The sequence below is a fragment of the Pyrgilauda ruficollis genome, unplaced genomic scaffold (assembly GCF_017590135.1).
Source record: "Pyrgilauda ruficollis isolate IOZ18807 unplaced genomic scaffold, ASM1759013v1 scaffold24, whole genome shotgun sequence".
Taxonomy (NCBI): domain Eukaryota; kingdom Metazoa; phylum Chordata; class Aves; order Passeriformes; family Passeridae; genus Pyrgilauda; species Pyrgilauda ruficollis.
In genome coordinates, this window is record NW_024523648.1 from 5213445 (window position 1) to 5501802 (window position 288358).

Genomic DNA, 288358 nt, shown 5'->3' on the forward strand with positions numbered 1-288358 from the left:
CTGTAAATTGAGAAACAAAAAAGAAAATAATAAAGCTAAGAAAAAGCACCTAGTAAGAAATTTTTCAGCCCAAAACTCATTTGACAAAGTAACTCTAAGAGCTGTTTAGAAGTGAAAAATGTTGGGATGTCTTCACTACAGATTGTGCTATCTGATTCAGTAATACTATATACAGTTGGAAGTACAGTGTATTAATTGTCTCCAGTGGAATAACTTCCAAGATTCCAAACCTCAAAGCAACTTCAAGATTATGTGCTTAAAAAGATGAATAATATTAAAACAAAAATGTATGCCTAAAAAGTGCCTTCCAATTACCTTTTTACCATCATCACAGAATTACTCAAGGCTAAGGCCAACCTTTCCAGCAGTTTGCAAAAAATACAGTGTTTATGCTATATAAGAAAACTGTTACATATTTTGATATATGTAATACTTATATGCATAATAATGATGAGGTCATACTCTCATCCATTTTAATTTAGATTACTCCTCGCTCACTTAGATCCAGGTTTCTTAATAGCTGTTCCAGACAGGTCAAAGTGGACTCTTTTTTTCATTCAGCTTCTATTCATAGGAATGAATGATTATCATATTGAAAAAGCAAAATGTTTTCTCACCTTGAAGATCAGAACTGCTGATTTTTAAGCTACTTGACAAGACTCAGTATGACTTTTATTTTTTACCTCAAGATATCTGAATGATATAATCTAAATTTTCAAAGAATCTAATCACTTGCCATCCAGTGGATGTCACCACAAAATGTCCTGTGTGACTCCTTTGATGTATTTTCTTACCGCAGCAGTGAAGAGCTCACTGTTCAGACTCTGCTGAGTCCAAGAACACCAATATTTCCTGCATTGGATCTGTGGGTATCAAGACTTTATTCTTTTTTTTTGTTTTTTTTTGCTTGTAAAAGACCAGGTGATTCATATCATATCCTCACACTCAAGGCAGCATGTGTTTGGACTGCCAGAGGGGCATGAGAGATGTTTGGTTTTGTCAGGAAGCAGCGATTCCCGCCAATGGGTTTATCAAAAACTACTTTTGTATTTGCTTGCTGGAAATAGTTACTAAGCAGATGAACTGCAGGCAAAGTCTGGGTTCAGGAGTCAAAAAAGTGAGGTCTTAGAACAAGCTACTTATTTACTCATGCCCAGTGAGCTATCCGGCCCACAGTGGCTTTTATACGTGGATGACACAGACATTTTAAATTTGCCATCTGAGTCTACAGGCTCTCTTCAGTTACGTGTGGTTGGAGTGACTGGGGTGGATGAGTGGGGATGAGAGCATTACTGGAGCTGGGGAAATCTCCCAGCTGTGCATTCCTGACCTGGGTAAAATTCAGCTGCTCTCTCACAAGCTCCACAGTTGTGCAAAGTCTCTGCAAGTTGCCTGGGCTGACATTATGCTGCATCACACTGGGTGAGCTTTGAGAGATGACCAACAAAGGAACATTTGAGCTGACATGATGCCCCAGAACATTTGGAAGTTGAGAACAGATATAGCCAAGGAAATTAAACTTTTGTTATGTGATCTGCAACTTAATACCCCTGCTGTTAAATGGCCATCCTTACATTTAAAAAACCCAAAAGCATGTGAACACCTATTGAGACTTTGATTCAATTGATTTCTTCCTTTCTGCAATTTGAAAACTATGTTTCAAACTAGATTTCCTATGTTTTCCAGTTGCCAGGTATGGGATTCACTGCAGGTAAATTTAAAATCAGTGCAGCAAATGGTATGCCCTGGTAAGGTAAATCTGTCAACAGGATTCTTACTTCACTTATAGGTCAGTTTTTGAAATGTTTCCTTTTAGGAAGTTGTTAGTTAAGGTTTCACAAAGCTATTGATAGGAAGTGTAATGGGAAAGACCTGTGTAAGATCAGATGAATCTCTATTGATCGCTGGGGTCTGTAGAGAGAGCTACACTCAACAGTTTTGTATAAACACTACAGTGACTTTGTTTAATTGTTTCAATTCACATAGCTCTGGTCTCAGAGATCAGTCTTTCCTGATGCCAAGTCTGTGTAAAACACAACGACTTTTATTTTTCTGAACATTCAATGTCAGAGATATTTCCTGGAGTTCCAGGAGGATCCACTAAGCACATGACATTTTGGCTCTAGAAAAAATCTATTGATTTTAGACTTGGGCAAAATTTTCAAAATTATATAAAGGTTTTTGAGCTCAGTTCACCTTGCAAATTACTGCCCTATTGATCTCTGTGGGCTTTTGACTGACCAGTCACTGAGTGGACTTAGAAGTGCATTTTATCTTCTGAATTTCATTTTAATTGAAAAAATATATATAAAACCCACACCATTGCAATCTCACACAGATACATAGAGAATAAGGCAGTCACATTGTTTGAGGGATCAGTGCCCTACTGACTGTAGTGTTGCACTTATTTTAAAACATCAGCATTGCTATCTAACCCACTAAGCCCCTGAAATATTGGTGTGATTTTCCAATCTATCTGATCTTACGTGCTTGCAGGACTAATCACCAGTTGTAATGCAGAACTGATCTGCTAAATATCTTACTGATCTTGAACTACTGCAAACTTCTGATGTAAAATTATTTTTTAATTCAGTCCACTTTGGAACAGAAGCAGGAAAAAAAATTGTTTGTATGGTGCCAGTGCAATATTACCTTGTGCTCTTGGTCAGTTTAAAGAGATCTGTGTTCTGCACCATGGAGAATTGTTGGGTTTGGCTCTTATTAACAGTCAGCTGAAATAAGTTTGAGTCAATGCATGCTGAAATGAAACTCTCTCAGCTAAGCTCAGGTAGCAACTGGAGCCTAAGTTTGCCTCAAGTGGCTACTTTTACATCTGTGTTAATGCAGAGAAGCTAAGCAGTGTAAAAAAACCCCAGTTTTTGCTCTTTCTATGCCCTACTTGACTGGTTAGATTTATGTGTTATTGGTTAAGCAACCAGGTCTAGGCTGCAGAAACATACACACACACCCTTCGTATTGTGAACTGTATATTTGATCTACAAGGAGGTAAATGCAACAAGGTTAGAAATGGTTTTCATTCTAATTCCCTATTTTCAGTGACTTTTTACTTAATGAAGAATTTTAGGCTGAAATTTTCCACACTTAGCTTCTACCAACATTTATTTTTCACCCATTAGAATATTAGGAAGCAGTTATGAAAGAATAGTGGAGAGAATTTCTCTGTTATGAAAGAATTCTTGAGACATTAATAAATACATAAATGTTATAGACAATAAAATTAAGAATTTAAAATAGAAATTGGCATAGAAATATTCGTTACCTTGGAATATATCATGCTCATACTGTGAAGAAAAATAATTCTGAGTTAACCAAGCATTAAGGATTCGTAAGTTGGCTTTGAGCACCAGTAATGCCAGCTATAGTTAAAGAAAGGTGTTCTTGTTGTACACAGTCTGTTGGTTTAGGAACAGATATTGCTTGATAAAACTAGTCTGTAAGAATTGTAAAGTATTAAATATTCACAATTACCATGTTATGCTTCCATCTTTTAGCTTTGAAGAGAACTACAACTTAAAATATTTGGAATATACCATGTCAGCTTGTGAATTTGCAAGCTGTGCAAGAGAGGGGTGGCAACAGCAGTTGTAAATACACATTGGTTTGAATTCCAGCCGAGCACCTACCTTGTCTGCCATGCACATATGCATGTGTCTGTTTCTATAAGCGTGTCTTGACATATTAGCTACTACAACAGGAGAAGCAGCATGTGCAGTAAGTTTATATAATGTTTCTTATCCTATTTAAATCTGCAGCTGCTGATTTCCTGATGTGTGCAGAACTGTGCTCAGTAGAGCCTTATTCTGGTGGGTTGTAGTAACCTAAACAAAACTGTAGAGAACTGTGGCCTATTCCAGAAGTAAAAAAAAAAAGAAAAAAAAAAAAAAAAAAAAAAAAAAAAAAAAAAATTAGTAATTTTAATTTTGCATAGTATGTGTTGCATGCAGCTTCTTCTTCTCAGGTGATGTGATCTTATACCAATCTTCTGATACTAATGCAAATCATGATACTCAGGCCTGAATACCCATCTTCACGACAGAGCAGAACTGCACCAAAAGAGAAACAGTTCATGTTTTGGCTCTTGTGAATATAAACCAGCATATAAGCCAAATATAACATGGCTTTCCTTATACAAGTCCATTTATATAGGTGATTTCTGCCTTCAGGAAATGATACAAGAAATAGCATTTTATTATAATATGATCCTGTTGTTATAGATGTGGGTCAGTCTATTTTTATGTGTGCTTATATAATGCAATTATTTGTCCCCAGCTGAAACTTGGCTTACATTCCATAGAGAAGAACAACCCTAGTAGTTACCAAAAGAGTAAGTTGTTTAATATAAATAAATAAATATATATATATACAGAGAGAGAGAGAGAGAGTATATGCTATTCTTGCTCATTAAGATATATTTAGGTGGTATCTCCTTTTCACTGGATTGATGCTTACAACTATCTCATCCAAAACAGACGTCAGAAATATTATGAATGGAAAGATATCATCATAATGTAGGAGACAGTTTTTGACCAATATTTCCGAACCGAGAATTGCAATTCAGATATTCACACAGGCTGTAATGTAAGGTGCATATCTGAATTCACTGTACATTTAATAAAAGCAATAAACTTTTCATGTACATGTTTGAGTCCCACTCTAAAGACCATTCTTGACTCCACTGGCTTTCTATAAAGCCTTAGCTCCAAACTCAGCACATAACAGAGGTGCCGTAAGTCAGCCACTGATAACAGCTCCAGGAAAGATGTATGCCTAGCAGTGCACTTACACAACACCATCACTGTAATTATTTCTATAAGGTGAAGAATATGCATGGTGCTTTCAGGATGATCAAATATATTTATGAAACTGCTACTTACATCCATGCATCCCTGGATGAGTGGTGAAAGGACAAGAGACTTTCTCTTTGGAGCTGGAAAGGTCCGTCATCCATTTTTAGCCAATGATCCTAAAGTCTTTGGTGTTTTCTTGGAACTTTTAAATGTTCCCTGAGAACTCATCAACATCCCCGAATGCAGCATTTGTGCACTGCAAATCTAAAAGTCCTTCAGTTTTAACTCCATTTTTCCAGTTTAAATATTTGGAGGTTATGCAAAGAAGGGCAGATGTGCTTCCCAGTACAGTACTATAATGATATTCATGATTATAAAGTTGATGTTCCCATGTTGCATCATTTTCTTTCTAAAATTTAAGGCACAGTGGATTTCGATTTGCAAGAATTCCCTGGGGGGTAAGAAGCTAGAAGGGTTTGATGTAAAGTGCCACGTGAAGCTTATCTTGGAACATGTGAAAATGAACTAGTTTCAGCAAAAGTATCTTTTCTGAAGTTCAGTTCCTCTTGAACGCTTAAGAGCATGCATCAGTTCTGTTATCAGTGGATATTGAAATCAAATCATGTTGTGGAAAACTGCAAATGTAAACCAACATGAGTTGGTTCTTCCACAAATAGGCATCAGCCTGCACAGACTACTAACGTATACAGCTCTGTGCTCAAAGCAAAAAGAATATCCTGCCTGCTTTGTTGTGGTAGCCAGGAGACCGAGTTCACCATTGAAACGTGTTTGTCAAACCTTGAATTCTACAGCAAACAGGTACTCCCACCTCCTACTATTGTCTGTAATTATTTTACTAAGAATATTAGTTCGCACATTCATTATTTTCTAGATAATAAATGAGATTTTGGCAGATTGATTTTCTAGCATGAGGAGTTAGCACATAGCTTTAAAGTCCAGAACAAAAACTCCCTTTTACTGACTGAAGCTACTATTTACATTTACATTTACATATTCACTTACATATATAGATCAATGAGAGCACAATGCCCACTATGCCAGCACAGGAAATGTATGAGTTGACTCCACAAAGCCTGATGACTCAGGATCATTGGCAATGGAATATAAATTTCTCAGAATCTGAATAGTCCATTAGTTGTCAGTTGCAGAAACAGGCTCCATTAATATTCTCTGTTGCTTGTCAAAGAGGGGAATGCTGCTGCTGTGTGTCCACATGACACAGCAGCACTGGAAAAATGTTATAAAGGACTCACTTCTTGTTGTTCTACGTGGGTTGTTGGACCTCACAGCAAACAGGAGATGCTTTGTCTGTTGCTTTAATTGCAGTCACATTTGGCAGGCCTAGTGGATACCTGTTCTGCTGCAATCCTAATTCTGAATTCTCAGGTAAGGAAAACTTCTTATCAACGTCCAAAAAAGCTTTGTTCAATGTTTGCTGCATTTCTGGTTTCCTTCTACTGCCTTTAACTATTGGCATCATGTTTTTGCATTAGCCTCTACAAGGAGAGGTCTGTTTGCTCAGAGAAAACCTCTCCATTATCCCACATATCAAGCATATATTGCTTGGTATATGTAATCTGACACCACCAATACTAAAACATACAGGAAAAAAAGGGTGTTATTTACTTGTTTGAGCACACTAATAGATAAGAACTTTTGAAAATAAAGAAAGAAGAGTCTGCATGCGTACTTTGAGTCATTTGCTCTTATGTGTAACACAAGCAATATTTGGGATTCTTTCCTCTTCATCTACTGCTGGACCAATTTATATTTTACTAGGAATGTCCACATGTGGCTGTGAGTCACTAAGTCTGACACATGTTGCTCTGAAAACTGTTCTATTGCTCTCCAGGGAGAGCAAGTTAGAGCAAGTTCTCACCCTGCCATTGTGTTTTAAGGACCTTGGATGGGACTTCCTCCTCTTTTCCCCATGCTGTCAGGCTTTGCCGTCCAAGCAGACCCACAGGATGAGCTATTTATTCACTTCCAGATATTTTTCAGCAGCAGTTATAGATCTAAAAATTCTACAAACAATTATTAAAATAACCCCTGCTTTTGTTGCCTATTCAACAGAATTGTTTTCCACCTAAGAAGTGAAGACTGCAACCCTTTCTCATTCAGCTTCTGTTCCCGAGAGTGATGTTTATTCTGTGCTGCCTCATCAACTTGCCTTCTTTGTGCATATTAAAAATACAGCCTTAGCTCTCAGAGTGACTACTAGCTTTTGGATGACAGGTCTGGAGTATCCAGCCTGAGCAGAGTGTCCAAAGTAATGCTCAGCTGCAAGGCTGTTGTAATCTTATGGGCAGTTGAGGTCAAAGCCTTCTACTGTGGGAAATGATAATGGCCCTCATATGCAGAGTGTGCCCACATACCTTAGGAAAGAGCATGCATGAATACAGTCCTGTGCCAAAAAAAGCCGTGTGGTGGTTACCCTCTTACCCACTCATAACCATGATATTGCTCATTATTATCCCTTAAAACTACATCTAGGAAACTCCATTTTTAAAGACTGCAAATCTCCTGTTATTTCCAATTTGCCTGGCACAGGCTCCCTCCCTTCTTCCCCCTTTCCCTTCTTGATCCACTTACACTCTGCCGCTTTCCACACTACTTCTCTGTGGTGTGTCTCTTTTCCTACTATCCCCTTCTTTCCTCTCCCTCGGGACCTTTATTCTTACCCATTTCTTTTGGCCTATCATCCATTCCAGACCACATAATCTCTGCTGTATCTTCATACCTCTTGTGTCTGGGGCCACCTCCTGCTTCCTTCAACTCTTATAAGATCTGTCAGTATTCCAAGCCCTCCCCTAGTGTCCAACTCACATGTCCAAGCTTCTAACTTCAGCCTTCTGGTTCAAGAGTCCTTATCAATATTCCTAATTGGCATTTGACTCACCCTTGCAAATTACTTTTTCTGCTTTTACAACTCATTATTCTGGTCCAATGCTCCCCAAACCCTTAGTATGCAACATAACTCTGGATTCCTTCCTGAACTGACAAACCCATAACTTCCCTATCTGTCTTTGAATTTCTTTAGGATGAAGACCAACTCTGGAAAGTTCTGTAGTCTTGCAACTTTATAAAAGCAGTAATTTTCAAAGGTTTCATCAATGTCTCCAGAAACAAGCTCTCCCAGGTTGTACCTACACCTACATCCAGGGCACTTTGGGCTGAAACCTCTCTAGAAAACACTGCAGTTTCTTTCAAGTACTCATGCTCAAGTTTTCTTCCCAGGAAAAAAGGACTGTTGCCCACCCATGTCTCACTCTGGTAGGGAGTTGGGATGCAGTCAGGCAGGCACACAGATCTGAAAGCTAGGAGGTATTACTGGCTCTCCAGTTTAGCACGACATTCGAATCAGCTTTGATAAATATTCTGGGATGAGTGGCAAAGCCAGTTGATTCTATTGATAATAAGTCAGTCATTATTTCTTAACATCAGTGTGGACATCAAGTTCTCTGGACAGGGAGACAGTACTGTTGAGAGGAATTGGAATCACCATGGACCACAGCATGCTTGCTTCAATTGGTAAATGGCCACATACACCTTCTCTCTTCATTCCCAACTTCTTAAAGCTTTCAGACTTCCATTTTCCTGGCTTAGAGCTTTACATAACATATACAATATTTTTTTTCCCAGTGATTGCCCTCAAACCCTTTTTCCTGCCCTCCAGGTTGGGGAAGAATCACATGACAGACTGATGACTGCCACTGGTGAGAAAGGTCACACAATGAGCTGCACAGGTTATTAGAAGTGTGATAAAAAATCCCATGCAGGCTATTTTTGATTAACAAGGCCATCTTTAAGGCATGTTAATCTGTATCATAGAAATCAAGTTCTTGGAAATGTCAAATTATTTGGTAAAATGTAAATACTGATTCTCTTTTTCTTGGTTTATGTAGATACATGCTGAGGAGCCACTAGATCACACAAACCCAATATGCAAACTGAATGGATAATGTACATTACTTTACTCTCACCCCCTTAAATGGTACTCAAGATTTGAATTTTGGAAGCCATGTATATGGATGTGCATGCACATGCTCCTAGAAAAATAATCAGTGTTTGGCTACAGCACAAACACCTATTCAACGAGTTACAAGAATACTCAGAGAGAGACCAAATTTAGCTACTCCAAAATCTGTCATTAAACATACTGCCAAAATCATATTAAATGCCATACTTACATATAGAAAACAAGTGTTTAAAATTCTCTGCCTTTGGAATACAGATGGAATTCTAGTATTAAATAAAATGGCAACAGAACTAATGTTTAAAGAGCATATGTGAATAATATTTAATCTATTTTTACTCAATAAATTTTTATTGACAAAATAATGGGTTTATTATACATCAGGAGCTGACACACTATGATTAGGGCAAGGATCGAAGAAGAGACAGAGAACAGAAGGTACCTTTATTAATTTCATATGTCCTTTTATTGTAATCAAAGAGTTATCTGTTTGATCCAATAAGGCAGCTACACGCTGTTTCAAATCCTTGGTTTCAGTTACTACTTCCAATATACATCCTTCAAGCAGCTTTTCCACCTGTGTCATCATTTTCTGTAAGGGGCTACATTCTTACATTCACACATATGACTATGTTTCCTTTTAAGATTTTCAGAGGAAAGGGACAAAGTCTTTCAAGCATAAATAAAATGATGGAAGATAACTAGTTCAGTTGTACTCTTAGAAATGTATTTTCTTAACAGGGTATGTTATACCATCCCCCAAAACATCAATATCATCTGGAGAATAATCAGTACAGGTCAAGCATCCTAAAGAGTTTGAAAGAACACCAAATTGCACCATTCTTTCACTATCTTCTGCAGAGCCCAGCTAATTTAATGCTACAATAGAATAATCTAGTTCTCTGGCAACTGTCTGACTTAAAACATTTCAACAACATTGAACATTGGGAACATTGGGAAATAATTTTCAAAAAAGTGCTGAATTACTTCAGTTACAGTTTATTCTTTGTTTCTAACACATAAATTTCCTCAAGTAAGAGTTCACTGGTGGAAAGTAGGAATTTTCTCACCCTTTACTATTTTTTTGCATCTGTGTTTTAGAAGAGTTAAAATGTATGTTATCACTAATTATTACAATTAGGTTAATACTGTTTTCTGTAATTAGTTTCTAATGAACATATGTTTATTGATGAAAACTGCAGCCTATATGATGCATTTGAGCTGAAGGGGTGTGAGAAGTCTCATCATTGCTCATAATAAAACAACTATAATGTATTTTGCTTAGGCACCAATTCTGCAAATACTTAACTATGAGCTCCTTTTTACTGTGTGAAAAAAAAATTCATTTAAATAGACAGAAACTGTCAAGATAGTATAGTAAAAGCCTGATTGTCTGAACTGTTTTAACATGGGCATAGTTTAAGGGAGCAGAGTTGTCAAGCTTGGTTCTTAAATATTCTAACACACATTCTGAAGTAAATACTCTACTGAACAGAAGCTGAAGCTAGGAAGTCTTGTCAGAGATGAAGCATCTCTATCTTGTGTCCAGCGCAATGCTGTCCCCATCATGGGGATCAGAGGGTAATACAGTATGCATCCATAATTCCTAAAAGGTTGCACTTAGTCTTGTCATTTGTATTTACTTCTATTGGTATTCAACTGATACTTATTACTGGCTGCCTATTAGTACATATCATCATTTCTGTTCTAGTAATTTGGGCCAAAGTTGGAAATGTAATTGTAGAAGGGAGTATATATAAAAGCAAGACAAAACTTGGTTGTTGATCATTACTGGGATTAACAAAAGATGTATTGAGATTTTAGAGTCATTTTAAGAGATATTTAATTATATGCCAAACAATCAAAAATTCAGAATATATTTTGTCAGTTTTTGCCTTTAGGACAGATTGACTTTAGGGAGATGCTGTGTGGTCTGAAAAAGAAATTAGGATTAGTATAATTAAGACTGTGTTCTGTGTTCTTTTATACTTTGCCTCAAACTGCATATATATATATGTATATACAGTTTTAAAAGTATCATATTTACATCTGATCACAATCCTCCATTCTCCCTGTTTCCCAGTACGCTTAGGCCTCATACAGGTCTATGTTGTGTAATGTTCTTCTGCTAACAGATCTCATTGCAGGTGAAGTCCATCCTGGGCATTCCCATGAAATAACAAGGGCCTTCAGTTTTCACTGTTTTCTGAATCAGAGACAGAAATAAGTGAAGATGGTATTTGTCTTTAGGAATACAGGGCACCGATGGAGAGTATTCAAGCAGGTGGCACATCTGAGACTAGTTTTATTTTGTGAGCTGGTTGGGTTGTAAACGAGACGAGGCCCATCACAAGGAACGCGTCCATACCGAATGCACCCCGTATTTCGGGAGTGCAGGAGGAGCCTGGCGCAGCGATGCCTGGCTTCTCACCATCTCCTCGGGGATCCCCTCGCCGGCCGCGGCGAAGGGCAGCCCCTCTCCCGCAGGACCCGCACTTTCCTTACTGGTGCCCAGCTGTTCTGCCTCTGCTCCAGGTCTGTTCTGCGCAGAGGATGGGGCCAAGAGCCACAGACAGGCTTTCCCGGGTTCCCCGGCGCCCACCACCCAACCTCGGCAGCACCTGGCGGGACCCTGGAGGACCGGACCTCCCCCTCCCCGAAAAGTGCAAGGCGTTATTTTTGAAAGCGCCCAAAATAGCGCGCGACTGCTGCACAAGTCTCCTTATTATTCCTCCAGCGTCGGCAGTAAATCAGGGGGAGGATGCACCTCCGCCGGAGCCCTTGTCGGCAGCCGCGTTTTCGGCGAGGGCGATGCCCGCCGCCGGTGCCGGCTGCCGGGTGCCGGCTGCGGGCGGCCGGGGCGCAGCGGCAGCGCAGGCGAGGGAGGAAGAGGAGCCGCGGCGGCGGCGGCGGCGGCAGTTTCCCCTTTCCCCAGCCCTGGCTCCGCGGGCGCATGCTCACTGTGCCCGCAGCCCTGGACCATATTTGTCAGGACTACTCGAGAGACGGAGAAAGAGAGAATTTGGGGGGGTAAGGAGCGGCGGGTTCCGATCTGATCCGCAAGCCGTTTAGGGAGCCGCGATGGCAAAGGCTGGTGACGGGTTTTAATTTTCCCCCTAGGTGAGGATGAAAGTTAGAGAGAGCGCGAGAGATAAAGGGAGAGACGCACCTCCTCTCCCTCCCTTACGAAACGTATCTGGGGAAGGGGAGGGGGGCTTCTCCCCGACCACCTCGAGCAGAAAGGATGGAAGTTAATGCCGGGTAAAGTGGGCAAGTGACTCGCAAGTGGCTGGGGAGCGGCCGGGGCACCGGGGATCTCACTAAATCATAAGTGTACGAGTGTGAAAGAGGAACAAAAGAAAGAGAGAGGTGCCTGGTATTTCTTTTTCTCTTCCCAAACACATGAAGGGAGTACATGTATATATATATGCGCTGTATATTTATATACATACACAGGCACGCACGCACGTATGTGTATGTACATATATATATACACGGGGGAGGGAGCTGTGGAAATGNNGGGGGGGGTAGTGGGTTCCGAAGGGAGGGGGAAGGGAAGGGGAGAGACATTTTGCAGACTTGCCCCACCAATGAGCTTGTCAGTTGGCTCCATTTAATGACACTTACGGGGCACCGCCGTGCTGTTGGGAACAATGTGATGCGGGTGCCGCGGCCGGGCGGCGGGGGGAGAAGGTGGGGGGGCACGGGTGTGCGTGTGAGCGCCGGGCGGGGAGGGAGCGGAGCGGAGGGAGGGGGCTCGCTGCCACCCGAGCCCCCCCTCTGCAGCCCCGGCTCTTTGTTCGCACAGGCTGAAGGACGGGGAGAAGTGCGGGCTGCGAGGGGGCAATGCGCAGCGGAGAGGGGTGCGAAAAAGGGTTTTTTGGTCGGAAGCGGCGAGAGGTGGCGGCTGCCGGGATATACCGGTTGAATGTGCCGTGGGTCCCCGTGTGCGAAGGCCTCTACCAGCGCGCAGCAGAGAGTTTGTATTTTCCGTCGCTCCTGCACTTTGTGTGATTGTGTGCGAGAGATATTTAAAATATAATCATCTCCCAATTTCCGCCATTTTGGGGAAAGTTTGCACACACATACACATACAAAAAAAAAAAAAAAAGCAAGCTTGTAGCAATTTTTTTTTTTTTTAAGAAACGAAAAAAAAAAAAAAAAAAGTCTTTTGCTCGAGTGCTCAGTTCCTGCCTCTGTGCGGTGCGTGCGCCGCGCTCGCTGCGGCAGACATGTGAGGCGGCGGGGGAACGGCCCCTGCCCGCTTCGGGCTGCGTGCGGCGGCGGGGGCCGGCGCCTGTCACCGCCGCCGGCTCCGCGGGCCGGCCTCGGGGGGCTGCCGGGGGCTGGCCCCGGGGTGCCGGCGGTGTGTGTGAGCGCACATACACGTGAGTGCGTATTTTGCCGACGACGGGGGCAGGGAGCGGGGGGGGCAGGCAGGGGCAGGGAATAGGACGCGGGTTTTCTGTTAAGTTGCGCGCTCTCGCCTGAAGTGCGGCCGGGGTGGGGGAGCGGCCCCCCGCGCACACGCCCGTCTCTCCCTCCCCGTCTCCGCAGCCGGTGCATATAACAACAGGATATAGGCACACTTGTTCTCGCCAGTTTCGGGGGGGGAGGGAGCGGCGGCCGACGGGAAGGCGCTCCCGCGGAGCGGCCGCCCGCCCCCGGCCGGGGCTTCGGAGAGGCTGCCGGGGCTACAGCGCCCGGGGCGGGGGGCGCCGCGTCGGGGCCGCAGCGGCGGCCGCTCCCCACCCCCATGGTTTTCCCCCCTCCCCGTCGGAGCGGGCGCACGCGAGAGCGTGAGAGAAAAAGTTGCAGCGCGGGGCCGGGCGCTGGCGGCTGCGGGGCCGGGCGGGGGCGAGCCCTCCGGGGAGGCGGCGTGTGCCGGCCCCTCCCGCGGGAAGGGGTGACTTCTCTGCCGAGGGATGCCCGGAGATCGGCTGCGAGCGGCCGAGGAGCGAGCCCCCGCAGCCCCCTAGAAAAAAAGAGAGCTCGCCCCCCTCCTCCTCCTCCTTCTCCTCCGCGCTGGGGGAGGGGAGGAGGGAGGAGAAGGTAACATTTTTTTAATTTTTTTTCCTTTCCACTCGGAGGCAACCTCCTTTTCCCGGATCCCGGTCCCACCCGGTAAACAAGCAGAGTCCCTCTCTCGTTGTGCAACTTCCTCAGGAACACTTAACACCCAGTTCCTCTCCCACCCCCGCCCGCACCGCGCTCGCCCCCACCGCCGCCCCCTCGCCGGGGCCGGGGGGCACTCTTCCCCCGCTCCGTTTAATTGCCCGGGGCGGGGGCGAAGGATAAAAAGGCAAATTCGGGAGGGAAACGGAGAGACTGGAGAACCGCTTTCCCCGAGCGCTCCTCCCGAGGAGCCGGGCGGGCGCTTTTGTCTCGGCGGTTCTGCCCGAGCCTGGGGAAGACGCGGACCTGAGCCCGGGTTTTCTCCAGAAAGTTTCAAGTGCAGCAAAAACACGCCGCAAAACTGGCCAAGGAGGGACCTCTGCTGGTAGCCCGCGGGCTGCCGGCGCGGGGGAGCGCCCTGCGGCCGTGCCGCTCGTCCCGCTCCAGAGCGCGGCTTGAGCCCCCGGGGTTTTTAGGCTTGAGGAGCGGTGCGCGCGTTAGGAGGCCCCTGGAGATGCGGCAGCCTCCCCCGGGACGTGAGGGTCACGGCCTCTTTCGTGTCTTTTAATTACCTGTGCTTTAGCAGCGCTGTCTAAAAGCTTTACAGCGAAAGGCGGCAGGAGTTACGCTTTTAGTTTTGTTGTATTGTCTTTATTTCTTCCGTATAGTTGAGTGGCACTGGACTGATCATTTTTTCTGTTTCTGCTCATGAATGGATGCTCGGTCGTGGGTGCTAAAAATCAGGTGGTGAGCATAAATAAAGCTCATGATATAAAAAGTTCAGCCGATGTCATTTTAGGAAATAGTCAGTGCTCAGGATTGTAACACAGTTTTCTTAGTTCAAATCTTACAACTGTTCAGGAGCCAATGGTTTTTACCAAGAAAGTTATCACATTCCCAGAAGTCTGTATGATGAACATCTGTAAGAGAGAAACTCCCTGAAAGTAGTGGCTGAAGGCAGCAGAGCTTTCCGCTTTTATCCGGGTGGTGCCGGGTAGGCGTTATTTCCCGGTGAGACTTCAGCAGCTTTGGCTGTGGTCCAGTTTGTCTCCTGAACTGGTTCTCTAGTGAAGGTGGCTGAAGCAATCATCTCGGATGGTGTCAGTTGGGTAGTGGTAATAAACTCCGGTTTAGTTTGTGGTGTGTGTTTTCCCTTCAGTTTACTGAGGGTTTTTTAGAATATTACTTTAAAAGTTTCAATAACTTGTGATAACTTCTTTTCCTCTAACTTGTTGAGTTTATGGCATCACCTGTTCTGTGAAGAGAGGTGGTTGAGTTTTTGTGGGCTGCTCAATTTAGTTTGTCTGTTTTTTGATACTGCTGGTAAGGAGGATGATGGATTGTGAGTGATGGGTGTGAGGAATCAGTGATGAGCTGGCATGACGCTTACTGAAGAAAGTGGTAGCATGTGTGTAGTCAAAACTTGTTAGTGCTCCAGTAGTAGGACGCTCATCACAATGGGAGATGCCAGCAGCTCTTTATGAATGGGGGAGAAAGGAAAGTCTATAAATGCTGTAATCTGCTGCATGTGTTTAGAAGCTAGAAAAGGTGAACTAATTGTTCAGCAGAACTAATATGAACAGCAGAGCTTATGGAAGCTGATAATAACTGGCAGATGAGGAAGAGGAGAGCATGAGTCAGACAAAAGGGATGCTCAGATGTATGTTGAATTAACTTTGGGTAGGAAATTTGAAACAGGTCAGGTGGTAGGAGGTGTGAAGATTTGGTGCAGGCAGTGTCTTCGTAGGGGAAGGAAGAAGGAACAAATAAACAGAGAAGTTTTTTGTAACTTTTTGTGCCTGGTTCAAGCACTTAAGAGAATTTAAGACATAGGATTTCAAAGTTTTTGTATACAACTCTTACTATCTGAGTAGGTTAAATCTCCACTCAGGCCTGCACAGACAATAGCAGAAATAAGGGAACCATGAAAGCTTTGCAGAGGAAATACTTCTCTAGTGTGAGGTACAGGCTGTTTATAAACAAGGAAAGGCTGTCAGTGGTAAGTTTCATTAGATGACAGAATAGCTTTGGTATTGGGTAACTATTGTTGTAGTGTCTTGTGGATATTTGAAAATGAGACAGTAGATGAAGGCTGTGTGTAATTGTTACCCAGTCTGCAGCAATGGGACAGCAATAACTGTGCTACCTTGCTGACAGAGACCAGACTCGGATGAGGACAGCATGAACCTCCTTTAAGCACTGGTGCAGACCCAGGCTTCACAGTATGTTTTAATGCTTTTGTGGCCAGATTCTTCCTGTAGGGAAAAAAGGTTTAAAGCCAAAATATTGGGAAGCAGGAGTGAACATACACAGTAGCCTTGGAACATCTAGTAGTCAGAAGAGTAGCAACAGATAAAATACGAGTAAATAATGCTAAGGGGACATCATCCATAGGAACTCTGGTCCTTTTCCTGTTACAGCCTTTGAGTGGCAAAAAAATTTAAGCTGTCTCTTTGTGAATTCATATAAAAGCTGTATCTCATCTTTAAAATACCTTGCTTGTAATAAACTTCATGAGCAACAGGCAAAATAGTGAAATTTACTCAAACAAGTTTTCAACACAGAGAACAGAAATATGGCAGAACTAGTAATTTCCAAACAATGAAAAGTAAGATTTTTGAGGAAAATGGGTATCTGAAAATACTACTCCTAATGAAATATTAAAATAATTAAACCTTTAAACAGTACAAGAAAAAACACATATTAAAATGTGGTGGGTAGCATCAAAGAATTTTACCATTTCCTGCACTGTTCCTGTTGTGGTTGTTTTCCTGTAAGTGAAGAGTCTGGTGCAAAAATAAGAAGGGTGAGAAAAAGGCAAGTGTGAGATGTGCCCAGCTCAAAGAGAGGACTGTGAAGAGAGAAGCAGGGCTCACCCCAGTGGGTTTACAGTCAGCTGGCTTTGCTTTTGCTGTCATGAAGCTTGAACTCACTACTGTGGTCAAATATAGGGAACTTACATTACAAGGAGTAATTCTAGCTTCTTGTGGCTTTGGGAGTGTAACAAGTCAGTGCTGGTAATATTCACATTCTTACATGTTAAATAAAACTAAGCTGAGTATCCACTTGCCCCTGGTGTCTAGAAGTTGGTGTATTTGCAGATCTAGTGCACGGAGTTGTTTCCTTCAGATCCACTTTGTTTCCTTATTTACTGGTTATGGGAAAATGTGTCCTTTTAGCTCATGAGTGCTACACCAGGCAGCCTTGGAGATGTCCACAGTAAATGTATACAATATTAGGACAAAAATGCTACTGTTGCCTTTGTTTCTGAACATCCATCAATGCTGGTGTCACCCAGTCCAGTGGGGAGAGGGACCATGACTTGCCTGCAGAAGGATATTGTCTCTCTTGGGGTCTCTTTTTCCATTAGAACTCACTCTTGGTGTCACTTGCTGTAATCTCCTCTGGCTCTGTGTTCCCAGTTTTGGGTCTCCTCATAGGAGCTATCAGCTGGGGAGAGGATCAGTATGGGGCAAATGTACTAGGCTGTCTTGTTATGGCAGCTACAGAAATCCTCAAAAGTACAAATAAAAATACACAGAGATGCATGAGAAGAAATGGCAAATTACTGCAGATGTGTTATACCAGTCCCACAATGATGACTGGTGGCTTTACTGCTGAACTCTTTCTGCTGCCCAGTGATCAGTATTGAGTTGACTCCACTGGTTAGAAATCATACAGGCATCTTACAGTTAGCATCTTAGATGTTAAGAATTCGGGTAGGGGTCAGGTAATTTTTTAAGGCACTGACTGGAAGGAAGACTCCTGTTACTACTTTCTGATGTATTCACTACATAACCCTATAATTACTTCAAAAACTACTTGTAAATCTAATTGGCATATTCTGTCCTGCTTCTTTGCTTTGTTTCTTTCAGTCTCTCACCAGATGAAACTATCTAATTTTTAGTGCTGTTATTCTGAGTAAGTATCTCCTCTGTGAGATACACATTTATCGTTGAACCTGTTGGTAAAAATGAAGGTTTTTCTAAAGGATGTGTCTTAATCTTATTAAATGTGCTTGTTTATTTTAGTGGCTTTATTACAAATGTCTGAAACAAAGTTAATGTTGAAATATTAATAAGCAGCACACTTCTCTTACGGCTGTGAGAGCTGAGATAGTTACATCCCTAAAGGCAGATTTTGGAGATGCTTTTGGAAGATGACTGCTCCAGGTACTTACTATTATGTCCTTTCCTTCGCATTTGATGGCATTCACTGACAGGCCCCTTATTTGTCTAGTATTTTTACCACTTTTCTGGCAGTGCAGCAGCAGCAATGGTACCAGATGAAATCATTATAGAAGGAGTTATACTAGTTCAAAGAACTATATCAGAGCTTTAAAACCAAAAAAATTAAAGGTGTAGATAAGACATTCTTTAGTTTTCTTTGTTCTGAGATTTAGATGTAGCTATTGCAATGAGTTCTTCATTTTTTAGTACCTCAGTGCTGTAACAATTTTACTAGTCTGTATCTTGTTTCTTGCTATCATTAGTAGAGAGATATAGGCCTATCTTTCATCTGTTCAAAGTCAGCAAAGCTGGAAACAGATACTTTGTTAAAAGTGATTCCTTTTTGTAAATTAATTTCTATCTGTGTTGCCCTGTGACCTTTTCATTCCCACCAAGAACACTTCTGAAGGCTGCAGAATGTGAAACATACACAGATTGTGCCTTTGACGTTGAGTTAATTTCAAAAGGAAAGCAATAATGAATGTCTTTAGACATCTCCAGAATGTATCATTATTGCTGTTTGTTACCTGAGGAAAGTTTCTTATGTGCAATTAAGTCAGAATTTGTGTTTTCTTGAGACAAGTATGCCCTGAACATTTCTGTTACCAAGTTTTCATTACCTTTCATGGTTTACTCCCGGCCTAAGTAGGCTAGACTCTTTCACTTTCCCAGCCCCCAAGTAATTTTCGTGTCAGTAATGGGAGTGGCACTGTGGGAGATGACAGCATCTGATGGAGCAGCTGTGCTGTCCGAGGCTCCTTGCTCTGTGGTACAGCAGCTGCTGAGAGGTAGCATTTCTCCACAGCCTTCCAAGTCTTTTCCCAACTTCTGTCATACCTTCTGCAGAAATCATTGGAGCATGTTTTCTGTAATAAATCACAGGAGGGTTGAGTGAAGTGTCCTCTAAATAGAATGATAATTTAAGATTACTTAGAGACTTCAGTTAATGCGGAACACAGCTTTGTGTTTGCTTAGCCAGGCTAATCCTGGGGAGCTTGTTCCACCAATGTGCTTGAACCAGCATGTTTTGTGTCCTTAAAACTTCACTGGTGCCTGGAGAGATCCCAGCTTTTTCAGCTACTCCTTAGCAGCTTGGGTCTTGTGTTCTTGGGGAAAGGCCTGTGCCTCTGTCACTGTGCTGCAGTCCAGTTTGCTCAAGCCTGCTTGAAGTGGTTTGCACTGGTACCTGGTACTCAGATCGAGCAGAGATCCCAAATTGTATTGCAGGAGCTTGCCCTGAGGTAGGGTGGTGGATTTTGCCTGGGCATGATTGTAAAAGATGAGATCTATGGCTTTGGGGAATTTCTCAGTTTGCACTGAATTTGTTTAGATTTATTGATGTTCTTAAAAATGAATTTTTGTACGTTTTTGTTACGGTTTTCAATACTTTCTTGCAGAGAATTACCTAAAGGTGGGAAAGACACATTCAATCATTTGGTTCTTCTTACTTCAAACTTGTCATGTGAAAAATGTGAAGTTTGCTCAAAAAACATTCTGTGAACCCTGCCTGCCATATGAAATAAAGGGGAATGCAAAGGCTTTTACTCTTAGCAGTGGATACTGACTGAGGTCCAGCTCCTCAGTTATCTTGTTGATAACTGTGTAGTTGCTGTAGTGTAATGAAAGAACTCATGGAGTAAGGTGTTGCTTAGGATTTTAAAGACTTCTGCTAGAAATTAAGAGGAAACCAGGGAGAAATGAAAGGGAGTTCAAATTGTGTACCCCAAACCAAACTAGTATGTGTCTGTAGTGGTGATGTTACAGTGACTGATACTATTTTTCTGATGAATAAAATGTACATTCAATTATTTTTCATGCAACTGTTTTTCTCCTCAACCTTTCAATAAAAACCTTCTAGATGACTAGAGTTTACTTCTGCTTGGTTTGCATCTTTCTCTGTTACCAGAGTGAACAAATAGGACCTTTTTGGTTGGTTCGTTGTTTGTTTGGGGTTTTTTTGTGAAAAGTCAGGATCTCCAGAGAGTATTTGCAGATTCAGAGTGGGACCAAAGTTAGAAATTAGCTTTTAGAAAACAAGGTTAAACTTTGAGGAAGTTCTCTATCTATTTGAATTTCATATACTGATACTTGCAGCAAAAGTTTGCAGTCTCCTGATGGGGTATGAGGCTTAGAAAGTGTTCGTTTAAAAGTTCAGAGAGTTTACACTCCAAAAAGTTCAGAAAGTGCAAATTTCAAAAGTGGTGAGGTTTTGCTAATAGTTCACAAACAATGACAGCTAATTTTGCCACAGATTATTTCAGCTGCTAGGCATAGTGCAGCCATTCTTCAGAAACAAAGTTAATAAGTCGGATTCCACATTGCACAAATAGTAAATTTAGGTGCCAGGCCACAGATTTAAAGATTGCTGGGTTTGTGAGAAGGGGAAAGGAAGAAGTTGGTGGCACTCACAACTGGCTGCTAAAAGAAGTGCTAAAAGAAGCACTTTTGATAGGGTGTTTGTGGCAGTGACGAGTGGTGAGCTGAAGCCAGGGGTCAGAGGTAAGTGCAGTGCGCTTCTGTTGCTTGTGCAAATTTTTTTATCACAGAAAGGGATGTCCAGATGCACTATTTCGATGGGGTGTTTGTGGCAGTGATGAGTGGTGAGCTGAAGCCAGGGGTCAGAGGCAAGTGCAGTGCACTTCTGTTGCTTGTGCAAATTTTTTATCATGGAAAGGGATGTCCAGATGCACTATTTATGAAGGTAAATATTATCTTCTCTCCATTCACTGTTCTGAAACACAGGGACCCAGTAAAGTCTTGCAAAGCGGTAGGTTTCTCTGGGGTATATATGTGCTTCTCTACATGGAAGTAAGTTTTAACAAATGCAGTTCAAAATTTATCTGTATGGAAACAGATAAAGAATATTCAAGTATCTTGAGTCAGATTAGGAAACTTACAGTTTCAAATTAATTTTGAAATTTCAATTTGAACTTGGATGGAGCATTCACATCAGCATGCTATCCAGTATTAAGGAAATCCAGTTCTGTTAATCAGTGCTTAGTGTATTTATTAGAGGCATGCAGTCATGTCTTGCCTTTCTTAGAACAGATGTTTTTAAGTGTACTTGACATGTTTTCCTCATGTCAATTTATTTGCAGTCTGAAATTTTTCTTTTCTCTCCAGTACAGCCCCATTGCCTCCTAGTGTGTGAAACAGGTATTATTCTTAGAGTTTCAGAAAGATTTGTCCTTACTTTTATTACATCATGTATGTTATCACCCTTGTCATCAGTTGTCCATGTTGCCAGTGTGCAGAGGGAAGCATTTGATACAAATCTGTGAAATGCATTAGAAGAAATATTTGGTGATATAAGCATTAAACCACTCACAGAATTTTCAGATAACTTTTTTTCTTTTTTTTCCAGTACATGCATCATGAATGAATCTGCATCTAGTGGAAATGGTCAGGAGTTTGATGTATTTAGTGCAATGGACTGGAAGGATGGCATAGGTACTTTGCCAGGAAGTGACCTAAAGGTAAGATATGTCATTTTTTTCAATAAAAATGTTAAATGACAAAAGGATGCATTTGAAAAGCTGGTGTGTAGGTATCTGCTTTTATGAATAAAACATGAATCTACAGTTCTGAGTTAAGAGACTGTAGCCTGTTAGGTTTTAGCTCTGGAGTTTCTTGATTCAGTTTGTGGTGCTGGCACAGACAGCCGTCATCCCCGTAGGAAGGCATAAATTAGCACTGCCTCACTATACAGACAGAATTAATCAAATGCACAAAATCTCAAAGAAATCTCAAAAGTGTGAAAATGCAGTCCACTTAGAGCATTATATTACTGTATCACTAAGAATTTTCATACTGTCATTGACTCTCACGGTCTTACATTCTTAGGTCTTTTTATTTCTAAAAATAGTTTATTTTTGCTATGCTTTTGTCATGTGGGTGCCTAGAAAGATGGATAAAGTGAGTGCTTCTGAGCTGGTTGCAGTTTAGAGATTTGAATCATATCAGAGCAGTAATTTTGCTTACATTTCTCACACTGGTTGAGTTTCCTGAAGTAAATCACAACTCTTTTGTTTTCAGTTTCTTTTTATTTATCTGTCGTCAGAAGGTATCCTTTGCTGTGCTTGCAATTTTGATGTTAGATACTGTCTTGTACCTATTTCCTCTCGATTAAAGTCAATATTTTTTGTACAATTCAAACTAATGTGTTTTGCTTGTAGTTTCTGTTTTGAAAGGAATCTCACAAGAAAATGTATGGCATTTAAAACAAATTTTTATCTTTTGGTGCCTGATAGGATTTCTATCGTTGAAGTAAAAATTTTTAAAAATGTTTGAAATTTGGGACATACATGTTGTGAATGTGTTTTTGTGTTGGTGTTTAGGTTGTTTGTTTGTTTTATGGGTTTGTTTGAATTTTTGCTTTTAGAACAGTAAAATAAATTTACAGAATAATTTTCTTTGCAGAGGACTTCAGGCCAGCACCCACACTGAGTATCCCAGACCTCAGGGCGGGTTACGTCGGGTTGCTCAGGATTTGGTTATCTGCAGGGCTGGAGATACCACAGTCTATCTGGGCAACTTGTTCCAGCATTTGTCTACACTCATAGTAATTTTTTTCCTTTTATGGATACTTTGTTGGAATTTCTCCTTCTGTAGCTTATGCCTGCTGCCTCTTGTCCTCCTGTGTACATGTGAGAAGAACCTGGCTCCATCCCCTCTGTATCCTCCCAGCAACTGCTGGAAGACAGCAACAAAGTCTCTCCTGTTCTTAAGACTGAGCAGACGGATTCACTCAGCTCCTTGCATGTCGTCTGCCACAGCCTTACCTGGTTTGGTGGCTGTGCTGCAGTGTGACAGTGCCTTTCTCCTAGCAGGCACAGTAGCTTGCATATGCTCTCATCAGTGTTCACTGGAGGAGAGTGATGTGTTCCCCTGTCCTGCTGGCTGCCCTTTGGCTCAGGCAGCCTTGGGTGCTCCTGGCCACCTTTGCTGCCAGGGCACATTGCTGACTCATGTTCAACACACAGGTTTTCTGCAAAGCTGCTCTCAGATTGTCAGCCCCTGGTCTGAGCTAGTGCACAGAGATGCTCTGTTCCAGGTGGAGGGCCTAGTGCCTGCTTTGGTGGACCTTCATGGCATCTTGTTAGCCCATCTTCTTCAGCTTGTTGAGGTCTAGATAGACCAGTAGCCCTGGCCTTCAGTTCATCCACCATTCCCTTTAATTTCATGGTTTGATTTTCCTGCCTGTACTCATAGATAAGCCTTTCTTTTTCCCTTTGCTAGTTTATTCTCTGGCTGAGTTTTGGATTTCCTAATTCCATGACTGTACACTACAGCAATATCACTGCATACCTTGTCTGTGAAGTTTCCTTTTCCATGTTCTGCTTGCCTCCTTTTCCTTTTTGAACTAAGTCGGGAGTCCCTGGTTCATTCATGTTGGCCTTCATCCACATTTAACTTGTTGCACGCTGACATGCCTCATTCTCCTGGTGTGAGGTCCTTGGGGAGAGATAGAGACAGATTTCCTGGGCCTATTTACCCTTTAAAACAGTCTTCTGTATGATCCTGCCAAGCAGATCTCTGAACAAGCCAACATATGCTTCTTCTGAAGTCCAGGGCTGCTGTTTCATTTTTTGTTTCTCTGGCTTCTTTCAGGATTTCAGACTTCATCATGTCATAGTGATGACGATAGCCAAGGCTATGATGAGCTTCCACATCCCTGAACAGTTCTGTATTTTTAAGTCCAGGCTTTCAAAATTTCTATTTTAATATGCATAACTGTGTGGAAGGGAACCATAGTATTGCAGTATTTGAGCAATACAAAAGGGAACAGTGCAAGACAATATAATAATCTCATATAAATCACTGGTTTGTGCTTTTTTCAGTTGTGGTTACCCTGTGTTGAACAAAACTGAAGCAAAGTTACAGTCACTAATGAGTAAAGGAATGGGAAAATTTCCATGTAAAGTAAGGGAAAGGAGCTGGGAGGTAGCTAAGGGTAACTTCAATAAATCTTGTAGAAGATTCTGAACTATGTCATTTTCAGAAAAGCATGAGCTTCCTTTTAAGGCTGCTCTTATGGGTTTTTAAAATTTATTTATTTTCATTTGGAAACAAACATATTTGATTTTTGGACAGAAATTCTGTTTTTGGTTCAAGCATTAGGGGAGGTGCATTCGGAGTTGCAATAGTAGCCAACCCAGAATGGTGAAATATACAGAGTTTTGGCCAGGAAGCTTCTTTTGAGTTATTATTTGGGGGCTTGTTTGCATTTTGTTAGCTACAAAAGCAAGGGGTTGAAGGGATGAAAGGGATGAAATTGAAATGGAGCCATTTTAAGACTGACTGAAGGAAGGATGTTTTCTAACAATGCAGAATTATTCCAAGAAGGTCACTGTACCAGGGAACATCAAGATTCAGTGAGAGACTAGGTGTTCACACAGGTGCCAAAAACAATTTGAGCTATTAAAATAGTAAGAACTTCTAAGCTTTTGTGATGATTGTAACCACTCATATTTCAGGACTGCTTCTAAATAGTGGTGGTTAAAATGGTGACTAATCACTTGAAATTGTAAATGTGATCATGGAAGATATATTATGTTCTTTGTGGAATTCTCAGAATGGGTTTAATGAGGATTATTTACCTGAACTCTCCTGGTCACAGAGTATTTTACTATTGTCTCCTGAACCTAAAGAAAATGACCTTACATTACTTATCGTAGGCTTGTGTAGCAGGTACTTATTGTGAGCTTGTGTGTGTCTTTCAAAAATTGTAGTAGACTTGTTCCACTAAAGGCATCAAACCATTGTTGTGTATTTACATTGAAATGCACTTGAAAAATCTGGTGAAAACACTGTAATGGCAAGATACTTAAACACAAATGTTCTATTTTTGCAGCCTGGTAATAGATTGAGTGTCTGAGACATTTTATAACAAATAATAAGCAATAGCTTAAATATCCATTGTAGACAATGTATTGCTTAATTTCTCACATTTAATCTTTTCTCTTTTTACAATGTTAGGGGAAATTGAACAGTCAGATATGGCAAACTGTATTGTATCAGGATATTAACATTCAGTTAAATGTATACCAAAATATTGAAATGCTGCTTTTTAATGTAGACATTTTAGGGAGTTACTTAATTGAAGTCCTTATTTTTAGTTGTATAAATAATATAGCATTTGCTTGTCTTTACTGCTTGCATGATGAAGTGTCATGCTTATTTTAACGTATGCATGTTTTAAGAAATCTCTTTTCTTGTGTGCTTTATTAAAATCCAGGCTAGGGTTATCAGGCAAGTATATATGAGCAACCATTCTTTTTAGAACCACTTAATTTTTGTGAATATGAGTTCCTGAATGGTGAAAAGTTGGTAAAACACTATTGTAAGTAGAGAAAATGTTTCTGAAACATTTAAAAATAACTTTTCTCAACATTTTCTTAAAATTTCTTACATCTAACTTTTCTTACAGTACAGAGGAACATCTAAATCAGGAGTAGATACTTGGATTATTTCTTTTTGTTATTTCCCAGTCTAATCAAAATGAGGGAGCCAAATCAGATACTAAGCTTCTGTTCTCTGCCATGCCACAGTCTCTTATTCCTGAATCTGTTTCTATACCAGTAAAATGCTGAAAATGTTCTTTTCCTATGACTTTGGGCACTGTTAATTCTTAGGGTTTTGTTACTTGTTGGAGAAAGCTGTGGAAATACATTCTTATGATTTTGTTAAAAAACCTTCAGCAAAAATAGTTAACACTCCTTGAACAGTGCTTTGAGGATGCTGTGTGACAGATAAGTAGTGAGTAGTTGTGGAAAATGCTAGAATTTCAAATTACACAGGGAATGGAGAGAATTAAAAATTGCACAGGATGATGCACTGAAGACTGTGAACAAAAATTTTAGCATTGTATATTAGTTCTTTCAATATGTTTAAATAAAACGGAAAACTTGAATTCCAGTAGAATTTAAAATAGTTTACAAATTACAGAATGCCTTCATGTGGCAGGCAAAGTAATGTATGCTCATCTGAAAAACATCAGTGCTTACCAGTTACTCTGCATGGTGTGAATGTATATGTGAAACACTCCTCTTTTTTCTCTCTTTTTTTTTTTTTTTTTTTTTTTTTAAATCTCTGTGCTGAGTGCACACAGTAACACTATAGCTTCAAGATTTAAATATACTCATTAAATTGGAAAAGCTGTAATAATTTGCAGTCACTTCCTACTGCAGTGACAGAAGTTTATGAAGTACTTCTTAATGCATTTTCTAGTGCTGTGTTTGGATAGTGAGCAGTTATAAACTGCGTGGACAGAATTTTGGTTATTTCCAGCTTGCAAATTGTGCTTGAACATAAAGGAAAAAAAAAATTAAAATTTAATGATGAAGAAATTAACTTGTAAATAAAGTTGGGCAGTAAAGATTGTAGGAAACCTGACACAGTAGTGAGTGTGAATGGTGGAATAATGACCTGTGGTGTTTGGTATTTCCAGCAGTGCTGTAAAGAAGGTAAGAGTGGTTTGAATTTCTGTGTTTCTGAATGAAGGGGTGCTGCAGCAACTCAAGGCAGTAAAGTACATCCTTCCACCTGCCTGGAGTTGCATTCCAGCTTGCCTGGGATAATTAATGATTCTAGAACAACTTGTTTTCTCACACTGTTATGGAAACGTCGGTAGCGTCTCGGGCAATAACTTCATACAGTGTTTTACAGTGCAGCGCTGCTCCTGTTCTCTCAGGGTGGCATGGGCTGCACTCTGAATCTGGAGAGGCAGGGAGGGTCCATGAGAGTGGTGTCCATAGGAAACATCTCTGGTAACTGCTTAAATCACTGCCAGCACTCGGAAGGTGCTACTCCAGAGAGAAGATGGATTCCCTTCAGGGAAGATGGTGAGGAATAGCATAGGGAGCAGAAAGCAAGGTAGATGGGGACTTTTTCTGACCATGTGTGAGCCCCAGCAGTTCTACCTTGTGGCCTGATCCTTTCTACATGAAATTAACTTTATTCTGTTGCAATGTAATGTAATTAATTAGCTCTTGCTCTGCTTCATTGCCACAGATTTCTAGTTAAAATTTTGCAATGTCATAAAATGAGTGAACCCTATATAAAGAAAAAAAACAACCAAAAAAGGAAATATCATTATTAAAATAGTTAAAACTGCAAAGGCAAGAAATGCTGGATTTAGGTTTGCCTTTGGATCTTTATTTGGGTTCCCCCATGTGTATTCATGGTAGTCTTCCCTTAAGTGATCACATGGTATTTTACCACAAAATCTCCTGTGCTGTTTGCTGTAGATGCTGTTAAATTTGCAAACAACTGGGCAGAGGGTTTCAGGAAGGAAAATGAATAGTTTTGTGGCTTTTGCAGGTAAATCTCATGCAGGAACACTTAGCACCGCACTTGTTTCTACTCAGCCTTTCTGCGCAATGCTGAACAACTCACTGGAACCAAATTTTTGGCAGGTAGCCATTTCTTATTTGCTTGCTAGCTTGGGCTTCCCGTGAGATATTAGTGTTTTGTATCTAGAAATACTCTGGCCAAAATAATTTGGAGCCAGGGTTGCCTTGTAGGTCAACTTCTGGATCAATAAGCGTCATCTTGGCAGGCCTTGACTTCTGGCTCTGTTGCTGATTTATGTGTCACCTTAAGAAAGTCTGTTTAGCTGCAATTTCCTACTCAAGTGGAGATAATAAGGCAGTCTGAGTTTGCAGTGTAGAGAAATCAGTGGGAAGCCCTCTGGTACTGAGATAATTCTTGAGCACTTGAAGTGGGATGGGAGGGGGTTTGGAAGAGCCTGAGGAGTGTCTAAGAATAAAGTAGATAAACATTGCTGCAGACAGGACTGAGGTATTGGTATATACTGGGAAAATATCAGTCTCTCTTACTAAAGAGATATGTTTTCTGATGGTACCTTAGTTTTGTGTTCAGCAGTGATGAGAAAATGCTCCTATTATTTTTATTTTTGGAAGGATATAATTTAATAGCAATTCCTTCCTGCCCAGATAGGAAAAAACCTTTCTTTTTGGATGCAAATTGTTCTCTTTTCTTTGTTACTTCAGGATTAGCCTATTGCAGTGTTACTGAAGCATCTTAAAATCAGTCCAAGATTGGTGGAAGTGCTTGCCTTTCTTGCTGACAACATCTTTCCAGTGAGAGTGGATCTGGCCTTGCCCCTTGGTTGTGGTGAGGAATTTAATTTCTGCTGACTGTGATTTAGGGAGCCCTAGATACCCTGTGATCTCGCTTAAGTTTGTCTTTTGCCATACTTTCAGAGTAGCAGTGTGCAGGCAGGATCCTTTCTCGTGACTGAAGAAGCAGAATTGGCAGGTGCAGGACCAGCACATTTCCCCAGTATTCTCTATCCCTAAAAGAGTCAAAATTTTGTGACAAGTGAAAGGGGTCACGTGCTTACTGAGTGCTTTAAAATAAGCTGGAGCAGAGTACTCAGAAGGATGAAGAGCTACCAAAGGGAGGTTTTTTTCTTTTGTAAATGGCTGAGAACAGATTTTGTTTCAGGAGTTACTTTACACTGTATTGTAACAGTAATTGCTCGAGTGCCTAAAGCTTTTTTAGATACGTGTTCTTTGTTGTACATAGGGTTTTTTTAAAAAAGAAAATAAACAGTCATTCTGCTTTCAAACCATGCAGAGTAAATAAGACTGGCTTTACTGCTTGAAAAAAAGAGTATAAAAATACCAACAGCTGCCTCATTTTTCTGAATGCTATTCAGCCCTTGCCTGGGGCAGGGGTTCTGTGGAAAAAGTAGTATGTGATTGTGCATGTAAAGAGTGTATCACACACAGGGAAGAGGGGTCTGGTTGAATGGACTAGCTCTGACATTTAATAACTTGTCCAACTTAAGTAATATGTTAAAAATAGTTCAGCTGAATGTTCAGGATGTTGTTGGACAATTCAATGGTGGCAGGCGATTCCTTCACTTTAAAAAGACTGTAAAATGCCAGGAAAGCTCTGATTTATTTGAGGAGTCCCACTGAAACCACTGTGACTAAATAGAGATTAACATCAAGAACGATGATAACTTTTTTCTAGCTTGAGATCAGTGTAGTTCTTGTATCACTGAAGTCCCAGGTGTCAGACTTCTTGGCAAACTGCTGTGGAATTCTGCTACTTTAAGCGTAGCTACTTCATAGGCATTAAGAGTATTGAACATTTACTCAATTTACTTGTGGTTTGGATATTAAAAACTGCAGATTTCTTCTGAGAGTGTCCACAATCACTGTTGTGGTGTCAAAATATGTTTTGTTGCTGAAGTTGCTGTCAGAATGCAGCAACAATTGTCTTTATTGCAATGAACTCTTTGTCCTTGTCTTGCCCAGTAGATGGTGGTGTTGGCTGATTTTTCTAATTTATTTTAAAGCTGTGCATTAACATATGTGGAGGTTTTGTTCTTTTTTTTTTCCTTTGCACTTCACTTGTTCTTCCTTCTTTTTTTGTCTGTCATTCCAAATAATAATTTTACCATATATAAAACAATAGCAACTTTTATTCTGATTTGATACCTGTGGGAACTGAAGAGATCTTTTACATTCTGGAGAGGGCACAAGTAACAGCAAACATAGATAGTTTGATCTGTGTTGCTCTGAACTGGACACATGTAACAATGGGGACTTAATTTGAAACTAGATTGTATGCATTTGTTCCCAACAGGTTTGAGTTTTTAAGAATTAATCTACAATATGATAGGCATTTTGCATTGTGTGTGATTTTTGTTCATCCCACAAAGAGACAAATGCTCAAGAGTACTTCTATGAAATGTGGGAAAGAGAACTGAAAGCCCTTTAAGTATTCAATTAGCCCTATATAAAACCACAGTGTCTTCCAGCCATCAGAATAAGGCAAAGAACGTCCATTGGAAATGGAAATTCTCTAAACCCACTGGAGTTATGCTTTGTCATGTTCCCTGGGATTTCCATGGTTCAGCAAAGCACATGGTGGGCAAAGAATGACAGGCTGAACAGGAAGATAGAGAATATTTTCGTAAGAGCAGAAGGACCATATGCTTAGCACGATAGAATTGAGTTTGAGGAGGTACATAATTCCTTGCTCTATCAGATACCAAGAGAGTAGGTGTTGGGGTACTACTGCTATGTAATCCATAGGGTAATATGCCTTAAGAAAAAAATAGGTACAAACTGACAATGAATACGTGGAAATTAAAATAGAAAAGGAAGTTTTTAAAGAAAGAAATTCAGGAATGGACTTTAAGTTCACTGGTAACAGAAAACATGTCTGCTTTTGAAACATTTATGAAACACTTTGTGTGATACTATTACTTGTAATAGACAAAGGCTTGGTATTAGTGGCTTATGGTACTTGCTTCAGTCCTGTGTAAATTTTCAAACAATTTTAAGTTTTTGGAAAATGTTTAATGAAAGTAATTTTGGTCCCAGTAGAAAAACTTAGCATGTGGATGGACAGAAATGGTTCAGAAATTATTGATTATGTTTGATTATTATTTGTTTATGCCTTGGATTCCCTCAATATGTTCATTATCTATTGAATGAATATTAAAACCTTCCTGGGGATAAAACTAACAGTCATAAAAGCTGAAGTTTTAGTATATCAAGGCATCATTTCCCAAAAATGTGAAAATGTATCTGAGCTCTGAGTGGAAGGCATCTCTAATAATGTTTAATTGGAAGCTACTGTTCTTGATCCTTGTGGAAACTGCAGACAAGGCAGCTGAGTAAGTTCTGTGTTGTATACTTACCTGTTAGCAGCTGGACTCTTCCTGCCAACTCAGTTACAATATGTTTGCATTAAAAGAATTGCAGTTACTTGAGCATGTGTATTTTTGCCCTCATTGCTGGCCTGTACATGAAAATTTGGAAGTTAAATTTCCTATCCAGATGCTATATTTGTTCCTGTTTATCTTCATGTGAATTTGTTCAGGAAAGGTGTTGAGGTTTCTTTCTCTTCTCTGTCGTTGTCTTAAAATGATCTTTTAAGACCATTGGCTTCATAGCATGGGACAGAGAATAACCTTTAGAGATTACTTAAAATTTGCCAACAGGCATTTGACAAAAGTCAAATGGATTGAAGTTATACACAATTAGCCTTATAATTTATTCTCTTTAAAACATTGAAGTGACAAAAATCAGTCTTTTTTGTGAGTTTATTTGTTAAGTGCTTGGTTATGCCCTTTGTTTCCATCAAGGGGAGTTTCACTGTTTGATGCAATGAAGGCAGATTGAAGGGAAATCCCTTTATCCAATGCAAAATTCTCTATTCACTTAAGGAGTTTTGTGACTTGAAAACAAATTTTTACTTCTCAGAAAGCTATGGATCCATCCTCAGAAGTTGGCTCAATGGCACTGTCACCTGCTGTGACATTTCAAACTGTCAAGACACCTAGGGGAGTGTCTGGGAGGACTGCCTTTACTGTATTTTGGCTTGGAGGAAATATTATGATGAAACCTTTACTTTTAGGTTTTCTGTTGCCTACGCTCTTAAGTAGAAGAGGCTTGCAAATGTGTTGAATTTTTTTCATGGTTCATAAACCACCATTAATCTAGATCCTTTTTTGTCATGCTTCCAGCAGTATACACTAGTTGGCATGTTGCTCTGGCAGCTCTTATCCTGTGATGACTTTGTGCAGCATGCTGCTTTGTACATCTCTTTATCCTCTTTTTAAGCAGTTAACCTTTGTCACAAGCTGTTCATGTCTTTTCCTCCCCAGCTAAAACCAGAGTGTTACTTCCCAGGTCTGAGGTATTGTTCTGGTTAGCCACAAAGAGCTTGGTGTATACATTCATGCTGGTGCTGTTGCTGGGAAATTTGGGAGTGAGAGCAGTCGTGAATTCAAGTTTGCCTCCAAACAGGAGCTGGAGGCCTCTGACTCCAGTAAAGGCAAGGCTGCAGGCGAAGCCAGAAGTTACAGTGATCAGTGAGGCAGTGCCCAGTTGGACTGTTGTGCCCTCCCACCTGCTAAGGCAGTGGCAAGTTGTCACTCCCCGTCACTGAGACCATCTTAGCGTGGTTGCCTGGCTTTGAGGAGCTCCTTGAGGAGCTTTTCTTTAATGGTTCAGCTCTTGCTGCTGTTAACAGCCTCCAGGGAAAGAGTGGCTGGGAGCTGCCTTCCCTGAAGTCATCTGTCTTCCATTGTTTGGTGCCTATCAGTCGGCAGTGAGCCCTCTGGAGCCAGAAGGGCTGGCGGGTCACTGCGCTACCTGGGGGGATGTCCTTGCATTCCGCAGTGGGCCCCAGCTAGAGGAAGAACATGTGTGTGGTGTCAGGGCTAGCCATTGATTGAACCGTGCAGAAACATCCCAGGTATTTAGGTGTCCCAGGACTGTTCAGAAATACCTTTGGTGCATGGATTTTCCAGCTGACACTGTATGAAGGTGTGAGAGGGTGTTTTGAAGAGCTGCTCAGTAACCTCCCTGTGCCCAGCCTGCTGGTAGGCTGCAGCAACCTGCAGGTGTCTTGGCTCATGTTCACAGCTTGCCTGCTGTGAGGCAGCTCTTGGAGAGTTGGAGCTCTTGAAAGTGAGGAAGGTTTTCCCTCTGACATCCACCTGTTGCAGAGGCAGCGCAGCAAAAATAGCAAAAATGAGCCTAACCAAAATAGGAACAAGACTGAGTGCGTAAGTCAGCTGTAAGACTCTTCTGAATAGTAACTCTGCTGCTTTTCTGTGGTTGGAACAGCATGAATGTCTCCACAAACTGAAGCATCAGCACGTGGTGTTTAGTGCATTTGGTTGCCTTTCAAAGTTGAACTCATGGTGTTTCAGTCCTGATGGATTTATCAGCAGTTTGTCCATGTTTTCATATCTGTTGTGAGCACAGCTGATCATAAGCAAAAATCTTAGCTCCAGGCCTCTTCTTCCTTTCCTCCCCCCAGCTTGTTTTTTAGCTGTTCCTTGGGGCTGGAAGGACTGTATTAGTATTAGACACTTTTTGTGTGTGTGAATACGGGGTTTGCTTGCAACCAGAATGGCTTATTTTCAGTACTGTACCATGGCAGCGTCCAAAGTGAGGGGGTGTGATGTGTTCAATAGCCAGGGACAAAACACTGCCTTGAGCTAAACCCATGTCACCAGCTGGGCCTGCAAACCATGTAGTGACTGGGAAGCAGAATTATTTTCATGTGGTAGTGTAATCACTACAGCATTGGGAAGAAACTTTTCTTCTGGCAGCAGGACGGCTATAACTCGCAGTGCTCCAGTGTAAGCACAGCATGTGGGGCATTGTTGAGCCTTGTGTCTGGCTGACAGTAATATCACATTCAGCGTGTAATTAAACACCTCATAAACTGCCTTGAGATGTTTGTTTATGTGTGCTTTTTAGTGGAGAAGTACTGTGTTTTCAGAGGATGCTGAAATTTCTGTATTCTGTGAAGCATTTGGTGTGTGATGTTCATTCAGCTCCCTTGTCCTCAGAAAGAATACTCGCTGTCTGGAGTGTGTTATTTTGCTGGCAGTGAAAAACATATGGTATGGGGATGTTCCCATGAATTTGTGTTACTGATTTGGTTTTTTTCTTTAATATTTGTGTGTAAGTTAGATATTGGAGACATCTGTATCAGTATCTATTGCAAATTAATATTTGCAGATATCAAAATGAATTCACATTTGGCTTGATCAAAACAAGAATGAGTTGTTTTGAATTCCATGGGGATAAGCAGAAACACATAGAAAATAGGCAATGTGATGAGGACACCATGTAAAAACTATATTGAATAGAAGATACTTCAAGAGACGTCCAGTAAATTTTTACTATGCTCTGTGCCATTTGTTTTGTCTTACAGTTTAGAGTCAATGAATTTGGGGCCCTGGAAGTAATTACAGATGAAACTGAGATGGAAAGTGTTAAAAAGGCAACTGCTACCACAACCTGGATGGTTCCAACTGCTCAAGAAGGTCAGTTAAGAAGCAGTAAACATTTCTGTAGTAGACTGTAGTTTCTGTAATGCATCAACTTTCCTTAAAGCTTACATCCAAAGTAAAAAAAAAAAAACCAAAACAATTTACTTGCTTTAATGGACAAAGTATCTCTGATGAAGTAACGTGTTTCTTGGGATGTAAATTACTGTGAAAATAAATTCATTTCAAGTTGAAAGGAAATAATTCCACTGTTAAACATCTGAAGTTTAATTACAGCCACACTTTTTTCCTTACAGTAATTTTCTCTAAATTTAGAATTGGCATTTTCCGTCTATTTAATTTGCAAAATATTGAATTTCTTTTAATTATTGAGAATTTAAAATTTTAAGTTATTGAATTTTTTGTTGAGCTGGTTCTCCCAGACTGCCCACAGACTTTGCTATCTTAGCCTAGAGTTGTTTTGTGCACTGCAAACTGCCTTGGTATGGTCAGCACAGCTGCCACCACCGATGTCAGTGTTAGATGTGCAGTGTGTACCCCCACAGATGCCTTGCTCCTGCCAACTGTGCTTTTTTGCAGCATTAAAATCATTCTGCAGTAATGGCTAATGTTTATCTTGAATGGTGAAATTCTTAGAGTTGTAGTGTCTATCTACCAGATAATGTGCTTCCTAGATTTAAAATTCTGAAGTAAGAAGCACCTGTTTTGTTCAAGGAAAGTTGCTTTACATGGTCATAAATTACTGCAATCTTTTTACACTGACTCCAGTAATGATGGAGTAGTGTGAAAGAGAATATCACAACTGGTGTTGTGATTATTTACGACTACCTAGTTTTTTCCCTTGTTGGTATTACATTTTATCAACTTTCTTTTAAAATGTGTACTCTGTAAGTCCTTTGAAAAGCAGACATCACAATTTTTGTTTCATAATCATCCCTATAAGCACGAGAAGTCAGTGAGAGCTTTCCTTTGCTGCTCCCTCACCATTAGTTCATAATTGTCATGTGGGACATTAACACTGTTAAGAAAGTGGTTTGGGCCCCCCTCGAGGTCGAAGCTGCAAACCACTGTTAATGTGTTCTCCAGCAAGGCTGTGATAGTTAATTCAGGTTTCAAATCTGTGATGAGAGTAGCATCCTTGTGACAGTGTAGTAACACAACAGGTTCTCTGCTCAGACTGAGAGATCAGTTACCGACAGCAACTGCATCCCCTCCAGTGTGACAAACCTAAACAAACACTTGTGTTTCTACTGAATTGAACTCTGTTTATGGACATATAGACGTATTGAGTAAGCATTCTGCTACTACCCTACACCATCCGTGATTAATGTAGTGCTCCCCAAAAGTAAAAATACTGCTAAAATTTTCTGTTGTGAGAATAAATAGTTGTTTTGAACCACTTATGATGTTGCTGTGTAAATATAACATACATTATGTATTCTTCTGGGGGAGATAGCCTGCATGCAAGAGTTCATTTGACTCTGCTTTCAAAGACGGTACAGTGCTTAAGCAACATAAATAGTCTGTGACTTGAAGTTTGCCTTTTGGGAGGTACAAAGACATCAGCCTGCTCTAGAGGCTGGAGTACTTGACAGTGCTTCATACTTCCTTGTGAGGGAAAGTAACTACACTCTCTCCTACATACAGCCTCTCCTAGGCTCTGTGTGGGGAAATTTCAGTTTAGGATCAGTTTAGTATTTGTTACAAATTGAGTGATGTTTCACTTCTGGTGGACCTCAGGCAGGTTGAGCAGTAGCTGCTGCTAGAGACTACAGACTGTAGTCAGCGATTTGCTTCCAGAAATAATTTCACCTAATGAAAACATACTCATCCCAACCTTTTCCTCCCAAATTTAGGTATAGGCATATCAGCAAGAGATGAGGTCCTGGATTCTGAGTGGTGATAACTCTGTGGGCAGTCAGTGCCTGTCACAAAATGCAGTCCTTCCACAAGTAGCCACATCAAGCTGTGACAGAACCATAGAATAGTGGGTCCCTCTCTCCTGTTGTAGTGTGAAAACCTGACTTGCTTGTCAGCAATCTCATACAAACACTAATTCCTACTTGTTCATTCTGACAAGAGTGGTGTGGCTGATGTTTTTCTGTTTGCTTGGCAAGGCCTGCTAAGGATATTTGGGAATGTATCACCTCTGCCTAAGTGAAGTTAACTTTTGTCATTGTGTAGCCTTTTCAGAAAAGACAGGGATCCCCACCAGGTTGAAGGAAACTGCAAAAGTGGATGGACTTGTTTTCTGTGAAAACTGTTACCGCTATGGTACCATAGAAGAATTTGTTCCTGAAGGGAAATTTTGCAGCCAGAAATGTGCCCAGCAAGTAAAAAACAAGTAGGTACTATAACAAAACACAGAAACAAAGAATTTGGCATAAATGCAGCACGAGAGTGAAGTGATGGGATAAAATGTTCATGGTGGGGCAGAGGGAGGTATTAAGCAGACAAGTTTCAGTGTCACCATTGGTTTATAATGTTCTTTCACTGTTTTTTGTGATGCCTTAACAACATTTGGTTTTGTCTAACACTGACGTTGAAGGCAGTCTTTTTTACTCAGTGTGCTCTGTTCTGCTGTCAGATGCAAGCAGTAAAACAGTCTATGGGATGCATGAATCAGTGTCAGACTCCCACCCTGTTTCAGTCATTGGAATTAAGATAATCAGTAATGAGATGGTTGGGGTGGTAAGTTAATTATAATTAAGTGCAAGAGCTGTTTTATTGTTGACAGTGAGTGAAAACATGAGCATACTGCAGTTTCTCAGCTCCTTTTTTTCCGTTAGTGCATTTCATTTCATCATAAAAGCATGTTTGTGTCAGTGTGTCCATTTTGTATTGCATATTGCTAGATTATGGCAGTTTTAATCATTTATGATTTTGTACATTTCCTTCATTTTAGCTAATTGCTTCAAAGTTTTCTGTTCTGATTTCTTGTTTAGCAATTGGTACAGTTGCATACCAGCTTTCTCCAACTGGATTTGTCAGACTTAACAATTACCTGTGCCTTCCTCTCTCTAAACTGCCCTGCAGTCCTAAACATTTCACAGTTTGCTTCTCTGGGAGACTTGATGGTACATGAAAAAAGACACACTGTTTAAAACATGTAAAACTTGTTCAGCATAAGCTGACAGCTTTCCTTTTACAGTTGCTATTGTGTGTCTCTCAGATTAATTCTTTTGACAGACTTAATTTTCTGTAGTATTTCGAAGAATATATTCAGTGTAATACTATGGGACCCACACACTTACTTGCTTTTTTACTCGTTTTATGAATACAAGAAGTGAAATAAGGTTGGCTTTGTGTCATTCTGTGACAGAGAACCAAAGGAGGAAAATCCCAGCATGGAATGCAATGGGGAAGATGATTCTAAAGGCATTCGGAAAAGAAAAGCAAAAGTACCTCTCAAAGAAGAGCCCCGGGATAACGGGGAGAAGAAGGAGAATCCAGATGAAATTGTTAGTATGCATCATAAACCCATTCCTGCAAGTATTTGGGTGGGAGTTTTGCCTTGTATTGCAATGTCAGTAGCTCCATCAGTCCACAAAGAAAAGAGGCTTCATCACTCTGTCAGAGCCACAATAAATAGCTGTTTCGTTTGCCAATTTAATTATGCCTCAGCAGTAAATTGTAATTATTGACAATGAATTGATAAAAGCTAGTTTTGGTCTCTTTTCCCTGCTTTTTAAAGAACAGAACAAAAAGAATTTAAAGGAAAAATGATGCTAACATTGACTTGCCATGTCTTCATGGAAAAACAGGAGTACATATTTCCCAACAACCCTGTTACTTTGTCATTCTTCACATGAATAAATAACTATAGACCAATAATTTATTTACAAAGAAAGCTATGCTACAGTTAAGAAGGGAATACTTTAGATTTTCTTAGTGCAATTTGCCTTTAAAAATCATAACCCAAAATTTGTTTTACTTTTGTGTTGCAGTATAATTTGCTTTGGGGCACCTTTTGGTTTTTTTTCCTTTTGTAGTTATTCTTCATTTTAGAAAAAGCTTACCCCACAGTACCTTCCCATAATGCTTGTTTTCTGTAGTATGTGTTTTCTTCCCAATAGCTGTCACACTACTGGGGGTAGCACAGTTTTCAGGGAGAAGGGGAGAGTTCTGCAGCTACAGAATTGTCAAAAGGATGAAGACACTAGAGTTGTCTGGAGGGAATTTGCTGGTCTCCCAGATGAGTACTTACTCTGCTCCTCTGCTCAGATGCTCACAAAACTGTTAATACAAAAACAGTGAAAAAAATTGAAAGGATCACAGTGCCATTTTGTATTTATTAAAGCAATTGTACATTTGAAAAAAAAAACAACAGAGTAAAACTGTGAGAGGTTTTCTTTTAAATTGTTTTGGAAGCACAAACATGCCAAACATACTGTTATTTATCACTGTCTCAGCGGGGTCTGCTGAGGGCTTCATGATCTGTCTCTGGGTCAGGCAAGGCTGGCTGGCTGAGTGCCAAGTGGTGAGAGTCCTTCTGCCTGACATTTTCACTGTGTTTGCTGTGATTTGTCACTGATGGCTCACTTTGCTTCTATTAGACATCTGCACGTTTGTTTGAGATAGGAGAGAGCTGGGTCAATAGCCATTTAAATGAAGTCACAGTTTAAACTTCAGTATCTCAACTTTTATCGTACTAGACTTCTAAGCTAATGAGGTTACTGTACTTTTTGTTGTTTTGGTTTTTTTTTCTAATTTAGGAGGACAAACCTGAAGGAAGGATCTTGAGAGTCTCGCAGAGAGCCAGGAGGAAAAGAAAAGGGGAGATAACAGTTTTGAAACAAAGTAAGTTATATTACGAAACAAAAATCTCAACCTTCAACTCTTTAGGTAATAGCCTTATCTTATTGTGAATCTTTGGCATTGTTTCACAAAATTTGTATTCCCTATTGAATTTTTTTCATTACTGTAAAAAGACAGTGACAGTGTTATTTACAGCAATTAAATTTTAAGACATCATAGAGGAGGATCTGGTGAGTGTAAATGCAACTAATGTGCATTTTAAGTTTTTTTCTTTTCATCCCTCTAAATAGTGCCAGTATTAAAGGGAATCAGCTGCATTGAGTTCCCAGATGCTGAAAGACATGTATCAAGCAGAAGTGAAAGTTTACTTTTGTTTCCTTGGGGATCAATTTTGCATCTTCATTATGTGCTGGAAATAGACACGTTTATGGAACTGTTTAGGAATAATTGCTATAATCAATCCAAAGGGACATATACTGCATCAAGCAACATAATAAAACATATTTTAAATGAGTGCTGTTCTTTCAAGCTATTTGTATGATAGATAGTTTTAGGAAGAATGGGAGAATCAGCTGCTATTATACCTCAGTGGTACACCAACCACAGACCTACATCTTGCCCTCCGGAGTGCTTCTTATGGTAGATGGGGAGACATTAACAGAGGTTGCCAGGCCACTAATCAACACAGAGCTCCAGTTAGCTCTGATGTACACCAGGCAGATGAACTACTGATTGAAGATGTAACAGTTAATGTTATGAAAGATCCCCCTCCCAAGACAGAATCACTCCTGAGTTGTTTCTACAGTTGCTTCTAAGGTTGAAGAGATAAGAAGCATGTGAGACACAAGCGCAAAGCTGATGCTTTGTGGAAATCACTGCTGCCCACTGACAGAATGATTTACAAATGTCTTCTGTTGGGTTTTTTAAAAAATTTTTATTGGGGAAAACCTCAGTATAAAAGTATAAACTGGTATCAAAGACCAATCTGTATTCAGAATCAAGCACAATTAATTTCTTTAATGGAATAGATAAAAACTGGGTAAATCCCAAATAAAATGAATGTGGTCTAATAGTGTTGAGCGATTACTATCACTTTGAAATTTATTATCTTTTGGTTACATTATTGTAAGCTTTCTTCAGGAGAGTTTGGCATTACAATTGTTATGGCTCATGTTTTAATCATAAAAATGCTAAGCCTGTTACTTAAAGGATTTATTTTTCCTGTGAGTAGCCCACAGTCTGGATCAAGCCAGAATCACGGTGTGGACTGCGATGAATCCTTCTGACAATGTGAGCTTATGGTCTGAAATGCTAAGCTGTGCAGAGGAGGCATTTTAGGTGGAGATCAGTAGAGCAGAGTAGAGGTGTATGAAAGTAGATACATACATGGCCATCTATTCTTGAAGTTGCTGGCTATTGCTATTGTGCAGGTAGTGCCTTATTTTCAAGGCCTGAAAACTGTGTGACTGTAGCCATTATTAAGATGGACTGTAAGCAATACTGCAATTACTGTGCAAGTGTTCATGCTGTGTGAACAAACCTGAAACTGGAGGTTTCTCTCATATGCTAATGACATCCTGAGGAAAAAAAGCGCTGGTGACAGTTCTGAAGACTTGCAGAAAATACTGTTAAATCACTGCCTTTCTACCCAAAACCATCAAACTACAAAGTGATGGAGTAGGTGAGAAACAGTCTGAATACTGTTAAAGAATAGGGTCTTTCAATCCTGATTTAAAAAACTTACTATGAGCAGTATCCACTTGAAAATCCTTTCCAGTTAAAGAAGGACGTGGGGGAAAAAGAAACCCCTTAAAATACTGAGCTATTTTGTGTTTTGAACTCATCTTTTTACACATTTGCAAATTTTATGTCTTAATGCTTCTTAGGAGCAATGAGGAAAAATGCATTGAAGCAAGACTTTGTAAGTTTTTCTTGTCACCTGAAGGAGCTTTTTCTTGTTACTCATCAAGGTTTGTACTGCTGGAAATGTTTCTGGACAAACCAGGAACCTTTGTGTTCCTGGTGTCTTTCAGGCTACAGAACTTCTTTTTCTGAAATAAGCTCTGAACAACACCATGAGTGCATTTCATAAAATGTAAATTCAAGATTATTGTGAACTTGCATTGTGGATATTTTTTTTCTTGAGATATTAACAGTTACAGAATTATTTCCCTGTTTTATGCTTCTTTATAGCTGTACCCTCTAAAGGAAGGCAAGCATGGTGTTGGGCATCCTATCTGGAGGAAGAAAAGGCCATTGCAGTGCCTACTAAGCTTTTTAAGGAGGTATGACCTTTGAAATTAAAGTCAGTCAACCACCTAAGGTCATGAAATTCCTAGGAAATCAATAAACAAAAATAATTTGAAGATGTTATTCTTTTCTCTGGAAAATGTGCATGATGAAAATAATGCTGTGTCCATCAGCAATTAGGAAAGCAATTATCTCTCTCTGTTTTTTTCAGAGAATTCTGTTGTAGATGAGTGCTGTCAGATCAGACTGCAGAAAGCAGATGCTCTCCCAAAATCTGCTGTTCTAGCCATTCCTTCTAGTCTCTGAAGCTAAAAAATGTGATACATACCCACACTTTTTCATGCCATGTAATTTTCTTTAAATATGTTTAGAAAGGTGGTACAAAGGTCATCTTTTGTCTTGTTGCTTTGATTATATTACCTGTCTTTTCTTCAGCTTCTGCTGACATTATATTTTGTTACTACATCAGATACTACTTTGTCCGGTTCTCCTTTTGTCATCTGTCATCTGATTGGATGTCACATCATCATGTCCTGCTTGTCCTTTGCCTGCTATGCTTTGTCATTTCAGTGCTTTCATTAGTGCCACCTCTCTTGCTTGGAAGAGAGCTCTGTATCCAAATCCAAAAGATTTCTGTGCTGTTATCTTTCCTTGCGAAACCTGGTGAAACATGTGAACATGTCTCAGCTGCTGTACTCCTGCTATATGTTCCTTTTTTTTGGAAATTCTCTTCTTACTTGTAGTCTGTTTAGTCTGTTTCTTGCATCCATTTCTTTCTGTATGCTTCATACTTCAGCTGTTAAATCTTCCCTGTGGGAATTAGCTTTCAGCTTACACATGCTGTGTGATGCTGGTCTTTAATTGGTAGTTTAGTTGCTATTGAGTTAGAAAAGTGAAGAAATAGGGTTTCATTTACAGAATCCATAGATTTGTAGGTGCAAGAACAGTCCCCTGACTATCTTCAGTTGTGAAAAAATTAGCAAGCAAACAATCTAGGATAAAGAGTGTCCTAGTGGGAAGGTAGATTTACAAAGCATTGCTCTGTCTGTCTGAAGGCCCATGAAATGCTATGGCAGTACAAAGGCTTTGCAGGGCACTGCACACAGTACTGACGTCTGGAGTTAAGCAATGTTTCCTCCACATTGTACCTTTCTTATTCAGTGCATCTTAATTTACTAGTTTCTTTCTAAACCTTTAGCCCCTGGGTAGTGCTTGATCTAGTGTGCAACATTTAAAGCCTGTAGCAGAAAGAGAATTTTTAATAACACTCAGAATTGGCCAGGTAATTTTTCTGCATTTTACAGATGAACGAGCAAGCCACATAAACAGATAGGGCAAAAAAAAGCTCATACCAAACATCACAACCAATCATGAATCCTTGATTTCTGTTTGGATTTTGAGAATTACTCCTTTTTTCTTTTTATTTTACCATTTCAGAAGCAGTACTTTTCACTGGGCTGTTTCTTACCCTTAGTTAGGAATAGTCAGGATGATGGAGGGTCCTTGCTATTTCCTTAGACCTTAGAGTGATTTCCAAGCTGTGTCTCACAAGGTTTCCCATCCTTCAAAGTAGGTGATACCTCTCTCAGTATCTCCTTTGGTACCCTTCTCTTCCCTTTGACTGCAGAGTACTACAGTTGACTCGGGAGCGTGTGTCACCTAGACAGCAACAGAAGGGAAAGGGAACATTTAAGATGTTTTTCCTGGGTTTTTTTTTCTGTAACATAAAACTGACTGTGAATTTTTTAACCTGTGAAAAACTGTCTTCAGTTTTGTTTACTTATTTTTCTGATCTTTCCTCCAATTTAACCTTAATATCTGCTACCTTTCTTCCTCTTTAACAGAGGGATGATGATGGTTGGTGATGATGCCTGCTGATTGAAAAGGTGGTTGAGCCATCCTGCTTAGCCTCGTTTTCACTTTCTGTTTTTTAAAAGATATTCTTCTGGGTTTATTGTAATGTGATATAAGGGTATCACATTACAATGTGATACCCTTATATCACATTACATTGAATGTAATGTTGAATGTAACATTGAATGTAACATTACATTATGTTCCTGTGATGTAGAAATTCTCCTGGAAGACTACATAGTCTGGACTCAGCAAATAAAGGACAACAAATAGGCCATCTCTGCATACAGAGTGTTTAATATTTCTGCCTTTCAGTTCATCTTTCATGGCCTGAGATGTGGAACCGAAAAGGCAAAACAGAGTCATTGTTGTGGTTATTATAGGAATTATGACCACCAGGAAAGTGTCACTGTACAGGCTGAAAATTAAATAATTAAATTGCTAAGAAATTTTACTGTCAATTAGTGAAAAAAGTTGAAGAAAATGGTGTCATCTTTCCCTTGACTCTTTTGCTAATTCTTCATAATTTTCTTATATACTCTCAGGTTTCAAGTCATTGTGTTTTTCAAACAATCATAAATTTCTCTTTTCCTCTCCACATTTTGAAAATGTGAAACTTAAAGTGATTTATTAGTTCCTTCAGAAACATGAATAATAAATAATGATTGTTCTATTCCTTATAAAGATGTTGTGTCTTTCTCTGGTGTACTCTCAGAAGTATTGAAACTGCTCTTTTCCATTGCAGTATCAGTCTTTCCCATACAACAAGAATGGATTCAAGGTAGGGATGAAACTGGAGGGTGTGGATCCTGAGCACCAGTCGATCTACTGTGTTCTCACAGTGGCTGAGGTGAGCAAGCAACCACAGTGCTGGGTTATAGCAGAGACTGAAATGAAACAGCAGCAGCTGAAAACCCTCACTCTTACCTAACAGGCAGACAGAAACTACATGTAGGAAGATGGTTTTTAAATTAATAATGCTGTATTATTTCTGCCTGATAGACATCTAAAGAATATATCCAGTGTCAATGCAGCAATACATGTATTTAACATATGCAGAAAACAGTACAGACTACAGAAAACAGTATTAGACTAGTTGGATGGTATGTGGTTTTATCTGTAATCCTGTCGTTTGTATTTAAAAGGAAAAATAAATAGAAGACAAACATGGCAACTGATATACAGCAGTTTTATAGAAGTTTGATAGTATTTGCAGTTGCTCCATTCGCTGATACAAATACCTAAAAGTTTCTCATGTTCTGTTGTGCTAAAAGTTTTTTACGCTGATGGCCAAAGAAACTGCCTGTATTAGCAACCTGTGGAAGTTAATGTAAAATATATACCCAGGTTTTTCTTTTTGCTGTGGTTCATGAAATAGTTTTCCTGATGAACAGCTTCTTAGCTTTCAATAGAAAGCCTGCTTCTCAGGCATATTTTGAATATCTTTTAAACATACCTTACTTTAATTTTTGCATAGTTTTAATAGGTTTTTGGATTTCATTTGTGAATTAAAATGGGGAAACTGGAAGTTATGTCAGAGTACAAATTAAATATAAAATAGGGTTGATGTTGAGATTTCCACTGATGCCTGCAGTAAATTTGTGGCATTTGGCACTCAGGGAGATGAGGAGAACTTCCCTACAGAGACAGTATTGTGTCCTGTTTTTCTCCTCTTCTCAGTGGTTGACTTATTACTTCATGGAATAATGAAGTTCTGGGGAATACCACTACTGACTTCTCATCTTTACTTAAACAGTTTTCAGTATCTCTCTGGAGAGCCTTTTGAACATCCTTATTGTTCGCTGCTCCCTTGCATACCAGTTAATCAGGATAGCTTGAGAACCTCATTATCTGCACTTTGTCCTTGGTTGTATCAGATGTATTCACGCTCTTCTGTAGGGCTTATGTTTTACTTTGATGGTGGGTTGAACCACTGTCAAGTTTTTGAGCACTACTGGCAATAGCCAGCTTTTAGTTAAATTCTTTTGACCAGAAGAGGAGGCACTGAGACTGAGAATAGCTTTGCCTTTTAATTCTCTCCCTGTTATCAAATGAATTTATTAATCCAGTGCTGGATTGGGCAGAAGTAAAAAGCTGACTGAAAACATACAGTTATTATACATAATATTGAATGGAAGTGGTTATGTGTAGGGCAAAGGTCTTAGTGTTGTATGTTGTCAATTCTTGCTTTTAGGTTTGTGGCTACAGAGTAAGACTACATTTTGATGGATACCCAGATTGTTATGATTTCTGGGTGAATGCTGATTCTTCAGACATTCATCCTGTTGGATGGTGTGAAAAAACAGGTCACAAGCTTCATCCACCTAAAGGTATTGCTTAGTTTAAATTTCTGTTTCTTACACAGTTCTGAGATTGAGACTACCTGTGTAATGCTGTAATATTTTTTTGTCAGAAATGTTTTAGTTTGTTTAGTCAAGAGTATTTGAAAATGGCAAATTAAATACATATCTTGCCTAAAATGTCAAGTTCGAAAGCTTGCCCCTTTTATTCAGCGGAAATTCAGAGAAACCAAGAAAACAAAATGGGCCATGAGAGTCATCCATAAGGCATTAGGAAAAAAAATACTGAGCAGAAAACCTGGACCCCAGCTTATTGCAAGGAAAATGGCAGCATACTGGTGACACACATGCTTAAACTGAGGTCTCACAGGCAGCTGGGGATCCTTTAGTGGAAAGTCTTAGGACATTTTTGCTACTGCATAGTGATCACTGTTATTGTACAAATGTTGGTACAGACTAATAAAGACTGTGCTATTTCCACAAAGACTAAGTCTGAAATAGAGACAAAAAGAGGAATGAGCAGATCAATAGGGAGAAAACAAGGTAAGATTGCAAGGCTGAAAGTATAATTTGTACATGGATTATGTAAATGGTATACAGGTATTGAAATGTGTGTGATTTACTTGCATAATTTACTTCCATTTCACATTGTGTAACTTCTTTTGGCAATTGGAGGGCATCTGCACTGAACTGTACTATGAAAAATAGGTAAATGTGGTCCTTTTGGAATATGGAGGGAGTATGTGGGGTGAAGGGAGCAAGTCCTGAAGTCTGAAAAGTGAGAAATAAATGAATGTCCCATTTTGGCAGACACAGTGACGGTAGTATAATGTGATTTAGAAGGGCTGGAAGTGCACAGATTCAAGAGGATGCAGAGAATTATAAAACTGTAGATGTAAGGGCTTGGCTGTGGAAAATGACAGTAAAGTCACTGGAAGTGTAGGGGCAGAGGGCCTGCCAGTGTGTGAGAGGATGGCATTTCTTTGTGTGAGCCTTGAGAGGCATGAGCTGCTCTTCTGAGTCCTCTGCAAGCTCCACTCTGGCTACAGGGTGCTACTTTCTTTGGGACACAGTTCTGTATAACTGGCTGTGTAGAAATAGCAATTCCTTGAACATAAATAAGAATTTCTTAGAAGGTTAGCTTCTACTGATGTAATAACTTGTGTGTAGCAAATGGGTAGCTCCCAGTTACAGCCTTCCTGATGTTATTACAGTGTGCTTGTAAGTTTTGTATCTGTGACAAGAATTTGTCACCTTTTACATCCTACATGCCTGGTTTAGAAAGCTCTTGTTAACCGAGAATGATTGCCCCTGGAAGAATTTGGTGGGGTTCTGCTTTTCCAAGGGGAAGGATAATATGCCATTTTTAGATTCTGTTTTAATTGGAATGGACAGATTGGTTGTATTTTGCTGTGTTATGACATTATAATAATGATTTCTGTAGTGCCCATTGCAAATTTTGCAGATGCTAAAGCAAATGAAAGTTATGACATAAGACACAGTATTTATATAAAATAGCACCCCAGAGAAGAACTCAAAGGTTTGTGTTAGTAGCCTTTAATTTTCCAGCTAAAATACAAATTTATGACCTTCATGGTGTAAACCCTAAGCAATTTGGAACCTGGTGGTCTGACTTGGGGGGGGCAGGGGGTGAGAAGTGAGGGACATGAGACAGGAAGAATATTATTGTAGATGTTTTCTGAAATGTATTTCTATCTGTGTTTATTAGAATGGAAAGGGTGGGTAACTCTTAGTGCTGCTGGGAAAGGACAGGTCTTGTGATGGGATGTCTCCCACCCCCACAGCAGCAGGGGCAACAGGCAGCTGCTGCTGGCCTTCCAGCAGGTGTAGGAGAGCTAAGAGCCAAATTGAACTAGATTTCACAGAAATTAAAAAAGGTGGTGGTCAGGACGCTATTCATTTTGTGTGGAAGAGGCCACTTTTTTATCTCACACAGGCAAAATGTGCAGTGAGAATGGTTGTACATGTATATATATGCATGCAAAAATTATATTGACTGATCTATATTTGCAGTGAATAAATCAAATTGATCTTTGGTCTTGTTACGAGAGATGAGTTAGGAGCTTAAGATCTCCCTTTCTCATTTGGTGGCAGGAAGACCCACACTGCCCAGAAACTGTTTCACAGTCTAATAAAACCAATTTTTTTTTCCATGGGCTTTGTCCTAGTCCCAGTAACTGATCCCTTCACTCATGGGAGTTTTTTATTGCCTGCTGTGAGCTTGGACTTAGGTTTGAATACTCTCTAGAATTACAAAGCGAAAATGAAAAGCCTAAATACTGTATTGCTTTAAAAATGGTTTCAAATGATCTACAGCTGTAGTGTATCAAGACAACAGACAACTGGAGGATAAGGAAAGTATTTTTGTTTGGACTTGTAGGTTAATTCATGTTGACTACAAATTAAAATGAAAAGTGAGAAAGCCCTACGCAGAACGTGAAGGGTTTGGAACTTGTGGTTCCTGGGATAATATGAGAAGGTTATAATATGAGAAGGTTAAACAAAGCAGTTGTCTCTGGCATATTTGAGTAATACTTCAAGTAGTTAAAAGGTGACACATTTCAGTAAAGGCGGACACTCACTGAAATTTGTTGTGGTTTTGGTCTTACTTTACTAAGTTGTAGCATATTGACTAAAAGAGATGTTTCTGCAACTGCTACATAATAGAAAAATGAAGGAGGAAATCTATTTGCTTCCAACTCCTACTGTTGTTTTTTAGATTAGAACTATAAATGGTATTTTGAAGATTATTTTATGCAGTTCAGTATATTAAGAATTATTTGTAACTTTTTTCCCCTAAGAAACAAAACATTAACAGAAATACAGATTTCTAGTGTTGCATACACTGAATAAAAAATGTACAATGTCCTTGCAGGGGACAGTTTATACTGTAAATTGAGAAGGGGTCCTGAGGCATTGGTAGTGTAAGCCACTGTTTTGATATAACCTAGGGGGGTTGTTTTAAAGGTAGTAGTGATGATGCTGTATTAGTGATAGCCTGATGATGTAATATGGTGAAGTCTGGAGGAGGAGGGTTTGTTTTTTTTTTCTTGGACTGACTGGCATAGTGGGAAGAACTTTGAGATCTGTAGGTCTTCTTCTGATTCCGAAGTAAAAGCAACAGACTGAAAAGCAGCTGGAGAGCCCTTTGTTGGTCTCACTGGCACACACACAGAGCCAACAAGTGCAGTTAGTGGTACCTGTGAGGCAGACAGGTGGTGGTAAGATGAGGCTTTCTTGGGGAGAGACAAAGAGGTGACTTTTAGCCTGTGCTTCTTGGACATATTCATTCAAAGGGAAGAAGATAAAAGTATAAAATTGGTCTCTCACTGATACGTGTGTCTCATGCCCATAATTTCTTGCCCTTCTTTTACAACCCCCATTTAGGATATAAGGAGGAAGAATTCAGCTGGCCCTCCTACTTAAAGGCATGTAAGGCTCAAGCTGCTCCTAAATCACTGTTTGAAAACCAGAATGCAGTAAGTACTCACTTGTTACTCATGGTGTAGTTGTGACCATGCTCGTGTGTGGTACAGACTCATAGCACATTTCAGTGATGGCAGACTTGAGTCTGAAATTTAAAACAAAAGTGTTTACAGCAAAATGAATAACATTCTAACATTCTCCACTGCACAGCTAACCTCTGCAGTTCCAGTTCATTACTCTTCTACTTATCTGTTTAAACTTCTGTTGCATTCTTAAATTAAAGATTTGTTATTTGTACTGTGTCTTGCACTGTAATCTTGTGGAACAAAAATGGTATTTCAGAGAGAGTATCTAAGACAGCTAAAACTAACACATTTCATTTTAGCAGCATGTATAGGACTTTTTTGCTTTCATAAACTGCAAGTCTCTGTGTTTGAGCATCTCTCATGTCAGCTAATTAGGCTGCTGCCACTCTGTTGGGACAGTTAATTGGGAAATTTGAAAATGGCATGAATATATTGATTGTGAACAATGGGGAGATTTCTGGATTTATAGTATTTATCTTCAGTTAAATGTCTTCCTCTATGTAGACAGTGATTCCATCGGGATTTCGAGTGGGGATGAAGCTGGAAGCTGTAGACAAGAAGAACCCGACTTTCATTTGTGTTGCCACGGTAACAGACATGGTGGACAATCGTTTTCTGGTTCATTTTGACAACTGGGATGAGAGTTATGACTACTGGTATGATGTTTTTGTTTTGTATCCTAGTGAGATGTATCAGAAATGTGTTCGCTTTAAGTGCTGTTTTCTGTGATACTTTCCAGACTGGTGATACAGTTACCATACCAACTTTTGCTGGATTTTTAAGTATGGACACCAAAGTAGGTCTCAGTGGCAGATTGGAGGAATTAATTTTCCCATGTCAAGTTGCACGTAAAAAATGCTGAGGTTGTGCTAAATGAGTGTTTGTGTGTGCTGCTGCATCTGGAGTTGTGGATTCATGTCAATTACGTATTCTCTCTGAGGCTGATCTCTTCAGTGGAGAATATACACCATGATAATGAGACTAAGTGTACTTGGAGTTAGTTTTACTTGTAACTGTAAATTGAATGAGCTGTAGTCATGTTCTATAAAGCATCAGGATAGTGGCAAAACCTGGTTTTAGTCCTCTGTGTTCTGTATTCCAGTAGAAACTGACATCCTCCTATCCTGACCTGTACTGGAGGTGACCTTTCTGCATGTTTTATGGCGGAGGGGCTGTGTGTATCTATAGGAAAGGCAGTGGATGGAGCAGGATGTACTAGGAGCATAAAGACAGTGAAGGAGATTTAGGCTGTTGCAGTGCAGGTTTGTATTTGCACTTGGATCTTCATTTGGTAGATCATTTGGAGCAATGTAGTTTACCTTACATTCTTTGGAGAGTAAGTTACTGCTGAGCAGGTAGAGAGCATTGTTATGGATCCCCTTTATGGCCAGGGTTTGGCAGTGGCAAATTAATTGTATAGCTGAGCCTACAAAGTAAATGAAGAAAAATTTCTTCATCTGTATTTGATGACTACTTTGCACTCCATCAATGAGAACGTCGCAAAACTATAAAAGTAACTTCAAAACTTTGTGAGTGCATCTCTTGAAATAATTTTGTAGCCAATGTGACAAATAAACTGAAGTAGAACTGAATTATTGAAGCAATAGTGAACAGTTAAGTCAAGAACTGAATATTAAGATAATAGGCCATATGAGTCAAAGACCAGAAAGATCAGCAATTATTTCCACAAAGAAGTAACGCTAACCATACATTTTCTCTACAAAGCATCAGGAAAGTGGGGACTGGGGAAACTTAGTCTGAATATCTTGGTATTTGACTGTTCACTAATAATAGCTATGACATTAATTAATAATTAAAACCGCAGTTAGGCAAAGCTTTTGGGGAAAACACAGTTTTCAACTGTGTTGAAACAATATAACCCATGGTTTGTTCAGAGGTAGCACAGTCATCTTTCTAAAATACTGTAGTCTATATAGCAGACATATACTGAATTTCCAACTAATATTCCAATGTCAACAAGAACCTTGTCCACCTGTCTTTTCAGAGGAGGGAGAAGCAGTTTTCAAGTGCATAACAAAGCTTTACATTTATAGTATTAGTCAGAGTTGTAATATCCTGAAGTGGTTTTTTTTAATTGTATGTGTAGAATACATGACATAAAACCCTCCTAAAGGATGAAGAAAATTTGAAGGAGAAAGTTTATAGGTTTCCCTGTAGGTTTTCAGAAATCATTGGAGCTGTGTTTACACTGAGGTCAAGCTTAAGTTTTGTTCTTTTGGTGAAATTGTGAAATACCTTTCTGGAAGCAGCAAGAAGATGCTCCTGGAAGTACTGTACATGGATACTAAATTATCAGTAATGTGATACCTCTCAGCATTGCATTGAGAATAGTGAAAAGAAAAGAAAGAAAATGAGAGAAAAGAGTGGCAAATGAAAATAGCAGTGGAGTGTCTGACCAAAAGAGAGCCTGAAAATGTAACCTGAATGCATCCCACTCACATTTTTAATTTTAGATATCAGGTTTGTAAGGGCCTTAAATATCTTAGGTGCATACATTTCATGTCTACCAACTGCTGTCTCTAACTAAAAACAAAAAGGTGTTTTGAGATTACTCAGAACTGAACCTCGGTTTCCTTGTGCCTGCATGTAAGTTTCAATCTCTGAATAATAATGAAGGTGAAATTACTTATTTTGTGTATGTTGGTTATTTTCAAACAAGTACCTCTTTTCTCTGTATACCTTTTGTGTTTTATTTGGAGTAGACTGAACTTTCTTGCTGAGGTTAAAAAAAACCTTTCCTATTTTTGTATATGTAAAAGAGAGTTGACTGATATTACTGACTTCAGGCAACAGAAACGCATTACGATTGCCTAAGGCTTTTTAGACTCTGGGCTTTCAGCCTGAAGATACTCTTCCTTACTTTCTTTCTGAGCATTAGAAAATACATTTTTGGTTGAAAGTAAGTACCCTGGTTAGAATTAGTCATTACAGCAGCTCTTTAATGCATGGTCATGCTACTTTCAGTGTATTATAAATCCTATTAAATTTTCCTTTGATAGTGGCTTTCAGATGGAACAAAAGTGAACAAAATTGTCAAATTCAAGATTTTATTTAATGAAGGGAAGTTTGACCTATACAACATAAGCCTCCAGGTCCTTTCCATCTGTTCCATCTCTTTTGATGAAACATAATACTGCTTTGAAAGCTGAAGGCATTCTCGTTCAGTGGAACCTCTCCATTTTCTTACCATTGTCTGAACCTGGAAATGGAATCGGGAATCTTTTGGTGTGTCAGAACTGTGAATTAACTACAGGTCCATCCTATATTCCTCCATTCCCTTACATCAGATTTGCTTACACACAGATTGATGTTGCCTCATCTTCCTAATTTTTTTGTGACCAAATGGAAACACAGCCGGAGCTCATGAATGAGGTGAAGCTGTGCCAGCTTGTTGCTGTTTGCCCACAGGAGAAGTGGTGCATTGGCTGTGCTGCACATACTGCATCCCAGACTTGCTGCATCAGGGGGCTCTGGGTGCCCTCACTCATCCTTGGTGTGGTCTGAACTTCCCCTGCAGAGAAGGTTGCGCAGGCAGATTTTGGGATCAGCTTAGCAGGAGTGTGTTGAAATACAATGGCCTGTGTGCCGCTCACTGCTCTGTTCCTGTCTGTCTTGCATAGGAAAATGATTTCTGAAGCCTGCTGTGAAAATAAAATAGCTTTTGATTTTTGGAACCATTTTTTGATCTGTATGACTTATGGAACAGACTGGACTTTGTAATGACTAAGAGGCCAGCCCTGTTGTCCATCAATATTTATTACTTTTCTAGCAGCCAAGTCCTTAAAAGTTGCACTCTGCTTGTTTCATCTTTGAGATAATTAACTTTTCTTCACTCTCTCTTTGAAAGGAACCGTGTTTTTGGAGGGGTAATATTACTTCAAAAAGAAGATAAAACAATCTTAAAAGACGCATGAGTCACAGTGCATGCGTTTAACTATTTAAATGGATAATGAACCGTTATCTGACCCTAAGTTTCCTGTGAATCACTGTGCAGCTTTCTTATCAGACTTTAAATAGAAAATATGATAATGTTTTATGGTAGTGCTATACCACCTCTCGATGCATGTCATAACTTCCTGGATTACATTTTCAGAAGCCCTGACCTAAAATTGTACCAGCGTTATACTCGTCAATGATGAAGTATTCTCAATTATGCACTAGATGGGGCTGCAGGATAGTTTGTATGTTTTTATTTCTTTTTTTTAATCTGTTGATGACTGATATGTCACAATCAAGAACTTGTATAAGTAGCATTCTTGAGAGCACATTGTTATTTATGGTTGTATAGGGCATATGTGTATAAGTGGTTTTTGATAGATAACATTTTCATTACAGACTGTATCTACACTTATTAAAGTGAATATCAGAATATTAAAAGGTTTGTTTCCCAAAAGGGAAAATCAGAAATAATTTCAAAATAGAAAATTATTATAACACATACACTTATTGTAAAGACAGTGCTGACCATTTAATTGAAAAGTCTGTCCAGAGCATGAGGTGGAGACCTATTTAAGAAAATATTTTGCTGAAATAATTGAGTATTAACTTTTTCAGCAGCAAGCATTATCATCCATATCTCTGGATCTAGTTGGGATGAGCTGTATATGTGAAACAGAGTTTTAGGAAAAATTAGCAGGACAGGAAAGTGATCAGTAGAAGAATATTAAGTCACCTTCCATGTGTGTCTCCCCCACTGGGATGTGCCCTCCTGCCGTGAGTTAAGGACTGCTGAACCTTACACGTGTTCTTTTCAGGCAAAGTGGTGCACACACTGGGGAATCACCTTGTCAGCTGCCCTCGGTTTTCCTTATTGCAGAACTATTTCCTGTCCATTTGCATCATGTAGCTCTTCCCTGCTTTGTTGTTTTTTTTTCTGTAGTTAAGATGTCCACAACTCAGCAAGCTGTCGCTTGTTCTGTCCCTCTGTGTGGCTCTCTTACAGATTCAGCTGATGCACTCTGCTGCTTTTGGCTCCACTTCAGCTTTCTGGATTAGCTTCAGTTTCCAGTATGGATATTAGATTTCTTTTTCTGTCTCCATATTCTCACACAACAGAAAGAATGGTTCGCAAATGACATGAATTGTGTGGACATTGTAATCTTGTTTTATTAGTCGAGTGTGCATTTGTCACATCTCTACCGCTCGGCACAAGGTGGTGTTGGTGCTCTGCTGTCGTCCAGGGATAGCTAGGTTCGGAGATGCAAAGTCCTTCAGCTCTTGCTAGTGTTGGTAACCTTTTCTGGCCTAGTAAGCATCCTCACAATTCATGGATCATCGTGTTTTGTGAAGCATGTGAGCTGGATGATCTGCCTTCTGTTTTGGAACAAAGGAAATGGAAAGCTGTGGGATGTGGGAAATTGATTGTGAAAGGTCAGCATAGCCTTTAACATTCCAGTTGACAGCTCTTGAGGCTTAGTCTATTGTTATTCTTCCAAACTAGATACATGTCCATTAAATAACACACATTAAAGCATAATAGTTTTACTTTAAATTGTGTGTGACTTTTACTGATCTCTACTTTCTATTGTTAAATTAACTGTTAGAAGCTAAAAAGGCTGTGTGAAACCAGTAGATGAAGATGGACTGTGTGATCTGATTTTGCTGGGATCTTTCTTTTTCCCCGAGTCCACTGCAGTTCCAGAAGCTGCTCATAGGCTTATCTGTAATGACTGGGTTTTTTCTTTTAAAGCAAATCAAAGTTTGTAGATGTTTCATAGTTCTATTTTGCAATGCTGTTGAATCACAGGTTGCTTTGTGCTCCATGCTCGCTGTAATGTCAGAGCATCTTCCCGGAATACGTCTTTCAATGCAACATTCCTTGGTCATTTGCTTCTTCTTGAATCTTCAAGGCAAGAAGTGTGTGCAGTGGCATTCACTTTTCAGAGTTTTATTAAAATGTATGTTCAGACTATGCTTGAGAAATCAAACCAAACCAAATGCATTTAGGAGGTTTGTCCTGCTAAGTGTTTTCACACATCTGCTTGATTATTTTAGGTATAATACTGATAACACCATAGTGATCCTGAGCATGGGACTTGTTCCCAAATTTAACTTGGGAGTTTTGAAAATCATTTGTGAACTTTACTTCATAAAATTTTAGGAAGTAAGAAGATATGTCTTTTCAATGCAGAAGTATACTTCATACATGTAAAACTCCCAGTATGAGAGGGATTGAAGAGAGGAGTGCTGCCCCACGTTCTTGTTAGCTTCTGTTCAGAGTTACTGTAAAGAGAAAGGAAGAGGCCAGAGGAAGCATGAAGGACTCACTGTTTTTTTTGTTATTTTTTGGAGGCAAAACATTTCTGTGAGTCAGGTACTGAGTTTTAACAGTGCTAAATTATCACAAAAGGTCTCTTGCTTCCTTTGCTTCCTTTTATTGATGGCAGCTTCAGCGATTTAGAGAGTACCTGGTGTGATACTATAAATATTAAACACATACAGTAGCTTTATATAGTGTAGAAGGACAAAAAGTTGGTATTCGTGAACTGAGTTAAAATCCTTGGCTATTGTTAGAGTCATTACAGAGTCTATCTAATGCAGCTTTTATCTGCTTGGAATATCCGATTGGCATCATTACAAAGAAATACTAGCAGAATTGTTTCATATGTATATCCCTAAGATAATGATGTTATGTTGGCCAGTATTTTTCATCATTAGTGCTTCTCTCTGTTTAGGTAGAAGGCTAGAGGAATGCTTGTGAGACCATGTTCTGGAGCACCCAGTCTGCAATGCTGTTGTTGAAGATTATCCATACCAAGTTTTAGAGTTTTAGACACCATGTAAAATACTTCTCAGATTTAAAACAAACAAACAAACAAAAAAAAAAAGTTACTCTGTGTATTTCAATTATGGTGTTCTCCTTAATTTTTCTTTAATGCAGTGAAGGTTGAAAACTACAATGTGGTATAGCCCAGGGTCTAGTCTACAATTTTTTCTGTGCTGTATTTCCTTTTACAATTCCGAAAGTATGTTTGTGTCCCACATCTGCAGACCTGGTGTTTTGAATCTTAAGACTATGGAGTGCCTGCATAATTTACCTTTAGTTTCTTCTCCTCTCATGCACAGTTCATTGCACCCTTTTAGGTATTGCACATTATCAGCATGTGATATTTTAGAAGTATATTAATTAAGGGAACCTAATTAATTTGAACTTCCAGCATGCTAATACTTTCTGGGTAGATAACTATTAGATAACAGATAGATATTAGATAACTAATAGATAACAGATCACTATTATTTTATAACGCTCAGAGAGAGCAGCCCACAGTGTTCGGTATTTTGCATTAGTAACTCGAGTTGAGATAAAAGTGGAAAAAATACCTGTTATTCTCCAGGCTAATGATGGAGACATTGACTTCAGAGAAGTATTAAACAGAAACTGGATCATGAGTGGTGTTTTGCTCAGTGATTATTATATGAAGTATGTGTCTTCATGCATGATTGCTCTCTGTTTGTCTTCTTTTCTTATTAAGTAGTTAAGAAGTGTTTGGAAAACACAGGAGGGAGACACGGGCTTTGAGTCTAGGCTATTGCTTGGCTGCTTAAGGTTGTTTTCTTATCTCTCACTGGGGAGCTGGGAATGAAGGCCTTAGCTACTTCAGCTTACTCGGACTTCACTTTTTTGGCCTCGCTGGGTCCTTGGAGTGAGTGGGACACTGAGCTCGTGGCCACTGGAGAGATGGAAATGCTGGTGGGGTTCTCCAGAAGAAAGAGGTGGGGCATAGCTGGAAATATTTAATGTCAGCTACTGAAATACCTTGGGGGATAGGAAATAGTGGAGAAGAGAGGTAGTGCACTGTGATACTGAATTTATTTAACTAAACAACTTAGGTGGGGTAGGCTCCTAAGAGCAGCGAGGTCCTTAAGGGCAGATCTACATGAGTATTACATGGTTATAACAGATGAATTTTCAGCTAAATAGAGGCAAACAGTGTGTTTGCACAGCACAGTGCAGTGCCATGCAGAGTGATGCTGGCCATTTGTGTCAGCAGCATGTTTCTTAGTCATCCTGGCTACATAAATACAAAAAAGCACTTTCACTCGTTCAGCTGACTAAAAAACCATCAGTAAGTATCAATGCACACGTAGGGATGGTACATGTTTCACAGTAGAGTCTGATAGCTTTTTACTTTTCCTGTAGATCAGTCTTACTACTTGCTTTTACTAATAATGCTGAGTACTAATATAATAGTTGCAGTATATACGGTATAGATTATATACACTGTGTTTTATTGTGCAAAATGTGCTATGTTATGAAATAATATCCTAATATATAATAAGGATATATAGTTCCATACATAATAATTGAATATTACAGAAGACTTAAACAGGTTTTCTCATCTGCTTTTAGATCAGTTTCTTTACAGTGTGTCTCTTTTGTTTGTTTTTGTAAGAGGTCTTGATAGCCAGCACTTCTGATTTCCTCTGTGCACAATGTAACTGACCCAGTGAGCACAGTGAGAGTGGTCTCTCACTGCTTGAGATGCATGCCAGCACATGTAGGTCACCCTGCCTCTGTTAGTCTTCTGTGGCTCTTTTGGCATGCCACAGGCAGCAGCAGTAGTGCAAATTAGGATGCACTTTACAGAAAATATGGGAAGTTGCTAACCCTTTGAATAATAAGAGAGTTTGAACTGTTTTCTAATAGCAGTTTGCAGTCTTGGATCACTAATTCTTTCATGTAGCTTGTTTGTAAAATGCTTGTAAAATGTTTTGTTGGTTTTTTGAGATTTTTTTTTGTTTTGGTTTGGGTTTTTGGTTTGGTTTTTTTTTCAGGGTTTTTCTCAGAGTTACTTTGCTTGTGTGCTGCTGTGTTACAGTAACATGTTTACAGCTCCATTTAAGCCACTCAGAATCCAGTTTTGAATTTTTGCTTGCTATTGGCAGTGTGTTGCAGTTATACATGATTTCTTCTCTGCCTCCAGGTGCAACCTGGACCATTAATCAAGATCTTTAAGTTTTTTGTTTCAAATTTTGGACTTGGCATTGCAAGATTCCATTCGTCTTCGATGGGATTATGGTGTTCTTGCAACTAGCCAACATGATTCTACCAAGAGTGTCTGCTTGTAAATTTTTCAGATCCAGCATCATAGCTTCTCAAAAGAGATCTACCACTAATTTAAAGGACTTGATTTTCTTGATGTTCCAGCAAAATTGTAAATAAAGCCTTATGCTTGCATAGGTGGTAACAAGTCTGTGTTAGATGTGTTGGTGTCTTCAGGTTATGTTTGCAGTTTAAGTTGAAGGTGTTGTGGGTTGTTTGGAATTTAAGTCTCTCTTGTAGGTCTTGGTTTGTAAGCATAATAGGATGTCTGAAGAGCTTCAATTTCAGGCCCTTTTTTTCTCCCCTTCCTCCAGGTGTGAGGCAGCTAGCCCACATATTCATCCTGTTGGATGGTGTAAAGAGCATAAAAGAACTCTCATCACCCCACCAGGTTCGTATATTGTTACATGTCTGAAAGATTTAAGGTTGTTATAGTCAGCTAGCATTGGCAAAATTTACAATGAGGACTTAGTATATTGAAAACAGAAGTGTAAATGTTTGGCATTAAGTATGCAAATATATACTGATTTAGTAAAGAGACATCTACTCAAAAGATATCCCTTGAAATCTGAACAAGTTTGTAATTTTGGCTGAATGGCTGACAAGTACTGTAAGTCTCACAGTCTGAAAATGCTCATAAAGCAAATTCCAGGTGCGTGAGATCATTGCATAAGAGAATCTTCATGTGAACTGTGTGCAAGGTAATGGATTGATGAGAAAATTGTATTAACGTGATCAAAGAATCAGACTTGTAAGGGGTCTTTGAGATGAAGGAAAGTGCTATGAGAGAGGTGATAAAGAAGGAAGGAAGTGTATTCGTTAGTGTGAAACTTGAGACTGTTTTTCAGGACTGTTGTGTATGGCTGGGTGACCTAAATGCCCTGTTGCAGAAACTGGCATCTGGGGTCTGAGAACATGAAAAGTTTTAATTGGTTAAAACCAACTTTGACAAAAATTCTAATAGCCAGCGCTCTTGAGAAGTCATAAGTAGTCTGTTTGCCAGGAGGTTAATTGCAGCCTATTATTCAGTGGATCCCTTGTAAAACAAATTAGAATTGGTTTTGTTCTCTTCTAGCTTATGAATATTAATATTTAAACTTCAAGTTAAACTTGTGGTGCAGAGTAAAGTGAAGGACAGGCACTGCCTTTTCTTTAACAGCCAAGCTGTCTTTGTGTTTCTTCCCTAGTGTTTACAAACATGACATTTTCTAGGAAAGGCAACATCTTCTTTGATGATGTCTATAGATTATTTATAAATGTCTAGGGTATTTTTTTTACAAACTTAGTAAAAAAATGCTCACTAAAAGACTAACAAATAGTTAGGTGTGCTCAACCGCGGTACAAAGCTATCATGATTAGATTGTTTACCAGTGAATGACTGTTCATTACTTGAATTAATTTCCTCAGTTAAGTGGACAGATTTTTCCATTCCACATTATTTATATTGTAAAGGGAATCACAGAATATTCTCATATCCAAAGCAATTGTGTACAATAGCTACTCAGTAGTGTGTATGAGAGGATTGTTGACTCTTTTAACCTGTATGGTGAATTTGTCAGAGACAATTTAGAAGAGCCTTTCTTGCAATGATTTTATAAGTCCAATATATAAATCAAAACAGTATTATAAAAGTGCTAGACACTCTGTAAATTAGACATTAACTTCATTTTTTTGCACTGCTGTTTTTAATCTGTGCCAGATTATCCACACGCTAAACATTTTTCTTGGGAGAAGTATTTGGAGGAAACCAGTTCACTACCTGCACCTGCAAGGGCTTTTAAAGTGGTGAGAAAATGCTTAAATTTCTTTCATGCTTTTAAGTTCATGTAATTAATTTGTTTAAGAAGGTAATACATATATGGTGTTCCTATGTTTCTAAATGTATCCAATTAATTAGTTGCATATAGGTGATTTATTTTTATGCAAGTTTGGAGTTCACTGTTAGAAATCAGATTATTATAAATAACTATTGATGTATTATTTTAATTATTATAAATGGGATTTAATGCTACAAATCTATTACTAATGAGTGTAATTTGCTATGGAAAATTACTGCCTACTTATTACAAATAATGAGATAGTTACTGAGTCATGATAACATATTTTGAAGATTTGTATTTCTCTTTATTTTATATGATGCAATAGATACAGTGTAAAAATGAATGTAAGAGGTTAGTTTGCTTGTCCATCTAGTCCATTGTCTTGGGCTTGTGTTCAGCGCCCTTTAGCAGACTTTTTCTTCTGCAAGCTTGCAGCTAGGGCATGTGGGCAGCATCCACAGGCAGCTCCCCAGCTTAGCTATGGTGTTTGTGGGCAACATCCTTTTCTTTTATCTTTGTACTTGCTAGTTTCTTTCAGTGATTCATCTTTTAGAGCTCTCAAGATTTCAGTGATGGTCAGTACTGCAGAAAGGAATCACACAATAGCTTGAGCTGGAAGGGACCTTATATATCATCTGGTTCCAATCCCCCTGCCATGGACAGGGGCACCTTCCACTAGATTAGGTTGCTCAGGGAGCTCCATCCAGCCTGGCCTGGAACACTTCAAGGGGTTGGACCTCCACATTTCTAGGCAACCTGTTCAAGTGCCCCATCATCCTCACAGTAAAGTATTATTTCCTAGTATCTAATCTAAACCTATGCTCTTTTAGTATGAAATCATTTCCCCTTGTCCTGTCACTACCTGCCCTTGTAAAAAGGCCCCTCTCCACCTCTCTTGTAGGCTCCCTTCAGGTACTGGAAGGCTACAATTAGATCACCCCTAAGCCATCTCTTTCCAAGCTGAACAAACCCAATTCTCTCAGGCTTTCCTCATAGGAGAGGTGCTCCACACCTCTCTTCATCTTGGATTGATGTTGGGAGCCAGCATTGGGTGGCCAGTAGCTCCCAGCCCTTGTCTCACAGCACACTGAAGCACGTTTGCCTCAGCTTTTCATATTAGGGACACTAATTCTCAACTTTGCTGAGAGCTGGATTAACAAAAGGCAAAGTGTGGTGTTTATAGCAGTTCCTGGGGTCAGTAGATTACCAGAGGTTATTCATGACCTGTGATTTATCACCCCAAGGTGTGTCTGTCTTGGTAATGTTTCTCAATCTTACATTCTCAGCCAAATACCCCAAGCAAGGATTAGGAAGTTATTTGTTTATATCTGAGACAGTGACAGTGTTTTGTGTTGTATTATGGGGGAAAATTGAGTTCTTAAGCTGCAGGTGAAGGAAAAATACCAATACTCTGCAAAGTCCTAGAGTGACAGATACATTATTTTCATAAAAAATAGAATAAACTTAACTTGTCTTGTGAATATGTTCCTTTAAAATGGAAATAATTTTGCTTTAGTTTTCGTAACTACAAATGACAAACACAAAATCTGATACTCCTACTAAAGACACTAATTTTATCAAAATAGTATTACAAACCCAGGCATTTGGTCCTGTTTATTACTGTTATGCTGTGAATTAGTTATGTTTTCAGTAGGAGACTTAAAAAGGGTTTGATTCATGAAGCAAAAATGCATATCAGAAAACACAAATATGTTTTCTGTAGACAATTTCATAGACATTTCAGGCAGCTGGTATGTAATGCCTTGTTAAATACTGTAATGAAACTGTTGGCCAAAACCTCTAGGAAATCTTTTCTAGAGAATTTAGGAAAAAAAAACTGATTCAAACCAAAGATATCTATTTGCATCCTTGGATGGCTTGAATCCAGTCCACTCCAGGAGAAACTGGAATCCCAAAGTAGTTACTTTGTTTCACTATATTGATAACACTAGTTTGAATTATGTTTTTATGCTTGAATTTCTAATAGAGGGAGGGCAGATTTGAAAAAATAAAGGCATAAAGTTTTTGATGGATTATATATATTTTATAGCTGCATCAAATTTTGAGGTTTTGTTGTTTCACATAGTATTGTTCTTCTTTTCTAGAAACCTTCTCATGGCTTTCAGAAAAATATGAAACTTGAAGTGGTTGATAAGAGAAATCCAGTATTTATCAGAGTAGCAACCATTGTAGATACAGATGACTACAGAATAAAAGTAAGTTTCTCTGTCTTATTGTACTATCCTGCTTAAGTAAATTATGAGGACTTTGTAAAACCAAAATCCTGTAGTTGTAAAATTAACCATGGAAAGAAATAAGTGGTATTGCTCTGTCCTGCTAAGCTTTTGCTCTTGCTTTTCATTGATTAATATATGTATAATTCCTTTGGAATGGGTTGTGTTACTGTCCTCTTAGATACTTGTGCTGAGGTGGGTGGTTAGAGAGCAGAGCTGAATACATTGGAAAATTGCTTTGGGAATAGTTTATAGAAGACAATTGTCTATTCTATTAAGAAATGTGATTATTTAATATCAAGTGTCACGGGCTGCTTTGATATTTGTATTAGGGACCATAAAATATTTGGTCAAGGTAATTTAATCTGTTTTTATAAGTTTCTAAGGGGAATAGAGATATATGTGAGATATTAAACAGCCCTGATCTTTAGTCCCTTGTCATTGATTTCTGCATTTTTGAAGTTTCTGTTAACTATGGGCTTTGGATTGGATTAAGCTAAGTTAAAGTATTTTAAATGTGTTTTGCAGAAGCTGTGTACTTGAATTAATTCTCTTTTGTTGTATGAAACCAGTTTCCATTCTGAAGGCCTTAAGTGTTAGAAGGGCTAACATGTACCAAATATCCCATTAGAAATGAAGGATGTGTATGTTTGCAGTTTGTAGTGATTTACTAGGCATACCTGTTATTTCAAGTAGGAGATGCAGCTGACATTTCATTTTGAATCATCTGAATTAACTGCTAGTAAGAAGTCATCAGAACTAGCATCTCCACACCTACACATTTTCCACTTCAAGTTGGACATGCAAAATAAAAAAAAAAATGGAACAAAAAAACCCCATCCCAAAATAAAGAAAAATCCCACTCCCCAGTCTGATGTATTAAATGACAGGATTTGTAACTTCTAGGGCAGTAATTTGACTCTGTTGAAAGAGCTCTGTTTGTGTGTGTCTGTGTGTACGTGCATCCACACCTGGGCGTGTGAGAGATCTGAGAAATTTACTGGTACAGCGGTCATGAAAGATTTGAAGATATTTAGCCTTCATGTGAAAAAATGTGCGCATAACCCATTCTGGTGCTGTCCTCTGAAGTCACATGCTTAATTTTCTCTTCAGTTTCAACTCTTTATCCTGTGTAGTCTGATTTTAGTAAAATTGTTGCTTGTATGATGGGGGGGATTGTTTATCTTTTATAGATAAATTCAATTTTTTTAGTCCTTAGCTTTACATCTCTGCTGTTCTTAAATCCAATTCAAACAGGAGATTAAAAACATTTGGATTTTTGTGTGTTTTTTGAGACATGAAGAAGGCAGAAATTCATGCTTTAATATAAGTATTAATGTGAGAACTAATGTGAGAACTGCATTGTTTCTGGGATTTGAGCCTGACAACACAGTAAACAACCATATGACATATGGTTTACTTCAGTGAGAGTATGCCTGAGTCCAGAAGGTAATGCACATGTATTTTCTGTGTAACTTAAATAGTTCTCTGAAAGTGACTTCTCTACTGGACATGTCATTTCTAGAGATTACTCAGGTAAACTGATTTTATGGAGAATTTTCCTAATCTAAAATGCACTATTCTCCTTTTTGTATTTTAGGTTCATTTTGATGGCTGGGATAGTATTTATGATTATTGGACTGATGTCGACAGCCCTGATATCCATCCTGCAGGCTGGTGTACGAAAACTGGACACCCTCTTCAGCCCCCACTTAGTAAGGGAAACCACACTGTAATGTAACGATGGTAAAAGGCATGTGTGCTGTGCTATCTTTTGTCCCTGCCAGTGCCATTCAAAGAAGAGAAGCCACTAGGATATGTAAAATAATTGCAAATGTGACATTTAGTGCAAAATCAACAGTCAGTAATTAATCATTTTTTAGTAGATGGTTTTATTGACCTCCTTACTGCAATGGAAATACAAGAACCATAGTCAAAACCAGAAGTGATGTAAAAGATTTGTTGTGTAAAATCCTGGCCCTCTCAAAGCCAGCACTGAAACTGCTGTGGCACTCAGTAGGGGTGTAGGGTATCACTCTTAAGATCCTTTGTTCACATCTCTCTTGATGGTTACTATGCTTTTTTGGCTCAAAGGAGTCCAGAGTTTACTGAGAAGGCACTGCTTTCAAATGCTGTGGCAAATCCTCAAAAACAACGAACTTCCTTTTCTTCTTCAGCTGAGCAGAGAGGGATTAATGGTGCCCACTTGGAAACTAAATCCAACAGAAGCATGGTACCAATAATAACACTGGATTTACCAGCTTGTCCTCTCTGGGGATTTTGTTTTACTTGTTGAAGAAGTGGGAGAGGTTGCAGGGAGAAGAGACTTTTTGGTAAATATATCCCTGCCTAGTCCACTGTGTTTCTAGGTAATGGCAGTGAAATCACTTTAGCCAAACTTTGAACAGATGAGTTTTTAAGTGAGCGCTCTTCTCTGAGATTGGTTTATGTAGTGACTCTGAGGTGTGGTTTGCACAAGTGCTGAGTATTCACAGCTGTTAGAAGGTCAGAAACAGCTGTGCTTGGAAAATAAAAAATGCTGAGCAATGCCAAGTACTCAGAGAAAAAATTAATGTAAAATAACTGAGATAAGTCACACACAGTGTGGATGTGTTACCTGAAAAGCACAATACCTCAATTCAATGTCTCTGAATGCCAAGAAGAAATGATTCCTATCCAGGGTGTGATCAGAGTATATTCATTAGTTTTCTGAGCACTCCAGCAGTACAGTGATGACTGCCTGTTAGGAAGTTAATCATTCTGCCTTCAGAATCTGAATAGGGTGCCGTAAGTGCCAAAGCACAAAGAGAATAATGAGGGGAAGACATAATGCTGCATATCTGCTTCTTGATCTGAGATGTGCTGTCCTGTGTGCTGAACGAGTAGCCCAGAGGGAAAAGTAGTCTGTGGCCACATATATAAAAATTGTATCACATGGCAGAAGAGCTGAATAAGGTTACAACATTTATATTATGTAAGATTGATATATAAATAAAATTCTTGTCTTAGGTGGGAGTATAAAATATGTAAATTCTTTTTTTTTGAGACATTAAAAGAAACGAGGTACAGATGCCCAGCGCTTTTAACATGTCATCTCCTCTAGGTGGTGGCTTAGGAGGCACTGCTCATCCCTTTTAGGATGTGACTGGTAGAAGTAAATTTCTGCTAAGCTACAAAAATTAAGATGGATGATATGACAGGAGAGGAAGTTGACCATCCATTAAATAGGAAAAAAGTAATAATCTACACAAATACTTATAAAATAGAATGATTACTGAATAAAATATTAATCCAACAATATGACTTTGTTTTATTACCATGTAGAATATTTTAAAAATGTTAATATTTCTTCCAGGTAAGTTAAAAGATATTTCCAGACTTCTTCAAGGGTTTCATGAGGAAGGAAGAAAATATTTTCCAAGACAGTTTCTGCCTCAGTCTGTATGATAGGACTTTCAATGATGAGGTCCAGATCCCTGCCTTTCACATTGCAAGCTTTGTGAATGCTGTGCAATGTTAGCAATATTAGTCTAGAGCACTTCCCAGTATTCATATTGTTTTCAGATGTAATGAAGTCATCATTAAGGATTGTGACTTTTCTGATAGCAGTTAGGGAATTAAGAGCCAAGTATTGGTGTTGATTTTAACATTGTTTCACAGCGATGTGAACAGCAGCTTCTCATGTAAACATGGACAACCAGTTGTAGCTCTTTTAAATTGCATTTTTAGAGTTCAAAATTTTTAAGTGAAGAGAGAATAGTTATAGGGAGTTAATTTTATCAAAGTCAGAACACCAGTGAAGGAAGACTTGTCTTTACAGAAACATCCCTATTCGGATAAATCCTCCTCTGAGTCCACTTGCTACATTATAAGCATGATTTCTGTATAAAGGTAGAGAAGGTAAAATTCCCTGTTCTCTCACTAATTACAGTCATTAAAGGCTATACAAGTCTTTGGACTTCAGTGTAGTGATAGTTTTGTAATTTTTGCATAGCTGGACCATTTGGTAAAAAAGGCTTTTTAGACTGCTCTAATTATACATAATAATTCTCTGTCTTTCATTATCCATCTGCGAGCAAGAATCTTTCATCTGGAAAAATATTTAAATAGACCTTTTCATGTCTGTATTGTTATCTGTAGGGGGAGATACAAGTTCATGTGCTGTTCAAGAAGAACTGGTACTAGAAGGGGCCAGTGCATTCCTGCAGAGGCTCTGCAGGTGTTCCCAGTGTCATGTACTGGAGCACGGCTGTCTCTCACTTGCTGTGAAACTGTGGGTTATGTATTGTGTTTGCTTGGGCCTCAGATCTCCTTTTGACATCCTTTAATGTCTCTGCAGGCATCATTGCACAGGTTGATGAAAATTAGGTAGACACAAATTCAGAGAAGTGAAAAAGGAAAAAAAATCTCCTGATGGCTTGTTCTTTTTAGTAGTATTTTCACCCTTCGTTTTCACATCTTTTTTACTGGAATAGTTCAGCTAAAAAATGTGTAAGGACAGTGCACACTACAAATACATCCCTGTCTTCAGGAACCGGGATAGGGTGCTTACTTTTTCTGTGCTCTTGCAAAACAACCAGTTTCCAACTAAATGTAGATAGTAGAAGAGAAATTTGATGTCATGCAGCTCCTCCAAGATTTGTGTTCTTTATATAGACGTAGTTCTGTTGTAGAGACTTACTTGCATGGAATAAAATTATTTCTCCAGTGGATTAGGTTGTTTAAATCTCCATCATGCTTTTACAGAATGTGTTATTAAAGTATTTCTGTTTACTTATTTCTTCATGTTTGCTACAATGCACTGGTATTTGTGAATATTTATATAGCTTTTAAATATTAGATAATTTTCTTAAATCTCATTTGTAATTCACCTGGCATGCAGGTCCCTTGGAACTAGTGGAAGCTTTAGAGCATGGAGGGTGTCCCACAGCAGGATGTAAGGGAGTTGGACACATTAAAAGAGCAAGACATATCGGCCATCATAGGTATGTTCTGTGAAACTGATTTTATTCTTTCAATTGAGGGATGTGTGCAGATGGTTCTTTTAAATTGTTGTTCGTAAGAAAACAGATCCAAGCTGGAAAAAAATAGGAAATCTTGTAAGCCTAAATATGCAGTTATTTCAGTTGCCATGGTGAGCATGCTGAAATAAACATTAGCAATCTGTAACTTCATTTCACCAGGGTGTGCTGAGATAAGATTTGCTGTACATTACTTTTTGTCACAATTGGTAGAGTCAGTTACTCTGTATTTTATTCATTTGAGGATTCCTCAGCTTGCTGTCCAGTTTGCAAAATATCACAGACAGATGTGTATAAAGCAATAACTTTTGTACCTTTTGAAATATGAGGTCACTGATTTTATTATGGCTTGGGTGTTCTTGTTCTGCTTGGTTGGTAAGGGTAGGGATTTGCTTGTTGGCTTGGAACAATGCTAGGAAGGAAATTCTGATTGACATATTCCCGAATGACAACTTGCTGCTTCTATTTGGTGTTTCTAAGGATGCTTTGTTGGGCACCTTCTAAAGTAAAATTCAGAAATATGGACACCCCATCCTAGAGAGTAGTTGACATTAGCACTGGAGAATGGAATGGAAGGGACAGACATAATGACCGAGTAAATAGAAAACATTTCCCAAGTTGAAATTTTAGTATTTTCAAAATATTTACAGTGTGGGGTGAATCCAGACTGTTTCAGTAAGGGATGTACAAGTAATATAGTGTGTTGAGTTGAGAATGAAGCACCATAAATACCATCCTGTTACCTTTTCAGAAATTAGAGCTTCCAAAAGCTGTAATTTTTCCATTACGCAGTCATATAATTCTCAAATGTCATATCCATTTGTTCTTCCTGCTCTCTGATATGGTTAGATGACTGCTCTTTGGTTATTTATCTATACATTTGTTAAAGTATCTTTTCAAACTGTCTTGATCCAAGAGTGAGCTCTGCAATCTTTTCATGTTTTTGATGAGATCATTATGTGCTGTTGACTCAAGTTATGCTACAAGGTTTTGCTAGTGTATCACCATGTGTTAAGGTCCTGACTAATCCCTATCTGATGTCTGGCTAGCAAAACTCACTGTATTACTACATTTTGATATGCAAACGGCATCTTCTGCTGCAAGTTCTTCCCTGTCTGCAGCAGAAGCGTTGTTTGTGCTGTTAGGAACAGAAGAGCTCCTGATGCTAGGACAGGCTTTATCCCCAGGGAAGGACGTAGCTATGATAGCTCCAGTGACAAAACTTGTTGCAGTGTGAACTGTGAAGGGGTTGCCATGACACAGTATGCCACACCACTGTCTTTCAGATTATTCTCACCCTATTCCGGTTGTCTTTTTCTGTCTGTGTTATTTTTCTTTTTTCTTTTTTTTTTTTCTTCCAGTTTTTCTGCCTTCCCTTTTCTACTTTCCCTTTATTTCACTCAACAAGTAGGGTAACTCTTTAAACAGTCAAGTCAGTCCTTAACAATATTGTAACTTTCTGCATTCATAGCATTAGTCCACTGCAAATGTGAACTAAACTAGATTTGCCTAAAAAGCTTCCTGACTGCTTATCTGAAACCCATTTAATTTCATATTCTAGTAGACTTGAGTATTGTATGATTTATTATTGCATCTAGTTTGGGAGGCAATAAATTCCAATTCCTTATCAAGTGCTATCTCAATTACTTAGAATCAGGTGGACATGCCATGGGTTTCAGCCCAAAGCTGAAACTTAAAATGAGAAAAAAAAAAGAAAGCAAATTTGTGTGAAAAGTTTTTCATTTATGATCTCTCTAAATAAATATTGGCAATAAAAGTTCTAATGTTTTATATGGAAAGGATGAGTAAGAGCTATATGTCTATTTACTTTGTATAGCCTTTGTTTTTATAACTACCTTTTCCATGCTATTTAAAGGTCATTATACTTACTCATCCTAAATATTAAGAAAAGAAATAAACTCATGGCATTTCATTGTGCTTCTTTTTTTACTGTAGTCTAAGATTTCCAATTATTTGCACATTAACTGATAGTTCTAGGGTATAAAAATATAACCAAGGAGATTTTGTTGAACATAAGACACATATTAGCTGTTTCATAGCAAACATATTTTACCAGTAAGTATCTTATTCAGTAGCTATTGATTTGCCCTTTGTGATGATATTCTAGTTTTGTTCTTGAGTATTTCTATGGAAAATAATGAGATTTGTTCTCTTCCGGAGCCTACATATTTGAGGGTCCAGCTTTCCACAAAAATTCTAACATTGTACCACCACTTTTTTCCTGAATTAACCAAGAGATTTTGAAATTTGTACAATTTTCCACATCAGGTAGCATTCCCGTGGCTCTTTTATCTTGGCAATCCTGAAATGTATTTAACCATGCTTATCTTGTTTTTTGTGATGAGGTGCAGCACACAAATGCCTGTGTGCAGAAAAGACGATAATTTAAAATGCTAAGTAGTTCTGAAATAATTTTGAGAGCTTGTTCCTTAGGAATCACATGAAAGCCTTGGTGATTAATTATATAGCAGTGCTAAAGCATTTACTTTTTGGAAAAGTTGATGTGACTAAGGACTTGGTATCTATCAACAGTTGATCTAGGGTTATGTGTGGTGCAGCTGAAACAGCCTGACATACAGATTGTTAGCATTATGCAGATCACCTGCATATTTATGCGTGTGAATTGTGTACCCTGATGTTTAATGCGTGCAGTAATTCTCAAGTTCAAGCAGGAGTGCGAAGAGGTCAGTTGTAGGTGTAGTTCATTAGATTTTTGAGTCAGTTCTTCATGAGTAAAGATTTTTGCCTGAAACTTCAAACTTCCCATGCGTTATGTGTAAGTTGAAGTGAACTGAAGTGCTGTGGTATGGGCTGTGTTGTAAGAGAGCACATGTTGTATAAACATGGAAACCTCAGGTCCGCAGGAGGTCACATCTTTTTGTTCAGTGGTTTTTGATGCCAGTCTCAAGGTCATTGGCACCTGCCAAATCTGTTCTAAAGCACTCTTGATTTCTTGATTCACCTTTAGCAGCTTTCTCCTGAAAAATGAATGCTTTGATGATAAACATGCACTGTAATTTGTGAAAGACAATAGTTGCCTTGATTGTTTTGAGACTAGTTAAAAATGTTTTCATAAAGTCTGAAGTAAAGAGATCACTTAACAAAATCCATCAGCAAAAAAAAAAAAAAACAAAAAAACCAAAAAAAAACAAAAAAAAAAACCACATCCCTCAGATGCTCAGACGCTGTCAGGATCTTTTCTCTGAAGGTTTCTTGCTAATCATATATTGCTACCAGCTGATGTGATCACCTGGACACAGGCTGATCTAGACAGTCTAATCCATCCATTAGTCCAGTCTGGAGCTCTCATACAACTCTCATACAGCTTCATCCCTTGGCAGTGCTCAGCAGTAGCTTGCACCTGAAAGGCACTGAGGAGCTGGTGTTGGTGACATTTCCAACCAGCTCAGCTGAACCAGGAGACCTGTCTGTGGCTTAATACAGGTTTGCAAAATATTCCAAGTGTTCAAAAGGACTAATAATCTAGATTTAATGGTACTTCATACGCAAGTTCTTAGACCTAAGAGAATGCTGCCTTACTCTTCTTTAGTTTAAGAGAGAATCCTGGCCTGTGTTCCCTTCTGATATTAGGTGTAGCTGAAAGTATTGCGTCTGGATTCTGTGCTTCAGAAAATTTGCATACTGCTACGAGATAGGAACATCTTCAAATGTCTGGAGAAGACTAAGGTCCATGCCTATCAGCAGCCCAGTTTTATCCTCCTACCCTTGAACTTTACAGAAAAGAGATAGGTATGTAACTGCACCTAGAGATAGATCTTGAGTGTGACAGAAGAGCAGTTGCAAATAAACACAGGTGGGGTATGCTACTCAACACTTCTGTTCCATCAGACAGTTCTGGAAAGGGCTAGTAGTGTAAAACCTCTATTGACTTGAAAATCCCATGCCTGTGATCAGAATGGTGCCTTTTTCTCTCTTCATCTTTCATGATTCAGAAACTTATTTTAATTCTCAGTTTTTACTCAGCATATGCAGGACTCTGGAAACAGTGGCTCCCTTTCCTCGGAAAACTGTGTCATGGACACACATATTGCCAGCCAGTCTGCTGCCATTTCAGCGGTGCCCTGCAGACAGCTAATTATTGTGCTGTGCTGATCCTTCAGCGTTTGGAGACGGCTGATTGCTCTCGTGTGTGGGGGTGTGTGTGTGTCAGGTGCTATTAATGTGAATGTTTGTTTACTGAGGCAGCTCCAATGATAATTGAGATCTTCATGTTGGACTCCGTCCAAAGCTCTGGGGCAGTGCTGGGGGCTCTACAGCCCTGTCAGAAGAATAGCAGAGGTTTTAACATTGAGTACCTACTGCTGCTTTTGCTTCCTGCCATTCTTCCTGAGCCTCTGGCAGACCTCAAGCCAAGCACATCTGATCATTTTGGAAACTTAACTTCTGAACCTGTGCTGTTTTCAAACTGGTGTGCTAAAGCACAATGTAAGCTGGAGCAGAAATCCAGGTTTAAGGTGACAGAAGAGTTAAAAATCCTTATTTAATATTAAATGACCTAAACACCAAGACTTCTGAGCCCTTGAGATGAGTTGTGTTAAAAACTTATAGTCCTATAGAAATTGAATACTTCTATTATGTAGGAATAACAAGATTAATTTTTTTCATTCTTTGTAGTAGACAAGTTAAACTGAACTGAAGGCGGAAGGCATTGAGGTTCAGGAGGATTTACTGATTGAACCAAAGCCATACACAGGTTCATTCATGCTGTGTTTCGTTGTAACCTAGCTAACAGTGGAAACCACATGGGTTCTTTTTGTTGCCTCAAGTAACAGTAACATCAAAGGACTATCAAGGAGTTTTTTAAAAATTGCTCAGCAACTTGAATGATTAATTACAGAGAAAAAGTCATCTGAATCTAGTGTTCCAAAGCATTGTTAATATTATAACTATTGTTGACTGAAACTGTCATTCAACTGCAGTTTTTCCAGAAAATACTAAAGGGAAAGGTGGTATATAAGCAGGCAAGTTATAATAAAGGACTGAATTTTTAGGCTTTTTCTTAGGGTATTTTGTTTGGTTTTTTTTTTAATTTAAAACTTAATAGTGGTGTTGGTAAACAGAAAACCTGCTGGAGTCTGACAATTATATTGTCAGATTTCATTGGGAGCGTAAAGCTTGCTTAATAAAACACAACAGAAGTTAAATACCACATTGGTAGTGTTCAGTGTTTCCTTGTGACAGCCCTTTAACTGCTCAGAAACATTGCTCAAAACACCTCTGTGAGCCTAGGAAGCTGAAAGAAAATTACATGCTTTGCCCTGTAGCAGTGGCAGAACTGAGATTAACCAATATATTCATGAATTTCTGAAAACTGTATTTCATCACAGTGGTATGTGTTTGTCACAGCAAGAACTTAAATCACACTAGCAGTGGTCCCTTAAAACCTTTTTCTGAGCAGAAGCCTGTATCTTTTATCTTGTATTTCTTTTGAAAGAGAAAAAAGACATCATTGTGATAGATGCAGCAGCATAAGTCATCTGGCAGAGGGTAGTCCTAAGACACACAAAACCAGTAGGTTGAGAATAAATGTAAACATATATAAATAGATTTTAAATAAAATACCCCATTCTGCTTAAGAGTAAGTAGAAATAAAAGGTGAATGTTCCAAGTTAATTTCTATTTGTATATTTTCTTCCATGTCTCTAACAAAAGCATACCATACTTGAAGTTTAGTGTTTCATAGCCAGTTGGACTCTATCTGATTTGGATGTGTAAACAAAAAGTTTAAGAAAGCAAAAAGATTACTCTTCTGTACTTCATTGCATCACCTGGGGATATAGCTGCATTTCCCTTTATAGCACTCTACAGGCTGTTACATCTGCTTGGAGTAGCCTTTAACAGGGATATCATCTTGATTTGAAAAACCAAAGCTATTCTATTTTTTTCTTTCATAATTCAAGTTCAGCATAGCCACTCAAGTATTTAATAATAATAATAATAATAATATAATATTAAAAAAACGAAGTTGATACTGTCTTATTTTCAAATGAGCCAACTGAAGAAATCAAACATATTGTTGATATCCTGTCGTGATAAACCCAGCAAGGGCTGACTGACTTGGCCTTAAGGAATTTTCTCCTTTTATGCAAGTGCTGATAAAAATGTAAATTTCCACCAACTTTTTGTTTATCTTGGTGATATCAAAATTAGATTACCAATATTGGTCCAACCCCATTATAGGAGTTGTTACATACTCATTCTGAACCCAGAGCTTTGTTGGTAAGGGAAGAGGAGAGTGTACAGCGTATTTTAAATTAAAAGGCCTTTTTCTTTTTAAATGCTGTGCTTTCTAGAAAGAAAACTGTAGTTGAAAGCTGTTGTTTTTCTATTAATTTTTGAAATTTGGAGGTGGCAAGGCATGTGGCTGTCAAGGTAGAGTTGTTTATATTAGACAGTTCTCTTTGGAAATCATGCAGGTAACTATCAGTGAAACAAATGAAACATTGCAGTGATTTATGGAAAGATGGGTAGCTACAGTCTTTCTTGAAAAGAAAATAAGCAAAATTGTAGAACATAGGGTTTTTACCTTTTAAAATTATGGAAGTCGTTGTAACAGTACAGGTGAGTAGAAAAGCGTAATTTCAAAATATAGTTAATGTCATAGCTCATGAACCACAAATGGAGGATCATATTTAGTAGAGTCTGTCCTGTATCTTATATAATTTTGAAAACTTGAATGTGATGCTATTCACTGTTGTAACATGTATATACTATTCAGAGTATAGGATATTTTAATTGATGTATTGAGTATGTGGTCTGGCTGACTAATCAGTTGAACACTGCAGAGCATTCTACTAAAGCAAGATCCTAGTTCAGCCCCCTGTGTTTTGGTTTGTGTTGCTGTTTTTCCCTTTCCTACTTCTTGTGCAAACGCAGGTTTTCTGACTTTGGTACAACTTCCGCATTTCTTAGAGCAGTATTTAAAAGTCATTGTGTCAATGTTCATTGTCAAATTATTTCCCTAGCAGGAGTGTGGGGAAATAGGGAGTATTGAATGTTAAGAAAGACTGTAAAAATATCAGTCTCTTAAAGGAGTATCACAAAATGGCATTTGCAAAGATAGGGCACTCACTGCAGTAAGGGGATGTGCTCCAGTCCTCATGCTTTGCCCTTGAAATGCAGCTTCTTTGTAGACATTACATAATAGAAATATCCTCCTTCGCATAAATAAATAATCATGGTAATATGACTTTCTTTGGAGAGACATGGGTATAGTCAAAGGCATCCTGTGTTGTATGTATAAATACCATTACAATTATGAGGGAGCAGGCTAAACATTTATCAAGCAATTTTCCACAATGAATGTTGTAATAGAAAATAATACAATTTGTGTTACGCAAGTTGCTGTCAAAAGGAAATGCGAAATTGAGGTTTTTATTCGATGGATTTATTAACATTTTAAGTAGTACTACTTACTGCATTTTTAAAAATCTTCTTTATTTTAAGTTATTGCATCTACTTCCAGGAAATTCCAATGTCATTTTGTTTGAAATCAGTAAAGTGTTTGAGAATAAGGAGTAATTGTTGTTCTTCAACTTCTAGTGCAGTCAGCTGTCCATATTCAGAGATGAACTTGAACAAAGAAAGCCTCTTACCTGACCGATTGAGTGGGGAGATGCCTGCAGCCAGTCCTATCCCCAGAAACAGAAAAGTGGAAACAAATGAAAGATCCACCTCTCCTGTAATCAAGTAATTATGATTGAAACTATGTCCGTGACTAACAGCAGTATTTTATTTCTGTGTTCTCCAGTGCAATTTATAACTGTGCAATGACTGAATGGTTTCAGAAAGGCCTGCCTATTTATCTACATTTTCACAGGGAAGAAAAATGTTTTTTTCAGTGCTTATCAAAAAGGTCATAGAGCTGTCAAAGACCGATACTGATTTTACTGCCTATGGTTTAACAAGAGTTTGGTTTCATCTTCAGTGTAACTATCTAGACTACTGAGTGGTTAATTGGAATTTAAAATTGAATGTTGACCGGTTGGTTTCCCTTTAGAAAATTATTCTTTGTGTTCCTTTTGTTTGCTGTAGTGGCATTATTGATGTGACTGTAAATTAATGTAGCTCTTTGAAGAACAGCCAGTATTATGTCTTTACAGTGGGAGTGGGGAATCAAATTACTGGGACCGAGTTTTGCAAGAATAGTGCTGAAGTCTGTAGCTGAAGCTTTTAAACAGGAGCACTGGGAAAAAACAAAGGAGCATGATACCAAGATGATTATTTTCAGATGATTATTTTATCTCAGAAATTGTGGATACTGATTCCTGTGCTTATTTTGGACTCTAGGGAAAAATAGAGAATTTAAGAAAAAAAGGAAAGGAAGAGAGGCTTCCCCTTCTTTTCATGGCTAACATTAATGTAAATGTGAAAGTGTGAATGATGTGAAATATGAAAATGTGAAAATTTCCAGTTCTCACTGTAATGACCACATATTTTCAATAGCTGGTATTTTAAATTGCCTTCTCAGAGACAGTTTCAGCTTCATGCTTCAAAACCCAAAATGTTCTGCTGTCTAAGAGTTCTGCCTGATTTGATTGCTATAAATGCAGGGTTTTAGAAATCTGAAGTGACTTAATTACTCCCTGGCAGGTAGCCTGCTTGCCATTACAGTGAATCCACTAGCAATTTGAGCAAAGTCCTCGGTGGCAGGGACTGTGTCAAGTGCTACTTTTTTCATTGTCCCAATTAAGAGGCTGCATAGAACACTGTGAAGGCTGCACAGTGATATGTTATGGGAGAGAAGGGATAGGAGAAAAATAATACCTCAAAGTGTTCTTGTGTAGCAAATATTTGAAGAGGATAGCTTATTATAAAAAGTAATATTAGACAAATTCTGTTCCTGTTGAATTGTCTAATCATTTTACCATTGACTTAATGGAGAAGAGAGTTCTTTATTTTGATTTCTGAAAATGGCAGGTATACAATTTTCTAGTGGCAAGTAAAAAAACTTCTCTATATTTCTTAACCAAAAAACCACCTTGGATGTTTTCAGTTTACTTTTTGTGCATAGAGAAAATAAATTAAACAACAGCTTTGCTGCTTCCACTTCTAAACATTTTGTTCATTTGTTTTAAACAGTGACAGAAAATGCCCCAGCCCTGGTCATGTAGGTATGAAATCTTCACCTCACAATCGACCATCAGGGAAAACTGTACCAGAAACAACCAAGCTGGAAGATGCAGAAAATAAATCTCCTTGCAAGAAGCCCCTGTTATGCAATGTGAAAGAAAAGAAGGCACCTGGGTAACTCTCAGTTCCTTTCAAAGTAATGAGTGTTTGGAGTCAGTTCAAAAAGCAACTTACCAGGCAAAGCAGTCCAGTGATTTGTCTGAGGAATTCTTAGAAGCTGTGGGAAAGGAGATGAATGCTCTTCAGCTCTTTTTATCTTAGAAATAGAGGGGAAGGGAGTATCACAAGGTATATAAGAAATACATGTCAAAGGAGAGGAAAAATAAAATACAGTTATTGGAAATTGAGATTCTTCTTCCTAGGTTTGTGTCCAAATTATTTTATATATACAAATATCTATAAATTAAAAGTAATTCTTTAACTTTCAGCATCTGCCATGCATTTTTGACAGAAAATGACACGAGAACTTTTTTATACCACAAATATTATTCCCCAGTGCAAGTTTGGAAAGTATCTTTGAAGCTAAAAGTACACAATTCAGTGTTTTCATGGGGATATGTGAGGCAATAGGATTCCCTAAATTTTTAATTAGTTACAATATCGCTACATTACATTATTGACTATTTTCAAACAGAAATAGATGACACCCTGGAAGATGAGTGTCATTTGTTATATATTTACATGAGCTACATTATTTTGTGTTCATAAGATATATGAACTGTGTTAGCAATAGTACTGTCTTGAGAGGCAGAGAGAGGAGAGTTGGTATTTTATGGTAAATCACCCACAGTAAAGCTGATGATTGAAATGGAACTGTTTTGTTAAGAGTTGGACTTTGATAATCTTTATTGGGTCTCTTCCAACTCAGGATAATAAACAGCATTCACTAGTCATACTTTAGTGAATTTAAACAGAAAAGAAAAGAAGATGGCTTCAAGTGTAATTTAGAAATAACCTGTGTTAAAAAATAGTTGTAATTCATCATTTTTGTCATACTTACAGTAAATTCAGATTTTTCTTTAGAAATATACTTTGGCTTTACAGACTACCTCTTAAGATTAATTGAAGAAAAAAAATTTTCATATTTTATTTTTTTGGAGGGTGTTACCTTTAGAAGACTTAAGATAAACAATACTTTTGCTATCTGTTCACTGTGTTGAGTCAGTTTTGTTAAGAGAATGAGTCTTGTGCCAGCTTTGAACTACCCAGAGACTTTGCAGCTTGTATTTCAACTGTTAGAAGACACTGATGACTGGCTGCATTTTATCATCTAGCTTTCCTCATTCATTATGTATCCAGCAAAGTCATGGAGGACTTTCAGTTGAATAATCTCCCTTTGAAAAAGGCATGAAAAATAATGTTCACAACATTAGGTATATATGAACTGCTGGGGTTATAAAATATTGAGCATCTGCTTATTGCAATACCCAGTGGATCTTTTTAGATGTGTATTCAAAGTACACATGCATAATTGAAGACATAGATACACACACTTGTGTGCTCTTTAGTTGCTGAGCTCATACTGTGGATTTAATTATGTTTGACTGCAGTTCAATTGTGTATACCTTTGTATTCAAAGGTAATCTTTTGTTTCATAGAAGTCTTTCATTGAGGAACCAACCACAAATGATCCCAAACATGATTTTTATTTTGTCATGTTAAATCTAAGTGGTACTCAGCTAATCTCTAGTTCCCCTTACTCCTTTTCCTTTCTCTCTCTCTCTCGTTTTTTTGTTTGTTTGTTTGTTTTTCTTTTGTTTGTTTTTTTTTGTTTGTTTGTTTGTTTGTTTGTTTTTGGGGTTTTTTTGTTTGTTTGTTTGTTTTTTTGGCTCTCTATGCATCAAACAACTATGCTAGAAAATTTTGGTTTGCAAGAATATAATTATGTACATAAATACTGCAGTGTGTCCCTCTGGAATGTTCCTGACACTAAAAGTCATGATAAAAATTACATACCTACAGCATATTGAATTTTAAAGTATCTTCAGAGTAGCAAAAGAATTTCACTGTAATAAAAATTCTCTTCTGGAAATCTTTACGTGAAGAAAGCTGAACACTCAGACTTGGGAATCAAATTATACTGGCTCTTAAAAAAAATTCTATTTGTCTTCCAGCCTCTTAACCAAAACCTTCAATTCATTATATAGTTCTGATACGGTCGTATTTAACTAACGAGGTCAAATTTCTGTATGTATTCTGCTATGGAAATTGCTCTCAAGAAAATAGGGAGTAATTGTTTTCTCACAGGATTTGTTGATCTCTCTTCCTTAGCTGAATTACAGCTGTCATTTCCTTAGCCTTTGGAATTAATTGCACTAGTTATTTTAGCATGTTACTTTAGAAAGTTTTCTGTGTTTGTGGAGTTTGGAAAATAAGTTTTAAGTGAATAAATCTTTCTGAGGAAGATACTGTGGAGAAGTCCGTTGTGGCAGAAGGAGTTCTGAGGAAGATACTGTGGAGAAGTCCATTGTGGCAGAAGGAGTTGTGCATGCTGTATGCATTCCACTGGTATTGGCTGTCATACTATTATTTGTGTCCTGTCATACTATAAAGGCTGGATTTCCTGATCTGCAGTGTTCATTTTGCACCATTACTAGTGTGATAATTATATTTCTGTTGAAGTCAGTGAACCTGAAGCTCCTACTTGATTTAGTCACAAATGTTTTCTTGTATATAATATATAAATGGTATTCAATGGTATAAATGTAAACAGTGGAATTAAATAGATCTGTTTCTTCTGTGGATTTGTGTTTTGAGGTTAGCTAATCTTGATGCCTAACAAAGTGTTAGGTGTGCATCTGCTTTTCATCTGTTGATGTTGACGTTCGTTAAGGTGTTCTTGTTGATTCCTTTTGTGGTAGATGGTAAAGCATCAGTTCATATGGTAGTGGGATTCTTGTAGCTTTGACTCCAAGAATCATTCTGGTGCCTATTTTTAGAAAATGCTCATTATGTACTTGGTATCTCCGAGTGCTCAGAGTATCTGTGGTGGTTCAGTAAGAATTGACCAAAGTGTTCTGAAATTCTTAAAAAGCAGAAGTAAGTAGACATGTAATGTCATCAAATTCATGTCACTTCACATTTGTAAGAAACCAGGAAGTACCAGGAAATACCTCTGGAAATACCTTCTGAAGGCACAGTTTGAAAAGGAACTTCCCAAGGGCTGATAGGAATTCACACACCCCACACATCCCCATCTTGAGAAATTCTCTTTATTTCCACATCTCTTGCCCAGTTTTTCTCAACAGGGGGAAGACATTCCCTCCCTGCAAATTTTTGGGCTGGCAAAGCTTAGGGAGCAGCTGGATAAGAAGTAATGCAAAAGCAGAAGCAAAAGAATATAGATATTTTTGGTGATATTTTCAGTGGGATCGTTAGCAGCTGCACAACAGGGTGTCAGTAACTGTACTGACAAGGAGTTGATGCCCTGTAGGGATGAACGTTGGGCAGAGGAAAAGGAGTAAGTGTTATTTCAGACAGCTCCTGAAAATGGCCTGCATAACCAGCCAGGCTTTGTAGGACATGCAGCTGTATATGTGGGTTTCACTCCTCCCACCTTATGATGTGGACACATCCACTGCCTCCATTTGTGTATTTTTCAGTTTCAGTTATCAAGTCAGGTGTATTGGTATGGTTTACATGATCTTGGTTTACACTGTTCTTGAGCCTTCTTTGCAAAATTCATGTCAGTCATGCCATTCTGTGTAAGTCAGAAATAAGATCCTCTCTTTCTTTATTTTATAATGATACAGCATCATTTGTGTGGGAATCCTGCTATGTCAGTAGTATTGCTAGCAAGAGATTTTATCATGCTTAGTGATTTTTATGATGTGTTAATAAAAATTGAACATCTTCTTTTCCTCAGTGGAGTACTACAAACAAAGGACGCCATAAAGCACAAAGAGTGTGAAGATGAGGAGACAGAAAATAAGCTGCTCATTTCAAATGAAATCAAAGGTAAATTGGCAGTTCTTAATTTGTTTCAAATTAAAATCTGCAGAAGTGAAGAAGTGTGATGTCCCTTGAAATTCTCATGAAACTGTATTGCAAATTCTTTTCCACATTCACTGTCTGCGTCCAAAAATTTCGTGACAGCAATACTTTCAGCACTATGTCCTGGTTTGGGGCAAATTTGGAAGGAACTTCCAAAGGGGTGTTCCTTAAAGGGAAAAATTCAGCGGCCCTTCCCCCTACCTGTTCAGGAGAGTATCTTGTAACCATCAAAGGCTGTTCCACGAACTTTATCACAGTTGTAAGGATGAGTGCACAATGAATAGCAATATAAAAAAATCTCATTTCAATGATGTTTATCCCCTGACTTTTCAAAATAGTTTATTAAACCAGTCTGAATCGTAAAGGTACAACATTCACTTACTGCCTTGAAAATGTATTGAAAGTTAAAGCACTTAACACATTACAGATATAAAGCAAAATTAAGATGATTTACTTAACCCAGCCTCAGTCTTGTTGAGGGTGATGGACAGATTGTGGGTCCTCCTTGGTGAGACAGTAAAGTTCTCATATGGTCTCTAAAGATTTTTTCCAATGTGGACTTTTGTTCTGTTCAGTGATTCTGAGTGGTTGTATGTACAGCTGTAGCAAAACTCTTGGCTGTTCACAGATCCACTTGGACAGATTGAAGCAGCTGTTCATTAATAATTTTTATCCTCGTTGTTTAGAAAGAATACAGCACAAATCCAGATTATCAGTCTTATATTTGCTAATTTTTTCACATGGGAATCCTAGTATCTGGCTTGTTATTAGACTGAATCTGTGCATTGTTTCGGTGCAGCCTTGCTGCAATAATTTTATTAACTGATACAAGATCAATGAAAGTTAAGTGTCTTAATTTCCTGATCTTAATTCCTTGTATTTTTAGATTATTTTCTTCAGAAATTTTTTGTACAACAACAGTTTGTAAGACTTCAATCAAAATTAAGTGATTGACTTGAGTAACTGTTTCTTTAAGAGCTACATGTCTTGCCTTTTAAGTGAGCTCATCTCTGTAAAATGCAGGGACTTCTTTGAGAGTGGTAGAGCTTTCATAAAGATAAAGTTAAGGTAGTGGTTTATTTTTAAATATTAACCTGATGCATTTTTTTTAATCTTAAGACGTTATTTATCTGCCAGTACTTTTCAGATAGATCTGAGGCACTCTGGTGAGTGTGTAAAATTTGAGAGATCCCATCTGTTGTGGGAGCTGTGAAAAAGCCATGTTAGTGTTTTGAAACATGTAGTTCAGAATTTTAGAGAAAATGAAGCATTAAAAGAAGCAAGTCTCTAAAGAAAATATAAGAGACTTTTTTGTAATTTTAGCTATTTTGTTTTAGCAGGAAGGAAATATGCAGCTTTGATGTTAACCTTTGCATGATTTGACACAAAAAATTTCAAGTAGTTGGGAGCATTTTAAATTGTCTGGTATTGTTCTTTTAAATCTAAGAAAACTGGCCTGATTTTGTGAAGCATTTTGAGTTTGACAAAATTGACTGGTTTTCACCAACAACCTCTGCTTGCTAGGTTCTTGAATAGTTAGATTTAGGAATATAGAACATTTTCTTACATTGTTGTCTGGAAAAGTTGTCCCTTTTAAACACATAATGTTATGTTATTATGTTTAAGTAGGATGGCACATTTAAGCTGTAAGATGAAAATCGATCATTAAGTTCTTGCTGTCATAGCCATGGAAATCTCAAGATAAAATAATTGTGAATTTATGAGCTGTCACTGTTGGTACCTGTGCTTGTTGCCCTGGTTTTTTGACATGTCACTTACCTTGTTATTCTTCAGCCTACTTTTGCCATACTCACTTGACCACTTCCCAACTGATAACTTTATAAAATGTGTACTGCTGTCTTTCCTTTGTTTGGAGAAATATTATTTGGAGCTAAAGAACTCCACTGAAATCACTGCCCCTTCATACTAACTTTTTTTTACGGGCGTAAATCTTGTGCTTAAAAACCTTATATATGCTACGAGCTAGACCCATGCAGGAGGCAATGAGCAGTGTTAAAAGTATCTGCCACTTACCTTCTTTGAAATATAAGTTTATATTTTGTTCTGTGGTAACTCACTAAGAAGATAGAGATGAACTATTAGAGGGAAGGATAACAAGGTGGCATAAAGTAAGAAGAACAATGTAAAGGCAGGTGGGCTGATGCTGAAGCAAAATGTCTCCAGAGAAGACATGGTTTAGGTTTAGAAGTGTGAACGTTGTGCATCTGGCTGCTATCTTGTGGAGCTGGCAAGCAGATTTTGTTTCTTCACTTGAGTGGTTGAAGAACCTGTTTGTGGCTCTGTGATGGCAAACCTGTGGTGCGCCTCAAGTTACTCTTCTCCTAAATGTCCCAGCTGAGACATAACTCGGAATGTATCTCATATTTTCTATGGCCCAGAAAGACAGATTGTCTCTCTATGGGAAGCAGGGCATGCAGAGTGAGAAATACTCCAGAGCATTCCCTACTCCAGAGGGTAGGGAAAAATTTTAACTGTCTGGCATTAGAGAGATAGATTGTAGCCAAAGTGGTGTGTTCTGGACTTCCTTTTACAAGGTTACCCACACTAAATCTAAATTTCCCTTTTTTTTGATGTTGTGGTTATATCTGCCACAGGGCTAGGGACTTTTATTTTTAATTTTTTCCATCTAGTTGAGTAAATTGGCACTTTGCATGGTCCATTTGTGCTCTTTGCCTTACCTGTGAGGCAGATACTACACAGACTGAGAATGCTGCTCACTATACCTGTACCTATGTGCTGTTGTGTGCATACATATATTTAAATGCATGAATACAGGGTGTGATTTGTATGGTATTTTCTTCACACGGCATTATAGTCTGCTATTTATGTGGCACCATCAATATATTGCATGTTTTGTGAATGAAAGGAAAAAATAGCTGAACACTTAACATTTCCAACTCTTAAGAGACCTTGTCTAGAAGGAAAAGATCAGAGGGAAAGGATGGGGAGGGGATTCGAGGAAACAATTAGAAAGATACTGTTCAGTCAAATATGCTTTACATTCAGCAGAGTTGCTACCTTTCACATTCCTTTCTCATTGAGATTTTTATTAGTATAGAGGCTCTAAGGAGCATTTGTAAAACAACAGTGAAGTGTGAAAAGACATTTAGGGAACTCTCTTTGAAGAATGAGAGTGCAATGGTAGTAAAGTATTAAGGAGTCTATTTTAAAAAAATGAATGAGTGGGTTGACAGTGCTGACTAAATGGCTTAAGAGTCCACTTCAGAATAATAGGCATTAATATGGAATGAGGACAGATCTTGAAAGCAACAAAAAATTAGGCTAGAGGAGCAGAACACCACAAGTAAATGTAATAACATTCTATGTTAGGTGTGTTATAGATCAGCCCCAATGTGCTGGCAAAAATCCATAATGGGAATTTGTGCCCTAGTTGTTGGGTGCAAATGTGTGAAAACTGGAACAGTAAGGATTGGGAGAACTTGTGGTTAATAGCAACTTCGCAAAAACGAAAGTAGAACGGAACTGCAACAGAAATGAGCAATCCAAACAAAAATAGCATAGGGATTTGTGAGTAACTGCATGAACCATGTCATTAAGGAATATTAGGCATTAAGGGAATAAGGAATAAGAGAATTAAGGAATAAGGAATATTAGGCATTGTTGACTGCTCCTTAAGAAGTGAATTTCAGAGATTTTCCACAATTAGAGTTGGCAATTGGGAAGCACTTGGGCCTGAGTTCAGAGAGCAGGCATGTTCCTTTTGCATTGCCAGTGGATCTAAATGAACAGGGATATCATATGCAGTTTGACATCATTCGAGGTATGACTCTTCACTCTTTCCTGCTGCACACATCTGCAGCTGCTGCTTTGCTCTAGACAACAGCAGCATTTGTCTGAAGGCAGCCTCCCACCAGTACATTACCTTTGGGGACAGTGGGATGGGAGATCATTCCTTCCTTATGGATGAGTGAGATAAAATGCAGCACGGAGGAGTTTAATGTTATTTTCCAAACAAAACATTCAATTAAAGTAAAAGCAGAGAATTTGCAGACATTTGCAATTTTTCCTCAGAAGAACTGAAAAACATTTTTGTTGTGGATGAGCCATAAATGTTGTGTGGGCTGGAACAGCATAACTGATTCACTTGGAATTTTGTAGCAGTGCAGTGCTGCTTTTGATTTTCTAACAGCTCAACCCGAAAATTAAGTTAATTCTTGTATTGCAATACTACTATTAAATGTGAGTGTGATTTATTGTACCAAAATATTTAAAATTGTTTGACCTGTGGTGTGTTATGCTAACAGCTCTGATGGCATGGAATTGTGCTGTGTTGAAAGAGACTTCTTCCATGTAGGAGTAGTTATATTTATAGAGAGCCAATATCATGATAGTCATACTAGTGGAAGAACAGTCATGGCACTTCCAATTCTGGTATGGCATTCATGGCATTTTACTATGCAAGCAAAACTGTACAGCTTGTGTAGGGAGGCCCATGAATAGAAATGAATGTGCTTTTACCGTGACTGATCTCATCATTGACTGAGGGATTTAATTCTTGCTTCTTGCTTCCTGTTGCTGAAGATGTTGAAGAACCCAACACACAGAGGCTTCTCTCTCAGCCAGTTATCGTGTCTTCTAAGCTGCAAATCCCTGGCCTGCCCTTGCGCTGGGAACAGCAGAGCAAACTCCTTCCAAGTGTAGCTGGGATCCCAGCCAGCAAAGTTTCTAAGTGGAGTACAGATGAGGTAGGTTCCCCCTTTGTCTTCTGTCTTATTACTACTGTCTTTGATTCAGAGTTTTAGATTATCCCCATAGATTAAGAATAATACATGAGTACTCAGAGGATTAGACTCAGCCAAACCTAATGTAACTGATCCCCCAAAATGCTCATCCTGCTGCTGCTGTTCCTGGTGCATAGTTTGGATGTGGCACACTGCTTTGGAGAGTGACAACACAGTGCAGAGAGGAACTGTATGGATATGGTCAGGCTATAACACCTGATGTAAAGATTAGAGCCTCTGTCCAGGTATGTAACAATGCTTGGACAGACAGAATCTTGTCATTGCTTTACTTTCACAAGTACCTGTGACTGTTCTCTGAGGCAGTTGGATCTCATTTAATCAGAGAACAAAAGAAGCATGACTCTATGCACTTACATAAGAAGGTAAAGCACCTAATATGAGACTGTAAAAACAATAGCTAAAAAACTTAATGATTGTCAGCCTTAAAGACTATTTTGAGAAAACATGAGTCTCACTAAATCTTTTGTTGTATGCTTTGGTGGCAGGTCTCTGAATTTATACGAAGTTTACCAGGATGTGAAGAACATGGCAAGGTGTTTAAAGATGAGGTGCGTGAATTTTATTTCAAAAAGACAGAGACAACAAAGCTAGAAAGTGGTAGAAATATATATAAATTGGTAGGATAAAGTGTATGGAATCATAGAATCATCAGGGTTAGAAGAGATCTTTAAAATATTAGGTCTAACCCTCCAACCTAGCACTATCCATATCCCTCTAGCCTCTAAACCTTACCAACCAGCACCAGATTCAGATGCCTCTTAAACTCTTCCAGGGATGGTGACTCCACCACCTCCCTGGGCAGTCCATTTCAATGCCACATTGTTTAAAGTCAGATGCAAATGTATGGAAGATTAGGTTGATTTTCAGGTCATGAAATGGGAAAAAAGTAAAGAGAAAACCAGCCACGTGTCAGCCAGATGTTTTTCCAACTTTGTTCCTGCCGATTGAAATTACTTACAAACTTTGTGATTTACTACTGTTCTCTCTTGGTCTGGTTGGACAAGATTTATAAGCAAGTATGTTATTTGAGTTCTCCAGGATGTTTATAAGTAAAACAAAGCAGGACAGTGGTTCGAGATAACCATCTATTAAAACTCTTTGCGTCTTGTCTCCTCACATTTAGCTGTTAATGCTCTTCCTCCTGATACAGCCAATTAATGAATGTGATTTAACTCAGCAGGAAGTGAGAAGATCTGAAGATTCTAATGAGGTTCAAAGGAGCATGTACTCACTCTGTGAGCATGCCAGGTGTGCATTTTGGTCATCTGAGAAGATTGTTTTTCCAAAGTTGTCACTAGGAATGAATAGGGCTTTTAGATATATTAGGCATTATAAGCTAGGTTGTCTTATTTTTTTTCTGCCCAGAGGTTTGTTATTCCTGTTAATGCTTAGCTTCAAGAAGGCAGTCTGATCACAGATGCCAGAGTGATCAGGTGCTTATCCCAGCCAGACGACCTAAATGGGCAGAGTCAGCCAGCCTTTCAAGTGAAGAATAATTTTTGGTGCTTAGACTTGGGAAGGCACCTCCTGAGGAAAATGCATACAGATGGCCTTGCTAATCTCCTGCAACAGAAGTTTTCAGGCTGTGCTGTAGACTGTAATGACTATTACAGCTGCTTATCAAAGGACTGAGAGGCTGCATTTCTGGGCATTTGGCACTAGCTCAGATGTTGAGCATTTTACTGTTCAAGCCTGGATCATCTCCTATGTCACTCAGGGTGAATGAATTTAGAAATAAAAGTTGGCATATTGCTAATCAAATCAGCAAACAGCAAATGCCACACATACGCTGAATCCTTACACTTTCATTCTCAGAGGTGTGAGAAAATATTTCCCTTCTCTAGGATTCAGCCTCTCAGGCCTTTTCTGTGACTAGTAAATTAAATGTTCCCCACTGAGGTCAATGAGGTCATTGATGCAGTCTGCCCAGAGGTTTGTTATTCCTGTTAATGCTTAGCTTCAAGAAGGCAGTCTGATCACAGATGCCAGAGTGATCAGGTGCTTATCCCAGCCAGACGACCTAAATGGGCAGAGTCAGCCAGCCTTTCAAGTGAAGAATAATTTTTGGTGCTTAGACTTGGGAAGGCACCTCCTGAGGAAAATGCATACAGATGGCCTTGCTAATCTCCTGCAACAGAAGTTTTCAGGCTGTGCTGTAGACTGTAATGACTATTACAGCTGCTTATCAAAGGACTGAGAGGCTGCATTTCTGGGCATTTGGCACTAGCTCAGATGTTGAGCATTTTACTGTTCAAGCCTGGATCGTCTCCTATGTCACTCAGGGTGTCTCATCAATGAATTTAGAAATAAAAGTTGGCATATTGCTAATCAAATCAGCAAACAGCAAATGCCACACATACGCTGAATCCTTACACTTTCATTCTCAGAGGTGTGAGAAAATATTTCCCTTCTCTAGGATTCAGCCTCTCAGGCCTTTTCTGTGACTAGTAAATTAAATGTTCCCCACTGAGGTCAATGAGGTCATTGATGCAGGGACTGGCTGACATCAGTAGGCAGAAGATGCTGGTTCAAACTTCTACTATGGAAGTGAGCCTTCAGCCTGCTTCTGTTAAGATGCTTCAGCTTTTTATTTGGGGGGCCCCAAGTTCACCCACTTCAAGTTCTGAGCCCACCAAGTCTGGCTTTGTGTACGAAACGAGTAGAAAGTAATTGTGGGTTACCACATGGTGCTGTTCTGACTGCAGTGTTCCTCAACTTAGAGTGCTGGGGTGTCCTTTGCAGCATGTCTGGTTCAGAAAACTTGTTTCCTAGCCCTAGAGGAATTTAGACTGTTTTTATCTCAGGTTAGTATCTTTAAGGCTAAGCAGTGCCTCTATTTAACCACAGTTGCATTTTATGTATAGCTATCCAGCTTACACTGGATATAGATACCGAAGTGATCCAAAGGTTACATAGGAAATGTTGGCCCCATTGAAGCCCCTGAAGTGAGGACCCTGGGGACTCTTCCTCTTGGGATTTGGCACTCCTGCTGAGAGAGTGATTTGCTTACAGGAGAATGTTCATTTGTAATGTTTAGTAGAACATCAACAATACAAAGAATAAATATTCCATGTTTTGAAATGTTCTGTTTGTGTCAAAAAAACTGTTTTATTAGCCTGGCCCCTATTTTCATCTGGGATCAAATTAATTTCAGTTTGCTATTTAGTGAGCAGAGAAGTGGTGGCCTGAAGGGGATTCCAGCTCTGTAGCTGGGAGTGAGATCCAGAAGCTTCTCCTGTGGATGCTTGCATAAAAAGAATAGCTAAGATTTTTAAAAGCATTGCTGTGCTTCAGTATAGTTAAATTACACTTAATTTACCCACTTTACTTTTCAATAGGTTTTATATTGTCAGTATGAAAATGAGAACTGTTTAGATAAAAATTAGCCAGACGGTTGTTTTCGAGCAGGAAGAAGATCATCCTGTTCTCTTAGACTAACTAATCTCTCTAAAGGTTGAAATCAAAGCTCTCCTGAAAGCAGTTTGAAGTGCTTGTATTCAGCCAGCCCTTAACTTTTTCTGAAGTTGCTGGGACTTTTCTTTTCATGTTTTCTGAAACTTTTATACTGCTGCACTGTCAGACCTATTAATAGCTTTGTGTGTTTTTCTTTTAAAGCAAATTGATGGAGAAGCATTCCTGCTAATGACCCAATCAGACATAGTCAAAATAATGAGCATTAAACTGGGACCAGCCCTAAAAATCTTTAATTCCATTCTGATGTTCAAAGCTGCAGAGAAAAACTCACACAATGAACTTTGAAGATAATGGAAAATGTGCACGAACCAGCTTTCTCCACTGGAGCTCATGTTTTATTCAAAGCACAAAGACTCACTAGAAGTGTTGAGTAATGACTCTCAGAAAGGAAGAAACTTAAGTTCAGCACTGGTGGACTATTTATATTCTCCTGGAGCTAGTACACATCTGAATCCTTCTGGGAAGTGTTCAAGCTTTTGAGAAGGTACTGTGTGACAACCGAGTCAGCTGGTCTTATTTACCAAACTAATGGCGCTACTTCTCCATGGATGGTTAGGATCCCTAACTCTCTCTGGACATCAAGAAAACCTTCATTAATTATTTATGCTGTATTATATAAGGGAACGTTAATATTTTCTAAGGATTCTTGAATTGTACTTCATTTACCCATTTTACTTTTCAGAAGCTTTTACTTCATTTTATCAAAATAAAAACTGATCAGCCAAAAATTAGGCTACAGGTAGCCAGATGAGACTGTTATGGCTAATGTGTATTTGTGCCATAGTCTGAAAATGAAACACTTAATGTTACATATGTGACACTTTATGCTACAGCATATTACTTTACAGATAATAAAACTGTCTGTTTGCTTGTAAAAAAAGAAACCTTGTTGGGGTTGAAATTATAATGCTTTTTTGATAACTGAATGTTTTTACTTTTGCACGATTACAAAAAATGTTACGTGAGTTTTGCCACCAGCATCTTTCATGTATTTTATCAAAAGACCAGTATAGAGAAGGCTGCGACTGAAAAATAAAATTTGACTTCATAGAAGATTTTTTTTTATGCTGCACAATAGAGTCCCAGCCATTTACATGGAGTCTGCTACAGTCCTTCAGAACATGGAAGAAAATAGGAGTATGTTGAGGCAAGGAAATCAGCAGAAAAGAAATTACATGCAATTGTGTCTGCACTTCCCAGTCTTCAGCATAGTTACCACAACAATGGAGAAAAACTGTGCTCAAGCTAGGACTGCTACCCTGGTTTCATATTCAACAGAGGTTTGTTTTCCCAGAGGTGGGAGAATTATTTTATTCACCACTTTCTAGCTGAAAACTCTGATTTGTAAATGAATAAGGCATATGGGGAAAGGCAAAGCACAGGGAAAAGGATACTTAAATGCTTGTGGTACACCGGCACGTGCTAGGTGTAAAAAACATGCAATTCACTAGGTCATTAGCAGGCTGCAGGTGTCACCAGCAGGTACTGAGGTGAGGCAACCTCCTTTCTTGGAGGATTATTATAGGGAAAGTCGAAAAGTCGTTGCACATGGTAGATATACACACAAGATGTAAACCAGATGCACTTTATATGGGAGAAAGCCTAGCTGCCTGTGTACTGAGGACTGCTACCAAATTACTTTGCAAGAAGAGAGAGAAGAGTTGGATCAGGTTTTTTGGCAGCCCTCTGTTTAGTGCTGCAGTGGGCAGTTGCTCAGCTGTAGAACTGAGAACAAACAGAACATTCCTATTGCACAGAACTGGGAGAATGTTACATCTTCCCACAGATTTTGCTAGGCTTTTCTTTGGCTGGAGTCCTTAAGTTTTCACTCTCTGTGTCCCTTCCAGATCGTGTAGGTGACTGGTACCTGCCATAATATGAGGTGAAACAGGGTCAGTATTAAGTTGCATTGCTCTGTTAATTTCCTCCCATAGCATTGCATAAATAATATTTTTACATTTTGTTCAGTATGTGTACGTTCAAATTGCACTCTTATTGTACTACAATACAAATAAAACCTGAACTGGAGTCTCTGTTACCTTTGTGTGTGCCCAGGACTCCCAGATGAACCCAGCTGCTGCCGATGGGTGTGGTGTGGAGCGATTTCTCACTGTAGCTCAGTGCAGCCAGTGGTTTTAAAAGAGCAACTTAGCTACTGCTGTGTGCCCTCTTCCTCAGCACTTACTCCCAAAGCTCACGTCCCCCTGGCCATTACAATCAGAATTCCATTTATATCCCTGGACTTTGTCACCAGCAGCAGCTGAAGTTGCACAGACAGATTAGTAAAAAGCCAAATTCTTCTGGTTTCTTTCATTCTCTCCTTCCATGTAATTTATTTTCCCCTACCCTCTATGTCTGTCCTGTGTGTCAGGTCCACAGCCTGCAGTGATAACCAACAAAGAGATTCGCAGCTCAACAGAGATTACTTGGGGATCTTAGCACCTCCCTGAATTTTTATATACAACTACTTACAAAGTACTGTGGTTTAAGAAATGGATTTAAATTAATACTGTTTACAAGATGTAGAATAAACCTCACTTGAGCCAAATTTTTTATTCATACAGCTATCACATACAATAATGAGGACATACATAATCCTTGCTTTTATGTTCCATATGATGAAGGAGCTTCCCATACATCATCATCATTCCCATACTACATCCTATATGATGTAGTACAAAATCTACAGTCAACAAATTTACTTGGAAACTAAAACCACTCATCAGACCTACTGGATCTCTGAAATGGCATTGTTTTTTGTTTTGTATCAGTGGTAGCCCAGCCCTCACACTGGTAAAGGTTCCCTGCATTCCATGGGAACCATGTGAAGCCTATAGCAGGAGAATTTGGCCATCAAATGCAGCCATCTCCTCTCATCCTGAAGGATCTCCCACTGTAATCACTGCCTTGGAGTCACCCCTGCACAGCCAAAATTTAACAAAGCTTCTATGACCTTCCAGGCTGTGTGTTTGAGTGTTTAAGGAATCATGGTGACCACAGGTGCTGCTTTGCCTAAGGTGGCATTTTTGGAACTGGTGGGAGATTGGTCTCTAATAGAAAGCAGTATTTTAAAAAAAGCTAGTTCTTAATTAATGCAATGGGTCCTGGCTGTTGTGTGTTCCTATCACCAGGCACTTGTCCAGAGCCATGCACTGCCAGACAGTATCCCCTGGGATTTTCAGACAGGAGTTAAGAATAGAGTGTTGGGAAAGAGAAAAGGCTGTGGAAGAAGAGAGGACAGGGCTTCTGCTCTGTGTGGGCAGACAGAGTCACCATGTGGAGAAAGCTGATTTGTTCCATGGAAAAGAAATGTTCCCTCTGCAGCACCAAAGCTGTGGTTACCAATGCACATGGCAGCATCCCAGATACGTCATTCTTGCTGCTTTGAGAGCTGGTCTTAGAATCCCTATTTAGTAAATTCAGGATTAATGTTAAAACAAAATGTTTCATGCAAGAAGAAAACAGTAAAAAGTCATCATCCTGTAAATTGAAAATCAGGCCACCATTTTAAACTACTAAAATCATTATATTAGGCTCTCAGCAATCATAGCATTAGGAAGTAATGGTAATAAGTAAATGTTTAATTTGTGCCATTTCGAAACATTAATTGTATTACCATCTGAAGCAGTGAAATGCTTATGTTGGCTCATTTTTTTTTTTAATACTTACAATCAAAATATCTGATTTTTTCAAATGCTCCTTATAGAAAAATAATACATAACACATGAAGTAATCTAGAAAATTTTATTTTCTCTCGACTGCTCTGAAATCTACATTTAAAATAATGAAATTGCTTGAGTTTTAATTTTTTGTTAGAAGTTGCCAGTACAATAAAAAAAGGAGGACATCACTAAACATAGCTTTTAAATATACATACACTTTCACTAGAAAGAATGGCACAAAGGGATTTATTTTAACAAAATATCAAATGCTCCTGAGAGGAGTGCTGGGTGCACCATCAGATACTGGATGCTTGGGTGTCTCCAGCCCTGTCTTTACTGGGGTGGGCAGGGATGCTGGGTTCCTCACCTCAAAGACCAGGGACTCCAGGAAGTTCAGCGTCCTGTGGATTCTCTTTGGGCATGGGATATCAAACACATGGAATGCAGCCACCAGCGCCGCCAGAGCCATGGTGCAGTCATCCAGCTGGGCTAGCTCTTCCCTTTCTATGTACAGGGCAAACTCGCATGAATTCATGTTAAAGGGATTTTTCACTTCCAGCACTGGCGTCACTGCCTTTACCTAAATTTAAAAAAGGGTATTTCAAATGATGCCACAACATTTCTATGATGAACAGATCAGAGAATGAAGTAAGGCTGATAACAGTGCTTTGAAGTTCTCTGACCATTTCTACTCAAAGGGCAGGCTAATGTCACCTCTCCCCAGAACTAAGCTGAGCCACCAAAAGGCCAGGTGATGTGCAGGTGATAAAAGGAAGAGAGACCAAGGCTTCTGGTGCTCTGTCTCCTACCTCCTCATTCACTGCAGCAAACAGACTGGAATCATCTCCAAAGACCTCTGGCAGGAGTAAACATGCAGCAGTCATTTTCATATCTGTCAAAGGCAAGGATTTCTACTAAATTACAAAAGAAAACTTTCTGGCACTGCAGTATCATCCTGGAAAAACAGATTGCAGCCTACATAATAGTTAACAGCTCAGTAGTGAAGCTGTTGTTCAGTCCACTTTGGAGAGTAGTTTGTACCACAGTCAATATTTAGGCAACTCAGCTGGTAATGAACATTAGTGTCAAATAATTCATGGGACTCTGCTACTCAATATTACAATTCAATTTTCTTCACAATAAGTAAGTTGGCCTTTAGGCTGCTTTTAGTTGAGTTTGTGAGCTGAGTAGTCTTCCTGCCCTCACTGCCCTTCCCCAAACTCCTCTCTCCTCAGTAAACTGGAAGTCCAGGGAGTCGTGTTTCCAGAACTCTGCTTTGAAGGCTGTGGTACCAGCTGGTGCTGCAGAACCTCCTGGTACCTGCCATTCCTCTGGCTCAGCTGATAATGACTATAACATCTTTTTTGCAGGTCAGGCTTCTGGTGTCATATGCTTCACTGAAATTATCTCACTATGCATTTATAATCTACATGCCAGGTCAAGCCATTTGTGAGAGAAAAGCAGAAAAGACGTGGGACTTTACTAAGGCATGAGTCAAAATCTCTGTGGACATGCTGTATAAGAAAAGGGGAAATTACTTACTATATCCATAGATTTCCTTGGCCAAAGCTATGAAAAGAAAGTCCATAAAGGCTTTCTAGATTAGACTATTCATTGAAGAATTTTAATCTATCATGCCTACTTTTGTTTTTAATCTTAGCAAAGGAAATCCCCAGAATTTTAACCTACACTTCCTGCTTCTTTCAAAGATGACCTGGCAATAAATGGAGTGAAAGTAGGACACACGTGTTCATATGGTGTGACCTTGGATTGACATCCTGGCATTATGCCTGTTTGACAGAAAGTGAGTCTAAGGAGGACTTCTCAGAGAGCTCAGCTTGGGCACAGGCAGCGGCAGCTGGGCAGGAATGGCAAATCTGAGTGACTGCTTGAAAAGTTTGTCCCTGCACGACCACATTCCCCAGACTTCTCAGACTGAAAGAAGCTGAGTGTCAGCAGGTGTTTGCTCCCCCACAGCCAGGGTACATGGACCTCACCAGAAGCACCAGTCTGTGCCCTTTCTCCTGCAGTGTGTCTCTGCAGAGATGAAATGGTGCCTGAAATGGTTAGTGGGAACTACTTCTTTAATTTTACTGGGGTGAAGATTATAACCATAGAAACTTGACTTGTAAAGGAAATTGTGTCTTTTTTATGGGGCTATTTCTAAAGCAGAAAATTAGTTTTCTGTGGGTATTTTTAGAAAATAATAAGCACTCATATCTAGAAATACATACTTCTGCTCATCTAGCAATACTTATTTTAAGGTAATTACTTACTTTATCAAACCTGCAGTCTTATTCAGTGAAAAAAAAAGTTTCAATACTTGACTGACTTAATTTTCCTACTAATTTAGTAGCTTTTATTCTCAATGCTTCACATTCATTCTATATTTTCAAAGAAACCATAACACTTTTGAAATGTGCTTGCAGTACAATTGAAACTAGTTTAGTTACATAAGTAAGAACAATTAGCTACAACAAAACTCTGATATTCAGAGCATAGGAGATTTGTACTGACATTTCAGAACGTCTTCCTCTGTGTGCTGCTTCAGATTTTCTTGCAGCATAATGTTAATTGGATTATTCCTCACCACATACAAGGATAAAATGTTTTCTGAATAAATCTCCAGAATCTCGACTGTTTTCTTATAAATATCCATGTGTGTGAGAAGCTGGAACTCCCTAAAAAGCTAAAAGAAAAACAAGTGTTTGGTACTGCAAACCTCAAAACCAAAACTGTAAACAGTGCATGCACTTTGAAGACAGGATAAAACTAGCTCAGTTAAATAAGATTATAAACTCAAGAGGCTGATGTAATTTTTTTTTCAAAGCAGGGAAGGAATACATCAAGTAACACCAAATAGTGACACTAGTGGTATGTGTGACACCTTTAACTCAGAATTGAACTGATGAACGTTTTAAAATGGGATTAGCTTCAATATGAGTTAGATTAAAGAGAATATTGCTGATGGATACTTCAGTGGAAACATCCTATGAAATACATGTCTACAGATGTATCATATCTATAACACAGGATTCAATGTCATTATTAAAAATAGTTGTTACCTGATAAGGGCATCTTAAGAAAGGAAATAGTCTAAGAACATCTTTTAAAGGTGCCTTATCACTGATCATCTTTCTCCGTATTTCCATTGTCACATTCATTCTGTTATCCACTTCTTCCCAGTTCCTCTGAGTTTTCATATATTCTCGATTAAGCCACTTAATATGTAAATCCATTGCACTGCCTTTAAGATGACCAGGTTCTTCCTATGAAGAAATCAAGGACAGAATTGTAAAAAAATCAGCCTTTTTATCTGATTATTTATCTTTTTTAGTTCGTGTCATTTGATGTGACCTCTGTCATTTGAGTGTAGTCAAGCTCAGCAGAGAGGGTAGTATGGTTTCAGTTCCAGCTCTCTGAACTCACCCTCATATTCTAAGTTAGACTAAGGTCTGTTTTCATATAAAACTATACCTGTCAGCCAAGTCCCCCAAGCCCAAATTGCATATTTAAGGCTATTAATGAAATTCCTGTTCCTGTGTCTGGTTTGTCTCATTGTGGTTTATTGGAAATGAGTAGTCAGCTCTAACGACAACTCAGTATTTAGCAATATTAACTCTGTATTACCAAGGGAATTTTTAGTATTTTCCTCTTACCCATACAGGTCCTAAAAGCAGGACAACTAACTTTCACATTTATGCAGCTGGAATTTTTACCCCCAAGGAGACCAGCTGAACTAAAAAACCTCTTATTGAAAACCATTATTTGAGCAGTTTGACTGTTAGTGTTTTCAAAAAGTATTTTTCGTATGTGAGGATAGTTAACAACCTTCCTCAAAATTATTGCTATTGTCCCTGATGTAATTCCAAAGCCAGTAATTACTAAGAGGGGTGGCTATCCAAAGCAGTACACCAGCTGGAGTAGCCTGAGTGTGTGTAGCTTACCCATCAGTGGGCACAGTGAATTTGCTCACTGAAACAAGCTGAGGGACATAGAGATGCACAGTTGGTACAGCTCCCATCCTCAGGCTGTGTTGCCTCTGGCTTTTCCTGTCTGTATTGTCACTGATGTAGCTGTGACTACACATATGGGCAGCCTGTGGGTCAATGCCAGAGGGAGTTGAGACACTTCATAATGTCTCCCAGAACATTTCCGACACAGAGCTGTGAAACACAAAACATCCCAAACCACTTTGCAGTGCTCTGTATATGCAATTAAACTTTCCATTTTAATTAATATCCTTCTTTAAGATCATGCATGTGATATTCCAAGAATAGCTGCACAAAGTACACAGTGACAAACCTGCCTCTCTCCTAGTATATATCCATAGATACCAATAGCCATTGGCATCACAGACGAAAATAAGATCTGCATGCAGGACAGATCCTAACATGACCCCTGCATGGCTCCCTGGCCCTTGCTAGGGTTCTGTACTAGCACAGTCTGCACTCTTTCTGATAGGGGATTTCAGTCTTCATTGTGCTACAATAGTGTTTGTTTGTGACCAGCTTGCATAGGCATTTCTAGCTTCTTCCTCAGAGCACAGGAGCAGAGGTGGGGAGATGAGTTAGTGCCATACCCTCCCCTACCTGCCTGGGAGAGGTGTTGGGAAAAAGTATAAATGATGAATACATGATGAGTTCGTCAAGACTTCACTACATTGGGGTTTGTGGCCTCCCAAAGTTTATATTTAATAGCCTCCAGTCTTTATAGTTATACAGCCTTCAGCAGACTTTTTTTTTATCCTTCAATTATTTCTCCCAGTCACTTTTCCATCTCTCATAAAATCATACCTTCCACAAAATCCTGCCTTAAATGTGGCAGTTTAACTATACACTGTCAGAGGAAATGCATTTATTTGTTTTTCTCCTGCTACTTCTGCTTCCTAATTATCATACTGGATTCAAAACCTATTCACCAACTCAATGCCACTATAGTTTTACAGATATGTCATATTCTGTCCTCAGCCATCTCTTTTCCAGCCGAGATCATCCTAAGCTATTTAATCATTCCACATATGAAAGCTTGTCCACACTTTCAATTAGCCTTATTACTGTCTTTGCAAATTTTCTAATTTCACTGTAGTTTTTATGAAATAGGGGCAGTATAACTTAAAGTACTTTTTGAGATGTACTGGGATACCACAGGGGCATACAGTGGAAGAATGCACTGCCTTTTGTTCCTTTCTTAAATAATTGTGTGTAATCAACTTTTTGGGGTTTTTTTTTTTTTTTGGTTTTTTTTTTTTTTTTGTTTTTTTTTTTTTTGACTGCTGCTTAGCATTGTGCCAGATATTCTTTGGCCTAGTATAAAAATAGCATTTGTGAATGGTACTAATGAGCTCAGAGCCCATCACTGTAAGTGTTAGGACTGGGTTTTCTCCTTGTGCCTTATTTTCCATCTATCAGAAGTGAATTTTATCTGCTGGGGTTTTTCCCCCTGGAATGGGGTCCTTCTGCAATTCTTCAATCTTTGTCTTTAGTATCCTTGGTAGCATCACAAAAGGTAATCTGCCAACTAGTCTACTTTTCTCATGTCATTCAGAAATATATTGAACTGCTTAAACTAAGCATTCATAATCTTTTCCACTGTAAACCCCAACCATTTCTGCATAGCCTTGTTTGTTCTATCTTTTAACTGTTTATCCATTCAAGGACCTTCCTGTTTATTCCCTCAGATTATATCCTCTAAGAGCCTTTGAAAGGCATGTGCTAAAATCTCTTCTGAATTTAAAGTAAACTATATCAGCTGGAATGCCTGTGTCGTCAGGGTTATTGAATACTTCAAAGAACTAATGAATTTGGGAAGAATTAGGTCTGTTTACCAAAACTTTGTTGATTCCTTCCTAATGTGTTAATCTCTTGGGTCTGCATTACAGTTCTTGCCAACTTGGCCAGCGAAGACAGAAGATTTCTTCGTCCATATGTTCTCTAGCTCTCTCCTAAAACTCTGGAAACTGGCATCAAATTAGTTGCCTCCAATTATCTAATATGAGAAAAATTGTACATCACAATTTAAAAATTACCTGTTTTATCCTTGGACACCACTAAAAATTTTGTGCAAGTACTTGATCCTGGAAATGTGTTACTGCTCATTTTAGTGAATTATTCTGTCCCCTTTACTGACATGCCAGTCATGAGAGAGATGCCCTGGAGAATGCCAATGAAGAATGGTCCCAGTAATGTGATCATTTGAACTCACCTACTGAGAATCCTTGCAAAATCTATCTCGTTTTTCTGGTATGGCTTTATATTCTGACAGCCATCCTGCACCTAGGGAATGCACCTTGAGCACTCCTGTCCCTTAGCAGCATCAGGCTTCCGGCATCTCACCCTGGTTGAGAAAGCCTTTATAACCAGTGCAGAAAAGGCAGAAAGCCACAAAAAAGAATTCTGTGTAAATGTCCATCAGATCACTCAGAGTCATCAGAGTTTTGCTTTGCTGCTGGTGTGTCATCTCTGCAAGCTTCCTGCATCAGCCTTTGATGGTTTCTGGTATGTAATTTAAATTGGTTACTACTATGAATACCATCCTAGTATTGACATATTCCCAACTGGGCCATTCAGCTATTCCTTAACCTGCTGGACAGGCTGTCCCTTGCTTCACTGTGACCAGTGCACAGAACCAAGGGATGACCCATTCTTGTCAGTCTCAAGATAGCCATGCTTTCTCACACACACAGACTTGGGCAGTTCTTAGGGCTTTAAATTACATTTATGTTTTTATGCTTTGCAAGAGCTAGCTGGAAGTCTCTGACTCCAAACAGTTCTTTCACTACTGGTTTCTTCTGTGGGTCTGCTTTCAGGCCTCCTGCCCATAAAACAGGAACTTCTTCAGCCAGCTGATGTGGAACATGGTGGCTTATTCCCCAAGGGCCTGTCACCTTCAGTGTCTTACTTGCAGAGACAAGAAAGCAAAACAACTCAACCCAGTGTGCAGCAACCACAGACTGACTGACTGGGTTGCTTAGAAACAAACACGAGAAGAAGCTGTGACCTTTACGCCAGCTTCTCTCCAGCCCCCTTGTCAAGGCAAACACTGCTTGATTTGATGGACTTTCCCTGTGGTCAGCTCTGTCTTTGAGAGCTAGTTTAGCTGATGGTATTATTAATTAGCTAAAGGAGAACATGTGACATTTTCATCTGTGGCAATGGCAAGCTACCAATAGAAATATGGCAGCAGTATAAGGAAGAATTGCTGTCATAGCTATTTATTAGGGGGCAGAAATAGCAATGGAAGGCCAAACTTTGTAGTGTAAATCATCTATTACCCGAGAGTAATACAAGCAGAAGTCAGTGTAAGAATTGGTTGCTTTGCAGTGTTCATCCTGCTTAAAGCAATCACTATCTGTAATCTTTCCAACTTCTTTGATTGTAAATAAGTTGGCTTTTTAGGTAAGTGGAGAGGTAGCTTTCTTTGGTGGAAATAAATTATCTCAGTGGGATGCCCGTTTGATTGCAGAATAATTCCAAGTGTCATTTAAAATATTTTATAGCTAACTAACATTGCAGGAGGAATCTGGGTTTTGGAAGCCGGTTACTGAACTGGCTTATCAGCCCACCAACTCCTTATTTAGGGAAGACTCTAGATCCTCTCCACTCCAACCATGACAGTGAGAAAGACAGTTACAGCACAGCAATATTCCCGTAAAATTTGACATAAGGTTAAAGCTCAGTTATTTTGATAATGTGCAAAACCAATCCTATCTAGACCAAAGCTGGGATTTCTTGTCTCAATGTCTGAAGAAGCCACAGCTAACAGTACAGCATGTATACCAGACAGAACTAAAAAAATAGCCTCATTGAATGAGGAATCTTTACTTCTTGAGGTCACCTGACCCCTCTGGCCTGATTTTCAGTTGTGTCACCAGTAACATCCATTTCAGCTGCATGCTTAGTTTATAATGTAAAGGTGTTTTTCACCTTTCTTTTTAAACAATAACATTTTGATTTAAAAAAATATATTTCTGGAACAAACAAGAATTTCAGTGTCTTTAAATAAGAAGCTGTCTTATCATCACAAGCTCATGAGAAGTGCAGCAGAACAAAGAAAAAGGCAAAAGGATGTGGAAAGTAAGTTAATGAGGTAAGCAGACTAAGCAGAGGTACTCATTCTGTTGTATTCACACTCAAAGGGTGACAGCAGTAGGGAGGCCATCCCTAGTGCCCATGCCCACAAACAATCTTGACTTCTTGGCATCTTAGGTATCTGTGACTGAAGACACCAAGTCTGGGAGGCACACAGGTTGTAAGGTTCTTTGCCTACACTCCAGAGGCCTTTTGACTGTGACTCCCCACCTGCTATTCGTGGTTCTACCTGGAACCATACACAAGCAGATTGTGTTAAGCTCACATTAAAGCAAGAAAACATACAAACAAAAAATTACTAGACTACAAATTCCTAAATCCTCCCATCTCCTGAAGCAAGAGGATAGTCATTTGATTGGAGGCAGATTTCTAAATAAAGGCCTGATTCCTAAATGTCCTTTTGATGGATCTTGATTCTTCCCAAGCTACAAGATTGTATTAGCACCTTCTTGTAAAAAAGCCCCAGCTAGCAGGGCACTTTTATGAAACTGTGTCACAGCCAAGGCAGTGAAACTGCTACATCAGTTTGTGAGGAGGGAGGGAGCAATTCTTATGCCTGATGTGATCTCCAAGGTCTAAGCTTTCAGATGCTGTTGAAAGCCAGCATCATAAATCGTAAAGGACATGAATGCTAACACCAAACATGACTGCCTAATCAAAGAGTGATGAAAGCGCCTCTGGTGTGGACAGCAGACAACTCTTTGCTCTTTACATGGGTTTAGACCAATTCCTGAATAGTAAATGTGGCCTCATTGTTGCCAAGGACAAAGACAGAGATGTCTTTTTTGATGAATGCCAACAGGACCTACTGGCTCCTCAGTCTGAGAGAGTGAATTCAAATAGGAGCAGGGGAGTTAAAGAGGTATATATGAGGACATTACTGCATGCTGTCCGTCTGCTCACTGCCAGCCCATGATCCAAGTTCCTCACCTGGGATGCTCTGGGAATATTTCTTTGAGAAATCTCCTTTGTATGGAGATTAATCTGCTTGCTGGAAAGCATTGTAAAAAACATGTGATGGCAATGAGAACCATCTCCTGGAAAAGCAGTGCTGTGCAGACAGGTTCAGTGGCATCAACACTGAATGGGAAGTCCTTTTACACCATACATTAGGACTGGGATGCTGATGGGTAGTAGTGTTGGTACAGCCTCTGTCTTTCATTATTATTGGTCTTGTCAGCTCCCAGAAGCTGCTAATAATATTTTCTTTGAAAAACACATTTTGAATTTTCCTTGCTAGATGCCAATGCATATTCCAAGTCCTGTTATTGCTAAGAGCACTGATGCTGCTAGCACTTCTTGATTGCTGGGTCTACCTGCATTAGTTAGCATCAACACTCAAGGTACTCACACAAGAAAGCCTGACGACAGCTAGGACCCTTGTTTGGAATAATCTTTTCCATTAATTGGCTTTTATAACTTCTTCAGGGTGAGAAGCAGCTTTCACAGTTACTTAAGTGAGCATAATCTCCGTGTCTTGATATTTGAATACTGAAAAGTGGGTCTTGCTATTTTGGAGCTCATACAGACACAAGGCATCGTAAAAGCACAGTGTATAGAACAGTTTTTGCTACCACTGTTGTAAGGGACAGCACTTTTTTTCAGTGGTAACAATCAGGGTCATTGGAATGACATTTGCTATGATGAACACTGGGCAGTTTTATATCAGGAGTGATCAAAACAGGCAATGAGAGACAGTGAAGGTCTGCTCAAAAAAAACCCCCCAAACACTGGAGACTGATCTGGAACAAGTATGAATCTAAAAAGGCAGGCTGTAAACTGGGCACTGCTCAAGCCCATCTTCTCATCCTGGATGGTGGAAGAAAATTGAGAAGACGTCAAAACCATGCCCTACCTCTTACATCCAAACACTGAACACAAAGACAGGTGAAACAGCATGGACAGGCTGCTTTCAAGCAAAATGAGTCTGTAACCATCAGCAGGATCCACACTGACTTGTACTCCAATTAGATGTTTAATTAAGGCAGGCTTTGCTTTAATTACACATAATTGCCCTTTTGAGCCAGGCAGGCAACTTCAGAACTAGATTTACTTGCCAGTGCTAACCAAAAACTTTCAAAGTCAAGTAAGCCAGCCTATTTCTGACCACAACAACTGTTTTATGATTTTGTAAGCTGCATAAGCAAAATGAGAGAAATCTGTTTTCCTCTACCAAGGGACAGCCTGTGCTTGACAATTTAACTCACAGATCAATGAAGATACTGGCTGATACAAATAAGAAGGTGAAGTGCAAGATGTACACCAGGGATTTGTGTTTAAAGCTTTTGCTTTGACTTAAAAACATTTTAAAATATTAACTAAGCAACACCACATGCTCAAAGTTTGATGTACGCACATCAAAGTTTTAGTGGCAAGATCACATTACAACAGTTCAGTACAGCCACCAAATGACCATTTATATATGCGTGCTCACATTCTGGTTGTGCAAACATTCAAATGCTTAATTTGGAGACCACTAGTCTTAGAGGGAAAGGTGCTATCACCCCTGTTTCATTTGTGTATGGCATTCTCAGTATAGATGGTACCTAATGCTGTACCTGCCAATAGTGCCATAAGATTGCGCCAAGAGAACTTCAGCATCTCGTACACAAGCTGTTCATCCTCTGAGAATCTTACAGACATTTAGCTCTCTTTTCCCCTTGCTGTTGCCTTATTTTTTTCATTTCTCCCTTTTTCTCCAGCCATCATTTTCCAAATCCTCTTCTTTCTAGAGCCCTTGAAATCTTGTTTCAAGTTTCTGACTCCTGCAGTGGCGTAAGATCATTAACAAACATGATGTTAGTTATCACCTCAAAGAAAGGCATATCCCTAGGAAATGTCTACCTTGTCTAATTTACCTAATCTGAGATAAAAGAGACTCCATCTCAGGGTAGACTTCAGTCAGTCCTGATTCCTCCTTTAATCAGAAAAGACAGTTTCCAGATAAAACCAACAGGGTAAATTTCACCATTCTTGTACTGCATGATACCACCAAAGCAAGCATAAATGGTGCTCCTCCTGGGTCAGGGGTCTTCTCTGCTTTTCATTTAGTCCTCTTGGCACAGAATTTGCACATTCACGAGTTTCAAAATGCCTGCTTATCTTCCCTGTACAGGAATATCAATAGATGTCCAACTTTCTAAGTTTCTGCAGAATCCTTCTGCTCCTCCCAGTCAAAGCTCTCCTCAAAGCATTTCTTGTCTCTATCCCACTGACACAGAAAGAAGATGGTGTGCTGGTGCCCCCTTTATAAATTGCTTTCATTTTGTTATTCTTGGCTCTGATGGGTGTGGCAAATACTCCTATTTATCTGCAAATATCTACTGCTATCATAGCTGACATCTTGTCAGAGCCTATTTTTTCTTTTCACACCTAACTCCAAATTTATTTGTATGACAGCTTCAGAGAAACCTTGATGACCTCACAAACAGGCTGTCATAAAATGTAAGACAGCAGAGGCTTTAGAAGAGGGACTGCACTCTCTCTCCATTTTTGTTTAATATCAAGAACTACGAGCAGTCTTCTAGCCTGTTATATTCCCTTACATTTCAGGAAGCTTAAGATACCCTTGGGTAGTTCCTTTGCTGAGATATTTTCTTATTTAATGTCTGGGATGGATTGAAGGAGCTTAATCCAGCTGCATAGATACAGCTATTTAGTGGCATTTGAGATATCATAAGGGTATCCCAGAAGCCTCTGGGAGTCACAGAATATGATACTGGACCTATGGGAAAAACACACCTTTCTGAATTGGTAGGTTAAACCATGCAGGATATCTGGGGGATTTTTCATTTCTGTATTCAGCTAACTGAGTTGATTGTGAAGTCACACATTTCATGAGCAGCACCACTTGAGACTGGCAAGATTTCCAAACTGAAAATTCTGAAAGGCAGAATTTGCTCTTTGGTCACTACCCCTGGGAAAATTAAAATAGTGTTTGAGCCATAAGCCCTCAAGGCATGCAAGCCAATCATCAGCTGTAACCCCATTTCCTTCTCCATCACCTTTTGCCTTCTGACAATCCTTTGGCCACGGACCAGGAAGGTCCTGTCTTTCTGTTTCTTCTGGCTCCCCCAAGTCCAGGGCCCTTCCTATTGCAACTGGCAAGAGGTGGTTTCCCTCATAGCCTGAAAGACCATAAATCAAACAAGTCCTTAGGGCAGAGGAAGGGGGCTTGATGATAAAAAAATAGTAAGGAGACCAGTCAGAACAAGCCACTGAATGGCTCGTTTAGGAGTAATCCCACCCTTGCTGCAGACGGGAGACTGGCTTGCTTTTCTTATGTATTTTAACAGTGTGATCACCCTTGTCATGGAAAGTACCTTCCATATGCAGCAGATGAAGGTCATTATCATTACAAAACACTCTCCCCTGGATTACTGCAGCTCCAAGATATTTGCCTGACTGTGGAAAATGACTTAGAAGGATTCTCACAACACAGCCATAAAATTTGTTGTTTATGGAGGCTTTCCTGATAAAACTCTGAATATCCCTCCCGACACAGAGGCTCAAATTAATGTCTGTCAGGCACAGTCCAAGCTTCTTTCCCTGGTAGTGCAACCTGATGGATATTTGTAGGGAGCATAATTTAAATAAAAATCTCCTTTAGTGACAGATACCTCTAGTTTATGTGCTTATGCTTTCTTACCATCATCCTACTGCCCTGCACTTGCTCAAGACCTTTCACATGATGCTAGTCACTAGAACAAAAAGTAGCTACTCTTCAATCTTGTTTGAATATAATGCTCTGTAACGAGGAACACATTAGCAGATGTTTTAAAGAAACTGGAGGAGAAAGACACTTACCATCATCCTACTGCCCTGCACTTGCTCAAGACCTTTCACATGATGCTAGTCACTAGAAAAAAAAGTAGCTTGTTTGAATATAATGCTCTGTACCGAGGAACACATTAGCAGATGTTTTAAAGAAACTGGAGGAGAAAGACAGATGCTGCACCTGGAAGCAATGCCCTGCATGGGAGTGCACCTTGCCGAGTATGCTCGAGCTGCTTTTGAAGGAAGAATGCCTGGTTGCAAGGTAAAGGGGCTTGGGCAGTCCAAGGGGCAGACATCATCTGGCTCAAAACATCACAGGAAGATTGTCCTGGGAAGCAGCTGGATTTTCACATGAAGTAGTAAAAGACTGGATAAGGGTTTTATTAGTAGTAATAACTTTATTACTCTTCTCATAGAAACACAAATGCCAGGTATAACAGTGAGACATTTCCTATCAGTATCTTTTCATGCCATTAACAATCCAAGACTATACTGACACAAAGCACACATGACAGGCTGACAGCTTATGACTGCTCAGAAACTAAAGCTGGATACAAAGTCAGCCGTGTGACTGGTAAGTAGGTCATCTGCTGGGAACAGATGTGCTCCCTCATCTGCACAGCCCTGCCAGTCGGCTTTGACCTGTAATGCCCTAAATGTCCTACTCTGCCTAGCTAAAGGAGAGTGTGGTGGCCCAAAGGGACTAAGAATCCTTCACTAACTATTCTCCAAAGGTCTCCTTGACCTCAAATTCATTTCCCCCCATTTTACCTCATTTAATTTTGATGTGTTGGCTTCTGGTTCACACAAGTCTGATTCATTCTTCCAGTCTTGGAAAAGGGATGAAGACAAGGGGATCTGGCTAACAACAATTTGAATATAATTTGGGTTTGCCTGTGGTATTGGCTTCTAGATAAAATATTTGTTTTTTTAGACTAAGACACTTTAACAGTTTATATTTTTCACAAAGGATTGGCAGGAAAGTGCCTTTACGTGTGTTCCTAAATGTACAGAATGAAAATCCCCACTGCTTTTGTTAAAAATAATATTAAACAGTTTGTTCCATTTTGCAGCTATGTAGTGACATAATTTAGGATCTCAGAATCATACATTGCTGCTTTCAATGTAGAAACACATTTAAAACTAACTTTTGATTCCCTCAAAATTATGGAATACATTCTTAATCCTTAATAGGGCCCATAAGTGTTGATTCTTGCATTTATATTTGTTTTTTATATATATATATATATATATATATATATATATATATATATGTTCAGGATACAGGGAAAATGAGAGAGAGAAAGAAAGGAAAGTTGTTTAGGGATATTCAACATCCTCTCACCACCTTTAAGTTTAACCCTTAATTTTCTTACAACATTCAGGCTAGCAAAAAAGGCCTAGGCCTTTAGATAAGATGCAATATTTGTCTTTAAATTCTAAAGCAAACAAGGGTGACCAGTGATGGCCTCGGGCAATGCAATTAATGAGAGTGGTGATTCCTGGTCTGCAGAAGCACAGCACAATGCACCCTCTCTACAGATAAAGGAAGTTTAGCATGCAGTCCCTACAGGTTCACTCCAAAGCCCTTCTCAATGAGCTCATAAGACAGAGAAGATCCACATGTGCCCTTTCCAAGCTTTAGCAGATAAAGGATGGTTAACTCTTAACATGCACACAAAACCAGGAGCTTGTAATTTCTCCTTTACTGGATGTGAGACTGTTTACTGTTTTGTACCAAAGTCACAGGTTTCTTAATTCACACACGCTGCAAACCTTTCAACTAAAGCAGGCAAGAAGGGGTGTGTTTATTCCTGAACATATTAATCCAAAGGGAATAAACAGGAATTACTGACATTCCTAAAAACCAATGCAAACATGTATTTGTATTTTGTATAGGAAACTAAAGCCATCTTCAATCACAAGGGCAATATATGCAGAAATGCATCCAATAAACCACTCTTGTTCCCTAAATACAGGGTCTGGTAAACAGCAGGATGAACATGGATAAACAAAAGATAAATATCTACTTACGTATCCTCTATCACATTTGTACAATTGTTTCAATTTTACCATGTTTTAATTGCAGCACAAAGAGGTGTGTGCAGTATTGGCAAACCTGGAACCTTAATGAATTTATGAAAGTGTATAAAATAGTTAGTATGCTTCAGACACTTACTGGATAGTGATAACTCTTTGAATTCTCCAACTAAAGAAATACACAGCAACTGCATGCATAGATTTGTAAACATGCCTATGTATATCACACATCTACACAAACAGATTTTATAGAACAAATGTGACAGTAGGATTTTTGCTACTAGCTCAAATAGCTCTTTGCATTCTTGCAAGGCATCCAGTATCAGGTTTAACTCTGTTGTTGATACCTAAAAAAGTCAAGGATCTAGCAATATGACAAGCTCTATACAAAATGAGTCTAAATGGGATGAGATCAGTTCTCCCCTTTACTGGCTGGTGGCCTTATTGTCAACAGAGGAGCTGAAAGACTGAACTCAGTCAAGCACCAAAAACCTTACCTCTACCTGCCCCTGGACATCATCAAGAGTATTTTCAGCAAAAGAAGATTTTCTGCTCTGTCCTCTCCTGTGGCCAAACTTGCATTTGTTCCTCAGGACTTGCTCATCATCTTCAATGGGTCTCCGCACATATTTGAAACGATCTTTAAGGGCCCGTTTCCACAGCAACTATATGGGGGGAAAAGCATAGTCATCACAAGTATCTGTCAAGAATTTGCCCCAGCCTAAAACAGGTCAGTTTTGTTTTTTTTAAACTAACCTTACAAAAAAGTGTTTGCCATTAAGCAGAAAAAGGCTCATAGGGCAGCCCCACCGTTGGCTTCAGGATGGAAGGAAACAGAAGCACCTGTGGTAAATGGCTCTACCAACAGCTGGGCTAATGCACTGCTGTGGCTTACTGAGGATAACAGTACTTGAATCTAAGGGTTACACCTACCCTAGGCTACCAGCGAAACTGCACTGCTGTCCCTTCCTCAGCTCTTACTTTATGCTCCATTCATGACACTGGCTTGTGAAACTACATAGTAAAGCAGAACAGCTCAGATACAACAGAAACTGCTGTGGGGTTTGAAGGGTGGAGTTTGGTGATTTGTTTTTGGGGTTTTTTTTAGCTTAGTGTATTATTTTTCCTTTGCCTCTGGCAGTATCTGATTGCATAGTTTTATGATTGTGTCTAACAGCAGGGAGTGGGAAAGACACAGTGTGGCACTACCTTTTGCTTGGAGCCTACAGTTATACTGGATCAAGTACATTTTTAAACTGAACTCAAAACTACTGAATTAAGAGAATCATTTAAGTAGCTCCTAGCATTTGTAAGACATCTCAAGGTATGTAAAGTGCAACTTAAAGGCATTTCTGCATTGCAAGCAGAAGCAGGTCCTGTTTAATGCAGCCATTCCTCATTCCTTGGCAGTCAAAGGCAGAGCTTAAGTGGCCCCAGCACTTCTGTCACCCTTGTGTATTTCTTTATTCACTTATTGAAAAGTCACTGCTGCAAGTTGTATGGACAGCAACTTCCTCGTGCATCCTTTAGGCCCAATGATCATTTGCCTGTGGCCCAAAGCTGGATGTCCCATGGCAGGAGCTAGCCATGCTGTGCCATTGACACCCTGGGAAGCAATTTCTAAGGAAAGTTCAACACATCTGCAGGCACAACCTGCAGTTATTTTGTCATTACTCAAAATCACTTGCATATTCCAGTTACTGGGGAGTATTCAAGAGTCAGAGGGAAAAAAATCAGTCGGAAAAGTGACTGCAAATGAAAGGATGTGGAGAGATTCAAATATCTGATACTTTATTTTCTAAAACTGACTCCAATATTACCCTCACTTAATACTATACTCAAGCCTGTACCCACTGACATGCTAAAACACTATATAAACAGAAGAATGATTACCCTAAATTTCTTACCAAAATGGTGTCATTTATTAGTCAAGGTCACATGATATGTAAGGTTAACTTGGTGTAAACCAGATTTCAGTAGAAGTAGACTAAGCAGTACAGTATCTCTCTTTGCAGCCAGTCAGACATGCTTGCCTTTCTCACTCACAGGATACAGATGAGAGGGTTTCTCAAGAGATGGTGGTGAAGGCAGCGTGACCTTGCATTTCTGCTGCCAAGCCTATTGTTCCCACTCCCCAGGTTCTAGCTGACCTACAGGCCCTCAATCCTAAAAGCAAGACCTCCATAAATGGTGAAAAATTAGAATGGAAGAGCTATAAGACTACAGCCACTGTGGTCTCTACTTCAGCTCTTCTTGAGCAGCCCTGGGCCTACCAGGGCAGGAGTGCCCTTCCCAGGGAGACACTCTCTGCCACTCACCGATGTGCCCTTACCAAAGTATCTTTTCACAGCCAGTCACAGTTCATCACCCAAGAACTGGAAAGCAAGCAAGTCCATCTGCATTTCTAGTATGCAAACTTCAGGCCTAGGGTTCTGTCAGAACAGAAGTCACATCAGCACTAATGAAAAGATAATGACCAAAAATAGAGTACAGCTGCTCACCCAGTCTTCTCACAAGGCACAGTCACTGCCTCAAGATGAGTATTACACCTCAGCACCATTTTCAGAAGCAGTAAGGTGACTACATGCCTTGAAAATCCCACTTGTTGTTCACCTGAATCATTAAAGTTCCTAAATACATTTATAGTTCTGACCTTATGCATTTTGATGCAAATACCTCATCATTATAAGCCTAGCAAAATTTATGCCTAACTTGCTATTTTAAGGCTGCTAAGAAAAGCAAAGAAAAACCTTAGTTTAATGCTTCTTTGAAGTGTCTAACAGATGTTATAATATTTTAAAACATGATCACCCCAGAATATATTAGCAGCTGATAATTTCAGCATCTTCACATACTTACTTTCTTTTTAAAATCTTTGTTTGGCTAGAAGATATTTTTGCTTATTCTTTCACATGAAAGAATATGCTGACACCTATACAAGGCTTTAAATATCCCACAAAGTTCAAAACTTTCAGCTGTTTCATTCTCCAGTCCCCCCAACAAATTAAGGATTTTAATTAAACCTATTTCTATAATAGGATTGTCATAAACTTAGACAAGTCCCCTCTCACATACTATTTCCAGAATGAGACTGCAGGCACATACATTTATGTGATTTCCCTTGTGGGTAATGCGTGCTCTAAAAAGGAAGCTTCTGTTACCATTTTTGAACCAACAATTTCATTTTCTTATAGTTTTCCTGCTCTCCCCAGCTTCCCCCAAACACCACCCTGGGAACGTTTACCTTCCTGGTAAAGGAGTAGGAGGATTAGCCTGTGTCTATCTGACATAGGAGGGAAAGGATTACACACAGATTAAAATCAGTAATTTACTAGCAAATCATCACTTTGCGTGCAGCAGTTACATAAATCAGTCATGCCAACATCCTGGGTTTCACAGGCACCACTCACAGGCAGCCACGAGCTCAAGGGAGCTGCTTATGCAAAGCCTTCCCAAAAGGGCAAGTGGTGTGGAGCAGAGAGCCCTGTCTCTCCCTTCCTTGTGTCATGTTTTCTTGGAACCATATGATTTTCAAAAGGTTGGCTGAAATGAAATGGAATAAGGGAAATTATTCTTTCCAAATTGTCGGGTTTAAGCCTTGTAAAATGGACAAGCATAGACAGGTAGAACATCCTGCAAGTTGTCAAGAAACAGTGTCAGGCCAATTTGCTTTTGACTGCTGTGTTTATGACCTTCACTTTTTCTATACAAGCTATTTGTCTGTGACTTATAAATGCTGTACTGGTTACAATATACATCACAGATCTAATGAACTATTCCATGGAACAAACTGTTCCATGATTAAATAATGGGTTTTTTTAAAATATCATATGTTAGTTTAGGATAGCATTGTTCTGTAAGAAGAAGGAAATGCCATGGGAAAGTTCCCTTATCAAGTCACTTTAAAGCACTCTTATCGAAAGTTAATCTTGGGATTAATTTCATTCCAGGTACCCCACTTCTTAAACGAGTTTTACTATTAGTAGAAATTTTTTTTCTAAATCATTACTTAGAATGTTAGATAATTCTTAATCCCTGCTTCTAGACTGACTTCAAAAATAACATTCTTTTAATAGTACATAAGTGGCTTATTCATTACTTTATTTGCAAATAAATTTATGGTCATAATCATTGTCCTGAATACATTGAATGAGATATCCTTTGGAAAAGGACTGATGACACAGAAGCATATTTCTCACTCTGCAAAATTAAATGGGAAAAATTTTAACCAAGACAACAGAATTGTGAATAACCCACTAATAAATCTTGAAACCACAAACTTTTAATGACCTCTCACTGCAACAATATGAGATTGAAAATATTAGACTATAGTTCTACATAACACACACATTGTTTAAATTATTTGTTTAAAATAATTTGGAGGTGTAAATAAGTATTTTGGAAAACAAAACTCCAGTATTTTGGAAAAAAAAACCCCCCAAAAAAACCCCCCGAAAAAAAAAAAAAAAAAAAAAAAAAAAAGGAATTTTCAAAGTTTTGCAAGTAATTTTTTTTCCTGTCATGAAAATTCTGGTGGTAACTTAGGTGCTCTTATGTTTGGTTTTTGTTGTTATTCCTCTATGTTTGCCAGAAATCTTACCCTTTTCCACTTGCTCATTTCACTTCATTTCTGCAAAAATGTTGCAATAAAAGTGCTGACATTTACAGTTCAAAGCTTCTCCATTCATGCACATCAATAACATCAAGTTTCTTACATTCTGATTTTCTGCGCTTGGCCAGAAGAAAATGTTAATTCTGGAATCCCAAAATCCCTCACGAGATGAGTTTTCCCTTTCCTCATCCAGGAAGCCCAGCTGCCTGCCCCTGCCCAGGCACACAGGCATGCACACTGGCCAGGGAGGAGCCCAGAGTTTCTGCTGCACCCTTCCAGCAGCCAACACACATCCATTTCTGCTGAAGGGCTTTAAACTGCAAGACTTGTGAGTTAAAGTTAAAATCACACCCACCACTGGCAGACCTTCTCAGGACATCTCTTTAAGAACTACCGCAGCCTTCTGCAGAGCCCAGCAAATGCTGTGGCTTCTCCTCCACACCAGAGGCTGAGAAACTGCTTTCCTTTTAAGCATAACTTTAGAGTTAAAATGAATCTAGGAACTGAGACATAGCACAGCAATACATAGCAAGCAGGAAATGAATGTCATTAACAATACAGTGGTATAGAGCATTTTACATGGCAGAAAGGATAACACTCAACAGCAGAAGTGAGCTCCAGCACACCACAGGGAACACAAAACTTCGTACTCCAAACTGCAGCCAGCCCTTTTGGTTTCTAAATGCAACAAGTTATAATAACAACAAGTTATAATTTCTTTTCAAAGTTGTAGGAAAAATAGTCCAATAACTGAAAACAGTTGTTGGTATTCTAAATAGTCCCCAATAACTTTATTGCACTACCATTACTGGAAACCATTATTCTCAGAGGCCAGCCCAGCTGAATTGCCATGTTTGGTGTCTCCCATTCTCCAGCCTTACAAGACACAAAAAGGGGGTGGTTATTCCTCCCTTCCAAATGTTGACACCAAAACCACATTATATGAACTGCATCCCCAGAAGTTTATGTATAAATGCTACTTAAATAATGTAACTAGCATTTTTTGCTTGAAATATTACTCTCGTGCTAGTTTTCCTTTTTTACATTTATCTATCAGTCCCCTTTTCCTCTAAATTTTATTGATGGTTGATTTCTTAAATGTTTTCAAAGTATTATTTTAAAAACTGTAATAATAACAACAACTGTTCAATTACTATAGATAAAAAAATTAAAGATCTTCAAAACCTCTCAGTAATCAATATTTTACATCTTACATTTTTTATAGTCCCTTAATAGCTGGAAGAGTTTTAAAAGAAAAGTCTACAAAAATATTGCTTTTTTTTTTTTTAATTGCTGAAGATCCTTCCAAGGAAAAAAAAGAAAGATTGTTTGTTGTCATTTTTTTTTTGCTGTTCATTTGCTTCTTAAAGGTATATTCAATTCAATTTTACTGCAAGTCTTGTGATAAGTAGTTACGTATGTATTGCAGGGTTTGTTTTGAGCTGTTACTGTTGTAACACACAACTGTCTCAGATCAAGAAAAAATATGTATTTATAGTGTTTATGATCAAGAAAGAAGAACAGAATGTCTAACAGTAGGCCAAATAAAAAATACTAATTCATTCTCACACTCTCCTCCAAACTTAAGAATGCAGGTATGCACCTTTTGTGCAGTTTTTCCTCTCTCAACACAGGCAATGGAGAGGGGCTGGATCAGAAAGTGGAAGACTAGCAATATTGCAAACCGCTAATTCCAGCTTCCTGCTTACTTATATGCAGCTACTGCCAGAATGCTTTCTAGTAAGAAAGGGAGGAAAGATTAAAAGGTAAAGAACAACCACTCTGAAATCTCTCACATAACTTCTGCCAGCATCAATTCTGCAATCCATGTGGTAAGTAATAACTATTTCCCAAAGAACAGAGTTATAAGTAGTTTCACACAGCCTATGGTCCTTCTGCAATTAAAGCCCTTTGAAAACCTAGCTTAAGAATCTCTGTTTAAAAACAGTTTTTAAAAGTTAAGGGCTGTAAAATTGTCTTCAGAACAAGCTGAATATCATTCCAGCTCCTTGTCACAGAGGGAGCCAGATGATGCCACAGCATTACTCAGGACTCTGCCCAAGGACCACCACTGGGATATTCAGAGAGGTATCCTGATTAAAAATGAGGACAGGCTGTTTCTCTCTTGTCCTTTTGCTCCCTCTCTTCTCTTTGAGATGCGTTTGTTTTCTTTAGTCCCTTCCCTTCAACAATGCCTGGGCTCAGGGGAAAACTAGAATAGTTACCCTTAAGCCTCAACTTTTTTTTTTTTATTCCCAAAATTATTTTGCTTTCTACAGTAAGATGTTAGATATATATTATATATATATAAAAGCTAACAGTCCCCACTGAGGCTCACAAGCTTTTACAAGATGGTATAAAAGTATCACATTGCAAAGCAATGATGTGAAGTGAAAAGGTGACCACTGCCCTCCAAGACCACAGACAGACATTCTGGTTCACAAGTAAAAAAATATAGTTCAAATTGAAATCATCTCCTTCCACTGCTTTCTGCTATTTCCCTCAATGATATTCCAAAATTTGTTTTTAATTTTTTTTTTTTAAATTTGACCTAGATTCCTTAAACCACTAGTATTACTGCATGTTGTAATTTCATATCTAACACACAAACAATCATAATACATTGCAAGAGCATTGGTAACATGTTAGTCCTCATGCAGACAATTTTCTAAAGAGTTGGCTTCTTTGGTTTTAAAAATAGAAAAAAAATCAGATTTAATTTTATCCCTAGGCAGAAATCAGCCCAGAAAGAAAATACAGCCAACAAGCAACCAAGGGTTTCATCTACAGACAGGTCTGCATCGTCTCATGGTAGCTTTGAGGTACAGCTATACCTGCATTAATCTTTAATTGACATAATGAAATAAAAATGTGATTTGCCAAACACAGCCAAGTGTGTGTGCTCTGAATAGAGCCAGCATATAAGACATTGATATTGATTTCCTCTGAACTAGATTATTTTCTTGCGATTGATTATGTGGGAAAAGCCCACAATACTTACAAAGCCATTCCCATCTTCATCAAGGAATGGGTACGCCTGGAGCAGAGCATTGACAACAATGTTATACTGCTGACTGTTCGGATACCTGTGCAAACAAGATGGAGACAGAAAAGAAATACTTGGTTTTCTGGACAGCATTAAACACTGGAGTCTATACTTATCTAGATTAAATTATTTCTGACTATTTCTCAGGCAATTAATTGCCCTCCAAATAAAAAAGGGCACAGCTTAAAGGCTTACATGAAATCTTTCTATTGGTTTCAGTAGGTGTCAGGCCCTTAGCCTCTTCTATTTAAGCAAATATATTAGAGAATAGTTTTACATCCATTTGAAAATTTATGTCTGCAGACAACAGGTAATGCCCCCAAATAAATTCAATCGTGTTTACTTACAGTGATCCTTCCAGGTATTTTGTCATGTCTGCTTGTAAAAATTCAATAATTCTTATTCTCGTACTGTGATCAGGGCATTTTTTTTCTGCTAATATGCATTTGATATCGTAAGGAAAATCTGGAAAAACATAAGAACTTGTCCACTGCAACATCTTGTGTCTCACAAAAAATGATTTCAGGTTTTTTCTGTAAAAGAAGAGATTGTATCATCACCATCACATCTTTCTTCAATGGAAATGCAGGCAGGAGGGAAAGATAAATACATGGGAAAACGCAACACAAGGTAAAGTTATTGCTATAGAAATTCAAGGCCTGCTGTCATTGTTTCTGCATAAAGAACACCTAAAAAAGCAGTGATCAATACACAGAGTTAAAAAGTAGATGTTAAATATGGAATGTTACAACCCGCAGACAGTAAGAGGCGCTTCCTAACTGAAAGTAGAAGTCAGTGGGGGCTTGCTACTGTTGCAAAACACCTTTTTCTGTCTTCATTTATGTTTCCTCTCTAGTAAAACAAACGGATTAATTGAATAAAATACTATACATGACATTATTTAAGGCTGTCCTCCCACAGGGGAAGGCAAGGAACGGATGAAGGCAGTTATCATCAGCTCATGGCAACAAAGCAGACGTAGCCCAGCAAGAACACAAGAACACCGTGACCGCTATTTACAGGAGTCGCACCCCAGCTGGCATGAGCCTGAGTCAGGTTATCACCACTGGCTGCCCAAACCCTAATTCTGAAAGAACACAGGGAAAAGTGGGTCCCAACAGCCAGTTATAGTCCCAATACCATCTTGAGCAGGTTGGTCTATCAACCTTTCTGACCTGCTTATGCTGCCACACCACCTTGGCATTTTTTAACATATCTTGTGGGCTATCAAAACTTTATATCCCTGATATAACTGCACCAATGCCAGCCCTACCACGAATGGCAGTGCAGTGCTGAGGAAAAAAAATATATAGCTTCAGTACTGTATTCTGCTCCCAACATCAGTAGAAGTACTCACAACACTACCATTCCCCCACGCAAAACAGGCACAAAATGGTCAGGGCTGCTGTCTTTTCAAGCTCACCAGATTTCATGGGACACAGATGGTTACCAGCAGATGCAAAGTGCAGTGAAGTTCTGTTTGTATTTTGCAGCCTCAAAAGAAAGCAAAGTTGTGCAGGAAGTGACAACATATAGACACATTCAGGTCCTTTTTTGGTGATAAATTAATATACAAATAGGAAAAGAAAACCCAACTTAGATTCTGAAATCACTTGGAAATCCCTCCAAGCAAAGTGCAGATGTTTGATGCAGCATCAGTGAGCGGCTCTGCAGCCTTTAAGTTTGCACCCTGTACCTTCACCAACTTTCCTGATGGAAGCGATGTAGCGCACAGGCTGCAAGTTACTACATAATGTTTTCAACATGCTACCACTCAAAATAGCTCAAAAGTGGACAGAAGTTTAAAATTTACAGTACATTTCATCTAAGCAGCACTGAAATTCCTTTTGTTGGTAACACCACTGAAGCCAAAAAGCCATTTCAACAAGTGGAGGGGTTTATAGCAGGTTCCATTTGGGGATGGACTACATTCAGTCACCTGAGAAAATAAAATTTTCTTGCAGTTAGGATGGCTAATAATCAGGGAATCATGGCAACTCTCCCATCCACCAGTCCCTTCACACTTGTCATGGCAACAAAAATACTCTAGGTTTCACTTCTCTTCATTTACCTTACCTAACACAAAATAATTCTTTGCTCTCCAAACAAGATCCAAAAATTCCTCTGGTCTCCACAGTGCATGAGATTAAATATTTTACTAGTTTTAGCTGGACTCATGGCTGTTGGGAAGTCATTTTAAACATGTGCTGTAATATTTTACAATGAAATACAAGCTTGTTTGAAAAGAGACAACTCCACATAAACTTTATCCTCAGAAATGCTCACATGAAAACTTGCTTAACTAAAAGAACAGTTCAGTTCAGCTGTAATGCTGTCCTCTACAATCAAGGAAGGTTTTGGCTCTACACATAAATCCCAGTGCACATACAGTTTTGAGATTTGGGTACAAATACATGTAGCCTGTTTCTGGTCATACATCTTCTAGCTAACCTGAGGCAGAAATTAGATCAAAATCTTGAAACTGCAAAAAAAAAAATCTCATAAGAATCTCAAAATCCCAAGTTACATCTTTTCCTGTCTCTCAGTTCTTGAGACTTTTGATTCTACAGCAAAATCAATCCAATGGCTAGCTAAGGCAAAATTTCAGTGCCCTTCTCTCTGCTGTCACATGTCTGACTTACTTACACCCCTTTCTCCCTGGTACTAGGAATCGTGCAGCAAATTACAAGGAACTACACTGACAAAGTGATTATTTTAATTTCATTTTCTCACCGTTCAGATCCCCAAAATGACTTCTCATGAGGTGAAACAAACACCAATTCAGATGAAGCAAGCTGGTCCCTCTATGCTTAGCTGTAAGGAACTGTATCCTAAGAAGCACCTCCTCAGCAAGGAGACAGCTCTTCACAGAGCTTTTACCACTCAGCTTTTGTAGATTGCCACTTTAATGCACTCAGTCACAGTCCTGTCTCACACAGCTATTTCCTTCTTTGTCTCCATTGTAACCTTACTCTGCTCATGCACAGCATGTTTACTGAGACATGAAGCTATAAAACAGCCTTATTTTGGGAGGAGCCATTTGTCTCCTTCAGATGGAAAAATACCTCAAAGCAAACCAGCCAACCAAACAAAAAAAACAAACATCAAAAAACCTCACAAAGAGCCCTCAAAGACCCATCTATTTGAATTTATATAACTCCTAGCATCCCTAATCTCAGGGAATACTTTGTTTTACTGCCAAAAAAGACAAAGTTACACATTTGCAGTGTCACCCAGACCATTCAGTGATGATTTTAGATTACACTGGAGAGAAGAGTGGGGAGTAAGCAGCATCATCTCTCCAAGTTCCGTTCCGTGCAATATCATACAGACACACAGAGCCACCTGCGTCAGCTGCAACAAGTCAGTAAAAATAATCTTGGTATCAATAAGACAATTCAATCAGCATAGCTGTGCAAAGTGCCATAGTGACCTAGAAACAAGATCAAATACTAGACAATAATAAAACTAATTCTTTTAAGCTTCTTGAGCATACTGGCAAGAAGGATCAGTTTCCTGCATCTATTTACTTCATTTAGAGGAAAATGTGATTTAAAGGCCAACTGAGCACATACATAAACGTGCTGTGTGGCACAAGCTCTTCTTATTGTCTGCCAAAGTCCATGAGTCAGGCACTCATTGCTATATCTTGTATCAGCTCAGATCCCATTTAGTCAGAGGACATGGCAGTTAAGAAGAAATTTGCTGACATCAATGGGTTGGTCCCCTTTTGGTATATCCACATAAAACTCAGCATATAGGTGAAGTCTCAACAGATTCCCATTATTCACAAATGAAGGTTTAACCTTTCACATGTCTACATCACACATCAGCAAGGGACTCTAGTCTGAAGGTTTGTAGTCTGGAAGAAAGCCCATGTCAACAGATCCAAGGAAAAAACAGAGGAGAAAACAAGGAACTTGCAGATGGGAAAGAAAGGAAAAGTCTTCAGCTGTAAAAAAAACCATTCCATTTCCCTAACACATGCTTTCAATTTTATGACAACATTTAAGGTTGAAAAGGCTATTTCCATCAAAAGGAAGAAATTATGACAGAAGATGAAATATCAAAAAAACCTTTTGTTCTTCTCAATAGTCAGAAAAAAGGGCTCTATTTTTCTATTCTCAGTTCTGATATCTGTGCCTGAATGATCCTCATGCCATTCTCTTTTAGTGCTTCTTTGTCATTTCCAACTTTTGAGCACAAATACAAGGTTTCCCAGTTATTCCCTCAAGCCTGGGATTTGCAGTCTACCTAGTGCTTGATGATGTCTTTTATTTTTTAGTTCCCACTAAACATAAGGACAGGTATCCTTTAGACTGAAAAAGAAGTTACCCACAGCACTGTTAACTTCAACAAGGCTGGGATATGGGAGCTGTGAGATGTGCCAAAGCTGCCCATTTCCCAGAGCAGCTCCCACTTGAGCTGCCCCTGCAATACTCCTTCTATAGAAACCATCATGTTCAATATGGCCACAAAGTTACAGACAAAATTAATCTGCTTCCAAAAAAGTTTGCGAGATGCAGACACAACCTTCTTCTAGAAGAATTCCAGGCTTTTTGACAGTCTGAGGAGCTACATCAGAGAAGGGAAGGCTTTGCACTTTCGCCTTATGCAAGGGCAGCAACTGTAGGTTACAGAAAGGGGAAAAAATGCTCCTTAGGGAATCTGACTGACAAAATTGCCAGTTAAATCCAGCCATTTAAAAGAAACAGAGTTTATTGTATTCACCCTATAAGATATGTTATACTGTATCTAAAGAATTTTATGGGTTTTTAGAATTATTGTTGTGCTGCTGTTACGACTTTGCTAGACCTTAATAAGGCAATGCAATTAGTGTCTTCTGCAAGTCATTTGTAAGACTTGCTCATTTCTGGTGTGGAGAAGACATAGCAATTTTTTTTTTCCCCTGCAAAGTTCTGTGGAAGACTCACAGCACCATGTCAATAAATTCAGCTCTGATGACCTGAGGTGCTCCAAAACCATGAGTCCTGTTGTCTTGACTTTCAAAACACTGAGGCAACAAGAACAGACAATAGCTATTGTTATAAGTCTTCTAAGTCTTTTAGGTTAGTATCCTTAAGTATCCTCCTGCAATAACAGAGACATGAAATGCTGACAAAAAAAAAAAAAAAAAAAAAAGTGGCAGAAATTCTTGTATCCACATACATTAAAAACCTAAATTTAAAGCATCTCCCCCAAGCCCTGAACAAACCAAACAAAAACTCAGACAAGACAGGTTTCATGAAGATGCAATAACAATTGGAGTGAAATTATCAGAAATCATAAAAATGAAACTGTTTTTCTGATATGTTATACTAAAAGTACAATCCAACAGCACCTGACATCTGTATTTCTGAACAAAATAGACAGGCAGTACTTCTCTCCTGCTATTGATCACTGTCAAAGACTTAACATGGTTTTTTTGAAGTCTGCTTTTCATGTCCTTATGAGATAACTGAAAAAAAGATCATCAGAATTATTTCCAGTATATGTGATAATATCAAGAATAAGTTCTTTGCTTAGAAATTAAGAAACTCTTAAGCTATACATTAAAAAGGAAATGAATGATCCATGCAGGCCATCATGGCCATCTTAGAGATGGATGCTAAATTTGTAAGGGCAAAGGTAAAGGTAATTGCAAATCTTCCAGTTTGTTGTCTCTGCTGTCAGCTCAAATTTATGCTGGCACCAGCACCAATACTCTGTCAATGCTGGAAACAGCTTTATCGGTATATGAACACTTAGCAGGCCCAGGTTTAGCTGAGCACTCACCACATCTTCCAAACTCACAGTAAATAGGGAAGGTCAAACCTGTTGAGGCTGGCTGGAAGATCTGTTATCCTGCTTGTGCTCTGAGCAAATGACTCCAAGGCATTGAGACAGTAAACCTGTTACACAGCACTCAAGAGCTACAGAACATGTTTTTATAGAAAAAATAAATGTACAAATAAACATGTTCCAGGACATTACTCTTGAGGGAAAACAGCTGGACCATCATAGTGGAAACAGTGGAAAAGGGATACATTAGGGATGTCATTTTCCTAAGCAAATATGTTGAGGAAAGGCAGACAACATATAAACCAACCAATAAAAGGTTGGTTTTCCACAGCAGTATCAGGTATTTACAAATAATAAAAGCCTCTGTCTTAGCAACAAGATAAACCCCAGGCTGTCAGGAGCCATAAAACTGCTAGTACTCCAGTACAGAAAAGCAGGACTATGGGAAATGTACTTATTGAATTGTCTTCTGTGTCTATCTTACTGTCTTCACTGACAGGCACTGCTTCAAGATTAATCTTCTTGGGAGATTAACAGAAAGATGGGCTGGTTTTACTTCTATCATTGTGTAAAAGCATTATTCCATTGCAGTAGGTTGCAAACCTCATCCCGTTTTATGTATGCCCAATTTCAATACAAGAAAACAAATTATACAATTGCTTCATCCACTTAGTCTTTATTTTTGTGTTTAAAGAATTTTTTTTTATATTTTGGTAATATTTAGTAATATAGAAGAGTGTACAATTGTTAGGACTAGCATTAATAAGCCATAAAAGCATCCACTAATTCACTTCCAGCAAAATCATACAGTTACTGAAGCTGTGGCTTCGTGAATCTTCTGGGAAAACAAAACCAAAGCCAAAAAAAAAAAACCCAACACCACAGACAAATTAAAACAAACACAAACAAAAAAACAACCAAAAATTTTAAGTTTTTCTTTTCAGATTGGATGAAATGAATGAGGAGACAGAGGCTGTAAGTATAATCCTGGCCAAGTAACAATAATTTAAACTGTGCATTGTGCAACGGTTACTCTGATTTACACAACCCATTTAAAACTCTTTATACCACAAAAGGCAAATTAATTAAAAATAAGCATCCTTTAGAAGCACAGGCTAAATATTGCAGGATCATATTAGTGATTTATTCCAAGAGTAAAACTGATTTGGGTTTGTTTCTTTGATAACAATGCTGACAGGACCTTTGGAGTTTTTGGAATGTTCTTTTAAAAACAGAAGTACCAGGACTTTTAAAAGCATTAAATCATATCTGTGGGGGAGAACGGCTGGGGGAGAAGTTGTAGCAGGTGGAAATAAAGGGGGATAATGATAAGCACACAAACCTTTGGAAACACAAAAATAATTGCCTTGAAAGAGGAACAGTGCTCTCTTTCAACAGTGACTGCCCATCTCAAAGAAGAAAATAATGGGTAGGAAAAAAAAAAGAAAAAAAACCACATCACATTGTCTTGCCTCCAGTTTCTAGGCAGTCTTATTTTGATAACCAAGGAAAATGAGTGAGCAAATGGAATCAGCATGCCTACCTTCTCAAGTGCTATATTTAAAATGCCTCAAGCACACAATTTATTGAATAGCTGTATTCCACTGTGTGATGACTAATTTGTCAGATTGCTGTTCAAAACACCTCTGTAAAATATGATTTTTAAAAATCAGATAAATAAAGACAAACCTGTATCTTGCCCTCTGCATGAGGTAACATGAAACAGTAAGCAAGGACTGAGGATGGAATCACACCATCAGGCTATTTCATTCAGTCAAACAAATTTCTGTTCTTGTTGTTTTCTAAATACACACCTGGATATACCTGAACCTGATCTTCAGTAATTAAGATTATTTTTTGTAAAGTATAAATGAAGCAAGATGAAGTGTTTATGTAATTTTCAAAAGGTAAGGAAAATTTAATGAATATATTATAAACTTACTTTTGCTTTAGCACTCTATGATCAATTAGTCCTTTTTTGTTTTCAGCTGAACACAGATACTTCTGCTCCACAGGATCAGAAGAATTTAACATCTGTCTGTCAGTAGCCCTGAAAGAAAAAAAGAACAAAAATCACTCTCAGGTCTTGTGCAGCTTATAGAAAAGAGGATGTTCAGGGTTCTAAAATACCAGTGGCAGAAAGAGAAAAGGAGAAAAATCAACATATCAAATATGTCATGGTTTTACATGCTCATTTCTCTTAATTTCTCAGTTCAATTATCAAACTCTGACAAATTATAAGGAAAAATGTAGAAAGTTCTGCCTGCTTATATTCTAATTACTACACAGTTACAGATCCCAAGAAAATCAGCCTTCTCAGAGTTGCAGGGTAACATCCATCTTCATAAACTTGCATTCTCAAATTTCTGGGAAAAACTAACCACTGCAACACGTAAGGGGTGGGCAGAAAGAGCTAATTACACAGCATTTCAATACATTTCTATTTAACGAGAATCTTGAAAAGTTGTTTTTTTCTGGAGGGTAAGTCAAAAGCTTCAAGTCAGTTTTGCATTATTCCAGCCACTCTAGAAGATCTCCAAATGCTTCCTGATCTTACAGTCCACTGTTCCTGGCCATTTGCTCCAGCTCATCACTAGCAACAAAAACTCTAGATACCCACTTTGCTATGAGCCAGTCCACTACTTTCCATCTGACCTTTGTGTCCACTTCTCTCCCTCCTCATATTCTTGTTTTGGTAGATGTGTTGGTGGAAGCCACCATCAGCAGTTCTACCCCGTTCTGGGGGAAAGGCAGAGCTAAGATAGGGGATACTGTTATGCTGCCAAGAATTCATGGCAATCATAAACCACTTTTTTTTCCTGACCTCATCTCTTCAGAACACCTGAACTCTAAAGATGCTCTAGAAACTGTTCCAGCCTCAGCTGCACTCAACACACAAAAGGTTGTTATTGGAAATGACATTAAAATTTGTCATATTTATAAGGGGAGTTCTCCCTTTACATTAAATAATATATTTCAGCCATGCAGTTAAACAAAGCAACAACAAAAAAAAAAAAACCCTTAGTATATTCTCTGTGTGGCTCTTAGAAACAATTGATTGTGAAAGTGGAAAGCAACTTAATATTTTTCTGGTAATGTCTATGTGTGAGCTCCTCATACACACATCAGCAGTTTCTACTGTGTGACTGTGAGCAGCTCCACTGAACCAGTCACAGTCACAAGATGCTATTTCCATGTCCTAACCCAAACTGCTGGAGATGTAAGCCACATTCTAATTAGCCAAATCTATTTCTTCCACACAGAAAGTGTTCACCTATTGCACTCCAAATTCCATGTCCAGCCAAGGACTTTGTTTCTGTTAGGGAGGAGAGGTCAGCACAATTCACACACAGTCACAGGATGAGCCAAGGACAGCAGGATAAAGAGGTGGCAGCCAGGAGCGCACCAAAAAGCAATGGGGATAGCATTTGAATGAGAAATACAACAGGGAAATGCTGCTGATAGCTCTAGGAAGCTCCACAGTGACTTCAGCTGACCCAAAAAGAGGCTGTGATGATGATCCTTTCTTTCCTGACCTAAGCAATGCCCTTTCCACCCTGTCACTGGTCCTGGCAGGGCGAGCAAGTTCTGGGAACTGACCTGACTGAGAAATAATTCTGCAAAACAGAAAAGATGGTTGGCTTTCACCTGGGCTCAAGCACTGCATGATAGGAGCCAGGAGCATGTAAACTCAGATTTCACCATTGTTCTCTGGCACCACAGGGGGACCACACACCCAGCTGTAGATGTTGCTAACTGCAAACCTTAACATGGTTTCTCTACTCACTGCAATTCAGCCTAACATCAGGGAGCAATGGAGGAAATGTGAGTTCACATATACTGTGAACTATCAGAACTATGAATTACATTTGTTCAAAACAGTGTCTCATACACTTAAGTCATGAGTCCTTGAACTAGATCAAAAGAAATTATTCTTATAGGATTTCGTTCAAGATATACCAAACAGACAAAAAAAATTTTGAACTATGTCACCAAGAAAAGCACTGCAGTGTTAAGAAAAGAGCCACAGCTATCTGCATGTAAGGATACAACTTTAAGTTTTGTAACAAAATATTCTTTTCACTATAGGTGCTTTTCCACAAATGCACAGAATATATTGACTTTTTACTCATCCTAAAATACATGACTGAATGCATCTTAAACTTGCTTGGATTTTATTCTGTCTTTCTTGCTGACACAAAAAATATTTCAGGAACAGCAGTTTATTTACTCAACTTCCCTGTAAAGAGAAGGATACCAGCAGCTTATTTTCCAGGAAGGAGACGAGGTAGAGAAAGATTTTAATGTAAATCATATTCACTAACATTTGATATTTTAAGCATTTAAGATTTTTTTGGAGTCTGCAGAATTTCACAGCAAAACTGCTGCACTTGTGCTACTGCAACTGTGTGCTCTTTACGGGACAGCATGACTTGACCTGCAAGAGCTGAGAAGCACATGGGAAACAGTCACACCTGAGACAATCTATCCAAACACCCCTGACAAAGTCAGAAAGCTAAATATCCAAAGCAACATTCTAACTGCCCTAAACACAAGGACAGGTCTTCTTCTGAACCCCCTGTTGAAATCATGGTATATCCAGCACACTTTGGATGAAGTACAACACACACAGTAGCCTTCTTCACAGCAGACACCTCTACCCCTAAGGAAGCAGCTTCCTATAAATCAGATAGGCAGGCCCTTGGTGCAGAGAACTGAGATTGGCTGTGATTGCATACTTCAGACCTGTGATAAATCTTACATGCAGTGATTTGGTCTTCTTCCTGCAATCCCCTTCTCTCCAATGGTGCAGGAGCATTTACCTCAGGAGTTTCACAAATACTTCCACAAGGACAAGAGGATGTATCTCCCTGTGCAGTTTAGTTCTGCTCGTGAGCTCGAATTGTTTGGAAGTAACTCAGTTATCACGCTTTTGTTTGGGCTGTTAATCACCTCAGAGTGCACAACCTGGACTCCTTTTGGATGAAGGCAAATGCTCTGCAGTTCTAATCCTCTGGGATTAATCCTACTGTGACTAATGCAGCCTTAGTGCTAGAGTCCTTTCTTTCGAAAAGAAATGCATTTTGGATCTCTGGCAAGCTTCTGTCTACAGCCAGGATTCTTGGGTTTTAAAGGGACCACTTAGAGGTCAGGATCTCTCTCCTCAGCCAAGATATTCAGAAAAACATAACCCTGAAAGACTTACAATAGATTAGAATGGAGGTAAAGGATGGGATAATCAACAAACCCCTCATGCAAATAGCCCCAAGGAAAACACCCCACAAATTCTGCCCCCTTCTCCTGCCCCTAAGAAACCCAAAACAGAAAAAGAAAACCTGTTCCACCAAGAGCCAGAACATAATGATTTATGACAATCTGGAATCTGTTTTCTAAAAATCTATCTAGTTTCACAATAAATTTCAATAATCCCACAGTGGGATTATTAAATGTTTATATCTGGACCAAATCCAGAGTTTCCTTTGATAAACTGACTTTCAATACACCTGTGACAAATATCTCTGGTTAAATCATTATTTTACTCCAAGACTTGCAAGCATTTAAAAGTAAGTTCTTCAAAAGCTTAATATAGTAAACAGAGAAAACCTTAGCTGTAATGAAAGTTTGACAGTGCTTCATCCAAGTGAAAACTAGGTCCTAGAACTGGATACAAAGGAAGTTTAAATTAACTAATGGCGTGATTCAGGAATGTTGATGCCCTGTTTAAAACCACAAGGTAAGAACCTGATTTTACATTTCGCACTTGCTACAGATAGTCAAAATATAAAAACCAGGTACAAATGAAGAAGAGCTAGTAAATTCCGGTTTTAAAATGCCATGACAAGAACACAACTATACCCAGACTGATATTTGCTGTGCCATGAACAAACTCACCCACTGATTACTTCTGGAAATTTTTGAGAAGCTGTTTCACAACAGTATGTAAGGGATTCTAGCCCACTCTTCTGTTGCTGGTATTTTTTAATCAGGTCCATCAGCACTGCCTGGTGCCCAATCTTCTTCACCAGCTGCTGCACCATACGATCATTAAGAGCCAGAAGAGCTGCTCCACTTATTTCTTCTTCTGCAGATTGAAGGGGATAAAATCATTACTGTAAAATAGCTTTATAATTATAGTTACATTCTCTATGCCTAAAAACATGATGACGGAAGATGGGTCAAAGGGAAGGATGCTTTGCACTGCTGACAGTCATCTTCAGCTGCCACCATCCTTTCCCAAGCAGTGCCAGGAGTCCTAATCACTGGCCAGGTATCTTCCCCTGACATAGAGCCAAGTCTGAAACACACAGAAGCAGAGGTGACAATTTTAATGCTTTAAATCAGGCCTTGCTTGAATCACAGGAGACTCTTACTTGCTGATGAAGGAAATAAAGCTTTTTAACAGAGTACACAAGAAATAGGCTGTTCACATTACAGTTTCTTGTGCACTCTTCTGTAGAGACATAAAACATTTACACACTACATTTGCATTATTTCAAAAGATTTCTACAACATAAAATAGGCCCTTTTAGGACTTCTAAACTGCCAGCTCTGATTTGAGGTGGGTCTATTCATATACAGGCTTAATCTCATCCCCCAGGATTTCTCAGACTTCGTAACAAATCTGTACACTTATGTTGATTTATCAAATCTATGTCAGTTCTCACCCTAATAAATTTCTATAAAAGTCTGAGGTTAGCATATACACACATGCCCCAAACCAAAACAAGGTAGGCAGTGCCAATAAAATGCATAGCAAGATATACTAAGCAAACAGCACCACCCCCCCAAACAATAAAAATGCTTACCACGGAACTTAGGAACTAGTTCTCCTAAATTTCTCTGTTTCAACCAGTTGCAGACTTGCTCAACTGACCAACTTTCCATCTTCAGTTGTTTCAATGCTAAATTTCCCTCTGAAATGAAAACGGGATTATTTTTGTGCTGAGCTCTAAGCCAAACTCCAACATTTCATAGCAAAAAATGCACTTAGCAAATAACATATCTACATGCTCTGAATAAAAATAGTGCAAAATAATCCAGCTAATGCCTGTTGTAAGTGACGGTTTTCTTGGATCCCTTTCCTCACCTCCTTTCCTGTCTCTGGCTTCCCTCTGTTCTGAGGCAGCCTCATTCCTTATAAAACAAGACCTGCTCCGGTACCATTAACACCCAGGTTTCCACACAGAGAAGAAAAAGGTGTGAAATTCATCACCACCATCAGGCTCATCAGGAAATGGTTGACATTTTACAGAAGGAAAAAAAAAAAACACCAAACCACCCCACCACCAGATAAGAGTCTGTCACATCCATGCTTACAGTCAATCAAGCACCTTAACCCTCTCTGCGCCGCCTGGCAGAGCAGGTACCCAGCAAATACTTAACCCTGAATTACCAACAGCTAGGGACAAGAAAGGTGAAAGCGAGGAGACTGCTCCTGCTGTTATTTGCTGGCTCCTTTCTCCAGGCTCCAGTGGTACCTGGGAGGATGCAGCAGGCGCCCCGGGAAGGCAGAGTCTCTGCGGCAGCCGGGACGGGCGCATCCACCCTCTGGATGAATCCTGCACATACCGTGTGCCCCCTGCCTGAAGGACTCACTCTGCTGACGAGGGGGGCCAACACACCCAAAACCACCAGCGACCTCCCCGGAGGAAGATTACTTGTAAAAGCACATCTCGTTCCACACCGCAAACTTCCCAGCAGCGGCAAACTCTCTCTGAGGGAATTTTGTAATTATTGTGTTTTAGCCCCACTAACTAAAGGAGCACCAAGTGCTCCATGATCATGCTCGCAATCCACAACAAAACAACACTATTGGAGACAGTTTTTCAGACAAGTATATGAGTGTTGGTCAAACATTTCCTTCCATACCCTGAGCCTGCAGCAAACTCCAGGCTAACATGAGGATTCACCCTCACAAACCTCATCAACGTCTGTGCTCAAATGAAAAGGGGGGAAAAAAAAAAAGAAAAAACTTCCTTGAATAAAAAAATATTTCCATTTTCATCCTTCAGCAGCAGAGACCCTCCAAAAGACATACACTTCAGCCTACACTCTTATGCCTGTCGACTTCAGCAGCTTAGAAGGGTTAAGTTTAAGGGGAATGCCTTTCTGAATTACATGAGTGGGTTTAATTTGATATGACAACAGTAGCCATACAACTCCTCCCCCAGGCTAAGCAACAAGAACAGGGTGTGAAAAGTCATTATTTGTTGAGAACTCTGGTGTAAATTAAAAATCACACCTTTCTGTCACACTTCTTACTTCCTTGCAAAGAGTAGGGCAGAAAAAGAAGTCTCCAAAAACTTGAAAGATAAAACCGAGTGCAAAGCACAAAGATACTTCCCTTATCAACCAAGGAGTGTAAAAGGAGAGAGATACATTAAAATGTTGGAAAGGTCACTTCTTCACCCTAATAAAAGACTAACGCCCTAGAACAATTCTTCTAAAGCAGACAGGCAGATACGAACACTTCAAAAAGTGTCAAGCAAACTCTAGCCATGCCCAGCAATGTGCATATCTAGCCCTGGGTGGCTAATTCTACAGCAAAATGGCCACTCGCACATGGAAATGCAGGCTGCACACTTTATTGAGGGAAGTGATGATAGCTAAGAGGCTGGTTTTTTTTTTTAAAAAAAAATCAGATTATACACATTAAGGGTCACAAAACATCAGTACTTTTACATGCTTCTCAGAAGTGATTTCAGTTACTTGCATCTGCTATTGATAAAGCAACCAGAAAAAGAGCACACTAGTCTTCTATCAGTTTTATGGAGACAAGAAGGACTGAGCACAGATGCTGACATTTGTCCTCATTAATGATTCTATTTATTACAGTAGCATCAAAAGACTATCCAACAAAGGGTTGTCTGTGTTGAGTGTGGTGAAACCTGTGAATATTTATATTTCTCAATCAAGTCTTATAAGTCAGAACATCAAAAACCCAATAACAGTAACATTTTAGAGAGCAATTTACAGCATAACTTCAAGTCAAATTCAGAACAGTTCTAGACTGTGAGTGATCTCTGTTTGTTAGTAATATAGCCAATCACTGGGACCCATTTCTTCATACACCTGGGGTCAATAACTACAATTAGGATTTAACTAGCCCTGGCTAATGAAATTAAGTAATGAAATCAATGAAAATTACTTTTCCCTAGAATGTGACAGAACAACATTTCTATTTACTATAAAATTCTTCAAAACTGAAGGATAAAAATCTCAGGGTTCAATCAGATCAGGCTAAAGACCTATCAGTGGTACAGATTTCAGCTCACATCGTTGGTTACACAATAGCAAGAGATGGGGATCCTGACCAGCATGCCTGTGCTGGCAGATGCACGTGCACCAAATTATTCCACAGCTGCCATAATCTTGAAGTGACACTTCTAAATGAATAAGCCAATATATCAAAACACTTGAAACATGATGAGTGAGTTATTATGTTTACCTGTGAGAGAGCCTATGGCACCATAGACTACAAATAGCACAACTTTTGACAGGCCTCTATAAGGTTTTCACCGATGCCAGAGTTATGGTTGATTTTAGCACATTTTAGTACTAAAGGAATGTGTAAGGCATGTGATGTGTGCACATCTACACATCACAGCTGTGTGGCACATTTTGTAAAGGGCCAGGTCTCAAAGTTACAAGAGTGATGAGTAGGAGTTCGTGCATACCAAAGATATAAGCAAAGTATCCCATGTGCAATTTTATGCTCTCTTAATTTGGTTTCATCTCCAAATGCACTACAAAGACTTTATTATTTTCTTTCCACTTACTACCAACCTATTTTTTGAAACAATTAAAAATACATTCAAACAAATGTATTCAAGACAGAATATGTAATCTCAGATCCAGTCCTGAATTATCATGAAAAGAATATCAGTTGTCCACAAAACCTTTTCAGTAACATATAGGGAGAAGGCTCTGAGGTAGCACTTCTGTCATCTTCCCCATCCCTTGGAGAAAACGCTGACAACATATTGCTGTCATTTATCAGGAGTTTATGCTAGCAGGAACCATAGTGCAGAGATGCCTGAAAGAAAGGGGAAAAAAATCCCAATATCAGTGAAGGAGCAAATCTTAAAGTTGACATACCAGTTCTCATTTCTGTGCTACTGTAGAGGAAGACATACGCAGCTGCAAGACAAGATGAGATGCAAACGTACAGAAGATGCAAGAGAAAACCTGTATCACCTAGGAGAAAGGCTGTATGAGAAGATGTAGGAAGAAAACAAGCACATCCATTAGCCAGCTGTAGATAAAGAGAAACAAGCCAGACAAACCTTTTAAAATTTGATCAGAGCTAAGGGAAATTTCAAGGGCTCTGAACATGCCCATCCATTGAGCTTATCAAGTAAACAAATCCCCCTGCAAGAATTAACTCTGAAAATTATTATAAGAAATAATATACTTCCTTAATACATGTGCTTTTGATTAAATATGCCATTTCTAATATTCAAGTTTTTGCTATATGAACTTTAACAATATTTTCATCTGTACTATCTGCAGTACTACTGGAAAAATGAGTTGTCCCGCTTCAACAGCAAGATTCAACACAAGAACCAAGTTCTCTCTATTACAAGTGTGCAAGTTATTTGGCAATTTGAAAGGAAGCAAGTTAATTTGATTGTGATTTAATAGTAATGTAAATGAAACTCCATTCTTGCTATCACTGGCAACAGTGCATAAAGGATGAAATAAAATACTTGGCTGTAAATGCCTCGGGTTTTTTTCTTTTCCAGAAAACCTTCTGGAAATTAAGGCCCTGTAAAATCAAAACATTTTATATTATCCTTTTGTCATGGTTTGACCCTGGCCCAACACCAGGCACCCACAAGAGCCGCTCTGTCACCCTTTCCTGCAACAGCTGGGCCAAGGAGAGAAAAAAAAAGAGGAATAAAGACTTCATGAGTTGAGATAAGGATCAGGAAAAAAAAAAAAAAGCCACTTCAACAGCAAAACAGGCTCAACCTAAGGTTGCAAAGTGAATTTATGACTAACAGAATCTGAGGAGGATAATGAGAAGTAAAATAAGCCCTTAAAACGCCTTTTCTCACCCAGCCTCTCCCTCCTTCCCACTGACAGTGCAGGGAGACAGGGCATGGGGGTTTGGTCAGTTCATCACCAAGATTTTCTTCTGCTGCTCCAGGAGAGGAGCCCTTCCCCTGTGAGGTCCCTCCCACGGCAGACAGTTCTCCGTGAACTTCTCCTGTGGGTCCACTTCCCACGAGTAGCTGCCCTACCATACCTACTGCAATGTGAACTCCTCCCCACAGGCAGTCAGTCCTCCCAAAACTGCTGTGACATGGGGCTCTCTTTCCACGGGGTGCAGTCCTCCAAGGACAGCCTGCTCCAGCCTGGAAGCAGGGCCCTCTCTCCAGTGGGTCTCTCACAGCCTCGTACAGGCATCCACCCGCTCCAGCATGGGCTGCAGGTGGATCTCTGCATCCTCCGTGGATCCCCAGGGGCTGCAGGGGCACAGCTGCTTCACCATGGTCTCACCAGGGCCTGCAGAGGAATTTCAGCTCTGGCACCTGGAGCACCTCCTCTCCCTCATTCTCCACTGTCCTTGGTGTCACCGTGTTTTTTCCCTTACATGTTCCCACCTCTTCCTGGACTAGCAGAAACACCTGTGACTTTGTTTTGATTTCCTTCTTAAATATGCCACCACAGAGGCGCTACCAGCCTCTCACTGGCCCACCCTTGGCCAGCCCCACCTCCAGGATTGGCTCTGCTGGACACAGCTGCTTCCAGCAGCTTCCCACAGGAGCCATCTTTGTGGCCCACTTGCTCCCAAAAGCCAGGCCCTGCAAAACCAGTACACCTTTAAGAAAATTGTGTCAAATAAAAATACAATGTTACTGGACAGTGAGAACAGTAAAAAAATCAAGTAAAGGTTAAAAATGTATGAATCACAAGAACGAAATGTCATGTACCGAAAAGAAAGCAATCAGACTGAAGTTCAGTATGACACGGACACTGCTCCAGAAGACTAAAGAAAAAAATAATTTCGTCTTGTAAGTGATATCATGCTGACTTTTGTCCCCAAAGTACAAATTTCTCACCAGGGCCATGAGTACTGTGTTGATCATGTCGCTGCTTGCTGGCTTACCAGAGGACTCCAACTCTTGTCACTGGGCAATACAGAAACCTTGGGCACTGCAATTCCCCGCTAGCCTGAACTGGCAATCATGATCCAGCCCTCTTCTCTGCAGCCATTCATGTGGTCATGCAATCAGCAGTGCAGGCTGAACTGAAAACATGAGGTTTTGGTGGGTTTTGGATGGATACCAGTGTCTTTAACCAACTCGCTGGCCAACTGTGTGAAAATAGATGGTGGAATCATATCTGCAGATTTATCATGGTGTACACTGGTACTTGTTTCAATGGATTGGAACAGTGAAGATTTCTATCTGAATGGAGCATTGCTTTGTAAAGTTAGGCCAGAAACCCAGACTGTGAGTAGTAACTGGATTACCTCCAAAAGACATTGAGACATGTACCTATCTCCTTTCTCTCAAATCATTTTGCTTGAATTATGCTGGCTCTGCTTCTTGAAAGGTTCTCTTTTAAGTACCTCTTGAAAGGTTACTCTTCAAGCTTTTCTAGTAAATAAGGCTAGTAAGATGTGGAATACTCAACCAAGCGAGGCTCCTCTAATTGCTGCGAAGGATGGACACAAAGTTCTATTATTTGCTTGCTCTGCTCCTGATTTAGAACCATAATCCAGTTCAGAGAGCTGAACCAGCAGTCATTTGTAGTGACCTTACAAAAAACATGTAATGCTAAGTGAAAATAACAATTTACCAAGTCTGTTCTGATGGAAAATGCTTAGTGACATTTTATAAGTGGTTCAACTGGCAGATCCTCAAAGGTGCTAATGTTCAACAAAGCTGCATTCTGTTGTTCCCAAGGGATGGATACAGAAACCTTTTCAGCCTGGGCAACATCTAGAAAGTGATGCATGTCCTTAACTGGGTCTGTATAGCTGAACTATGACATAAGTTGGGGCTCCCATGTGGATACGTGGCATTTACATGTTTTTCCTATGAGTAAGATCTACACAGCTCTTACACCTTCAGTACACAAAAGGTGTTATAAAATTTCACTTGAATTTTGTTCACATGCTTTAATTGCTCTTATTATATATTACATCTTGTACTCAAAGTTAGATTTTTCAGCCATGTTTTGTCAATGTAAGATATTGTCAAGCAGTGATTCAATCATGCTCCAAGTCAAGACTGTGCCTGTTGCTGCGAAGTGTCTTGGCCAGTCTCTGAGAAATATACCATCATCACGTACAGCCCCATGTCTGAGACATCCCAGCCTCAAAAAGACCTACAAGCCAAATCCAGAAATGTTTATCAGGCAGGAGAGAAACAAGAACCTCAACAAAATTTTTAAATTCTCCTGCCATTCAACCAGTAGGATGAATCAGCTAGGCAGAGGAGTGAGAGTTACTAGGAGGTCATTCAGGCAAATCCTGAAATGAGCAAAGTGCCCCTGTTGGTAAACACAGGTGCCTGTGTACAATCAGCTTCGGCCCAGAGGCCACTTCTCAGATGGTCACGGTGAGACTGAGGAATACGGAACGAGGTCTGACCTGCTGAAGCAAAGGCACCTTTGGGTTTTGCTTGGCTTGTGCTGGAGACAAACAGTTGTGGGCTGACTGGGGGCATGGCATTCTCTCCTATGCTCGCTCTTCCCTCCTCCTGCAGCAAACTGGGCAAGACACCCCTGGGCAGGACGAGTCATGCACCTCCTGGTAAGAGATGCTGAATTCTTTTAGGAATCACTGACTTGTGGAGTGGAGCACCACTGCTAAGCAGTGCCTGATGTCACCCAGCACTTCTGGATTGCTGTTTTAGCAGACTGAGAATTGCTGAATCATATGTTACTAACCACTGACAATACTCCTTCAGTTTATTCATCACATAAATATGAATAGGATGATTAATAATTAAGTTTTAATACATTTCACAATGCACATTTTTTTGGTTTGTATGATTCATTAAAGAATGACAGCTCCAGACAGTCACAGATTTTTGTGTTAAGGCATTATGTTGGTGTATGAAGCCAGGTGAGGTGGGTGTAATTGAGCTAGATGGTAAAACCAAACAGGCTGTCTCATAGGCCTGTTTTGTACACTAGAAGCAACAGTTTAATTAATTTGGCATCCATTGGTTCAGACTCTTTTTGTTCAAGGTGTTCTCAAGGATGAACTAAGTAATGTAGTATTAATTCAAAAAATATATCCCCACACAGTAAATGCATTTATTTAGTTCATTGATATTTAGGGCATGCACAGCCCATTTCTTACAACATACCACACTAAACCAGTGATTTCTACCCACTGCCTCAGTGCTGCTGTCTCCTCATCATATCCAGATGAAGAAGTCATGTAACCACTCCACATCTGATACAGAATGTTAGTTGAAACCATGAATGGAAAGATAATCAATAATGTCTACCTACAGAATGGCAATAGGAAACTGGAAAGCTTGAATATCTGTAAATTCCTATTTTGTTGGGATGATATATAATCATGACATAAGTAAAAAGATTCAAAGGCCACTTAAGAGGACTGCTTCCTCCTGATTTTTGGCTCAATTCCAGCTATGCAAATGTATGATGCTATGAAGAAAACCCCACTCCAAAAAACCCACATGTGTATAAACATTTGTTCTAGTGACAAGGGTGTAAGTTTTCTGGTCTAAGGATCTAGCAAGATTGTATCCTTAGTCAGTATATCAATTAGTGAGCCTACATTCTTGTGGATGGCTGTAATTTGTGCTTTTCAGGACTTCTGAATTATTTATGTGAAGAGGAACCTCCCAGTTTCACTGTGAGTCACCTCAGAGCCTCTTGGTTAGTACACAGGACACATGAAACTGCTTTTAAGTCCTTGCTTCAGATTAGGCAGAGCAGGGAATTGGGAGTATGCCTTAAACCTTCAGACCACCACCCATTACAAAATGGGGTGGGATTGTTGTTTGGAGGGGAGGACATGTCAGGAGTGATATATCAGAAAAGGAGCGATCTCAGCTTAAACACCTTCTCCAGGAGAGGGGCCAGAGTGAGGATTTCAAGGGCAAGTAAAGATCTTTCTACAGTTTGAAGATACTGTGTATCAAACCAGCCATATCACAGTTGTGCTACACTTCTATAGTGCGTTAAGGAAGTTAAACTTCTTTTCTGAAAGCGCTTAAAGAAATCTGCTTTGTGATTCAGTATCACAATATACGTGGGAAAAATGTAAGAGTTTGCCAATTTAACTTTGTTTCACTCATTTTGTGGCTCCTAAACCTACACATTTTATAAATTGCATGCCCCAAACAGCCACGTACATTGCATGTTATTTGTATTTGCTTATACACTGGCTGAAGATGAGAAAACATATTGTGATCTACATGGTTCATCAGTCAGGGTGTGGCAGAGTTGTAGAGACATGACTCAGTGAGGCATGAGAATTATGACACTGATTATATGGAAGATTTTGATAAGATTTATTGCTCCTGCAGTAGCTAAATATTGCCAATACAGTACATAATACATAAAACAAACAGGTCTAAAGTGTTATAATAGAAACAGGTTTGGCTGGAAACATACAGGGTTACAGGCTTTGGCCTTAGAGAATGCACAACTGCAAAGCATCAAAGTAGCACCAGTGGAGCTACTTCAGGGTTTTATCTCTACGTGACTTAGTGCTTTTACTCACTTGGTAAGAATTTGGCTTAAAATATCTATTGAACTGGTGACCAGCGTAAATAATGATGTAGACAAACAGCCATTTTGGAAAGAGCTGCCCTGATGTGAAGCATGATCTCCAGCTGGAAAGCTGTCAAACCTCAGCTGTTTGGGTATTCCTGTAGACCAGTTTAGCTGAGCAGGAGTACCTTCAATCACCATTGGCTGTTTGTCACAATGAGCCTGACTGAAACTTCAGATGCTGAGTGAGTGAGTCTTTGTCATGGTTAGAGATGCACTGCTCTCTGCATTTGCAGCAGTTCTTACAAATCATATTGGTAGAAATGTCTGGTAAGGCCTGAATGGGAGAAAGTAGGTTTTCCTGCAGGTTAGCCTTGCCTTTGAGATTCTCCAGATATTTAATTTCATTTATGTCTTATTGATCCCAGAGTTGATCCTGGGCAATGGCTATGTGGTTTCTCTGTTCTTCTGAGGCTGATATTGCTGCTGCTGTTCACTCATGCTCAGTCTTCTGAAAACTGGGTGTTCATCAGATCCAAATTCAGTGCAGAAAAGATTCAGCCTATCATGGGTCTCCACTTACATGTCTGCAGTGCAAATGGCTGGGGCAGTCACTCTGGCCATCAGTGCTTCAGCCACATCTTACTGCTGCTTGGCAACTTGTTACTCCCTGATCTCAGTCAGTGGAAGAGAATGTATTCATGGCCACTTTAATATAAAGTCAGGGCTGAAATCCTCCTACAGCATTTACCTCAGACTCCAGCGAGCAGACAGGTTTCATTACCATTTTGATGTGGATGAGATAGTCTTCAGCAATAGGTAAGGGGTGAAGGGGGAAGCCAGCATTACTAGGCAACTTGAATTATTTCAGTCTCTGGCATTTGGAATTTCTCACATTACACTTGCAAATCTTGTCTTCCTTATAAGTGCAGCCAGATGTTTCTTTTTCATATCTTCTTGCCTAAGTGTGGTTGGGAGTTTAGAATCTCTAATAACACCCTCAAAGTCTCTGGTCGTCCTCCTGTCACGGCATGAGGTCTGGGTTTCTGCAGTGCTGGAGCTCAGATGTCCCATCAGAGCTTTTGCCAGTCCAGTACCATGCAAGGCTGTTTCTAGAGCACAGCACAAGACAAGTTTGGGGGTTTTTTTCCCACTGAAAATCTGACCACCTCAGGATTGCTTTGTCCTTCTTATGCCCTGTTCTACATCAACTAAGGGTTGTTTGTGATCTTAATTGCCAGAGATACACAGATATTTAGATTAGATGGCTGAATGAATCTTTAGTCTTAAAGGGCTAAAAATAATCAATGTGGACTATTATTACTTGTGTAATTAAAATATTTAATCAAGGCAATCAAAGGGTAGCATAGTGACTACTAAATGAAATTTCAAGTGCTACCATACAACAATACTTCTATCACTCTTGTCGTATAATTTTAAAAAATGTCCGTAGAGATACATATTATCAACGATATTGTCAATTTTGTTTCACAAATATGTTTGCAAATCTAATTTTACTGAGAGGAAATGATGAGCTATATTTATAGTTTTGACTCTTAGGATCTCTTTAAATTAAAGTCTTGTCATCAAACTGCTCCAATGAGATTAACAGTTTTTCACCAATACCTTAATAATGCATGTCCCTGCTAGGATAGCAAATTAGGAAAGAAGCCACAGCTAATTCTGCATCACTTAAAAAACACTGACCTATAAACTTGGTTAGTTTAAAACTGTTTTACAATCACCTCATGCTTCTTTGCTGTACAGACAGCAAATTTCAGAAAACAGACCCCTGAATATACCTCCAGCTGCCTGTGTTTGTGTGTGTGTGCAATGTTGTTATATCATCTTATTTACAGTAGGAGTTTTTGGAAATAACTGGCTATTTTTCCCCATTTGGAAGGATAAAGCAAAAATAATTGTATTGTTGGTTTTGATTAAATCAAAGAGTGACTAAACTTTATAGAATTTTGGCACAGTAAAAAGTATCACAGAACACTGTTGGAGCTAACAGCCTTATTCGACATAAGCAAGTGGTAACAAAACAGGGATTTTACTGCAGTTTTTATTGACAATGAATTCTTCCTAGTTATTTTCCTCCAGTTCTGATATTGTATGGTTGAAGAAAGCCCTTTTGTCTTTTGAAAGAGTCAACAATAATAAACAGTTGGGTTTAATGGACTTTGAAGCAAAAAAATAAACTATGTTCTTGTGCTTGTCTGCTGTATCCTCTCCCATAGAAAACCAGGCCTTATTTTATAAATATTGTTCAAAATACAATGTGTAATTGTTCTGCTGACATTTCCCATGTCACTGACTCTGACAATTAGCAAAAATATTTTATATTCAGCTCTTCTTGAAGCAAGGGAGCAAAGACCTAGAAGCATCTTGCTAGCCCCTGTACTGCATGTAATTGATGGTTTGTACTTAATGAAGTGCTACAATCAGAAGCTACTTTGGAGAGCTGAGACATCTGAGACTTTGGACTCTGCTGTGGCAACACTGAAGTAAACCTGTGTAGTCTCTGTGGCACAGATAAAAACTTTGCCCATGTTGCTGTGTTCAGCAAATCCCTGTGATTGTTAGTTCAGTGTGTAACACCTTCAAGAGGTGGTGAATTGATTTGCCTTGGCAAAAAATCATGACAGTTGGTAACAGCATTTCAGTGGGGATAGATTTTATCCCATATTTTTATTGAAAAGTTCACCCCACACTAAAATAATTTGCATCAGAACAAATAAAATATTTCAGTGGCATAAACAGTATCTGATGCCCTGATATTTATGCTACTGGTAAAGTAAAGAAAGAGAGATCTAACTTCTCAAGTACAGATGCTTTAAATATTCCCAGAGCAGATCTTTCTTTTAAGTTATGCTTCCCTAATAAAAAGAACACAAGCTGTTGCTTGAAAGAATGCAGATACATTCTATAGTTTTATCAGTAGTGATAGCTAAAAGTATATTTTTACTTACACTTATTCTTAACATATATGGAGGTCATGGAAACAGGTCCAGTAGACTGGTAGAAGTAAATGTTAACTAAGCCATGTGTTAACTGCTAAAGCTCTGATGCAGGACACTTACCAGTTATTCTTTCGATGACTGGCATTTTCCTAATTACATGCAAAATGATGCATTAATTGGTTTTGCTATAATCTCAGTGGGATCTCTTATTAATTAATTTATTTATATGCATACTAAGGCATCAACTGCAGTCAAAACAATTTATTATTAGCACAGACTTCCTAATGCTCCTGGGGTTTTGAAGCCTCAAGTTACTGGTTTTATCAGAAAACATGAGTCATCTCTAGTCCAATGATATCATATTTAATTAACTTTGCACAAAAAATTTCCAGCAATTCTATGTCTGGAAAAAATGTACACATGGAATGTCTACCCCCAAATATTCTGGATGTTAAAGTCAGTAGTGGGATTATATTTATTTCAGGATAAAAAGAAAAAAACAACCCAACTTTGCAAAATCCTGAAGTCTATTTCAGAACATAGATCATAGAGTGGCAGAGCATTCTGGATTGGAAGGGACACACAAGGGTCATCAAGTCCAAATACTGACTCCAAACAGGGCAACCTAAATGTTAAACCAGTGCTGTACAAACAGGTTTTGGAGACCAAAAGCTTGAGGCCAAAATAATTTCCCTAGAGGCTTGTTTTAGTGCTCACAAAGAAGATATTAAAATAAGATGATCTGAAATTTGACAGGGTGGTAGTCTTGGTATTTAAGACCAGCCTTTTCTGTTTCAATAAAAAAAAATGCCTTAAAAGTTATAAACTGCCTAAACTGCTTCTTAAAAAAATATTAATTTAGAATTCCTTTGGAATTAAGTACTACATTTAAAGGAAAAATAATCCGATGATAAATTGTTTTAAGTCTTGACATTTCAGTTTGCATGTAGTGTACTCTTTAAATTCAAATACAGCTGATATTTACCTACTTAAAGGGTAGGTATATGAAAAACACCTACCTTCTTTCCTTTATCTTTGTAAAACCCTTTATTTTGCTGGTGTCGACCATAACTATGTCACTTTTGCATCACTTGATTACAAAGAGATTTCTGAATTTACCTCTAATTTTCTAAGCTTTATGATCAGGTTTTGCTGTCTACATTTATTACCAAACTCTTGTTCCAATTCTCAAAAATGGTTACAAAATATTAAGCAATGCAGATATTCTCCAGTCTTGCATCATGACAGCAATTTCTGCTATTTAACATTATAGCTTTAATATCTGTTGTCAAAAAATAGATGAGGAAAGATCATTAGAGTCTAAGGAGTTGTTTGTTTTTCTTTCTTAGCATCAGTTTTCGTGGTTTAAATGTGTTTTAACCCACAAAGTTAAATTGGCAGAGCAGAAGCTAGTGATGTGTACTTTTGATCTCCTTGTGTACAATCAAGTTTACCAGTGCATATGACAAGATGAGCTCGTAACACTGGTGCAGGAAAGGGAGGACTGATAGTCTGGGATTAGATCTGTTTAAGTGGATCTGGAAATCTCCTTGCTTGCACAGAGTGCTGGTTGTGCTCATGTGCATGACCTGCTTCTGATCACCTGGCAAGAAAGTAAAGGCCTCTGTGAGCTGTGTCTGAAGGAATGCAAGCTGCACAGTGCATTAAGCTCATACGCACTCACGTTTGCATTGCCCGCTGTTTTGGCAGGCTGGCACCCTGACATGACTGGCTGGGTAGCTCATTCATGCACCCTCTACACTTCTGGGCTCAACTAGATACCATCTCCTGATGGAGAGTTTTCTCTGCGGCTGAAAGCACTCTAAATTTAATAGAATCATAAAATCATGGAATGATTTGGGTTGAAAGAGACCTTAAAGATCATCTAGGTTCAAGCCCCTGACATTTGCAGGGACACCTTCCAGTAGGCCAGGCTGCTCACCTTCAAAAGGTGTTTTACAGAGAGCAATAAGCCACTTGCACTCTTGTTTTTTGGGAATAGGTGAGGATTTGTTCTTTTGAAAAATCTTTATAGCAATGGTCTTTACAAAGCTCTCAAAACAGTATTTGCCTTGCAAAGTCATGTCTGCCCTGTAATGCGGATCCACTGGAAAAAAATTTAGCACACTGTCCCAAGAACAAAAAGACACAAAGTAGCACCTAGCTCTTTGTTTATTATTATGTGGGGCTGGAAAAGGATTTATTTGTGTGACACTCCTGCCTGTGGTTTGGAAGAGGGTACTGAGATACTGCAGTATGAAGATGATCCCAGGATCGGAATGGAGCCTGGTAACAGTCACCTAAAAACCAGTCTCCTTGTCATACAAAGCTCTTTAAGAAAAATACAGACAAGACTTCTTCATCTGTCGGATTTCTTGATGATAATTCTATTTTGGGATGAGAATCTGGTCAAATCTGGGTTTTGTTATAAATATTTTGTTTAACTTTCTCAATAGACATTGAGTCTTTTTCACTCTTATCTAGAATATTGCTTTTGTCATAGAGGGATCATTCATTCCCATGCATTTAAAGATTTTCTGTAGCTAACCAGGCTACTAGACAGAATCTATTTCCTTCTTGTTCTGCACTAAGTCTTGCTTATGGGGATCTGGATGTATGGTTGCTCTGCATTCACAAGAGTGGCCTCTTTTTCCTGTCTGCCCTGTGTACAGTGCAGACTTTAAATTATGATCATTATTATATTTAGAAAAATATAAAAACTAGTTCCATGCTCTTTTAAAAGTGCATAGAAATTTGTAGAGTATCTTGTAAAGCTCTGTGGAGTTGTATGGTGAGGGGCCCTTTGGATTTCATAGCACAAAAGTTTTGTGTTTCAGCAGGACAACTGGATGGCTTTCTGTATGTGTGTGTCTCTGGGGGTATCTCTCATGCAAAACCCAGCCATTCCAGCTCCTGTTCTGCTTATTGAATGCTAAGCATGCACAAATAACAAGGCACTGAAAAGGTGACAGGTCACCACACCATCTAATCTCAAAAGTTGGTGTAACTCTGTTCATGTCGATGTAAACGTTGTGCATGTTTGCAGGGAGTACAAAATGCAACTTTTGCACATGAAAGCACTCTGTTGTAGTTCCAGCATCAGAATCACTATGTTTTTCATTTCAGAATTGGTAGTTCTGACCTTTCAAACACAAAGAATGCAAAATGGGAGCATTTTAGTAAATTATGTCAGTGCCTACCTTACTGTGCTCCATTTAGAACTTTTGAAATAGTTCTAAATTTGTTCATCAGTGATGTCTCTTCTCACAAAACGTATAAAACTGTGGCTGCCAAATGCTTCTCCCTCCCACCTTACTGCCTGTCTTTTGTGATGATAACAACTCTTATTGGGCATTCAGCATCTGGCAAATAACAGGAGCAGAGTGCAGAAAGAGGAATATTTTTTTTTTTTTTTGTTTTTTTTTTTTTTTTTTTTTTGCTTTAGAGCAAAAGATTGTATAGAGAAGAGCATCAGGACCATGTTGCTGGCAGTCCACAATGTTCAAGGAGACTGGACAGAAAAGTTCACAACTAAGGAATGAAGAAATGTGATGTTGTGGAAAGTGTGAATAGTCTGAAAACATTCTGGAAAATATATAATGCTTCCCGTCCTTTTCCTGTGAAACTGCTCCCCTGCCTTATGTGGCTTCATCTGATATGGCACTGAACATCTCTTACTCATGTAAGTTTTGGTAACCACAGATCCTCCTACCCAGATTTTTCACTTAGATAATGCCACATTCTGAGCTTCTGCACCAACACTGACTTGTACCATGTCTTTCCATTTCTCAAGTGTAATCAGGAGAATACTTGCAATAACACCTCCCTGAGCAGTATGGCTCAAAGACCATGTCCATCTTTTCCTCTCAGAATAGTAGCATTGGGCATTACCAGTAGCATTACCAGGCAGTCCTGGCAAAGGCAGCTTTTAGGCACCCTGGCAGAATTAGTAGTAATAATAATATTGCTTGGATTCAGTCACAAAGCAGTAACTTTCTTTTTGCCTCAGTTTACCTGACCTTCAGTGTCCTCTGTGCATTTTCAGTGTAGAACTGACTCTGTGAGGTCTGGCTCGTTCTGTAGTCTCACATGATTGACCATCCTATCTTTCCATTTCTTTAGAGGAATCTGCAGAAGTATCACCCAAATTCAACCATTTGGTAATTATAGGACTGGAAACTTCAGGGTGACAAGCATATCACTGTACTGCACAAGAATCTACACCCAATCCTCACTGAAAATTTACCGCTGTCAATCCAAATATCTCACCCAGGAAAGACTCAAACTTCCCACAGACACAAGAATCACCTGCTCCTGCCAAATGTCGCCCAAATGTTGTTGTTGATTCTGGAAGTGCTCTTGATCCTATTTTTGGAAGGCTAGAAATGACACCAGCTGTATGCAGCAGTGTGGCTGGATACTGTTAGAACAAAATCAATATATATAACATTGTATTTCAGGGAAACAGTAGTAATGTGGCCAAGGGCACACTATCCTTAAGAGATAAGCACCTGCAGAACTGCCACTCAGGGATAATATCTGTGTAAGACATTACTGCTAATAACATTATCATGGATGCATTATGAAGTAAATAATAGTCAACTGAGATATTGGTGAATGTTGTGTATCTTGCTTGGCTACTGCTGCTAATTAGTAGCTTTTCAAAAGAAAAAAAAAAGTAGTTATAAAGTCTCTCTCTCTAAAGTGAATGTCATACTGTATGAAATTATTATAAACCATGTCTTTGGTTCACAGGATGTCACATAATCTTGCATTTAGTATTACATCCTGCATTGTGTGCTGATATACCAGAAATAAAAGCAGATAATTGCCTACTGGAAAGTGGCAGATCTAGAAGAGCTAAAACTAGAAGAGCATTATGTATTGAAGGTTCCCAGGTGTTTGACAAACTACACAACAATTCTTCATTCTCCTATTTCTATTTTTAGCTATCTTGAATAGAAGAGAGCAGCCTTTGCTCACAAGAGCTTTCTTCAATATTTCTTAATACCACAGACACTTTTTAATGAGGACAAGATGAAAAATAACTGTGTGTGTTTGTATGTGATGGTGTGTGTGCTGCAGGCTGTGGGGGTGTTTGTTTAAGTGGATCCCAGGTGCCAGCAGCTGGGGAGACTCAGAATCCAAGGCTGTGTACTGGGTGGAATGTGTTTCAGTCCAGCAACCTGAGGGATTCCCTCTGCAGATATACATACACATTTCCCATTAGGAGAACTACTTAGAGATGAGCCAGAGAGGGGAACAGGATTCTGTGTTGCTCTGTGTGGCTGGCAGTGTGTGGCAGTCTATCTGTGTTGTGTATGTGTGTGCTCACCTACTGGGTCACATGTACTCCTGTCACTATTGAGACATGTGCTACTGGTCAGCCCTGGGGACGTGGAGCTGTAGCAGCCTTGCTGCTGTCAGGCTGCTGGGTTTGGTAGCTGTGAACATGTGCTTTTGCAGCTGAGGACACTTTTCACTGAGCTGCACAACTGCAAAGACCAACCCAAAGCAAGGCTGGCCATTTAGGTTGATTCCTCCTATGACTGCTGCCAGACAAATATTCCAGAAACTTCAACACTCAAAATAGTCTGCTATCTTAAAATCTGTCCTCAGAGAAAGTGTTAAGCACTCAGAGTTGGAGTCCTCATATGCTGCAGTCCTAAGACTAAACAAATTTCTCTGGTTGTATAGAAGCACGTACATTAGTATGAAGATAACTTACTTGGGAAATAAAACACAAGGGTTGAAAAGTATGGGTTCAGCTCCTCTCAATCTAAATTTCACATGAACTCAAATCTTACTCAAAATTCAGACTGTTAAACCTCATGCTGGCTTACACTCCCTAAATGCTAACTTACTAAATGCTAACTTACTGCAGACATGTTTAAAATCAGCCTTAAATAATTATAGATGATAAATTTATCTCCTATATAAAATGGTTTTATTGTAAGCCACAGATGTGTCTGTACTGATGCACGCTTTAATGAAACTTAAAGCTCTGGGGAGCTACAGAAGTATTATATATACTTAAATCCTCCATACAGTAAAGGATTATGAAATGAATTGATGATATCCAAATTTGGATTGACCTCCTAGCATTCTAAAATGTTAAAACTCCCAGCATTCGAAATCTGCTCAGCCTATCCCTTAATTATTCTAATTATTTTCATTCCTTTACTGAATGAAAACCACAGACTGACAGTGCACAATTACTCATCTAGGAAAGAGATTACTTGGATTTAGAGCATCTTTAACCTGAGGGTGGTGGGAGTACCCTTACATCAGGCAGAACAGCCTGATGTGAAACTCAGGACACATCACCTCCAGCTTCAGCAGCCAGAGCAGATTCCCCTTTGAGAAAATAGATCAAAATTTTATGGAGACAAAGAACAAACAAAATGCAACCTTAATTGCAAGCTGCAAACAAGAAAATTTACCCTGAAAGAAATATATATTGTACAGTGCTATGATCAGCCATCTTTATTTTTCTAGGCTTATTTTTATATATTATAGGGAGAGTAAGTGTATAGGATGAGGATTTTCAGGACATATTTCTAGGATTTGAATAGAGCATTAAGATTGCACAAACATTATACAATCATTCACTTATATGAAAAGACTAAATGTTAGATGACAAAGTTTATGTCATGGTTGTTCTTACAAAATGCTAACTACTGTTAGCAAGAATTGATTTAATTGTGGATCATCTATTGTTGTTTTCCAGAAATAATCATTTTACTCAACATTTTCCTGCACTAAGATGCACAACAGCCAAAAAAAAATTCAAGCCCACTGAGTTTGTGATTTTCTTTGGTGAAATCTAAGCAGTCTTTCTTCTTAGAAGAGTATTTGCAAACAGGGAGTGATATGCATTTTTGGGCAGGTGATTTTTAGATAAGCAGTTTGGCAAACATGGATTCAGTCTTGCAGCTACCGAAGCACCCATGTTGATGAAGGAAAATGGCAAGTGCCTTGATTTTATTTGGGAAGGAACAAACCCAGGATGGCTGGTAAAATGGTGATGTTTTAACTATTAGAGAGAACGCAAAGATTAGAAATATATACTTACATGTACAATGGCCTTATGATTATGATTTTTTCATTTCTGTAGGACAATCCTACAGGAAAAAGGTATTTAATGATTAACTATAGTCAAAACAAATTTTAAACAAAACTGTAATGCATTTTTTACATTTCTAGCCTGTTATTTTATTGAAAATATTCTTTTTGTTAAAAAAAAAGATTTTTCTGCCTTCAAGAAAAAGGAGCTAAATCTCTTAGTGAACAAAAGTATTGTGAGAGATGGTACAGATTCACTAGGTGGCAGCATGGTTAGCAATCTTCTGAAAAATCTCTCTCATATTCCGTGTATGTTTTAGATGTTTTTTAGCCAAGCTGGATGGAAAAACAAACAGAAAAATAGCCTACTAGGAAGCCAATATTAATAAAATGAACTTATTATAATAAGCGATTATTTCAGAACATATATTAATTTAAGGCTATGCTGTGTATCTGATAAATGACATGCATATATTATGGTGTGGTAAAAATCTAGAATAAAACAGGAAAAAAAATTCCTGAAAATAGTTCAACCATAGCTTTTAGTCAAGTCTACAGCAGATGAACTATGAATTCCAGCTTCAAAATGCAAACAAGAAAAAAAAAGTAATATGCAGCTGTTAAAAGATATTAGAAGTAATTTGAGTTGGTCCTAAGCAAGGGAGAAATTTAGCAAAAAATTGCAGAGGTATAACCATGGTATAAGCACTGCCTGTACTCTCCAGAACCAATTGGTATAGGGCAAACAGTGTGGCGCCAAATGGGAGAACAAAGTAAGCAGAGAAAGAAGATTGCCCCCTGTGACTGACCATTTTCCAAGCTATAATGATGCTGTGGACTCAAAACCAGTCTCCTGGTTTTGTATGAGACTGAAAATGGATCTTACCAGTTTGCAAGATTCTCTCTGATTTCATGGTCATATTTTAAATGACAGCTTTTTTCCCTTCTTTTTAGAGGAAAAAAATGGCTTAAAACATTCTCAGCAGGGAAAATGAATATCAAAATACATTTTTAATCGGACTGAAATAATTCAGTCTTCTCAACTTCAAGGATTCAGACGAACCAATTGATACTTCTCACCTCTGTACACACCTTACAGTCAACGTTCATAAAATCAGAATGGATAACGATCATTTACTAAAATATTCAGTAAGGAAGCTCTTTCCTGATACAGATCACCATAATTATCCAATAATCTCAGTTCTGCAATGCGCTCTCAGCCACTTATGCTTAACGTATGACTGTGGTGCCGCTGCTGCTGTGAGCTCATGGTCAAGCCAGCCATGCAGTACTTAGTCAGGAAAACTTTTCTTGATCTAATTTTCCCTCATTAATGACTGTGAGATTGGTTACTTTATATCCCAACCTTTAGGACTAATCCTTGCCCTGCTACGTCGAGGATCTTTTCTTACTAGCTTCTCTAAAGTACTTTTGCAGTGTAGTTTGAGACTGTTTCTTGTGCCTTTGACAATTTACTTTCTCCTAGGGAAGGGACAAGACTGGTGGATGACAGATAGTGACACAGTCCTGAGCTAAATCCCAGTTCTGGTATTTTATCAAAAGGATTGGTTGCCATCCACAAACTGCTCGAGCAGTGTACTTGTGGTTTAGAATCCCAGCATCATCCCCGATGGAATTACAGTTGTGGTCAATCTGGACTGAAGCATGCTTTTAGACTGGCAAGCAGAAGACCTACAGCTCTGAAATTACATATAATATGTTGGAGATACACTGGAGATGTTGCTGTTCATGATTAAATGGAACAGATTTTGCATTTTTATAGTGCTTGCATATATTTTAGTGAAAAGGAATAACAGAAAAAAAAAGTGTATTTAGAAAAACTCTAACTCAAATTAAGCATAACACAGCCAACTAACTAAAATCATTATTTCTGAGGACCAGTAGAACAAAAATAAAATAAAACACTTAAATATATTTATCTATTTTTAGAAACTGTACATATTAGTGTGTAAAATATAAACCTCTGTTTCTTTGTTCAAATCAATTTTCTTGAGGAAAATTGATACTATCTTCAGCTTTTCTTTTTCTGAGTTTGGGCTAGAGGACCAGCTATAAAAGTTTCAAGCCTTGATGATAATCTCACTGAAGAGCATGAAAATCTTGCTGCTGCTGCTGCTTGTGCTGCTGCATGAAGCATGAAGTTTCTTCAATTTCTTTAAGTTTCTTCGAAGTCATTAGGACTAGATACAGCCTTGCCTTCTGCATCTCACAAGCCATAAGCTGGATCTTTGGCTTTGGAGAAGGGAGAGGCAAGGAAACAAGATTCCTCTATCAGCTGTTGTGAAAGCAGATAAACCCCACCCTGCAAAAGGCTTACAAAAGGAGCAGCTCTAAAGCTGTATAAACAATTTGGATTAGGCAACATTAAACACATTCACACAGGTTCTGAATCTGTAGCTCTGAAAAATGTCATCCATTTGAAGAAAAGCAGATTTTTTTTCTTTCAGTAAACATCTGCTAGGAAATGATAAACTTTAAATTTTCCTGTTGCCTTTGCCCATTTATCACCCTGTTATTTGAAATATACATCATTGATTACCACTGGAAAATAGCCACAAATAATATTAAGTTATTTCCTTCTTTGCCTTCTTTTTTGGCCTATAAGCTTAAGGTTTTTCAAATAATTCTACATACAATCACTGAGCTTTAAAATACAAACAAACTGGAAATCAGGAACAATCTGCTTCCAAGTATTGAAAGGTGGAAAATGTATTATTCTGTTTTATTGTTAAATGCATGAAACTTCGAATTTCATTGGAAAGCAGTCAAACTCAAAATGTGAATGATAGACAAGTCCTTGTTTGAATTATTTACATTATTTTGACACCAATGAAAAACAATCACTGAACAAGAGTATTTGAAGTGAGATTTGATTTTACAAGATATTCAATTACAGGTAAACTATTGCAGGCTTGATTTGAATCAATCTGTAATTTGAAAGTCCTGAAGATTAGGAAAAACAGTAATGAATGCAGACATTCAGATGAGGAAATTATCAGGCGTATCTTCAGAAAACAATGAACAGGGTAGAAAATCAATGAGCCATTTAACCGTATAAACACAAGTTAACATTTGGTGTGTTCAAACACAGCATTGGGATCCTGGCAACATGACCCACTTCCAGTAATATTTCTGAAGTCAAGGGAATTGCCTGCATAAATAAAGGTCGTTGAACGTGGGTAAGGTTCTCTGTTGTTATATGCAAAGCCGTTGGGATTGTGTGCTGCATTTAAATCTTTGAAAGGTATATTTAAAGGAGTGTAGAATTTTCCTGAAGAAGTTTCTGCAAAATTGTCAGTGGTGTGGAAGGTATTGAGCAGTATTTCAATAAGTCTGGCTACCATACAGTGGTACCACTGTAGTGAAAGTGGTGTTTGAGTTTTGAAAGAACCTGAGAAGACAATAAGGGCAGAGATAATAGGGGTATGATATTTAAGTTTACAACCCAATGGAAAGGCAAATGGGTGTATTAATAAGGTGGCTGCAGCTGTATTGTTGTAATTGCATTATATATCGATAAATTCACTTAGGGAGCATGGTGGATCCATGCTGAGCAAATGCAATTAACTTCAATTGGTATAAAAATGTGTTTGAGAACAGATCAAGATTAAATTCAATTTACCATCACTATTTTTTTGTAGTTATTGCAAAGATAAACCCTGGCTTGCTAACTTGAGATAAAGGTGTTAATATCTAAGACCAGAAAAGCATCAGACTTATTATGTAATGTGGACAAAATTCAATTACATCCTCCCTCATCTGATAAATCTGTCTGGAATGAGTAAACTTAAATTTTCTAAAAGTCATAGCTGTAGAGTCACAGAACAGTTGAGGTTTGAAGTGACCTCCAGAGATCATTTGCTCCTTGCTCAGTCAGGGCTATCTGAAGCCATTTGCCCAAGGCAATGTCTTTTGAGCTTCTCCAAGGATGGAGACTCCACAACCTCCCTGGGCAACACAGTAAAATAGTGTTTCCTGATAGCCAGAGGGACTCTACTGGGTTGCACTTTGCGCCCATTGCCTCCTGTCATGTCACTGAGCATCACTGAGATCAAATATGGCACACTGTCAAGAAGTGATAGAATCAGTAAGGGACACTGCAATCAATATATATTTTGCAGTAGCTCTGCATGTTGACACACTCCAGTGAAGTCAGAATATGCTTCCTTTAGAAGAGGACTAAGCTGAATGCTATAAAGGACTTAAATTCAAACAAATTATCTATGTGGAGATTATGCAAAACAGCAAATGAAGTTTAAACTTATGTCCTACCTTGCCTCACAACAGCTTCTCTATGCACATGTGATCTGAGACTGGATTCTTGGCAACTTACTTTCATGTTATGGAGATAAGACTCCAGATTTCTCCACATGTCAAAAAACTAGAGCCATTTGAATGGAGTCCAGTGTTTTACAAGTATTTCTGAATGTTTTTCACTGCAAGGCTTTCCTATTTCCAGAATTCATGTATCTGTAGACTTCATAGGCATTATCACAAGACCAAAGGTAGGTACTTTGCCAGTATTTCTAAAATCCCCTTTTGACTCATCATGACCTGGAAAAGCCACCTTTAAAGAATAGTTATGACATTTTCTCTACTTTGTTTTTGGTCAGAAAGGTGCTATAAGAGCAGGGTTAAATCAGAATGGCACGGGTCTTAGAGAATAAGGCTGAGGGTCATGGCACATCAAACTTCTGTTGCCTGGGAAATTCATTATTTTTATTCCAGAAAGATAATTTTCAACCCAAACCCCTCTAATTAATAGTAGTGTGAAGAACTTACACTTGGACTAACAAACTCCCACACTTTGGTAATGAAAGTTCATTACTGCACATGGTCCTGAGCCAGCACTCTTGAACCTTTCCTCTGTCATGAGTCTGCATATGCTAAGGTAGGGAAATAAAGGCTCTGGCAATAAATATGAAAGCCTGCTCATGAAATCATACTCTATCATGTTCTTCCATCCATGACAATCCCTGAGTCCGTAGGGAAAAACACTGTAGTAGGAAAAAATATGAGACCTGCCTGGTCAGCATGCCTGGCATTAATTGCACTTTGTCAAATGCTTTTAAAGGCATCAACCTCACAGATAAATCACAGGATTTTAACTGAATTAAACTGGTTAAAGTTCAAATAAAATAAACTTCTAAATGTATTATAAATCAGAAGTATTTTTCCCCCTAAAGATATGGATTTAAGATTCCCTCTATGGGAATATTAAGATGCTTCTGGTCCCATGGTAAATAAACAGTAGAGTTGAAAAAGAGCTGATGACTAAATGAAAAATGGAAGCTCTTATGTTTCAGCCAGTCAGTGTACAGACCTGCTATCTAATAGCTCTGGTGAGAACAGGGGTGCTGTGACAATTGGAAACTGTAGAGGGAAATTTACTTAAAACAAAAAAAAAGGTAAATAGTCACATTGGAATATAACTGGAAGACCAAGGTTAACATCATTACCCTGTCATCTACATGATGGCTTTCATTAAAGCATAAAATGGTAGTAAGAAATAGGCAGAACCTTCCTCTGCCATATCCAGGTCACTAATTTCACATTAAAGTCAATGACATTTTGAGAGCAGATGGGTACATAACAAACTGTCTGCTTATGTATAAATAACTGTACCAGAACTGCTCTCCTGAGGAAGACATCCAGCTTTGGTCAACCTGTGAAGAAAAAAAGATATTTTCAGAAGAGACAGTAAAATAAACAAACTAGACTGACAGAATTTCATGTGCTTCATTTCAACACAAATAATGAATTGATATTTTGGAAAACTTCATTAACAGAGGCTTCTGCCAGCCTGCTATGTGCTCATCAGCAGATGTGCCGAAACAATTAGCAATATGCTCAGGTAGTCAAGTAGAGCTTTTTGTTCCAGAGTATCTCCTTTAATTTAAATACAGTTGGAAAATTGTTTATAAATATCTTCAAAACATCTTAAAAACTAAGCTCTTCTGTTATCAGGTTAATATGCTTTGACATGATCCCTTTCCATCTTTTGCACTTCAGTGAAGGTATCACTATTTCTCTGAAGAAAATAGTGCTGTACTTAGGTTTTTGATATAATAAATCCTGGGAGATGTATGGAAATAATGAATAACAGACTTCCCTTTCTCAAGCTCCTGTGTTAATTACCATTTAACAGATCTCATTTTCACAAATAACTATTCAGTTATAACCCATTCATAAATGAGATTTGAGACAGTATTGTGATAAAACAGGCTGAATGGTAGATTGATATGATTGTCATAGAATTATTAATAATGGAAATTTAACACAATAATGAATGGCTCCACTGTTAATTTTCTTGTTCTCCTAAGCATTTTATGTCAATAATTTACTGGAAATAGGCAGCAGATTACATTTTCATATCTAAATCATCCCTTACAGTCATTTAGAATCCTTTAAGCAGTACGGAGAACATTAAAAACATAAATAAAAGCCTTCACTGGTATCTTTGCACAGGGGTTTTCCCTATCCCCCAATTTCTGCTTTTACATTTTAACATAGTAGCTACCTCCACAGTCTCTTCTAAGACAATTTCCTGACATAAACTATGCTGAGAATCTGCTGTATTCTGGGTTACTGGTTCATAAATAAAAATGTTGTTTACAGGTTTCTAACTCATGTCTACATAAATGACAGACAGCAGAATGCCCTTTCAAACTGGGCTAAAAATGTCGAGTCTTTCTTTCTGGTTTTTTTTTTTTTTTCTTCATTTTTTGTAGCTGGAACATATCTTTCAGTTTGATTGCTTTAGCGTACAATGCTCTAAAAGCAATGTACCTTCCCGTATATCTTGCTTGATTCTTGTGGGAACATTTAAATCCCTATGCAGTGCAATATTTCTAGGAAGGAGGGAAATATGTATTTTTTCAAGCAGTAATTATAGTATTTTTTTATGTATGTATTAATAATCCACTATTTATAAGCACAAGTTCCATGCCAGAAAAAAACACCCAAAATATTTTCTAAGGTGATAGGAAAAAATGTAAGTTATTGCAACAGATTATCATGCATATGTTGATGGGGCATATGACTATGGAAATAGCTGTCATGCAGACCCAAATCAAAAAGGCATGAAGTCACTCTGTCTTTTTTCCTTCAGGGCTTAGAACATTTCTCCACTGTTTCAGAACACCTCCTCAGGAGGACAAGCAGAGTATCTGAAGACCTTACTGCTGGGCTAAACCGCACTCTGAAAACTACAAAATAGTAAGCTTTATCAAATACTCATATCTTAGAACAACTCTAATAAGAATTAAGACTCCAATCTTATTATTTTTATAGCACAAGGACCCCAAGTCATCACTGAGTCAGTTTAGCAGAACACTCAGAACGCTGCCCAAACCCATGGATTTTCGGTTGTTTAAACATGTTTATTAATGTTTAAAGTTAAGTATGTCTTGAAATGTTTATTTTATGGTGTCTGCATCTTGAGGAGGCTCAAGCCACATTTCATCAAGGGAAATATTTTGGGTACTGAATTTAAAGGAATTCATGTCAACAAAAATTGTATATTCCCTTAATTCTACTATATTTACTTTTGGTTTTACTCTCTTCCCTGAGTTTAAGTCAGACAACACTGCTCCCCAAGTCCATACTCTAGCTTCTAACACCACTGAAATGTAAAAAACAGAACCAGAGTAATCCTTCTTCTCCAAAACTCTACCTGAGCATTTAAGCAGTAAACTGTCTGTCCCTGCTGAAATCTTCACCAGATTTAAAAAAAAAAAAAAAAAAAAAAAAAAAAATAATTACAGGGACTAATATTTTACTGAGGGTAAAGTCCTTGAAATATCAAGTAACATAGACTATAGATTTGTGTTTTGTTAGAACCAAAATGTTGGATTGGACATAAACAGCATTTTCATAATTATCCTCATAGGAAATGTTAATTTCCTGGTGTCAGTAAGTAGTCTGCTTTAATTGACATATTTGGTTGTCTTTGTTACAGAATTACTCATCATTTGTCTCTTAGAAAAAAAGCATAAAAAGTATCAGAACAACAAACTACCATCTTTTTTTCATAAAGCTTGGAAATGATGGCTGATATTTTACAGTACATTTCCAAGAAGACTTGATGTTTAGGTTTTGTGCACCTTGTCAAACTTTCAAAATAAAAGCCAACTTCTGTCTAGACTCTCAATGGGACTCATTTTTTCAGGAGACTTGCACAATCACATCACATGGGAAGACTCTCACGACAGAAAGCATCCTCATGCTTTCTTAACAAAGCAAGCTGTTGTTCAGTTCCAGTTTCCATTTTGTCTAAAAACAATAATATTTAGGGACTGCACTGGCAGCAGCTGTAGGTAATTATTTACACATTTCACATAATAAGACTGAATTTATTTACATAGATATGGCTTTTTCTTTATGGACATATGTGACAGGAATAATTGATACTTCCCTTAAATGATGCATTTTGGTAGGGATATATGTTTTCAAATGAGTTGTCTATTCACTTCTCCTAGTGCTTCATAGTTTTCTCCACGCCAACAACAGTGATAAAAATTTGGGATGGCATGGAATGGCATGAAAACTGAACTCGCTATCACCACAACTGAAATGATCACTAATAATTACTAGATGACATATAAAATACTTCAGTGACGCCATTCAAAATTGTGAGGCAATTATACTTTCTCCATTACTTAGATTTTCATTCAGAAGAGCAACAATAATTTTCTCAAAGATGCTTCTGCTTCACTTGCTTCTAACTTCCTCTAAGTTCCTCTAAGTGGAATTTTATCTGGAGATAGTATGACTGATGCTCATGACAGCACTTGCATGGGAAGTTTCTTATGAAATTAGTAAGTTAAGTCACACAGTATGTTGCTTTTTGTTATCTTCCCAGAAATAAATGATGAAAAGATGGCAATCCTGTAAGCCATCTTCTATTTTGCTGGCACTATTTCTGGCATTTCAAATGCGGAGAAAATCCTTATGCCAACAAAGGAATACTCTACCGGCTGTCCCAGCATCCCACCTTCTTGCCTTGACTTGAAAGCTCAAACAGAACTGTGATTTTTGATTCAGAATCAGGAAACCTTACATGCAGGGAAGAAAAAGTGTCTGCTTCAAACAATTCAGTAATCTGAGAAAATACTATATTTTCTGTATATATATATATTTAAAAAACTATTCCACTAGTATGTTATTTATCAAGTGCTTCTGATATGATGGACATAAAAGCTGTATGTTACTTTTCAACTTTCTTTCAAGATAGTGCTGCTGTTTAAGGATGCCAACTAGAGAAAGTCTCCCAGACACAGGCCAATCTAAAGTTACATGGACTTTAATAATAAACTGAAAAGAAAGAAACACCTTTTGTGGGGCAAAAAAAAAATCCTCACTATCCCATGCATTAGAGTTCCACTTCACAGGTATTTTACTTCCTTTATTCTGTGTATAGTTCAGAGCCTGTTCACTTACATGTGCGTAATAAATAATGGTTCTGTTTCTGTGATTTTTATTAGACGCCAACACTGTGCATTCTAACATATCCAGGTATTCATAAAATATAATAATACATTCTTCAGATGAACATTTCAAATAAAGCCAAAATAAATTTTTGTTATGACAGTGGAACGTGTTTAAGAAAATCTGATTTCTTAAACTATTTCAAGACAGATTAAATCCCACTCAATTCAAGCACTTGTTTAATACTTCAGCTGTTAATAAGAGAACAGATATTCCAGAAAATTCCATTTTATATACAAAAAGGCATATATACTCTCAATGTAGCATGGAAAAAACCTTGACTTTCTTAAAGAAAAAAGAAATTACCAACGTGATTTCCAAAGCTTTATTTTTTATAGATACAGGCTTTCATCATACTTGGAGTGCTGAGTTTCTATCCTTTTTTAAAAAGTTAGACTGTTGGAAAGTATGAAAGGATTAAGTTAAATCACCATTTTAAGTGCTGTTGACAGCTCACAAATCATTTGGAAGCAGACATTTCTGTCTGTATTCTCACTAGTTTCAGAAACTGGTTGAGGTAACGCTCAAGCCAATAAATGGCAAATTACATAGTATTGCATGCTGTGTAGCTATTGTTAAGATAAATAGTGACACATGCCAAGATTCTCTGTATGATTTTGACATTTTCTTGGCCCTGTGTTTCTTGGCTTTCCTTGTTGTTACCAAATATCTGCACCATACTTCTGCTGAACAGGATCTCACTGATTTCCCTCGGTGGCATCCAGCTGCAAACAGAGGAGATGCTATCTGCCCAGAAAAGCTTCCAGCTGACTAAAGACAGTGTGTAACAGACAAGTACCAGGAACTGAACAGGTCAGCTTGAGAATCAGTGGCATCAGCATTGCAGCAGCCGAGTTGTTTTCAAGATTTTTCTAGGCAATATAAAATGAGTTTCACGCTGGTGTTACACAGACACCAGTGAAGTAGCACTGCTAGTATTGATGATGAGATCCTGGTAGGCCTAGTGGCATCAGAGGAAAAAAAGAAATTAATTACCTGTTAGTCATCTTGTTTGGTAATAGGCACTGGCCTAAGGGGCAAGGAGCTAACCTGTCTGTATAGCATGTATAAGCCAGTATATGGCCAGTATAGCCTAGGATAAGAAAAAGCAGTAAGGACACGTTTCCTAGACTTCTCATGGTGAGGAAAAGTGGGTTTTGTTTCAAGACAGACGGTGGGATTATTCAGATTGTTTATGAATTTTGGTTACTAGCTTGTAGGTCCTGAGTACATGGAACAGGCTTGATATTTAACACTTAAGAAACTATTTCAGTCTTTGATTGCTGAAGCATTTTCTCATGCACAGATTAAAGAACTTAGATTTTGAAGTTTTAGAGGCAGAAATCAGTCATTAAGGCAGAGTTGTGTTTGCATTTATTATTTATTGACTAACAAATAATTTATTATCACAAATAAATTCTTGTCACTCATTCACTGCTTGTAAACACTGCGTTCTTGTCAATTACACTAAAAAATTGTGTACGAACAAATTCATTAGAAAAATGATGGTTTGAAGATTTATGTTTTAATAAAAATTTAAGAGATAACAGATGTAGACTTTCTTTTCATATATAATATGGGAAAAAAAGGTATGTAAGATAACAGTATCACAGTACAATCCACAGTAAGTCTTAGCAAAAATAAAATCTTACGGTATCATTTATTCTCACTATAGTGGTCTGGATCTGACCACAGCTCTTTACCTCTAGGGGGGATCCTTTCAATCTTCAGTTTCATTCATGTTCCCAATTCAGGATATTTCACATTTACCTTATTCTTACACAAGACAGTCAAGTGTCACAATTCCTTTGCAAAATTTGAAGTAGAAATGGATCGGGATCTTAGAAAAATATCCTGTCCCAAGCTAAAAGAATGCCAGCTTTCTCTTTAATTAGATTAAATTTATGGAAGACACACAGTTTAATCCACCCACTGCCTTGCTTATTACAGTAAATGAATGGGTTTTCATAGCATGAAATGAAAGGTGTAGGTTGGAAGGGAAATTAGTATAATACTGTTGACATCCCAACTTTCAAATAAAAATATTCCATGCCTTTCAAAGGGAGAATCTCACTCATGAAGCTAAAATTACTGGTTCTTGCTATAATCTCAGAAGTAACCAGTTTCATAATTAATGTCCTAAAATGTTTGTTTTACTGACTGTTAGCAATATCAGTGTTGACATTTAATGCCTGAAATATTGGTCTTAACATTGTTTGACAACATATTGTTGATGTGCAGATGACTGAGATCTGGAGAGCCTTGGGGCCTTATTCTCTTCTTTCCTTTTTACTGCAGATCTGGTGCAAATTCCTTAAATCAACAGCTTTAAGGTCAGTATAAAATTGTTGTATTTAGGAGAAGGAATAGACACTACCCATCTTTAAGAATGCACTGGCAGAATTTTGGAAAGTTCCAGGCAACACAGGCAAGTAGCAAATCTGAACTTCATCCGCTTGCAAAACACATCTTCCAAATGTCCATCACTAGGGTGGGCAGCTCTCGTTCCGTAATCCACAGCATCTCCCAAAAAATGTTTTGCTCTCATTAATATAAATTATCACATTTTTCTACATATAACTTATGGATCATGTAAAAACCCAACAATGATGTGGTTCACTGTCAGTGAGTTTTGCACATACAGCAAATGCAAGGGGATGTCTACCCTAGAGATGCTTCTCACCTAGTAACAGTACTGAAATTAGTCCTTCAACCTATACATTCTGTCCCCAAAAACCACATTCTGTCACTTGCCATGGGTTTTTTTTTTAGGATGGGCACTGTTCGAGACAGTGCCCATCCATAAATTATCTGAGGATTTATGAGGATGGTTTCTTCATTGCAACTAGTATGAAACTAGCTGTTGGGAATTGTGCTGTTGATAAAACGGGGATGCATTAATGACTACCAAGCAGTGCTTACCTAAGAGCCTTTTCTGCTTCTCACTCCAACCCACCAGTGGGGAGGTTGGGGGTGCAAAAGGAGTTGGGAGGGGACTGGATAGCTGGGGTAGCTGACCCCAATTGATCACATGGATATTCCATAGTGTATGAAATCATGCTTAGCATATAGAGAGGAGGAAAGAGGAAGAGGGGCATGTTTGGAGTGATGTCATTTGTCTTTCCAAGTCACTGCTATGTGTGATGGAGCCCTGCTCTCCTGGAGATGGCTGAACACCCGCCTGCCCATGGGAAGTGGTGAATGAATTTCTTGTTTTGCTTTGCTTGCATAGGTGGGTTTTGCTTTACCTATTACATGTCTTTATCTCAGCCTATGAGTTTTCTCACTTTTGCTCTTCTGATTCTCTCTGCCATCCCTCCAGGGCAGAGCAAGTGAGTGGCTGTGTTGTGTTTAGTTGCCAGCTGAGGTTAAACCACAATAAGAAAAAAGGCACAGTGATACTCTACCAAGTCCACTGTCGGAGGGAAAAGAAAGGTCAGTAGCAAGAACTGAACCATTTTTTGCCTTTTCGATTTAAAAACTCCAGCCTTTCCAGACACAGTACAAGAGCAGTGGTGAAACCAGCAGTGGTTCACGTCACATCCCTGGTCAACATTTCATCATCTACTAACAGCACAGTTGTGTGAACTTTCCCTACCTATTCCACATCGATATTTTCCACAAATTCTAAAGAAAATTTCTGGCTTTTTACTCATAGAGATATTACATCTACATGGGATTTGGTAGGCATGTATCATCCTTTCATCCATTGCCTCTGTGATACACAGCTGGATCTTTCAAAATTTGACATCCCTGAAGTACACAACTGCCTGCAGACCTGTCCTCTCAGTAGTTGACATGAAATACATGTTACATCACCCAAAAACCAAACTACAGATCCAGCAATAACTGAATGAACAGACAGAAATCTGACACCTGAAAGTGATTCTTCACTTGTTGAAACAAAACACAGCAAACAGCTGAAATGCAGTTTCAAACTTCTGAGGAATAGTACCCTTCTCTTTGCTAGTCTGGAATTGCTGGCACGTGTGTTTCCTTGCTTCAATAAGGTGATAATGGAGGATGTACTTAATGCAGAAGCCACTGCAGCCACCAGGATTATAATCTTTATAAAGCATACACTGAGAACAGACAACACACTGTACAACCATAAAGCAACTGTAGTTCACTTATTGGATTGGAAGTATTATTGCAGGATGGACGGTAGTTCCTAAGTCACTGTCTTGAGGAAATCACTTCCCGAGAAAAAATCAGATATGATTATACCAAGTTCAGTATTTTTCTTTTTTTGGGAGATGCATTACGTAAAATTGTGGTAAATTGAATAAAAGGAAACAGCAACACTTAAGCCCAATCAACCTTAAAAAATTAAATAAAACCTGCTATCAATGCAAACCAAGTGCAGAGTTGTTTTTATCTTCCTCCCAAAAGACATGTTTGACTTTTAAACGTGGAGCTCCCATGCAGGCTGGACTCTTTCCCTCTCCCAAGCGCATCTGCTGGATTACCTCACCCGACTGGAAGGTGCGAGCACCAGGTAGATCACCTTTGCAGTCCCTGGCTGTACTCGAGGGGTGGGCGGGCAGCCTCAAAAGAAACTCCCCAAAATAAGCGTAAAAATGAAAAGCTGAATCATAAAATGTAATTTCATGCGAGGTAAAGAGCCCCCACATTGCGGTGAATCACTGCGCTCCCACGGCTTCCGTCCGGCTCTCACACGGGGTCAGGGAAGGCGAGCACCCGGTCCCACAGCCGGAGGGCCCCCGCTGCCCTCTGCACCGTCAGGAAAGCCCGACCCCGCCGGGAAAGGCCGATTCCCACCCCAGGGACGCCCGCGACACCGTGACCGGCACCCCCGCGCTCCCCTCGCGCGCCGCCGCCCCCGGCCGCCCCGCCGGTGACTCCTCCCTCGCGGCCGCGGCCCCGGAGCCCGGCGGGGCGGAACCGGGCACGCTACAAATCCGCCGCTCCGGCGGGGCTGCCGGCAGAGCGGCGCGGGGAGGTCCCGCAGAGGAGGCGCTCCGGTCGGCTGCTCCCGGCGGGAGCGGGGCGCGGCTGCCCGCGCTCTCCCTCAGGGAGCCGGCAAACTTCCCCTGGGCGGGAGGTAGAGAAGGAGCCGCGTCCCGGTCCCGCGACTCAGTCCACTCCTTTCCCCGGCTGCTGTCCCGTCCCGGGCGCTGCTTGCGGCCAGACTTGCCTAGCGCCCGCTGGGCTGGTCCGGGGTGCCTGCCATGGCCGCGGCAGGCGAGCGGGCTGCTCGCCTCCGCCTCGTCCCGCGGGGAGCGGAGGGAAAGCAGGGGGTCGTTTCCATAGAGATGGGGCCGGAGTGAAACTTTGCTGCGGGCGGACGGCGAGGGCCGAGCCCAGGCGGCGCTGAGCGGAGCGGTCGGGCCGCCTGTGAGAGCGCGGTCCGTCCCCTTCCACCTCCCCCTCAGCACCGCCGGGGGCGAGCGCCGCCCGGGTACCCTGCTGAGGAGCCGGGAAAGTTTTGCTCCGCGGAGCCGCCACCCGCCCACGCCCCCGGGGCGGCTCCTTGGCGGCCGTTCCCCCGCGGCGGCTCCCGCGGAGCGCTGCTATGGCACCCGCCCGTCGCCGCGGGGCGAGCAGGGGGAGGCCGCCTCCGGCTGGCCGTGCGCTGGTGGCGGGGGGGCGCGCAACCCCCGGGCGGCGGGCGTCCTCCTCCGGCCGGCAGTGACCGCCCCGGCCCCGCTCCTGCCTGCTCGCCATGCCTGCCCCCGCCCGCCTCTCGCCGAGCACGGTGCCGGGGAAGGGCGAGGGGAGCCACCGCCCTGTCACTCCCTGAGCCAGCCGCCGCTTCACCGGAGAAGCCCCGTGTCTGACGGGCACGGCGCAGCTCCGCTACTCGCTGCGCCGGGAGGGCTGCGGGCACCTCGCACCTCCCCACAGGTAAGCGGCGGGGCGAGAGGGGGTGAGTCTGGTCGGGGTCTACCCTCGCCCCCGAACTTCAACCCGCCCGCAGCCGTCACCTCTCCTCGGGATGCAGGGGCTGCGCCCTGCGCGTTCCTGCTGGCGGTGGCTCGGGGCACGGGGAGACGCGCCCCTGCCCTCGGCGGTGAGGGGCAGGGAGGGAGCGCCACGGGTGGATAGGTGGGTTTTTCCTTGCCAGAAATGGACTTTCTGCCTCCCGAACGGAGCGGGCTGGCGTGCCGGCGGCTGCCGCGCTCCGCGCAGCTGCTACACACCCTCTTTTGTCTGCGCTGGGTCCGAAATACTTTAGTGCTGCCGTCGCCTGCCCCGCCGGTCGGGATCCCGGCTCGGCCCTGCCCCGCCGGGGGCTGCCCCGGGGCTGCGGCCCCGTGCCGCTCCCGACCCGGCGAGTTGCCCCATTGCCTTTATTTTCACGGGAGCTGGGCTTCCCTTAACCTTTGTTTGCGGGGAAAATGGTGGTGTGCTGGTTATCTGAAAGGATGAGGGACAGATGGGGATGACAAGGGGGTTGCCTTATTCCCTTGCGTGCGAATGTAACTCAGTGCTAAATAAATCGCTCACCGGGTAGACATAATCTTACTGGTGAGGAAGACTTTGAAACAAAAGTACTGCGAACAGCTCGGGTGCATGGCAGATACTCCTGATAGCCTACTAACATAAACATTGTTAGTGTTTGCGCTTGAATTCAGTACGTGTGCAGCTGTTGTGCCGATCTGGAATTGCAGTAGCTGTATCTGCCTGACACTTAATAGTCTTTTGTATGCAGTAGTTATGAACAATAATACGGGTTTTATTGTTCAAAGGTGAAAGTACCCAGACAAAAGTATTCCTTTAGTGTAGCGTTCTGTGTAATGTGAACTACAAAATAACCTGTAGCGATGTAGTGGACTTGCACTTCATAATGCTCTTAGGACATGAAGACTATATTGGTCAATAAAATTCTGTCAGCAAAGGTTTCTCTGGCTTTTCTTGATGCTAGATCAATACTCTAGCAACTGTTCTGTTATTTTTCTCTGAGTAGATGGTGCACACAATCCATGTGATGGAAGCCCAGTGTCCAAATAGGAAGAAGAAGTGCTTTTTTTTTTTTTTTTTTTCCCCCTTCCTTTTAGTAGTTTTGGTGCTGCTTTGTGAAAAGTGTGAAAAAAACCCCCAACATTTAAACCAGAAAATTCTATTTCCATTATATGTAACTGAAGTTCCTTAATGATGAAGCTAAAGGGTCATTCAAGTTTGGAATGGTTTAGTGTACTTTTGTTGCCAGGAAATGTACTTCTAGCTAAATACTTGCTAGAAGGTAATTGTAAGATAATTTTTAGTAATTCAAAACATGAGTTGCAATTAGGTGTTTTGTCCTGAAAATAGAAAAACACACTCTGGGATAAAGATATGAGGTACTTAACTAGTAATTTGGGAAATAAAATCATATATAATTTATATTTTGTTGGCATAGAAACATTTTGTTACTCCTTGGTTGGATTGCAACAATGATCCAAATGAAAATTGGACTACTGATGCAATCGTTCAGCACAGTAGAATTATGTTATTTGATGTACAGAAATGGTTTTGCTCAATATAACCTCACTGGAATTCATTTTTATTGAAGCTATGTAATCTGATTTAAAAAAGTGGGCTGTTGGAATTCAGTCCTGTTAAGTATGGACTAAGCAAGCCCTGCTCTGACAAAGGACTAAAAAGTTTGCTCACTCTCAAGCAGGTATGCACTTCCAACTTCATCCCTACTGATCACCCAAGGTCTGAGTTCATTGCACATGGCAGTAGGTCCTGGTAACTTCAGTGAAACTCTTCATTGCCTTAACTGCACTGCTGGACCTTCCCGGGACCAAGCCCTCTCTCAGTGTGTTCTGCCTCTACTTCCCTGAGTGCTGGATCTGCAACACAAAATACCTGTGCTGTGTGCAGGTGCTCACCTCAGCCTCATCTCATGGGTTGTATATTCTCTGTTGGCTGTCATCTCTCAGGGGCGAAAGGGGAAAATACAAAGTGAAAATTGGTTAAGGAGTGAAGTACATCACTGCAACAGCAGGAGGAGACTGCTACTTCTTTTGTTCAGTAGATCTTAGGAGCCAGAAATCTGAAATGCTGAAAAATCAGTGAAAACTCCCACTAAAATTACTGAAACCAGACAAAGTTATGATATAAAATGTCTGAAACCTGTTGTCATGAATAGTTACCCATTTTTTTAAAATTAACAGTAGAATCCTCAGTCTTGTCTGTTACAGTGGTAGAGATTGTAGTAAAAGGGAAACTTTGTGTCCTAGCTAGTGATGATGCCTCAATTTGATTTGGTGGCACTGTGCTTTATAAACAGATCAGTTACTTGTAATCTATGTTTGATCTCATGATACTGGAACAAAGGGGTAGTTGCAAATAATTTTCTAGTTGCAAGATAGGAGAGTAATGTAGGAAACGTGAAACATAAAGGCATAGATGTCTTATGCCGGGTTAGACATCTTAAGGTGTTTCAGACCTCTGTATGAGGCTGGTAAACAGAGTCTAAGGAGAGCACTTCCAGAAAGGCAGCTGAAAACCATGTAGAATGCTATTGTTTGTATTACAGTTCCATGGTAAAACCCTTTAAGAAGACCAATCTGTTCTCAGAAACCTTGTTAAAAATTCTGATGCTGCGTTATGATGGATACGGGAAGAAATCCCTTACTGTCAGGACTTAGGGAGGCCCATTCTCAGGTGCTCATTTATCAGCAGCATCTTTGTATTGCTTCCTGTGCTTCTAACTGCTTTTGAGTAACTAATAAATAGTGGAGGAGTAAAAAATCTTTTTAGAAAAGTTGCATATGTTCTCCAAGCATACTAGAAGTAAATGGAAATTGCAAGTAGTGCCTGAGTTCATGTTCTAGTTTTAGTTAGTTAACACTAGTTGTATAACAAAAACACTGTAAGGAAAAGTTACTGGTTTTCTTCTTTACTGGGTAAAGCATAAGAACCTACTTACCCAGAGATTGTGTGGGTTAAATGGACTGTTGATTGCATGGAAGGGTGAAATGCTGACAAGATAATTGAATTAAACTACTGAGCAGATGTTTTACATTGCTGGTGCTCTGCCCACTAGTTTTTCTAGCTCCTCAGTGTCCACTGTTTGTGGAGTGTGGGAATAAGCCCTGTTCTAAACTTTTGCTGAGGCTTCAGTCTAGCTCTAAAGCAAGATGTTGTTACTCTATTCCATCATTAACTCTTTCCACATCAGACAATTCAGTATGAGGTGCATATATATATATGTAACTGCTCTTCAAATAGGTGAATCTTGCCAGAGGGAGCCCAAGTGACCTGATGACAGAACTTAGTACTGAAATACTGGCATTATGTTGATCTGTTAGTGTAAATGAAATTACATTTTCCTTCCTGAACTTTCTTACATGATCAGTGATTTTAAACTATGGGATTCATAGATGCCTTTTAAAAATAAAGTTTTTCTTTTTTTTTTTGCACAGCTAGCCAAATGGGATGGGTACCCTGTAGTACAGACCTACTTGAAGCCTTTTATCTGCAGCAGGAGCAGAACATGCTTGCAGTGGTTTTAAAATGATTCTATGTCCAGAAGACCTGAGAAAGAAGGATGTTTATCCTCAGTCATTTCCTCTATCCATCAGTGTTTCTAGTTGGGGAAAGTTATTATTCCTTTTTCTGCATGTTTTAGTACCTAAAAAAGTGTGACAGGGTGGTGCAAAGCCACCTAACCAAAACTAGGCATCTGAGGAGCATTGCAAGTGAGATGTGGTGATACAGCAGAGATTTTCAGGAAAAACAGACTTGTGGAAAATAAAGCAATAAACAAATTTTTTTTGTGTATAAAGATTCTGAAAGGTCTTATGGGAAATGTAAATGGTTTTCACTTTTCTCTCTTGTCTGTCTATATCAACATCTTATCATTTATATACCACTGGAGTTGTTCCTTCTATTGGAAGTGTGACCATTTTCCTCCAATTGAAATAAGTAGAAATGAAGGAGTTATTTCTCTAAATTGTCTTTTAATTTTTCCTCACTAAGATGAATCATGAGGCTCTTACTGAATCAGGAAAACCAAAATTTTGTTACTTTATGGAGAATGCTTTAGATACACTCAATAATAATCTCAAGAGATGTAAAATATAGCACAGGTTACTTTTCATAGGAACTAGTTTAAAGACAAAGAAGCAACGAGGAAAAATCCCTTTTTATATGAATTTGTTTTTTCTAGTTGTTGTTTCACAGATAAAGTTGGGCTGAGCATCCCAGTGTTGTGGTTTTAAAACGCATTGATAAAAAGTGCTGAAATTTGAGTCAGTTGAAACTACATTCACACTGGCTGTGAAATGGAAAGACATTTTCAACAAAGCATTGATGCAATTGGATGCTAATAGCCTACCAGTTCTGACAATTGGTTAGTTTCACTAAATTCTTTGAGTAGTAGAGGTTTGTGCTTTGATACCTATAAATCTGTAGCATTAGCTCAGAGTGAATGCGATATCAAACCAAGTTTTTTTTAAAAAGCTCTTCAATAGTAGTCATGCTTATTTTTTCTAAAAAAATGGGAAATTCCAAAAGTAATTTTCTGTCGATTTAAACCACCATAAAAGCACATTAATTAGAAGCCTGTTATAAATGTCACTTAGTGTGTTGAATTTGGTGTCATAGTGGTAACAGTAATGTAGGGCCTTTTCACATTCTACATCTGAATGTGTCTGAATCAATCGCTCTGCTTATCTGTAATCAGTTGCACATTGTTGAAGAATGTGTCTGTATCTAGTTAATTTTATAACTTCCATTTTTCTATGTATTAAATGAGGAAAAAGTGCTGTTATTTGTCCATCCATCTGGTGTAAAATTGTTGCTCAGAATCCTGGCATTTTCTTTCCTTTGGATAATTCAAAGTAACAAAAGCATATCACATCATATGTGATGTATGTGTGAAATGTGCAACTTTAGTCCTTTGTAAAGAGGGATGGAAGCAGCCTTATGTGTTTGGGTAGCATTTTACTGCAGCAAACAAGCTTTCCCAGGGGCTGTTCCTTGGATCACACAGGGTGTACATAACAGCTGCTCTAGCTGCTTTCTTTTGAATGATCTTGTGCTAGACAAACTTGGTACATAAGGTGTGAGGCAGCCCTCTGCTTGCAAAAGGGGACACACTCTGCAAGTGTGCTTTCTTGACATGGATGTCATGGTGGGGTCAGCTGAATAAACCTGAGTACAGTTTGAGATTTGGCAGAGGTGTGCTTCTTGCTATAAATTATTGTGTATTTAACAGTTGGCTTGTTTCACCTGAGGTGTGACTATTATTTTTGTAGAAAGAAGTTAGATGGCAGAAAACAGACCAAAAAAAAAAAAAAAACCTCAAAACCAACCCAAGGAAGAAAGCAGGAGAGGGAGAAGGGAAGGGGAAACAAAGAGCAAAACACAAAATGGAAATATTGAAGATAGAAAAAATATGAAGGCAGAAAAAGGATGAGATATAGTAAATTGCATTTCTGAAGAGAAATTATGCCACATCCAGTGTTATAAATGGAAAGAAACTTAAATAATGGAGATTAGAATAAAAGTAAGAATAAAAGATGTGGTGGTATTTCTTTTTTGAAGCATCTCATGGAAAATCAGACTGGAAAATGGAGAAATTAATTCTTGTCTCACTGAGATGCATTTTAAATGAACTGTCTTTGTTGTGTAGTAAGTAAAATATTCTGCAAAAATGATGTTAAACTCTTCTTCCAGAAGATACACTGTAAGTAAATCAGTTCAGACAGACATAAGAAAGGAAGGGGAGCTAAGAAGGATAGTTTGCTTACAAAGATAGAAACTGCATTTTGAAGTACTTCAAAGTTAGGTGAACTCTTGTTTTCATTTTCCAGCAGACTAATACTCCAAACCCAAAAGTTATCACCATGCTAATCTATGTAATTTGTCATTGTCTCACAGAAGACCAGTGAGCACAATAAGCACAATGAGAACATCCTTCAAACACTGGATAATTAACTGGTATTTATTGTGAATACTTAGCTACCCTACTTGCACAGATTTTTCTTTCTGATATCTTTTTGCTATATTTGTGTAAAGAAACTAATTAAACCAAGACGTGTTTTATGGCCATGAGGTCAGCCAGAGTGGTCTGGCTCTGTGTGGGTGTTAAACCGTCTTTCAGATGGTTGTATCCAAATTGACTGTTTAGAAAGAGCTTCTGAACTGAACCAGCGAAGTGCCTGAGTGTGTGCTAGCTGACCTTGACCACAAATGTCCCTGGCATGCTTGTGCTAGTGTAAAAGAGACATGGTGGTTCCCTGAGCCCGTGCCTGGGGACACCAGCCAGTACTGAGCGCGAGATCCATGACTTGTTGGAATGTTTTTACATCTCAGCCGAAACTATTTTACTACAGTGATCCTAATATACATAGATTTTAAATAGAAGTAGTGTGTTGAAAGCTATATTTGGAAGACATTGTCTGCTTTAATTATGTTAAAAGAAATCTGATGTCACTTTGCTATCACACTAGTAACTTCAGTATATGGAAGATGGAATTTAGAACACTGCTTGGATACACAGAATTTGTGGACATGGTGGAACAACATACTGGGACACCATGAGAGTGGCCACCTTGTGGCAAAGAAGGCCAACAGAATCCTGGGGTGCACTAGGAAGAGCACTGCCAGCAGGACAAGGGAGGGGATCCTGCTCCTCTACTCAGCTCTGGTGAGGCCTAGTGGGGAGTTCTGGGCTCCTCCATACAGGAGAGACATGGAGCCCCTGGAGCATGTCCAGGTGTGAGGATGATTGGGGGACTGGAGCATCTCTCTTTTGAAGAAAGACTGAGGGGGCTGGTGGACCTGTTCGGCCTTGAGAAGAGATGACTGGGAGGGCGCTGCATCAGTGTGTATCAATAGCTAAAGAGTGGTTCCAGGGGGATGGAACCAGGCTCTGCTTGGTGGTGCAAACTGCTAGGATGAGAGGCAATGGACAGAAACTAATGCACAGGAAGTTCCAGCTGAATACAAGAAAGAATTTCTTTACTGTGCAGTGACTGTGTGCTGGAATGGATTACCCAGAGAGGGTGTGGAGTCTTCCTCACTAGAAATACTGAAGAACTGGACACAATCCTATGCCATGTTCTCCTGCTTGAGAAAGGAGATTGGCCCAGATGACCTACTGTGGTCACTTGCAACTTGACTGATACTGTGACCATACTCCTAAATGGATTACAAGAGATTTGCCAAACAAGCACAAAGCTTACACACAAAATAAATGTCTAGCTGACAGTTTCATAATGTCATATTTATTTCCCTGGTAATAATAGCCTGTACAAAAATGGCTAGCAGATATTAATAATAAACATCCAGGGGCCTAACAGACTCTTCTTGGGAAGTCCTGTTTTGCCTGTTAATACAGTTTATAGACTTTAGAGCAGTAGAATCACTTCACATTAATTCAGTGTCAAAGTGCTTTGCCCAAACCCTTCCTATGACCCCTACAAAGTATTTGCTTTGCTCTTTGCCAGGAAGACATTTCTTCTCAAATTACTTTGCAGACACCTATTCTGAATTTATTGCCATTATTTTGCTAATTCAATATTGTTCTCCTAGGACGTGGCCTCATTAACTGGTGCCCACAGTGGAATATCTGCATACATTGCTGGGACATAGTTCAATAGACCATATTATATTAGAAAGACACGGGTCCAATCCAAGCCTGCAACCAGTATGCATACCAATTAAATTACACACAGAAGCATTTACTGATTAAGGACAGGTAATGCTGTGTTTTGCAGCATGCCAGTTTGTAATTTTATTATTGTCATACTGGCTGTACTGTTGAAATGGTAATGAAAAGAGGTTATAGCTGAGACCATAGTTCTTTTTTATTCAAGTTCTTAATCTTGTGAACTTTTAAATTCAGTTAAATTGGTGTTTGGTTGGTTGGTTTTTCCCTGTGAAATTCAGAGATTATGACTAGATGGCATTATGTATATTATATATAATTCCTATAAAAAATGTACGATTATCACAGAATCAGATTTAGACTATGAGAGGCTGGGCCCGGATGAGTAGTATAGCTTTCTGTTAATGTTTTGTTGTGCAGCTTTTATAGCATGCTGTGTGATTATAGGTTAGGAAAAAATTCTCCACTGAAGGGGTTGTCAAGCATTTTAACAGGCTGCCAGGGCAAGTGGTTGAGTCACCATCCCTGGAGGTTCTTAAAAAGCATGTCAATGTGGCATGTAGAAACATGGACTAGTGGCGGACTTGGAAATCAGCACTAAGGTAACAGTTGGACTCATGATCTCTGCGGTCTTCTCCAATCTAAATGACTCTGTGACCTCATGACATGTGACCATTGTGGTTTTTCCTACTTTTTCCAATGAATTTTGAGAGTGTCTCATCTTTGCATTTACAATCATTTGAGAGTATCAAATTTTGAGAGTATCAAATCTTTGCATTTACAACCATTTTTATCAGTGTGCATGTTATCAAGTATTTACCCTGTATTAAGGAAGGCAAATTCCAAAGGAAGAACGTGGAGTTGAAAGTAGTCTGTGTGAGCCTTAGTCTCTGCAGTCCTTCCTTCCAGAGTTTAGACCTAGACTCGAGGAAGACTCTTTATCTCTTTTATAAAATATTCTAATTGTTACTAGGCAAAATGTGATTCTGAGTAAGGTTTGTCATCTTAGTTTTCAGGTTTGTGCTTAGGAGGTAATTTTCAGCTGAGAATGTTGAGTGCTTGGGAAATGGGCCTAACACATTGCTTAAAACTCCTTAAAAAGCCAAGATCAGCATCACCCTCAGGTTAAATATGGGTTTGTTAAACCTTGTGACTGAAGAGATGGGCTTCAGAATTCAGTTTTGAGCCTTTTTCCTAATGTAGCTATTCTCACAGTTGAAGAAACATTTACTGGGGAAATGGGGAGGAAAAAGAAGAAAGAAAATACATAAGGTTTGCTACAGCAGACTATGAATTCAGATGGGGAAAGTGAGAGTCTGGTTAAACCAGTCTGAAATTCAGAAGGCCCTTGGAGAGGGTGCTGATGTTATGGAAATTTGGATTGGAAGAATTTTCTGATGAGTCATGTGCTCTGAAATTAGTTGAGAATGTTGCCCTTCCAGCAGTAAGACTGTGCTTGTGAATACCCATATTTCAAGAAGTATATGGCTGAAAGTCTTCTAGGACTCAGAGGCTTGTGGCTTCTCAGGTTAGACCTAAAGCTTGGAGGTCGGGGTAATGTTTATTATGTGGGTTCTTTGGTTGCTTTATATTAGTAGTCTCATTGTTGTGCTTAATCACTTATATTTGATTCAGTTACAGGCATTCAGTAGCTGTGTGCTGTAGCAGAAAACTCACACAAACTGACACAGTTTATTATACTTTGGTAAAAAATTGTAGGTAAACAACTGTAGGTAAATTTTCGTTCCTTGACAATTGCAGGACTGTGAATATAATGGTATTAGGAGGGCAGAATGTAGATAGATGGATAGGTCAGTAGTACAGCACCAGCCACAAACATCAATTATTCTATAGCGACAAGACTATAATTTTTGCAAATAGTATACTTAGTCAAGTAGTAGGGAGGCTCTTATCTGGGTGACTGGAAGAAGTGGATCTTACGTAGTGTGGCTAGAAGTATGTGTGGCATTAATATCATAACACTGCTTTCCTTCATGTCTTTCAGTAAATCCACAAGGAATGATGAGGCCAGGTGTTTGCATTTGCCAAGTTTGGCAATTTAGAAGAGAAAAAAACATGGTAGAAATAACGCTTAGGTCTTCAGCAGTGACAGCAGAGGCTTTTTTGTCAGAGCAGTTAAAGGGCCTTAGAGAGGGGTCTGATCTGTTGTGCCTGCTGTTCTCCAGAGGTTTGTAGCTTTAGAGCTCTTTGCAAACTCACAGCTTCTCTTCAACAACTGCATTGCTCTGAAAGATTGTCCTTAGTGTGGTCATATATGGTCATATGCATGTTTGTACTGCTTCTTGTCTTCCTTTTCACCTTGTTTCTGTCTTTTAGACTGTGATGTACTGTGGCTAATGTGCTGTGGGTGGTGCATCCTGGGAGGGTGTTCCAGCCACGCTCCAGCCTAGGTATGCTGATATGGAAGGTGGACAGAGGGTCTGCAGGATTGGGTGTTAACAGAGGTTGCTGAGATAAGCATGAGGTTCAGGTTTTCAAGATTTTTTATGTAGATCTTGAGGCAGTTTGCTTTTTTAAAAGCTGGGATTTTGAGCATGTAATCACATGGACTTTGAAATTAAGTTACTGGGCAGGTTACTGCAATTCCTGTGCCTAAAATCTCATCTTGATAGGAAATTACCTTCTCCATGAGACAGAAAATGTCTACAGATCTTACTATATACATTTCTTACTGTTTTAGGTACTGTGAGGATTTCCTTAAAAATGTTGGTCAAAACAATAGAAATGGTTGAAAAAGCATTTAAAATCACTTTCATGTACGTTACATGTAAAACCATGTGGCTGTGATTAAACAAGCTCATTGTGTGCAAAAGCTAGGGGATGACTGTTGCTGAGCATAACTTGCTCTAAACAGATTTTTCAGGATTATCAGTCATCACGATCAGACTGTAAAAACAGAAAATATGAGCTGCAGCAGAGATCTGAAAAACAGACAGAAAAATGATCCTGGATTCCATCAAAACCCAAAAGATTATACAACTTTATGTTACAGCTTTGGGAGAATGATAAAATTCAAGTTGATGAATGGCTTCTGTTAATAATTTTGTATTTGGCTTGTGTTTTAGTTTTCAGGATATTTTATTGTAAAACTTTTTTATTGCTCATTCTTGATACGGATTTTGTTTGTTTTTACAGAGACAGACTGCATATTTATAGTGCAGTAACTCTCCACATTCTGTCTGGATAGCTCTTGAAGAAGGAGCATGGAAAAAGCATGGCTATGTAGGCAAGCTAGTATTGCATTATTTGAATGTTTGTCTAAATCTAATGTAGCTCTTCTGGCTGATATGACAGTTCTGTTTTCCTCAAGCAAACCTGCCTTTTCCATATATGAATGTGTATGTATGTTTATGTGTGGGTGTGTGTATCTATATCTGTCTATATCTATATCTATATATATATCTTGGGACAAGACTGGGGAATTTCTGCAACTATTGCTCCTCTCTTCATTAAAAAAAAAATAAAATCAGGTAGTGGATTTGCTTCATATGAAGCCCTGTAGGCCCTACTTTTTTTGTTTGCTTCAAAGAATAATTGCAGAAGCATCTTAATGCTGTAGCCCTACTTTATGATGTGAGCCCAAGCCACTCCTGTGTTGTACAAATGTAGACAAGATAACAGAGTGTAGTAAAACGTAACAATCTCATGGACGTGGTGTTATGTGTAAGGTGTGAAACAGTCCTTTAAATCCTTCAGATTTTTGTGTCCATGCAATGCTCTCTCCTCTCTTTGTAGTGTAGGAGATCTGTTGTATCCTCCTTTGCTTCACATCTCCTGTTTTGCTTTTTCCTACATCAGAGCAGCAAATGCTTCAGGAATCAAATGGTGATTCAGTTTTGCTTATATCTAGGGTGCATACAGCTACAAGCTGCATACTAGACCACTGAATTACTCCTTCAAAATTAATTTTTAGAGTTGTATAAATTAAACAGGTCAGCAAAGATGCAACATTTGGATTCTCTGCTATTGTTATATTTTGCATCAGCATAAATCCTCAATTTCAATGGAAGTTTTAATATATTTCATAAAACTGGTGGAGGGTTAGATATTACAGATTGAGTATTGGATGATGGCAGTCAAAAATGGTCTTTTCCTGCTGTGAGCTCAGGAACACTGTAAAAATATTTAATTATTCTTGTTTGGTTACTGTTGCTCTGGTAGTGTCTTGAGATCCTGGCTATGTGAAGTCATAGGCAGATTTCTTATGTATTTCGACAAGGTTAGGATGTCATTCAGTCTGTTAGGTAGTCTTGGGTCTAGTGTTGGTTCCTACATGGCCCAAAAATGTCAAAAATGTTTTCTGTGAATTATGCCTTTATTACACGAGCGAGGCAAAACAGCTCTCAGCAGCTAGAAGTGTTTTAGTTCAAAGCCATGACAATCAATTTTTGCTAATAAGCTGCCATCCTGGGAAACCCCTAAAGCCTTCCAGAATGTGCTTTCTGCAAAGATGACACTCTTGTTTATCTAAGCCATGTTAAGGTGATTTTTTTTGTTGTTATTGTCTTAATGTCCCTGAACAAATACTTTTATCAGCTGGGTTTTAAAATGTCTGTGTTCTAAATTTCTAAATGATATGAGTAACATGCCTGAAGTAGAATGAACTTTGGAAGTTTAGATATGGAAGGAGAGAATTTTTTTCCATCCAATTTTTTTTATTATAATAGAATATTATGAACCATGTGATAATTAATATATTAATCAAGATATTAAGAAGATGTGTAGTTTTCTTGTTAGTGATATTCAGACTCTGAATGGCAACATAATGGAGAAGATGTCTCTTCTTGTTCAGAAGAAACACTTCTTAGAAAACTTTTAGAAATGCCTTAACACAGGAAAGGAATACTTTCTGTGGCCAGTAAATTTCAGGAGATGACATTTTCATTCTGAAAATAAAGACTATTCATGAAAGCCCATATACCTAATTTCAGTAACAGTAATAAAATTTCAGTAACCTTTACATATCTATATGCTTTAGCAGTTAAGACTGGAGTTATAAGAAGGGTTATATAGATGTGTTGAGAACTTGCTTTCTTCCTTAGTTCTGCAACCCCCTTTCCTGGGGTTGGAAATGCTAATTTTCTGTGATCTGACTTGCTGCTTTGTATGGCATAAGGCTGTGAGACTAAGAGGCCTATGCCTAATAAAGCTCCACTCAGAATACACTCTGATAGCTATTGGCTGCATTTTGGGGAAAACCTATTAAGTTCTTTCATCTACTCAGCAGTATTCATTGATCCAGAAAAAAGCCCTTCCTCCCAGGTTCAGATGTGAAAAGAAGTGACTGAGTGTGCATGCTTCCATTGACACACAGTCACTGGAGACTGAACTGCCAGGCTGAGGTCTTCATTTTCGCTGCCACAGGTCAGAGTTTCAGCAGCTGCCAAGGCAAATTTGGGCTTGCTGTGAATACTGGTGTTTGTGATTCATTAGCCTTAAAGTGTCTTGGATGGAAAGGGGTAAGAGCAGCCAGTTGCTAAAGTGGTGTAAAAGCTGTTGCATTCCTGTGCTGGACAGTAACATGACGAAGACATTAACTTTATAGGGTATTCAATCTGTAGTGTATTTCTGAGCTGTTTCACACGAAGAGTTGTACACCTGAAATTTATACAACAGAATCTACAAGTAATGTATTCAGATTGTAGTTGTGTTATTGTAGAAGCATAATCATCTTGTCAATGAGGGATTTGTTCCTGGCTTTGCCAGAGTTGGTCTGTGACATTGGACAGCTTGTCTGACCCTGCCTTCCCAGAAATGCATAGGAACCTTGTTCCCATGTTATTTTCATCCTTTTGGAGAATATGATCTTTAGTGTCTTTTCCTTCAGTTTGCCTGGCTGCAAAATAAGGATATTTCTGTAGGAAGTATGCCATTCTTACGCACCCAGGAAGATTTTTTGAGACATTTGAATGACAGGTGCTATGCAAAAAAAAAAAAAAACCAGTATTATATACCATGAGTGGAAAGAGCCTTGTGAATGTTGGCACCTGAGCAGTCATTAATCCTGGAAGACATCATGCACCAAAATATATTGGAAATCAGAATATTGAAACTGCAAATAAAATAACAATTGAAATTGGAAACATTTCTAACAGTGAAAAGAATGAATTTAAGTATCTTCTAAGAGCCAGGTTGTCTATTAAAATCAAGACTATCTTTCTGAAATCAGTAATTCATGGAGAAGTTACAGACTTGATACATAAATCAGAACTGAATTTCCTTGCTTATGTATGCAGAAGAAAATTATCTTTTCTGGCCTAAAATATCTGTGCATATACTTTTTATTTTTTGGCTGAACAGTCAGTCATAAGTTTGTGGCTAAACAGTGCTTTTCTCTAGAGGGATTTAAATTCCATCAAACATATTATTATGAACTGTTTAATGTAAGCTTGTTATATAGACAAACATAATGGCTCAGCTGTTTACTCTAGGCAGCTCTCTCCAACTGCATGGATAAACACATGTTGGAGATATTGCAGTTCTCCAGCATGCACCTCCTTGGATAAAGTTTATTTTGCACATGCTCAATGTAATGAATGAAACAAATGTGTCTAAGTAGAAGCAAAATTCTGCAGACACTTCATGCCTCCAATGCATTTTTTTGTGTTTGACAGAAGTAGGATTGGTGTTGGTAAGCTTGTCAAACAAAATTCAGTACCTTTGGTGATGCCTGGGCTAATATGGCATGGGACATGATGTCTATTGGATGTGTGATTCAGATATTTCCATGTAGGGTGGGATAATTGACATAAACCCTGTAAGTACAGGGGCAGCTGTCATGCCGCTAGTTGTAAGGAGCAAGGTTTATTGTACAATGTGGCATACAAGCAGTTTGGTAATATTCTTCATCATTTGAACAAAGACTTGAATTGTGTCATGACATACATGGCTAAATCATTTCAGCATTTTCAGAACTGTTTCTCAGTTGAAATAACAGCCTTCCTTTTGTATTCCTTTGCAGTTTATAGGAAAATCAATGTGAATTGCATATGTGATCTAACTTTGGAGCTAGTGGTGGAGGTTTTTTCAGCCTACATTATTCCATAGTTCTGTGATTTAAGAATATATGATTTTGGTTTATATGCCTGTAAGAATGAGTCTGAACACCTTGGAGCTAGGTAGTTGGACAGAGATGAATAGATAGAGAGAGAGAGAGAGAGAGAGAGAGTTTGAGCCATTCTAGATGTGAAGCAGTCTGTAGACACCTTTACTGACTATGGAGGTGAGGTTCACATTCTGTCTAACACTTCTGTGAAGGTTGTGGCTTCTGCCCTGTTAAACTCCCTGCCTGAATTTGTGGTTGTGCATTGGCTCAGCAGTTCATCAGAAAGCCTGAGCCTTACTTCTGGGAGTTCAAGGAAAAATAGCTGAAAGTTTGGCATTCCTGTTTTTTTTGTCTTAAAAAAAAATCTTGTTTGTGGAGTATAATTTTTTCATTGCCAGTGTTGCTTAATATTGCAAGAAGTTAATCAGGGCTACCTTTGCAATATATTTTTGACAGATGGAGCATTATGTGTGACCTTGGTATTAATTCTGTGCCCTGGCTTGACTTCTGACTATCTGGAGACATCTGCCAGTAAGAGGCAACAATTAACTGCTTGTGTTGTTTAGAAAATGGTACTGGTCAGAAAAACAGTTGTTTGCTAGTTCTGGAGCCATTGTATGACTAATTGCCAGGCTAACTTTGAACAAAATAAATCTGTGATTAAATATTTAAGGATATATTTTATCATCACATAAAGTGACACATTAGTGACATAGCTTTTGGGTGGCAAGGTCCTGTATTTCCATGAGATTCTGGGGACAAGTCTGACTGGTAAGATCGAGACACCCTCGCTACTATGGGGCTAAATGAGAGGTTTGCCCTGGAGGGGAGGGAGACATGCAGGACAGTCAGCAAGGATGTTCTTCCTTTCCCTGGGAAAATTGCCCTTTTTGTTAGCTGGCACCTTTGATATCTCTGTTGCTGGAAGGAGACCCAAAATGAAGAAGTGTCACTATAATAAACTGCCTTTTCTCTTTCTTACAGGCAACTCCTGTTGGTTGAGTCTCAGTTACTTTTGTCCACTGTTAAGCCTCAAATGTGGGATTTGGAGATTCTGGCCAAGGAACTGATGAGGATAGATGATTAGGACATTATGACATTTGTGTTTTGTTCTTGGTGAGGTGTTGGACTGCCCTGAGACCCGAGAGCAGGAAGGTTAGACATGCCAGTTTTTCCCAAACAGAAATAAAGTAGATGACAATGTGGTCTGGCTAACTGTGAATGAAATGTGATTTTTAAACACACTTAATCCCTCTAGTATGTCATGCAAATGCTATCTCAAATAAACAGTGTAAGGAGGGAATTTGTATTTCATAAGCAAAATAATGCTTTGGCTATTTTAACAAAGAAGGTAAAAATTACCAAGCACACTGTTGGTGAAGAAATTGGTTTAACTTGTTTACAGGATAACTAACAAACTGAAAAAGTTTGCACTAGCACCTACTGAGAATACTATGGAGAATTACTGTGTTGCTTGTGTATTTGCGAGGTTAGAACAAAATGTGGGTAAGATTTCTCACTTTGTTTGCATGTCAAGGCAACCCATGATGTGTTGGTGGTCTCAAAGAATCATTGAGAGTTTGACTGTTAATTTCAGTGGAACCAGAATTTCATATGCATAATTTAATAACATAAATATCTTGTTTATTCTAAAATTCTCATTTGCTAGCCAAAACTCTTGCACTTCAACAAATCCTCTGTATTTGCAAAGTCTAGAACTGGGCTCAAAGTCTGATTTTCATTATTTAATATGAGTAAACTTCGTTATTGCCCAGATTCATAACTTAATGTGATTATGTAGTTCTTTCTGACTTACTCTTTTTCACAAGAAAAATGGTTTTTGTGAGAAGGATTGACGGAATATTATGTGAAACATTCAGAATTATCCCCATTCTTAAATATGGTTGTCTTGGTTAATAATGGAGGACAGAGGTGTTAATAGTTTCAGCAGCTGCCAAGGCAAATTTGGGCTTGCTGTGAATACTGGTGTTTGTGATTCATTAGCCTTAAAGTGTCTTGGATGGAAAGGGGTAAGAGCAGCCAGTTGCTAAAGTGGTGTAAAAGCTGTTGCATTCCTGTGCTGGACAGTTTGTACTGCTTCTGTAATTGAAATATCGGTATTCAATCTGTAGTGTATTTCTGAGCTGTTTCACACGAAGAGTTGTACACCTGAAATTTATACAACAGAATCTACAAGTAATGTATTCAGATTGTAGTTGTGTTATTGTAGAAGCATAATCATCTTGTCAATGAGGGATTTGTTCCTGGCTTTGCCAGAGTTGGTCTGTGACATTGGACAGCTTGTCTGACCCTGCCTTCCCAGAAATGCATAGGAACCTTGTTCCCATGTTATTTTCATCCTTTTGGAGAATATGATCTTTAGTGTCTTTTCCTTCAGTTTGCCTGGCTGCAAAATAAGGATATTTCTGTAGGAAGTATGCCATTCTTACGCACCCAGGAAGATTTTTTGAGACATTTGAATGACAGGTGCTATGCAAAAAAAAAAAAAAAAAAAAAAAAAAAAACCAAATTAAAAACCAAAAGGGAAAAAAACCCCCTTGTGAATGTTGGCACCTGAGCAGTCATTAATCCTGGAAGACATCATGCACCAAAATATATTGGAAATCAGAATATTGAAACTGCAAATAAAATAACAATTGAAATTGGAAACATTTCTAACAGTGAAAAGAATGAATTTAAGTATCTTCTAAGAGCCAGGTTGTCTATTAAAATCAAGACTATCTTTCTGAAATCAGTAATTCATGGAGAAGTTACAGACTTGATACATAAATCAGAACTGAATTTCCTTGCTTATGTATGCAGAAGCCATGAGTGGAAAGAGCCTTGTGAATGTTGGCACCTGAGCAGTCATTAATCCTGGAAGACATCATGCACCAAAATATATTGGAAATCAGAATATTGAAACTGCAAATAAAATAACAATTGAAATTGGAAACATTTCTAACAGTGAAAAGAATGAATTTAAGTATCTTCTAAGAGCCAGGTTGTCTATTAAAATCAAGACTACCTTTCTGAAATAAGTAATTCATGGAGGAGTTATAGACTTGATACGTAAATCAGAACTGAATTTCCTTGCTTATGTATGCAGAAGAAAATGATCTTTTCTGGCCTAAAATATCCGTGCATATACTTTTTATTTTTTGGCTGAACAGTCAGTCATAAGTTTGTGGCTAAACAGTGCTTTTCTCTAGAGGGATTTAAATTCCATCAAACATATTATTATGAACTGTTTAATGTAAGCTTGTTATATAGACAAACATAATGGCTCAGCTGTTTACTCTAGGCAGCTCTCTCCAACTGCATGGATAAACACATGTTGGAGATATTGCAGTTCTCCAGCATGCACCTCCTTGGATAAAGTTTATTTTGCACATGCTCAATGTAATGAATGAAACAAATGTGTCTAAGTAGAAGCAAAATTCTGCAGACACTTCATGCCTCCAATGCATTTTTTTGTGTTTGACAGAAGTAGGATTGGTGTTGGTAAGCTTGTCAAACAAAATTCAGTACCTTTGGTGATGCCTGGGCTAATATGGCATGGGACATGATGTCTATTGGATGTGTGATTCAGATATTTCCATGTAGGGTGGGATAATTGACATAAACCCTGTAAGTACAGGGGCAGCTGTCATGCCGCTAGTTGTAAGGAGCAAGGTTTATTGTACAATGTGGCATACAAGCAGTTTGGTAATATTCTTCATCATTTGAACAAAGACTTGAATTGTGTCATGACATACATGGCTAAATCATTTCAGCATTTTCAGAACTGTTTCTCAGTTGAAATAACAGCCTTCCTTTTGTATTCCTTTGCAGTTTATAGGAAAATCAATGTGAATTGCATATGTGATCTAACTTTGGAGCTAGTGGTGGAGGTTTTTTCAGCCTACATTATTCCATAGTTCTGTGATTTAAGAATATATGATTTTGGTTTATATGCCTGTAAGAATGAGTCTGAACACCTTGGAGCTAGGTAGTTGGACAGAGATGAATAGATAGAGAGAGAGAGAGAGAGAGAGAGTTTGAGCCATTCTAGATGTGAAGCAGTCTGTAGACACCTTTACTGACTATGGAGGTGAGGTTCACATTCTGTCTAACACTTCTGTGAAGGTTGTGGCTTCTGCCCTGTTAAACTCCCTGCCTGAATTTGTGGTTGTGCATTGGCTCAGCAGTTCATCAGAAAGCCTGAGCCTTACTTCTGGGAGTTCAAGGAAAAATAGCTGAAAGTTTGGCATTCCTGTTTTTTTTGTCTTAAAAAAAAATCTTGTTTGTGGAGTATAATTTTTTCATTGCCAGTGTTGCTTAATATTGCAAGAAGTTAATCAGGGCTACCTTTGCAATATATTTTTGACAGATGGAGCATTATGTGTGACCTTGGTATTAATTCTGTGCCCTGGCTTGACTTCTGACTATCTGGAGACATCTGCCAGTAAGAGGCAACAATTAACTGCTTGTGTTGTTTAGAAAATGGTACTGGTCAGAAAAACAGTTGTTTGCTAGTTCTGGAGCCATTGTATGACTAATTGCCAGGCTAACTTTGAACAAAATAAATCTGTGATTAAATATTTAAGGATATATTTTATCATCACATAAAGTGACACATTAGTGACATAGCTTTTGGGTGGCAAGGTCCTGTATTTCCATGAGATTCTGGGGACAAGTCTGACTGGTAAGATCGAGACACCCTCGCTACTATGGGGCTAAATGAGAGGTTTGCCCTGGAGGGGAGGGAGACATGCAGGACAGTCAGCAAGGATGTTCTTCCTTTCCCTGGGAAAATTGCCCTTTTTGTTAGCTGGCACCTTTGATATCTCTGTTGCTGGAAGGAGACCCAAAATGAAGAAGTGTCACTATAATAAACTGCCTTTTCTCTTTCTTACAGGCAACTCCTGTTGGTTGAGTCTCAGTTACTTTTGTCCACTGTTAAGCCTCAAATGTGGGATTTGGAGATTCTGGCCAAGGAACTGATGAGGATAGATGATTAGGACATTATGACATTTGTGTTTTGTTCTTGGTGAGGTGTTGGACTGCCCTGAGACCCGAGAGCAGGAAGGTTAGACATGCCAGTTTTTCCCAAACAGAAATAAAGTAGATGACAATGTGGTCTGGCTAACTGTGAATGAAATGTGATTTTTAAACACACTTAATCCCTCTAGTATGTCATGCAAATGCTATCTCAAATAAACAGTGTAAGGAGGGAATTTGTATTTCATAAGCAAAATAATGCTTTGGCTATTTTAACAAAGAAGGTAAAAATTACCAAGCACACTGTTGGTGAAGAAATTGGTTTAACTTGTTTACAGGATAACTAACAAACTGAAAAAGTTTGCACTAGCACCTACTGAGAATACTATGGAGAATTACTGTGTTGCTTGTGTATTTGCGAGGTTAGAACAAAATGTGGGTAAGATTTCTCACTTTGTTTGCATGTCAAGGCAACCCATGATGTGTTGGTGGTCTCAAAGAATCATTGAGAGTTTGACTGTTAATTTCAGTGGAACCAGAATTTCATATGCATAATTTAATAACATAAATATCTTGTTTATTCTAAAATTCTCATTTGCTAGCCAAAACTCTTGCACTTCAACAAATCCTCTGTATTTGCAAAGTCTAGAACTGGGCTCAAAGTCTGATTTTCATTATTTAATATGAGTAAACTTCGTTATTGCCCAGATTCATAACTTAATGTGATTATGTAGTTCTTTCTGACTTACTCTTTTTTACAAGAAAAATGGTTTTTGTGAGAAGGATTGACGGAATATTATGTGAAACATTCAGAATTATCCCCATTCTTAAATATGGTTGTCTTGGTTAATAATGGAGGACAGAGGTGTTAATCTGCAAAGTCTGTGTTGCATAAAGAAAGGTTTTGTGATATATTTTTCTTTAAATGGTATTTTACAATTCTGTACAGAATGAATCATTATTCTTTGTGTGTGTGTGTGTATCCTGTTCTTTGATGTTACTGCAGAGCCTGAATATACCACAGAACTCATGACCCAGTTATACCAACAATCAGCCTAGCATTTATTTGTATGTAAGGAGTTTCAGATTTTCAAATAAGCAGTTAAGAATATGAATGTCACTGTTGCTATATATTTCCCCCCAGTCTCATTTAACAGTCAAGCAACCAGTTCTTGGTGAAGTTTTCACAAAAACATCAGATGCAGTTTCATAAAAGACCTAAGCATTGAATTCTTGCAAAATTGCAAAAAAACCCTAAAACACCAAGTAATTGGGTAACTTGGCATCTTAAATGGACTTTGGAAGAGGAAATTATTTCCTTGCAATGATACAGAATACAATGTATCACAGGAAAGAAGAGAGGCAGGGCCATTTAGAATAGTCATCTTAAAAATTCTTGTGGTAGGTGACAGAATCAGCTGGAACTGCTGGACTAGGTTCTGTCAAGCCATCATGATTCATTCTTCTATGCAGTTTTATGCACTATAAATTGCAGACTCAGATCATCTTTTAAAGCAAAATATTTGGAAATAATTTAGACCTACAGCTATCTAGTTAGTTCGAAATTTCATCTTTCCTGCAAACTGAAGCTGTCAGTGCAGAGTGAGATACAAGGAAAATACTGAAGAAGCTCAGTATCTTTGGTGGATAATCTTGAAAAATATCAGTAGGGAAAACGTAAGAATTACCAAAGAATGACAGATTTTCATAACCATTTCTTCATTATAATGCTTATGGAAAGAGAGGTGAGTCATACTCTGGATCCTTTTTTTTTTTTTTTTCCAGTGAGCTATGGGAGGTTTCATTATGCTCAGTTTGACTTTAACTGCAAAAGCCCTTCATCTGGAGTATATCTGCCTGTAGTGATCATTAGCAATGATTACATTTTAAATTGAGATGCTAATGGCAGAGGAAGTGGGAGATTTTACAGAAAGGACATCAAGCAGCCTTAGTATGCAGACATGAAAGTTTTTCATAGTGATTAAAAATATACATTCATCGTCTACTTTAATGCAAGTTTCCTGAAAATCTAAGGATTTTTATTATAGCACATGATTTAAATATTTTTGACAGTTGTATGCTCTAGTCCATCATTTGTCTGTTAGTGAATGACAAGTCCTTGCAGTCAGAAATATTTTGACTCAATACACTTCCCCAAAATCTAATGGAAATTATTTGTTGTCAAATAGTAAATGGTCTGCAGTGGACCTTTCATAAAGATCTTCCCCTAGAACTGTGCATCTCATGTTCCAATTAATCACGTGTTCATTAGAAATTGAGCTCTGTCAGCCACACACACAGAGTTATGCTAAAAGATAACTCTGCTTGGATGAATGTGGAGAAAAAGAAGCACTGGCTCTCAAAATGCAAGGACAGACATGAGGGCTAATTTTCTCTTCTACTTTCCCTAGGATGCAGCTTCCTCAGACAAACGGCAATCCTTGGTACCAGTGCCTGGAGGGCAGGGCTCTTGGTTTTCATGAGAGCCCTTCAGCTAATAACGAGCTGTTCAGCACAAAGCTGATTGTATCTGCACATTGCAGTGTCAGAGATTTTGTTAGCTGCTTAACCAGCACCGTGCCACCTGGGGAAAGCAGCACCTCTGCAAAAAGAAATAAAAAAGTGATGTTGCATCCAAGTCAGAAGGATGTGCTTCTCTGCTTTCACGGCCCAAGCAAGCACCATTGCACGGTGCTTTGTTTTGGATTTTGTTGTCTGTAGCTCAGAGTTCAGTTTACTGCACTTGTTTGTGTGGTGTTAGTATGCCCAGTGGCTGCAATTCTGGCCGATCATAAAAGGGGAAGAGATTCATTATAGTCTGCACAAAAGTTCTGAGTGTCTGTTCAAAGCTGGACAACAGAGAATATCCAGTGATTGTTGTAAAAGTGCTGTTAATGTTGTAAAAGCAAATACTTAATAATACAAGCTGGATTTATCTGTGAATCCCCTTGTTTTATCTGAAAGTAATAATTTAGTCACTTTTTATTTGCTGAAGGCTCCACATACACTGAATATAGGTACATCTGTACTAATATACAGGTAAATTATCCATTAGTACATGTATATTGAACAAAAAATAACTCCTACTTCTAAATTTCCACTTCTGTAAAACCTTTACACTGTGCACTTACATCCTACATTAATGAGCTTAACAAGTTCAGCTTCTTGACCAAAAATCTGTCCAGTGCTGTGCTGAGTAAAACTCCTGCGGCCTTGGAACAAATGAGTGACTTACGAAATAAAAGATGAAGAGTATAGAGTGATAAGGAAATCAGTGAGAATCTAAAGTGAGTTAGTATTTTCATACAATCCTTAGTCTCCCTGTAATGTAGTCTTGTTTTACATGGTTGCATATTTTTTTTCATGCGGTCTGCTTTATGCTGAACACACATAGTGGACTTCAGTCCTTGCTGTGTCATAAGGTTGCTTTGGATAAGCCTTTTTTGTCACTCTGGAAGAGTTTTTGAAGGAAGATGAGGCAATGGTAGGCATTATCTATGAATGTCAGAATATCATTCTGAAAGTCAGCATCTTCCAGTGACTTTGATAAATCATGAGTTTTCCTGGTTCCTCTAGGGAAGTGAGGAAGTAACCAACCCTGTTTCTCAGATGTGAACACGTATGGTAACATACTGACAAGTTATCCACCACAGAGAGACCAGGCTTTGTTTCAAGAGAACACTGGGCGCAAGCCAAAATAAGGCTTTTAGAGTACAGAAGCATATGACAGGCCTAGATTAAAAAGATATTCAGAGAAAATATTTTTCTCTGGTCATACCATACTTAACTGCAGTCAGCTTGCTGAGCATGAAAATACGCTGCTGAATGCACCTTTCAATTAATTTCAATATGAACAACTCCTCTGGATAATTGATGCACTGTAATAGAAAATTAAAATCTAGGGAAAGTTCAGGGAAGTGAAGGTAATATTACATTTGGTGGAAGCATTTTCACAGATGTGCCTGCAGGACAGAAGAGGCAACATCTGCGTTCTGTAGAGTCACCAGTTAGGTGAGGCAAAGGCAATTTTTAAATTGAATTTACTAGGAAAATAAGAAGTATATACAGGCAAGGAGAATCACTACTCTGAAGGTGTAACAGGGACAGGCGCTGATCTCTTCTCTCTGGTGCCCAGTGACAGGACCTGAGGGAGTGGCCTGAAGTTGTGTCAGGGGAGGTTTAGGTTGGATATCAGGAAAAGGTTCTTCACCCAGAGGATGACTGGGGATGATAACAGGCTGCCTGGGGAAGTGATCACAACACCAGCTTGACAGAGTTGGAGAAGTGTTTGGACAATGCTCTCAGGCACAGGGTGTGACTGTTGCGGATGGTGCTGTGCAGGGCCAGGAGCTGGGCTCAATTATCCTTGTAGGTACCTTCCAATAGAGTATTCTATGATTCTGTGGTTCTCTTTTGAGATGTGGATTACTGTGTTTTATTTTTATAGTCTGTGATACTGAAAGGAACTCATAGGTGCTGTTTTTACTGTGTATGTTGCTGCTAAAAGCTTAAGAGCTGAACTATTTTCATAAACTAAAAATTGAAGAAATTTTACACAGCAGGACTACTTATAAAAATAATTTTTCCACTTTTTGGCCACGTGTCTCCTGTTAATTCCTTATGGTTAGTCAAAGTGTCAGTCCTACAAATAAACTAAAATACAAGCTTAGAAAATCATACTGTTTGCATGTTTCTTTGATAAGCAAAACCATATGAAATTACACATATGATTAGATCTGCCAGTCTCTGTGGAATGACAATTTTTCCCTAACTGCCAAGCAGCAATGAAAAGCTATGGTACTCTGGCCTCAGCTCTGCAAATTTTTGCCAGTTTTAGCAGCCGTTTGTCACATGAAAAATCACACTGATTTTAATGGAGGGAATTCCAAGATTTAGGTGCATTAAAGGCATTTGATTTCTGAACAAATTCTTCATCCGGCTTGTAAAATTAAAATGTTATTTTGCATACAAGATGCAATAACTCTGATGAATTTGCTGTGAAATTGTTGTGATTCTAAAATTAAAAAGAAAGTGCAGATAAGCAGATGTTTACAAATCAGGCTGTCTGTAGAAGTTTATGATCAATTTATAAACATAAAGCATACTTCTATCACTATAGAAATAACAATTTAAGTTCCCATAATTCCTGTGGGTAAATTAAAATGGAACTTTTACTTTTTAAGTTTTTAAAAAGATCAGTGTTTCCAAGTTTCACAATAATGATGATCATATTGTTTAATAAGCCAATTTAATGCTGAAGCATGAATGCTTCAGAATACAAAACAAGATCTGACCTCTTAAAATTTAAGAACACCTCCAAATACTCCTAAGCCTATAAATAATGAACCATAGCAGCAATCATCTTGAAAAGCAACAAGGCACACATCAAGAATTACTGAGAATAAAAAAAAAAAATAGTTCTGAATTCCATATAACATTCTGATCCCATTTTAACTGAAGGCAACCTCCTGTTGCTTGAATTTAAGATTTAACCTTTTGTCTTTTTATGTGCTCTCGAAGCACATATAGGAATTCAGATGTCTAATTGATAAAACAAATTACTTGAAAATTATGCAGAGCATGGGGAAATGAAGGTGAAGAATGGGCAGAAAACCTGGAGAAGAAAGTTAACACGAGAACTGACGGCTTCCATACCTCTTCCTTTCCAACCTTTTTTCTCAACTAAAGATTCATGTAACACTCCTATAACTAGATAACTAAACGAAGTATGGGCTTATCTTGATTTTTATGGCATGCTTTTACTTACAAAAACTGTACCACTTTATTTACTTTACCACTCTCTTTTGCTGGGAGGGATAAGGTGGATTGCTTTTGTATTTTATTTCAAAATTCTCAGCAGTCTTCCAGGAGCAGTGAGCTAAGACTATGAATGTGAAGTAATTTTTTTCTTGATGGGAAGCTGGTAGTATGGGTCACGTAAAGGAGGTCTGTTACTTAGGAAATGTTCATTTGACTGTAGTATTGCAGGCAATCTGCACATCAGCTTTAAGCAAAATTATGGGATGTTATGAGCAGCTGTTCCATCCAGCAGCTCCAGAGCATGACAGTTTTTCCTGGCTGCTGGATCCCAGCCTGAGGTGCCCTAAAACCTAGAGGTCTCCTTCCCAGATGATGGACATGGCAGCTGCTTTCTTATTTAGGAGTTCAACCAGTAGCAAGGCTAAACAGGTACCCCAGACACTCACAACATACACTGGCATACCTCATGGACACCCCTCAGTTTCTTAATGGCGCATCAGTTAACATCTGGAGGGTTTATACCTCGTCTGACAGTTTGTGTCCCTGTGCTTGTGTTTTTCACTTCCCCTCTCAGATTGCTATACCCTTGAAGAGGTCCTTGACGGGATAAAGTTAATGAAGTTGATACTTTCCACATGCCATACACAAACAGGCTGTGGCATTGGTGACAGTGACAGCTTGGGCAGCTCTGTAATCTGTTCTCAACCTACCCAAAGGCTGGGCAAGCATCTGGCTAGTTAGACAGTGTTCCTGGTCTCTGACCCCAGTTCAGTGGCAGGTTTTGCAGTGGTGGTGTAAGATGCTATTCCTGCAGCTGTCCATCTCTGTGCTTGCCAAAAGCTTCCCTCCATTTCGGAACAGCAGGTGTGAACACATGACAACTCCTTGATTGCTACAGGTCATATTTTAGCATATAAACATAAATCACTAATGAAGATTAACAAAGTGTTTGCATGTTCCATTGCAATTTGCAGTAACTTTGGCCCTGGTACATCTGATTCTGCTGTTCCACAAAGGCACTGCAAGACTGAACTGAGAAGTTTTGGGCTTGGGTGCAGCAGGGCAAAGTGCACTTAATTCCCTTGGTGTCAGCACTTAACTCTGCTGAGCTGGAGCTGGAACATCTTAATTGACATGAACTCCAGTCACTGTTTTAATGGCTTTGTAAACATAACTTTTCTGTATATTTCTTAATTGTTATTAGTGTTCTATATTGCTAAATTTTGGTGAGGTTCTTTTTTGACTGTTTTTGTTCTGTTTCCTAGACTTTCAGTTGCCTATTCTCAGAGTTCAGTGTGAGAAACATTGCACTAGATTGAAGTTGCAGCCAGCAACTAGCTGGTTGATGCCAGCTCCTAGAATTTTTGGCATAACTGATCTTTATCTCAGGTCTTACAATCCTTCCAGTAAAACTGAAATCCAGAATTGTTTCCTAAATAGGAAAAAAAGTGAGAAAGATTGAGGAAAGTGCATGAAAAAAGCATGCAGTGCAGATAGGATGCAGAAGAGCTAGAGCACAAAGACCCAAGTGCACAGAGAGTTTGTGGGACTTGAAGTAATATTTGACTTGTTCTCAAGCCTCCTGAAGGATTTTATAATCTGCAGTGTACTGTGTGTTGGAAACTGCATTTTTTGAGAGGTACTAAGACCCAACTCTTTCATGTGTACCAACAGTAAATAAAATCTTACTCAAATGAGAAGCTCCAGTCTATTCCACTTGAACTGTTTGTAATAGAAGTAATGCATCTTGGCATCTGTAAGTGCCCCAGAACAATTTCTGTGAGCTTCTGTAATACTCCTACATTGAACAGACTGTAGTTCACAGCAGGATTTCTCCTGCAGCGTGGTGATATCCCAGATGAGTCACAGCAACAGCATCTAGTCCAGCCAGTAAAATACTGATTATGGCAAGAATGGCTGCAACTACAGGCAGCAAATCTCTGTCCTATTTTCAAAAACATGTCTGCATTTCAGCTCATGCTATGTCTGTTTTAATTCCTTTATTACAGGGGAAAGATTTTTTAGCCTGTCTTGCTTTGTTGGGCTGGGGTTCTTTTTCCCCAGCTCAGCAGATATCCTGAGAGAATGTAGACCACAGGTCTATAATGCAGCTGTGAATTTTTATGACAGCACAGCAACAGATGTTCTGTATTTGAATTCAGTATTTGAATTCATTTTCAGATGCTACTAGTTTGATAAACAGCATTCAGGGACTTTTTACTTTGTTGCCTAAGTGTTTTCTAATTTGGCATTATGGAGTGGAATGTTGAATTCTGAGACTAGAGAAAATGATAAGTTATGATGGTTTATCATCAACACAGATGAATTGAATAACTGAACAGTATGAACATTTGTGCAAAAGTAACTGTATATTTCAAAAATTCAATGAGCACCAGGAAAACAAATGTTTTCAGAGACAGACGTCTCGTTCATGTCTAGGTTTTAGGGCTAATCCAGGGTTATTGTATGGGTGCTTTCTTCCTATGAATAAAAGCTTCATACTGGGCTTTTTGTTTCTTCTGATTTCTTCTTTTTATTTTTTTCTGATCAGGTATACTTACTGTTGCACTGCAGAGATCTTACTTAATTTCTCATAACACTTCCCACAGTTACATGTGAATGAAACAGCTTCTGAGTAAAGGAAATCAGCTATCTTGGGAACTGCTAAAGGTTTCCTAGCAGGGAAGGTAGGGAGTGCAGGATTCAGTCGAAGTCAGCGTGAAGGACCTGGACTCATCTGTGGAAGATCTGTTGCATAGCTTAAGTGTGCCTGTTTAAGACATCTGGCTGTTAAAATAAGAGTTAGACATGGAAATTTAAGGAGTTACTTGACAGAGCCATAATGCTGATGGGAGAGAGATTTGATCACTCCCAGTTCTGCCTTCTGGAGCTGACGTGGGACTTGCCATTGACTTCCAGTAGCAGTCCATTACAACCATAAGAGATTTGGAGATCTGACCTTACTGTGGGATGAGGAAATTTGATTTAGCCTTAAGAAGTTAAGAAGTTTGCTGCTATGTCTGGACACCTCTATGAAATTGTTCTGACATGCCGTAAAGAAATTTCAAGTATGTGGTTTTTTATTTTGGTTTCTTTCCCTGCCCCCGCCATAATTTTTCCTCACAAATTTATCTTCTAAAACTAATTATTTTCAGCTTTAAAAGATGGTTCATTTGCTGCTGAATTCCTAATTGTGGCTTTTGGCCTGTGATCTTTGGAATTCATGGAAAGTTAATGGGGCTGGGTCTCTGAATAACTTCTAAGACATTTATGGGAGATGAGGAACAAAGTTTGTATAAATTTGACAGGAGGTTGCATTGAAAATTTTTAGATGTCTACAAACATCAGAAGCTGGAAAATCCCTGATGTAGGATATGAATATCTGACTAGGTGAACTATGGCTGCTAAGGCTTGCCCTCTTCTTTGCTTTTAGTCTTTCCTAGGCATTTTGACTGGAAACTGGACTTTGGTATTTGCCTTTTGACAGGTGGCATCATGCAGTACACATGAAGTCTTTTCCCAGTGACAAAAATAAACATTTTATTTTTGTCACTTTTAAGGTGGGCTGTTAGGACAGTGCAGATAGTTCTGAAGTGCTTTTAGCTTCAATATGTATTATTCGTGTATTAAAGAGTAGTAAGGGTGACAGTGTACAATAAAAATCAATGCCGAATGTGAGTTTCAAATGCTAGACTTCTGCGTGCCCCCGAATATGTTAACACATTTATCTCTCTTTTCTATATTGCTGTATAATAAATGTCTTACAAATAACAGTCTAAATCACCACATTAAAAAGAGAACCTGCTGTACAGAAATATTGGCAGATACACAAAGTTACGAAAAAATAAAATGTGTCCTTTTGCTAGCTGCTCTCAGTTGTTCCTGCAACAAGTAATACAAGGAGTATAAAATACTTGAAAGTTTGGTTTTATTTTAATTAGCTACGTTTAAATTCTAAGCATGGATTCAAAGGTTCATCAAGGTGTTGGCCTTGCTGTGAGTTGGAAGATTCATGTGTGTGCCTGAGGATGCAGTGTAACCAACTTCCTCTCCTGATGATGTATTTGTAACAATATGTGAGGTGGGGGGACTGAGGGAAACATGGGAGTTGTGGGATCGTGAGTTTAGCCATGGCCTTTCACCTGTGATGAGCAATGGCATCTGTTGCCACCATCTGTTCTGTTTCTCTGCTTATCTTCCCATGTGTGATACCAGGCAGGGAGCCCTAAAAAGGGGAAAAAGGGGTCACTTCAATGAAAGTAAAATGAATGTTGCTCAGAAGTCCCCAGGCAACAGTTGGAAGGATATGTGTGGTCTTTTGCCTGGCAGAGAGGAAGATGCAACAGGATAGTAAAAATGTTAATAATGTCCTTCAAGAAAGTTTTCCTAACTGAGCTTCTATCCAGGATAAAGTAGTATGTTGTCTGACAAATACTGTAGTGAAAATAAAGTTCAGAAACTCCATCACCCTTAGAGAATATCCATTTGGTGTAGCTTCCTGATTTAAAATAACTTTGCAGCTACTGTTTAAAAATCCGTTCTTCATAAAACCAGCAAGCAGGAATATGTAGAAGTTTTGGCAACCAAGAGTAGATTTCAGTGAGAGAACAATGGGATACATTAAGGGAAAATAACTGGTCACTGCAATAAGCGTCTTCAGCTTTTCTAATAAATCTACTTGATTTGGGCAGCAGCTTTTTAGCTCTTGGCAGGCTTGTAGGATGTTCTGTAGCAAAGACAAGAATTTGGAAAACCTCAGGGGGCAAGCCTGGCTGCAGTCTGTGACAGCTGGTAATCTATGAATCTAAAAATGGTGTGAGTATTGTTTAAAAGTTTCTTACGAGCAATGTAATTTGTAGAGATCAGAATCACATTTTATAAATAGACTTTTTTTTTTAATCAGATGAATTTCAGTTCTAGATGAAGTGTGTCTTTCTTTTGACAGAAGTTGTGTGATTTATGACTCATTCTGTACCTGAAATATTTTGGTTAAAGTAACCACTTTTACATGTGAAACACTTCATTTCTACTCATATTATTGACAATAGTATGAAAGAAGAGTAGCTGTTAAGTTTCTTTTCATCATGTTTTTATTTAATCATTGCAAGAAATTAGAAATAGGATGGAGCCAAAATCAGGATATACTACATGTATATCAAAATAGCAGTTTTGCTAATTAAAACTGTTTGCAGAATATGCAGTAGAGTTTAAAAAACTCATGATCCCTCTATGGGCATTCATACCACATTCAGCAGGCAGGTTTGGCTAAAGTAATAAAAATTGAAAACAAAAGTTGAAACAACAAAAATATTTTTTGAGTATTTGGAAAGTGAAACTTTTTTTTTTTCCCTCACAAAAGGGTGTATTTAGTCAAAATTTGCTCTGAAAAGTAACTTTTTAAACTGGTAATGACACACAGAAAAAAAAGTTGTTTAACCCAGACTAGTTTTGCTTGCTTAAGATTTTGCTAAGAAAGATAAAAGCTATTTATATTCACATCTAAACAATTCTCCATATTGTTCCATTTTTGCAATTGCTCCTGGGGTACTCCAGGCCTGGGCAACTAAAAATTCAGAATGCTGAGTTGGTGCATAGGTTGCTGGAAATATTTCCTCTAGAAATAATATTTTATTTTGGAAAGCTAGCACTGTTAGAGAAATTTTCTTCTTGCATGCTACATTTTCTCATTTTCTATATGGTGTTCCTCGCATTTGTGTAGCTTCCAAAACATGGCAGTGTGTGTGAAAGGAGTGGTCAGAATATCCACACAGTAATCCTTTAGTTGACAAGTGAGCGTCTGTCCTTGTATAAGTCAAGTGCAAATTTTGCAATTCATGTTAGTAATTGGGATTTCATGCAGTGCAGTCACAGCCATCTTGATTTTTGTGGCTCTGCCATCATACCTGATTTATTGTTTTTCAGTCATGTATCAGAATTTGAGATTACATTCCATTTGTGGAATGGAAAAAAAGTTTTGGCAATGATGTGAGAAGTCTTGGAAAGCTGAAACAGTTAGAAATTGAAAGAAAAGATCTGCCTTTGCGCCATACTGAGAGGACACATCTGTAAATTTGTGTTCCTGAAATTCAGGATCTCCTCACCAGTGTAGTTATTTGGTATTCATAATATTTCTTGTGAGAGAAGCAACTTAATATCACAGATTCACAAATTCACAGAATATTCTAAGTTGGAAGGGACCCACAAGGATCATCAAGTCAAACTGTTTAAGTAAATGGCTGTTAATCCTTTAATATAATTTTGTAATCCTTGTACATCTAAAACTTCCACAGAAGCCAATCATAGTTTTATATGCAGTTTAAAAAAGTAGGACCAGAACTATAGATGTAGGTGATTTTTTTTCTAGTTTACTTTAAATAAATTATGCTAAATGTAAGTCCAAAAGACATTTCCAGAAAGAATTTTACTTGCCTTACAAATGCAAAGTTTTTGTTGAGAATTGGGCACCAATAAGAGTATCATTTGCTTAGCCATAAATCTTTGAAAAAAATCTTTTGATGCACAGCAGGTAATTTCAGAGATAAAGAAAAGAGAAAAGGAGAGAGAAAAATTGTCTCCATTTCTCCGCCTTTTATTTGGAGATAATTAAGTTCAGAGGTTCTGAAAGAACATTGACTGTGTTCCAGGATGGCCTCCACACCAGAAAATGAAATTAATCAGTCATTGCCATATTAAGTGAAAATGAATTAGTTGCAGACAAAACACTGTACTTTCATTAGTCATGTCAGGATGCAAATGTGAAGATATATATCTTTGCATAAATGTTCACAGATAAACAATATAATTAAATTCACTATTGAAACAAACGAATTAAATTCACTGCTGTTATGCAACAGATATTCTCTTAACTATATGATATTTGGCTTACAAGAGTAAGCAGTAGGTTCTTTATCTGTGTTTTGTCTTTGATGATAGGAGAATTTAATTTTTTTTAATCTGGGGTGCCTGGATTCAGGCAGTGACTCAGGAAGACATCTGTGTTTATGCTTAGCACAAACAGTCCATCTAAATCTCACTGGCTGCAAGTTTTTCTTTTGTTTTAATAATGTTTCCCTGGGGAGTACAGTATGCAATCTGATCTCACAGTTTTAGAACTGTCCCTCGAGATGGTTCCAATAAGACCACTTTTGTCCAATGACTAGAAGTGAAACAAAAAGTTTTGCTGTACATATATTCCAGGAATTTTACAATTTAGTGTCAAAGCAACTTTCACTGAGCATTTGCTTTAATTTCTGAAATATATCAAGTAACAGAAAACACTAAAAAATCACCTGTTAACTAAAAACTATTCAGAATTGAATTGAGAGAATGCAAAGTAGGTGAGTGGTGGTGATGTACACCACCTGTTATGTAAGAGTTGTGGACTCCTGCACAGCTTGGAAAACAGTGGGTCACAGTGTGTCTGCCCCATAGAGAGCACAGTCTAACATACACAACTTCAGATACCCTTCAGTCGCAGAATTGGTTAGGTTGGAAAAGACCTTTAAGATCATCCAATCAAGAATCCAGCTATTAATCTGCGTCTGCTAAACCATGCCCTTAACTGCCTCATCTTCACATCTTTTAAATAGCTCTAGAGTTGGTGACTCTGCCACTTTCCTGAGTAGTCTTGGTCTAATGTCTGGCAACCCTCTTGGTGAAGAAGTTTTTCCTAATATTCAATGTAAACCTTTCCTGGTGCAGCTTAAGGCCTTTTCCTCTCATTCTGCCACTTGTTACATGGGAGAAGTGGCCGACCTCCAGCACACTACAGCCTCCTTTCAAGGCAGTTGTAGAGAATGATGAAGTCACCCTGAGACTCCTTTTTTCCAGGCTAAAATCCCCAACTCCCTAACCTGCTCCACATAGGACTGAACTTGTGCTCTTCAGGACTCCATTTATGCTGTTTGACAGCAGCTGGGAGTAGAAGGCTCTGAGAAACAGGATTTAGAATGGCATTAAGAGATTTTCGTAAGAATGGGATTAATCCCTAGATTTTATATTTGCTTTAAGAACAGCTTTAAAGAGAGAATATTTTAAAAATAATAAAAGAAACATTTTCACTCAACTGGGGTTGAGCCTTATGAGGAATGGCTGAGGTCACTTTGTTCAGCCTGGAGGAGACTGAGGGGAGACCTCATTGAAAGCTTCAAAATCCTCATGTGAGGGGAAGCAGAAGGGCAGGCACCAATCTTTTCACTCTCATGACCAGTGACAGGACCCGAGGGAATGGCCTGAAGTTGTGCCAGAAGGGGTTTAGGTTGGATATTAGGAAAAGGTTCTTCACCCAGAGGATGTTTGGGCACTGGAACAGCCTCCCCACGAAAGCGGTCACTGCACCAGCGTGACAGAGTTCACAAGGAGTTTGGACAATGCTCTCAGGCACATGGTGTGACTCTTGAGGAATATTGTGCAGAGCCAGGAGTTGGACTCAGTGATTCTTGTCAGTGATTCTTGGATCTCTTCCAAATCAGGATGTGCTGTGATTCTCTATTTGTAGAAGTTATTCTGAATATTGACATGATACAAAGCATAGGTTTCTTTTAGATGTTGTATAGAGAAAGAACAAAATGCTTTCTGAGCAGTTGAATATTAAATGTAATATGTGAAGTTATTCCTGTGAAGAGGACTGTGTCGAGGGGCCAGCCTCAGTGTTTCAGTATGGCAGACTGTTTAGGCAAAAAAAATCTTATATAATTTGTTTATGCTATTAATATGTTTATTTCCTGTTTGTATAAGCAAATCAGTCTTAAATGCTTGGTTATATCCAGTGATGTAGTACTTGTGTAATCATTTGATGATCATTTGATGCTAAGTCCACAAATTGCATACACTTCTGACAAGAGAGAGCTTTTGAATAAACTATTGCTGCTGCCTATATATGATAGCGATATATTGTAATAAATACTGTTTTATATGTACATTTATGATATATTATTATTTTCCGCCTTCCACTGTAATTTTCTATAGGAAACTTCTTCAGAAGTTCACAGGTGGGCTGTGAATGCAAGGAAGCATTTTTTCAAAGAGCAAAATTGAAAGACTTTATAATTTGATCCTTTTAGCAAAAGACTGGTAAATCTTTAATAGTAATTTTGCTAACACATTATGTGTTAATAGGCTTGTTTTTTATACACACAAACACATCCCCCTGCTGTATAAAGCCTACTGTAATTTAAAGGAGGAACTACTGAATTTACACATCATTTAATATATTTTAAATCTGCTTTTTATGTACAACTCAAGACCCAATCAGATTGGACTGTTGCAATAAAGACTGAAAAATGCAAAGATTTTGTCCCAAAATAATGACAGGGTGATTCCTATAAACACATTAGGGAAGTGAACAGTATGACCTCTGTGTTCTTGTTTGATATGGATTTTCTTCTTTTTGCATTGACAAAGACTGTTAGGCAGTAAAGCCCTATTGATCTACAGACAGCAAAGGTGGGAATTCATCATTAAAAGCTTGTCTGAAAATCTAAATCTAAGTCTTTATAAGGCTAAGATATGGGGAGAATAAGGCAGAAATGAGGAAGGAACAGCTGCCCTAGGGAAACAGTTATAACTTAATTTATTGGTGATTAGTAAATAGGAATTTGAAGACTGTGTTGTAGGGTCAGAGAAAAAGAGCCATGGCCCAGGTAACAGATTGAGTCTGGGAAGATCTAATACTCAGATGCTTAAAGAGGAACTCTTTTGTAATTGTAGGTTCAGACTCTAAGGGTAAAACTCTCAAAACCTCATAGGTAGTTTGGGAACTCAGTTTCTATTTCGAATAAAGATTCCCAGGTAATTTCTGTAAAAGGTTTTGAATCACTTTTCAAAGTTTTGCCCTCTGCTTTTTTATGCATTAATTGTTCCATAAAGAGGAAATGCATATTTGACTTTAAGAAGTGGGGAAATTCTACTGGTGATAATCTGATGGTGATGTCATTTTTGTAGCTAAATTCCTGAACATGACTTTGTTGTGATATTGACTAAGAGTAGGTTTTGATATGGTGGGATCTGGTTATGATTTTACAGTAAGAAGCATGAGTCAGTACTTTTTAGCTCAGAATAGCATTTCTTTCTTACCCCTTCCACGAGCCAGTAGAGTTGGCACTGAATGGATTTAATCTACTTACTTTATCCGTGAAATAAAGGTCCTTAACAATTGAGCTGTAATGCAACCACATGTGCTGTCAAGAGAAAAGGATAAGAATAAAAATGTCATGAAGAATATATTCCTTTTGCAGCCTACACAAATCTTAATCTGTAAATCCTTCCTCAAAACCCAGATTGAGGTCCCGTCTGCCTTCTCTTTGCCTTGTTCTTACTGCCCCTGTTCCTTTTGCAGCAACAGGTTTCTGTGCTAACAGTTTCAGTGAAGTACACGAAGCTGATGTGGGGCATATGGTTAATCAGTGGTAAATCAGGGATGCAAATTGTGAACAGCACTCATTGTGAAGGAATGGGAATGGATAAACATATCTTGCACTGCAGAAAATCAGAACAGGATTGGATTAATCAGCACAGCATGTATTAGGAGCAGGCCAGGGCAAGCCCTATTCATTTGAATTTCAGCTTGTCACAGCTCTCCAAGCCAGAGTGTCTGTAATTAAATCAAAAAATCAATGTTAATGCTCAGCTGGGTCACACAGCTCAAATCAAAAGATAATCAGGAAGTGCTGGAAAATTGAAGGTTTCATACAAATATTCTGTGGGCTGTACTGCACTTCTCTAATGTTCTTCAGTACAGTTTTTTCAGAACAATTGTTACATGGTGGTGTGATGCAATTAGAGCTGTTTGACACTTAACAAGGACAGGTGTCACTATGCTTATTTGTGAGTGTACCAACAGTGGAATGGAATGGAATGGAATGGAATGGAATGGAATGGAATGGAGGAGAGAAGAGAAAGAGAAAGAGGAGAGGAGAGGAGAGGGAAGGGAAGGGAAGGGAAGTGGTGCTGTAGCATGCCTGCATTGTTGCATCATGCATGGATTGCACATTTTCAAGCTGGAAAAAGATAGCATATTGGTATCTCAATTTCTGGCCAACTCTCAGAGCTTTCAGGACTTGTGGCTTTTAGAGTGACATGGACGTCCCAGCAACTCTGAAAGTAGTTCATGTGACACCATGGTCCTGCTTTAGGAGTTGCATGACCTGTATCATACTTCAGCTGAAAATTAGAATCTCCTTACAGATACTGATCCTCTGAGCAGGATCAAATGGGGTGTTTATGGCACCAGGGGATGATGATGATGTCATTAACATCTGTTAATGATTAATGACTTGTTGAAATGAGTCCAGAGGAGGCTGCAAAGATGGTCAGAGGGTTGGAGCACCCCACCAAAAAATGCGGGCTGAGAGAAGAGAATGCTCTGGGGAGACCTTATAGCACCTTCAGTACCTAAAGAGAGCCTGCAGGAGAGCAGGAGAATGACTTTTTACAAGGGCATGTAAAGGCATAGGCAAGGGGAAATTGCTTTAAACTGAAAGAGGATGGGTTTAGATTAGATATAAGTAAGAAATCATTTACTATGAGGATGGTGAGGCTCTGGAACTCGTTGTTCAGATAAGTTGTAGATTCACCATCCCTAGAAGTGTTCAAAGCTGAGTTGAATGAGGCTTTGAGCACCCTAATCTTCTGGAAGGTGTCCCTGTCCACAGCAGGATGGTTGGAGCTAGAAGCTCTTGAAGGTCACTTCAACCCAAACTGTTCTGTCAATCTTTGACAGAACAGTCAATCTAGCAAAAATCTCTTTACTCACATTTCTATAATGATTTCAATATAAGTGAGAATATTTTATCAAGAAAAGTTCTTCATGCAAGGGAGTCTTTTTTGGGAAGACCTATGAGCTGGAGAAGCAGTAATTTCTTCCAGGCTAGTTTAGAGATCTGTCTCACTCTCAAAGGAGACGGACACATCTGGGTTTGTCTTCTAAGGTCCTGGCTCCATATAATGTGCACACACAAACTTCCTGCAAAACGGGTACATTATTTTGCTGCTCAGATGGGGATTTTTCAGGCTAGATTTCTGGATCTGCATATCAATTATGAACTGAAAAGTTAGGAAGAGTGCACAGCAGTTCAGCTTGTGTTTGGATATTTAAATCAGCTTAAATAAAGCAGGAATAGTATAATTCCTAAATACTAGGAATAGTATTGTCTCCCTCCTTTCAGCATGTCTGGCAGTGATGAGCTGAATGTTGTGCTCCTGTTATGGCAAAGGCCTGTAGTAAGAGCCCTTGGGAAACCATGAGGGTCAATATTGTCACTGACTATTCCTAGGGTGGGGAAGGCTCCTTCTGTCTGAGTGGCACAAGACAGCCACATGTTATCAGTAAGCATGTAATAGAGGTATTACATGCTATACAAGCATGTCTGTCTACTATACAAGCATCTTTCTGTAGCTTGGAAAATGTGACTTGGAACTATATGGAGGTGGACTGTCCACGTGAAAAATCTAGACACAGCTTTTAGCCAATCTGAAGTGCTCAGGGTGTTTGTTCATGGTTGCAGTTTGCAGCAGGATCCTTCAAAGATCCTGAATAAAACATTGCAACAAATTGACATTTGCCAATATTAACAACAACAAAAATACCAAATGGTCTATCCTGTTTTCTGACAGTACAGAAATTCTATTTCAAATTATGTAGTAGGCAACTTCTGAATTTAGCTTTCAGTGGCTACAGCAGAAATGTTGAGTGCCCTCTGTTCTGACCCATTCTGTCACCCACTCGTCAACTCAGCTGTGAAAAATTGCCAAAGGCTTGTGTTGAACCTTTTCTCAAATTCACAGTTATTTCAAAGGCAGAAGCATCAAAGTTTGCAGGAACCTGGAATGCTCTCAGGTGGGATGTGCCTGTCTTAGAACCACACCCTGGGATGTCAAGGCAGCCTGAGAAGCCACATGCATGTGTTTCAGGGCAGCCTGGTAGTGTAAGTGTCTGAGGCTGGGGGGCTTATGACCCACTCTGTCTGATGGTGGCTGTGCTAATTGGCTGTACTGAACAAACATAGAGCAGTCCATGACTTCTGAGAGGACTGCAGCAAGCCTTCTTACTTCTTGCTGGTGTCTTACTGATGCCCTAGGATTAGGAAAATGAAAGAGAAAATGAGAAGCCTAAATGAGAAGTCTAAATAAAGCACCAGTGAAGTGATTATTTTGGCCTCTGGGCAGGTGATGGTAGATCCTTTCTATAGAGAAAGAACACTGATGTGATGTAAAAGGAGAATCTTGTTCTGTAAAATCTTGTCCTCCAGCTGAACCTGGAGGATGTGATCAGCTGCCAAATCTGCCAGAAGCTGCAAGTGTATCTGCCTAGTTAACTCCCACAGATCTTACATATTTCCTACAAATCAAACAGTTCTCATAACCAGATGCTTTTTTTACTTTCCCTTTAGATTTTATTATCATCTGTCATGTTTTTTTCATTGCTTGCATAGGTATCTTTGTTGGTTTGATTTTTTCCTTGCTTTCTAGCATGTTTTCATTTGTTATCTTAATTTTTTTTGGCATTTGCCTTGGTTAAATTATATTCTATCTCTGACAGTCCAGGCTGTTTGCGCATAGTTGCATGATCTGGTTCATCTTTCTGCATGCTCCTCTACCTCTATTCACTTTGTGTGGTCCTCAGTGTTTGCAGCTCTATCAGCCACTATTTCAAATGTCAGGCTCAGTTCATGAGCTCAGTTTTACAGAACTTTTTTCTTTTGACATTTACTCTGCTAATTCTTGGGCACAGTTTTAGAAAAAAACCCAGTTGTCCTTTTACTTTATCAGGTATCTGGCTTACTGTACTGTTACTGCACTTCTTTCATTGCTGTTAAAGTAGTAATTACTTTATTCACATTTTAGTCACATAACGAACTTGAACTCTTGTATAAATATGCGCAGTAATCTAGCTGTCTAACCCATTTACTTTACTCATGGTTTTCTAGGAAATGCCTTTTCTGCAGACTCAAAGCCCTTGAGGTTTTCGTAAGGAATTGAAAGAGCTCAGTACCTGTGTTCAGAATCAGCACATCATGACAATATCTCACAAAACTGGAGACTGGTTGCACTTCAGGCATGCTCTGGTTGGGATAGTCTGGACAGTTCCAACTGTTCCATAATGTCTGCTATATTTTAAAGATGTCTCTTATCCATGCTTACATTAGCACTGCTGCCGTATTTCCTCTGGGAGGAACATGCGTTGAATTGTGACCTTTGAACACAACTGTGAGAAAAGAGGAATCATAAATAAAGATTTGTTAAAAAGTGCTCTGTATATTTTATGTGAATTTTAGTGAATGCCTTCAAATATGCATAGATAATTTTAGTTTTGCTTTTGCTTGTTGCTTTAGCTGCCTAAATAAATCTATTTGAAGTAATTTGGCAATGTGTTGCTAGCCTTCTACTGAAAAAGTAACTAGCTGGTGTCATTGTATTTCACTCTTTACCCTACCCTCTGAACTAAAAATTTTATTGTGAGTTGCTGACAGCTTCCTGTAGCTACACTTTCAGCTTAATCTCCTTCTCCCAATTTCTTCATGCTGTTTTTTTTACACAGAGTTAGCAGTTTTGCAGTAGTTTCCTAAAAGAAAAAAGAGTAACCCATACTGTATATGTTGTCATTCAGTAGTCTGCTAAGTTTTACTGACCCTTGCTTTCTTTTCTCCTCAGCAATGTGTTCAGAAATTTGGCTAAATGTTTAGACATACCAGACTGACTGATAGCTACAAATGCTCTGCGGTTATCTGAGACGATTCTAAAGCCAGAAATTTAAATTTTACACTAACTGGAAAAACCTGACTGTATTTTCTGTCTTTTGGACTTTTAACTTCTTGTTGGAATCATCTCTTAATTGTTTATGCTGTCTATATTTTTATCACAGATCAACAGTTTTTAACAGGGTGCCTCAGACCCTGTCATGCTTATGCATTCACTTTAGTTTAAATGTGCCTAATTTGTAAGTGCTTGATTCTGAACATTATACTGGCTTTGTGTAAGTCAGGAGAACATTCATTATGGTAAACTGATATTTATCTCTCTAATTAACAATTACTATATCCAGGCTAAAGCAAAGTAAGTAAAATATTAATGACATGAGGTGATGTAACAATAAAGTAAATGAGGACCTCAAGGAGTGAAAAAATTACTGCAAGTCTTTGTGAAGAAATGGAAACCTATAATACGTGCTAATAATAGTTTGCATCTCCTCCTAAATTAAAATGTTAGCTAGCATCAGTCAGTGTTGACATCTGTCATGATCACATGAGTCAACTGAGGTAATGTTTTAAATTACATGGGCAATTACAGGGTAGGTCAAATACGTTAAAACACAGATATATAGGCTTTACAAATGGAGGGCACTGAAAATGCACAACACACCAGATAAGCCAGCATGTTATCAGCAATGCATCCATTAATAGGTCCTTAACTAGGGCACCATGCCTAAGTCCTCATGTGCTAGAAATATTCTAATTTTCTAAGGCCTGGCAGCCTACTGTTCCACAGGCTTTCTATTAGGAACTCAGTCTTACTGGAACAACTGAAGGTAGGCAGTTTTCTGCAAAATAGCAGGACAGGCATATGCTGATTTATAGAGGCGAAATGAAGAGCAAATCAGCCATATTTCAAAGGACTCGGTCCCATGGATGAGCAGTGTATGTTTAAAATGTAGGGCAGCAGTATGGAGTGTAGGTCTGAGGTGAGGGAGGCAGACCTTTTAAGGGTCACAAGTTATGTGCTGTATGTGAAGTCCCATGTGTGAACAATACTTGGACATTCTGGAAGCAAGTGGAAGTGAGGAGGGTAGCAGTTGTTCTGTTCTGCTTAGCTGACCTTTCTTCATGTGCTACCAAGGAATTGTTTGATGTTAACCCCCAATAATGTTCACAGATTTTTGATGGTAAAAGAAAAAAGGGAGTTATTATGCAAGTCCTGTATCCTGTGTAAGTGAATTCTGCTACCAAAGCTTAAGATTCAGTTCCATAAATTTGGCCCACAGTGTTTCAGCATGTCTTTCTCTTAGTGTCTCACTGCTCATAGGTTACTTTGATCCCAGTGGGTTCCTTCTGTTCATAGTACCCTTAGTTGTGAGTTCTACAAAGAAAGTGGTTATTATAATAATGCAAGTGATAATGGAGCTGGTTACAATTCAGAAGAAATTGTGATGGATAATTTGCATAGCAGAAGTGGCTTCATATTGACATTTCTGTTGTTTTACACATGTAAAAATATTAATCTGTGTCTTGAAACTGCTGTTCTTGTGTGTACTTTGTAACTTGTGTTTACCCATCAACCGGCTGAGTAGCAGTGTGGATGCTTACAGGTTCTACTGATGCCCCCATGTGGATGTCTGGCAGGATCATTCTAGTCTGCAGTTGAAGGCATAATTGAGGTTTACTGTTAATTTACTAATAATTTACTTCTCTGTCACCCATAAATGGACAAAAAAGTTTGACTGTGTGGTATACTAGAAGTATTTTTGAACTATGCTTTCCATTCTCTGTGAAATAGTGCTTGACTATCCCTTTTTGTATCTAGCATTTGAAACTATTGTTGGCACACTAGAAATAGCATCATACTAACCAGTTTGCTTATTTTTGTGGGATTCTTGAGACCCAAGAAAATTTCCACTCTGTTACTAATGTCCTAATAATAGCTGTGATATAATGATAGCCTAATTGATTTGCTAACATAGAATAACCTAAATCTTGTACACTGATTTTTCTGCCCCTGTGAATGAATATAATGGTATTGTAATTGAGAGCCCACCTGTACCTCTGAATCACTAAAAATTAGTGTTAAGATGCTGGAACTGTCTTTAAATGTGACAGCTCAGGTACTGTGACCTTTCTAGTGATAACAACAGAGACCTTAGGAGGAGCTGATCTGTGTTGCTCCCTGGCAGAGTAGATTAACTTGCATGAAGGCCTTCAGTGTAAGAAACATCCTAAAGCTGACCCATGTTTTCGTAGAGATTTCAGAAGGAAATGACAGAAAAGGTGAGTGTAATGATAGCTCAGCGCCACAGTTGTGCCTTGGTAAATGTTTCTCTTGGCCATATAAACACTCACACCTTGTGGCTGGGGTGCTCAGGGACCCCAAATTCCAGTTCTCCTTCTAAAGACCCCTTCCATGGACTTTACTAATGACATGGAAAGAAGTTTCCTGCTGATGGAAGGGCCTGGCACTCAGGACACCTCAATTCCTAGACAAGTGTCTTGGCTACTAATTTATAATTACATTGCCAGGCTTAATGGACAAGTAGCGGGGCTAGGTCTGTGGATTTTACAGTTACTTTTTGATCCTAGGCCCTTAAGTTCTGTTGAGCATATAGCATAATTTTTGTACCTCTATCATGCATTGAGATCTTCTAATACAACTACACAGGGTAGATAACAAAGTACTCTTTAGAGTTAGACTCTTGCATTATTTATGTTTAAAAAATTGGTTCTAGGTCTTTTGACAGTAAACACAGCGTGATAACTCCTGCTCCTTTGAGTTTGCATTTTTTATAGAACAGGAAGTGTTTTCTAGGTCAGGGTAAAAATGTTGCTCAGACATATTAGTTGTGGAGCAGATAGATTTGATTTCATATCTAATATGGCTATTACTTAAGCCTTCTGTGAAATACCTCCTCCAATTTGTTCCTGGTACTATTTGATCTTAGAGTCATTGGACTTGTACGCAGTGGGAAATTACAGTTGTCAGAACCTGCAGATTAACTTGATTAACTCATGTAGTGCAGATAAGGACATCTGTTTGGTGTTTGGTCTTGAGAGCTGCTTGCTTCCTACCTTAGGTGTGTCTCCAGCCTGGGGAGACTAAATCAAATAACATATTCCTGGTTAAGCTGGATGAGTGTAAAACGGTAGCCAGAGCACCCCAGCGTTGCTGTGCTTTTACCTCCACACCAAGTGTCAGTCACTGTCTTATTCAAAATTTTGTGTGTAAGAATTGAAGAACCAGCAATTCTAGGGCTTGAAAATTAAGGTATTTCCTAACATTTCCAATCTTGTTTCCTGTTTTTTATTAGGAAACTGAGCTTATCTGGAGTGCTGAACCCTGGAGTGTTTAGTCATGCTTTCCCTTTGCAGTAGACAACAGAGAACAAATCCTTTACTCTGCTTTTACACATTCAGCCTTTCAAAAACATCTGGGGACCTTTATAAAATCTATTTCATGACTTGTGCTTGATAACTGGTCTCTGATCTGCATTATATGAACTTGCTTCACAATTTAGATTAGTTCTGTGCATTTTGAATTTCAGTTGTAAGGTTGATAGGCTATAGTATTACCTCAAAATTTTCACGTTCTTCTAAAAGAAGCTCCTTTTTTTTTCTTGGTGATGTCTAAAAGATAAAAACTAAAAAAAACTCAAAACAAATGCATAAATATCCACCTGCTTCTTTTACACATTTTAAATTAGTTTCTGCTTATAAAGTGATTATTTTCAATAAAATGCTTTACTTTCTGTTGATATTGAAAGCAACAGATTGCATGGCATAAAAGGTTTAAAATAGTCTACTTCTCTCACCTGTAGACATGTATAAACCAGAATTTCTATGTACTGAGTATGAACACTAATAATTTGAATGGACGAAACTATCTAAAATAATTATGAATATTTGGCTAAATAGTCAATATCTGCTTCCATTTGATTTTCACTAGAAAATGGGTTTACAAAAACTAAAGTGCTAAAACAGCTTGGAAACAGATTTTGTCACTTCAATCATTAAGGGCAGTTGTCACCTTGCTCAGTTTAGGCTAAAAAAATCCTAGATGTTTTTTAGCAGAAAAAACTCTGACAAACTGGATAATGAAAGAAAATAAAAGCAACAGTAAAACCTTGTTATCCAGTTTTTATTTTTCTTTTTCTGTGTGCATATTCTGAGGCTTTTTTTTTCTTCTAGGAAGAAAATTAAAAAACTTTTTTAATAAATGTCATTTTAAACTTTTTCTTCAAATAGTATAAAGCTACTTGCCGTTTTTGTTTCCCCAGTCTTTTTTAGCTCCTTGCTTTTTGCTGTTGGTCTGTAATAGATTTTGGAGCAAGATGTGATGTATATGTGCATAGAAAGTGGAGATTTTTATGCATAAGTAAAGAAGTTATAGGTGCACACTTCCAAAAACAAGTTACAGCTCTGAATTTACTGATAATTTAATACAGTGGATAGAGAGGTTATGTAAGCATTCCACAAATAAGTACATGCAGTGCCTGAGATCTTGTGTTTCTTTAGTTCATCATTTGGACTTCAACTAAAATGGTTCAGCTAGAGAGAGACAGACAGCTGGGAATTCAGGACATCACGCGTGACAGTGGTGGGGCAGGTGGGTTTATGCTGTGTAAGACAGGTGTTTTGTGACCTGAGAACATGTTTGGTTCACTGGATAATGACTGTGAAGCTGTTCTAGACATAGGAGATCTGGCAGCAACCTTGTGTTTTGTGAGTTTTACATTGGTAAAATCCATGACTTCTCTAGACTCACACCTGCTCTGCTGCAGTGTGCCAGTAGACATAGTTGTGGATGGAACAAATTTAAAAGTGAGTTCAACTGGGCCAGGCAAAAGCTGGCAGACCAAATCTAGGCCAAGTCATAGAGCAGCGTCTTGAAAACAAAATACAGAAACTCAGGTTCCTTCTTTCCCTCTTTGATGTGTGTTCTGTGCTTTTGTGAGTAGCTAACGAGCTCTGTGTAATGCTGCCAATATTGAATGTTGCTGATTTTGCACAGAATTACAATATATGACCCACTGAAAGGATCAGGCTGGAGGAGAAATAATAGCAAAGAGGATAAGCAGCTCAGGCATTCATCTTTGTGCAGTACTGCTGGGTGTTCACCTTACATTTGACCTTGGCATAATAGTTGGAATAATTAATGTATATGGCAGATACTGTAAGTGATGAGTTATTCAAAAGGGATTTTTTTCACTGTGATTTAAAGTATGGAGTCACAGCACTCCCCAAATCTGAGTAACAGGCACCCTCACCCTACAATTATATTTTATCAGTATTTCTGAATTTGCAATTTTTAGTTCAAATTCCCTAGTTATTGCTTTTTTATTATTTCACGTTAGTTTAGAGCCAAATAAAAGCCCAGGTAGTTTCGAAAAAAGGAGTTTCATATTAATAAAGTGTGAAGAAAGATGTTTGCAGACTGCAGCGGGTTCAGCATGGAGCTCCAGGGAGGCCAGGACCTGAAGCTGTCTTCTGAGAACAGACTGAGCTGAGAAGCTGAATCCTTCTTCAGGGATTCAGCCCTGAGGAAGAGGAGGCTCTGGGAAGACAAACCCCCAGTACCTACAGAGCGGTGATCAAGAAGCCAGAACCAAGGAGATGGTCTTAGGATGTGAGACAATGGCACACACAAGAGGTGCAAACTGGATAAAGGAAGGAACTTTCTCCTCCTGAAGCAGAGAAAAAAATTTCTGAAGAAAATAGAGGGTTGTATTACTGCCAGCTGTAACAGAATCCTTGTGATGACTTGGGTGTTGATCAGTTGTATCTCTGTAAGAAAGGTCTGGTCCCTGTCCAGTTGAGAGAATTACTTAATATTAATTAAGCATAACTTTGTTAGACTAGTTTGATGCTTTGGTATGAGTTTCATTCCCGCCCCCCCTCCCCCCCCCCAAATAACAGTGGAGGGTCAAGGCTTTCTTATTGTAATTGCTGTGATTTGGTGTAATTTTATAACTTTTCCACTGAGGTTTTGTGCAGACACTTAGTGTAAGAGCTTGAGGAAAATTAGGTTAGGAAGTTAGGTTACTTACAGGCATACTTGTACTTTCCTTGCTGTGCTTTAGTACAAGACAGTGGACTTCCATAATGATCATGATTAAGAGTACCATGGTCCAGGTTTACTAATGAAATGGAATGAATTTGAGTGCAAATAGGTATTTGATATATCCACTGTGGATTCAGTGTGTCTCCTTCAAATACCTGCCACAACTGAACTTTGTATCCAAGTCACTTTGATAGAAAGGAACTGTGACCCTTTGTACAATGCAAAGGTACCCTTTGTGTGTGCTTCAAAGTGACACAGTGTAATTATAAAAATACTTGTAAAAATGAGATCTTGTAACTCTCATTGAAGTTTGGACTTGTCTTTTTAAAGTTAATTTTCCCTTCTTAGTTTGTTTGAGTTCCCAAATTTGTGTAGTAGGACAATGAAAGAGTTCTGATATGCCATGCCTAGTTGTCTTTCACAGATTCTGCAGAGGTAACTGCTGGGCCCCTGTGGTCTTGCTTCAGCCAGTACAGTGCAGATTTGAAAACCACTGCCAGATCTAGATTTTTAAAATAACTGGATCACTGTCAGTCTTCAGATTTCCCAACAGATGTCTCCTTAATAGCAATATTTTATTTTTCAGTTATGATTGCAAAGATTTGACTGTTTAACATGGTACCATTGTTAAGCAAATACAGACTGTTGGATACAGCTGCATGGTCTACCAACATCTAGGGAACTTTCTCTTTTAATGTCTGCAGTGGATTTTCTGCTTACTGCTGCCACTTGGACACCCTGGTGCTCTTGCCTTGCCTGATGCCTTGCCTGACCTGTGGGCAGCTTACCTCTCCTTTTTTATGCTGTGAAACTGCTTGCACAATTTGGCCTGCTTCCACAAGCTGATTGGCAACTAGGAGGTTAAAAGGGCGTGATTAGTCCCTAAACTTATCCCTTCAGAGCCTAGAAGAGTCACCATTAAAGGGAAATTGAACCCAAATGGGTTGGATTCAACTGAAGATTTCAAAGCTTTAATGTTTTAAATGTCACATCCTTGGCTTTTGCTAGCATGACTTTGAAATACCAGCTGAAGTTATGAAGATAAGATATTTAGGGCCACATTCCACATGCTTTCTTCTCACCTATCATCAATTAAAGTGCACTTAAAATACGCCATAGTCTTGAATGGAAAAGACATTTTTTGCTTTGTTTTTAAATCTGTTCAGGCAGGCCATGTTTTGATGAATGGATAGGAGAAGGGAGAATCATTGTAAGGTGGTCCTGTTGGTGTGCTGGCTGTTGGAGGGGACTGCTTGTTAAAGTCTGCTAAATAAAAAATTGCTGCTAAATAAAATTGTAATTTGAGATGGTTTTCTCTTCTTCTTGTGGAACTGCTCACTCTCTGGCTGTTGCTGTATTGTCTCTACCAGAATGATTAATCCCTTTGGGCCTATGAAGTTGGATATTTTTACCCTTGGAATAGAACAGGTTGTACCAGATGACAACTTCTGTGCAGAGTTAGCATATTGATATGTATACATTGTTCATCAAGAAAAAGTACAGATGTGTTAAATACAGCTTAATATTAATTTGTTTACTCATTTATGTCTTCTCTTATGGTTTTGTCGTTTGCATTCTTGATTATGAGAAACATTTTATGAGTAAACAGTCTGTCACCTCCACTTCTGGGACTCTAGGTTTATCAAATGTGAAAGAAACTTTCCCTGATATTAAAATTTGTGTTTTTGTTAAAATTCAAAATTTAGTAACTTAAATGATAACAAATCAAATACTGTTGGGAAATAAATTTCCTAATAAGCTGAAGTAGTGAGATAGGAAATGCTACAGTAATAGAAATCACACACACTACTTCTTACTGAAGTAATGTTTAATTTTTTTGCTGATACACAAGAATTGAACTTTTCAGAAAGCTTTACATCAAGTTAAACTACAGGGAAATAACATTTATAGTTCTGATCATTTCACATAATTCTCAGTAATTTTTCAAAGAATAAATGAGGAAAAAAAACCTTTGCTTCCTGTCTTTGCTGGGAAGGATTTAAAATTAAATGAAAGATCTCTGTATAATTCAAATTATTTTGCACATATTCAAAAGACTAAGTTGTAGGTAGAAGTAAGAACTTATATAATACCAAAATAGTTGAACAAATTAGATAAGGCATTAGTTTTCAGGTATTTAAAGTAGAAGCCTCAAGCTTTAAAGCTTACTGCAAGTTGAGAGTTGGTAGTAGTTACTGAGAGATTAATTAGATTTTTAATAGTTAGGCCATCTCTGAAAAAAAAGTTACTTGGCAACAGTACAGTTGTGGTCATCAGGCAGGATAAGATGGGTATCAAGGTGGTGGCCTCTTAGGTCAAAGAGAGAAATAAACAGCAGTGGAACGAGAAGTTAGTTGGAGCTGCTAGAACATCCTGTGAAATCAATTCCTTCCAGTTGCTCTGTGCTCTGCAGCCACCAAAGGGACTGAGCAGAACACTACCTGTGCTCCTGCCCTATCAACCACTTGATGCAGTGCCCTGAAGTCCCTTTCAATTGCCCTGACACTCCTTTTTCAATCTCACCACTGCCAGCCTGGAGTACCAGCAGTGGGCAATAATCAGAGGGCTGACTCAGCCCAGGGGGTCTCTCAGTGGCATCCTGTACCCCGGCCCCAGGGAGGCAGCAGACCTCTCTGTGCGATGGATCCAGTTGACATATGGGGCCCTGTGTTCCCTCAGAAAGGAGAGAACTACGACTACCCTTCTTTTCTTTTTGATGTCAGGGGTGCTGATCCTTCTGACAGATGAAGCATAATTGAGAGGTTCACTGGGCAGATCATTTTCTTCTACATCATCTGGCTGACTCTCTAGATTCAGAGCCTCATACCTATTCTGAAGTGGCACCTGGGTAGGTGATGGGGGTCTGGAGGAATTTTTATTACCTGCCTGAACAGGGACCCATTTCCCCTCCCCTTCATCCACCAGGTGTCCTCCTGTTGCCTGACAGTGGGAGGCATGGGAGTCCTCTGACTCTTGGTGGGCCTCCCTCAAGGATGGAAAGGTGGAACTCCACAAATCTATTTCTATTTTAAGCAGCATTTAATGAGCAGCACTCATATTATGCCTGGTGTGTGACAAAACTAAACAGATTTGCAGTATAAATCATATGTATCTACAACATCTATTATCAATACAGTATTTTCTAAAATGTGGTTTTCATATTAATATGCACTTCATTGTAATTCATTTGGTAAAGCTGCCAGCATGAAGTGAAGCCATCTCATTCCAATATTTTAACACTATTGATTTTATTAGATGCAGAAAAGATCAAAATTGGCTTACTACAAATTATTATCTACAAACCTGATTGTGATTTTTTCTGTGAAAGAAAGTACAATAGTATTGATGTTAACTCAATAAATAGGAAAGAGATTCTTCCTATGTACAAAATAACCTTGTGTCTTTTGGCAGCCAGACTTTTTTCTCCCCTGAGCCCAATTTCTGATGCAGTTAAAAGGCAGAGAGGAATATGTTCCCCTGAAATCACAGAATCATAGAATGGTTTGGAATCCAGCTGTGTGTCTTGAGAGATCTTGCTTTCTTTCTCACTTTCAGAAATCTCAGTTTCTGTCCTTCAAGTAATAGGTAATAATGAATTTGAGATATGGTTTCCCAATTTCTGCAAAATTTGCAAATAAGAACTTTCTACAGCAAGAAACCCCCAGATGGAATTCTTAAGCATGTTTTTATTTGCTCTGCTTTTTGGAGTTAGAGGGGAGATCTTGCTAGAGGTGTGTTTAAAATATTTAGCAAGTAGATGTAAGCTTTTTCTGTTCACCCTTTGGTGCAATTCAGGTAGCTGTGATAAGCACAGAACAGTACATAAAATAACAAATCCTGCCAACAGGCACAGTGTGAATTTAGCACTGAACTGCTGTACCTGTGCACTTCCTTGGCAGCCCTGAAATGGAGCAGAGTGGGATCGTGTGTGCCTGTAAAATACCACATGAATATGGAAACTCCTTGTTCACCACAAAGGTCTGGCAGTTGTAAAAGATTAATAGAACAAACTAGATTATAGCTAAATGACTTTACATGCCAGTAAAAATGTGTTTTAATTATCTTAATTTATGTAATAGAGAAAACTGATTATATTTAATTGAGTCATGGCAAAATACAACATCTTTTGTAATGCTAAGTCCTGTTTATTTCTGTCCAGACATTCAAAACATTGTCTTACAGAATAATGAACTTTTGTTTTGGCTGAAACCCATAAATGTGTAAGCACACGAGAAAGTTTGAAAGACTGTCAATGTCAAATAACTTTCTTTGGGGTATTTAAAAATTTTTATCTTAAAAAAAAATAATTTATGAAGCATTCAAGACATTAATTTGCACTGAAGTATGGAAATTGTCCAGGTAGTATCAAAAAGGAAATTAATTACAAAGTCTGAAAATTCCCAGAGAGATTATGAACATGAAACCTGAGAATACAAGTGAAATTTCTGAGATTTTTGGAATAATGTTACGATTTCTCTTACAAAAATATAGAAAATGCAGTATACTTACCAGCCTAGACCTTCTCATGTCTTTCCTTTGTAAAGGAAAGGTTTCCCAGAAAAGAGAGGGAGCCCTCTGTCCTTTAATAGTGAGGGTGCAAAGGAGGGAGTTCAGGTTGTTAGTTTTTCTGTCTGTCATCTGAATTGCTGTTTTCAGTTTCCTTCCACTTAGCCACCTATTTCAAATGCCTTACTAATTTCCTAATCCAGTTCATTTTTGGTGGGTTGGGCCAGTTGCTGTTTGTAGATGTGCTTATGTGACACCTGCTTGCAGTGCTGCAGCTCCGTGATAGTGTCGTATCATAACAGAGTCTGTCTGCTTCTCCTAACACAAGAGACCTATTTTTTTTTTCCCAGAGATGCACTGCTAAAATTCAAAACAAAATTACAAGTTTGAGAGACGTGATGAAAATCACTGCCTGTAAATTGCAAGCAGTCACCGATTTGCTTTACCTCTGCTTTTCACACCTCTCTTTGTTCACTCAGTCCCACTTTGGTTTTGCTTCTTAAACCGCCCCCAGCTTTGACACAGAGCCTTTTCCTCTGCAACAGGCTGTCAGCCTTTCTTTGTCTTTGAGCATAATAACACTACCAAAGAGGACATAATTTTTTCATACCTAATGTATAGTATCTTAATTTTACTCTATAATGTCATCTTTCATTAATTCAAATACTAGTTAATTAAGCACAGAAATAATTTTTGAGTCAAAAATGCCTTATAAAATAGAATTATCTTGAACTGTGTTGATTCATTTGTTACTTTTGCTCATAAAAAACGATCAAATATGACTTTCTCTTTTAAACCCTTGCTGGTTAATATTTCTCATGTAACAGGCAACCAGGTACCAAAGTAAGTCTAGAATGAGATAAAATTTCCTCATAAAACTAAGAAATTATTAATTTGAAATTTATGAAAATTTCATGTCTCATAAAACTTAACAGAGGTTTTTGACCTGTAGTCCAAGAGGAACAAACAAAGGGGGAAAAAATATCTAGATATGTGAGGATCAGCGTTATTAAGAAAGGCAAAAATGATTCTTTGGCTGAGACTCAGAAGATCGGAATAGACTTGATAAAAGCTTATTTAAAGGCTGTAATAAATATTATGAATATATGCTGAACTCTATCAGGAAAGATCTCTTGAAGGGGAAACGTAGAATGAACTGTAGTTACAGTCATTGTGTCTCAGCAGTTTTAAAAAGAACTAGTAGCTAAAGTGCTAGAATTATCAACAAGGTAATAATATGTTATTGACTTTGCTGCAGACCAGTCCAGAGATAAATTACCTGGTAAGACTTCTGGATATTTTATCTTTATTCCTGATATATCGCCACCAAGAGCACTAGCTTTACTGTCTGTATCACTGATGGAAGCTTTATTATCTATATTTACAGTGAAAAAGAACTTCCAGAAAATAATCTTCTTTTATGATACCATGTGAATCTCGAAATTGTGACTGTGTCACAACTTGAGCTATAGTAGTAGCTTTTTTATAGTCAGGAGTGTTTTCATTATCAAAAAATATTTTCATATTAACAAAAAACTATTTATTTTTGTAGATACAGCCTTTGCTTGCCTCAACATATCTTCTTTTTTTCTCCAGGGCACAATACAGAACTATGATAGCAACCGGAGGAGTCATAACAGGACTGGCTGCCTTAAAAAGGCAAGACTCTGCCAGGTCTCAGCAACATGTAAATCTTGCTGGAGTACCAGCTCCTGAGGAGAACAAACCAGTTAGACGGCGGCCCAGGACAGATGTCGTAATTGTCAGGGGCAAAATCCGTCTCTATTCTCCATCGGGATTCTTTCTTGTTTTGGGAGTTCTTATCGCATTCTTTGGAATTGCAATGGCCATCCTTGGATACTGGCCCCAAAAGGAACAGCTGTTAGGCTCTGAAGATAATCCATCTGTAAATGAAACCCGGACCCCAAGAGGCCAAGGAAGCATTTTACTTCGCTTTTTTGAGCAGCACGTGCACTCGGATAAGATGAAAATGCTGGGCCCTTTCACTATGGGCATTGGAATCTTCATTTTTATTTGTGCAAATGCCATTCTGCATGAAAACCGTGACAAGGAAACAAAAATAATACACATGAGAGACATATACTCCACTGTAATAGATATCCACACCCTGAGGATCAGGGAACAAAAGCAGCTGAGTGGTGCCTTCACTGGCTTGTTGGGGGAAGCAGAGCTCCGGCACAGCGGGAGCTCATGTGCATCACGGCTGGCTGCGAACACAGTTGCGCCTTTCTCTGGCTTCAAGAGTAATCTTAGAATGGATAGTTCTGCTGAAGAAGATGAGATTACTCTAAATGAAGACAGGACCACTAGTAGCCTCCTGCCACCTCTGCTGGCTGAGCAGAGTCTGGTTCAGTCTGGTTCAGTCTTTGGACTTTACCCTCACTCCTGCAAGGCTTCAGATGACAGAAACACTAACTCTATAAAGTGTGAAACAAAATCCATTGTATCTTCTTCCATTAGTGCTTTCACACTGCCAGTCATTAAACTGAATAACTGTGTTATCGATGAACCCAGTATAGACAACATAACTGAGGACTCGGAGATCACCAGGAGTCAGTGTAGGAATCTGTCAATGGATTCTCTGGCCATTCCACTAACTGATACCAATGAATCCTACAGACCAGTCGCTTCCATGCTGCCACGACACAATTCTTTTGTGGACACTCCGTCTGATCCCTTCAAATCTTCTATGACTCTCGGACCAAGCACGGGAAAGCTTTTATCTCCTGGTGCTGCCAGGAAGCAGTTTGGTTCCAACACATCTTTGCATCTTCTGTCTTCACATTCTAAGTCCCTGGACTTGGACAGGGGTCCGTCTACGCTCACTGTCCAAGCTGAACAAAGGAAACACCCCAGCTGGCCCAGACTGGATCGGAGCAACAGTAAAGGCTATATGAAATTAGAAAACAAAGAGGACCCGATGGATAGGTTACTTGTGCCACAAGCAGCAGTCAAGAAAGACTTTACTAATAAGGAAAAGCTTCTTATGATATCAAGATCTCATAATAATTTGAGTTTTGAACATGATGAGTTTTTGAGTAACAACTTGAAGCGAGGAACTTCTGAAACAAGATTTTAATATTTAAATTGCAATTTAGAAGATATCATATGGTATTTTTTAAAAAAGCATTTTGACAAGTGTTTCCTTTTTAGTGAGACTGTACAAGCCTGTTCTTAACCAAATGCTTAATAGCCCATTAAAATTGGCTTGTGTGAACAGAGATCTTCATCATTGTAAAACCAAGGGTTTCTTGTCTTAGTACTATTTGGCTGCAATACTGTACATTGTCATTGCTCGGACAGTTTTGTTACGACTGATTCCAATTATTCCCAAGTCACTATCTCTTTCGTTCTATATACGCATGTTACTTTTCACCAATTTGACTCCAGGAGACTGCATTAGGAAAAAAACCTCAATTTGCCTGTAAGTTCTCTTGATTTGAAGACTGCAGGAGACTGAAAGCAGTGGTCTGGTGGTCTAGAATGGGAAGTGAACAGGAGCACGTACTGAAATTGTGAAATACAGAGGTTTATTCCCAGGCGTTGTCTTTCACATGCAATACATCTCAGTAACTGCAGTCGTGCCATTGTCATAGTGAGAAACTTGTTTACATACTGGGGTGGGTGGATAGAAAAGAGTGGATATAATAAAACCATTTTTGTGAATTCACTGTAATTGATCAAGCTGATTACCAGTGTTGTGAATTATTAACTATGCTTTGTACAATAATCTTTCTCCATCCGTTGTAATTTAATCCTGTAATTTTGGAAAAGCATCCATAAAGTAAGAAATCTGAAATTTTTTCTGGGATTAAGTCTCTAAACCACTTTGATTGGCAGCAGTTTTAAAATCAAAATAGAAATATTCAATTAAAATCTTAGCAAGATGATGAATGCCAACAGGATTTTAGAAACATGGTGTATAATAAGATGTAATTGTAACTTGCATCTGAAGGCAATAATGGAGAATGAATATATTGCCTCTCATTAGAATAACAAGATGCTAAGTAACTAAATCTCTGTGTTCAAAATACTGATACAAAGCATACAATTCAATACGTATACTAACATAGTATGAAAGTCCCTTGCCTAAATTTTGATTTATATATTTCACATAATTATTGGTGTGATGGTTTACCAAAGGCTTAGCTGTGTCAGTTTGCATTACAAGATTTTGCAAAAGGAATTGACATTTAAAACAATGTTTTTCTCAGCAAAGCAAGCTTCACAGTTGACAGTTATAGGCTATTGCTAAAGAAAAGGAGAATTGAATTGGGATGTGCATATCAGAAGGTTTTCATGTATTTCATTGCTGTTTAGGCCATGATCCTGCCATTACAGCCATGCTAGAGAATGTCCCTTCAGAGCTGCAAGGCTCACCCAACAGGGTGTTGGTCTTAATTGGTTGGATTTGATATAGTCACTTACCCTAAATACTCAGGAATTATTTTTAATGGCTTTTCCCAAAAAGAATCAAGCTTGTTAAAATGTTGTAATTTCTCAATTACTTAGATTATGAAAGATCAAGGATAAAATACCTTCTCTTTTTTTTTTTTTTTTTTTTTTTTTTTTAAATATTCAGCTCCGTATTCCAACTGCGCAATGTTTATGTATCAGGAGCGTTACTTGCTCAGTGAGTTGAGGCATAGTGTTAACTGTTAGAACCTCAAGCCTATATATTGTAACAGAGTTGGCTAAATATTTTGCTATGAAGCTTTTAATAACTCACTGGTTTGTGTTCTTAAGACATTTGCTATTTTTTGCAATAAAATGTCTCTCTACACATGTCTGTTGTATTACCTGTTTTTTCCTCTATGAGCTCTAATCTTACATATCAAAGTATAATTAGGTATCATAACACTGTACACAACATTGTGCCTGAATTATTAGCCTGCCACAAGATGTTTCTTCATGAGTAATTGATTTCAGTGACATGTCTACACATGGAAAGACTGAATGCTTTTTTACTGATGAAATTGAAATGTATTCAAAGTGGTTTTGCTACAAGAAACTTTGTGTAAAAAGAACATCATGCTCTTTTTAGTTTGGCAGTAAGTATTATTTTAAAAATGGAAAACACTATTAAAGATTTGAGTGATGTAAGCTTTTTATTTTCTTAAAAGCTATGTTAAATCACAGCTTAAAAGACTTTTCACATGCTATCATATGTGGGAATGGTACTTCCTTTGTAAGTATTGCAGGGGATGAGCTTTTAATTTTAACACAGATAGTAGGTACTGAAAAATGTACTCTCTTGGGAAAGATTTACCAAGGTAAAGCTATCAAAATAGCACCATATAAAGAAACTTCATGCCTGACAGACCTACTCCAAAAATGTTCCCGTATTAACATAAAATGAAGTATTTCATTCAGATAATCACAGGACTGTTGAGGTTGAAAGGGATCTGTGGAGGTCATCTCATCCACCCCCCTTCCTGCTCAAGGAGGGTTGTCGCACCTGGTTGCCCAGAACTGTGTCAAGATGTTTTTTGCATAACCCCAAGGAGAGTGGCCTCACAACCTCCCTTAGTGACCTGTGCCAGTGCTTGGTCACCCTCATAGTAAAAGAGATTATTTAATGGTCATAGGCACCCTCCTGTGTTTCACTTCGTGCCCATTGTCCCTTGTCCTGACTCTTGCCAGAGCCTGGCTCCTTCTTTTTTGTACCTCCTTTAGGTGTTTATACAAGATCCTCCTGAGCACTCTCTAGGCTGAACACTCCCAGCTGGTTCAGCCATTCCTCCTAGGTCCCTTCATCATCTTTGTGGCCCTTCACACAATCGGCTCCAGTATATCCATGTCTTTCTTGTTCTGAGGAGATCAGACCCAACACTCCAGATGTGGCCTCACCAATGCTGTGTAGAGGGGAAGGCTCACCTTCAGAGTTCGTGTTGGACATTGCATAGTTTCATATTCTTTAGGTAGCTGCAACTCAAGCTCAGGTTGGAAAAACTTGTAGATGTTCAAGAGGCCTGAACATAGTCAGACATCAGACACTGCAGTAGGGTAAAGATGTCTGGACCCTTTGCATTACAAGAACCTTACAGTGGCCAAAATGGGAGCCATGTGCTGTTGGCAAGTAAGGAACTGGTAAAGACAAAAGCATGTCTTAAATTGTATCTTTAGGCTATAAATATCCTATTCAGTTTCTGATAGAGTTCACAAGCCTTTATTAAATTTAATTTCCATTACTGATGTGCAGTCCCACAATGAGTTTCACAGATACACTGCAGGGTGAAAAAGAAGCCAAAGTCAGGGCAGTTTTGTCATCAGGGGAAACAATTGTGAAGCTACACCGCAAACCTTTTCCTAGAATAAGAAGCCAAACCTTACATCTATTCAGAGGATGTTATTTGTTATAGTTTTGCATCCTTCATATGTAGTAACTCCAAAAAAAAAAAAAAAGTCATTTAGATCATACAAACAATGGGTTTTCTCCTTCCTCTGCCTAAGAATATTAAAAATTGTACTTTTTACTTCTTAGGTAGGCTTCACTGCCTATGGATCAGACTGACTGTGACGTCTGCCCCTCCTGAGCAAAGCACATTTTTTGGGCAAGTTTCATCACAAAATTAAGAGCAGCACTCTACAATGATAGGGTTACAATGCTGGGTTACAATCTCTTCCAGAATTGCTTTTGTATTTTACATGAAGTGGTTGCTGGATAAAATCCTTGAAACAGGGCTTGGGTTCTTGACAGGTTGATAGTTTAAGTACTCCCTCATGATTCCAATTTACTCTCCCTGGGAGGCAACGAACCAAACCCTTCTTGCAGAGCAGTGCCGAGTTCAGCAGGAGGGACTGACAAATGCTTTTAGCTGCTCATTTCTACACGCCTTAATGGGTGGAAAGGCATGAGTTTTCTCAGCAGCAGAAGGGCTTTGGCACAGTGTTACTCATCCTGATGGCTGTCCTAAGGCTGGAGCTTCAAAGGATTGAAGGGTGATCTGGAACCCTCAGTATGGTTTTGGAAGAAAGTGGAATTTTATGTTATTAACTGAGCAGAATTGTTGAGGTTGCCAGTTTTGGAGGTATACATCTACAATTGTCCTGCCTCTTACATTACCTAAATGGAGTTTTTTTGCAACTATATCATATTGCTTTTCTCAGATCCTAAGTTGATTTTGTTCATTCTTAAAATGCAGCATTGCTGGTCCTATAGTTTCTGTTGAGAGAAGTTTGGGAAATAGGATTAACCTGCTGTAGCAGCTTCTCTCTGAAAATAGTTTCATTCTGCTTATGGAGTTCCTGGATTGCTTTAGTCTTATGCTCTTAAATTATTTCTTTATATGAGCTTTTTTCTAATCCTTTCCAGGAAATTCTGCCTTCATCTTCACTTTTTTTTTTTTTTGGTTAATTTTCTTACCAAATATGGTATTGTGATGAGTAAGTATAAATCTTCTAGCAAGACTGTGCATGTGTATATGAGAGTGCAAATGGAATAAATAGCCTATTACAATGTAGGAGTGCTTCTGTTAGTATGATTTAGCTACAAGTTCATGCCCTTTGTCTAAATCTTTTCAAATTAAACTCAGGAGCAAATTGATTGCAGTTATCACAGCTATTCTGTTTAACTTTCAAGTGACACTTACTAATTGCTCCATCTATATTCTATGTATGGCCATATTGATTTGTATTTCAGGATTCAGTATCTGAAATAAACCTCAAGTATTTTACAAATTCAGTAAAGCCCATTTCTTAATAGTATTACTTTTCTAAGTAACAGTTGGCAGAATTACAACCCTAAGCCTCATTAGGAATGGAAATGAGATAGTTAGAATACTTTTATTTTAGAATAGCCAGCAGGTCAAGGGAGGGGATTCTGCCCCTCTGCTCTGCTCTGGTGAGGCTCCACCTGCAGTGCTGCATCCAGCTCTGGGATCCCAGCACAGGAAGGACATGGAACTGTTGGAGGGAGTCCAGAGGAGGTCATCAAGTTGATCAGAGGACTGAAGCGCTTTTCCTATGAGGAAAGGCTAAGAGAATTGGGATTGTTTAGCCTGGAAAAGAGAAGGCTTCAGGGTGATCTAATTGCAGCTTTCCAGTAGCCAAAGGGAGTATACTAGAAAGATGGGGCAAGACTATTTAAAACAGCACACAGTGACAGTACAAGGACAGGACACGTGTTCAAATTGAATGTGAGTAGGCTTAAATTAAATATTAGGAAAAATGTTTACTGTGAGGGTGGTGAGGCACTGGCATGGATTGCCAGGAGAAGCTGTGGATACCTTATTCCTGGCAGTGTTCAAGGCCTGGTTGAATGAGGCTCTAAGCAAGCTGGTGAGTTGAAGGTGTCCATGCCCACGGCAGAGGGTTTGGAGCTAGATGATCTTCAACATTCCTCTCCAATCCAAATGATAAAAAAAAAAAAAAAAGTTCATTGAAATTGAAATAAAGCATCTCACTGTATTAAATAAAAATCTGTATGTCTAATCTGTGGTGTTGGTTCTAATTCAGGTAGATAATGCCTTAGCACTGTGAAAGGTAATGCAACCACTGTGAATTGTCCATAGGAAGAAACATATAGCCATTGTTTCAATTTGTATTCCAGCTGGTGTAATTATTCAGGATAGCATTCGCAGAAACATCTAATCCATTTCTGAATCCCACTAAGCCTTTCAGTTCACTGGTGTAATTTCTAAAACTACTGCAGATTAATTATGAGTTGCCAGTAAATATATTTCCCTTATCAGTTGGCAATTCTTATCATCACTGTAATTTCACTGCAACAGCCAACGGCTCCAGTATTATAAAAAGTTGTTCCAGGAATAACCTCATATCCCATGTAAATATATTGATATTTCTGGGGGTTTGTTTTTGATATTTTAAAAGAAATTAATCACTTAATTAGTCAGAGCTATCCTGTGATTCGCCATACAACTTGTTTAGCACTGGGATCTTTTTGTTCTCAGAATAGGTTCCTACTTTGTGGGCAATACTGTATCTGGTTTTGGCCTCTAAATTACATGGCTTTTAAACTTTTATAATTGTATTCCATTTCATTCCAGCCCATTGGACAATTCAGTTTTTCTTCTGCTCTCTTTTGTATTGATGACACCTATTCAGTGCAGCCCAACAGGAGTAGATCTGTGCTTGTTGCCAAGGGCTCACTTCCATCCTGGTTGCATTTTAGAGACTTTACTTGACTAGGTCACACTTGGGCTGGTTGGACTGAACATCCTTTGATGATTGGAATATGTTATGGGCCTCTGAAGGAGAGCTCTTCATTTATTTGCCTCTGTAGGGAGTCCAGTGTGTGCTGTGAGATTGCTCTTTGGGATGAATTGAAGTGTGGTACACGAGGCCAACTTGGAGATTTATTTCAAAGGAACACTACCAACCTCAAATATTTTGCTCAGCCTCACCCTTAGTGACTTCTGAGAGTTTAATCAGCACAAATGTACATTTTCCATAGATCTGATAATAAATGCTATCTGATAAGATCAGTTTCATGTCATCCTTTAAAATCCTCATTGATTATTTCCCTGAAGCCTTATACACCCCCTACCAGCCCAATCTGCCACCTCCTCATTTGATACTCAGCATATTTTTCCTCCAAATTCTCTTTTTCTTCTTGGGTAATGATTTCACATGTGCTACTGTATGAAATGCTTTGCTTAAGTCAGAGCAGATGAGCTTTACTGCATGTTTTGTCCAGAAAATTATTTCAAAAAGAGATCCCAGTTTAGTGTGGCATGTCTGCTCTACATCTTATCCTGCTTCCTATTTTCATTCTAGTCTTTAGTGCCTTGATTTTTTCTTTTTCTGAAGCCTCCCATATGACCTGTATCTGATAGGTCTGCAGGTGGACAGATAACTTCTTCTATCTGCAATTTCATTAATAAATAAATTTAGAGGATTAATACTTTTAGCACACTTTGCCTTACCTCTGTCAGGTCAGTTGACTTACTGAAATCCCTTGCTACAGTGTGTTTCACATGCCGATTTCTTCTGTCTACTGTAGTGGAGATTATGTGCCCTCACACTGTGAGAGCATCCAGGGCTTGAATTCAGCTTTCTCATAAATGAGGAGTTTCATAGCTTCCATTTTCACAGTTTCTTTCTTCCATTTTCCACACTTTTCTATCTCCTGTTTCCAGATAGTTTTTCCTATTGGTGACTTCTTGTTTTTCCTATTGGTGACTTCTTCTTTGCCATTTCTAATACATATTCCTGTGCTTCTACCTACTTATCTTGATTGTCTGGAGGTTTACAATATTTGTCCAATGTAACTACAAAAACAGTGAACAAGCTGTTATCCAAGGTGTGAGTATAATGTTACTATGGGGACTCAATGGAATATAATATTTTCAGTAATGTCATGGATTGACTCTGGCACAGTGCCAGTGCCTCCATGAAAGGTGTATTTCCTAAAATGGTTACTGTGAGATGTGTATAGTTTTCATAGTATAGTCACAGAAGTTCATTTTTGAGTCAGTTAAACATGTATTTTCATTGATATGGTTTAATAAATGCTATTTTGATATCACCATACAGAAGCACTTCGCCTAAGTCTTTTCAGGGTGCAATTTTTTAGCATTTTTCAGAAATAATTATATTTAGTCATGTTTTATTCCACCTTAAAGGAATGTTGCTCCAATTATTGTTATGATAACTGTCTGACTGCAATGACTAGTATTTCAACATTCTTCACTGATTCAAATAAAAATATGTGAATTAAATATATGAAGATCACCTTCTATCACACAGAGGGTACAATACAGTTAAACTCATCTGGCAGCTGTAGAGAATTCATTATCATTTTAACATCAGGAAGCACTCTCATATATGATGTGAGCATATTGTGTTACCTCCAGCAAACAAGTGTTCTTTATTATCTCTTTATGAGGACTAGGAGGAGAATTAGATTTATTACTTTATTACATGGCAGCACCCTTTGACTGTTGCATAGAGGAGTCAGATGAATACAGTAGATTAGGGGGGATTAGGAATTAATAAAATGGACATTAGATTCTCATTAAACTATACTTTGTAAATCCAGATGCCTTTTAACTAACACTGAAATGGAGGGCTCTTGCTTATTGTCACAGAAAATAGTCCTGATTATTCTACTAAGGAAGAAACTCCACCTGTTTGTTTTCCACTGAATTTTTGGATTAATGCTTTTGTTCTTATGGCATTGTTACCTATCTCACTGTTATCTAAGACTGACAGTCTTTTGCAAGGTTTTTCATGCTTTTTCTTAGTACCTCATTTTACTCTGCATTTCCTTTTGTAGGTAGGACAGGTTAGGGCATTTCTGGAAGTCATTAACAAGTCCCTGATATTTGTAGTTTCACCTATATCCCAGACTGCCAGGGGACAGATGGGCCTCAACTGATTGTGCAACTCACCCTCTCTTTGTAATATCACGGTGACTCAGATGAATTGTGATTTTGAACAACATTAATAGTCTAATGGTTTTTAGAAACAGCAGGCTGTAGCTTCTAATGTCCATTCTGGTAATGAAACCCTGTGAATCTATGGAATGCCTCTCTGTGATCTTCTGTCTATATTTACTCTTGTCATCTTTCAAGCATCCACTGTCTTGGTGATTGTCTGTGAATGAGCACACCATTTGCAGAAATCAAAATCTCTTCCTGAAAAGAGAAGAGAGCAGAAAGTTTTCTTGATATGTGTTATTGGTAAGTCATTTATTCAGCTTCTGTTCTGTTGCTAAAGGTAGGCTTGGTTGCTTTTTAAACTGTGTTTATAATAGTCAGTCACTTTCTCCTCAGAGATCTGCAGATCTTAATTAGTTCGTGTTATAAGCAGCTTTCCAGACCTAAGGCAGATGGAAAAAAATGTATCCCTGAGCCCTTTTATGTCTTAGTGACTTCCAGAACACACTGAGAGATTTATTTTTGTAAATTAAATTATTTAATTTGAATCATGTGCTAGATCATAGATTCATATGGATTTACAGACATAGTCATGTATGTATATACACACATTTGTTATTAGATCTGAAAGCTGATCTACGTCAGAACATTCTGCTTTTGTTGCTCACCAGAGAAAACAGCAGGGTGCAGAGGGAGTGGGGAGAGGAAGATACACGTGTCCAAAATGATGGGTTGCCTTTATTTGTTCCTGCCTTGGTGGAAGTAAGCACAATATAAATCATTAAAACAAAACTCATAAAGTGTGAAATTTATTAATGAGATTAAAGAACTGTAAAAGGAGTTCATCCTTAGCATCCTAAGTCTGAATCTGGGACTGTGCAGCTAAAATATTACCAAACAGAGTCTTGAAGAATTCAGGCTACTATGTTATTAAATTCTCTGACTTTTAAAAACAAGGTGGCATCTCTGATTTTATGATTTTTGGAGAGCCCCAGAAAAATTAAAAGGTTAGTGCACTGAATCAGAAAGAGATCTGTTGCTGGCAAAAGACTTGGAAGGTTCATTGCAAACATATTTCTGTTCTTGTCGCACACTGTTGCAGATGGAGTGAAGCCCTTTCCTCATCTAAGGGTATATGTAAGTAGAGGGAATAGGTAAGTACCAATATGTTTATTGGTATAAACCAGTGATTTAACAAAGTTTGGTAGTAAAAGTGACCGTAGTCTAAAACAATTTGATGGTGAGGTATATTTGATTATTTACTTCAGGCAAAACTGTCAGGGGGTCCCTCCTGATGAGTTCAAGATGGGCCCCTTTGTGTTCTAAACTCCTTCTCAGAGGGGAGTTTAGGTACAGCTAGATCCAGAATTGACCTAGCCCCCTCCTTCCTACACACAGTTTATGTCTAAAGGATTATATGTACACAACCAGTCCTTTTGTATCACCTTAGCTAATATTTCAAAGAAAATTGGCATCTCTTACCAAGAGATAGGTTGTGGTAAACAATCTCTCAACCTCAAGAGGTAGCCTGTGGAGACATCCCTACTCACAGGGAGATCTTGGTGTGCAGCCATGCAGGAGAACTCAACAGGCTCTGGGATGTCCTCTATTTATGGAGTAAGATTATTGACTTCCAGTCATATTTGCATGTCAGCAAGATATCTAGGTCACTGTTCCAGAAATAGTCCCTGTCTGCCGTGTTGCCATCCATCCCTGAAGTCCGGAGTTAGCTGGCTGGAGCCATCACAACCCTCACTGGTGGTTATGGCATGAGCAGGGGAGCAGCAAACCATTACACACATTATTAACAAAAAGCAAAAAACCCTTGTGAAGACATGATCTCCTTAATATATTATATAAAACTTCATTGAGATACATATTTCCAAATTCTCCATGCAACAAGAAATCACTCTTTCCTTTGACATCCTGGAACTCACACCTGTGTACCGGCTGGAAAGGGGAATGGCCACTGGACACCCCAATACAGTTTTGCAGCCCCTTTGAGTCAGATCTCTGAGAAGATCAGTAGCTGAGACTCCTTACAGAGTGAACATTTATCAACATAAGCAGTAAATTCCATGCAATCACACTAGTTTCCCTTCTTCACTTCCTTGACATCAGGAATGCATATCACGGTAAAGAAACACTGTAACTTTTCAGATGTGTTGATACCAATCTTTGCAAGCATATGTAGGTGTTGGCAGCTTGAAAAGCATTTAAATGCATTGTAAGAAAACAATGCTTTGCAGAATAAAAACTAGGATTTATTTAAAAGATATCCACATAAGCTTCAGGCACAGTCATTACTTTTCAAATGCAGATGCAAAGGATCTCATAGGGATAAGGTATAAACTTCACCAGAGACAGGACGGGTATGAGGCTTGCAAAGCTTCCTGACAGGGAGTACACTAGCCTGAATCACTTGGTTATAGACTTGGTTTGGGGAAAAGAAGACTGCTTTCCACTGAACCAAGCAAATAATTAATTAGCCATAGATAACCTTATTTGCAAGGATATTTTTCACATTTTCTTTTGATGATACCAACACTTAAAAGTACTTTCACCCAGGTGCCAGGATAAGCAGCGTGGGAGTACTCCTGGCAAACACATACAGGGATCATGTAGTCCAGCTAACATTAATTTTCTGGTTAGTACCTACAAAAAAGAAAATCTACCTTGCATTCAGGTTAGAGTTCTTTATGTTATCTAAGAAAAGCTGTTGTATTTAATAAAATATAGATTCAGAATAAAGACACATGCAATGGGAGACAGAAAGGATTTGTGTTACTTAAAACCTGAGCACAGTGAGATGTGAAGAGAACACTGGCTTTCTTGAAGTGGAAAATTCAATTTGCTGAAGCTGACAGCTTCTCTGTAGCTTCTTATATCACCCAGGCTGAGTACTACGGCAAGGAAGATGGATCATTTCTAAGTGTTCAGAAAGCTCAGCCATAATCTGCAAAAATGTTTACCTGAATGTCCTCCTAAGGAGCCCAGGGCCTGGTTTAGTAAAGTGCTTTGCTTTACAGATCACTTTCTTTCTGAATGAGTGTCTGCTAGGATAAAGATGTAAGTCTCTTTAAAGCTGGAGACATTTGGAGGACAAACATGGTCATGCTGTCATTGTCTTTCCTCATTTTTCCCCTTAAGATAGTCTCATCTTTTGCCTTACATTTTCAAGGTTGTAGAAGCAAATGATACCACAGAGGTGTAAAAGTTATTTAACTTTTAAAACTGTCTTCTCTGTGATGAAACTCTGCCACAGAACTTGTAGAAACTGAATGAAAATGGTTTTGAAAGACTTATGCTTCTTGTCAAAAACCACAATCTTGAATGAATTCTGAATAAGTTGGGTATCGTGGGAAGACAGAAATATCACCACCTGAGAGGACTAACTACATGCCATTTTGGAGAACGGATAAATTATATGGACAAGGATTCTTCTCATTTTTCTATTTATATAACAGAACCTGTTGCAGAAATATGTTCTGGCCCTCTCCTTCCTGCATACAACTCCTTGAAACGTATTTCTTTTCACACTTTTGCAGCTGGCCAGAAGAGTTAAAATAGCAGTATCTCCTCATAAAGGTGTTGGCTTCTCCATATCTGTTCATCATTTAGCATCTGCTATATTTAAAAGAAATTATCCCCAGAATATAAATCCAGCTGAAGCGACCTACTTGTTTTAATGCTTCTCTAATAGTAGGAAAAAACCTTAATAGCTAAAGTTAGTGGTAATGTGAGTATGATAAGTAAGAATCTAAAACAGGCTGAAGACCCTTTGGTTATTTCATATATGCTGCTAAATTGTAAGGGGTAATGTTTTATTATCCTAGGAACATTGAGTACATTGGGAACTTTGCAAAGGTGACAGAAACTTCAGTATCTGTGTTTTACAATAAGGTTTACATCAGTATTGGGTACATGTCTTCATGTAGTCAGCCGTGTCTCCTGCAAATCCAGTAGCTGATACTACAACTGATTCATCTATCTTAAAATGGCATTTCATTTCCAGTAGAATTGCAGAAAATGTCAGTTTCTGGACTTCTGCCTAATAACATGGGAAAAGCTGAACAGTATCAGAAATACTAACAGGACAAGCAGGATGCAGACCCTGAAATTATCATAAAGTTTCCACTTAATCTTGTCTGTCTGAATCAGCATAGTTCAATTTACAATAAATGCCTTCAGGATTCTTTTGTTATTCAAGGCTGTGGGTATTATCCTAAAGCTCAGAATGTAGTACATGCCTTTTTCAGTGTGAAGGAACCATCTGTTTTTTCTCCTACTCAAGTAATACTGACAAAGGACATATATAACTGCTGAAATGTTATCTCAAAGGAAAACAACATTTGCTTTCTCCGAGCAACATAAATAACATATTGAAAAGTATATGAACATCCACAGTGTATATGTGGTTGGATATAGCAGAATTTAATTATTTAACAAAATTTCAATGTTTTATTGGTCAGAATTAAGGTTTATATTTCTTTTTCTCTTTGCCCTGTCACCTTTCTGTGTTTCCCATCACAGTGAAAGGTTGTCTTTAACAGACAAGAAAATGAGAAGGAAACATTTGCCCAGCAGATTGTCTAAATCCTTCCTGTTTCAGAAACTTGCCATTCCAATTTTTGTGCTTAAATTAACTGTCTTTTCCTTCTGACTCTGTCCATCATTTTCAAACTGTGGATGTTTTCAGTAGGAACAGCAGCATCCTTAGTTGCCCATGGGGAAGGAAGGATTTAACAGGTACTTAAGGCGATGCGACAATATCAGGGGTATGGCATAAAACTCAGAGCAGTGTGTCTGGCACACTGCTTCTTGCAGTAAATCCTTTCCAATGCAAGAATGGCTGAGTTCATTTATTTCCCATGTCATTCCATCTCTGTTCCAGAATCTCTGCTTATCCTTCATAGCCAGCACCTTACAATAGTGATGCCACAAGTCTCAGGCTACAGATATCATTGTAAAGGTGCCACCAAATACAATGCATGCTTGAAAACATACTAGTTCCTGTTAAGGATCTCTTTGTAGAATCCCAAATATAAGTTCTGTTTGCTTTTTGAGGAATGAGCATAGGAAGAAATTTGTCTTTGTAGCACTTCTAGAAAGTTAAAATGTTTTTGTGTTTTTATGACCACTCATAAACTTAAGAGCTGATGCTGTTGGCAATATTTCTAAAGCAATGACAAGAAAAGCCACAAAATATCTTATGTGTAAACAACAGGGCACTGCTCACATTTCATATTAAAGGGACAGAAGTCTCTTCGGTAAATTTTCTCCTGTTTTGCTTGGTTTAAATGTTGTATATGGGATGGAAAATGATCTGCTTAGTGTTTAGGCCCCTCACAGATACCTCCCTGGCACTGTCTGATTTCCTGAAAGAAAAACCCAACTCACAACTCGATAATAGTTATGAGGAAGGCTGCAGAACAGTTTCTCTCCTCTGGGGAAAATCTTGACAGTGCAGGGCAGGGTCTGGAATCTGACTTCAATTTTATCATCAAGCCTTAATTATAAATATAAAAGAGATTAATCAGAAAAATTTTACAGGATTGTTTGGAGTGTGACTACAGTTCTGGATATATATCAGGATGCAGAAGGAGGCTGATCCCTCCAGTAGTGGCTTTCCTATTTGGTGGAATCATCCTTGCTTCCTCCTAAAAAACATGCAATATATTTATTCTCCTTCACTCTTTTAATGAAAATAGGACAGTAGTAAAATATTGAGTTAAAGTAAGAGAAATTAGTGATAAAATATCAAAATGGAGTAACTGGAAAGTAGAAGTTTTGTGAAATGCTTATTTTGAAAGAGAAAAGAATGGAGGTGAATTTCTGGTTTTGGTTCCATGCAAAGCTATTAAATAAAGGGATACTTAGCATTTTTTTGCTTTTCTTTCCTTTTTTTTGCCTGGGCACAGAAGCTGCACTCCTCTGGTCTCTCACATTCTCTTCATTCAGCCAGGTTCAATACACATTTTTCTACAAATGCCACAGCAGGTAACAAATGGAGCTGGACATGGAGTTCTGCAGCAGCCAGCCAAGGAGCGAGACACTTGTTATGTGGGGAAATGACAGGGAAAATGGAGGGAAAATTTCCAGACAGGATCAGAAGTATATGTAAAAATGAACAAATAGAACAATTGCAGAAAATGTCCATTTTTTTTGCCTTAAAGATAAGCAGCATTCGTCAAGAGGGAAAGCAGGCAACTGAGACAAAAATGAAGGTAGGATATTTCTCCTCCCAGTCCTTGTAAACTAGAAGAACTTTGTGACAAACATCCAGGGATAACTACTCTGTGAAGAACTACATCTCTCCCACCCAGTAAGCCTGGGGAATCAGCAAAGATACCACAGACTACTGCAGAAGCTTAGCCTGAAAACAATTAGCATCAGGAGAAGATTTCCACTCTAGAGATAGCAGAAGTGCCTGAGGTCTTGGCTGCCCTAGATTATGAACCAGGTAGGAGTCTGGTGACAAGAAACTGGACAGGTTGCTGAGCACGCAAGAAAGCTGTCAGAGGAGTGACTCTCCGCAGGAGGGGTACAAGCTGGCCCAGAACAGAGCTAAAGGGGCTCTGTCAAACACAGTGACCCAGTAGAGAGTTGGAAATTGTGTATTTTGGGAAGTGGGAGGTTGAGGACTGCTGGAAGGAGTCCTGGAAAGCAGTAGGTGCCAAAGAATTGTCTGCTGTAAACATATTGCCTATTGTCATGGTTTGATTGTAAGTCTTGCACTATTTGGAGACTAATTTTCTTTCTCTTTGTGGGAATAGATGCTCTTACTAGAGGGGAAAACAAACCCAAGAAAATCCTTTCATTCTTTACCCTCTGTCCTACCAAAACTCCTGCGATTGTTGTTTGAGCATATTCTGCATAATCACAAGAGAGAAAATTATGGAAAAAAGCTTACATTTTTAAATTTAATAAGTTATTTGTAAAATATCTGAATTTTTTTGAAGGGAAACTCTTGATTTTTTTTAACTTTATTTTGATGATCTGGGCCCGGAGAGAATTGAGGTAGCTATAAAAGCTCATGGGAGGTTAGCTCCTTGTGGGAACAGGGAGATCCTTGCAGAGCTATGTCCACCCAAAAAAACCATAATGTTCATCTAATGTGAAACAGGTTATAGGTATCCCAGCAATGAGCCTGAATCTGTCTTGTGGCTGCATATGGAGCTGGCAATGGGTGAATGAATTTATACTATCTTAATTAACCACATGATTGTAGGTGTATCTGGATAGATTCCCACTATAATAATTTTATTGTGCTGTTTTTCTTCAGTGTTCTTACAAAATAAAACACAGAGCAGAAGAGAAACTTCATTTCAAAAGTGTAATTTCTGTAGTTTTTGTGTAGAGATGGGGAGAAAAAAGTGATGTTTATTTCAGAATTTGATTTCAGAATGATCTGCTTCCTTCCTGAGAAGTGACTGATGGCAGGATTTGGCAGGAATGGAGGCCTGTACTAACAACCATTTAATTCAGTGAGTGTCAGATCAATACACACAGCAGAACAGAAGAGGGTGAAAGAAGAAAATTTCCTAGATGTGTAAGGTATTCTCATTCTCTTTCTTTGTCTTCTTGATCACTTATTTATTAAATCTCTTTTTGCAACAAAGCAATGTCAAAAGGGGATATTTTACATGTGAGATAGGAAAGGGGAAAATAATTTTGCTCCCAGGTGTAAGGATTGTTTACATAGCTCCAATGATCAGCAGAAACATTTAAGTAGCTACAGACCCTTCATTCACCAGGGTTTCAAATAAGGTGTCACAATATTTGATTTAACACCGCCTGGCATGCAGGAACCTGCAGGAACCCTACAGTCTCATATGCCTATGACATTTCATGGGATATATTCTGCCTGTGTGACCCTTGGAGGCTGCCATAATGCATTCTTGATGCACACACCAGCTGTATACAAGCACATCAGCCTGCAAAGGGCTCCACCTGAGGAAACAAGAGGCTCTGTTCTGCTTCTGTCCTAGCTCACAAGTCAAATGACTGCATTAGCTGCTACTGGTGGTTGGAGGCTGAGGCAAATGAAATAAGAACTCCTAAATAGATGCATTCACTGGTGTTTTTGTCTACACTGCCCTGAAATCTGGCTGTCCTTTACACTTGAGGGATAGGAAGGCTCCTAAGCAACTGCTGCTTGATGGCTAAATATACATTTTTACTCACAAAGATTGCCATCCCCCCTTGCAGGATGGAGCAGAACCTTTAAATACCCTGTGGACAGAGAAAACAACCCCATGCAGAGACATCACTATAAATAGTTGAGAGACCCTGGGACAGAAAGGATAATGTACATGCTGGCTCTTGAGACAGCCATCACTAAAAAGAATGGTTCTGATGGAAGAAGATATAGGATAAATGCACTTATATTTTGATTTTCTCTGAAAATATAAAACACAAGAAAGCACCATTTACAGAAGGAGTCTACTGTCATCATTTGGGGAGTGTAACAGCAAACACAGCCCAAAGTGAGGCACAGAATGGAGGCTGCTTTCCTCTGTGGCAGACCCCTGTGGCGCTCACAGGCTCTTGCAGGACCCAGGATGGTGTTCCCTGCAGTCACCTGCTTGAGGCTGATTGTCCTGCAGGCTGCAGAACAAAAGTCATAAGAAAGATAGCAAAGCCTAATTATTATTAGTAAATTAATGGAAGATTGAAAGGTCAGAAGGAAGAATGCTTTCACCAATTAAAAAGGACAATTGTTTTCTGCTAAGCATATGCATACCTTTGACATCTTGTTCTCATGACCAAGGCAAGTGAGCAATTCTGGTAATATCCTAAAATCCTCAGGGGAGAAACCAGATTTTGCCTGTCAGTTAAGGCAGAATTCTGTTTAAAAGGTCATGTTAATGATCTGGGGGAGGAACAATATAAACAGGTGACTTGGCAGCATATTGATCAGCTGTTCCCACGGCAAATTTCCTTTCTGTCTTTTAGGAATGGAGCCACTGGGTTCCTTTCTCAAAGACTCCCCCTCACTGCTGTTCTTCAGTGTTTGTATGGACTTCTCAAGCAGTCACCTTATAGATTAACTGGATGTACACACTGATCTGCTATCTAATTTCTGGCCCTCTGCCAGTTTTCCGAACTCTGACTAGGCAGCATCCATAGCATTCCAACTGCTAATCTCAAGCAATGAGAAAAAATGTTTTATTCCTCCGTTCTGTGTTTTCTCAAACAAATGAATATTTTGTACCGCTTCTGCTATCTCTTTGAACATGAGCTTTTAAGTGACTCAGACACTAAGATTTATGCTGATAAGACAAAGACTTGGGGCTATACTTTTGTTATTCTCAGCAGAGGCCAGAGATCTGTTCTTAGCCCATGGAAGGGTGTTTGATGTGCAAGTGCTACAGCAGAACTGCAATGGCATATTTTCCATTTTATCAGCACTTTTGATCAGAAGGTTTTCTACGTTACTGAGCCTCTGGGAACACAGCTGGAGTTTAGAGACATGCCACTGGAAATGTGTTTACAGATCTGGTATCGTATAAGCAAAATTGCCTGTATGTAGTGGGTGAAGCCAAATTTACATGGTTTACTCCAGTTTTTTAAGGCAGCAAGGAGACATAGGAACCTAAATACCTTAAAAAAAATTAGGTCTTGGTTAAATTTTACTGTTTAAGCTGTGCTCTGGAATTTGAACATAAACTCTGCAAGAACAAGTGCGATGATTTACTCTGAGTCTTTAGCCAGGGTACTTGGGAATAGTAAAGGCAGAATTAATGACATTTCTACTCTTGTGCAAGAATTTTTTAAGTCCATTCCTGACCAATATTACAGGCTGGTCAGGCAAGAATATGGTATTATGTTTTTATGCTCAAAGAAGAGGGAGCGTGAGCTTGATGCAGTTCACATACATTCAAAAATTGTGCATGAAGGACATAAAATTGTCACACACACAGTGGTTGCTACGGAGTCAGTTGTTCTGGGAAGACATGTTTCTTTCCTGGCCAGCTCTATGAAATTTCTCAAATCCAGAATACTACTTTATTTTGTGCTGAGAAAAGTTTGCTTTCTCTTTTTGTCTTTTATAAATATGAATTAAAAATTTCTTTTATGTCTGATTAAAGAAACATAAAAAGTGGAGAAAACACTGGTTATGATGCTGTTTGCCAATGCTTTTATTTCCTGCTTTTATTTCCTTATATTGTTTCTTTAGGTAATTAGAGGAGGCAAAAATCAATGCAGAGAAGAAAGCATCGTGAGACCCCTCCCCTGTTCTCCCTCCTGCCCATACAGCACAACCTATTCCTTTTTAGGGCATCTTGGTTTTGAGTTCTGTGTATTTGTTTAATTTTGTTTTCTTCTGGGTGAAAAATTTTACTCTGGTGAGTAACACTATATAGTATTTAACTGTGAGCAGTATCAACTGTCAGCGGCATCTCAGGCTGTATGATCCACTAATAGTAATGAAGAGATACAGAACTGAGAGAATGAGGTAAAAACACTTTTAACTGAACTTAATAAGGGAAAAAAGTATAAAGAATCAAGAAAAATTAATACACTAAAGGTAGAACAGAGGAAGCACTGATCTCTTCTCTCTGGTGATCAGTGAGAGAAGTCAAGGAACAGCATGAAGCTGAGCCAGGTGTGGTTTAGGTTAGATATCAGGAAAAGGTTTTTCACCCAGAGGGTGGTCAAGCACTGTAACAGACTCTCCAGGACAGTGGTGACAGCATCAAGCCTGGCAGAGTTCAAGTGTTTAGACAATGCACTCAGGCACATGGTGTGATTCTTGGGGTGTCCTGTGCAGGGCCAGGAGCTGGATTTGATGATCCTGATGGGTCCCTTTCAACTCAACATATTCTATGGTTCTATGACAAGAGGAATTGGTTTCAACCTGTCCCAAGGGAAGTTTAGATTAAATATCAAGAAAAATTTCTTCACTGAGGGTCTTGTCAAGAATTGGAACAGGCTGCCCAGGGAACTGGTGGAGGAGCTGGTGAAGGAATTTAAAAGACATATAGATGTGGCACTTGGGAACTTGATTTAGAGATGGAATTGGCAATGCTGATGTAATGGTTTGACTTGATGACTTCAGAAGCCTTTTCCAACCTAAATGATTCTATGAGTCTATGTGGTGATATAAAGAACACTGGAATTTGCTGCCTTGCAGCTGAAGCTCCCTATTGCTTCTGATATTAGCTTATTCTTGATAACATGCTTGTTAAAAAATGAAAAGCACCATGCTGAGGCAGAATTTTAAAGAAAACTGGAAGGATCATAAAGTGCTGGATAGATTTTGGCCACTGAAGTTAAATGTGGGTAATGGTAGACAGTGGGTAATATGCAACAATGGACTTTTCACGTAAATGAATACTGTACCAGAATGTTGATTGGTGGGAGCACTACTCCCATGAAGCAGTAGGAACAGTTTCTTGCTGGTTTTGAGCAAAAACGTTGTGTGTAATTAGAGTTCTAATTAGAAATGCCAGGTCTAATGTTCTATTGCCTATTTTGGTTTGAAGGCTATAGGAGAATATTAACTTCTGACAGAAGTTTGCATACATCAGTCACCTGTGAAAAGATTTGGATGGAAAGCAGAACCTCAATCTTTCAGTAAAATGAAAAGCAATTAAAAGAAAAAGCAAACCATTACACTATTAATTTCTTTTAATGATGTGTGCCATTACTGCATTGTTATCACTGACAACATTCCCTTATTAGCAGCATTCAGCCTGACATTTATTTATTCTATCATTCCTGAACATAGCTCTGTCACAAGAATGCTGAAAAGTAGGAATAAGTCATATTATAATGATGAAAGTAGGACTTGGATCCCAGCTGACCAATATTTCTGTCCATCTTTTTACAGATGATCCAAATTGGTTAGAAAAGACAGATTTGGATGTTACTTTTCTGGGCAAACCTTCATAAATTTTCCATTTCCTCTTGAATCAGTAGGTCCCGCTGACAGTTACAGAAGTCAGTTAACGCACATTGTCATACAAAACTACTGTGACTCAGCTGTGCAATGGAGAGGGAAACCTTTTCTTTTCCCTTCCACATAAACACACAGACATATATTAGATGCTTGAAACAAACTTGAAACTGAGGTTAAGTTGCCCAATACCTCTTTACATTTAATAATTCAAAGAAAAAAGAATCTCTACAGTAAGTGAATCAGAACACCTGAAACACCTGTAACCTTCTGGAGGAGCCTATTTCTCTCTGCTTATAAGGAAGGGAGCCTTGGGAAATTATTCTCCATAATTAGGCAGTGTGGGAATTTAACAATAATTACAAGTCAGAGCATATGTGATAATCTAACCACTGAGAATAACACTGGGGCAAGAGTTCTGTCCACCTAACACATTGGGTTTATCCATCTGTGAGAGAGTGGTGATATGCTGTATTTAGGTCATAGTACTGCATTTTTTACTAGAAATTAGAGTGACCTATACTGCTATGGTGACAGTGGAAGAACATTTCTCTAGCTGTGACCACCTGCATCTTCCATTGCTACATCTAGATATGCCGCTACTGAAAAAAAGTGCAGTATTAATTAGCTATATGTATATATGTTTGATTATTTGATTAAGGTCCAACCTTAAGCTATAAGCCAATATACATAAGGTCAATATTTGCCTTAAACCTATGCACTAAAATCAGTAACTAAATTCATTTTAATAATTTTATTTGACCAGTTCTTGGAGCTCTTTCCTCCAATAGCAGCATATTACTGTTCTAAAAATTAGTCCTGGAACGTAAGCCTTGCACAAGTCTTTCCACAAGAAAATTTGACGAGCTCCTTTCTCCTCCCAAGTGGCAAGGATGTGGGACATAGATACCACCTCAGGTTTTGCCTTAGTTCAAATAAATCTTTAAAACTGCTGATGTTGAAACATGACCTGTTCACCTGCAGAGGTACTTCACAGGTTGCAAATTTTCTGCAGCTTCTTATAGTTACAGAGTGTAATGTGTATATTAATTAATTATTTAATGAAAACATGGCTGTCGAGGAGGTTGCATAAAGAGCTGGGGGCTTCTTAGGCACATCCTAGGTGAGCACCTCACCTCAGGTGAAGCAAGCAGTTGAATTCACCAGGCTGTCTTTGGTTTAATTTTTCTGCTTTATCAAATTGGCATTCATTGTAATGTAATGCTGGACTTTGCTGAGAACAGTAAACGATCCCTATGGAGGAAGGAAACCAGACAAAAGCTTGATATCTGGGCTGTCTTACTGCATATGCAGAAGATTTAACGTTTTCATTTTTATTACCACTATGGTTGCTTGTGGTGAGTTTCATTTTTCATCTAGTACTTTTTTGGCACAGTTCCACTTGCAGAACTGAAATGACATATCCATCTATCTTTTTGGTTCTGGGTGATAAAAGTACAATAAAAAAGGCAAATCTTAAGTTAGTTTTCTGTCATGAACAGAAATAAATCATAACTAAATCTTAACTCCTCCTTCTCCTCCCGCCAAAAGTCCTGTACTCAAACAAACACTTCTTACAGGCTTCCTGCTAGTTTTTAAATAATATTCCACTTTATTTTCCCAGTTTTTCAGCTTTTATCTTTAAAATATTTTATTGCAATAAGGTATACTAGCTGTTTCATAATGTATGATTTTACTGTAAAATATTAATTTGGAAAAGAAATACCGAAAGTAATACTTATGATGGGCAGATATTCACCTGGTTAGCCATTACTAATCTAAAAGTAGGCTAATCCCAATTAAATTCTGTTTGCACCTATGTGTTTAGAACCAAAGCAGCATTTGAAACCTGACTTTCTTTTTCATTGCTTGTTGTTGTGCAATAGTTTAGACATTTGAATGCGTCTCTGAGCTGGCATTCTTAATAGAGTGAATGAGAGTTGGCAGATTCCCATGCCAGTCAAACTATTAACTGCTGAGATGCCTTTAGAAACCCCACAATTCATAATATTTCCTTTGTTGACTGCCCTGGGGACAGAAACCTATTAAACAGAAGAGCAATGACAAACAAATGCTGAATAATCTTATTTATACACGAGTTTTGCTATATGTGGAGATACTGGCATTTATGAAGAAGAGTAACTCCCAAATGTTAATGTATCCATCCAAAGCTTTTTTTACATTTGCCTTGTATTGCTACCTTAGCCTTGAGAGCAGATTCAAATATCTATGCTAAAGTTAATAGTTCTCACACACTGCTGTTGATGTGACACTGGAAACTGAGGTGTCCACTTTGTGAGCTGCACAAAGGCAAGCTGACAACCTCTGCTGATGGCAGAGGAAAGAAAGTGTGGCTTCATGGAGAGGCTGAACTGCACTGTTGTCTTTAAAGGTGCTTGTTCTGAGAAGCAAGGCACACTGCCAGATTCTTGTATGGGAGTTTGGGCATACCCGTGAGGCTAGTAGACAGATCTGAAGACCTTTCCATCTGACATACTTCACACAAATTAAATTCATTATGAAAGGATTATGCAGCTTAGGTATCATCCCCTTCACAACTGCTTCTTTCCCTGAAGAAGTTCCAGGAAAAGGTTGTTTTTCATAAGGGTACTTTGTATGAATGGTGTGCAGAATGGTCACACCCTGTGGACAATATGAATTTTAAAATAGTTGTGACATCAGGATCTTCTTTCTTCTGTAAGTCCCTCTAAACTAGACAGAGCTGCTACTCCTCTAAGGAACAAGAGCTAATTTCAGTCACATCATTATTCATATAATAGGCTTTTTCATTTTTCATGAGGAAGGATATCCTCTTAAATGAGTTTGGAAACCCTGTGAGTGTTTTACTGAACACATGCAAAAATATGGTAGGCTGAGCAAAGAATAACCCAGATTTCTAGTCTGTATGCTGTATGCTGTGGCATCCGCTGAGAGAAACTTGAAACTAGTTTGTTTTCCTTTTTAACATTTGCTTTGATTTATGGCATGCTCTGTGTTATGAAGGATCACACAGAGTGCAGCTGAGTGGTCTTTAGCTGCTGTCTGGGGTTAAAACACAACAGATCTGAATTAATTCTAGCTTGACCATATCTACCTGTCTGACTCACATACTGTACCTAAGTTTAGAATAGCTGTGATTGGACTGAAGTTCTGATGTTGAGAATACTTTGGTACAAACCTTTGGCATTTCTTTGGTACACGCAACTAAGGGCTGAGCTGTTGCTAGCACAAAGTTCTGTGAATTGTGACTGTGAGGATGCTTTGCCTTGACAAATTAAGAATGCCAAAAATTCCTACTTTTTACATCTACATGAAGTGCAGTATGCCATAACATTAGTTTAGTTGTTGGACTAGGTCATGACTCTTGGATTAAGTCCCAATGGGACTATTGCTTTTTTTTGATTTTTGGAAACCTCCAAGTAAAAGGGCAAATTAAATCAAATTTATTTTGATTAAGTATTTTGGTAGAAAACAAAGCAAACAAAAAAGGAAGATTACAATTGTGAATTTGTTACAATAATAAAATAAAATAAAATAAAATAAAATAAAATAAAATAAATCTTTCTGATGAATACTTGACAGGAGTAAAGAACAGCCCCCATAATATGTGGCAGACATAACTGGAGAAATGTAAACTATGTACCTATATACTCCATAACATTATCTACCCTTGGTAATAAATCTGAGGTTTTGGTAATAACTTATGTCAGAAAATATTCTCTGTGATATGCAAAGGAGCAATATTCTCAGAACTCTGTCTATTTGTTGGGTTTTACAAATGATGTAAAAGCTTTGTGAGCAATACTTTTGTCAGCTATTTCCCTTGTGTCTCTGAAATTGTAAATGATCACGGGTGTTTTTCTGTGATGCTACAAAGTTGATGTATACATTTGCAGTGATTCTTACTGAATGTCTGGAACTTGTTTTAACAAGCTCCTTGTCCGTTTTGGGGGTTTTTAAAAGCCTTGGAAACTTTTATTTTATTTTTTTTTTTTTTTCCCTGAATAACAGCAAAATCAGGGTAGTATTTTTGGTCTCAAACTCTCAAAGAAAGTTTCCAACCTGAAGTGTGGCCAGGGTGAAACGGTATTATGACTAAAGCCCAGTTTCTTGAGTCCTCATAGACAGCAGTCCAGAATGAGATTTTCCTGAGCTTTCCTGGCCCCACAGCAGGCTTTAACCTGCGACCTCCCCCTGAGTGGGGCCTCTCAGAGCCAGTGGACTCTGGAGTTTCCTGTACCTGGAGGATTGATGAACGATAACAATTGATCCTGGATCAAGGAGTGGATACCTCCACTCCTTGAGGCTCGACCCTGCACCTGTTGACTGGGGCATTACCACAAAAAGTCTTTGTAGTGAGCCCCCTGAGCTTCTGTTCTTGGCTCAGATCAAATGAAAGGTTTGAGCAAGCTTTAGGTATGAATGCTGAACCCAACCCTTTAGAGGAAAAAAAAAAAACAAAGAAATTACAATAAGAAGAGGAGGGGCAACTTCTTAATGATAAATGTGTCTTTGTAGGAAAAAAGTATAAGGACACCAGGTAGTGTGATACCTCTGTGTTTTGCCATGACAATGAAGGTGTCTTTGAGAGTTTATATTGCTTCATAGTGAAGGGAGACCAGATTTTCTGCATGAATCAAGTGGAACTGACTCTATGAGGTCTGCTTCCCTCCTATCAAAATAAACAGGGAAGCAAAGCATGGAGTCTCCACATAGGAAAGATATCAATTGAAACAGGAAAGTATTTCTAAAATTCATGGGAAAAAAAACAAATGGTGAGGAGTTTACACTTTTTTGAAAGAGCTTAACAAGTGAAAAAATTAGCTTTCTTTGCTTGACAAAATTTAAAAGGGTTTAAACAGCTTGGTTACAAAAGGGCAGGTTTAGCATCGGCAACCTTTCCCATCTGAACACAGAGTAGGATTTATTAATTAGTAATTACTTTTATAAAGGACAGTGTCATGCTGACAGCAGTAATGAAAAATTCATGACGGAGACTTAACATTCTAATCTGCTGGGTTACTATAAGGAGGCTGCCAAACTTGGGCGACCAGCCAGTGCTAGGAACACAAACAAATATCATAGTTCCCATAGAAACTGGGATCACCTTGGAGATGATTAATACCAGTCTGACTTAAAATGGGTGTTCCAGAGATATCACTCTCGACTGATTTAATTATGACCTTGTGTAATATAGTTGAGCATCTCTGAAGAAAAATAACTCTCTATTTCTCAAATTCTTCCTTCTACACCTTGATGAAAGTCTAAGAACGATATGATTTTATTTTGTTTCTTTGCTGTTAAGAGAGGACAGAGAACCATATAGGAGACATCCCAGAGACATGTTCCAGCTTGTCACACTGGAACATAAACAGATATACTGAAGACTGTTTGGAATATTTAGAAACTTTATTCTTTTTTTGTGTTTGTTTGTTTATAGTCTTGTAAAAGCACACATTGCTTATATCTCTGGTACTCTGAGCAATACAAACTATCAACAGTTTTCACACTTAAACGGAGCATATCAGGTGGTGCTAGGGGAACTTTTACAATCCATTACAAAAATGGAGCTTTGAGAATAGAATACTGGTCCTAGGTTTTACAGTGTAGGCAAAAATAGAATGTTGATTTCACAAGAGACTGTGAAAAAAAAGGATTGTCAAAAAAAAAAAAATCCCAAAAAGAAAAATGGATCTTTTTAGCATTGTCATCAGAGAATCTAGTTATTCTATGAATAAAATACTCTGTGTTTGCATCACCACATCTAACACTTGTGATGTCATTCAATCTCTGTCTCTCAATGAACAAAAACTGAATATCAAATCTTCTATGTTAGTATGTTTTTCTAAAAACCCTAAACCTCCGAAAGTGCTGTAGATCTGTAAGAACTTCTACCATTATCATTGAACTTGCATAAAATTCAGTTTTCCTTGCATTTATTCTTGATGACCAATTTTGCACATTTCTGATACATGATAAGTTTAAAATTTAACAGCAATTTGTGAGATGACACCAAAGAACTCATTTGAATTCTTACCTTATATTTACATTAAGCATTATTATTGACAGCAATACTCAATTTGGCTGAAATACCATAAACTTTTCAATGCTGAAACTTCAATAGATTTAGGCAAATATTCACAATGTGATTTATTCCTTCTTTTAATGTTGAAAATGCTTCCATGCTTATCTGTTTTTAGAATGCTGAAAATAATTAAAATATTTCTCCCATTCATGTATACAATTAGGAAAGATTTCCCCATCCAGAATCAGAAGTAAAATAGCCTTCGTTTTCCTCCACTTGTGGAAGTGGTCTTATATGTGTCAAGTGAGAAGAGGATGGAGACATTTTACAATATCAAAATAACTATGATGACTTTCAGCTTGTATTCTTCATGAGTGAAACTGCTGGGTAGACCAGATTCTGGGAAGCTGAATGTTCCTGAAAGTATTAATACCAGAACTGCAAATGCTAACTATCCCAATGAGAGTAGCAATGGAAAAGTAATAGAAAACTAATCTAATGGTGCCAAGAGCTCTGCAATGGCCTCACAGGGAGAAAGAGAAAGTGCAGATGAATCAGAGGCAACATCAGATTTGAAAGCTGAATTTAAAAAGTGGCTGAAGTATGCAAAGGAAAAATGCAAGGATCTGAAAGCGTATGCAAAGTGACAGGCTAAGAAAAATGAAAAATAATTAATTTTAAAATTTCTGAAATCTTAACAGAAAGACAAAACACTTTTTTTCTAGCTCTTCCACAATGGATGGATGATATTAATAGTGTTGTAGTTAAGAGTACAAAGCCAGGCTGGATTTTAGGTAAAAAATTCAGGTCTTTACGTTAGCTTCTGTAAGATATGTTCAAATTGTTTAGCAGTTCTCAGATGAGTTACAAGAGCCTGAGAGCAGGTAAAGGCTATTTCAGGACAGAGAGTTGGTGGTATGAAGAACTGTGGCTCTTGGGTAGGTTTTTGAAAGGAGGGAAAAGTCTAGACATGCTAACCTCTGAAGAAGTTGAAAAAGAAGAGCTAGATCTTTGGCTCTGGTCAACTACATATCTTGAAAATTCTGGAATAAATAAGCAAAGCACGTGTAAAAATTAGCAGATAATGAGAAAAAGATATTTTTCAAGAACAAATCACATTGGACAGCTAGGACAAGAAAATATGCTTTTCAAGTGGGAGAAAAGTGGTAGATGTCTTCTTATATGTACTGAAATTGTTTCATTACATGCTCATACAACCCATCCAAGAAAATACATGCTCACTGAAATGAATAGCTGTACAAGAAAACAGGAGCAAGCATATGCTGCATGTCTATGGCTGTGAAATATGAAGTCCAATTAAAATCAACCCAGCAGTGAGAATCCTCATCAGAAAAGACTGAAAGCATGGATGGAATAAAAAGCAACAGGTTAAACTGAAGCAAGTGTGATATGTATTACAATTAAGAGGAAAAGAATGGCTAGAGATCTGCACATAAAATAGATATGCAACACCAGTGCTCCTCCAAGTTTTTGGAAATTTGAGTTCTTTCTGGATCATTTGCTTTCATGCTGTGCTTTGCACTGGAAATAGTCATTCCTTCCCAGGAAGAATTACTATCATGTTCCTAATCAGCTCCTTTCTTCTCATCAGAGGTTACAACTAAAGGTCACAACCTGATCTCACTTACAGGTGAAAAATTCTGCTGCTCAATTCTTTGTGGTCTACTTGAGGCCTTTTCATGAATTCCCCCCTTTCTTCCCTGGCGCTCTATCCAAGGGACACTGGTCAAAGGTTTTCAGCGGGAGGTAATTTTAAGAAAAGGATACTTAATTTTTGTCATGAATTATGTTGATGTATCTTTTTGTACTACAGAGCAGGAGGATGGATGACTCTGTCCATTCCACTCCATTCCAATCCCTTTCACCTCTATTTTTCTGTAGTTCCATGTGAACAGGATAAACTGGCTGATATAATTCTTCATTAAAGTGGAAAGCTCACTGATGAAAAAGTAAACACTTAGGAAGGGCTGTAGGTCCATGACTCTTTCTTCTGCATATCAATTTTTAAATTTTATTCTATCCAAAAATGCTGAATTCTCTGGAGGAGAATATGACTAGTTTCTTCCTGTACTAAAAAACTTCCTAAGTTCTTAAATTTACTTTTTATCAGATACTTTTGCTTTTGCTAAGATTTTCAACTACCAAAATATTTTATGGCAAGAATGAAGATTGGATTTTTTCCAAGAGAATAAAGTAGCTATTCTGATTTTTTTGGTGAATGTCTACATGTTATTATGAATCACAATAGATTATATCTACCTAGATGTTTTCCACTAATACAGCCATTGATCTAACTTTGCAGGTGGGCATGGTAGAACAGGGTGGCAGACCACTTCTGAGTGCCTTTTTATATGCACTGGTTTTATTGTTTTATTTCTGTGGAGTTGCTCCGATGCAAGCTACAATGATAAACCAACCATGTGTTCCATATCTGGAGCTATATTCAAGTTTGATTTTTCTAATTTAAGGTCTCTAAACATTATTTAAGGCTTGCAATTTATTCTTCATGTGCTTGCACTTTCTTAGCTGTGTAATAAATACATAGGATCCCGCAGTGAGGCATGTATGTACTGCAGTGGTTTGTTGAAGGTGTAGAGTCAGAGGACTTCCACACAAGAGCCTGCTCTTCTTCTTTCGGCTTCCACTTAGACAAGCCACAGATTTTCTAGCTTTATGAAGGCCAAAGCATCTTCTCCTCCCTCCAAAATCAGAAGTCTATTTTCACAGACAACAGAGAACGCTTTAGAAATTCTTCTTCCCTCTTGTATGATGGAAAGAACACTCCCTTCACTTTTTAAAAATCATGTAATTTATCTTCATAACAGACTTGCTAAATGCTTTCCCTGAGGACACAGAGACAACACAAGGGATGTATTCAGAGTTGCAAATACATTTCTGAGTTGAAATTCAGAAATGCAATTCCAAAACTATTTCTGACTAGGGAACATGACATCTTTTGACACCTGTGTCCTAATCTCATCCCAAGCCCCCTTCAATTCTTGTCTGAATCTAAGCCTGGATCCCTGTTAACACTTACATTTTTGTGCATGTTTAACTTTGCTGATGAGAATAACTTCATTGGCCTCAGCAGGGCCACTTGCGGCAGAAAATCAGGCACATGCATGAACATTTCTAAATTTGCTACAAATTAGCTCTTGTCATTAGTGCCTGTACTGCAAACATTGGCTTGTCTGAGGGTTTAATTGTACATGACACACCTTATCAAAGCAAGAAATATCAAAATTTTGGTCATAATTTGCATGCAAAGTGTTGAAACATAAACAATTTTATAGTTTAATCAAAAGAGATTAAACCAGATCAAAACTGATGTTCTTCAAACATTGTATCAACAAAATTCCTCTCATGACCCTCTGCCATCCATCTCACACAGAGATCAATTTCTGGGAAGTCAGTGCATATATATAGTGTCAATGCTTCAAAGGCTTGTGTTCATTTATCTGTTCTTTAATGTTTTACTAGAGAAGCATCCTCTCTATTTTCTCCCTGCCTTGAGTGACAACAATCTATTGGCTTGTCTTCTGTAGTATTTTTTTGAATAATTATGCCATATACTGGAAATGCCAAAGAATAATTCAGCAATCTGTTCATATGTTCCTCATAGCTCCCTTGCTGAGTAATGGAATAATACTACATTGATAGTAGTTCAAATTATATAACTAATGGATAGATAGCATATTAAAGAGAAATCATGTCTGTGTGCAATGTTCTGTGTTTCCTAATGCCATCCTAAACTCATATCAATGACAAATATATAACAAAAAGCAATTTGTTGGATTCTGTGTATTATTTTGAAAAATAGGAGGGAAACTGCTCAGAGAAATACAACTATATGTCAATATGAGAATGTATTCTAAAGGCTGATAAACTTTTCCGTATAAGTATGATTTATAAACTGAAAGTTGAATTAATCTTCTCTCTTCCAAGAATACCATCAGCAGATGGTTCAAATGCTCCAAAGAGCAGTCCTCAGCTACTTCCAAGGGGGTTTAAATAGGTTTTGTGGTCCACCCATGAGAAATGTCAGTGACTTTAATAAAAATAAGCTGTACTGAGGCAGATGCCAGTGCTCAAGCCATGGTTTCTACATGATTATATTTTATCAACAAATCACTTGGGTGCAGAAATATTTTGTTCATATTTTCTTGACGAAAATGATTTTCTGACAGCATTTTCTATTCTTTTGTGTTCTGATACTGTCTTACAGAATACTTTTTATTTACTGATGGAGCTGATAAGAACTAGAAGTAATTATCTGAGCATGTGTGAAATGTGTGTATTCAACTGGCTGAAATTTAAACACTATTTTATTTTCCTAGGATAACTTTTATTCATGCCAGTATTGAACTTGAACAAAACTTCATGAAGCCACAACCAATTAAAAATATTATCATGCCTATAATATCTACCCAGATGTTAAATAATAAGCATATGTGTGAGGGGTTAGACTTGTTTTGCAGAAGAAAAGGCTGCATGTGATGTCAGGAATATTTGGTGGTATTCCACTGTAAATCAGTGCCACAGCAGAAGGCAGAACCCATTACTCCTCTCTCTTGTGTATTAATTTGCTCACATTTGACAAATTTGACTTCTAGTTTAAGAAAGAAAATAAAAGTGCACTGGGTATCTCATTGATCCATTTCTATGTGCATACAATCTAGCTTCAGGCCAGGGTTTTTGATCATTTATGCCTTCTTCTGGAGACACATAATGGTAACTTCTGCTGCTTAAAACCCAACAAAGCATTCTCAGCATTAGATTTGCAATAATCATTGTACAGACTAAGAAATGAATTTATGAGTGAAAGCACATTTAGAAGGGAGAAGATGAAGAAAAGTGATGATTTTTTGCAATTACAGAGCTCCCAAGACAGGCATTCTCTTAAGCTGGCAGGAAGATTCTTTTCCTTCCATATGTACAGGCTTCACTTGTACAAATTTGAGTGATTGTCAATTTTAGCAGGGAGGTATGTGTTTCACACTGCATTGTTACTTTCATCACACATAAAACCCATGGAAACTTTGGTGCTGATAATAAGAAGGCCCATTATAGGAAGGCTAATAAGATTTTGGAGATGTTAAGGCTATGTGCATTATTCATACACTATGAATGGAAAGTGGTGAAGTCCTCAGCTGACTGTGGAAGCTTTGGAGGCTCTAATAGATGGTTAAATATTTTACACAGCAGTCTTAGGGTTAGCAGTGTCAAGTGAAATCCATATATTTTCACAAAGTTGTAACACTAATATTATAAGAAATGGGTACTACAGCAGGTTTCTTGACAATGACAAGTTTAGTAGTTAGATTTCTACTCCCTCTACCTGGTTCCCTAGATCAGCAGTGGCAGTTCTGCCTGTATTTGTCTCTCTCTTCATGCATCTCCTGCTGCTCAGTGACCTTAATGGTCCTTAGAGAGGAAAGTGTCCTGAATTTCTCTACTGGAAGGAATAATTGATGACCATGAAAACTAACAGTGCTTAGTACTTCACAGGAGACACTTAAAAACTTAAAGAATAGTATCCTTTAAAAGCTGTTTAAGAAAAATACCTCATGAGAATTGGGTTGGCTTTGCATTTAAAGTTTCTTGACACATCTTTAAAGGCCCACCTCAGAACTGCAATGGATAAAGTGAAAATTCATCTCAGCTCACCCCATTGTAGCTGTTGTTTTTATTTGCAGGTCTTAGACTAAGAAGTGATGACTCCAGGAGTAATGGAGGCCCCTACACTTCCACTAATGGAAGGGTACTGGAATTTATCTCACTCTTTCTAGGGAGAAATGTGCTTTTTGCTATGATAATAATCCAGGGAGTAATAATACCATACACAGCCCCATGAGTTAGTCTATTCTGCTTTCAAGCCATGTAACAGACTTCCAGAACACACTTTAATACCCTTTTCCTACTCTTTTAAAACAACATATATTCTGATCCTGTTTCTGATACAAAGGAACTTTTTAAATCTCCAAATATATCTTCAAAGATCAATTTAAATTATTTGATAATGGTTAGTCAGCGGTATTTTTCATAACTAGTAGCATAAGACTTTTGGCTGATTACTAAGCTGGAACATCTTCAGGAGTGGGATTATATTATTTGATGCACTGTGACTAGTTTAGGCTACCATTGCAGGAGATACCTGGGGCTTTAAGCCTATATTTTGAGGTACTTAGACCATGAATGCCAGAAGCTGATGGAATTGAGACACCCGACTCCAAATCATGGCATTAGTTACTCCTTTGTCTTTGGCCTCGTGGGCATCAGAAGGATCACTGAGGTGAAGCTGCTGTGTCAGACAGTGTGTGAGAGAGTCAGAGTCACTGCATTCCTTACTGGAGAGAGTGCAGACTTCAGAGAAGTTAGAAGAAGAACAAAATTTAGGAAGTCATCAAGTGCTTCTCACTGCTGGCCAGACAGGCAAAGCCAAGGCTGTCTAGTGACCAGGCAGGAAGCGGTGGGTTTGTTCCTGACTGAGCCCTGCCTGGCTGCCCTCAGTCAGGGAGAGGGGCAGCTGGGGACAGCCTCAGCCTCAGCCATCTTTGTTTAGCAGTCTGATATTTTTCTGCGATGTTTGTGTCACTTTTACATCCTCCTTTTCTGTTTCTATCTCTCTTGCTGCATGGGATCTTGTAGCTTTCCTCAAAGAGAAAGTTGACAGAGTACCCTTCCTTCCCCTTGTCTAATCCTTTTGCTGACTTCCCCTCCTACAACTCTCTTCTCTCACTTTCTGGCATACAGAGGAATGGAGATTTATGGGCTGCTTTCCTTTGCTTCCCTCATCTGCACCCGAACAAGTAATTTTCAGCTCCCCGTTACTACTCACAATTATTTCTTTGGACATTATTTCTCCCAAGTCAAATCACGCTAAGATTGACCAGTGAGTGTGCTTCTCCCTTCAGACTCTTCTGCTTTTACTACTCACAATTATTTCTTTGGACGCTTTTTTCTCCCAAGTCAAATCACGCTAAGATTGACCAGTGAGTGTGCTTCTCCCTTCAGACTCTTCTGCTCTTCTCCATTTCATGTATCAGCTCCTTGACTGTGCTGTGCACTGCTGTCCTCGCTGTCACACATCTCCTTTTGGCTTCCATGTCTTGCTGCTTTCATTAACCATCATAAAATTTTTCTTGAACAGAGTGTGACACCGCAGTTCTCATTCTGTACTCTGGTGGTTTCACCAGTGGCCTGATTCTTGGTATGCTGAAACCACTCTCTTCTGGGGAAAATATTTTCTCATGTGATCTGTATATTTCCCTATACTTGGAGCTTGGTTGTCACAGGTCAAGAATGATCCTTTTCATGCATTTGCAAAGCATTTGACCCAGTGGGATCATCTTCAGGCTTCACAAGGGCTCCTGAGAGCTGCAGAAGCACAGCCCATGCTCAGAATTAACTGATCCACGTTAGGTTTTGCTTAACATGGCCTGGGGAGGCAGATTCCATCCTTGAGATTTTCTCTTATGGTTGTAGGAAGTTGCTGCTGCAGTGTTTCCCAATATCTGGAACTGAGCAAATATTTTTGTAATTGAAATCTTTAAACCACCATTAACTACACTACATCCTCAGTAGTCACAGATACTTTCTTTGAACTCCTCCAGATTAAACCAAACCAAATTTACAAGAAACTTTTCAGGTTGTTTTCTCATTACTGCAGAATTAGTTCCTTTTGAAATTTTGACAATGAGAATTCAAAGTACATAAACACTGCTGTGATTTTTGAAACAGTGCTGGTGCTTGTATTGATCATACAATAGAACAAAGTGTGTCTAAGCCTTAGTTCATTATGAAAGTCTCTGAAACTCTGGAATTTATTACCCCCATGTTGCCTCATTAGTTTGTATGTAAAATTTTAGCTTTCATTACTGTCTTAGACACTAAAGTTTGCCTTACCACAACAACCATATTAAGTGGATTTTGTAATGCTTGACTACAAACAGAGCATTTCCTGATTTTATGCTTCTGTGTTTAAACATTTGCTCAGCACTGAGTATTATTTTAGCTGCATATTTTTTTCTAGAACTTTAGCCAACCCCAGGCCATTATTTGAAGCCATTTACTTTTTCAGCTGAGAGTACTGAAAGTACACAAAAGAAAGAGAAGCAGGGTTCCAGTGACAGCTGTTTCTAAATGGTTTGCAAGGTTTTGAAGGCAGCTGCCTCCTGTGGACTCCTGTCTGCAGAGCATCTGAGAGGGTGGCAGATATATACAGCCTTCCTGCATCCTTTCCAACTCATCCTTTCCAACTTCTCTTGGCTCCTTCTCCTGTTTACTTATCTTACTGGATCCATGAAACTCAGAAAACAGTTCTGGCGGACCTGAGTGCTTGCAGGCTCCTCCCAGCTCTAGTAGTTATTACAACAGGTCTTCCAAAATAATTCAGCCACCTGCAGGCCACTTTCTTAGCATTTGCATTTCCAACACACCATGCCTGATTCCTCCCATTTTCACAGCTATTGGGACAGCAGCCGTTTAATTTTAAAAGAAAAAGTTTTGATTTGAGCTTTTAAATTATCTGGGGGTTAGTCAGTAGCAGGTGTCAAGATCAAATCTGCTCCATCTTCTCATGGCTATCTGAAAAAAGAGGCTGTTGTTCTGGCAGCAACATCTTTAGGCATGTAGGTATTCCAGCTGCAAGTACCAGCTTCTCCATGTCTGCACTTGCCGCTGAGGGGGAATGAGAACATTCACACTTGTTGGAACAAAATAGAAAGAAGTATACATTTTTCTTTTTTTTGGTTCAAAAGAATATAAAACTTAGGTAATTTTCTCTTCAATTCTACGAATAGACCACAACATTTACTTTACTAGCAACAATTATGCTTTGGTCTTGTATTTAAACAAACTTACTAATCAAAACTGTAGTTGTATTTTTCTAACATTCAAGTGGTTTATTCTTATAGACAGAGTGAAATCAGGAAAAGAATGATGAAAACTAATTATGGAGTTTGGTTAAAAACTTACCTAATGAAACAGCTAACAGGTACAGTTAGAAAATATGTTAGGTATGGGCCACTCTTAAGCAATTTCTGGCATTAACACAGTCTGAACTAAAGATTGTCATTAGTGGGCTCTATGGTGTGGTAGATCTGGTCTTAATTAGATATTAATCAGCATTAATGTGTGTAATTTACTGACACATCTTCAGATAAGAGTTCAACTCTGATGTCCTAAAAATAAAATTATTTCTGTATTGAGGAGCAGACTGACTTACAAGGAAAATAATAGATAATAGATAATAGATAAACTACAAATAACAGGTTGAAGAAGCCTAATTTGAACTGAGGGACCACTATCACTGTGTGTGTGTTTGTAGCATCTGATGTAACAAAGCCCTTGTCCTGAACAGGAATCTGCAAACACTATTAATATTAATTCTATTAATAACAGGAAAACTAACACCATCCTAAGAAAGAAGCTCTAATACTATCACTATCAATATGTGTCTAATTTAGAGATTAAAACATTAATTCTTTGCAATTCAAATGATCTGTTGCATTCCTTGTGTAAAACCATGTCCTGTTTCTCATGAGATGACTTTAGTGACATTTTCCCTTTCCTGCCTGATGAACTGCAAGGTCTTGTAATAGAATTGTGTCCTAATTTGATTTTTTTTTTTTTAATCAGGTGAATCCTTTCAGTTTTAACATCATGTTCAGGGATGAAACTATGCAATTTCTGGTCAAATATGTTCTTCATGTAGTTAAGTTGGTAAACCAAGGCTTCATAAACAGAATAACGCTAAGAACAATTTCTCTTCAGAATTCTTCAGAATTTTACCCAGGATGTAGAATGTTTTGCTTCTGCAAAGTGATATGTGGATATTTTATTTACATGAATTGTAGTTAGAAATGTGATTTTTCTAATTAGTAGAAATGTTTCACCAGCACCAAGCTAGAAGTGTTGCATACTGTGTTATGCTGTACACTAAATTAACTGTGTTTCTTAATTTACACTGAGTAGATGAATCTGTTCTGTCTAAGGATTCTTCTTTCCTGATTTGCCAACTAAATTATCGCTACATTTTCCCTTGCTACTATAAACTGACCATAGATACATGGTTAATTTCTCTACAAAAAAGCCTCTCAGAGGTAACCAAGTGACTTGAAACATTTATTTTCTACTCCCACAGACAACAGATGCAATGCATGTCAAATTTTAAAAGTGCCTATATAGTCGCCTAGCAAAACCTGAAACCTTATGAAGCAAGACTGAGATCTAAGTTGCTTGCTGCAAGCATGTTTCATTTAAGGCCCAGTTTTTCTGAGTTAATATTTAATTTTCTGGTTTAGGTACTATCATTATAGCAAGCTACAGGTATGTGTTTTCAGGGTGATGAAGGATGCAAGTGGCTTGCAATTTTTTTTGTTTCTCGATAAAACTGTCAAGATTTCCCTGAAGCATTCTAGTTGCATAAGGCAATTCTCTTTGATATCAAGCAAAGTATGGGTTTAATAAGTGCTACAAACTGTCATTCTGTCCAACTCATGCAATAGCTGGACACAGGCAAAAAATAGAAACGAGCTTGATTTTTATTTTGTTTTCACTGGAATCATTGTTGATGCAGTCCAATATGTCTAGCTGTTTTTTCTATAAATGTGTTTTGCTAATATATCTTCTCATATATGGGTGTGCATTTATGTCAAGATGGAGAAAAAATACATGTGAATTCAGTGGTGTTTTCAAAGTTGAATAACCCAAAAATTCCTCTTTGAACAATTGCAATTTCCTTGAACTGAGCACGTGGCAGGGCTTAACCAGCAAAATGAAATTTATCACAACAAAATATACCTTCTACTTCCTTTATTTAATGTGGTTACCAGAATTCACTAAAAAGCTTATTTTGATGGTGTCCAGAGTGACAACTGTATGTATAGGGAACATACTAGAGATATTACATAAACCGGACATGAAATGTTGATTTGTTTAGGAAGGAATTTTTTCAGACCTATATTCTAGCACAATTAACCATTCAACTTCATGTGAAATGTTTCTGAGGTGTTGTCTCAGGACTTTTCTGAATATTGTTGCTTTGCAGATATAAGGGAGCTTGAGGGAAAAAACCAGCTGTCATACAGAGACATGTTCTGGCTTTGCCCCTATATTTCCAGTGGTAGTAAAGGCAGAAGTTTTTAATTATTTATATCCCATTCCTCCTCTCTTGGTTGAGAAGATAAGCTAGGTCAAGATGTGCAAATGAAACACTGCTTTGATTGAGGAAGGAATAATATTGCAACTGTGTTCTTGTTTGCTCTACACATCAACCTACCTCAAGACTTCACTGCAGCCTTCTTTATAACCGTCCTGGCAGCTCAGCACATGTGAAACCTATTTCAGACTCTGAAAATGTCTTTTACATTATGTAGCAGACTGTCTGGTTTTAGAAAAGGGGAAATTCATTCCAAGGATGCCCTCTATGACTTTATTTTAAAAGGAAAAAAAAAATCCAAAAAGTCTTAAAAGGGAAAAAGTCCTTGGCACAGGGCACAGGGCACAGTTAAAACAGTTAAAACCTGTTGTTTTGATGTTTGCTATCCTGAAAGAGCATGATCCAAAGGCACCCAAAGTTCATGAACATTTTTTCTTTATCTTCAGTGCACTCTGACTAGGTTCTAAGTATAGAAAATAGCTACAATATTTTTCCTTAAAATAGTTTGTTACTGTGTATTAAGTATCTGAAACACATGCTCAGCACATCCTTTGTCCTAAACATAGTAAAATGCCATGTGTTCTTGTCTGCTCCAGAGTGTGAATCCTTTTCAGTCTTAGAACTCTAGCCTCTTTTCTTGCAGGCTGCTTATTTCAGATTTTGTTGATCAAAGTACCTACAGCCTCCCTTTTCCAGGGATCTGTCTTTCCAAGAGGAAGATAAAACTGCATCTTTTGTCTCAACACTAAGAACGCTAAAGTACATCAGCATATAGACACCATTCCAGCCAGGGTTTCTTGGTCAGATTGCTTAACAGTTAAGAAGGGAGAGATATCTCAGAGTCAGATCTTCAAAAACTCTGTAGGCGAGATTTACCATTGTGGAAATTTCTGGTGTGTTGGCAGAGCCAAACTTCAGTGTGTAATTTTCTTCTTGAGCAGGTTGTGATTTTCACCTTCTCTGGGTTCAGGCTGTTGCACACCATAGATTACAAGTAAATGCAGAGTACTAATAGATGTAACCAACAGGAAATGCCTCAAGATGAGTAAAAAAAGAGAGCAAAAGTTACTTTCTTGAAACACTCACCCAGCCTTTGATACTTTGCAGGTCAGTCAGAGATTATGTCTTTAATAGATGTCAATGATTTCACTTCCATGTATTTGTTCAGTCACACACAAAACCCAGTTGAGCTCCCTGCAAACCCAGGTGGGCAAAACCAGTACAATCTACTGAAAGGCAACTCAGGACACCTCAGAAAGTTCCTCTGTTTACAGAGATCAGTAGAAGGATACTAGGCCTAAACTTAGCATGAGTGCATGTTCCCAACTTTGTCTTAACATCCTGAACTTGACTCCATCTCATCAAAATCCACATCAGAGGATAAATAGCAGCTCTGGCTTCTCGTGCTTATCTGAAGTCCGAGATCTTGAAGTGTGAGATCAATGAAAGGATCTGGTGGGGACAAGAGCATAAGCAACCAGATGAGGTTACTGTGAGATGAGATGGGAAGAGATCTCTTTCTGGTTAGGAATAATAGCTTGAGCATTTCTCTTTGAGACCATCTAGTGTAAGAAGTCCAGCAGTGCTGATATGTGACAGTTTTCCCACTGTGATGGCTGTAGCTGGAAGGAAAACAATGTGACAAAAATCTACCTAGTAGTTTGATCCAAAGAGGATGGTATAATATAGCAAAAGGACTGAACATATATTTTGCTGCCCGAAAGATCAAATTTATGTTTTGCTCAGGTACAGACTGAGCTGTAAAGCTGTTTCTGTGTGAAGAACTGGCCATCCTAGTGGAGTCTACGTTTGTATGCAATGAGTTAAAACAGAACTTCCAATTTCTCTGCTAACAGAGCATAAATCCACTTACTTGACCAGTTCATCTAACAGATATGTGGAAACATCAATTTTCTTTTTCTCTGATTGATTTTATATTTTCTAAAGCAAAGCACATCACACAACTTTTTTTCAGAACAAGCTGTGAGGAAAAAATCAAACAAACCATTAATCCAACAGAAGGGTGCTGAATGGAAATGTTTCAAAAGCTGAAAATATCTGGTATCCCTCAATACTCTAAAAAAAAGTATTATAGGGGGCTTTGAATCATCCTCCCACAGTACAGCTATTGCAGAACAAATGTTTGTTCATCTTTCCCTTTCAGCTGTTACTATTTTGACTAGTTGCGTAGAAAATCTGAACAATCACCTGAGCCAAATTTAGTTCAAATGCAGAGGGAGTATGTGATGTGAGCGTGAGAAGGCCCAATTTCATTGAACTACCCTTTTTTCAGAGCAATTTCTGTTTCAAAAAGAGAAGAATACAAGAGAACAAGGACACAAGAGAAGTTCAGCATTTCTCCCTGAGTGTTGACATAGGTCCCACCTTCCTCTTGCTATCACTGATGTTCCTACTTATTCAATAAATAGGACATCCTGTTTTCAAGCTGAAGTGGAAAATAGAGAAGCCTTTTGCCTTTGTGTGTGCCGACTACTTGTACTCAATCAGAGCAGTTGCAACTAGGATGAAATTTGTGTCTTACGAGAATAACTTTGCTATGAGTCTCCTGGATTGACAGGGCAGAGGAGATCCAGGGATGACTAAGTTTGTTCTGAGAATCATCTTTCAAACAATTTGTACTTGCATAGCTCAGCCTCTCTGTTGCCTTTCTCAGAACGTCTGGCCAGATGCTGATTAATAATGTTTCACTAATGATTTTGCCCCAATAAGAAAAAATATCCCTCCTTGCCTGCCAGGAATACCACCTCCCAGTCAACACTTAGAGGTCTGAAACTTCAAGGGAGAAGCATCAAAATGACCAAAATTTGGTAACAGGAGTAAACTTACATCAGTTTGGTCTCACTCATACACTGGGGATTGCTTATGGGCCATTCAGACTCTGAGCTGTGTCTCCAGTGCTGCCACTCCTGATTTCTGCAACTCACATCAGCATGCATGTATGCAGGAGTTTTCTGCCAGTCTGCTTCTATGTCTTCCTTCTACTCAATTTGTATGAATAAGAATTTGCTAATGATGCCAAGCCAGGTTCCCAGTCTTCCCTCATTCTTATCTTTTCCAGCATGTGTAATGGAGACAAAATTGCATTGACCCCAATTTATTCTGTCTGTATGAAAAAGCTCATCTCTTACATGTGTTAATTTCAGAAATAACCCAAGTAACACTGCTCAAAGCCTCTTTGAAATGTAAAAAGTTCTTTTAACAATATCATTGGAGGTTTGATTTATTTTAATAATAATGGATACTGATACGCACTAGGAGTCAGTTATGGCTGGTCCAAATGGCTTTTAGAACACAGACAAGTAATTTAAGTAATAATTTGTGATAGGAGTGGCTTTGAGTAAAATTCTCACATTTGCAGCTTGTCACTAATATTAACTGCCCCCTATCACTGCTCTCCTGTTTTCTGAAAAGCAATTGCTACTTATATCTTAAAGACCAGAATATATTTAGGTATTTTTGTTTACCATTGTTTTCCTCATTATACATTTTTTATAAGTTGGATATCTGAAGGATTTTAATACAAAGCAAATAGATAATTTGAACTGAACTCAGAGATGCTATTCTTGGGACTCCTTTCAAAGCAGCAGTGGGACCCCATTTCCTGGAGGAAAAACACCCATATGGTCAAAACTATCACCACAACTGCCACTGATTGGGAGACCTTGTGGAAGTTTGAGCAAAGACCAAGGTTTTAATAAGAAAGTAGTATGAAACATCCACTCAACACCTTGTGCTGGAATTGGGAGCAAACTCAAAACTTTGCTCAAACTTGTGGAAGTTTGAGCAAAGACCAAGGTTTTAATAAGAAAGTAGTATGAAACACCCACTCAACACCTTGTGCTGGGCTTCTCCATGACAGCGTTAGACACATTGTCAGGGCAACTGGTAGAGGTTGCACTGTAGTTCTTTCGATAATGAGAAGACTTGCTTCCCTGGAAATGCTATTCTGCAAGCTTGCAGTAAAATCTAGTTTTTCTTAACTCTGTTCCTAGGAGCTAAGAAAGAAAGGCAATGTTATTTTGTCAGAAATAACTCCAGTATGAAATTCAGCAGCTGCAGTTCATTGGAGACTGCTAATTAAATAATCTATATCACCACTCAGTATTAATTAGCAAATTTCAACATCTATAGACTAAAGAACCTAATCAAACTTTCAGTCAGTTCCTGCTGTGATTCTCTTGTGTCCTGAAAACTGCTCAGTGTTTTCCTACCTATGAATTCTTTTCTTTTTCAATTACTTCCCAGTAAAGGATTTTAAAACTCAAAGTGTAGCAGATGTTTCAGAAGCCCAGGAGACTCCACAAGGATGCTCTTCAGCACAAAGCACTCTGCAGGATACAAACACAGAGAGCTCTACTGCGCTGGATGTGTGAGTGGATTTATATGGGAAATTATTGCACCTGAAACTTTCTTTTCCCCTTCCCCCAGCACTGAGCGTGGCTTCCTGTTGCATGAAAGAGGAATGCCACTGCCTCTGTGGAAAGATCACCCCAGAGTGAAGATGGAGCATAACATTTCTAATATTGCCTGAATAGAGCAGAAAGCAGAGTGCAGGGGCAAGGAGCTGCCACCAGCAACCCTCCACTGTGGGGAGGGAGGGGTGTCTGGGGAGAGTAGGGCAGTATTTAGACTATTTTACAAGAAATAGTGAGTGCAACTGACTGGCTGGGAGATACGGTTGGCTTTGATTGACTGTATGAATATGCTTTTTAAAGAAGCAATTCAAGCACAAGCTTTTTAAAAGCATGTGTAACTATTCCTGGTTTGTTTGTGCATGTGTGGCTAATAGCTCTTGGCAGACAGAAAAGGAAGCAGGAGAGACATAAAATTAAGTCCTGGAGTTCCCAGCAGCCGCACAACCTGCTGTTCTCCTCTCAGGGATGTGGTATCCTCATCTTCTGGAGAAGACAGGGGCTTGTCTCTCTTCAACAACAGTGTCACCAAGCTCCCAAATTTTCCCCATATCCTATTACACTGATTTTTGCCTGCAGAGACAGCCTGACTCTTAGTTATTTGTGTAGTCACATAGCATAGATAAAGGCTCTGCTTCCAAAAGAATCTGATCTCAAAAATGCTCCTACACATGAGTAAACACAGTCTGGGACAGAAGTTACTAAGTTGGTAACAAAGCCTGATCATATAAATAGAGCTTTAGTTAGGTTATTTCAAAGGTATTAATAAATTAGGCATTTTTAAATTACAATGATTCTGTCATTGTACCCTCTCTAATAATTGTTTCCATTCTTGCAGGGGTGTGTCTGTGTACTTTAACCAATGTGTTATAACAAAACTCATAATAGAATTTTTTTCCCTTAACGAACAATGCATGGAATAAAATCTGATGCTTTTTCTCCCTGCACCTGCATTCACACCTCCTACATGAGTTGGCTGAAGTGGGTGCAGGAGATGTAGATACCTAAATTATCATCAGGTACACTGAACTCTGCCACTGTGCTCAGGGTGAGCCACATTGTTCACCACATCAGCCTTGCCCAGGCTGGTCTGTGAGGGAGATCTGGGGAGGGAAGCAAAGGCGCTGGCTTTGTACGGAAGAAGTATTTATTTTTGCCAATTTTCCCAGGGTTTTTTTTTTTTCTCTTTTATCCTGTGGTACTGGTGCTGGATCTTAATATGGAAGGAAGAAAACACCACGCTTTGCATCAAATCCAATCATGACAAGGGTCATAAAGATCAGCAGGAAAGTTTTGGTGGGTATAGAGGAAGTGATTTAAGAAGAAGAGAGGGAATTCAGACTAGCTATAAGGAAGACATTTTTTATAATGAGGCATTGGATCAGGTTGCCCAGAGAAGCTGTGGATGCCCCACACCTGGAAGTGTTCAAAGTCAGCTTTGTGTGGGGCCCTGAGCAACCTGATGTAGTTGAAGATGTCCCTGCTCATTGCAGAGGGTTGGTCTAGGTAGCCCTTAAAGGTCCCTTCTAACCCAAACTATTTTGTGATTCTGTGATTTTAATTTTTGCAGCTGTTTGTAGTTTCTCTTAGTTACCTGTAGCAACTATAATGGGGGTAAGTCTTTTAAATCTGCTTAGTCTTTAACAAGAACAATCATAAATAAAATGTTGTGGTCCTTTTATAGCAATGTAACAGTCAACTCAATGAAGTGTAAAATCAATGTTATAAAGCCAGATACTGTTTCAAATTAAATTAATTGCAAAAGTGCTTTCTGCTGATTAAATCTAATGTTATTAACTCCTGGGACATAGACATACACAAATAAAGATAATGTTGGCTCTTTACCAATAACAAAGCTGAAGACATTTACTACAAAAATATTTTTTCTATTCCTAAACAGATCCATCATGTGACTTTGTGTTATGAAATCAGATGGAGAAATCTAGAATTTCTTGAAATCATCCCCTCCTGTTGTGACAGAGATCAGCTAAGAGGCAGAAATCTGCATCAGTGGAACTCATCTCTCTGGCTGCATCAGTAGGGTCCTAGAGAGCCCAGCCTTATGTCTCCTGCATGTTGCTGTGTGCAATTGCCAGCCAGCTGACATAATTTAGAGTGGGCCTGATTCTGCCCTAAGCACTTGCCAAAAATATCTAAACCTTTTCAAAGCATTCTCAAGATCTCCAGGACATGCCCTATAAACATTTCTGTCTTCTGTCCTGCCCAGTTCCTCCAGTATTAATCTCTTTATTGTCAGGCTCTGCAGCAATCCAATGGTCAGGAATTGTCTTAGCACTGTTTCTCTTGGCCAGTCATCTTCAGTGACATTTTCAGCCTCTTGATACTGGCATATCCAACAGAGCAGCTCAGTCCTGCCAGAGCTCTCCCGGCCACCCTCTCTGCTGGCTGTGCATATACTGCTGCTCCCGTGCATCTCAGGAGCACTGAGTTTGTTACTAAAAAGCCTGTCTTGGCTTTTTTTCCTAGACAGTGCCACTCTCTGTCTTCATTTTCTGAAAGAAAGTTATTGAAGTCCAAAAAAACAGGAAGTACTGAACAGAAGAGATTTAATGAAATAGACACCATGCAAACTTTTAGGAAACACAGGAGAACAGATGTTTTTAAGTGAGAGGTGCTCAATCCAAAATTCATTGTACTGTGACCATTTTACAGATATGTGACTTACCTCTGTATTGAACATAATAAATCTAAATTTTGGAAATCAGGCAAACAGCAGGAATACAGTACAATACACTTTGTTTTGCACAATATGAAAAGCAGGAAACATGGATTGTTCTGTAGCCTTATGCTCTTCATAGAAAAATGAACTGGATATTATGATTTCCATAACTATGTTTTAAATAACAAAATAACCAAATAACTAAAAGGAACTATATATTACTGGTAGTTATGAATTCATGCTACTCAGGCAGTATATGGTAATAGCAAGAGCACCTGCTGTTCCAGCCACTGCCTGCTCTGTGCTCATGGTTGGTGTAATGTCCATCATCCTTCTTGTCCTTTTGGGATGACTGTTGCAGTTTTCCAAGAAATATTTACAATCCCAAGTGAAATTGCAAAACCGGTACTGGTGTCTTGATCATGACTGTAGGATTGCAAATAAGAAGTGATTTGTTTCCTATTGTTTTGTGCACAGGTAGCTTCTTTCCCCTATATTAGGAATTGAGGCAGCAAGCAAGAGCTGAGCAGCTGTGGACTGCAAAACAACAGCCTGTGGGGTATTGGAATGTCTGCTTGGCAGACATGGCCAAACTTAGATGTGCAGCATAACACTTCAAGTGGTTGTTCCTTCAGGGGAACTTCATATTTCCCTGCAGTGCTGATAACGTGTAACTTTAGATCATATTTCTGACCCAGGAAAATGGTAGAGTTGTGACAGTGCTTGGTGCTGAGTTCCAGCAGAACTGGTAACAAACCACATAGAGGGGCCTGCAGCCCTTCAAACTTCAGTTCCTGCAGGTAGACTTCCTAGGACTGCTTAGTCTGAAAGGTTTGGGAGAGCTTAGGATTTAGCTTTTCCAAGTAAGATCAACCTGATCTGGCTCTAACTCTCTGCGCTGCCAGGAGGGGTGGTTGTAAGAGGTTCTTTTGATTCATTAAATGCTTATTAAGGTTATGATCACTTGGTAACTCTTTTCCTCCCCCAGTTATCTTTACTTGCATCCCTGCAGCAGCAGAGCTACAATACAAATATTAACAAGTATGTAGAAACAGTCTTTTAAGAACAAAACTAAACTAATTTATTGAGAATGTGTCAGTGAAATTGCTTTCCAAAGCAGGTTAGCAGCCTTGAAAATTCCCAGAGATGCAATGACTGACTTAAATCAAAAGTGAAAATAACATCCTATGAGACACATTCAGCATTAGGATTCATTTCCCTCCTGTTCTTCCCTTCAGTTTTTTTAATTTTCCAAGAATAAACAAACATATTGTGTTTCCTGTCTTTTGAAGCAGGAAGTGAAGAAAGGGTTTGAGGATTTAGGATTGCTCCTATACTAGGTTTTGAATTATGTCTACTTGTTCATCTGTTAGAAACTTCTTTATTCTTTGAAAGGAAAAGAGAAGGCTCCCAAGTCAAATTAGGCATTCCAATATTCTGCTACTCTTGTAGCGACTGTGTAGAGATAGCTGGGAAATATACAGTTATTGAAGGTGTTATAAGCACATAAATCAAATGTTAGTCTGCTTGGTGACAGAGCTTGCACTTGGTTTTGCAGCCATGTTTGACTGTGGGAATTCCAGAATGATTGGAACAGAAGGAGACATTGATGACTTTTTTGTAGTTCTCCACTGAGTACCAAATAAGAGAAATATAAACACTAAACAATAAATCAAATGTTGAAAAAATAAATAAATATGAAACAGATGGGCAAAAGATGTGTCCAGCTGGCTCATGACATTTATTTTTTTCTTATTTGAGCAGTAGCCATGTGCAAAGTGGGTTGGGTATTGGGCTGAAACTGTATTTTCCAATGTCACACTGCATCCACTTTCTCCCACAGACCTTTTAGAAAAATCAGAGGAAAAGTTTCTCTAAAAGGATTTTATGCAAGTAGTTAAATAGACAGGGTGTTTCCTGCATCTCACTTGTTTATGAGAAAGTTAAGTGTGAGGGCCCATTGCACCATTGATGATTTACTCGTGTCATCATAATCATCATAATTTTGTGGCTGCACAACTCTCTGCCCTGCATCATCAGCCTACTGACAGTCCCTGTGTTCTCACAATCTGTGCTCATGAGATTACCCTCAGCTTTCGGTGAAGTATCCACATGGATCTCCTCTCACTACAGGAGGATGCAAACACCCCAGCCAGGGTCACTGGGGTGTTTCTTTGAGAACAAGACTCCTTCTCTCTCCGCTACAGCTGTTGCTGGTGTGGGTGTTTTGAGATCTAGAGAGTTATGAGGGCAAGATCTTCAGAAGAACACCATGGTTTTGGTGAAGACTTGAACTAAAACTATGATTTCAAATTCTGAAGTACAAATACTGTCAATCAAAGTATTTACACTACTTCTGTTGCAGATTTCACAACATAATATAGCAGGGTAAAAATCTACTTTAGCAAGACCAGGTATTTCTTCTTAGTATTATTATATAGAACTTCATTGTATTTAGCCAATCTTGAGAAAGTGAAGTGGTACAAAAGCTAGATTCTTGTTGCAAATGCAATCAAGTTAATATAGTACAGCTGATACTAATGTTTGGCTTAGTTGTGCAAGGAATTAATGGGATTGTCCTAGTAAGCATGTGATGTGATTTACAGACCTCAATTACAAACACTAAGAAACAGTTTGTTCTCGTGAAACCTTTTTCTGTGCATAGAGGAAGGAAAAACAAACACTCTAATTATGCTCATGACATTTGAGAATGTCACTATATTTTTTTTCTCAAGGAGGATGCAATATGATATACGTGCAATGATCATTTCCAATGTAAATTATTCTATGATTTTATGATTTGTACATTAAAACAGATCTCTGGGCAATGAATTTAGGAAAGCATAAGGTTGACAGAAAGAGAGCAAGAAAACAAATCTACAACTACAGTGCAAGAATTGCCCACTGCAATGGTCACTCTTGGAGTGTTCACTTCTGTCATCTGTCACTTTAATATAAAATGTGATTTGTACTTGGCTTAGTTAACAGCTGAATAGTTAATTATTTATAAAAAAATGTTAATTAAACAGTGTTCTATTAAATTAAGACTTGAAGGCCAGATATATTGATTGATAAACAATTTCAGATGAAACTTTGGAGACAGACATGGTTAATATGAGTTCAGAGCAGGTATAGCAAAGGCACTGAAAATACAGACATAAATGAACCTTGGGGATGTGCCCAGCTTGGCTTGAAGCCACTCTACACTAGTGAGGAAGCACTACTAAAATCACTTCACCCTTGTCATCTCCACCAAGCAGGTGACTCATGCAAAAACACCAATGATTTTGACTTGATAAATATCCATTTTGGCCTCTTTCTTTTAAGCTAAAACTGATCCAGCCTTCAGTGGCCTGTGGTGAAATCAAACCAGCACTCCAAGATGAGGAACACTCAGCCCACAGCCTGTGATTCAATCCAGCCCTTTAGAAAATGACTCATCTGGCCCATTGGCCATCTTTCCAGCTGCTTCCTTTAGACATGGAGCTTCAGGCAGCATGAATTAATGTGGCAGCTGTAGCATCCTGCTCCCGACTGCCATTCTTTCTCAGCAGCCTTTCCTGTATCTCACTGGGGTTGTATGTGGGGCATGGGCTACACAGCATGTGTGAAGCTATGCTCTCCTCCGCGAAATCCTCAGAGAATCTCCACCTCATCTTCTGTTTTCATCTCCACCTCATCATCTGTCAGCATTTCAAATTTTTGCTGGGAATCGTGTCAATACCTGTCACTAGCTGACTAGCTAACAAACCTATCTCAGTCTGTGCTAAGCACAAAGCTTTCATCCTTCCTCTAAACATTTGGTGGCATTTATAGAACAAAAATAGGTAGAGACAATGCTCTTACCCTCTGATGAGAATATAAGTAGGGGAGGAAAGAAACAACACAGAGGAAACAAGATGATGCACAAATACACAAAGTCAGAATGAGTTCTTACTTTTTTTTTTTTTTTTTTTTTTTGCTAATAAAGATAGCACTTCTAAGATTTATGATTGTGTATAGAAATGTATTTCATGCTTATGGGGATCTGCCTGCTCCACAATATGTATTTAGGAATAAATCCACAGCTTCAAATACTCTGCAGAAGAGGTAGGAAAAAGCAACACAGCATTACTTTGAAAAAATCTATTTCCAAAAAATTTCTTGTCACTCTAGGACACGAAACAGAAAGACACGGACACTAGATTATCCAAGGTAAAAAAGAGAGTGTTTAATTTCTGACTCCAGCATTTATAGATTTCCAAAAGTGACAGTGGATTGGACGGTGACAGTGCCACCTCTCCAATGACACTGGACAAACCAACAGTCCATCAAATTTCTCCTCCTCCAGAAAGGAATGCAAAACAATTAATTATTTACATACAGTCCGTGAGAAAGTTCATTACACGAATGTAAACATCAGAAGGCTTAGAAAAACTCAAAAAAAAAAAAGGGCAAAAATTTCTAGTTCAAATGGACACACAAAATATACCTTTCTGTTATACTTATGCACAAAATCATGGACCTGTATATTGACTTCTAAACCTACGATAATAGATTCTGCTTCACGAAGTGAATTTTATTTTTTTAATTGAGGTATCAACTTTTACACTTCTATTTTGCTTTGAAACATTTGCATCTGTTTGTTTCATATTTTGTCAGGCTGCTCCAACTACATTTTTTAAAACTTTGGCTGCCATAATATCTGGAAACAGATTCTTATATTGACATAATCTTCTTTGTCTACACAGTCTCATCCTCATCAGATACTGGCAAGACAAGCTAAGAGATCCTCTCCTACATTTCTTCATAGCAGGGTAAGTTCAGCTCTATCTGCAGCACAAGTCTCTGCTACCTTTCTTAGCTCTTGCAGTGGGGAAGACCACATTCTTAGAGGTTCACTGCTGATTGTACTTTACCATGTGCTCTGTATCAGAAATTTGTGTTACGTGGTCTCATATTTCTGCAGTGGTGTTTTGTTGGCAAATATTGGTGACTCCTAAAGGAGTGGTCCCTGTCAAGGTCTTGTCAGACAGCTGCGATCCCTACAGGGAGGAGCTACAAGCCTCCCAGGCCATTGGAGGTAGGGAAATTCCTGGTGAGTGTTTTCAGAGACCCATCAAAATGTAATGGTGTAACTCTGTTGAGAACGGTAATATTAGTGTAAGCATGGGGATCCAGAGCAGTTTTTGGCACAGAGACAGGTCAGCCTTCTGAAAAACAGCAGATGATAAAGAGAGAAAAGAGTGTGAAGAGCTGGGCAGCTTTTCTGTGTGGGTGGTCATTTATATTCATTGGCAGGCATCTAATGTGAGACTGATTTATTGCATATCATGGATAGTCTTTTCCATGGATTGCCCAGTCCTTTGAATGATGAGATGCTAGCAATGCTGCGAGCATGTCCTTCATATCCCTACAGGAAAGTCACCTGCCTGCAAGGATGTCCAGGTTTCAGCGATCAGGCAGGGCTCAGCAGCAAAAGCTCTTAGGCTCAGATTATGTTTTGCTCATTCCCATTGCCATACCCAAGCACTGGGAGTACTTCTGGCTATCTGAACAGCCACTTGCACTGCTCACCTGTGGAGCAGGTACACTGCACTGTTTCCTGTTGGTAAGTACCTTGAGACACAGACTGCTCATTGGTGGGTTTGTCTCATGATAAAAATCACAGATCACTTGCTGGGGACTCTCTTTCCTGCAGAAGAGCCCACCTAGCACAGCACTGATGCAGTAGGATGTCATGGCACAGGCTTCAAAAGAGAATCGTAGTTATTACACGTAATGCTCAAAATGCTTTGGTGTCATGTAATTATGGCATGGAATAGTCAAATAGTTTAGTGTTGTAATTCCAGTCATTTAGGGAAGTGAGTTACTTTTGTCATCAATAGACAATATGTACAGTACAAACACATTGCTAACACAACCATTTCATGAAATTGCTGTTCACTCCCTCAGTTTAGGCAAGCCTGATCATTCCATGGGCTGCAAGCAGACAGATCCCTACTGCTATTCCTGTAGATACCATCTGTACTGCCACTGAGCAAAATGTGGGCCCTCCCTAAAAGTCCAGGCTAACTGGTGATGCTACTCACTTGTTCCACTTCCAATGATTTTAAACCAGGGTAATTCCCCAGCATCTTCCTGTGGGTGCGACTCATCATCATCCTTCCTCTTCAAAACACAGCAAAAATGTGTATACACACTTATGTAGCAAGCAGAGGATTTTGTGGTCACCCAATCTTTCCAGTGGGCACAGAGATCTGTGTATTATAATATAACAGAGCTGCCTATTGAACAGAACTGCTCAATGAGAGTTGGTAGCAGAGTGTGTCAGTAGTGATGGCTCTCAGCTTGAGCACTTCAGGTCTTCTGCTCTTCTCATATATTATTAAAAAATTCTTTACTGTGAGGGTGGTGAGGCACTGGAACAAGATGCCCAGAGAAGCTGTGGGTGCACCACCCCTGGAAGTGTTGAAAGCCAGGCTGGGTGGAGCCTTGAGCAATCTGGTCTGGTCAATAACATCCCTGCCCATGGCAGAAGGATTGAAACTAGATGATCTTTAAAGTCCCTTCCTACCCAAACCACTCTATGATGCTATGATGTTGTGATTTTACTGTGGTCAGCTAAAAAAAAAAAAAAAAAAAAAAATTAACAGGGCACAACTTCTTAAGGCACATACAGAGTTATTACTTTCTTCTTCATTTTGTGAAACAGGTGATTAAAAAATCTGAACTCAATCTGTCCCAATTTGAGCTACTATAACTGTATTTTCATGGAATGCTCAATACTGGAAGAATCCCTTAAACTTATGTCTGTATTGGCAGTTCTCAGCAGAACACTTATTTAGAAGGATTTAGGTCACTAACTGAAGATTTCTAAAGTTTAACTGACATTAGGATCAAGATAATAAAGAAACTATTATGTGGGTGGCATATGTTTTCCACTCATAGTGCCATTCCTACTGTGGTTAAAGGCAGAAAAAAAGAATGTTGGAAGAATAAATTATTCATTGGTATGCATATGCTGGAAAAACCATTACTTGGAATCATGCCAAGAGATTTCACATTATTTTACTCTTGTAAAATGAAGGAGATATAAAACCCCACAATATTATTGTTCTTCTGATAAGGTTTTACAGCTCTTCAAAATGAAAAGTACTGAGGGAAAATTACGTTTTTTATATTAGCCATGATATATAGCATCACAAAAATGGTAACATGTAAGAGCAGTGATTTGTTCCCTGTATTAAACACCAACCAGCATAACTCGCTGCATGTTTTAAATCACAAGGTAATTTTGAGTATTTAAATGAATGGGATATGATTAAATATACAAAACCTAAAAATCAAACATAATGACTGTAAAGTAATCAGCAGCTCATTTCCCCATGCTCAAATATTAGTGATGCACTCTAAGAAACTGAATCATGCACCATAGTGTACTTCAGCTTGCAGAACTGAACCTGAGACATGCAATTACCATAAACAGTCAAAATAATTGAGCATTTAAAGAATGCATAGATGCCTCCTAAAGGATCATCTATTGTAACTCTGCCTTCAGCTAGATGGTGTGCAGTAGATGTATACAATTTCCTTCAGCTGATAGAAAACATGACCCCCACAGATTGCTATGCTATTAAGTACATAAAACAGCAAAGCCTCCCTTGTTTTCATTCATCTCCTACACAGCTCAGTCTTTTCACAGCTTATTTGAAGGGAAAAGATATTTTCAATTTTGTTATTTACACAATTGTCTCACACAAGCTCCAAGTGTATGCCAAACAGAACTGCTGCTACTGTGGTTAAGAGAAGGGGGCTATTATGAGACAAGGTGGTGAAGGAGTGGCTCTGTGCTGGAGCCCTGCAGACTGTGCTGGGCTGTGCTGGCACTGTGGGACTGACGCTGGGAGCATTTCAGAATCTGTGCTGGATTGCAGTTTGATGTGATTTGCATTTACATCTTTTACCTTTTATCAGCTACTTCCTCACCAGCTGCCATCACCTCAGTCAGAGTGTTTCCGTATTTTCTGTTGGTTGTACTGAGCAGACCCTTTGGTGACCTCTCGCCAGCCCTCCTTATTCCCTTCCCTGAAACAAACCAACATAAAAACGGAGTCACGAGGACACAAAGAGATAAATCTGGGCAAATCTTCTGGTCCACTCTCTATTATTCTTGTTGCTGATAGATTGCTGTATACTTATCTAGGGCATTTTTATTCTACCTCGCACTTAACACTTTCACACCTTATGCCCTGATGTGCTCCAACACTCTTGCCCCGTCTTGCTGAATTACAAATTCTGGAAGCAATCATGAGGGTGGAATGGAGGCACAGCCAGTGGTGGTAAATCCAAGTTTAAGAAAGCATCTGGAGTGCTGAAGGGTTTGAAAGCAAATGTCTACTGTCAAAGATTTAGCCATTACCTATCTGACAGTTCAGTCACATCAAAAAGGGAAAATATTTACAGAAAACATTTAAGCCATACCAAAGAAGAAATTTTTAACTCGTCTCAAGTAAGAAAATTTGAGACCAGAGAAAGAGATTACAGGACAGAGGAAAGAACCAATATGAAACTAGGGACACCAGGTAAAAGGCTGGAAGAATAAGGGGAATGGGAATGACCCAGCCTGAGGTAGAAACAAGCTGAAAAACTTTTAATCAGGGAACCCCTCAAGTCTGCAACCTACTGGGTAATGAAAGCAGATACCAGTTGCAAAGGCTTCCACTTTGTTATACTAAGAAGTTCTGAGATTTTAGCAGAAGAGGGATATTCTCTTAATGCACAAAATATCTAAGTGTATCCAGCTTTAGGATGGCACTAAAACAGTTGTTAAAAGAGTGTGTGTGATGTGAATGCCTGAGAGTGCTGACAAGGTAGAGGATGACCTCAATGAATCAGGAGGTCTGTTCCAGCTTTGTATTCCCATGGGAAATCTACTGTAAAATAAATCTACAGTTTTGAATTTATGCACTTACAGAAAGCTGCAAGGTCGAAATCCTCCCTGTAAAAAGTGCCTTTTCTGCAGTTCTTTTGGGATGGCAAAAGGAGCAGCAGAGCCAACTGCAAAGCAGTATTTTCTGTACATCAAGGAGAGCACCAGGGTTCTGACTTTTCCCTGGGTTTTACCAGTCTCTGGTGCTAGCATATGAATGGCCTATCTTTAAAAGCAGAGACCCTGCAGTTTATCCTAGCAATCATTTAACAAGCACAGTCTCAATTCCTTACTGCAAATTCTAGTCTCTGGCAAGTCAGTGATGTGTAAGTGACAATAAAAGTTTCTTCTTTTCCAATATTCTTTTGCATAAGTTGAGAAAGGAAGATTGATGCAATTATGCTGACGAACACTGGTAAAGAATAATAATTCTCTACCAGGGACCCATCAGAGATCTGGTTGCTAACATTAGTGAAACAGCTTAAAAGAAAACCAGAATGGTTTGTTTCTGTCTCTCCTTAAGAATCTGTTCAGACAGAATTGGCATTCCAGAGTCATTGTACTTTTACGAATATTTGCACATGTCGGTAGAAGAATAAAATAAATTTTAAAATCTTGTCAGGATGAAACCAAAGATTTGAAAGAGGTAAGCTAGACAAATCAGAGGACAAATACAATGAGTGAATGTTTGAATATGTAGTAAAAGCAATCTACAATTTCTTGCTTGTGAATTTAGATTACAGACTTTGTTTCAAAGGAAAATGTCAGCAGTTGAATTTCAATGCAAAAAAATTCTACATCTTCCTAGACAAATACCTACACTTATGTTTTTGTATCATTCCTGGTTTCCATTCTGCCTGCTCTGGAAGCTGGGGTGCAGAGGATGGAAGCTTAAACTGTCAGAGCCTGTAATAAGAAGGTTTGGTACATACACACACACACACACACACACATATGCTCCAGTGTGTATGGGATATAAAGTTTCTGTAATAAGAAGGTTTGGTACGTACACACACATACACACACACACATATGCTCCAGTGTGTATGGGATATAAAGTTGCCCTTCATATTCTGGGGTCCATTGTTCATCACATTTTAATGCTGCAAGTAATAAAAAGACCGTTTTTCCTTATCTTCTTTGGTAAACATGGATACAGAAACATCCTTTATCTTTATGAACTATGTATTGGAACCACATTTGATCACTGAGGATTCTGGTTTCTAAACTCTCATTACAGGTTCTCTGTTGTGCCACAGACTATGGATGGGACAAATATCTGTTACTACTACAATTACTGGTGCAAAAATAATTTAAAAAAGCAAGTTTGGATTTAACCAAAGACATATCATATCATATCATATCATATCATAATCTATCATATCAATCATATCATTGTACAAACTAAATACTTAAAAATAAAGAGAATCTTAAATTTGAAAAGAAATCGCCGCACTACTTGACAGTAGATAAGTAACACTGATTTTAACCACATAAGAAAGGCTGAGGAACTCAAATGGACAGACTGATGGGTTTCAGCATGAATTTATATTTAAGAGACGCATCTTGCTGGTTTACCTTAAATAGAAAATCAACATACTCATAGTATCTCTTAGCATTAAAAGAATGACTTTGGGAAACTTCACATAGTTTTGAATGTATATCAGAGCCCACATACCAGTTTCTAATCTTTTAACGATCAACAAACTGGAAAAAATAATTTAACAACCACAGTCTACAATAATTCTCCATGACATTTCTAAAACCATATTGCTTTGATTGTTTAAGAAAAGTTTATTCTGAGGCTTATATTCTTCATCAACTGGAGCCAAATATATTACTCTGACTGTTGCTGATGGAAGAAAAATATTTTTAATTGTACTTTCTGCTTCAGCATCCAGTCCTTTTTAAATATATGTTGAGAGGAAAGAGGAAGAAAGAGAGTGCTCTTTGACACTCTGGGTACCAGCAGAGAAACTGTCAGTTCACTGAAATTTGGAAACAACATTTAGACAGCTATTGCTGTGTTGGAAAAGTCAAAAAACTTTCTCATCATTCTATGGCAAAAAAAAGCTGAGGAAAAAAGAGATAAGAGAGCAGGGCAGATCAAAAGAGGTATTTGATGGCCTGTATTCCCCAGTACAGAATTACATACAAATGACTAAATGAATACTACAAATACATTTATTTTTTTCTATTTTATTCAAACTGAAACTGAAAAGGTCCTATTTTAATAATAGGGTCTTTAAGAGAGGCCTAAAGAACCTATTATAAAAAGTTATTCTAGACAAAACCTTCTTCTAGAAGTATCTTGGATTATATGGAATTGGGGGTTAAAATAGCTTTGAGGACTTGACTAAAAAAAGTTTGTTATATGTCTAATAATCAGTTTCAGCTGTAATAGAGATAGGTCTCACATATCTTTAAAAGCTGATATTAAGAAAGTACTTTACAAACTGAAGACCCAGAGAAACAGTGTAGAACAAGGCAGAGGAAAAGATGATGCAACTCAAAAGAAAATTACTGTGTGTCTTGTACAAAACCTTTTCAACTCCAGTGAAAATATTCCCTTTAAATGGCAGTGCACCATATTAATCAACAGAGAATTGAAAATGCTACAGTAATGAGATAAAGTACAATTTAACACAATAGGGGCAGGCAGAAAATTGCAGTTCTTCACAAATACAGCTAAAGAGCTGTATTATTTAACTAACAGGCAAGGAATTCCATTGCAGTAATGAAAGAATAGCTGAGAAATACTGGAAAAAACAGACATATCTAGGGTTCCTAGCACTTGTGTTTTCCACAAAGGAAAGACATAGACATCTAGTTTACTATCAGCTGTGTTTGTTTTGTGAATCATGAGAGTTAATTTATAGATTTACAAATTCTTAATTTGAACTTGGACGTCTCCACAGCATCTGAAATTTTTTTCTCTTTTCCCAAACTGTATTCAACCACGATGGTTTTTTTTAAGATTAATATGCAAATTACTCTTTTATACTTGGCTCATGAGCATTGAAGAAGGTCCCAGATAACAAGGGCTTCTTGCTGAGTGAAAAGTGTATGGTGGTGTATAAAATATATCTTTCTTTAAAGCTCAAAAACAATTTTATTTTTATGTTTTAAACTTGATTATCTTGAATTGCTTTGGTTTCTTCCATGACACCAGTTTTCTCTCTTAATGACCTACTGCAAAGGTGAGGCTGTGCTTTGCTAGGTGTTTGAAACTGCTGCAACTGCTGAAGTGGGGCTGTGTTCATGCCATTTTTAAAGAAAACATCTTTTTGTTATATAATTTGAAAAACAGATGCAAGCCAGAGTTCCATTCTTCTCTTCCCAAACACAATCTGCTTCTAAGCTGCAAATCAATCCAACATGTCTCAGATGTCTGCCTCCAGCTGACTTCTCTCTTTAAACATAAACAGTGCAGATTCCTTAGGCCTGTTACTCTGACAACCCTATAATGCCATCCTTTAGACTCCCCAAGCTCTGTAAATCTTCGTTCCATCGCAGCTTGAAGTGGACCAGTCTATTTTCACTGCTCAAGATATGGAAAGCTATAAAACCAGCTTCCATGGTAAACTCATTGAGCTTATAAAATTGTTTCAATATGACCTAAGCACCCATCAATGAAACAGATTTCTTATTTTAAACATCTTCTTTTATTTACCATCTAATTATCGAGTGCTGTTTTACATCTAGAGCTGGGGAGGAAAACTCCATTAATTTCTGTAGTGACTCAGGCTGAAAAACTGCTGGCCTAGTAGAAGGAGAGGTGACTAGATTCCCTTGTATGAAGCACACCAGGTGTCTGACAGATGGCCTTCTAGCATCTTTAGGTACCTAGTGATATGAAGAGCAAGCACTTCCAAAATGCATTGGTGCAAATCACCAAACTCCAACATATGGAAAAGCATGCAGGGGAGGATGCACTTAACGGGGACAGCCAGTTACCATCTTTAGGAGGTTTACATTTGTTCTTAGCCACAATTCCAAAATTTCCAATGCCCTGCCATAAAGCAGAGAGATATCCATTCTTCATAGCAATGGAAACCTACAAAAAGGCCACTACTTGTTACAATAATTAGCAGCTACAGGCTATACATCCAATGTCTTTTTTTTTTTTTAATTAGAGGGGAAGGAGAGGCATTAATAATTCGGTGTGTTGGAAGCTCAGTGCTTTTTTCAGCCTTAAAAACAGTGCAAAGAGAACACAGTTTATTTTAAAAGGGGCTAAACGCATGCCTTGCTAGCAGCAAACACGATGTGCTGTTTCCATAGAAACAGAGGTTGGGATTATTAAAGGAAGAGAGGCTTTCTGTGGCTGGTTCTCCTGAGGGACCCTCATTTACAGATAGTATTGGGTAAACTGGGTAAGTGAGTTTTACCACCTGTTGTTAAAGATCGTTAGATATGCCTCTTTAAAGCTTTATTAACTCTCTGCTAATTCATGACAGAAGTGTGAGGAAAATCATTATCCCCTACCTATAGGTTCTTCTGGAAGAAGATTTACATTAAAAATCGAAACCAAAGCCATATCCCCCTTTAAACTGAGTTGGCTTTGAAGGATGCTACTTGCCATTATCCTGGTAAAAGGATAGAGACATAATTTTGTCTCTGTCTCATAATCAAAAAATTTCCCTCCTGTTGAAGACTTCAAAGTCTGTATGCCTGAATAAAGAGACGAAGAGGAAACTTCTGAAACTGGAAAATCGAGTAGTAGAAAAATGACGCGGTATTATTTCAGAAAGTTACTGAAGATTTAAAACTAAAGTTATGCACCTGGCTATCTATTGACTCATATCTCCTGTGGTTAATCTAACTTTTTAATACCATGAGGTACTTTCAGATGTGATAATTTTCAAGTCTATTTTTGTCAGTGCTCACTGATTTCTATACACTGATGTTGTTAAAGTCATTGCTGCTCTTGGCCTTTTCAGCTTCAGGACTGACAGAGTAAATGGCACATTGGGAAAGTTATGGGAAAGAGTTCCCCATCTCCATGCTCTAAATACAGTACGCTAGGTGCTAAAAAACCCAGCTAATCATGTTATAGCATCCTGTTGTCCTACATAAAAAATATAAGGCTGGTTTAGTGTAATGAAGCTGGAGTTAAACATTTATTATTATCACTTTTCTTTCAATTTTAAAGCATAATTTCTTAATATCTTCTGCAAATCCTCAACTGAGCTGCCCATGTTTTCTGGTTACATTCGAGGCCATAGGAAGCAGTGGTCTCGGTAAACTACATATTTTTACTAATTATGGACTATTCCACACAAGGAAGACGAGCAACTTTTGCCAATTACAGGAACCACACAGCCATTATGCTCCGGCTATTTTTTCAGGATTTGTATGTAATCCAGATAGAAATGGTTTGAAAGGCTTCATATAAAACACAGGTCTGGACTTAGCAATATTAAAACAAATCTTAGAGCCAGTGTGGGATACTTCACAAACTACGAATCTCCTTTGTACAAATCTTTGATCCCCCTTGTTTTTTGTTCATCTAAAGTGATACAATTTTAATAATTCCACTAGGACAGGAGGAGCTGGCATCCCTCTGTCACCACATGTGCACGAACTTCATATCTTGGTGTTGCTTCTGGAAGTTTTGTTTCAAGAAAGGGAAAAAAAGCAAAAAAAAAAAAAAAAAGGCAAAAAAAAACCCACCAAAAAACCTGCTTTGAAGTATCTGCTGCAGAAGCCAGATTATCACTTGTTTTCTGTTTCCTGTCACACTTGAAAATGAGATTCATGGAAAGACAAGTTAATTATATGTTTCCAAGCTTCTAATCTTTAGTGGAAAACAGAAAGTCAATGTGCACACAGAAAGGACATATAACATTTTTTTGTCTCTTCTTCTTTTGCTCTCAAATTGCTTCTTTTCACTCAGTTTGCCAGGGCAGTTAGCCAGCACTGTTCCTAAAGCTGCCTGTTGCAGCAGGAGTCATCTCTTTAGTCCTCCTATCTCAGCATGACCACCTCAAAGAGAACCCCACTAAGCTCTTCAAAATGCAAATTAAAGTTGACAAAGGCCAAACTCTGGAAATGCTGATGCAAAATGGTAATGGAAAAGAACTTGGGTAAATAATAACTGCGGAAAGAAACTGAGACTTGTACTCGCTCTGCATTATAAAATCTGCCCAGGCTGGAGAGACTTGGTAAATTTTGCATGGCGCTTCACTGTACCTGCTGGTTTCTGCTCTGAGGCTGCCAGTTATGGGTCAGAGGGATCATATGGGTATGAGGGTCCCTTGGGAGCAAGAAGAGAGCTAGTTATCAGAAAACACTTAATTGCTTTCTGTGAGGCATGCATGCTGAGGTCAAATCTCTGTTCAGAAAAATGCTATCATAAAAAAGCAATATGATATGTTGACAAAAGAGAGAAAGAAAGTGAGCAAGCTGCAGTAATTTCGGAAGAGATAAGTTTATGCATACATGTATGTATAAATCCCAAATATATGTGTAGCACCTTCAGCAGGAATGGAGAGTGAACTGAGACTTAGCTGTGTGTGCCTGAGACAGCTGGACATCCATCCAAGCTCTAAGAAAGGTGGGCAGAATGCAGATGAGCAGACGTGTGTGTTTAACACTTTTCTGCCTGCTCAGTGTCTGTGGGTAAGTGAGCAACACCTCCACCCAGCAAGAGCTGCTCCAGTCTGTGTCAACCAGCTGCTGCCTGCAGACGTGCAGAGGAAGCATTGAGCACCCACCAAAGACAGCTGGGCTCTGCACACCCCTGCAGGGAGACAATGGAGAAGCCACCCCACGGGAACACGGGCGTGTGCCCAGACTGCTGGCTGCACATCAGACAAATTGTGGGTGGATATCAGGTGTAGGGAATAGAGTAACCTGGTAATCCTGGTGAAACACAGAACTCCAGTAGGGACCTGTCCATGCCCCAGAGAAAGGTGGCACACAAAGAGGAAAAAAGAATTAAATAAATCTGCCCATCCCTTCAAAAGGATGCTCTTCAGGTTTAATTTGACATGAGAAAGTTTTCTTTGGACAAAATGAGGAAAAACCTTCTTTGGGAAATACATTATTTCATTTTCAAAGAAAAACACCGTACACAGCAGAACAAAATTTAGAATTTAGGAAAGCAAGCATTTGACATTTAGGGGAAGTCTGTACAGCCTTAATTATTTCACTGTATGCCTACAAACTATGACACACTTTTATGATGTACCTTTTTTTTCTAACCTTCCTCTCATTCAGCACATGATTCTCATGCAGCTAGCAGCTACTTAATATTTGCTTCCTTCTTGTTTTTCAGTGTGCAGCTCACCAAATGTCATTTACTGCACTCCATAGCCTCATCTGAAGGTGGAATTATCCTCTGTAGGCTGTGTTTCTCCTCATTATGGTACCTGAGTACCTCTTAGATCTGAATGTATTTCTTTAATATCCATTCAAGGTGGGAGGGGGCAGTTATCTCATCTTCCATGATAAAAACCTGGACATGGGAATTAGTTTCCTAGGAGGATTTGGGATGTAATTTGTAGCATCTGCTTTCAAAATACTCTGCCATTTAGTCACAAACATTTGCCTGTCGCAAACAGAGAAAGAACATCCTTTGCTAACCCGGGAAAGGTATTGGCAAGAGGGGAACAGACTCAGCACTGTTTTTCCAAGAGTGGGAGATTTCCATTCCCCTCAAGATTCACTGTCAGGGACCTACATATGGGATTAAATGAGACAGCACCAAGTGATGGATTCAGTGCCATTCTTCCTGTGTTCTGTGGTCTGTATGCAATAACTCTTATCTACACTAGATAAAATAAATTTGAATCCTTCTTCTGCATAACTAGATTTAATTTGGATCAAACCTAATTGGATATGACAGTAACGAAATTGAAACCAAATCTATCATGTCATAACATCACCAGGTATTGCAGTACTTGTAGGTTTGTGGGAGTCATGGTTTAGAGGGTGCTTTTTACTTCTCAATCCCCCCTGCTCTCCCACTGCATGCAGTGGAGCTGGGTTCTGATTCTATGGATTTTTTGCTAGGAAACTTTTCCCTCTTCCTTTCCTCAAAGGCAAGAGATTTTCAAACTGAACAATGTTTTCTGGACTCCTGACACGTGGATGCAGGAAAAGAACCCTCTACTCTGTGCAGCAGCACTACCTGGAAAAACAAGAGGGCTGAAGTCAGGATCCAGCAGGTTTGGGTAGTGCCGGACTGGGCTGGGCCCCCATAGCTTCCAACTGGCATTGTTGACAGTTCAGCGGCACAATATAATAGATAACATTTATTAGCAGAAGACATTTCTTTCTATGGCTTTTATTTCCTGTCCAAAACTAGTTTCAGCTGCCAGTCTTGCCCCGTGAAGCTCATTTTATGTAACTACTCTTCACCAGATCAGGAACTTCCTGTCTCCCTGGTGCTGACCTCAGTATCTAGAATCTCCCCCTTTTTATTAGAAATTTTGAATCAGAGCTGAGCCCGTTTTGTGAACCCAGCTGAGGCTAACCTCTGGAGCAGGATTTATGCAACTCAAAACTTTCAAGTTGTGGTTCTCTACACAAACATAGCAAAAAGAAGGTGTAGCTTTGAACATCCTCTGGTTGCTACACCTCTGAATATCTTCCTGCACGTTTCCCTTAGGATGTAAGCAGATATTTTAAAGTAAAGAGCACTTAGTAACTTTGACTGGCCGCAGTATAATGCCTACCATATTTTTTTCATCATGTGTGGCTTTATACGTGGAAGGATAGCTCGTCTTTAATTCACTTGAGCCTGATGTGTAAACCTGGAGTAAAACGTTGAAATAAGTAGAGCTACAGGCAGAGCTGAAAAGCGGAACAAGCAATTGGGAGTCTCATGCAAATTCTCACAAATTATTCCATCTGATGGCTTTGGAGACAAAAATAGATGTCTGAGAAATTGCCTTTAATGTAAACTGAAGCTTTGAACTCCACTGCAGTACTTGTTGCAGAGCAAAGATCCTCTTTGGGTAGTGTATCTTGAATTTTAGTACTTGCAATGTAAAAACTCTTCTTGAAGAAGACACTTGAAAAGGAATGAAGTAAAATTAAAAGGAAGATAATAAACCATAAGTCTGACATGAGGGATATGGCATCATAAAGCATGTCAAGAAACTAAGATTATTCTCTAGTTTTTAAAGATGGCATTTAAAAAATACTTTTTACAGAATATTAAATGACACTGAGACAGGCTCTACCCCAAAACAGACCCTCCTTAGCACTGTGGGATGATGGAAGAAACCAACAGACATTTTAAGAAAGGGCTCACTGAGGGAAATGCCACTTGCCCTGCATATTTCCAATTGCTCTATTGCATCAGTGCTTTCGGAACAGAACAAAAATTATTTCACTAGTAGAAAGGTGCCAGAACAGGGGGAGGGAGCTTCACAGCAAAAAAAAGAAGTGGTGAAACACTGTGTTTGGAAAGTGATGATATTTTCATTCTAGCCTTATACTGCAAAGAGTGAGATGCAACTAAACGCTCTGTTCTGTAGAAAAGCCAAGCAAAACCCCTGATCACAAGTAACAGTGTCTCGTTAAAGTGCAAAAAATGGGGTATACCTTCATCTGGAAAGAGCATCTTCTTCCTCACCCAAGTTGTTGTACATGTAGTTTCTGCTGATTTTCAGTGACATTTTAGAAAATTTTTGGTTTGTTTATTTTTTTTCAGAGTATACCAGCAGGATGAACACAAAATTCTCTCTCCCAACAAGAATCAGTTGCCGATGCAGACAGGGGAATGCTCTATTGCCAACAAAGGGGAGTTTTCTGTCACCCCTTTTTCCCACTCCAGGCTGATCCTGACCACAGGAATTGCTCAGGTCTCCTCAGAACTGAGTTTCATGTGTCAACTGCACAAAGAAAAACCAAGTAAGTAAAGTTTACTCTGTGAACTGTTTAAGTGAATTAGTTTCGATTGGAGCAAGTAAAGGTGCAGTTCACACAGGAAGCAGTTCAGTTCACACAGCAGGAAGAAAACAAGCAACCCAGGTACCAAGTCTGATGGACAGTAATTTCCCATAGAGGAGCAATGCTAAGTGAAGTAGGGACAAGTGGCCTTTCCACTTTTCCCACCACCACAGCTGGGTTCAGACCAGAGCAGCTACTGGCAACCAGATCACCCATGTCTCTTGCAAAAAGTTCTGCTCTCTAAGAGCCAGAGTTAGAGGTTTAAAGCTACTCAGTTAGGCAATTTGGGGGAATTATTTTTTTTTTATGCAATGATTATACTTGAGTCACTGAATACCAGAAAATCCATATCTTCCTATGTCATTTTTATGCCACAAATTTGTGTTTTGCTACCATCAGAAATGTTCAGAGAGCTAATGTGGTGTGACAGCAGTCCAAATGAAATTAATCTGCAAATTGTCATAGTAGCTTGAGGTTGACAAGAATTTCTTCCCAGCTGGAAACCGCAGAGGGAGAGCTTCACAGATCACTTGGTCAGCTATATGCCCCATTAAACATCACTGACTGATATCAGTGAAGGCTTATCAATCACCAGAGTCCCAGAGACTGTGAAGAGATTAGGAGTGGCACAGTTTACTATGGAAAATAAAATCCTTGGTGGGTTTTCTACATCCTCCAGTCTGCTTGGCTTTGTAATGAAATTTTAATAGGAGTTCAAGGAAAAAAGATGGAGAAGCAATGAGGGTGTATTTCTGTCTTTTCTCACCTAATCCCTTCTCTAATGCTTTAGGAAATTGCTGGCAGAACCAGATTATCAGAGTTACTTCTCTGTAATAGCAACTTGCCTGGTAGAGAAAGCATTATAATTTGGTATGAAACATATGCTTTCCTCCTGTAACCACAGGCGTATGTGGCCATAACTTTGCCCTGATTTCACAAGATGAAGACAGAAAATGCTGCAGTGTTGCTCTATTTCCCTTGTCAGAATGGCTAAAATGAATGTAAAGTCCTGCTATCTAATGATTTAAAACAATGAAGATTTTCTTTCTGGTGCTTTCATAGATAAGCTGTCAATTGCTTTCATTTGGCAACAGCAGCAAGTCAGGACTATTTTATTTCTTAAATAAGCAGGTTTCATGCTTAAGCACATACTCTAATATTGATCTTTTTACTGTTTGCAAACCATATTCAGATAAAAAAGTAAAATGAAAATAAATCAAACTTGAATATCTCACAAATAAAAGCCAAATCCCTTCTTCCACTTGTTTGTTTGTTTGTTTGTTTGTTTGTGGGTTTTTTTAGCTCTTTCAGCTGGAAGATGAAATCTCAAAAAAATCTCAAATCAGAGATTCTAAATATGCAGCAATGAAACACTAATTGCATGTTTAGGAAAGGTCAAAAGTCTTAAAACTCCCCAAGCTAACTATCAGTTTTCTGCTTGAAAAGTACTCTGAACCTGGGACTATCCATTTGCATCCCTGCAATGTTAATTTCAGAACGTGAATAGAAACATGAACTCCTAAGGTGCAGATGCCAGGTGAACGCCATTCTGAATCAGTGACAAGAGCTTCTTTGGGAAAATACAGCAGTGCTCCACATCAGCAAGCAGAATGACCACTGGCCCATTACCAAGTTAGACTACCTTCTGGAGCAAACCTAGCCAGGATTTCCAGGAAGAATCACATTCAACAAGAGGGATAAGCTGAGTTAAAGGGAGTGAGTTCTAATACCAGTAACAGATTCTGCATATTATAAATATCTTCCCAATCACTGCTTAGGCAACATTTTCATATCTACAAAGCATCTGGTATGTGTACAGGCACAGCTGCATATCTTTGAAGTTCAACAACACATCATTTTACCATTCCAAAACCAAAACAAGTAGAATTTACTAAAAAAACCCCAAACTTGCAGAAATAAACGTCTAATCAAAACGGATAGAACAGAAGTGGTATAATTTTTTAATAGAGAGTAAATTTCTAATGCCATTCCTAGTTTTAGTTTGAACTTTAGGTTTAAGAGTCTTTTCATCTGTACCAGTGCACTCGAAATTGAAAAGATTTTCAATTTAAGACAGTAGAAGGAAAGAAGTCTTAACAAATGTCAGATGTCTCAAGGTGAAGAGGAAGCATGTTTTAAAGATCAGTCTAGGAAACCTGAATAAATGAGCTCACTGAAGCATCTACCTGTTCCTATTGACTTTACTTCTAAAGGTACCCTTTTCCCATGAAGGAGGAAGGCTGTGTGAGCATCAATGCACATAGCATAAGGAGATGGAGGTAGGTGATATCATTCTTCTATTTCCACGAAAAATGTGGAAGTCCATCCATTTCAAGAACAGACACACAGTCTCACCATTTGAAATGTGTTACCTCTATGCTTGATATCTCACAGTGACAGCATCTGACCCACTGGTTTTGGTTGTAAGGCAATGAGATTTCCCTCCTTCACAGCACACAGAGAATGGAAGAGGAACTGAACTGATTGCCCTCAAGTTTTCACAGCAATAATAATTTCAGAAAGTTTTGACCAGACTTTTCAAAGCAATTTGATGTGATTTTACTTCTAACCTCAGCTCCAAATGAGCTCACCTCAGAAAACTGTGAATAAGTGAACAACAGAAGTTAAAATTCATATGACTGCCTGATAAAGTAATGCATGATTGCCATGAAGAAAGCAGGCAGTCTGAGCATTTATTTGATGTAATTTAGATATGCTGCAAAAGTCTCTTCTAAAGGCTCCTTTTTTCCCCAAAAAATGTATAACAGAAAGGCTGAAACATGTAGCTTCAAGCATGGCATTAATTTTGTTCCAACTATACTGACTACATAGCAAAAGCTCTTGAGAGTTCAAAAATGTGCACATGCACTCTTTGGTGTGGATTGCAGAAGCATGCTTGATATTGAAAAACTCTTTTCAGACAGATAAACTTTCATAAAATACATATTTAAAGGATAATTAAATTTAAAATATTCTTAGGAGATATTTCTCAGTTTTTGAGTCTTCTCCTTAGGCAGTAAAATGTCATTTAACTCTTCCTAATAAAGGCAATATAGCATTTCTGTGTATAACAGTACTTCTCATTTTTTCAAGCCTAAATCTCTTGTCATACTGACAGAATTATTCATCATAACTGAAACACAATCAAAATCTCACCTATTTTTTATTGCTTATAATTGATTTAGGAAAAAAAAAAAAAGAGAAGCTGAAGGAAGCTTTTCTTTAGAAAAATGTGGCAAACATCTAATTAATGCACGAGTGTCTGGAAAAAGGCCCGGAATCAACAGCCCTTGGTACCAGGTCAGCTTTAGGTACGTGTAAGAAGCAGTAGTGATGATACTGCATAACTGCACCTGGAAAAGGCCAAGCATATGCATTTACAAGTGGAAAACAGCTGAGTGAGTTGACAGGACGTTCTGTGCCCACTGGGAACACCCCCAGCCTTGCAAGCGTGTCTGCAGTGCTCTGCTCAGGTCCCTTTTGCAGAGCAAGAGGATTGGTGCATGACTTTTGGCTGCTCCCTGTCAAAAAAATGTAGAAATGCAGTATTTCCACATTCATATACAGAAATCTAAAAATATTGCCTTCTTAGAATAAAAATCCCTTTAGAAATGTACCATTTATCTTTGCCTACCGTCCCCTCAGTCACTCTTTAAAAGCTGCCTGAGCAGAAAGAAAAAGACCAAGAGACTCTGCATTTTGCTTCAAGATGACAACAGAAATTACAGGAAGCATTTGAATCTTAGTCACTTCTACATTAATTTGGAAAAAAATTAATTGACTAATGGAATTACGGTGGATCTATATCAACATAATTGAGTAGAATTTAGTCTTGTGCATTATAATGTGGGCTAATCTTTTTTTCATAAGTCATAAATTAGGGCTTATCCAATTGCATTCTAACAGAACATGGAATATTTTCCTCTTTTGAAAAGAATTAGTGACAGGTAAACTTGCATACACTGCAAATAAGTAACTGCAATAAGTTTGGTAAAATTTGCAATGAGAACGTCATTTAATGTCTCTTCAGCAAATATTTGGAACTACTTGCTAACTCTCATACAAGTGATACATGCCCAAGTGCAGTCTGGGTGACAACATTAGGCTATACTGAACAGACTTTCACCCACAGATGGGTTCATTACATTTTGCATATGCTGGTTATGCAGCATTTAGCTGGAAAATTCTTTTGGCAGTGCTGAGAAGGGGCTTTATATTACAGTAGTCACTTAACACTCACAGTACTGTACAGAAATACACCAAGAACAGAGGGGGAGGAAGAGGAAGGACTGGAATAATTTCTGCATGAAGGAATGCCAAGTATTAAAAGTATAATTTTTTACACTTTACCTGTTCTATTTCAAGGACATTAAATACACTGACCGAATCCTTTGCTGCCTTGCATGTGTAAATTATTGGGTGAACTTTAAAGTGTTTTATTATTAAATTGTAAAATTATTATCAACACCTATGAAGAGCTTAAGACAAAAATAATGTATGCATATAAGGCACATCTACAAGGAAACATCAGAAATATAGAGGCACACAAAAATTATTGCTTTCACTGAGATTTATCTTGTACAAATATTTTGGTCAATTATGGTGCATTTTCAAATAAATTTTAAAAATACTTTTCCACATCTGTCAGGATAAGCACAAAAATGATGGGTTTCACCTCAGACTTTAGATTTTCTCTGAAGATTTTTTATTAAAATGTTACTTATCTCTAACTGAAATAATCAATATGCCATAAAAATCTAATAATTCACTGGGGTGTGGCCTAAACATTCTTTTATTGACACAGTGAGCATAACCTTAAGTAAGACCATTTAAGTATGTGCATATGTGGAGGATCAGATGCTCAAATTTACTGTTTTGCTCAATTCCTTGAAATCAGCTTTTAAAGACAGGATGTAACAAAGTTCATGAACTATTTCATGTGTACTGATCTCCAATGCAGAGGCCAATCACACCTTGCTGCAAATGAGCCAAGGCATTTACCAGTCTGTACTTTCCAAGAAAATGTCGGAATTTAGCTGGAAAACAAAATATTGGCATGAAAACTCATACTGAGCATGTTAGCTTTTGGATAATTTTCAGCTTCTATTTTTTTCAACACAGAGTCAAAATAAAATGCAAAAGGTCCTCTTGTTTTCCCATGAGTTCCAGTTAGTAGCATGAATAATAGAACTGGTCCTGGTTCAACCTGTCCCACATCATCAGATAAATTTCCAAGAGTACAGGGGAGCAGAAGAGGTGACATTGTGTATCTCAATAAAGGAGAAATTCAGTGATTTTCATACTTAACAACACGTTTTTGTACAAACATAATCTGGTATACCTTACTACACTTAGAATATGGTGCTTATATCTGCAGTCCTCTGCACCTGAATGTAAAGAAATGTGGTACAGTACAAACTGTAGGCTGAAATGATTACACTGAACATTTGAATGTGCAACAAGTTGTCTGTCAAATTCCAGTCACAGATCTGTAGGCGTAGAATCCTAAGGAAACTACTTAAACCCTCCCAGAAGGAAATTCTAAATCAAGGCTATTCACAGTACCCATGTCACTCACATCAGAGGCATGGGAAGTCTGTGCCCATGTCATCCAAGACTGTGAAGGAGTCACATGAGGAGCAGGTTTGATAGTAGGCTGCAGTTCCTGGAGGCCAACACAAAAACTTTAAAATGCAGAATTTGCACCATTTGCAACATTTGCACCAATTTGCTCCAGTAGCAACTGGAGAGAGTCTTTATTTATGCATAGTAAGATGTTTCTTCTTCCATTTGTCCATAAAAAATTGAATGAAATGGAGAAAAGTGAGAAAGAAAAAAGACAATTTTTTAAAAAAAAATGCTATGAGAGACCTGTCAAACAAAGCAGATTCCAAATGGCTCCCAGAGCAAGTGAGCTGTCCTCTAACCTCAGCTTCCTCTCACAGATGTGCATTGAAATCCTCTGACTGAAGCCAGTACGGTAAGAGTGTGACCTGAAGACCCTTCACATGCACACAGAGTGACCATTTCAAAACATCAAACAGATGGCAGGGCTGAGCAGAAATCATTCTATGACAGTCTGATCTGCACTGAGGATTCTGGTCTGAAACACAGGCAGGAGGAATTTACTTCCCCCAAAACCCCTGACTCACATGTTATTAAAAAACAATCTTAACAATAATTTCTTATGCACCCATGCAATGACTGTATTGTTTTATACATAGTTAGTAAAAGAAAACATATTTCCAGATGCATATTATCTTTTTGACACTTACTAGGAATACACTAAAGAGTTATTTCCATTCTTTACCATTCCATATCTACTGTTTGATGATGCAGTATTTCAGATGTAGCTGCAGGAGCCCACGTCCTAGGCTCTTCAGTAGTCCTTGTTTGGGCAGCCAGCATCTCAAGTTCATCTGCTGTGAATAGAAGTGATTTAATTTTGTAAAATGCTGCTGTGTATAACCCGACACTGATGATCCTGTCTGATGATCCTGTTTAATCAGTGTCCAAATGTTAGAGACAGAAGATAAATTCTAGGAGCTTTTCTAAATGTTATGATGTGATGATGGATTTCACCCCTGAGCAGAACTAGATCAGCAGGCTGGCTAGTAACTTTGTTAGTCTTCTAATGTTGATACATTTCAGGAATCATCGTGGATTAAGAAGAAGCACACAAACTGTTTTTGCCTGTGTAGCCTCCCCGAGACTAATCTATCTGTTCACCTGTTTCACTTCAGTCCTTTGCTGCTTTTTCAGTTTCTCTCCTTGGGTATATCCCACTTAGCCATGCAGCCAACACATGATCTACAAAAGCTATTTCAAAGAGCTCACAAAAACTAGTATTTTTCCTCGGTTGGTCTGAGTAATCCCCAGTGAATTTTACGTCAGAGATCCTTTTGAAAATTTGAGCTACAAATGGCATTGATTCAGGTAATGGAGACAGAGTGTAGGCAAATAAATAGCAAACAACAAGAACTGCCTTATTCTATATTGCGTCACATTAAATGAAAATGTCTGTCTCCCAGTTTTGGCATTTTCTTCTTTCTCATAATTTTATTCTTATTTTTTTCTCTTTCCTCCCTCTCTGCTTTTTGGTATAATCATTCCATCTTCTTCATCTTTCTTTCCCCTAACCCATTATAGTGCAGTCCTGGTGCATCTCCTTTCCTTAGTTTTGTGAAATACTTATTTACACCTTACACATCACACTTACTGCCCTGCTGTTAGCCCTTGTCACCCAAAGATAACAGAAGGGGTTATACTACTATTGAATACAAAGCTTCCCCTCCACAAACCAACTTCAGCTCTGATGAAATCTCCCTGAGGACATTTCTGACCCTATATCCACTTTTCCAGGTGTCTGGAACGTCACATCCACCTTTACTTTGACTAAACAATAAGACTCCAACCAGGACAGATGACTACTGGGTCATCTACTGGTTAGATGTGGGGGTTAAAAGCATTTAGTTGAGACATCTGCTTTCAGAGCCCAGAGTTTCCATTACTTGCTTCAGTCACATAGACAGAACTGCTGTCTTGCTCAGCTACAAGAATCTCATGATGCTCAGACCAGCAGCAGTTAGTGGAGCTGTTGCCCACCCACCAGCTTGTCAGGTATCTTGCTTTATCTTGCTTTAAAGGTCCTTATCCTTTATTTATACAGGATATATATATCTGTGTCAAATCTACAAAAGACTGGATAAATATACAGATGACAAAGATTTGCACCAGTGTTAAAAAGAAATGCTAGATAAATATTTAAACACCTGGAAGAAGATTTCTAAGGCCTTTTTTATGATCTTGCTAAATAGTTCTGATAACAAACCCATTTATAAATGCAAGGCATTTGCCTTCATCTTGAGTTCATCTGATTAGGCCTTATAAAAGTTTGAACTACCATGGCAGTGAATCACTGAGCAATACAGCTGTGTTCATTCAAAAATTATCTGTAAATGCATATGCTGCTGACTCACCTTCTGGACAGTATTTCATAGCTACACTGTAACTGCAAGCCAATTTTGAAAACACTTCTGGGAGCTACAGGAAATATTTAACAGGTAAATTTTCCCAAACAATATCTATTATGTGGTTTTGAAATCCAGATACATGCTCTGAGAGCTTCCCAGGACTCACCAGGTCTGATCCACACAATTAAACAAATCAGGAATTGCAGTTGCCTATACTATGGCAAAGTAAATGGCTCATCCTGCATGGTCCTGCTTGTCTGTTCCCAAGGTCTGATCAGGTCATTGGAACAGAGAACCATGGGTTGCTTATAATGTTATTTCTAACCTCCTGGTCAGCTTCAAATCAAGTTCTTGCCAGACATAATTTTGATGTAAACAATATTGCAGTTTACACATGCCCACTGCATAACAATTCCAATCCAGCCAATGCCACTGAAAGGCACAGCTACTGTAATTTGTTGAAGAAATGCTGTAAGACAAATAAAGATCTAGTGGTAATTAACAAGACTTCCATTAATTAAATTCTACTTTAAGTGTAGCTTATAATGTCCTTACTGCAAATGGAAGTTCAGTTAATAGCTGTACTGGCAGTAAACATAACCATACTTTATTTAATTTCCTATCTTTGCTGCAAAAACACCATTACAGCTCTTGAGTATCCCAACAACCTAATGAGAAACAACTGGGTTTTTTAATATGAAGCAATTCTTTTGCAGTCATTTGAAGTCTTGAATTGGAGCAATACATAAAGATGTTTATTTGAAAGGAGATTTCTGTTTTCAATATATCATCAGCAAAGATGCACTTCCACAGCTTCATCCATTAGACCAATTATGTTACAGGAACTAATCCAGCATACAAGATTTTCACATAACCTGAATATTTTCTTTTTATTATTCCATTTCTGGTTCCACAGAACAAATCAAAGCCATTGAATTAGGTTCATTTATAGACATTCCTAATAGTATACACACATTATGAATCTGAGTCTGCAGGCTATTTTCAGCTGCATGAGTGTATCCTATCAGCCATTACAGAGACTAAGAATATTTTAAAGAGATTGAACAAAGTTCTTGTCTTTTTTGAGTGATTTTTTTACTTTGAATTTCTTCCTGATTGAAATCAGACTATTTGCAATTTTTAAAACATAGTATATTGAAATCAGACATAAAACCCCCTGTATTTCCACCTAAATAAGTTTTAGACAAGTCAAAAATAATATTTTTCTTAAAAGGTGTGAGTCAAGCTCCCTGTCAACAGGATAATTACACAGCTCTAAGTGTCAAGAAAGAAAACATCAGCATAAAATTCAGCAAGCACTTTCCTACCTTTTTATTGTACCAGTTTGCTTTCACTTTTTACAGTCCAAGCAGTGCTTTTTAGTACTTTTATGTGTCTTATTGAGGTGAATTCTGAAAAATGGACCTATCATGAACACTGCTTTCTTCCTGAGGACAAATTACTTCTCATCATGCTGCTAACATTAGATGTGGCTTTAAAAAAGATATGTAATATAACAAAACTACATGCTGACTTAAGAACAGTGCTCATCACCATGAGTGGCCAATAACCTTTTTCAGTGAAACAAGGTGAGAGAAGCTTCTTGTGCTGTACAAGGTTGAAAATAGACACTCTGGTACTCATTGAAGCTGCTGAGGGAACTTCAAGATACCATAAAAGGCTTGTTCATTTTCTTCTCTTCTTGGAATAGTATGAGATAGATTAGCCAAAAGAGTAGCTCCTCAAAAGAAGTGGAAGCATCTGGAATAGTTTGATTTCAAGAGCAACACAATAGCTGCAGTCACCATTAGCAAAAAAAGTCTTGCCTTTGTTATATTCAAAAGCATCTTCAGAGATGATCTCTGGAAA

At 38.7% G+C, this 288358-nt stretch overlaps 4 protein-coding genes across 10 annotated transcripts; 2 read left to right on the forward strand and 2 right to left on the reverse strand.

Annotated features, from left to right (window-relative positions):
* Window positions 1-11816: 11816 nt before the first annotated feature.
* Window positions 11817-89082, forward strand: L3MBTL3 (L3MBTL histone methyl-lysine binding protein 3). Of its 7 annotated transcripts, none has more exons than XM_041469864.1 (22): window positions 11817-11835; window positions 21514-21625; window positions 33873-33984; window positions 36133-36292; window positions 37271-37409; window positions 38664-38748; window positions 40900-40991; window positions 43556-43660; window positions 45005-45140; window positions 48519-48610; window positions 49148-49299; window positions 58022-58098; window positions 59407-59492; window positions 61633-61743; window positions 63362-63476; window positions 66644-66746; window positions 74367-74513; window positions 75906-76070; window positions 79822-79913; window positions 84513-84676; window positions 85219-85281; window positions 88349-89082. In XM_041469864.1, exons 2-22 carry the CDS (start codon window positions 21524-21526, stop codon window positions 88490-88492), a joined length of 2442 nt encoding a protein of 813 aa, XP_041325798.1. In that variant the 5' UTR covers window positions 11817-11835; window positions 21514-21523; the 3' UTR covers window positions 88493-89082. The 7 variants fall into 7 exon arrangements, with proteins under 7 accessions (XP_041325798.1, XP_041325799.1, XP_041325803.1 ...); XM_041469865.1 differs by lacking the exon at window positions 11817-11835 and adding an exon at window positions 11907-11925; XM_041469869.1 differs by lacking the exon at window positions 11817-11835 and adding an exon at window positions 13022-13197.
* Window positions 12419-13563, reverse strand: LOC121354929 (basic proline-rich protein-like). Its single transcript, XM_041470006.1, has 2 exons — window positions 13067-13563; window positions 12419-12809 (listed from the first exon to the last, which is right to left on the reverse strand). The coding sequence occupies exons 1-2, from the start codon at window positions 13561-13563 to the stop codon at window positions 12419-12421; spliced, it is 888 nt and encodes a 295-aa protein (XP_041325940.1).
* A 3049-nt stretch (window positions 89083-92131) lies between the features above and the next one.
* SAMD3 (sterile alpha motif domain containing 3) lies at window positions 92132-127117 on the reverse strand. The gene is made up of 10 exons (XM_041470007.1): window positions 127021-127117; window positions 126107-126296; window positions 122157-122264; window positions 114781-114966; window positions 114389-114473; window positions 107279-107440; window positions 94935-95138; window positions 94387-94558; window positions 92679-92761; window positions 92132-92449 (listed from the first exon to the last, which is right to left on the reverse strand). The coding sequence occupies exons 1-10, from the start codon at window positions 127097-127099 to the stop codon at window positions 92132-92134; spliced, it is 1587 nt and encodes a 528-aa protein (XP_041325941.1). The 5' UTR covers window positions 127100-127117.
* A 34083-nt stretch (window positions 127118-161200) lies between these two features.
* TMEM200A (transmembrane protein 200A) lies at window positions 161201-216915 on the forward strand. Its single transcript, XM_041470128.1, has 2 exons — window positions 161201-161331; window positions 213708-216915. Exon 2 carries the CDS (start codon window positions 213724-213726, stop codon window positions 215209-215211), a length of 1488 nt encoding a protein of 495 aa, XP_041326062.1. The 5' UTR covers window positions 161201-161331; window positions 213708-213723; the 3' UTR covers window positions 215212-216915.
* The last annotated feature ends 71443 nt before the right edge of the window (window positions 216916-288358 follow it).

Coding starts and splice junctions, on each gene's coding strand:
- L3MBTL3 (XM_041469863.1), top strand. CDS start 13,562: ATGGTTTTCCCCCCTCCCCGTCGGAGCGGGCGCACGCGAGAGCGTGAG. Junction 43,661..45,004: donor GTGTTCTCACAGTGGCTGAG/GTGAGCAAGCAA, acceptor TCTTGCTTTTAG/GTTTGTGGCTACAGAGTAAG. Junction 85,282..88,348: donor GCAAGGTGTTTAAAGATGAG/GTGCGTGAATTT, acceptor TTTCTTTTAAAG/CAAATTGATGGAGAAGCATT.
- LOC121354929 (XM_041470006.1), bottom strand. CDS start 13,563: ATGGGGGTGGGGAGCGGCCGCCGCTGCGGCCCCGACGCGGCGCCCCCC. Junction 12,810..13,066: donor CCGCACGCAGCCCGAAGCGG/GCAGGGGCCGTT, acceptor AATCACACAAAG/TGCAGGAGCGACGGAAAATA.
- SAMD3 (XM_041470007.1), bottom strand. CDS start 127,099: ATGGAAAGTTGGTCAGTTGAGCAAGTCTGCAACTGGTTGAAACAGAGA. Junction 114,967..122,156: donor CATAGAGTGCTAAAGCAAAA/GTAAGTTTATAA, acceptor CTTCTTTTACAG/AAAAAACCTGAAATCATTTT. Junction 92,450..92,678: donor TTGCTGCAGTGAATGAGGAG/GTAGGAGACAGA, acceptor TTTTAAATTTAG/GTAAAGGCAGTGACGCCAGT.
- TMEM200A (XM_041470128.1), top strand. CDS start 213,724: ATGATAGCAACCGGAGGAGTCATAACAGGACTGGCTGCCTTAAAAAGG.